This window comes from Phlebotomus papatasi, chromosome 2 (genome assembly GCF_024763615.1).
Source record: "Phlebotomus papatasi isolate M1 chromosome 2, Ppap_2.1, whole genome shotgun sequence".
Taxonomy (NCBI): domain Eukaryota; kingdom Metazoa; phylum Arthropoda; class Insecta; order Diptera; family Psychodidae; genus Phlebotomus; species Phlebotomus papatasi.
The window spans coordinates 62,970,372-63,258,729 of NC_077223.1; the positions used below are offsets into that span (position 1 = coordinate 62,970,372).

Sequence of the window (288,358 nt, forward strand, 5' to 3'; positions counted from 1 at the left end):
ATTGCGTGGGAATCCATGGCTACCGTCGCTGAATGTCACAAGTCCCAGACCCCAAATCCGTCCACCACGGAATTCCCCTTCGTAGCGCATCCCATCGCTGCGCCAGAAGATCCCATGACCATGGAACCAGCCCTGCATGAACTCTCCCTCGTACTTAGAGCCATCCGGGAAACACATCACACCCAAGCCTGAACACATGCCATTGCTGAAGGCGCCGTCATAGCGAGTACCGTCAGGAAGGAGGAGATGACCCATGCCGTGCTTCTGGCCACGGGCACTCCAGTCGCCCACATATCGGGTTCCGTCATCGTAACGAAACCCTCCGCACTTTACAACACCTGCACTTAGAACACCTGTAGAAGGAAAGCATTCAAGATGATTTCAGTTGAGATGAATGATTGCTTTTCAAATTAATTTACGATTTATTCATTAACCATCTTAAAACAATTAATTTGAAAAAAAAATTAATATGCATATTGATAAAAAAAAAACAGTATAGAAAGATAATCCAGTGTACCAATCTGCAGATTTAGGATTCAACCGTTAATTTAAGTTAAAATTAAGAAAAAAAATTCCCTGAATTTCCTGATGAAATCCTGATGCGATTTCCAGAAGAGTGAATATAACGAGACTTGAGCAGGTAACTTTTATCCGACTTATTTGAAATTTACAAGATAGCTGATAAGAAAAGTCAGCTAACGTTAGTAAATTTAGTTCTATGAATTCCCTTCTAATATGTTTGGGATTAGGCTAATGCTGACTTATCATAACTGAGCTTATATGGAAAACGAAACAACACATCGCTCCTTGTAAATTACAAGAGGCTAACTCACTTTTTTTTGCGATTTTGAGATTTTATTAAACATTTAAGGACGAGACACTTTTTACGGACCAAAAATCAACAATAAAAATAAAATCAATAAATAAAACTTGTGAAACGCCGTGTAACCTTGAAAAGCCTGATTCGGTGTATCTTCTACCTCTATGGGCGATAGGAACAAAAATAGCCCAAAATGAGATGGCAAGCTTCCCAGGTTTGCGGAATGCTCGAACTCACAAGATAGAGCTCTCTGTGAATTTGTTTTTCGTATGATCTTTTGGTGCTTACTGGTCTACTACACGGTAAAAAATTTCGGCACATATTTGTTCCAAAAATTAGTTCGTCCACGGACACCATAATTTTTTGCATAATCTTGTTCATTTTACGATACTCAAAAAGATACCCAATATTAGTAACGAATTTGTTCCAAAATGTAGCTCGTCCACGGACACCGAAAATTTTTGGAACAAATTTGTACCTTCTAGGAGGAACAAAAGATACCCAATATTAGTAATGAATTTGCTCCAATAAATAGCTCGTCTAGTATAAAATTGTATCCCTCCTCCTCTTACACTCAGTCACCCGTCACCGAAGCGAAGAGGACGCCAAATCTGTGGCAATTTTCGTGCTACACGCTTTCATTTTTTTTATTCAAGATTCCCTTCCTATCCTGCTGCCAGCACTCGCATATGATTTCGTCATGCACGCATCTGTATAAAATACTCTTAAGTTGATTTTTATTTGATGTTCCTTATGAACTTTCGCCACCGAAATCCATCTCGACTGAAGTATAGGCCTTAACTGTAAGACAAAATCACTTACACGAATTTGTTCCCGACAATGGGAACAAAAAGATACCTCATATGAGTAACAATTTCGTTCCAAAAATTTCCTCGTCCACGGACACCGAAATTTTTTGGAACAAATATGTTACAGATGTAGGAATAATATTATTATAAAAAAATATGTACCAATTTGTTCCTGACAGTGGGAACAAAACAGCCGAGTGCAACAAATTCTGTTCTAAATTTCAGGAACAAATTTGTATAAAATGAAATCAACTCAAATATGTAGACGTTCCACTGTATCAAAACGGTTCCAAAAGAAAACTCTAACAAAATTGTAACTGCATTTCATAACAAAATTATAAAGAAAACATTTTGGAACAAAAAAATACCTTTTCAAGGTGCAAATCAATTCCAAAAAAATTTGCTCCAAGGAAAACTTGTTCCAATATTTTGGTCAGTGTCCAAAAGTTTTTACCTTGTAGAAATCAAATTGATACATAAATCACAAAAGCATTATAAAATAAAAAATTGGTAAAGAAAAAATCACTTAGGTTTTGGTTATGTGTTATGTCCAATGCACAGTAACTTTTGTCTTGTAAACACGTTTTTGACATTTTAATGAGAGTCAATGAAACAGTTATCAAATCATCTCGCTCTTTCTCATAGGATATTTCGAAAACATGTTTACAAACAAAAGTTGTTGTGCGTTGAGCATTATGCCCAACGCACAATAACTTTTGTTTAGTAAACATGTTTTTGACATTTCAATGAGAGTGAGTGTGATCTAGATCTAGTCATCTCGCTCATACTCATGGAAAATTTTAAAAACATGTTTAAAAACATGTTATTGTACGCTGGTCATTACAAGCATACGGACAAACAAAAAATGTAAACACGAAAAAGGTAAGTCATTCTCGGATATTTAACCGATTTATTACTGATTTCAAAACCAGTTAGGGTGGAATCACCACTTCTCGCCAGTGCCCCACTTTTCGCCACTTATATTAAAATCGCAATTTTTCGCAATTTGTGAAATAAATGAGCCGCAAAGTTCTTTGTATTTTTACTGCTGCTACGTATAAAGTCGAAAAATAATAATTATTCTTTTTGGATTTACGATTTTGAACATTTTTCAGAATAATATTTTAATCAAGTGCATCGAATTCAATATTTCTTATCAAATATACTAAGTGTCATCATATTTTCATCAAGCAAAAAATACTTTATTGGATAAATAATTTGACTATTAAATATTTAATTACCCTTGTGGAATACATAAAATTTGTATTCAGTCAATTAATATTCCATTTTATATTATTTTTATATAAAAATGAGGCATGGCGAAAAGTGGTTATCTTCTGGAATTGATTTTATCACCTCTTGCCATCAGTTTCGCTTCTAGATGGGTAACAAGTTTCGGGACAGAAAAAAGAATATTTAAAAAATATTGGTAATTTACGAATACTTAACCGACTCATGACCGATTGCGACCGGTGCAATTGGGTTGGAAATTTCAAGACCTTTCCAAAAAATCCCAATTCAACCTTATCGCTTGAAAAATGCGCCCCCTGAATAGTTAAACTTTTTCTTTCAAAAATTAAAGATGGCAATTTTTTTGGATCATAGTTATGTTTGGACGAAATGTTCGCCTGGACCACCTCTAAAACATATCCAAAAATAAAAGGAATCGTAGGTGCCGTTTTCGAGAAAAACCAAAAAAAAATGGTTTTGTAGGGGCTGGGGGGGGGGCAGGGAAAAAAAACGTCTGGAGACTTGTCTGGAGATATTGTTTTTTATTCGGGATCACCGAAGACCGGAAGTTGATATCTCATACCGTTTAAACTCTAGCACAGTAACAAGTTGAAAAAAAAATCAATTATATAACTGCTCTCTCTCTTTAAGTTCGAGGAGTAAAATCAAAATTTTGACTTGATTTGGAATGAAATTTCCGTTTCGTTGGATGTAATTTCTAACCAGCGTTCCCTGCCGAACAAGCGTTTCTTCGACCCTTACTAAAAATTTAACTGAACATTGCGTTAATAATAATGCAGAAATTCTTATCAGAATCTTAATTGCTTAATTACTGTCTTTAACTTTGCCTTAAACGTTAAATTTGAAAAAAAAAAATCATGACTCGGATAATTTTTTCTCTTAGTTTTTTCTAATTGCAGTTCTTCAGGTAATCATCGTAAGAAATTTCGCTATCAGAATATCAATTCTGTTAGACATTTGAACGAAGAATGCTTCTCCTAATGCTATTCTACAATTTAATTACTCCATTTAGGTTTTTTTTATTTGTTTCACTTGATTTTTATGAAAGCTGTGATATTTCTTAATCTCAGTTGAAACAGCTCCGAAGTCGTTTCTTTTTCACAATTGAAACTCTTAAGAAGAACCCACAATTATATTAGTTAAATTATTCAAAATTATTCACTTGGGAAAACATAACTGAGCACGTTTAACTAATTAATTCTCAAAAATAATAATTTTTAAATCATTTTTTGTTGCACTTTCTTCAATTGTTTGATACTCACCGTCCATAAGGAGTCGCTGCCGAAGACCTTCTGAGACCATTCTGAATCCCTTGTCTAGTCGCAGGGCTTCACATGTTATTCAATTAGATTCTGGATTAAAAACTAAAATAGACAAACTGTGCACTTGCTGAGCTTCCTCCGTGACTGAGGCTGAAAGTGAAACTGAACTGCTGATTGATGGACGCTTTGTGGTTTTTGGTCGCAATTCCTCCACTTCTTCAGCTGCTCGGAGGAGACGCCAAGAGCGAAATGAAAGCATCGCGCGAGACGTCCAAGAGAGCCAGTCGACTGGAGAGAAATCTTCACTTTCTAGTCTCGAGTTGAAATGTGGGAGTTGATGCAAAAATTGTAGATTTGCATTTAATGAAAAGGGTTGCGAGATGTAATTTATGCATTTTGGAATAAAGTTGGTTACTTCGCAAGAAGACTGAAAAGTTAGAGCTTGGTTACGGAAAAATCAAGTGAGTTTCTCAAGAAATTTAGATTCAATGGGGAGATAATAATGATTAGGATCACGGTACAGAAGAATTTCTACAATTTATGTGGCTAGTCCTTGACACTTCCAATGCTTCGAACGTCTTTAATTTTATTTTTAACTGCTCGAACTCCAAAAGAGAGCAGGTTCCATAATCCAAAAACATGATTTTTTGACTTATCTCAAAATTGTCCCAAACGATTTCAATGATTTTCGGATAAGTTTTGTATTTAATTTAGCTGAACATTTCTTCCTTAGACACCTTTCACCGGTTAATTCGCTATCTTGAATTATTCAAGGTCAAAAGGTCAACCACCCTGGGGGCCTAATTTGCAACAGATTTGGACAAATTTAGACTTTTTTGAAAGCTCTTGAATTCCTGAACCCGACTGCATCGGTTACAATCGGTGATGGATCAGGAAAGTAACGGTAATAGCCTTATTTTAAAAATACTGTTTTTCGCACTTTTCCAGTCTTTTGACCCATAATTCAAACGGAAAGTGATATCGACTTACAGATTTTGATGACCTTTCTAAAATAACAAAATCTCGAAACTAATGTTTTTCTTTATTTGAAAGTTTCCGGTGGTCACCAGTGAGATTTTTTTTCATCTCAAGACTAAAACAATTTTTCAATCTTGCCCAGAGCTTTCGGTCCGGATATGGACCTTCTTCAGTGGTCGACTAAGACTATGTTTTTGTGGTTTCTTGAGGATTCGTTCACTTTGTGGGAAATAGGGAAAAACATCACCAGCAGGAAAATCAGTTGGGAAGGTTTGTATGGGATTTCAATATTTACAATTTTATAATTTCTAAAAAAAAACTTTTCTTTCTGCAAAGACTCAATTTTTCTTTGTCTCGTAATCCGAAATCACACCAATTCCTTGCCTGTAACTAATGTTTTTCTTTTTCCCCCTTCCCTTTTATGCATCAAAAATGAGCTTTTTCTAACTTTACACAAAATTGGCGCAAGCGATTTCAATGATTTTCGGATATGTCTTGTAGTTAGTTCAGCCGAACATTAAAATATTGACACCTTTCACTGGTTAATTCGCCATTTTGAATTATTCAAAATAAAAAAAATGATTTTTTTTAAATATCTTCTTCTTGAACAATTTTCAACTTCAATATGGTTTAGTGGTAATTTATAGACAAATTAATCGAAATTAATCTTATTATAAGCATCCAAAAATTTTCGAAAAAGAATATAAGACAGAACTCTTTCTCAAAAGTTCGAGCAGCTCGCAAAGCCTTTGACGCTTTGCCACCTCTTTATACCTTCATAACACTAAATCTACCAAGACGCCGGTCAAAATGACCGGTTTAAAAACTTTTTAAAATATTTAAACATACTTAAACGGTAGAATGTCACTATCACACTATGAATTTTTTAAAATATGCATATAATATATTTTTCAGTGTTTAAATTTTAATTCTTTCCTCTTTTTTTTTTAAAAGAAAATCGACCAAAAACGATAGGTAGGTTTAGTGCTAAAGAATTTCTTTAAAGATTAAAGTCTCATCTCCATTCAATTTATTGAATATTAAATGGACAGATGAACCTATATCAGTTTATTGTAGGTAAGATTCTTAACGTGAGCAAACTCAGATAGCATGCAAATTCGATTTTGAGCTAAAGCTTGAAGGTGGGTATTCAGTAATTTTGAACTAAATTTCTGAAATTATTTCAAATTCTGTATTTAATAAACCAAAATATCTAGAATGGATGAAGTGACAGAAGGATGATATTATATAGGTGAAATGTATGAAATATAGACAAGCAGACGAATTCTGTAACGCTCTGGTAATGTCGTATGACAAATTGTATTCGAATCTTAGGGGAGCTTTTTCGAAAATGTGATTCTGTAGTCGTGATTGTCAGATTCTGACAGTCAGAAGTGACATATTTGAGATTTCTGGCAATTTAAATGACAATAAATTGTATCAAACAAATCAACCAAGATTATGAGCATGTCAATTATGAGAATTCTATCTCTTTAAACTGCACTGAGAAAAAAGGGGGTGCGATTAACTTTTTTTCCTCGTAACTTTAACACTTTTTAGGTGTAAAAATATATCAACATTTTTAATGTTAATTTTCCACCTTTTTAAGTGTAAAATTAACGTGAAAAAGGGTTAATTTAATCACTAATACACCTAAAAAGGGTGATATTTACACCGATTTCGGATCAATAATGCAGGGTAAAATTAATATTACCGGAATGTTATTTTAACTTTTTCTGATTTCTCTCAGTGTGTGAATCAATTTTACTGCACGAACTCAAAAAGAGAGCAGTTATATAATACACTTTTTTCCAACATGTTTTACGGCTAGAGGCCAAACGGTAAGAGATATTGACTTCTGGTCTTCGACGATCCTACTCCATAAGTCAACATTATCTAGGACTGTCTTTTTTATCCACCCTTTCCTTCCCTCAAAACCATGTTTCTTACTTTGTTTCGAAAACGGCTCCTACGATTTCTTTCATTTAGAGGTAGTCAAAGCGCATTTTATCTTTGGACATCTATGTTCGAAAATTATTTCGATATCCAATTTTCGAAGTTCAAAATTTAACCACTTTTGGAGGCGTATTTTTCAACTGATTTGCCTAAATTTGGATTTTTTTGAGAGATCTTAAAATTTCAAACCCGATGTTATCGGTCACAATTGGTCATGAGTTCGTATAATACCCGTAAATGATTTACCTTTCTCGTATTTACTTTTATGTTTGCTCGAGAGCTTGTTACTCGTTCTAAAATATTCTAAAACCAACTTTTCTTAAGAAATTTCTTATTTTGGAGTGACTTTTTAAATTTATCAATCATTTTAATTGGTAATAAAGCAGTATGTATCCAAAAATCATGCGAAAAATTAATACACGAATAGCTCTTTTCGTGAGTTTGAGCACTGCGCAAAGCTTGGGACAATTTACCATCTCTTTTCAAAATGTGTTTCGGATTGATAGATCTTCAATACTAAAGTCGTATTTTTTTTAAGTTTTTTAAGTTCATATGTTATAAGTTTCACAATAACAAAGCTGAAATAAAAATATCTAAGTTTTTTTTGAGTTTTTTTAAGTTTTCAAGTTGGTGCTGAGTCCTGATGATGTTTAGGTTTTTGATTAATGAAAAAAAGTAAAGTAAACTTGTAATAGTATTAAACACTCACCTGCTTTTCAATTGAAGGGATTTATCTCTCAATTCTGAGATACATTTTAAAGCAATAAATCTTTAAATCGGCCTTTAAAGGAATATTCTTATACGGGCCTCAGACCTAAGGCTTAGCCATATGGCTTAACTTCTCTTATTTCTTATCAGTCGAGATTTTTTGGGAAAATATGACTTAGGATTGAATATGATGGGCAAATGATCTGGTTAATTCTGAAAAATCAATAAAATTGGTTACTATTTTGAAATTCGAGACTTTCGGGAACTGGGCTAAACCCTAGGTCTGAAGCCGGCATTACTCTCCAACAAAATTTTTTAATTTGAAAGTATTATCATTCACAAGTAGATCTTGACAAATTCGAAAATATATTTGAAAACCCAAAACAGAGACTTGATTTTTCTTGATAATTCCGCAAGTTGACTAAGGTATATCCTGTTCGAATTTCGAAGTGCTCAAGTGTCAAAATGTGACGGTCTCCATTGTTGTGAGAAATAAAACAGAATAACGACGCTTACTGTTCTTTTCCCATTACTTAATCACTCCATAATCACTGCGTAACTTTTTTGCGAGCTTTTTAGTGTGATATTTGATAAATTTTCTTCACCTTGTTCGAAAATTTTTTATGAAAATTCGAGATTGAATTTGGATTCTTCGAACATCAACGACTTTTTGTGCAAATAAAGATCCATTTACCTTTTATCCAAGACACTATTGGAGAATCAAAATCTACTTGTGTTTAGGCTCAATACCTACTCCTGGTTGAAATCTTTTATCTACAATCTGCATTCGATTTAATTCTGTTTTAAATCGAATTGAACACTTTTGGCGGCAAATTGATAAGCAAACACGTGGAATTGAGAGTGTAAAAATGCATTTATTGTAAATTATAAATTTTCTCTTTTTCATCTCCTATAATCTCTTAATACTCTATAAATCGGACAATAGGCGATAATTGCCTTTCCTAAGCAGGCAGCTCAAAGTAATTATACATACAGAAAAAAATTACAATATAATAATAATATAGAAAAGAAATTTCTAGTGCTAGAGCGAAAAATTACAAAAGAAATGTCGTCAAACTTTGGCTGTACAAACCTACAAAAAATCGCGTTCAGCAGATAGAATAAATGTCAAAATATTGGGGTCTTTTTACACTAAAATTATTCAGATATAAACGGGATACCTACAATAAATTCCTTTATAGATAAAATATTGATAAAGAATACATGGTGAGGGAGTTTAGCAAGTATTTATTGATTTAAAAAAAAAAAGCTAAACTCCCTGGACAATAAATGGGGGCATGCAAGGCACCTTAAGCATCTCTGTGATCCCCTAAAAATGGTCCACTTTGACGGAGACGGTGTGGGCGGCCGTAGTCGTGGGCAGATCGATGTTGTCCCAGTTGGTGTTGAGGTGCTTCTCGCTGTCCGTAGCCTTGAGAGCTAGCCCCAGAGACGCCGTCTTTCCGGCGCAATGGGGAATGTTTAGGGTCACTGGCACCAGGAATTCCAGGCCCTGAGGACCGCACATCACCAAAGGGGACAGCATTGTTTCACCTATCACCAAAAAAAATCAAACACACGAAAAAACCCAAAAATTAATTTTAAAAAATACCTAAGAATAAAATATTCAAGAAAACATATTTCTGCAAGACATTCTATTCTACCAATCAAATCTACGGTGAATATTATTTTTAAAAATTAAAATTTGCATGGTGGATTGTATAACTTGGCGTAATATCATGTGATTTAATATACAAATAATTTGGTGATGAATAAATTAATTTTGGAAAGTTGTTGTGGAATGCGCGAAAGATAAAAGTGTATTTTTTTTTTGAAATTATAACATCAATTAATTATGTCTGTATAAACATGAGTTTGCAGTCTTGTAGCAAATCACTTATTTCCGCTAGAGTTTAGTGGAATTATTTTTTTTTATGAGGAAACGAGATCGAAAGTGATTTTCTAATAACGTGACTTGAGCAGCACGCTAAATTTTGCAAAATTTCTGCATGAATCTTCATTGAGAAAAATTTCACAGTTGCACTAACTTCCATTTAACTTTATCGAAATAAAAATTTCTTTCGGATTTTGAGATATTTCCGTTTAAAGTTCCTTAAAAATTCAGTTTTTGCAGCTTCCAGCGCTTTTGACTATATGCGATTACAGCGCTTGTAGTGTCGGTTTTACAAACTTCACTGGTACTAGTACACAATATTCTTAGAAACAGTTTTGTTAAGCAGATAAGTGAATCTTGTCAAATTTTGTCAAAATTGTGTTATTTTTCAATTTGACAAATTTTTCTCACATTCGATATGGCAAAACTGGTAAAACATCCTCTTGACAAACTTTCAACATAATCCAGTTGGCCAATGCAATGTCAATTTGACGAAACTTTTACATATTGGTTCTGTTCAGTAATAACCTTTCGAAAAGACAAAACCACTCCAAAGCCAAGCCAAACTTATTCAAAAATCTATCGGAAGCCTAAAGTGCAAGTTCACGCACTCGCCGCTTTAGCGCTAATTCTTCTGCCATTTCGAAATTCGGTATTTTTAACACTTCAATCGTCAACAATGTCAACAATAGTGTGTAAACCTTTGCTGCAAAAAGGGAGTTTCTGTGGAATTTTAAGATGGAAGAACCTTTGAATTGTAGTTTCTTTAAAATAAATGTTATTTTCATGAACTTGCTCACTTTTGTGTAACTCGTCGGCTTAAACTTTCGAACTTCCAATGGGATTTTAGGTAAATTTAGGAGAGGAGAGAGCTCTCAAATCGGGAAGGTTATTACTTAACGAGAGGATTCTGTATGTCAGAATATATATTTGACAAACTTTTCTTGTTTCTTTGACAAAACTTTTTTTGAGTAGAATTGAAGCTACGGTCGATTAAGTGCCAAATAGCACCAAAAAGGATTTTGTCTACACTGAAAAAACAGTTTTTTCAATCTAACAAGAAAAGTTTGTCAAGAGGACATTCTTCCACATAAAATGGAAGAAAAAGTATTGTCAAATTGGTATAAAATATCTTTTTAAGAAATTTTGAACAAGATCTCTTTATCCACAACAATAATTTTTTAATCATTGTGTTGCATTAAAAAAAAATAGGGTTCTTCATTAACTTTAGATTTATAAACAGTCAAATGGTATATAGTATATCTTCGTAGATATGAAAATTAGTTCGTTCGGATTACGCGGATTACTCACAATTATAGTTTGATACTTAAGAAGTGTCTCAGCTAAAAGATAAATAGGTTGCTATTTCCACAAAATGCTCTTGATATACGAAAACCTCAAAGAGGATTTCGAATTTTTATACTACAAGATTAATCTACTCAGCTCTCTTGTTATGCGAGTGACAGCTGCCAGCTGTTTGATATATTCAAATCTTTTTTTTTTTTTAGGAATCATGCAGTTTGTATAGTGTGAATTAGAGTGTTGTTTTCGTTTTGTCAAAATTTTTGAAACATAATTGTGACAGAAAATGAAACGTATACACCCACGAAAAAAGCACAGAATAGAAAAACCGTTAACTAGATTAAAAAAAACTTAAGTGTCATTTTGCCCTAAAACTTCCGGACAACGAAGAGCTGAGTATAAACCTTTTGAAGAAATAAATCTATAAAGTCCAAAGTCAAACTAAACCTACTCGGAATCGACTAATTCCCGTTTTCGTCGCGTTCGCGCTAGCTGTCCTTCATTTTCGAATTTTCGGTATTTTTGACACTTCAATCGTCAAAAACAGAGCGTAAATCCTTGATGAAAAAAGTGATTTTTTGAGTTTCTTAGCGCTCTTTTTCAAGATAGCAGAACAATTGAATTTTAATTAAATGAATGTCCTTTTCGTGAACTTATTCACTTTTATGCAACTCGTCAAAAATATAAATTTTCGAACTTCCAATGGGTTTTTAGGTAAATTCTCTCTGATATAACTTCGAATCGGTGCAATAAGAATACTCAACCGGAGAGAAACCTCAAATCGGAAAGACTATTACTGAACGTTAGAATTTGAGCCAAGGTAAAAAATATTATAAATCACAATGAAAAGGTGGGGTGACATGATAACTTATTTTCGATACTATCGACTGTCGAACCTGAAAATTTTAAACGATAGCTGCACTTCCTGTAACTAACATATTTGTTTATCAACAGTCTTATTCTTTTAATAATCTCACAAAGAATGGTCCAACAATCAGTAAAAAGTCGACGTTCACTTAATCTAGCACATATAGATTTATCGATACTATCGATTCGATAGTATCGAAAAGTTATCATTCCGCCTCTGTTAAAAATTACGAATGTGTTTAATTCTTACGTTCAGTAATTAATTTCCATCCATATTTGAGAGCTCTTATACGAGATCTGTTTAAAAAGTAAAGTGGATCTTTATTTTTCTCGAAAAATACTTATTTATTCATCAAAATCTATTTTGTTCCCTTCAACGTAATCCCTATCAGATATGATGTACCTGTGCTTAAGCTTTTTCCAATCTATGCACTTTTTGATATGTGAGTCCAAATCGATAATGAATTGGTCAAGTAATCGTAATTTATTTATTTTTCTCGAATCCCCTTTATATTTGTGCGTAGGCATGTCATCAAAAACATTCCACATGCACACTTCTTAACGATTTTTTTAGTTCTGAAGTGGCAGTAAGATTATGTGCACTTAACTCAGAGGTCAGATTCTTTCTTTGTGTTGGTTCCTGTCTCGACTGTTTTCCACAGTCCTCGTCGTGTTTCAAAATCACTAAACAGTCAAGACAGGAACCAAACACAAGGAAAAGTCGACAACTGAGAAGCTTGTGAGAACAGCCATGTACTAAAAAATGTTCAGGAGAAAGTTTCATGTTTCATTGAAATAAGCACTTCACTGTTTTTTTTAGGTTTTCCATTTAGATGAAGGGAGAGTGTCTCGGATTAAAAACTAGGGTTTTTCATCAATTGTTCTCAAAAAAGATCTTAAAATAATCGATTAGAAACAGTCAGTTGAAAGCCAACAAAGCCGAGTAAAGCATTAGAAGCTATTCTCAAACTGTTCTCAACTAAATGAAAATTGAGAACAGTGTGGTATGAGTCTATACTAGATTAGAATATTTAGTTTCCATGCTAGATTACCGAAAAGTGTTCAATTCTTGAAACATGCATCTAAATCTCTACTCATGCTCACACATTCACAACAATCATTCCGTGCCACAAAACACTCGTGTGAATTTCAATGCCAGTACCATGTTCCATGTCAAGGGGAGGTCCTCCGACGCACTCGCTCATTCTGGGATCAGTCACTGTGAAGTAGATCTCTTGGCGAATTCCCTTCCCAATGGCGCCCTTGGGAATCTCCAGAGAAACATTCCACACTGGATCTAGGAGAGTTCCACCGTTCTCATCAAATACGCCTCGAGTTGTGGTGGGCTGTCTAGCCCTGGAAGCTGCTCCTAGGGATCCAGTGCTATCGTAGGGAGTGCTGGAGGCATTGGGTGGCCCAATAGTACTGGGTAGGGAAGGTAGGCTAACCTGTGAGGTGTACTGGGTTTCTATGGATGTTCGACTAGCGTACTGAGCTGGTGTCTTGTTTTCTGGAGCTGTTCTCTTGATTATATTGGACAAATGGGAATTTCTGGGGGCTGGTCGAGGACTCATGGCCACCACAGTGTCATTATTGATGTCAAAGGGAGCTACCACAGTAGATCCACCAGTGCTGTGTGAAGCATCTTCATTTGATATCGATTCTCCACCCTCAGCTTCTTCTCTCTGGGCAAAGACACCAACGGGGACTTCATCGATTCCCTCATGAATCACCTGACACCTTTCTTCCTTTCTAGAAACATAAATTGGCTCTGCCATTGACTCCATTGCTTCCCTACGAGTCTGATAGATATGTTCCCTTAGCTGGGCACGCGTTCGGAAACCGTTTTCTTTGACCTCCCTACGAGTAGAATAGATACTGGTATCCCTAGATCCAGCAGCTGACGATGATGAGTCACTAGGTGGCTCAGATGTCGCCCTTTCCATCTCTACCCTACCCTGCTGAATCCTTTCCTGCATTTCCTTCTTGCTCTGGTACAGATGATCCCTGTGGAGGTCTCTCCTCCTCGGATACCCATACTAAAAATTACAAATGTGTGAATACGACGAACCATGCTTTCGAAAAAGCTTGATATCATGGAGACATGATTTGTTCAATGGTTGCTGTTTGTTTAGGAACTTTGTACGACGAATCTCTTATAGTTTGTGAGTGCAAATTCGGACGACGACGTTCGTTCTTGTTTATAAAAATCAGTTCGCAATATTCGTAATGACGACGATCAAACCGGTCAAAATCGAAACTCAGACCAAATACTTGGATCGTAACAGAACTACCTCAATCCATTTGATAACAAAACGTAAAAGCCACCTGTTCAGTTGGCGTAGGTTATCATTTTCCTCAGTATGTTTCGAAGAAATAAGAAGCTACCTTAACGCTGAAACTTTAGCCCGCTTTTCGTTACTGAGTTGTTCAACGTTGTTCAAAAATGTCATTTAACAAGCTGTAACAAACTTGACTGGGACTAACTTCTACCAAACCGTGCCACCAAGGTTAGACAACGACGTACCCCTGCGAAGGATTTCGATAGAGAAGGTTATTAGATTCTACTCTGGTTACTTCAGAGAGAATCTGCATCCGGCTACTAGTTCGAAAACCTCCCTCATAAAGAGCTTTCTACATGCTTCGTGTCTTCGTCAACAAGCGAGTGATATCAAAGATTACAGGGTATCATTGGGTAGGGACTTATAAACATCAGAAGGCGGATACCAAGCTTTTTGCATAAAGATCTAACTAGACACATCATAGGCTTTCCAATCCTAGATAGTGCTCAGCGGAGATACTTTCCGAGGTGAGAAGTGTAATTCAAATGGTACTTTTTGCCCCATGATAATGGGTGTTCGTTCGTTTTGGATGACAATCGTTAGAAAGAAACATACAAGTTCCGAGGAATCCCAGGCGGTCAAGCATGGGTGTAATTTCTGTAAATCAAGGAAAGAAGGTCAAACAAGTAATTATGCAACGTATGCAACATCGAGATGATGCCCTAAGAATAACACAGGCTCAGAATCTTGAGTCCGATCGCGACTCGTTAACAAGATGTAGGAGTTCAACACGTCATTTTTGTTTCGTTTGGGTCCTTGTATGCTTCGTAAAGATCAAACAATTTTCCCAAAAGTTAGAGTAGAGAACTATTTTGGTTAAGTGAAGTAATCCGCAATAGGGAAATCCGTGATAACAAAGAGAAAATCCCAGCAAGACCCAAGACGAAGAAGATCTGAAATAGTGCCAAGTATTACAAAAATTGTAAAAGACAGTGTAAGAATAGTGCCCCCGTTTCCTCTCATGCCCTGTTATAATCCTGACCAAAAATGAGTCTCAGAGCAAGATTGCAAGACTTGACCACTGATGAAGGCTTGGAGACCGAGCCGAAAGTTCTGGAGATAGTTGATGTGTTTCCCTTACTGATTGTCTCTTCCCGACGACTTCCGGATTTCCCTATTGTTGATTGCAATTAACGTCGGCTTATACCCACAGTTAAGTGAAGTAAATAGGGAACAGTACAAGGTGCGTTAGACGGTAGACATGGTTCTCCGTAACTGAATTAATTAGGACTGCTAACTATCTTGTGGAATTGTTATACCCAAATGATTTTCACTCGATCAACTTCACAAACGTCGTCGTAGAAGAATCTATTTAAACCGACTAGGTACCATAGGTTTGATGACTTTGCCTTCTTCTGTTCGTAAAGCCTGTCTTTAATTGTAGCACTTAGGGATAGTCTTTACCGATCTTATGCCTACGTCTGATCGGTGAAGACTATTTGTAAGTGCTAGAATTAAAGAAAAGCTTACGAACGGCAGGAAGTAAAGTCACCCGCATCTACACTAACGTTGTATTGCTGTAAGAGAACCGCCTGAAATTTTTAACAAAATGAGTCTAGACCAAAAAGAGACAAACAGACAAACGTCAACCAAATCTTCAACAAACTTCTACAAATCATATCTCCAACCTAGCATGATTTGCAATTTTCGTACATTCATCTTTTCCAGTCCACTCCTATTCGACTCCAACATGAAAGCTCCTCCCCTGCTTTGATAGATACCCTCTTCTTCATTTTGCGGCACCTCCCTCCGAACCATCAATGAGCGATTTCGTCGGAAAGGCGTAGCCGATCCAGGCCTATCTGCAAAACTATGCCTCCTCAGGATCCCCCTAGGAGGCATCCTCTGTTCAAAGTCAATCAATGCCCTGTTGGCGTACAGAGGATCAGGTTGACACTCTCTGGTTCTTTCATAGAGAGCCTCATACTGTAGGTCCTGATAGGTTCCGACTGAGTAAGGGGCGTACTCAATGGGAGGTCTCTGATACATTCTAGGCTCCATCATTGAATGCTGTCTACGTACAGCTCTAGCCTTCTTCTCGCACTCAGCAGCAACACTCGATTGCCGCCTGAGTGGACGAGTTGTCTTCAGGAAGGCATTCTTTATGGCTGCCAGAGGGGATCTGAGGAGTTTCTTTTTAGGCTTTACTGGGGGAGGGAGTGGAGGTGGTGTATTAGGGGCCATATAGGCTATCTGTTGCTGATACAGATGGTGCTCATTGAGGGCGTTTACGTAGGAATCCACAGTGCTGGATGAACACGCCAAGATTTTCCATTAGTTCTTGTCAATCACTAACTTCGAGGGGATCTTATAATTATTCTTTTTTTTTCAACAAATTATCTAGTGGATCTTTCTTTGATATAAACTCCTACTATATATTTTTTCGAAAATAAAAACTACCAGGAAAAAAACAAGAAAAGATCTTTGGAGATCAAAACCTTGCACTAACTTTTTTTTTATATTTATATATATTGATTTTTGCTTATAAAGGAAGAAAAATAGTGAATAAAATTAAAATTTTCGGTCTCGTTGTTCAGAAAAAAAGATGGCATTAATTCACGCACCACACTCACACATTTGCCCACCACCAACAACAATTAAAAAATAAATTGGATATTTATTTTGTAAAAAGTCCGCTGCGAAAAAAGTCGATAAAAGTATGTAAAAATGTAAACAGTGTGTCTTGAAACCAAAACCACGTGATAAAAGAAAGCACAAATTTAAATTAAAAAAATGTATTAGATGTCAAAATGAAATATAAGTCAATCAAGAAAGTAAAACAATAATATAAAAAAGAACAGTTACTCCTGCAATTCAGCATTATCGGATCTCTGGACAAAGGTCAGCATCGTATAGCCAAACAAAACCAACTAAGAACCAGCCCATAATCGATTTCCCATGTTTTCCTAAATGACCTACAATGTAGTATAAGCATATAAGCGAACTCCATTAGGCTTTTGTTTCTTTTCTCAATATTTTTTTTAATGGAGCAGGGCTTCTGATCAGTGTCAATTTAAAGAATACTCTTAAATAGAACTTCTTCAAGTCTTAGTATAAAATCAGGTAAGGAAATATCCGTACCCAGAGTTATCATTAATAAAAACCGGAAGAATTGGAAATTGGTACACTACTTCGCCGGATCCATTAATTCGAATAGTAAACCTCTCTAACTGAGAAACTTATTAATATGCCTTCATTTGTCCATCTCAGCTCCTCTTTTACTCCGAAGGTATTATTCTTGGGATATCTCAAAAACGTACCGTATGTTTTCTGTTATAAGAGGATATTTAATTAAGGTTCGAAAATGACCTTGACTTTTTAATACTGGTTTTTCAGGGTTAAAGGTTTATAAAAGTATAGAGAGAATTTCCCAATCGCGTGGAGTATGTTAGGATTTGATAGTATCCTTTTGATGTTACAGGCTAACAGTTTCTTAATATTAGAAAATGACCTTGAAACATTCTTAATACCGGTTTTCGAAGGTCAAAGTTTTCAAAAACTCCAAGGAACATATTTCTCGACCATTTGAGACAAGTTTAGATTTACACGAAAGATCAGGAAGTTCTAATAAATCACAGACAGGCAATTCCTTCATATTTGAAAATTACCTTGAATGATTCCAAAACACCGGTTTTTCAAGGTCAAACTTTTAAAAGACTCTAGAGAGCGTATTTATCAACTGTTTAAGATAAGTTTGGATTTTTTGATAAGGTTTTGGAGTTCTAATAAATCGTAGGCAGGTAATTTTTTCTTATTCGAAAAATACTTTGAATTATGCTCACTACCGGTTTTTCAAGTCAAGAAAGCGTCCTTATCAATCTTTTAAGGTAAGTTTAAATTTGTTGAAAAAGTCTTAGAGTCTAGATGTAGTTCGGTCAGTTTTGATTGATGAGAAATAAAACACCGGTTTTGACCTGGTTAGGATTTATTCCTTTTTTCTCTTTACCTTTACTTTAGTAATGAACCGGTTTATAAAGAGAAAAAAGGAATAAATCCTAACCAGGTCAAAACCCGTGTTTTAAGTCTTAGAGTCCCTAATAAGTATGAATCGATTATGTACAGATAGCTATGTTGCCTGTATTGAATTTAATGGCTATCTAGCCCAGAAAAGACCCTCGAAAGGGATATCAAGTCCCAAAAAGCAGAATTAATTCCATTTCGGATTTTAGAAAATATCTCCTTAACAACTGCAGATCCAGTGGGGTTAGCTGTAAGTTCATTGAGACTATACAGAAAAAAAAAATTTTGTAAAAATGTTCGTAAATGTTTGTGAATTCCTATGGGGGACTTACGAAATGCTCGTAAATCGTATAACCTACAAATAACATCGTAAAAGTTTGTACTTTTTTTACAAACATTGTTCGTAATTATTATCATTTGACAAGCATTTTTTGAATTTTATAAAGATTTGTTCGTAAATGTTCGTAAACACACAAAAATGTTCGTACAATTTTGTCATTTTTCGTACATTTTTGTTCACCTGACGAACATTTTACGAACAATTACGAACAAATGACAAAATTGTACAAACATTTTTTGTATGTTTACGAACATTTACAAACAAATGTTTGCAAATCGTAACTCACAAACAAGTTCGTAAAATTTGTACTTTTTTTACAAACCGTGTTCGTATTATGATCATTTAACGAGCATTTTTTGAATTTTATAAATATTTGTTCGTAAATGCTCGTAAACACAAAAAAAATGTTCGTACAATTTTGTCATTTTTCGTAAATTTTTGTTTACCTGACGAACATTTTACGAACAATTACGAACAAATGACAAAATTGTACAAACATTTTTTGTATGTTTACGAACATTTACAAACAAATGTTTGCAAATCGTAACTCACAAACAAGTTCGTAAAATTTGTACTTTTTTTACAAACCTTGTTCGTATTATGATCATTTAACGAGCATTTTTTGAATTTTATAAATATTTGTTCGTAAATGCTCGTAAACACAAAAAAAATTTTCGTACAATTTTGTCATTTTTCGTAAATTTTTGTTTACCTGACCAACATTTTACGAACAATTACGAACAAATGACAAAATTGTACAAACATTTTTTGTATGTTTACGAACATTTACAAACAAATGTTTGCAAATCGTAACTCACAAACAAGTTCGTAAAATTTGTACTTTTTTTACAAACCTTGTTCGTATTATGATCATTTAACGAGCATTTTTTGAATTTTATAAATATTTGTTCGTGAATGCTCGTAAACACAAAAAAAATTTTCGTACAATTTTGTCATTTTTCGTAAATTTTTGTTTACCTGACCAACATTTTACGAACAAATGACAAAATTGTACAAACATTTTTTGTGTGTTTACGAACATTTACGAACAAATGTTTGTAAAAGTACAAAAAAATGGTCGTCAAGTGATCATGTTACGAACAATGTTTGTGATAAAAGTACAAACTTTTACGAACTTGTTCGTGGGTTACGCTTTACGAGCATTTCGTAAGTCCTCCATAGGAATTCACAAACATTTACGAACATTTTTACTAAATTTTTTTTTCTGTGTAAGCTAACTGAAACCGGCTTGAAATGATGATGAAAGTGTTTGATAAAATTGTAAAATGTTTATTTACCATATATTTTTTGATATTTTTTTTAACAATGGAATCAGATTTAAATAAAAATTTCAAGACGTCATACAAAATCGTAAACGATTTTTTACTGTTCGAACTCCATCAACAAATCTTCCCGTTTCAAGAGATTTCTGAGGAATGGCGTCACGCTTTTTGTCCGTCAGTCCGTCCGGCTGTCGCCTGCTCTAGAGGCTAAACGGTAAGAGATAGCGACTTGGGACCTTCGGGAGACCCCCATAAGTCGATCCAAAAGTCAAAAGCTAAAAAGACTCTATCTAGGGAGCGTATTTTTCAACTCAATGGTATCATGTTTTGGGCTCGTTGAAAAGGTCTTTGAATCTCTGATAAAGCATGGTCATGAACTAGTCATGAACCGGTCCATAACCGATAAGTAATTTTTATTCGAAATTCATTTATATTACTTCTATGGTATATTTTGGGCAATGTTTTGAGTGATTTATAAATTGGTTCAAATCCGTTGTGAACCGGTAATGAAACTTTTATGAACCGGTAAGTAATTTTCATTCGAAAATCACTCTTAAAACTTCTTTAGGGGATTTTGAGAGTGATTTATGAATCGGTTGAGAACCGGTAAACAGTAAATGATGCGACAGTGCTTTTGAGATATAGCATATAATTCACGAGCACTTCGTAAAGCAGAGGACGCTTTTCCACCTCTTTCCAAACGAATTTTTTTTTATTTATAAAAGAAAATTATCTTCATTTTACAAACTCTTACAAACATTGCTACAAACCTTTTTTGAAGCATATGAGATTTATTTTTCTGTCATTTTTGTATGGAAGTTGTTGGTGTTTATTCTTTTGCAAAATATGAATAGCAGGGTAAAATTTAATAAACCGTTATTTACTGGGAAATCGATTTTGAGCATATGATGGAATTGGTCCTCTACGGGCTACAATGGCCTATAACTTTTGTAGGGCATCACAAAAAAAACTGAACAATTTCATAATAAAAATAAATAAATAAATAAAACAGGAATACCAAAAGAATAATTGTGTTAGTGATTTAAAGCAAAAAATCTGAGTGTTGTGCGCATAAAGTTAGTGCATTTGATGTATCTTCTTTATCAATCTAAACTTTACGCCCTAGCTCATTTACCTTTTCAAACAGTTTCATGCTAAATAAATAAATTACTCAATTTAACACTTTTTGCGCACAAATAATTGCGATAAAAGTGTTTTTTTTTCAAAGTGATTCACTTGGAAGATTTCTCAATTATTTGCATACCTGAGATTGTGATGATGACTCGCTGTGCTAATTTGTGGTTTTCTGTACAATTCAAAGGCTGATCCACGTTGCTCACGACTGCCCGCCAAATCTAGAGTGTTCCTCTCAGGAGGATGATGGGGAAGGTTTCCTGGGAAAGACATGACAAGTCAAATAATATCCCTGGAAAAGGTTAAGGACTTTTTGGAGATAAAATAGAACATTTTATTCTTCTGAACGTTCTTTTGAAGCGGGAAAGAATTGAAATGTAAAATGATCACAGTATAGTTCTTTCCGTCTCAAACATAAGTGAATTTCGCTCTCTATTAAATAGTGAAGTTATCGGTAAGTGTCACAAATATTTGAAATCACAGCTAACTTCACTTTGTAAAAGTGACAGCATTACTCGTGATGTGACATATTCTGCGAAAGAAGTTGTGGAATCACTCTCTGGTACCGCTAAAACCCCTTCAGGAGCTCTCATTTGAATTGGTACCAGTAGTACCTTCCTCCAGCAGATCCTGCTATTCGAACACTTTGTCACTTAAGGGGTAGCTTTGTGAGAAAGGCCGATTATTCTCTTGGTAGGCTTGGTACCGTGCTATGGTGTAGTAGTGCTAAGTGATGAGGTAGAGAGTGTGACATGTGACATTGTGTGCGTATCTAATAGGATACAAAGTCGCCTACCTCTTAAGACCGCGAGTGCCTAAAGACTAGAAAATATTTGTGGTCTAATAAGTGAAACCACAAAGTATTGTTTGAGATTGCTTTTGATAGATTAAAAAGATTGAAACTTTTTGAAAAGGCGACCATGACAATCTTTCGGTCAATCGAGCTGGATATTAGACAGGTAGCTCCTTTGAGAGACTTGTGGTGGACATGAAAATTTTCAGAGTGAGGTAATCTAACCTATAAATTGATTACAAAGAAAGAAATGCTACAGTGAACAACATAGTCGCTTGATGAAGATACAATAGCCGTCTTCAAGAGTTATCTTGTTAACAGCTATAACTTTTCTGACCGGATTAAGTATGCGATCAAACGAACCTTGGATCGAACAAACTAAGTAACAATGTGGTTATGAACTGAACAGATTTCACCTACAACTAACCTGAACTACCGAAAGTGTAAAAACATAAAAGCACATTCTTGGAATGTTACTTATATAAAATGGAAATGTTTTTACCACCAGAGATGTTATCATGAAAGACTTAACCAAAAACGATCTGCCATCATTAGTCCATCTCAGACTTGATCTGATTATACAAAATCTGGAAGAGCTCCAAATGTTCGACATTACAGTTTACTACGAAGATAGACCTTGACTTGCTGACGAATAGCAGGACAAGATCGATAAAACCGAGGTCTCGTGCCTGTATTCACTCGTTAACGACAATACGATTTATCAAATCGGGATTGCTTCGAAACAAATGGCATAATGTCCTCTCACTGATTGCTTTTCGTAATTCCATCGTTTGTTGAACCATTTTCAAGATCATCTCAAGTTCCGTCATATCATTCAATGAATTTTAATAATACAAAAACTGAAGGACCTTACCGAATCCAGGAGATCTATGCATGTACTGTCCGTTGTAGAGATGATTTCCACCGAATCCGTTGTTTCCCATGCCTTCTCGAGGTCCATAGGGCGACTGAGGAGTATTGAAGTGTCCACTAGAACCAGGATACTGTTGATTGTAGCCACCACTATGAATTGGCGGAGGACCAGATCCCATGGGCGACGTCGGAGGATTCTGTCCGGAGTGATGAAAATGGGAAGGAGTAGGGTAGAAGCCGTATCCATTGGGTGATCGAGGCATAACAGATTCCTGCTCAGAATTTTGTTACTTTCAAGGAAAATTATTGTGACTTGTGGAAAACTTACCCCATTCTCCCATTGATTCCCAGATTGGGCTCCCTGGATAGGTGGTCGGTAGTTTTTAGGCTTTGGGGGTGGTACAGGCTTGAAGGGTACTCCCGGAGGCGGAGGCTGTGCGGCCGGTGGGCCAGTCTTTGTGGTCTTGGAGTAGTCAGCTTGAGTGGCGGAATTATTGCGACTAGCATGGACAAAACAGAGAAAGGTAAGGACACAAAAACACATACAACAGGGTTAGAAAATCAGACAGAGGGAAAGGAAGAAATCTACACAAGGGTATTTAAGCGGATGTGGATCATTTCCTGTCGAAAACTGGAAGAAGTATCTTCTTAATTTCCGCATTTTGTTTGGCATACGACTGAGAAAACTACTTCAAGGAAAATGTAAAAGTTAGGTTAATTGTTGAACAAATCCTAACCTGTACTTTCCGTAGTCTGTCTTGGTTTCAAACGGAAGTTTCCTGGGACTTCCGTCCAGAGCGAGATTTGAAGGACGCTGAGGTACAGATACTCCAGAAGGTCGTTCTGCACGCGTTAAGACTCCATCATGGCCGCTGGGAATGTTGCGATCACCACCGTGGAAACCACTCCTGGCTGGACTACTCTGCCGATTGAGATCATTGGCACCCGATGAAAGGCTCCTACTTAGCTCGTGGACGGTTGACCGTGAGAACTCATGCCCCGAATTCCTCTGGTACTCAGTTCCGGGCGTTGATGGAGTCCGTCCACTGAAAACCGCAATAAAATTTAGGTTAGGGCTGCAACCTAACCTCAAAACCTAAAATAAAGAATGCCTTACTTGACATTGGGCACGGATTTGAGATCATCCGGGGCATTCGGTCCCAGGCGAATGTTTTGAGCGGCCATTTGGGCTGTGTTGTAGGAATCATAACTAGATACACTGTCATATGATCCATTATTGATCTTTCCACCAGCCGCTACTCTCTGTCTCTCTAATGACGCTTGCTGGGAATTCCCGCCATTGAGTCTCTTATCCACAGCATTCAACAGTTGATTTCGCGTTGCGTATTCATCAGCAGGATCTCCTTCATTTTTCGGCGTTGTGAAAAGTCGTTCTTGTGCCGATCTACTCAGCGTCGAGATACTGTGAATGCTGGAATTCTTAGGTACCGACCTATCCGGAGATGCTACAGCACCCGGAGGCTTTGAGGCTCTGTCCACTCGCGGCGGCAGATCTGGAGCTCCCCCGTATATCTGTCCTTGGACAGGAGGAGGAGGTCTAGATGCTGTGGCATACGTTAGGTTGTTGTCTAAACCTGGTTGACCAACATTTTGCGGAGGATAGGGATACTTGGTCTCCATAGTGGGTCTTCGGGCAGTTGGAGATGCGTGATCGTAGTGATTCTGATCAACAAGGATTTACGTTATTGAAAACAACAATTAAAGTTGCGGATTCTCAAAATATTCCCAAAAGGTTTATTGTGGAATGTGAGGTTATGTCAAAGCTAACCCTAAAGCTGTACTTTAATTGTCTTGCAGTCGAAAATTTTCACTTAAAGCAGATCAATTAACCACCATGGAAAGGCTCTTTTAGAGTATTGAGGTTATGTTCAACATAACCTCGCATTCCACTATAATTTCTAGGTTAAAGAAGCGACTGAGGCTTGTCCTTTATTCCTCTTAAAATTAAGATAAGGTAACCAAATAGCTCTCCGTTGAAAAGAGTGATTGAGGGCAATTATTTATTTAAGTTAGGACGATCATAACCTTACATTCCTCAGTAACTTCTCGCACAAAGAATTTTCTAATTCTTTGTTATATTTTAGGTTAGGTCCAACATAACCTCACATTCCACAAGTACTTTTTGTTTTATAAAGCGATTGAGGCCAATTTTCTGTTTTATTTTAGGTTAGGTCCAACATAACCTCACATTCAAAAGTAACCTCTTGCACATATAACAGAATGAAACTTAGAACATAATAAAAATGCCAAGAGAGGTTCCCAAAATCAGCAATGCGCAAAGAACATAATGAAATTATGATAATGGTTAACAAAGCTTTCGTGGACATTGGTTTGTAAATTTATAACCAATTTTATCTGTCAAATAAAAAATCCAAAAAAATATTCAAACGATCAATTTGACCAATAAGTTTTCTTCTTGAAAAAAACATTTAAAGGTTCCATGAAAGTATTAACCACATTTTGTAAGCAAAAACCAATGAAGACAAACAAAAGTTAATAAAGATATGAAAGCTTACCGTATATGGCGGTGGCATTCCGTCACCCAAATTCATCTCTCTATCCCTATCCAAATTATCCTGGTTAGTGGCAATCGATGGATCTGAGCTTGATTTCACGAGATGCGGCAAATTGCCCAGTGAGAGTGAAGTCGACGGCCCGGGACTCAATTCCAAGTCAGATTCGGGACTCGATGCATAAGACAGGCGGGATGTTGTCATTGGGAATAGGAAATCATCGGACAAGGATTCAACGGGCTAGCGATTTTTTTGTTTTTTTCATCCCCAATTATCATCACACAACACGCAAAAAAAAAAGTGATTTGATCAATGTCAGCAAGACACGATCATGATCATTTTGAAAGAAAAAAATGATGATTTTGTTTAAAAAGCAAACGATGATTTTTTTGTGATGTGTGTGTATAGGTGTAGGGTTTGTTTATGTAGGATAGGGCGAAAAAATAGAAAGAAAAGAAAAAAACACACTGTTAGAAATTTTTTAGATTCATAAAACAATCTCAAAAATAGTTCTTTTTTGCTTCAAAACAAACAAGTTAACACGATCAATCCAATTAGAGATCTCTCAGTGTCTTTTTTATGTGATTGTATTTTTTTAAGCAGAAAAAAATCACGCAATGTTGACGTAGAAATCACATGAAAATGGCAAGAAAATGCAAAGGGGATACATTTTAGGGATTATCAGGTGATCTTGCGAGAATCGTGAGGATCATTCGATAAAAAAATAAAAGTCCTTAAGGTAACATTTGAAAAATGTGTAACTATTATTCAATAGTTCTTTAGGCCACGCCCCCAAAAACTTACAACTCAACAAAATTGAAAGAAAAAAGTAGGAAATACCACAAAACTATTTTAACAAAATCACAGTAACGAGTTAATTTATTTTTGAGCGTATTATCAAAGGATTGCGCTTGCTAAAAAATAGACCACGCCCTCAATGTGACTCTTATGAAAAATAGCGATTTTAAAAAATAGTTAGTTAAAAAATGTGATAAAGGTCCAACAGTATTATAAGAAATCAGAAAATAATTTAATAAATAATTTAATTTTTATTAGTCGGTGCTGAAAGGGGCGTGGCTTAATTTTACAGAAAAGCCGCGAGGAGCAAGGTACTTCTAGGCTCATCGCAGTTAAATTTATGGGTGCGCCTTTACCTAAGCGTGCGATACTACTTTATAGCAAGCTATAACCTCCGAAGAAACGTAATTTAAATTTATTCTTAAAGGTGGGATATTTTTTTTCAGCAAAATGTAGCTTAAACTGTCAGAATATCAAATTTTTAATTATGTAAAATCCCAGCGGGCACCAAATGCTAACCGATTTCAATTCAGCTGAAAATATTTGTATTTTCAGCTGAATTCTGCTAACCCTAAACGAAAATTCGCGGGGCAGGCCCATTTCCATCTATTTAGTTACACAGTAAAAAAAAATTAACACTATTATAGTGTGTAATCTTTCACACCACTTTTCAGATTGTGTTGAATTTGGAAAAAGTGTTTAATTTAAATTTGTTTAATTTCAAGATGTTGAATTTGAAATTCTTGAATTTAAAAATTGTTGAATTCTGTTTATTGTTGAATTTTCTTTTCATTTCGAAGATTTTGATTTTTTTGCTTTTTTAGACATTTTAATTGGTTTTTCCTGTACTCGGGATCCCCCCTAATGCGAAATGATTACATCTGATACTCAGATCTTCAGGATATACTTATTATGCATATAAATATTTGATGTTTTATATGACTTTTGCCAAATGAAAAGCATCTCGACTGAAGTATAAGTCTTAATTGGAAATTCAACAATTTTTACACAAGTTTTGTTTAAAAATTCAACAAATTTGGTTGAAATACACAAGGCTTTACTCTATAATAGTGTTAAAAATTATGATCAAACTATAATAGTGTTAATTTTTGATCATATGACCAAAAATACCATAAAGTTGTGTATTTTTTCACACTATAATAATGTGAAAAACTGTAATCGTACTATAATAGTGGTAATTTTTAGAATTTGTCAAAGTTTTAAATCACGAAACATTGTTGAAAAATTTTTATGATTATAACAGTGAGAACTTTTACACAGATTGCAATTAAAGAATTAATTTATCCGATTTCACACTATTATAGTGTAAAATTTTTACACATTTTCAAATTAAACAACATTGTTGAAAATTTTTCAACTATAATAGTGGTAATTTTCAATCACGTGACAATAAATTACCAAAATGTTGTGCATTTTTTAAACATTTTTAAATTAAACTACTAAAATGGTCAATTTTGCACTATTATAGTATTAAAATTTTACACATTTTTTTACTGTGTACTTTTTTTTCGGCGACTGCTGACCGGTTAGCACATTTTTGCTGATGGATTCAGCAAAAATATGCTAAACACGCACCTTTTTCAGCTAACTGTGCTCATTGGGACGTGTAATAAATTTTGATTTGATTCCAGGAGGGGAATTCTGGAACGCTCTGGCAATGCCATATGACACATTGGGTTTGAATCTTAGGAGAGCTTTTTCGAAAATGCGTTTCTGTAGCCGTGACATTGCGATTCTGTAGCCGTGACATTGCCATTTCAGCTCACATGGCATTGTCAGAAGTCACATATTTAAGATTTCTGGCAATTCAAATTACAAAAAAAAATTGTTAAACAAATCAACCAAGACGTACTGTATTTTCATTAAATCATCAAGTAAAGGGATTTCATTAAAAATTCAATGAATTGCATTTTCGAACTCATATGACAAAAAAGCTCGAATGGCATTGTCGGGTTTCGAACTCACGCGTAACAATGCCACGAAAATTATAGAATTCTCCTACAGAATTGTTTTCCTAGAAGCTCTTTTGGGGTCATAACTCGGTTACAAAGTAGTCATAAACCGGTCATGAACTGGTCAGATTGTAAACCTATTATAAATTAGTTTCATGTTGATTATAAACTTGTCATAAATCTGACCATGAACCAGTAGTAAACTAGTTTTGAATGGGTCATAAATCGGTCATAAACTAGTCATCAGCTAGTAAACTCATCATGATCACTTTTGATACCACACAAGATCACTTAAAACCGCGAGTTAGCGCTGAAGTTTGGAAAGAACACGCTCAAAGGGCATATTTACAGAAATTTTCAGCAGCTCTGATGAATATTTTTTTAGGTTAGAAATTCAATGAAGAAGTCATGCAAATTGACCAAAGTGATCATCAGTGCTGTCGGCAAATGGAAAAGCATTCTCATTATCACAGTCCCGGAAATCATCAGGAGTCCACCTCAGTGGCAATCTACGTTCATCTAAGCCATTGAGACTCCTGAATGGTGATCTCCGGAATGTATTGAAGGCAATGGGTGAGTCAGCGAAGATGTGAGTGGGAATGGAGACAGCATGCTGCTGATTAATGCGTCGAATGGGTACAATTTGATACGTTGGTGATTGGCACAATGCAGATGGCAGGGAAAACCGGTCAGGTGGACGCATGGGGCAGCAGCAGGGGAAATTGCACGTGGAATAGGGATAAAAGACATCCGGACTCTTTTATTGAGAGAGCATTGTGTTAACGAAAGAGATGAGAAAACAGGCAGATTAATTTACAAAGTTCCTCTTGATCACCACCTAGAGATCACTTTTAGGCATTTCTCTTGTTTAATATGAATTTCAATTAAATGAATAAATGCAGCATATTAGGTGCAGATTGATTCTTTTTTGTAGGGGAAATTGCAGTGTACTAAAATTGTTTAGAAAGGTTTTTTTTGAACAGGCTCCACCCATCAGAATTCTAAGTCACGCCTCATTATGAAATACTCCTAAATTTATTTGACTTATTTAAATCTTACAAATTAAATTGAACAAAGGCACATTTACAAAGCCAAATGTGGCTTTGAAGTACAAGATAAAAAAAAATATAGGCCCCGCCCTTGCCTCACAATACTACAATATTTCTCATAATTTCACAATATTGATCATAATAACGATCGTTTTTAGCAATAAAGCGGCATAATACCACAAAAACGAATTAGAATAATTCACAAATGAGATTTCCAGATAGGGTTTTCTTTATCCAAGGCTAGAAAACCAGGCCACGCCCCCAAAAAGGCTTTAGGGAAGAACAAAAATAGTTGGTAAGTTTCAGAAGTATAGAAACATTTTTTCCATTTTCAGTATACTCAACTATTAGAAATTACAGGCTTTTGAGTGGACATACTTCAAATAAGTGGGCGGGGCTTGGAAAACTGTCTGTCACCTTTAATTTTTTTATCTTCCTGTGATATAATTGACAGTTTATCGCCAAATTCTCTGCAGAAAATCCACGCAAATGGGAAATTATTACGAGTTCATAAAAACTGATCGATACTTACGACTTTTTAAAGTAGCGGAAGGCGAAATGGGCGTGGCAAAATTCAATGAGCAGTTTCTTAAACCCCGTTCTATAATTCTCTGTATGAAGGTGAAGATGCAAAATAAATCCTTTCCGAACGTTTAGATTTACAAAGTAAAAACATTAATAATTTATTCAAAAAATATTTGCAAGGGGCGTGGCCTAAAGTAATTTCAGGGCGGAGCTTATTATAAAGGTGTAAATTTCCTGAATTATTTTTCGAAGGTTATTTTTAACTATTATGTTTTCCTGTTTTGTGTTTCATTTGAGTAGAGATCTGCACCTAATCAGGGTGTGTTTTGTCCCTTCACCAAAACCACCCCCGGAAAATCTTCCACCAAAGTTTCATGATGAGCAATTTGAGCAAAAAATAAAAACCACTCACCTTGGATTCTGACATCCACACAGCTCCACTCTGTTGCTGATCAATCACATCTCTCAGTTTCCTGTACCACGTTTCAGCATCATTGAGAGCGATTGTGGTACTAAAAGCATGTGCCCAGACTTTCTCCAACTTCTGACACTGCTCCAGGAGTTTCTTGGAACTTTTGTGGGCAGATTTGGGCAATCCATGGCGCAATTGTTTTATGGTATGCTTCGAATCGGCCTTCAGGAAGATCACAATTGGATAGAACTGGGCATAATTGAGCCGATCAACGGCATTTGGTGTAATGTCAAGCAGAGCATGCTTCCCCCTGTCCATGATGTCCCGAATATTGGACAATCGAACAATACCGCACTTGCTCGAGCCACTCTTGGCTCCATCATCCTGCAAAGGGGCAGTGAATTTGTCCGGGAAATCCTTGATTAGACGCTCCCGAGCAATATCGGCTACCGGTCCGAACAAACAAACCGGACGCACAAAGCCCGGATGTCTCAGAACTACCCTTTCATAGGCCGGGAATTTCGAAATGGCATCCGAGAAGACAACATCATCCCAATTTTCTCTTGATAGGCTTTTCGATCGTCGATGGGTGGATCGGCGACGCTTGAAGAAGCTCCCTCTGGATTCAGAAGCGTTCATTTCTTTCTTCGAAGCATTGAACTGCGCTGTTGCCAGTTCCTCAGCCCTTGACTTATTGGGAATCACACCACGTTGCATCTCCTGATGCCCACGACCAATTCGCAGTACTTGCCATGATCCCACTACGCCATTGTGGAGGGTATCAATGACACGGAAAACATCTCCAGCACGGAAGGACATCTCTCCCTTGGAAGGCGTTTCGCAGTGGAAATGCGTCTTGATGTGAAAGGAGTCTCCACGTTGACTCGCCACGACTGTGTCGTATTCCTCGCGACAGTGCTGCACAATCAGGTCTATCCTGTCCTGAAGACTCAGGAGGAATAGAACAGCCTCCTCTCGCGTCACTCCATGCATGTCCATGTCATTGACTTTGAGGATTTTGTCGCCAGGCGTTAGACCCTGCAACAGACACTGGGTTTTAGATCGTCCAGCGTGAAATGTCACTTTTAATGTTTACAATTTTGTTATCCTGATTTCCTGGGGCAAAATGTGACATATGAAAATCTCAAATACCGATATTTTTCCGAAAAAAAAGAGACTAACGGTGCTATCACACTAGGATTTTTCACGTTTTAATTTTAAATTCAATTGAGCCAATTGAGCCAATTGAGCATTATAAGATTTCTAGAATTTACTTGAAAATTCTCATAGCCAGGACACATTTTGCAAGAAATTTGCTCAATTTTAAATAGTGCCGCGAGATTTTTGATTGTGAGTGACTCCGGAAAATATGTGACAAGACGAAAATTTCAAATACCGATATCTTTCCAAAAAAAAGAGACTAACGGTGCTATCACACTAGGATTTTTCACGTTTTAATTTTAAATTCAATTGAGCCAATTGAGCCAATTGAGCATTATAAGATTTCTAGAATTTACTTGAAAATTCTCATAGCCAGGACACATTTTGCAAGAAATTTGCTCAATTTTAAATAGTGCCGCGAGATTTTTGATTGTGAATGACTCCGGAAAATATATGACAAGATAAAAATTTCAAATACCGATATCTTTCCAAAAAAAAGAGACTAACGGTGCTATCACACTAGGATTTTTCACGTTTTAATTTTAAATTCAATTGAGCCAATTGAGCCAATTGAGCATTATAAGATTTCTAGAATTTACTTGAAAATTCTCATAGCCAGGACACATTTTGCAAGAAATTTGCTCAATTTTAAATAGTGCCGCGAGATTTTTGATTGTGAGTGACTCCGGAAAATATGTGACAAGACGAAAATTTCAAATACCGATATCTTTCCAAAAAAAAAAAAAATGAGACTAACGGTGCTACCACACTAGAATTTTTCACGTTTTAATTTTAAATTCAATTGAGACAATTGAGCATTAAAATTTCTAGAATGTACTTGAAAATTCTCACAGCCAGGACACATTTTGCAAGAAATTTGTTCAATTTTAAATAGTGCCGCGAGATTTTTGATTGTAAATAACTCCGGAAAATGTTTGATAACTTAAAATGTCTTATAAGTCACTTATTTGTTATTCAGAAGGATCCCCAACGCCAGAAGAAAGGGTTGAAAGCAAAGGGGCTTACTAAATGACTCTCATACAATCTTGTTGAAAAACTGTATGAAGCTATGCAAACTGGAAATTTCTTAGCACAATAATTTCCTGCGAATGACTTTGGAGGAACTTAGCAAATTACACCCGATACTGAAGCTTCACTCTCGTACAAATTTATCATTAAATTACTGTAACTTATCTTTGGCCACAAATAATAATTAATTACGAGTAAATAAATTTAATAAGAACAATGTGGTTCAAAAGGCTACTTGTTTAACTGCAATAAAATTGAAATTAATGAGCGATTTTAACATTTCAATTTGCTGAATTGAAATTTATTTGAGCAACCACATTTAAGCTATTTTAACATATTTAAAAGTACTTTAGTGGACCAAGTATAATAATAATAATAATACTGGAACTAGAAATATTTATGCCATATTTCTGGGTAATTTTAGTTAAATTAAGTGCTAATCTTTATTGTTAACGGTACGTGAAGTTTTTAAATGAAATTATTACATATTTCGTGAACAAAAAGGGTTTTTTTTTCTGCGGTGTTTGCAAATGCTTCAATAGGAAACCCCGGAAATATGATTTTTTTGGAGAGATTTTCCTATTGTTTTAGATGGGAAAGGAGAAGAGACCAGGAATAAGAACAAATCCTGCACTCAGGAGCAACTCAACAAGGTTTTGGAAGCCTTTTATCGCGGTTTCACTTACACTGTTTGTCTCCAATTGGAAACTTTCCCTTGTCTCCATTTAGATTAATATGTTTCTAATAGAAGCATTTTACGCTCGCGTATTTTTATTGAATTTAAGAAGTTTTCAAATTATATCTGAAGAATTTTCACTAAACAGTAACATTCTAGAAGAGTCAATAAGAAAATTTATATAATTCTCTTCAGAAAAAATATGAATTTAATGTGTTGAATCTTCTATCAAAGTTAAAGCGTCTGGAAATGGTTTTGAATTAGGACATTTACCCTATTGTATTTATCATGAAAACAGTGATATTTCCATTTGGAGTAGCGAAAAATTTCCAATTAGAGCAGGTTTTGAATTAGCTTAATTTACCCTACAATCATTCTAACATCCCAATTTCATCCGATTTAATCGAAGGTCGGATTAATCGAAAAATCTGTTTTCGATTAATCGATCTCGAATATTTCGAAAACTAGCCGATACTTTTTCTTTAAATTTTAGTATGTTGTAGCTGAGGTCGAGACCTTTCCAATGTTGGATCGCACACCTCCCTCGATGGTCCCTGACCTGAGCTTTAATCGAAAATGTCTTGACCGAACCATAATTTTCAGTGTTTACGAAGAGATTTTGATGAAAGTATATATTGTATCTGAGATCGAGATATTCCTAACGATGGGTTTCTTCACGGATTACTATATTCCTGGATAGTAGGTAGACATTTTTGTCTCCCATAGTAGTGCAAACAAAGTGAATAAAAGTACGAATAAAGACGTCGTACCCTTGCTTCTTGATATTCTCGAGACTGAAAATCATTTAAATCCTACATTTTCATTCCTCAGCATCAAATCGCATCATTCCTGGGTGCACTTTTATTTGGTTTGTTTGCACTACTATGAGACACGAAAATCTCTACCTACTATCCAGGAATATAGTAATCCGTGGTTTCTTCCGTCCCTATTCCAACCCACTGTACCCCGACCCTTACTATATCCAAATGGACCGGACTCTTATCTCTAAAATTTATTAACATATTTCAATTGTTCTTGTTACTTGTCAACTTGTTTCAATTGTTGACCTTTCGCGTTCAGACTATTTAAAAACCATTGATAAAAAAAGCTTTGCGTATGTCTATCCCACTCTTTCGCTCTCAAAATCGGATTGAACTAAATTAAATTTGATGTGATGTTCAAAAGAAGAAGAAGAAGAAGAATACGAGAGAGTAAGATAAACATATGCAAAGCTTTTAAGAAAAAAAGAGATGTGAGTTTTGATTTTATGAAATTTTCCTGATCTAAAACGTATCATTACAGCTATGGTACAACTTTTAGATCAGTAAAATTTCAAGTAAACGAAATTCACACCTCCTTCTTAGTCAAACGTTTTGCATATGTCTATCCTCTATCTCATTCTTTCGGACTCTTCTTCTTCATTTAAACATCAGACCCAATTAAATTTATTTCAATCTTTTTGAGTGAGGAGTGGAATAGACTTACACAAATCTTTTGAGAAAGAAAAAGTTGCGAATTTTGATTTCATGAAATTTTACATTTTTCATGAAAATGAATGAATGAAATTTTACCGATCTAGAAGATATGCCGAATGCTTTACACCCAAAATTTAACTCACTATATCGAATTTTCAAGTGTTCCGAGTTGCAAGCACTCCGAGTTGGACGCATTTTGAAGTAAAGAATCTCAGCTACTACAATACGGGCTTCTGACCTAAGGCTTAGCCAAAAAGCTTAACTTCTCTAGAATAATATCAGTCGAAAACTTTTTGAAAAATTTTGCCTTAGAAATGGACTATTAAGGGGAGTTAATTATATTCGAAATAATGATTAAAGTACATTTCGATCATTTTCTACTAAGTCGTAAGTGTGCAAGGGCATTAGACTGTCTTCAGACTAGAGGTTTAGTCTAGTTTCCGAAGGTCTCAAAAGCCTAAAAAACAACCAATTTAATTTGTTCAATTAATGTTTGTTTAATTATTTGAATCAGAAGCACAAATTAAATTGGTTGTTTTTTAGGCTTTTGAGACCTTCGGAAACTAGACTAAACCTCTAGTCTGAAGACAGTCTAAGCTTTTCTGGGCTTATCATTGTTTTTTTTTAGGTTTTTATTCAATCAACGGGGGATGTTTGCCTACCCTGATATTAGGATCTTCTTCAGTCTTTAATTATCTAGGTTCTAGGAGGTAAGCAGTAGTCAAAATAGTCGTATAAAAATGTTTTTCATTCAGAAAAGATGAAGATTAATTTTTTTTTTTGTAAAAACAGAAGTAAGTAGGGGAAGTGTGCCAAATTTCAGCCAGATTCTAATTTCGGCCACTTTGAGTGTAATTTCGGCCAAGCAAATAAATTAATTAAAATTATATGTAATCTTCGAACAGTCAATGAATTCATTTTGCTATTAAATATTTATTCACTTTAAGATGTAGTAACACAAAGATCATTAAATTTTAGGTATAAATTAAATTTAAATTATGTTGTAAAATCTCAGTGTGGAAAGAGTCTTACAAAAAATGTGACAGATCACTTGTGTTTCTAGCAGTCTTGTAATTTGTGGTGAAGTGCAAAAGGTTTTCTTTCGGTGTTTTTCATGAAAATTGATTAGTTTTCATTACAGATTGTTTCTGTTCATGTTAATAGTGAATCAATCTTTAAATTTCGGGTAAAATTTCCCAGTTGGATCCTTTATTACGTGTAAAAAACTATATACTTTGTGAGCGTCTCTCCGGTAAGGTAGTGTTGCCTATTCCGGCAACATCTTTTGCTTTCCAACATTTTTTTATTTATTTTGTGTTTTTTTTTCAATTTCTGAGTTTTACAATGTCCAGAGAAAAAAAACCATCGCTTCTATGAAAAAGATTATGTGGAAATCGCCTCGGAAGAGTTCAGGAAGGGCAAATTGCTACGGGAATCTGCGCGTAAATTTGAGATGCTACTCTTCAGGTCTTCAGGACAAATTACACGGAAGATCTCATGGCTTGTGGGTCATATAAAAGTATTAAACTAAATATTAAACTCGTTCCGTTTGACGTTTTGAAATTTTCCATCCGTTGCGTCACAAAAAGTGGTCAGAAAAAAGGTGCCGGAATTTCACACAAAGTGGCCGGAATACGACCCAAAGCAATGTCTATATTATTATTAATTTTTCAATATTTTAGGAAGTGATTTTAAGAAAACAAAGATGATAAACTAGTTTTCAAGGTTCCAAACAACCTTCCCGAAAAGGAGGTAACAAAAAATATCAATATGAATTAAAAAAAATAGCATTTCAAACTTAGGATTTCTGTGCTTATATGCAACTATGCCGAAATTTCGCACATTTACCCTAAAGTTTAAATATAGGCTTTTAACCTTTTTTTTTTAAAAAGAGCAATTTATTTTAAACGCCCTGTAGAGAAAGAACAACATGCGACCTTGCAAAATGAGCACTTTAGTGCGAAAACACAAATGTTTGGATAATTTCGTAATGACTGGTAATGACAAAGCGCAGAGGCTACAGAAAAGAAGAACGTACTTCATGGCCTAGAAATCACGGTAAGTGTTCTATAACACTGAGAAAAAAAGAGGGTGCGATTAACTTTTTTTCCTCATAACTTTAACAATTTTTAGGTGTAAAAATATATCAACATTTTTTAATGTTAATTTTACACCTTTTTAAGGGTAAAATTGACATAGAAATGGGTAACTTTAACCCATAATACACCTAAAGAGGGTAATATTTACACCGATTTCGGATCAGTAATTCAGGGTAAAATTAACATTTCCGGAATGTTATTTTAACTTTTTCGGATTTCTCTCAGTAAAGAGACTAAGAACTAAGAACTCACCTGCAGAGACGCCGGACTGCCCGGTTGAACGGCTGTCACGAAGATGCCTGCCTCATTGCCTCCTGTCAGTCGGATACCGACGGATCCTTCCTTCTGGAAAGAAATGAAGCGTGGTTCTCCTGACGGTTTGGCTCTCTGTAGGGGATCTTCCTCATACAGTTGCCTCCTGGAGCTGTAGAAGTCATCAGCTCGGGGAGGTGGAGGCCTCATGGGTTCTTCCACGCCACTGCGAGATCTAGAATGTGCTGGTGGTGTACTAGGCCGGTCCAGCTGACTCAGGGACACATCCATCAGAGGTCCTCGCGATCGTCCTCTAGGAGTGAGATTGCTCTTGTCATCAGCCAGAGATGCCAAAGCTGGTCGAGTTGGAGGCTGAACATAGAGATTCTGGGCGGAATATGAAGCCCCTCCGGGCAGAAAGGCTTCATCGATGTTGCTACAATTGGAGATCTGAGCAGTATGGGAATATGCTGGACTCTGCATTCCCGAACTTGTGGCAGCATTGTTGGCAACATCCCTCAGTACCACCAAATTGAGGCGCTCTTTGCAGCCATCGATGATCTTCTTGGCCTCCTTGAGGCTCATTGAATCATTGCAATTGGTATTGTGTATCCGGGTAACTGTGTCACCCTCCTGCAAATGATATCCATTGGCTGCCAGCTGATCACGTGCCTTGGATGAAATTTCCTGGAAAAACAAAGTGGCAGTCTTTACGCTTGAGGAAATTTCCATTTTCACTTTTTTTTCTCCAACACTCTCGATCTTTCATCGCAAAATTGTGTAATTTTGCTTTCTGATGGATTTCATCATACTTTTTGCCATCTCTACTTCTTCTTTGGCGTTATCCACTGGATAACAATGAAATGCTCCCGAGTGAAATCATTTTAAGGGCACATAAAAAGATATAATTTTATCCTTTTCAAACCGTATATTCCAACGTCTCAAGTCCGATAAAAAAGTTTAATTAGGTTTTTCTTATCAACATTTTTCTGATTGACACAACATGTTCCCCAAAAATCTTCGTGACACGCTCAAAGAGCGATAAGAAATTGGAAAGGAAGGGAAAGTAAACAATTTTTATACTTTGGCTTTTACCGGAAAACGATAATCAAGTAATTTTGGATGCGCTGAAATTCAATATTCTTACCTTAATAAACAGTCGACATCCCAGTGTTATTCCGAAATCCTCCTTTTTGCTGTTCTTGGACAAGGAAACCTTGATGGTCTGCTGAGAGGAGGAATTGGGCCCTGTAAGCCCTGTTGAACTTAAACTGTGGGAATGCTGGTGATTTGAAGGAGTAGCCAAGAGATTGAGATTTGCTACTCTCCTCTTGACCACCAGGGTAACTGTGTTACCACTATCCCTCAGCACCTGAACAGCTGTGGCATACTCAACATTCTCCAGGCTTACACCATTGACGGAAATAATTCTATCATTGACCCTAAAATTCAATTTAAAAAAAAATCAAATGAAATCAAAGAACAATCGTCAAAAATTGTTCCCGACTTACTGAAGCCTCTCTTCGGCCGGTCCTCCTTTGAGAACGTCACTCACAGCAATTGAGGGATCACCGTTGGCAAAATGAGGGTTATCCCTCCCTCCAGATACGGCAATTCCAAAGCCATAGCCGGGTACTCGGGTTACAGTAACCGTGTGGTACTCCCATGATGATCTTTCGCCCTAGAAAGATCCAAGCGGTATCGCAAATAAGCCTAACCATTTTAATTTTATCTCAAAAATAACTAAGCCATTATCTCCAAAACAAATTTAAAGAAAATTAATTTAGAAGAAAAAAGTAGAACTTGAAGATTAAAATTAATGAACCTGTGAAAAAAGTAAACTAATATTGAGCAATTTGACTGGCATCTCATTTTCTCTCTTTCAGTTGTTTACATATTTTGCATGTAATTTCACTCGTTCAAAAAAATGGGCCAACATTTCACTTTGTACATTCCCAAAACACTCAATGAGAAAGAATTCTTCAAAATGAACAAAAATGTTCACTCTAAAATTATAAACAATTTTCTTGACCCCAGAGCTACTATATAAATCATATTGATTTTCCGGCACACCTTTTAGATTTAGAAAATTTATTGAAATCAAAATTCACATCTTTTTCTTTCTCAAACATTTTACATATGTCTATCCCACTCTTTCGGACCATTTTTCTTCTTCTTCTTCTTCTTTTGAATATCAAAAGAAATTCATTTTAGTGCAAAGCAATTTTAAATGCAAAGCAATGAGATAGATGTAGGGTAAGTGTGCCAAATTCCGGCCAGTTTGCAATTTCGGCCATCTTTTTTGTTCCTCGAATTTCCATAAACTTTTAGATTTTACGTACTCTAGAGATTATACAAAGCAAAAGAATAACAAAAAATGTAGCTTCGACAAACAAGATGACGCGAAAAAGATATTGAAAGAATTCCTGAAGGGCAAGGAACTATGAGAATAAAGGTGGCCGAAATAGGGCACCAAAGCTATGTCTATATTTTTATTCATTTTAAAATGTATTAAGAATGATTTTAGAGTAAATAAAGACGGTAAACTCTTTACAAGGTTCCAAGCAACACTCTTTAAGAAGAAAGAATAAAAAAAATCAATTTGAATTTAAAATATTACATTTAAAACTTGAGACTTTGACGCTTGCATGCAACTATGCCGAAATTTAGCACACTTACCCTAGAACTTTTGAGCAAAAAAGGGATACGAATTTTGATTTCATGAAATTTTACTGATCTAAAAGCTGTACCGAAGGCATTATAACAATTAGATTTCGATTGAAATAAAGTTTTGTTCTTTGTTATGGTCCAGAAATTTCAGATATGTACTATTTTTTGTTCTTGGTCTGAGAAACATTTTATTTGATCCTAGAATTTTTCATCAGAAAATTTCTGTACCCGAAATTATGGCTCGGACATATCTTTTAGATCAGGAAAATGTCATAAAGTCAAAATTCAGGTCCTTTTCATTCTTAAAAGCTTTGCATAATGTCTATCTTACTCTTTTGGTCTTTTCTTCTTCTTCTTGTTTTGAACATCAAAACAAATTCACTTTAGTTTAATCCAATTTTAGTGTGAACAGAATGGGAAAAATTATATATAGAACCTTTACGAAAGATAGGGATATAAATTTTGATTTCACGAAATTTTGCTGATGTAAAAGAAATTCCAAAAACTAGAATTCAATTAAACAAAATTTTATTCTTGACTTATGGTCCAGAAATTTAAGATATTTTATTTTTCTTTCAAACATTTCGTTTGATCCTACAATTCCTTATATTTGTCTTAAGAAAATCTCTGTACATTATACTTGATCTCAGTAACACTATGACCTAGGACTTGTACTTAGTTCTAAAACAAGATTAGATTAGATTAGATAACAGTGGGGGCGCTTCCTTGCAAAACCGCTGCGCCTAGGTCTCCAATTAAGGGCAATCTCCAATCTCCGTTAAGGACAAAATGGTTCAAACCAGCCCGTTTTTCCGATTAAACAGGCGACTTTAATCTTAGTATGTCTTCACCAGACAACACCGTTTTACCTTAGTTCTAAAACAAATAAGTGTTAATAATATTTTTGTGAATTTAATACAAGTTTATCTACATTTTCTTAAGCTAAGAAAATTGGCGTTCTACAGTTTGCAAAAGTCCTTTTGTTTTTGAATAATTGAGTTTTATAACAGTTTTAGAACAAAATCTCTTAGAACAATTGAGTGAAAAACAATTTGTGAAGTACTAAAAAGAAAGCTTGGGGGATATTCCGTAACTGTTGCAAGGGAACTTAATTGTCCTTTAAAATGGAATGAGAAATTTGAAACCCATGTATCACTGATTCTGACGAACCTTTACACAACTTTGTAGTGTACTAAAACACTTAGAAAATAATTCTTTGAAAATATTCAAAATTTTTGAATAAGTAGGTTATAAAAGTTTTAAAAATCCTGTTTTGCGTGAGAACTAGAACAATGTCACAATAATAGATCTTCACAAGAATTTTCTTTATATTTTGTTAAGTACTAAAACACCTTTTGTTCCAGGAACTTCAAGAAACTCGTAACAAAATTAAATATTTTGCAAAAACAATGCATGTTTACAGTGTAGTAATTCACAATGCAGAATGACTTTTGCTTTGTAAATATATTTTCAAAGCTGCACCCAAATTAGCTTTCACTGCCGATAAGAGTGAGCGAGATAACTAAATCTATTTTTCATTCATTCTCACTCAAATGCAAAAAATATGTTTTCAAAACAAGTGTTATCATGCATAGGGTGTAATTCTCATTGTAGTATGTAAAAATAAGTAAATTAAAAGAAATACCTTTGACAGGAAACTACGTTTATGGAGCTATTCCGCTGAAAAAATGCACATGTTTTTTTTCTGCATTTTACTGTTCTCAAATGCTTCTGCATTATCGACTTATCTTCGTATTGGTAAATAAGAATTTCATAACTTTAGGAGCCCAAATTTTGAGCATTTTTTTCCCATTTGAGTATGTTTTCGTTTTAGTAGATTCATGTGCTAAATGGATTCATTTAGAAACTGACATTTTAAATCACATTATTTTAATTGAAGCTCAGTGACTTTTTGTTTGGAAGTCTATTTCGTAGTTTATTGTTAATTCGGATGATTTTCGTTTTACTTAACTAATGTGCTTAATGTTGTGTTTCGGAAACTGACTTTAACTTAAAACTGTGTGATTTGTTTGCTTGATGTTTAACTTATGTGCTAAATATTATATTTAAAAATAACTCATATTTAAATTCAGATATATTAATTGCAAACCCTTGTCTGTTTTGCTCCTGGTCTAAATTTTTAAATTTTATCGGTTCATTTTCGTTTTAGTACTATAAATATGCTGAATAGCTGAATATTTTGCTTTGAAAACTGACATTTTAAATAAAAACTCTGAGATATTTTTATTCAGTCTAGTTTTTTTTGTGTTTTTTTTCACTTTTAGAAGATTTTTCTTTTAGTACATTCATGTACTAAACCAAATGTTGTGCTTTCAGAAGTAACATTAAAATCTAAATGTTCTAATTATAAATCCTTGTTTCCTGTGCTCAAGTTCTCAATTTTGTAGTTTTTACCCAATTCAATTGACTTTCATTTTAGTACATTATTTATTTAGTACTTAATGCCTTGCTTTGTAAAACTGTAATTTCATCTGGTTCTCTGTCTGAAGTTTTGATGTTTTTATATGAAATTTACATGCCTCTCATAATAACTTAAACATTTTTACTGAAAATCGGATTATTTAAAACAAAGATATGAAGCGACGTTCCTAATTCAAATTTTCAATTATTCCCATTGTGAGACATATTAAAATTGTATACACCGTAAATCTATTCACACTCAGTATTTATAGTTTATTATTGTTTTTTTATTCTTTCCTACTCCGAAAGTTAACAAGTTAGTTTGGTACATGCATGTACTAAATATTCAGCACCGCCTCCACATTTTGTTTTTATTTTCACAGCAATAACTTCCTAATGTATTAGGTGAGATTCTTAATAATCTCTTTTATTTTTACTGCTCACGAACATTCGAAACATTCCTGCTCTTATTATGAAGCCATTGTCTCTGCTAACATGACTTAAAATTGTCATACGACGCTGACAACAGAACGTGTTGCAGCAATTTACACTCAAAACTTCTCAATTCTCAAGGAGTCATGAATTCATGAAGGTGAGGAATTCATGAATTTTTCATCTCGTGGGATTTCTCGGCAATATTTTTTTCTCAAATTATCGCTCCAAAAAAAAAAAAAACAGTTTTTTTTCAGACAATCAAGAAATCTTTCAATTGATACAAGATGGCAAAATTTTAAGGCGTGATCGTTATAATTTTAGAAGTTTTCCATCTTCAGCTTTTCCCGCTGAGTGCAATTTCCGTCTGAAGTTAATTGGATAAAATAATTAATTGATGACAATTTGATGTCATCAATCTGTCAACAATGGACATTTCCAGATAGGATGATCTTAGAGTGGCTCTGAGCCAAAAATGGAGTCTGACAGAGAAGGTGCTAAAAAGTGAAAATCTCACTGTACTTTGTGGGTGTCTGAATATCAAATTGATCATATTAATCATCCAGCATTTGTGGACATATTCTGGTGCACACCTTTAAGCCATTTGCAGCAAATGCCTAAAAAAAGGTCACATCGAGAAAATTTGTCACAAAGCGCGCGGTGTTTCGAATGTATAAAGGTGGTGGAAAAGTACTCTAGTTATAGTGATTGAATTAAATGTATAGAGATGAATGAAATCCCTTCATGATTTCATAAAGTGAGGTATTCCCTCGAGTGCACACATAAGAAAGTTGAGACGATTTTCTTGAACCTCACGGTGGGGGCACAAAACACGCCATTCTCGGTATTTGATGAAGCAAAATGTGTGTGCAAACATCACTTGGAATTTCAAAAGTACTAAATAAATGCCTAAGTGTATAAAAAAGGGGCATTTACAAACTCATAAAAAAAAATTCTGGCATATCGCCTTTAAAATACTTCTTCTCTCTTCACTGCTGAAAAACTTGTCTTCTTAGCAATATTATTTACCAAAATATTATTCATAGGAAAATCGTAGAATTTCATCTTCTGAAACTCCACATTAGATCATGCACGGGACAGCATGGAGATCGTGACAGAATCCCTGTGGAATGCTTCAATCCACTTTCGATGATACTTTCTTCACTGGAATTCACATTGCAATTATTGCATAACATTGCAACACTTGGACAAGCATTTGTCCATATGATCAATGAACAGAAACCTAAGACGATCACTTAAAGATCAATTGACGATCACCCAATAATATCTAAAATTCACCTAAAATCACAAGAAAAAAAACTTTTCCTACACCAAATTATCCATTTTCTTGTGATCTTCACACTGAAAAACAACCAAAAGTAGTGTGGGAATGACTTTAAACTTCCCGGCCCGATCTCTGGGAATTTCAAACACAGACTGTGCCGCCAACGTCGCCCAAGAGATCGCTTTGGTGTCGTGAGTATAATCTACAGACGGGCAAAATGCTCGAGTATTGAAGAGGGAAATTGTGTGTACATTATGTACAAAGTCATAAAGAAAAAAAGAGAGGAGCTGAAGAAATAGAGAAAAAAAACAACATGCAACACTCATGTGGCCAGAAAACTCTCTTTCTCTCTCTCCTCTAACCCAGCTACCATTTTAATAGAAACAAATAAGACACGTTTAGAGTGGCTGGAAGCATTCCTCCTTCTCCGAATGATACTCAATGGGATTCCTCTGGAGAGTCAAAATTAGGAAGTGGAATGAGGAGAAGCACCCCTATGATCCAGTATAAGCTGCAATCACTATAAGACTGAACTGGGGGAATGACATTGCAAGGCGTAGACAATGGGAGACTATGTAGTCAACAATAAAAACAATTACCTTACATTCATAAAAAAAAGGCGAATAATTGTGACAATGACAATGTTCGTTTAAATTGGTCTTGTATTGGGCGAATAAGTATTAGTTTACCGGTCGTTGCAGTTTTTACAAATTGTTAGAAAAATGTTAACTTTACTGTTGAGTTTCAGTCGTAAGAAAACAATAGGAATAAGGTGTTATAAATCTCCTTCGTAGGGTGCAACACCCTCTAGCGGAGGTATTACAAGCAAACATATATTGCCCTAGGCCAGAGGTGTGCAAGAACCGTTGAAACCGAATAAACGTCAAAATAAGTTTGCTCAGGTAGCGTTTTGCCCATTGACGAACAAACCTTATTTGACGTTTGTACGGTTTCAAACGGTTCTTGCACACCTCTGCCCTAGGCACACTGACAATGTGAGCCGAGAGACTGCTTAACGTAATTATAGTCAAAATAATGATTTGACTAAATTCCCATCAGTTTCCCACTAACTAAATCGTTTCTTGGGTTAAATCGAGAGATGGATTAGTCAGAAACTGATGGAAATATAAACTGATCATTATTTTGATTATGGAATAGAAAACCGGTGAGCGTCGGGGGATGGGGTAGCTTAGAAAAAGTCGATTCTTCCCAGAGCTTTCGGCTCGGACTCCAAGCCTTCCTCAGTGGTCAAATCTAGAATTTTCTTGCTTTGTCAATTGGTCTGGGATTTCGCAGGGCATGGGTTTGGGGCTCTGCACTTTGAATTCCGGATATTGTCTTAAGTTTTTAAAGATTTTTCTTGCTGTGTTTGATATAGATTTCTTTGTGAGACCCATACCAATTGACAAAGCAAGAAAATTCTAGATTTGACCATTGAGAAAGGCTTGGAGTCCGAGCCGAAAGCTTTGGGAAGAATCGCCTTTTTCTAAGCTACCCCATCCCCCGATGCTCACCGGTTTTCTATTATTTAAATTATTCGTCGGAAAATACTCAGAATATTTTGATTATGATTACGTTGAGCCGTCTCTCGGCTCGAGTCGTTAGAAAGTCTAGGGAATACAGAAATTAACAGGAATATTGGAAATATTATATATTTCAATTGTAGCACGAATGCTGCTAAACCTAACACCAGATCAAGCTGGAGTACCCTTCATCGTCTGCTTTTTGGAATAAAGCCCAAATTGCCCATTTTACGAGATCTCACGAATTGAGCTCCTTCTCAACGGCATTGTCAAAGGCTGACTTAGGAATCGATTTGTATACATCTTCAGGAAAATCTAAGTCGCGGGCCATTCCATCTATCCACATAGATTAGTAATATAGTACACCCTGATATATCACTTATATCACTCTTCAATCACAGAGTCACCACCTCAACTGAACAGTGATTCATACCTTTGTCTTAAAAAAGTTTTCGTTAAAACAAGCTTTCTCCCTCCAACTCATCCAAACTTAATAGTCCAACTATTGAAGTCTAAAAAGTTCACGATACTGAATAAATGAATAAGATTCAATACGCTTTCAGTATGAAACCCTCACTAGATGTGCTTTTTTGTTCCCAAGAGAAGTCATCAGTTGATTATCTGTATCAGCGAAAACTCGCCAACAACCTAGGCTCTTGGACAGGCTCTTAGTTTAGGCTCTTAGAAATTACAAATTGAAACTCGACCGCAAAAATCGAACTAGATTTGACGTCAGTGTACGGTTACGACTTCATATTTCTTAGCTTTGTAACCTATAAATCTGCTGTGAGAGTTCCCGAACTTCGGGAAAGAATCGACTTAGAACTAGTGACATCCAATCTCCAAATTTCATCAAAGTAGAGACAAGAAAAATTTCCGACCTCCAGGATCGATCTGGGAACCATTCGCTATATAGACGAGTGCTCTATTAATTGACCTATGAGAGCATCTGGTTTGAGTTTCCTTGCTGGAAAAACTACTTCTAGAAAAACTACTGACGTACGTTGTCCTATATAGAATACTATCGGATGTTGATTGATCTCTAAATGAAATTTAAGTCCTCTGTGTCACAAGCCTATAGTGTTCTCTTCATTTCATTAAAATACCACTTGACATTATCAAAGATCGGAGTAAAACAAATAGGAAATAAATTGAGTTCGCACTTACAGGGTTGACGTGATAACTTATTTTCGATAGTATCGACTGTCGATTCTGAAAAATTTAAACGATTGCTGCACTTTTTGTTGTCATTATATAAGATATTTACCAATAGTCACATTCTTTTAATCATGTCAAACACAATAAATGGTCCAACAATGACTAAAAAGTCGACATGAACTTAGCATAAAAGATATCGATTTATCGATACTATCGATTCGATAGTATCGAAAAGTTATCATCCCAACCCAGTTCTCTGTCAATTTATTAATGGGATCTCCACTAAAATTCTATATTTTCATTTAAATATCATTATTGTCAGGAGCAGGGGCCTCTCGACATTTCATTTTTCCACACGTTTTTGCATAGAGGCACTGAAGACTATTGGCAAGTTTTTTCCTAAAGAGAATTGACTTATCAGTCTGATATATTTCGAAATCGTGCATTAAAAGCTATCTAAAAATACATATTTCATTATGCTCGCCGAAATAATACAAGAACTCTGAGCAAATTTGTTGAGGGTGCAGTGCAATATGTGCAAAATTTTTACAAGGAAAAGTAAAAAATAGCTTCACTTTTTATTACGCTTGATGGGGTCCTGGTCATGAAATTATTTTAAGTACTACAAGATCTTGAAGTATTTATTTTTCTACAGAAATATACCAACACTTTTTAAATTAAATAATGATGGTATCTCTGGGACAATATCCCAAAGAGGACTTCTCGCAAGCGAGTTTTCCAGATGCGAATTATTATTCCTTCTTTTAAAGGTATGGAGCTGTTTGAGCTGTTAGTCCCTTACCTTGTAGAATCAAGTTCATGGAATCTTATTGGATGCAATTTGAACACATTTAAAAGCAGAAAAATTCCTAGTAACCAAAAAACGATTCTAACTCGAGACACTTGCATCGTTGGGAAAATTCTCGTTACCTGTTGACCCATTGAGTGCCTTTTTAAAATTATCGGTCTCAGTTATTTAATCATCCTTTTAACAAAATCTGAAAATATATTTGGGATATTCGAATAAAATTGGCATTAAGGGTTCAATATTCGCTCATAGGAATATTTTTTATCTTCGGAAAATTAAACGACAATTTGAAATTTATAGATTTTCGCAAAATTTTTAAAATTCCAATTTTGAAGAAGTTACAATTAGGAAAATAAATCACTGAAGTCACTGTAAAGTATCTTCACTTTCCATCGAATTTATTATTAAACATAGAAAACTTAAGATAAATAAGTGAAGATAACATTGAATTGCGCTGTAATAATTGTGAAAAATTAGCAGATATTTCCCGAAAAAATGAACTTAAAGTTTGATTGATTTTTTTATAAATATTTTTCTGAAATTCAGCAAGTGAAAAATCACAAATTATCGTAACAAATTGCCAAAGATAGTACCATGAAATTCTCATCAGAAAATAATTTTAGTGCAAAATTAGAAATTTGCCAGATCGTAGAGAGAGTGGCAATTATACTATTAATAATGCAATTATCTAATATTTACTTATAAATCATTAAGTGCTTCTAAACTTTTGAGTCGTACAATTCATTCATAAATGTTTGTATGCATGTTTAGCAGTGCGCTGCACGACAAGTGAGTGTGACCACATTTTTGGCACTGACAGCACTTGCAAATTGATTCTTAAAAATTCATTAAAGACTTTTAATCACACTTTCAAACAAAGTCTCTTGCAATTAGGGTCATGTCACTCACATTGCATGTGATTTCATTTCAATCAACAAACACAGAAGAGAGCGCTAACTCTTGAAACAAACCTCCCCGTCTAGTGATAAAATTGCAGAAAATTGGAGAAATGAATTCAATCTACTTTAAAATTCATGATTTCACTCTCTTCGTTTGTGAAACTGCTATCCGATAGTAGAGTAGACTTGATATGGCATCATAAATCATTAGATTTCATTTCGTGAGAAATAAAACACACCAAATTAGTGTCTTTTTGTCTTGGCCTAATTAGGCATCATAGTCTATAAATTAATTTATGCAGAGATTGTCTACATGTCAACAATGAATGTAAGGTAAACAATGGCACAGGAGATTGAGAATGATCTCAGACGATTTTTTTTTCAGCTCTACCAAAATGATCGAGTTTCTCTGTCGCTCTTTCAACAAGCATCAGCATAAATGAATGATCTTTCTAAAGGCTTCTCACTTTGCAGCTGCAGCATCTGCCTGGAGAAGAAATAATATTCATCGTGGAATAAATTCAATTTCTGTGAGCAGTTTTTTCCCTTGTTTCATTGAACAAAACCTACTCGTGATATTCTGATCGAGAAGTCTCAAAATGAAAGGAATTGATTGTTTCCCTCCCTGACTCACAACTTAAGTCATTTATCTTTCACAACTCTTCCATGTCGATGAACTGGATAAATGGTCATTTTCTCTATGGCACTCACATTAACAGAAATTTCTTATCACCTTCCACAATAATTTCCATTTCCCTTCGAGCCCATGATTCAATATTTGCATCTTTAGAGATATCTCTGGGGCATATTTTATTTCATAGAATCCATCTGAGATTTCTGTTTATTTTTCTATATAATCGTCTCCTTTCGATTTTTTTTTCATCTTCCACTCTCCACATGGTCTACAAGAGACAACCTTGAAGAATCTCTGACGAAAATCATAGTGTGAAAAGAATGAGTGGCTCACAAATACAATGAGAAATAGTTTTTAGAAAAAAAAAAGAAAAATACTCAAGGAGGAGACAAACAAACGAGTTGAAATTTGTCGAAAATCTTCCACACCCAGGAGAATATTAACCAAGAGATCGAGACGAGAAAAGTCTACGAATTATTCAGTATTCAAATTTATTTTCAAGAGTTTCACATGGTTTAACATCATATGAATTCAAAAAGAAGATCGTTTAGCAAGATTTTCACGCAAACAATTAATGCCTGTTCAAAAATCCAAAAAAAACATCTCAATTAACAGTTGGTAATTTTCACAGTCAGGAATTTTTAATTTTTCTTCATAAAATTCAAATAAGTTGAATTAAACGAAAATAAGATACTTTTGAAAATTATATTTGGGTTAGTGCTTCAGTACATTCTCAAAATGTAGAGTCTATATTAATATTTCTTCTGTTTTCTTGTAATTCGTTTAATGCAAATTAGTGACTAATATAACTTTGTAATTCATCTTTTAAAGGATTAAATGTCTACTTTTAAGGATTAAGGATTAAACGTCTCTTCTAGAGTATATCAACTTATGATGTGTTTCCGAAACCCAAAAGCCGATATCTCTTACCGTTTAGTCTTTAGGATGGTGAGACACATAGAAAAACGGACAAACACCAGGGTGCCTTTTTTCAAATAACCTTTATAAAATTTCCCGAAATTTTTCCTATAATGAACCGTTGAAGAGTAATGAATTGACTTACATTAAGAACTCAAAACAGGTCCTAAAATTAAAATAAGAACACGATTTTGTCTTAAACCTTAGAAGATTAAAAAAAAATTAAATGGTTAGGTAAAACTGGGGCAGTAGCAAACATAGCGTAGTTGTAATAACTCCGGCACACCTTTTAGATCAGCAAAATTTACTGAACTTAAAATTAATATTCTTTTCTCTCTCAAACGTTTTGTGTATCTGTATCTAACTTTTTTCTGTTAAAAATCAGATTGACCTAAATTGAAGAAGAAGAGTACAAAAGAGTAAGATAGACTTATGCAAACAATTTGAGAAGGAAAAGGACGTGAATTTCGATTTCTTGAAATTTTCTTGATCCAAAAGTTTTATCAGAGCCATAAATGCTGGAATTTTTAAATTAAATATTAGACTTCAGATGATGAGATCTATATGAATTTATTGATCTTATATCCACTGAATCCTTAGTCCACTGAAGTAATGGTTGACATAAGTTCAATTAAAGTAACCATAAAAATCAGTGTTTATAACTACCCCTTGTTTACTACTTCCAAAGTTTTCCCTAAGTCCAAGTTCGTTTGGAAAACTAAATTCTGACTTAAATTTAATTTGATGTCGACAAAAATATAAAGATATGTTGCGATAAGCCCTATAAACCTAATCAATCAAATATTCTTTGATATACCAAATTCGAAAACTAAAATACAGAAACACCAAAGTCAAAATCTGGACAACAAAAATAGACAGCTTGAAGACGATATATTATCCCATTCAGTCAATGTACTAGAAATACTTGAGATAGAATGTTCTTATTTTATTATTATTATTCCTACAGATTATTAGATTATTTTTTTGAAAAGAAAAAAAATCCATTATAAGGGCGCACGGAGCCGCCCTCAAACACGCGTTTTAATGGTTGCTGAATTTAAATTCTATACATTAATTCATTACAAACTTTATTGATTTAGATAGACTAACTATCCAAGAACACAAATTGGCAATCAGAATTCAAATCAGGAAAGATGATGAAGGCCAATTTTAACAAATTCGACGGAATGTCGAATTTGTCGCCCGCCATTTTGAGCAAAAATGTTGCATGACCTTCCGCGTAGCAAGAAAACAATAAGCAAATGTATTTTCATCTCTGTCGGACTATTTTTCTCAAGTAATTGAAGGACTAAAGTAATTAAAAATCCATTCCTGACAACAATTCGAATAGCAATTGCCCAGAAATAAATAATCTAATATCACTCAATTTGCGCATGATATATAGTACCATGGTAAGGAATGGGTTAAGTTAGTTAGAAGTTCAAGAAGCTTATTTAAGGAGTTACGAGGGCCAAGAAGACTAAGAAATAGCATATTTTCTTTAAATCTTTTTTTAGCCAAAAAAAAAATACATATTGAAATTTTCTTTAAAATTTTTCAAAAATTCAGTCGCTGTGGTCTGATTTTCGGATGTCTTTTTGAAAAAAAAAATTCAGTGAACAAGATCCGAAATCTATAAATGAAATTTTTAATATTAGCTGATGAGTTAAACTATTGCTAGAATGAAGGATATTATCTTGCCTTGATCACAACTCATTTTACAAGATGAAACGTAGTGTATAAAATACATCGAAAATAGTATTTTTTATGTAGAATTCTCTCAAAAAGCCAAGCTTAAATTTTTTCAAAAATCCTTCGCTCAAGTACTAGTTTAACTCATTTTAACTGCTCAAACTCCAAAATAGAGCAGTTTCCACAATCGACTTTTTTTAACAGGAAATATTGCATTTTTAGATTTCAGATGAATAAATAAATCAAGATCTGATAAATCTTGTCCAACAAAAAGTGGATTGTTTTTATAAAGTGAAATTTATGCGGGATTTCAAGACCTTTCCATCGAACCCAAACATACTCCAATTAATAAAAAAAATATGCTTCCGAAAATCGTTTTAAATTTTGATTTTGAAAAATTTTTGTTACACTGAGAAAAAAAGGGGGTGTGATTAACTTTTTTTTCCTCAAAAATTTAACACTTTTTAGGTGTAAAAATATATCAACATTTTTTAATATTAATTTTACACCTTTTAAGGGTAAAATCAACATGAAAGAAGGGTAACTTTAACCCCCAATACACCTAAAAAGCATAATATTTACACCGATTTCGAATCAATACTGCAGGGTAAAATTAACATTTCCGGAATGTTATTTTAACTTTTTCGGATTTCTCTCACTCAGTGTAGAAATACTTCAAGATTCAAGACAATTTTTGCATGAAGACAAAAAGTCCGCTCAGACGAAAATATAGAAACGATTTCGAAATATCCCAATACAATATGTTTTTGAGGAAAATGAGAAGTGGTGGGGAGAAAATGAAGATGAGGTTAAGGACGGGAAGATCGCCTTGTGATCGGTGAGGTTTTCCGAGGACTACAAGTTTCTATCTCTAACCGTTTGGCTTTAAGCTGTAGTAAAATGCGTTTATCAATTAATGACCCGTTCTTTTCACGTTCACTTAATCATCAAATAATTTATGTATCAATAATGTCATCCCATAAAAACCTTTTTTTTTTCAACACGAACGAATTGTTCTATCAATCCATTTGTCGATCAGCCTTTCCAAACTTTTGTTAATGTAAATATAATTGAACAACGGTTAAATTTCATTGTAAACTCTTGAAGATCACTTAAACGTTAAGTAATTTTAGGATTTTTCATATTAACAAAATTATTTTATTTCATTAGGAAACACTAAAACTGTAATTACAATTACAGTAATATTTCTTGCTGTCTTATTTTTCTTTAAAAAAATATTTTGAAGTAACTTAGTCAATTTAAAACGGATGAACAATATAATGTTCGTTTAAAAACAACCGGCAAAGTGTAATAACAAAAAATGATAATCAGTTGTGACCAATAGGTGCATTTAATCGCTTCTAAACTTAACAAGTACTTTGAAATGGAAAGTGAAAAAACTTTTTTCTAATTATACCAAGGTGAATAACAATTTAATTGGGTTCAGAAATAATTATTCATATTTTTCATTATAAAAATAATATGGCTTTACTGCACGAATTTCCACATTTTTCGTGGCAAAAATTTAAATAAAAAGATTAGAAAAAATTATTCTACGCACGAATTTATAATTTATTTTGCTTGATTTGCAATTTAATTCTGTTGGTTTTTGCTATGTCTAACAAAAAGCCATCATCCGATGAGTTTCTCGGAATTACTAACATTTCTCATAGTCTTAATGACACCATCTCAGACTGTAGGAATCGAAAAAGTCCATCTTCGAGCAACAATTTAATTACATTCAGTCGGCATTTCCGGCTGGACAAGCAGAACTGCGCCTTAATCGCGAAAGAGACGTGGAGGAAGAGGTCAAAGAGTGGTCACTCGAGAGGCAAATGCCCAGTGAGTGAGTCAGAGAGTCCAGTGAGAACAAAAGAAGACCCCTCTGACCAGTTTTCAACTGCACCAAGAATTCCTCCTGCCCAATTCTTTTCAGAACAGAGAGAAACGCACATTAAAATGCGAAGGTGTGAGGGATTATGAAGAAATTCTTCAAATATTTAACCATCTCCCGCGAGAGTTAAGATGCAAATTTGACAACATTGGAAGTACAGACAGTCTGTAAATTTTAGCTTAACTGAACGATAATTTTCATGTGAGTTGTTTCAAATGCACAGCAAAATGTCTTATTTACAAACAAGATTTCTCCAAAAGGTGTGTCATTTTACAAATAAAGTACATTGATCACCGGAACAAGGAAAACTTTCTGATAGGAACATTTTGCTAATGCTGCAGAGTTTGAAACCCAAAGCAAGTGTTTCAGAGATTTTAGATAGCAAGATATTTAGTAGAGTTAGTTAAGTGAGTTTAATAAAATATATATTTTTAAAAATTCTTTTGATCTTGAAACTCATTTTTGTATAATAAAGAAAACATCGTGCATTACGGGAACGCTTTTGTATTTTTCCTCTTTGCCTATATTCAGTATTCAACGATTTCGATAAATTAGCCACACCCAGAAATAATTTTAGACCACGGCTTTTTCAGGAATTATCATAAATTGTAAATTCATTGAACAATAAATTTTCAAAAAAATTGACAAAATTGGGATGCAGCAATACATTGGAAAATCAAATATTCCACTCCTTAAATTTTAGGTGGAAAGCATGTGTCTCCCTTTGTGATAAAATAAGCCACACCCCCTATTCTTTTCAATCTTTAGATATTCTTTCTTAAGTAAGTTATTCTTTTCAATCTTACTTTATACAATCTTCCCAGATTGATATAGCAGAACTGGTTAGGTTTGAACTATTAATATCTAGAGTTTGGTATATACCCAAGAAGCAATCTTTTCTTAATATAGTCTTATAGAATTCCTTAAGTAAGGCACTATAGAACCAAAAATCCTTTTATTTGCTTATAACGCTCTTGGTTCCATCACTGAGATTACTATAAGTAAAGTGGCACACTCTTAAGGATCTTAAGAGCTTCTATAGGAATTTCAACAGAAAATGTTCACTTTAAGTCTTTTAAAAATGCACTAATAAACTTGTTTAATACTTGGTTTTATAAGGCAGCTATTTTGCTTCTTGGGTATCAACTCAAAAATGGGAGTGGCCTAAAATTACCAAAATATCAAGTCTATTAAAAATTTGAAAAAATATAAGTAAAATTCGATTTACAAAATTTTTAGCTTACAAAACGAGTGAAATGTTACCCAGCCCTGATGTTGCACATTAGACAACAAATGCACTATTCATACACCAGCTTAGAGCCTTTCAACAATCAAATGTGAAATTCCATGAGATATTTGAAAGCTCTCTGACCACGAGGCTTTGGCACATTCCATCAATTGAATATTAATTGTGTCTCCCCGACCATTTGTCGAGTAAAGTACCTTTGGCCATTTGAGTCGCGAAAGAGAGTGAAGAATGAACTATTACTCTTGTGAAAGAGACACACCTTCAAAAAATTCTCTTTTCATATTTCCATACACGTTTAAATTTACTTCATATTTAAAAGAAAACTTCGCAGACGGAATAACTAATTCTCATTATGAGCAAAATTCTTTTTTTAGTCACCCCTACCATTGTCACAATCTGTTATAGATCTAAGTTTTTGAAATATTTCGCCTTGGGCGATTTTATTATTGCAAAATTCCTAGTGCAAATGAATTGTTCTCAACGTGAAAAACTCTCATAGAGAGAAGTATATTACCCTCGAAGGCATTCCTCAAGTGTTAACTAACACTGCATGCCTTAGATGGAAAAGTCAACATTGTTATGCGTATTTCGAGTATCATTCATTAGATGAACTTCCTCATTTTTTTGTGGTCACTCTTTGTTTAGACATGTGTAGCTTTTCTTTTTCATTCAGTGTCAAAATATTCCGTTTAGAAAATTATTCATGCTATTTTAAAAGGTATTTTGAAAATTCGAAAATTTTCAAATAACCCTTTAATTGCACTAATTCTGTGAATAATTTTATATAAGTCTATGGCAAATTTATAAGACCAGTATCAATTCGAAAAATTACGAACAATAAATTTTAAAAAATTACTGTTTTGCAATTTATTTAAACCCAAAACTTTATCAAATTAATAAATAAATTAAAACGGTCAATCAGAAAACATGTTAAAACAGAGTTTCTTTCATAACCGAATTTATTTAGTTTATCTGATTTTATCACGTGCAGAAAAATATAAAAATGTAATCTAACTGTCATATTCAAATAAAAAATAAATAAAATATAAAATAAAATAAAAATATTTTAAAATTAAACAAAAAAAGCAACTTAAAAATCAAAATTTAAAATTTGAAGTCTTCCATGTTATCAAATTTGGTATTGTTTTTTTTTATTTTTAAGAGACTATTATAAGAGAAAAGCTAAAATGATTGGCATTAAAGAATGGATTTATCTTTCCAAAGTAAAAATGATTTTTTTTTTATTTTTGTTACTTTTTATTAATTGTCTTGTGCAAAATGGGTTGTTTGCGAACGGAATACATTATACAAATGATAATTCGTAAACAGTAAATAAAATTTTAAAAAAAAATATTTTAAGATGGCAATTGGACTATCAGTATCGATATCTGCTGCAGTGCATCTAGCAATAAAGCCTTTAAAAAGATTTTCGTTTCAAAAACGGAAAATTTTCGATCGAAGTGGAAAATGATCATAGATGTCTAACCGATCTGGGATATGGAAACTTCGTATTTTACATGTTCGTATTGCACATTTCGTATTGCGGAAACTTCGTATTCTAGTACATTTCGTATTTTACTATTTCGTATTTCACATTTAATCTTTCGTAAATTTTGTACAAAAATTGAAGAGGCGCTACTGATAACCGATCTAGTCTCTCACCGGAAAATAGATTAATCCTATTTTATACGTATAAGGCTTTAAAATTACTGAGGCCTATTCCAAAAACGACTGTCAATCTTGAGAAAGTCATCGATATTTTTTTAAGACTTAACAAATTTGACATTTTGTGTTTCAAAAATCGCATAACCGATTAAATGAAATTCTGCTTTAATCTTAAATTTGAGACATTTTTATATACATCATTTTCAAAAAATCTATATATAAAAATAAAATTAAAATTGCCTACGTCAAAATACTTATTAAATGTCCATTCCACGGACTTCTTAGGTTTTAAGACAGAGAAGGGCTAGTCTATCTAAGTTTTGAGATACCTAACAAAAAATTCTAAATTGATTTTTTTTTCAAAGTTTAAATTTTAAATCATTCTAGGAAGGTAATTTCTCAACCGATTTGTACAAAACTAGATTTATTAGAAAGGTCTTGAAATTTTTAATACGGATAATAAGTTCCACCAGATAATGAACATAACTATTGATCATTTAATTTTATTTCTTCTAAAATTTTATGTAAACTATTAAGTGATCCGACTTTTTTCGCAAACATGTCCCAATATTCTTAGGTTATTTTGCAAATTTCGACCCTGATATTTTTCCAAAAGGAATGGTAACTTGAAATTTTATGAGTCTACCATGTAGTAAACCTCTTGCAAAAGTTTAAGAATCTCGCCAATGAATCTGTTAGTGTTTAACATCTCGCATTTCAACACCTCTAACAACCTACAGGTGTTTTGGAGCAGTTGTGACAAATATTTCGACATTCACCATCAAAGCTTCATTTGTAGGGCACCTAAACAATATGATAAATCATTCTTCACCAAAAGCCAAAGAGAAAGTTCGTTTATTTTAAAGCACAGGAAGTTTTCTTATCTCTTTTCCAATTGATTGGAAATTTTTTGGCTATAAAATGGGTCGCAAACTTTGGGTTGATCACCGGCGATTGGCGAGTTTTAGAGTAGGGGCACAAATAATATTGGAACAAGTTTGCAACTATGTGGCTCATATTAGAAGTGTTGCACAGCAAGTTTCACGACTTGCGCTTTTAAAAGCTCCTTTTCCTTCATATGAAAGCGGGTTTTATTTGTGAAAAAATAGTTGTGTGGAAAATTGAAGAAATTGTGTTGGGATGTGAAGTAGGGGAGATATTCATTTCGTGTAATAAACCGGCTAAGAAGAGGGCGCGCATAGTTGGAATAAAAAGAATCCCAAATGGTAATAGTCTTTTATTTCCTTTTGTTCAACGATGAATCTCTTTTGGGCTCATTCGTAGCTTCTTGGGACGAGTGTCTCGCGAGTAAGAAACACCTATAAAAATGATACAAAGAAAGAGGTTTCTTCGGAAACTGGTTTTAAAAAACACCGGGAAGAAGAAGATGCTGGAGAATTCAGAGTCCTTGGCTCTGACCACTTATCCATCGTCTTTGTCGTTTTTTTATTCTTCTCTCCCTTCTCAATTGAGACCATCTTCAATTGAACTTGAGTCCAACTGTAATGCCGAATTTTTCAATATTTCTTGCATTTTCATCTTTCAAATACAAGTTTTTATGCTTCAATTTGGGTCAAAACGTCCAAAAAAAAACTCAATCAAATGCTCAAAACGTCCACTTGCAACAGGTTTTTGAAACTAATCAGACATTCCAGTGCTACTGACCAATTGGAATTTCACATTTGATTGGATTTTTCCTATATACCTGATCATTTCGGAAATGATTGTTGGGTATTTGTCCACCGTTTGATCCTAATGAATCCATTATTTTGTCTTCTTATAATCCAAATGGTTCCTAGGCAAGAACACCTTTAAACATCATTCAAATCTCACAATCACCAAAAGTAAAAAAAAAATCTGTAATTTCCACGAAAAATAAAGATGCACTCCAAGCCCAATGATCACGGCACTATTTAATGGCACAAGAATTTCCACAAATTAATCCAACTAGAATTTTCCGAGGCTTAAGCACTTAGATGGAAAATGTTGGACACATTTCGTTGCCGAAGAACTTGCCACAATCCCAGTGAATCTCAGACGCGAAACTAAAATGGACGACGCCAGCAAACAAGTTACCAAGCGAGCCAAAGATATTTACCTTCACGGAGAAGCAAAAAAAAAAAGAGAAACAGGTAATACCAGAGGTGGGGCAGAAAAATCTCTTTTATGTGTTCACCTCAAAATCCTCAGCGGCCTGTGTCTGTGTGCATTTTCAATTTTGATCTCAACACCATCGCAATTGTGGAATTCGTTGAGTTCACCGTGGAGTGCCTCTTTCTTCTCTCACCTGTGGACACTTTCGAGGGAGTTGCAAGGAGTTAGGAGGGGTCCAGCAGCCAAGAGTTTGATGTACCTCCGCAAGCTAACTTTTAAAATACAGAGCGCGCTCGTTCAATGGTGCGAACGTCCTAGGTACGAAGCTGCATTAAGTCACCGGAACTGACATTCAATTTCACAAGAACTAATTTAATTTGAAGGAAAATCTTTTTTTCGTTCTTGGCATGTGCTGTCTAGTAATTATGTATTTATTTGTCTTAAGTCGGTATTGTAGGTAGGGCTAGTGAGTTTTTCATTTTTCTCTACTACTATCTTCAAAAGTACATCCTTTGGTTCTCATTGAGTCCATATACTTGATGTTTAATTTCCTATCAAATTCGTATGATTGCAAAGTTTTTGCACATAAGTTCATACTTCGGGAGAGAAATGTATACAGCGTTGCCTATATAATATCCAGTTCTTGAGATTAGTTATGAAAGCAGAAAAGAACCTGAGAATATATGTAGTCCGCCTATCGCAAACTTCCACAATTCATGGTAATGTACGCCTCATTTGTGAATACATATTGTCGATATTGTCTCTCCTTGTTCTTGGGAAAAGGACACTGTATAATTCCAAGGTACATGGTGTGGGATTCATCAGCCATGTGAGCAATTAGCAAGACAAGCAACCTTGAATCTACCTCAATCTCAATTCGCAGAATATTATTCGAAATTAGATGACACCTGTGGATCATCCCGTTGAACCTCGAGAACTTTGGGGATGCTTCAGTGAGTCGCCAAGAGAAAACACTCAAGATGGCAACGGAATCATCGGAATTTGAGAGACTTCTTTTTAAAACCTCTTTCGAAGTTGCATCGACTAGCTTAAAGGCTGGCACGGCTGGCAGCAATTTTTATAAAAATGATTTTAAAAGAAAATTTACCCTATCATTGTCCCTGTATTATTGTCTTCGCCCTATGTCTTTCCAATTTTTTAAATGTATTTTAAAGGTTGTTTAGGCAGATATTTCGTTCAAATACGAAATACCAGAATCTAAAATAAATCCGAAATGAATAATTCCTAATAGCGATTTTTCAAGTTCGAAGACAAAAAATACCATAAGGATCATATTTCTCAAGTGATTTGAGTAAGTCTGAATTCTTTAGAAGGGTCTTGAAACCCTCGAAAAGTTTGAACTGATTTCAAGCAGTAATGAACCGAAAATTACACTTTGCCTATATTTTTCTATTCCTACGCATTTTGAGCAATCTTTTAAACATAATATTTTTTTTAAAAATGCCGTTTACGATTTTAGGAATAGGTTCTCCAGATAAATAAGTTCTTTAAAATATGTAGGAAAAGATCTTAGATTTATTTCAAATATTTTTTTTTATTAGGGGAGTGTTAGGTACATTCACACATGAGTTTTTTCCTAAAATTAAGATTTTTTAAGGTGAAAAATAATTATTTAAAATTTGTCCTATATAATTTTCATATAGTAAATGTCAATAATCAAAAGACATCAACGGAACATAGAGGAAAGTGGGACTGCTTTGAAATTGGACTTTTTTCTCCTATTTTTAAATGAAACTAGACCTTATCAGGATATAATTTAGCTTCACAATTGGTTTGTTCAGTTAACTAGATTATAATAAGGTTCAGTTTCATTTAAAAATAGGAGGAAAAAGCCCAATTTCAAAGCTGTCCCAATTCAAAGGTGATTCAATTTTATCCCCCAGAGAGCGTATTTATCCCCCGATTTGAGCAAAATTGAATTCGTTGGAAAGGTTTTTAATCCCACACAGAAAAAAATATTTTGTAAAAATGTTCGTAAATGTTTGTGAATTCCTATGGGGGATTTACAAAATGCTCGTGAATCGTATAACCCACAAACATGTTCGTAAAAGTTTATACTTTTTTCACAAACATTGTTCGTAATATGATCACTTGGCGAGCATTTTTTGTACTTTTACAAACATTTGTTCGTAAATGTTCGTAAACACACAAAAAATGTTCGTAAAATTTTGTCATTTGTTCGTAAATGTTTGTTTTCCTGTCGAACATTTCACGAACATTTACGAACAAATGACAAAATTTTACGAAATTTTTTTTTGTGTTTTTACGAACATTTACGAACAAATGTTTGTAAAAGTACAAAAAAAAGTTCGTCAAATGATCATGTTACAAACAATGTTTGTGAAAAAAGTACAAACTCTTCCAAACTTGTTTGTGGATTATATGATTCACGAGCATTTTGTAACTCCCCCATAGGAATTCACAAACATTTTCGAACATTTTTACAAAATATTTTTTTCTGTGCAGAAAAGTGAAATTAATATTAATTGTTATTAAAAGAACTAGGCTTTTCTCAAGCGAGACTTAGACTAGGATCGGTTTATCAGCCCTCTGGTGAAATCAAGTGCAGTAAAGCTTACTTAAAAACCATTAAATTTTTTTTATCCATAATTTAACTGTAGTACACCTAAACTATTTCGGTGAACATTTTAAGTGTTATATAAAGTGAATCGATATTCAATTAAACAACATTGTAACAGTTGTATTGCGTTTTCATCAATAACGAGCCCTTTGGATCTTCCTGAACACTTGAACTTTCCCCAACAATTGATGCAAAAAAAAAAGAAACGGTCATAAGGGTGAGTTCGAGAGAGTCAATGGTCAATAAGAAGAACTAACTCCTCTATGAAACTCGTGAAGGAGAGGGGAAAACTCCTGGAATTTCAGGTGAATCGTACAAAAAAGTCCATTTCAAAAGGTGCAAAAAAAACCTCAGAGGAATGTTTAGGGCAGGTAAATGAGTGTTGTCTGTTCTCCCTGTGCTCTGCGTGACTTCCCTGACTGAAGATAAATAGAGGGAGAAGAAAGGAATTAACAGAAAGAGGAAGTCTAAGAGTGATTGAAGAGACAAATCGTTGCATTTAAAAGTATTTGAAATTGGAGGAAATTGCCAGAAGGTAGGCAAACCAGTAGACTTAATTATACCTTTCTTCTGATTCTTCTGGATACTTTCTTAACGACTTTTCTTGGATCACGGGTAAATCCCGTGAGTGAATCCTGTGTGAATCGTCCAAAAATCTCCCGAAGATCTGGATTGTAGTAAAAATGCTGCTGATGTTGTCTTGTAGGGAGAGTTTGTCCAGCAAAATCGTGTTGATTAATCTCAAAGCCACCCCGAATGGGCGGAAACTTATTTTCTGTCTCTCTAAAAGGTCCTATCGGTTGATAATAGTGCTCCTGAATTGCAAAAGGACCATCTTGGACTACATATCGATTTTCACTAACTGTCCTGTGCGATTTTCTCACAAGACGTCGTTTTCTACCCTCACTTTTCGCGCTCTTTTCACTTGTCTTTCTGGCGGGAATCTTTTTCTGTGATCCATTACCCCAATTAAAGAACTTCATTGTGTACTTCACTTAAGCACTTAAGAAAATCTTTACAGTTATCACAAAATTGGAGCACTTGAAGGGAGCTTTCGGGGAAATCTTCCTACTACCCGACTTCACTGATGAATAAATGAAAAATTAATGATTTTAGCGGCATTACATGGGCGTTTAATTCACCAATACAGCGTCATAAATCATATAATTGAAGCCATATACTCCTCTATTGGAATTCTACTATCGATTGAACCAATTGTGACCAAGGGGCCAATGTTCTAATACTCTTACAGATTTTTTTCAAAGAAAGATCTTTATGACTGAACCCCTCGACCACTCGGCAAAACGCCTCCAATTGCTGACTCCAATCATTTAGCTCTGGCACAGTTTTCAGGAAGAGTCATTGCCAGTCCAATGGGAAGGAAAATTGCATTTTCAGGTGAGAAATTGCAAAGTTAATTACTTTCTACAGTAGGCGCAAAATCCCATTGTCAATTCAACATCAAAATCTTGCTCAAACGAAAATTGGATGTACGCGTAAATTGGGTAAATTGCAAAAAGTGCAATTGTAGTGCTAAATTGGCAGAAAGAGTGAAAAATTAACCGTGTTAAATTTCCTTGACAATTGAAATTGAGAAGAACAAAGTGTGGGGTTCAAGTTTTTTTTTCCTGAATACTCACTGAAAAAAAAACCCATTCAAAACAATAAGAATGTAGCCAAAGAAAATGCCATTGATGAGGATAATTTGGGAAAAAATTCCACCACAATGTCATTTGTAATTTGCGCAGAAAATATTCTGAAAAATCATTTTATTTTTTTGTTGTTCTAAGTCCAGTCAACTTCCTTCAACAGTTTGGTTCTGATGAGAAAATACTCAGACTTCGGCCGAAGATACGATTGGGCAGATAATCTAAAGGTAGGCTTAATGAGGGCACAAAAGGAACGGAAACCCCTCATGATGATTATTCATACCAGTGGATGTCCAGCTTGTCGGAATCTTAAAACGAACTTTGCAAGTGATAAAACCCTTCTTGAGATGAGTAAGAAATTTGTAATGGTAAGCGCATTGGATGAGGAAGAGCCCGAAGAAGAAAAATTTCAGCCAGATGGACAGTATTACCCAAGGTAAATTAAATTAGGAAATAAACAGTGTTGTTTGATCAGTATATAGAGAAAAATTGATAAGAAATTACTTAAAACAATAACATAAGGTACCGTCGTTGCGGGTGACTTTGCACTCGGGGGGTGACTTTGCACTCTGCTGTTTGTGAGACTTTGAACAATTCTAGCACTTATTGATAATCTTCGCCGATCTGGTCTACCATGTCAAAGTATATAGGGATATGTTAAGTACCAAGTAAGGTACAATGATCCTCAAAAGGATTCTTGTAGTTTCAGTAATAGTCAATGAAATCCTAGTATAGGTATTTTGTCAAAAAACGACTCCGCGAAAAAGTTATCTGAAGATGCAATTCCAAAATCGATTTCAGAGAAGTAAATTGCCCAAATCTATTCTAAATTTATCTGGCTAGAATAATCCACTTCGATTTTGTTCATTATTTTTAGTAAATTCCTTTTTTTCACTATAGTCTACCTAAGAACGCATGATTTATATTATAAAATTGCTTGTAATGGACTTTCTTAACCTTTATTATAGAAGTATTTGGCCAAAAATTATCCAATTTTTTTTATAACTTAAGATAAAATGACCGAGATCTACAAGATGGTGTAGTCGCCATCTTGATTCGACGATTCTGCCCGCCATTTTGAATAACTGTCAAAACAAAAATCTCATACGATTGATCTGAAATTTTAGTATGTTCTGGCTGATGTCAAGACCTTTTCAGAACATATATAAAATCCTACCTAGGTCAAGCGATTGTCTGGATACTGGGGCTCCAAGTTCAAAATTTTGACATTTTCATTAATACAGAACTACGGACAGCTTCCTTTATCGAAACCATCACAAAAAAGACAGTATTATCGTTAGGTGATGAGATCTAAATAACAAACAAAAAGAAAAGTAATGTTTTTCTTTATAACAGCATATTATTTGAAGATCTGAAAAACTTTTGCAAATATGAAAAAATAAAAAAATAAATAAATGCACTTTTCATTTTTTTTTAATTAAGTAAGAGTAAATAAATATATAAAATAAAAGCCGCAACCATTTCTAATGGTTACTGAGGCATTTCGTTTATGTTTTAAAATTCAGGATTAGAAAATAAAGATCGCCAAAATATGAATATTTCAAATTTTTAAACTTTGAGCCTCTGTATCAAGGTAAATACTTGACGTAGACCGGAACATAGATACGTTCTGAAAAGGTCTTGATATCAGCTACAACATACTAAAATTTCAAGCCAATCGAACCTGTTTTAGATTTTGACAGTTATTCAAAATGGCGGACAGAAACGTCAAATCAAGATGGCGATCATGTCATTTTGTAGATCTCGTGCATCTTACCCTTAGATGTGAAGATCTTCATTGTCTTTTATTATCAGAAATTGTTGATTTTTTAGTATTTATTAAAAAGTGCAAAGTCACCCGCACCTTATCCCCAGTGCAAGCCTTTTTTCTTAATTTTTTTAAACATAGTAAAATTTTATAAAATTAATGCTATTGGCACAAAATCCATTCATTAACAACTGAATACAAATAATTTTACTCAAAAACCCCCCTCCCTTCACTTTAACTATCCACTTTTAGAGGGCAAATTTGAAAAACAGCGAAAAAACGTGCAAAGTCACCCGCAACGACGGTACTAAAAAGTAGAAATTAAAAAATTTTAGGAAATCAAAAATGTCTATCCTACTTTTTCACACACTTCTTCGTCTCGTGAGATTTACAACAAATTCAATTTGGATTTGATTGAGAAAGACAATAAAAAATTGACTTCATAGTACCTCAACAAAACCATGTCCGTTTTGGATTACTCGAACTCGCGTTGTGCATTTTTTCACTTTTTTTTAATGTTTTATTGCTTCGAATGTGTAGAGGCCATTCGGAGCAACTTTCGTCAAAAATTGCACTTTTGACAGAATATTTACATTTCTAACTTTTACAGTTCAGGCAATTTCAATTGATTGAATTTTATTAAATTGTTGCAAAATTGAACATAATTTTAGGGTTAAGGGCAGAATCACATTGAAAGTAAAATGCTCGCCGTAGCCTCATCGTAAATTCTGACGCAAATTTTCCATTACCGTATTACCTTATCTCATACTCGGTGGTACTAGGTGAAAATAATATAAGAAAATTGAATAAATAAAATGAAAATTCGATAAACGATGAGCAAAAAAAACTCTAAGAGAAATTAATCGTACAATTTTTGTTGCTCACCGTTTATCGCATTTTCCTTTTATTTCTTCAATTTTCTTATATTATTTTCACTTAGTGCTACCGAGTATGAGATAAGGTAATACGGTGATGGAAAATTTGCGTAAGAATTGCAATGAAAATGCGTAAATTAACAAAATACGGTGAGCATTTTACTACGAATGTGATTCTGCTCTAAAGCTGAAAATATAAAATATCGCTTCATATTCATACGTTAAAAATTAAAAACTGTTACACCAATAAACAGTTTTGAATCCCTTTTGAACAGTTTTTTCGAGTGAAAGCTTAAAGTTTTAACTTTATTACTAGGCGATTTTCAGCTCATTCAATTTAAAGCCCGCATTGCAAAATAAAAAGAAAAAACGTTTTTTATTATAGAGTTTATAGTTCACACTTCCGCTTTTATAGTGACACTTTTAGCATCTGGGTGTTCTGAGATAGAAGCCATCAAACAATATTAATTATAGTTCTCATACATTAATATTATTAATATCTCAAATGGAACTTTTTACAAGTGACGTATGATGTTGAAGGAACCTCGAAATACTCACATTTCACACAATTTTTGTTTTTAAAATGTTTATTTTTCGTTTTTATTTCTGAAGTGGCACTAGCATATTTATTTAAAGACACAAATTATATAGAAATCGCTCTCGGGATTTTGGCTGTTGGGATTTCGACCGATTCGGCATTTTGGCTTTTCGAGATTTTGGTCTTTCGGGATTTTGACATTTTGAGATTTTGACTTTCGGGATTTCGGTTTTCGGGTTTTGGCTTTCGGGATATTGACCTTCATGATTTTGGCTTTTCGAAATTTCGACACATTCAAATTTTGATTTTTTTTCTTGGGGGATTTTGGCCTTTCGTAATTTAGGCTTTTCAGGATTTTAGAAGTTGGGATTTTGGTTTTCAGGATTTTGGCTTTTTGAGATTTCGACCCATTCCCTATTTTGACTTTTAGAGATTTCGGATTTTACCATTGTCTGAGTTATGTGCAGAGTATACTAAGAAAAACTGACACTATTTTACAATTTTTTTTTAAAAGAAAATCTTAAAAAAAAGTTACTTATACAGAAATCTTTCATACAAACCTTTTAAGATAAAACCGGATTCTGAAAGTGCATAAAATTTTCTATCTATAATTATCTAATAATCGAAAAACTGAAAAATCCTCTAATTACCATGAAATTAGGATAAGAGCGAACTTGTAAATTATTTTCGCTAAAGCCTAAAAAGTACTTGTCTAAACATAAGGAAAATCAAGACCAACGCCTAAAATTCTGAAGCTTCCGTACTTAGATAAATGCTTAATATTCTCTTAAATAAATCCGAATAAGCAAAATAAAGAATCTACTCAGGCTCAGTCCTCGCACATATTTTGGTTATGAACACTTTATATTTCTTCCATATTCTATTAATGAATTTGACTTAATTTTTATTGCCATAGTCGTATACCTTACAGAAGTATGGGTTCTAGGACAGAGTATGTGCGAAGCCTGAAAGCCTTCCCCTACTCTGTTCTAGTTTTCCGTTTAAAATTTAAGAAAAAAATGATTTTTGCACCTTTAACTCTTCTTAATCAAGAATTAAATCGGTTCAGCAGAATTAGAAAAGCGTTAATTTAAGTACCAAAAAAATAGGGAAAACAATATTGCCTACAATTCGGGGCAGATCCAATTGTACAAAGATATGATAAATACTTCCGCAAATTTAGGAAAAAAACTTAAAAAATTTGCATAGTGTAATGTATCATAAATTGTGAGAAATTGATTTTCCCCAAAATCCAATTATACCCATTATCCCAAATCGAAAACTTCTAAAAAGCTTTTTGCAGCATCTGATAACTCTCTTAAGTAATTCTCACGAATTTCGTTGCGGTTTTCACGAAGAGGTTTACGCCCCAAGAATATTGAGATCTAGATTTTGAATTGATCCAGTGAATCATTTGTAAAATATTCAAATAGTTGCGGAAGAACGTTGAAAAAACAGTCAAAGGAAAGACATGAATTATTGGTTGAATCATAATAAATTCTCAGTCGATTCAAACTGAATTTTAAAATACTTAAATTCCTATTCAGAGAGAAATTTCCATTGAAATTTCTCCTGTTTAGAATTTACTCCAAGAGACAAAGAATTCTATTGAACAATTTCTGGTTGAAAATTGTGCGTGAAATTAACAATTTGGTGAAATGTTAAATATTCCCCGCAAGTATTTATGATTTAATGGACTCTCTGCTGTATTTTATTTCTTTGCCACATTAGAGGATTTATTGAAAATTTCACAGACTTTAATTCGCACCTCTGATGGCTCTATGGAGCGAAAGGCAATTTTTATTAACACTTTGTTAAAATCATAAGAAAAAAAACAATAATATATGGAAATATGTTGATGCTAGGTAGAAAGATAACCCTTGCGAGGACTTAAGCAATCACCTTGTCATATTTTCTGCGACTCTTGATAATGAAGGTAGTAAATATCACGTCATAAATTTGCAGTAAAATTTATCGGTGATTTGTTTATTTCTGCAGCATAAATAAATATTTCCACACTATCGTCCCACTCTCTGTGAGTGATATGCGAAAAAACAGCGGTATATAATAATTGTTAGTTGGAAGATTGAAATTGAGTGAAAATTGAAAAGTATTTCTTTGATAATTATCCTAATTTTCACGTGTCTGTTTTATTTAACTTCTTTTTTTTTGCTTTTAAACAGAATTATCTTTATATCGCCGTGTGGGAAAGTACTACAGGAGATAATCAACGAAAAACGCATGAAAAAGGAATCAAAATATTTTTACTCTTCAGTGTTGGACATTAGAAAGTCAATGGATCGAGTTTTAGAGAGATTTGAGAAGTGACTTTGAGATAATCTGACAAATAACGGACGAAATTTAAATTTGAACTGACAAGGTAGCACCCAGCGAGCACCAAATGCTAAGCTTTTTCAAATCAGCTGAAAACATATATTTTTTCAGCTGAGCTCTGCTGACCTCGAAGTTACACTAGCGATCGCAGTGGCAATTAGTCAAAGTTATTCTTTTTCCCCAATCGAGTGAGAGACTTTAATGCACTTGGTTTTTGTCTTTGCTGAGTTGAGTAGAAGCTAAGGTTAACCTTTTCCATTATTACAATTTTATGATTCTTACAATAACCACATTTGACATTAAAAAATAAAGCAAAAAATTTAAAATTCACAAAAATTTTAAAAAATCATATTTATATTATAGTTTGAATAATATGTATTCTTAAACCTTTTCCGACCAATAAATTTAATTTTTTTGTCTAATTTTATCAAAAAATATTGTGAATTCATTTATAAAAAAATATACTACACCTAAATTAAAATTGCATTGCCAAGAATTCTTGTCCGCTGTGATTTTAGAAAATTAATAACCCAAGAAATTCTTGGGAATTCTCAAGATATATTGATATTTAATGAATTCTAAATTCGAGAAATATTGAAAAAACTTCGGAACCTCATGGAAATACCAAGAAGATCAAGAACATATAGAATTTACAGCCTCTATAATTTTTATTTAATTTATTTAATAATTCAAAATTATTTGAAATGATTTCCAACAAATTAGCATATTTTCCTGACTTTAAAGGTATTTAAAAACTCTCTTCTAAAAAAATATAAATGCATATCATTTTAATTTAAAAAATGAATCATCAAATTGAATAAATTTTCCATTTAAAAAAGAATGCGTACAGTATTAAAAATACGATAATTGTTGGTTTGTTATTTTACCACGATAATAAAAGTAGTTTTTTTGCGTAAAAATGCGCTTTTGAAAATTTATCATCGAAAATTTATAAATAGAAAAGTGCAGCATATACATTATGCATATGCATCGTGCACGGATCATACATTTATTTCACTTGTAAAATATAAAACATTTTATAACATAAAAAAATATATATTTTCCGCATTTGCCGCAACAAACAAAAACGCTTTTATGTAAATTTTTCAACTTAAATTGTGATAAAACAATTATATTTTATTTTGTAGTATCCATAGAAATTTTTTTGTAGTATTTTTAAAAGGCATTATTGAACTCATTAACTCTTTCCGGACCGCAGCATATGCTTCAAGCCAATTTCACTTTTTTCTTTAAATCAAAAATATCTTTGCTCAGAAATTAATTGAGGTCCTACAAAAAATATTTTACATTTAGACATCCTTATAGTTTGTAATCATTCACAAGAATAGGATTTTTATCAGTTCTGAATAATTAAAAAAAAAAACATTGTTTTCCACAAAGTATTCATATGCTGCTTTGTGTACTCAGAGTCCCAAAAGAGGCGAAAGAGTTAAGTGGGGGAGTCACAACTTTTAAATGGATTTTTTTAAATGCATCTGCAACTTTATTTACCATAAAAAAGTTAAAAAAGTAGAAAAATCCTGTTTCAAGATCAATTACAATAGTTGTGACCGACTGTGAGCATAATACATCGATGGCTGTTCCAGAAAAGATGCCAATATTTAATTGCGAAAATTGAGGAAAATATGCTTTTTGCAAAAGAAAAAACATATTTTTCATAAATAATGAATAATTTTATAACCCCCGACTGAATATTTGCTGAGAAAAAAATATTTTTTTTTCTCGGGAAAATAATAACGCAATTCACTAAAAAATGCAACATTTTTGGTCGGGAGTATGTTTAATACTCTTATTTGACCATTCTCTATAGGCAGCATAATTCCTATAATAATATAAGTAATAAAAATCGTGATTATAATATCCCCCAAGTTGATAAATAATTTCAGGGGAAATTCCAAGTCCATTTTGACATTTTGAGAGAAAAAGAAAAAAAATGAAAGAAAAAATTTGCTGCTAAATGCTTTCTGGCGCCATCTACCGGCAGTATTTAGTTCTGCCATCATCCACTGCGAGCGCTAAACAGTGCCATTTTTATGTATTTGCTTAGCACTTTTTGTTCGAGAGCTGCTGATTGGCCAGCAGACCGATTCAGCAAAAAAATGCTGAAAATCCTATTTTATTCTGCTAACTGTGCTCGCTGGGGCAGTTTGCCATTTAAAGATAAACAACCTGTGAATAGGACAGAAAAAATCTTGAAAACATTCTACTCACCAGAGGATCATCTTCAACCACAGGATCAGCAAGAACCTCAATGGTTTCATTCATCGAATGATATGGGCGCAGTCTGTGTTTCTCTTTCCTCTTTCGGCCACTTCGGCTCTCACTAAAAGTAGCACAGCCATCCTGATGCAGGGCGACTGTATGCCTCTTCTCCTTCTTCCTGGCACCCGGACTAGCAACTGGCTTTTCCCGTACGGATAAACTCCTAAGGAGCCCCCCATTTTCTCCCCCATCAACCTTCTCAATTGCATTGAGATCGACCTGGGATGTACCAGAATTTTCTGGCATAGCCACAATGGGCTGAGTTGAATTTGTGACTGATGATCTTCGAGATCCAGATGCCAGAGTTGGACTAATGGAGCCACTGTAACTTGTGGAACGTTGGGACTCTAAAGTGTCTCTGAAATAAAGAAAAAACAAGAAAATTCGAAAATAGAACACATACAATTTGAGCAAATGTTTTAAAAGTCTATTAGGTAAGCCGTTCATTTCTTAATAGATATCTGATTATTCTGGAATAGGAGGTACTTTTTATTAAAATTAAAAAAAAGATCGCAAGGTAGTGATAAATTATAAGCTTATAAGAATAAAAAGGTGATACGGGATTCACACTGAAGGTTTAGCTGGACTTTCTAAATCCAGCAAGAAGAAGCTACAAGAAAGGCCACAGAGTTTTAAGAATCTATCGGATTAAAACTGAATGAATTTTAAGTTTATCAAAAACCAAAATGTTAACCAGTTTGTTTTTGCCTTTCTTTTATATCATTTACGGGAATTATTTACTACTGACTAAGGAATATAAAGATTCAATTGCAAGGCCTTAAAATCCCGAATGACTCTGATCTATTTTCAATTGTTCAGCTATCGGTTACGAAACACTGATAAAATCTAATTTCAGATCAAATGTTGTGTTTGAAATTTTTAGTGAATTATATTCAGGTAGTCTTAGAATCAGTGTAAATCAGGTTATAAATTGATAATCATAAAAATTATGATCTCGGAAATACAATTTTAGAAGACTTGAACCCGTGAGAATTGTGCTCTTTTACATTTATTTCAGTTACTAAAAAAATGTATCAATACAATTCATGCGATATTTAGACCAAATCATTATAAAAGTTTTAGAAGTTCTGGATTTACAGAATTCAAAACTTAAATTTAAATTTAAAACGAGTACAATGGCAAAAAAGGCAGCATTTTTAGCATATTTTTGCTGAATTGATCAGCAAAAATATGCTGACCGGTCAGCAGCTCTTGAACAAAAAGTGTTATCCAAATATATGGAAATGACACCCCCTCGCGAGTGTCGTTTTTAAGGTTAATAGAATTCAGCTGAAAATACACAAGTTTTCAGTTGAATTAAAGTCGGTTAGAATTTGGTTCTCGTTGGGTTGCAAGTGTTTTTCAAAATCTTTGAAAAAAAACTTCAAAACCTCTAGAAAGAATTTGTGATGAGCTTGATATTATTTTATCATTTGCACTAAGAATTTGGATAATAATGGTATTACTTTCTCATAATTCTGACATGAAGTTGAATAAAAATATTGGAATATTAGATATTCTGAACCAAAGACTAATGATAATGAAGCTTCATATACCATAAATACATTTTAAGATTTTTAATACTTAAACTCCTAGGCAGTCTTTAGACGCAGAGGCTTAGTCCAGTTCCCGAAAGGTGTGAAAAGCAATTTTACTGGATTTTCATAATATTTATAATGGATCATTTGTTTGCCCTAAATAAAGAAATCCTGAAACATTTTCTTTTCAAAACTTATTGATTGAATTGTTAAGCCGTCTACGGCTAAGCTCTAGGTCTGAAGCCTGTATTAACAGGTTTCCACGATCAGTTTTAAAACCAAGAAAATATAAAGAATTTTGCCACTAATATTTGGCAAAATTATTGTGAAGGTTAATGTATATTAATTTGAAGGCTTTATAAGAATTTAACTTTTTAAAATTAAAATTTTTTATCAATAAATACAAATTAGCCGTTCAAGGACAACATAAACTTTCAAAGTGTTAGGCACTATCTGTTTCCCGGGAATCAAACGCCCCGTTGGTATTTGAATACTTAATTGATATCGTGGATGTCTCTTGGAATGGCGGCGATTTCTTTTAATAGTATTCCTAATTCCTAGTGTTAACTTATGAGTCACACCTTTCTAGGCCCTAATCCTAATAGTTAGTTCATGGGTTTAAATAGACTCAGACTGATCCTTGAGAATACTTAGTCTGTAAAATTTAGCGGTAAAAAATAATTAAAGAAAATTCATGCAAAGGATCTGGAATCGATGATCCTAATACAGGCTTCAGACTTGAAGCTTACCACATGAGTTAACTACTCTAATTTCTTATCAATTGAGACTTTTTGGAAAATCTTAACTAAAGACTGGATTTTAAGGGCAGATGATCTATTACATTTTGAAAAATCGAAAAGAAAATCCATTGCATTATAGAATTTGGAAACTTTCAAGAACTGGGCTAAACCATTCGAAAGACGATCGCTTAACTCCTCAATGTATTGTTTCTACCAAATTTTATGGGCTAAATATTCATCTTGAATCTATATTAGTCCCATACAGATTCCGTAAATGAACCTAACAAAAGTTTAAAGATTTATCTCATAAATAATGAGATTGTCAACTCAATTAGTCAGTTTAATATTATAAAACGCTAAAATTAGAAACCAATTCTAATTCCGGATTAGTAGTTTTACATGTTTTGATCACACAATGTTCTAGGTTATTGTTACGAAATTGTTATTAAAAAATTGGTATTGTACACATGTTCATTACGATCAGTAATAAAATTTTTGTAAAGGTAGGGCACCCTTATTGACTACTTTAGCATCTCTTGGAATTTCATCAAAAATACTAAATGCTGCGCTTATTAAAAGTTTTGAAAGCAAGATTGAATTAGGCTTCTATAGGGATAGTATTAAAATTTACTGTATATCATAAACAAACCTACGGACGGTTTAGGCTGAGAAACAGTTTAGTGGAAAACTGGAGAAAATTTAATTTCGTTATTATTTTGATGTAATTACGCTTGACTGTCTCTCGCTTAATTCTCATTTCTGTATAGGCTATTTAGCTTAAGAAAAGCGGTCATAAGGGGTGCAAACAACCTACGTAATCATGGCTTTAAATAACAATCACATGAAATTCCTTCAAATTCCTGTTTCACAGTAATAATTTATGGACAAAGTATCGCGGGATCAGCTGACAATTCCCCTCCCTACAAATAAATGCGGGTAATATTGGTTTGTGAATCACTGTCTGACCTTTTGTTCCGCTTGATTGTCTGCGGGGTGAGAAAACTCACAGATGGTGGTAGTTTGATTGGGACAAAATAGCCCAATTGTGGACTTCCACCATTGAATGGGTAATAAGTGCCAATTGTGGGGTTCTTCTTGATGATGGCACCTTCATTGCCAGAGTCAGAAGAAATATCTTCACACTCGCCCATTTTGGGCGGAAAAATAGCTAAGAAAAAAAACCTGTGCACTAGACCACTGAAAGACACGATCCACAGTCAATTGAGTACACTAATCGACTAATTTGAGATCTTCCAAGAAGATGATCGTGCGTGAATTTTTCCCTCACAGAAAACAACACACAAACACACCACATTTCTCTCCCAGACTTCTTCTCTCACGAATCGTGAGATTCTCACAAAGATGCAAAAATAAATTTTATTGAAAACTTTCCTCACAAATACCTCGTGAATGAGAGAGAGAAATTACTGGTGAGAGATAGAGAAGCATAAAAAAGAACTGTTTTTCCAACAAGAAAATTTATTGAGAAAAGTTTGACTTTTTATCCATCACTGAGATTATTTACGGTAATTTCATGACCAAAAAAAATTTTTCCCTCTACTAAAAAGTATAATTTTCTCAGTATCTAAAAATAAAATTTTTAAAATATAAAAGGAAAACATAGAAATGATGATAATCCATAAATCCAAAAGACATTCTCAGGTTTTTCCTCAATTATCAGAATACTGTGGCACACTTTATCCCGAATCCACCAATTTTTTTTACCGCGGGAGGAAAAGCCATGCAATGTTATATATTATTGGTTAAAAAATTAATGTGAGATGGGAACACTGACTTGAGCACATTCTCTCGCGTTTGACGCTAAAATTACAGCACGAGACCAAAAATAAAACAGCGACCAGACGAAAACATTGATTGAGATTTTAAACTTCCATTTCATATTGTACACACAATATACCAATTCATTTTCACACCCGAGAGCCGAAGCGGCTATCGAAAGCTATAAAGGCATTAAGTGCATTAACATTGAAAACAAATTAACATAAAACTGTCTGATAGGTGGACACAATAAAACTTTGGGCGTTGCATGTCACGCTAAACCTTAGGTAATCTAAAGCATCGTCAATTTTCTTTTCTCAAAGCAACACGAAATAATTGGAAATTAAATAAGGATCGCCAAATTAATAAAATTTTTTGAAAAAAGGTGAGGTCATTTAAGAAATACCGCTATTATGAATTTTGTGTATCAAATCATAAAAATATAAATGTTTAAGTTATATCCATCATAGGCTTTATACATATTTCCATATTAAAAAAAAAACAAATTTCTTCAAAAATGACAAAAAAAATTACTGTGGGAAACACGAAGTTTTAAAGTCATAGTCGTATTAGTTTCTCTCCATACCTGTTATGCAGTGAGAAATTCGAATATCCCTCAATTTATTGAACTACTGAAAACTTTATAGGGGAAACTGGGGCACCACCAAACACGGGGTACCACCAAACACTGCGATTTTGTAATCGGATATTCGACTTCAGAGGATAAGACATATAGGAATTTATAGGCACTATAGGGATGCTTGTCCACTGAAGGAATAGTCGAGATAGTCCAAGTAGTTTAGAAATAAAAATTAGTGTTTGGTGGTGCCCCAGTTTCCCCTATATCAAATATGATTACTGGCCTATACAAGCGAAGATTGAAAATACAACCTTAACTTTCATCCTAAAATCTTTAAAAAAAAAAATAAAAATTGAAAGCAGTTGTTAGCGCCACTCGCGGGGAAAAAGATCGCCCTCTTGCGGAGAAAAAGGATTTAGTGAATTCTCGGAAATGACTTTGCTTGGATCCCTTGATTTCCGTCGAAATTAAATCATTCAGCACTCTTGAGACGAAAATAATACAAAATAATAAAAATATTAAAAACAATATATGACGCTCTGCTATTTTACTTTGTTCAGTAAGATTAATTTGTGGAAAATATTCAAAAATAAGTACCACGAAACTTTAGGTGAGTCCTATGAAGACAATCTGAATATCTAAAATCTGAACTTAAAAAATCTATATAATAAATTTTTTTATGACTTTAAAAACTGATTAAGAAGTATACAATCAGTTTTGATTCAAAGAATTTTCAAGATTTGCAGAATATGCACCACCTTGAGAATTAGTTACCGATGTATATTTTTATAAGGTTTATTTTTATTAGGATACCTAGGCAGACGTTACGTCCAAATACGAAAATACCTCTGAATTAATCCTAATACCGATTTTTCAAATACAAAGGTAAAAATGGCTCTAGACAGCGTATTTCTTTACCAAATGGAGTCATATTGGGCTAGTTGGAAAGGTTTTGAAATTCTTAACAAACCTGAACCGATCCCAATCTCATACAGTTCATAATCGATAACTAATTTTTATTCAAAATTCAATTATATTTCTCCTAATCGATTTTGGGCGACGTTTTGAATGGTTCATAAACCTGTTCAAATCGTTTCAAATCGGTTGTGAATCGAAAAATTTAGGAAAAAAAATCCTATAGTGGGAAAAGCTCTGTGAAATCATTGCCCTCGTGATCACTCTTTTCCACATTAATTGAACCAATAAAAAACTTTATTAATATTAGTTGATGATACGATATCACACTTTTAAGGTATAGAATCTTAGTCAGGAGTTCGCAAGAAATTCTCAAAGCCTGGGATAGTCTGCCACACCCCTCTTTAAAACAAATTTTAATTGTATTTGATTTTTCTTTCTTATTGACGGCTTTCTTTTCAGTAGTTTTGTTTCAACTCTTGAGTCGAAAGCTTTGGATAAAATTAAGTCTTTTTGATTTTGGAAAGAAGATAATCTTCTGACGAACATCGAAAGAATTGAAAATAATACACAGACCATTAAACTTAGGAATTAGTAGTACGTTAGGAGTACGAATAAGTTTTCGCGTTTAAGCGATATCTCAGCTTATTTGCATCGGGCAATACTACTCTTTAATTTGTCTTGCAGCGCCATCATCAACCTGAGAATGATAGTATGGATAGTATCCCAATAACGATAGAGTTCCCTGTTCGACATGCCGCGACGATGGCGGCCTCCCAAATGTTAAGAAAGTGGTAGCCACCAAAGAAAATTATTTCTTCAACCGCATTCGTCTTTTTCCCACGCCGTAAGGATTTACTTTAAAGTGAACCTTGTTCCGAACACGTTCGTTGAACGATGTACAAACAGGGAACTGTCATTACTGGGATACTTTAGTTCAGAGGTAAGGCCCTCTACACACTTGGAGGAATTTCTTAAAAAAAATGCTTTTTTAAAGAAAATTTCCCCTATCCTTGTAGGCAGAAACGTTAGAATTTAAAAAAAGGCAATTTTTGAGAAAAATTGCTTCTAGTGTGTTAACATCATAAGAGAAAACCGTTGGAAACCGAACAAACGTCAAATGAAATTTGTACGTCAATGGTCAAAACGCTACCTTAACAAAGTTATTTTGACGTTTATGCCTTAAGGCGTCTACACATTGGAAGCAATTTTCGTCAAAAATTGCGTTTTTGACAGAAATTTGACGTTTCCTCCTACAACGCTGCAGGGAATTTCCTTCAAAAAAGCAATTTTTGACAAAAATTGCTCCCAATGTGTAGAGGCCCTTAGAAACACTTATGACTTAAGCCGTGAGACGACTTAGTGGAAAATTATGGAAATATAGTTTAATCATCATTTCGAATATAATTACGCTAAACCATCTCTCAGCTAATCCTCAAGTCTGTCGAGGCCCTTATTAAATTTCAAACGGTTCTTGCTCTCATATGAAGGCAGGACACGAATGTCGCTTCCGGAAGCGTCAGTGGAAAAATGATTTTCAACTCAAAGAAAAAATCTTCTCAGTTTTCCATAGCTTTCGGCGTACTGCACGCCTTCCTCAGTGGTCGCTGAACACAATTTAGATCTCTGAATTACGTTAAAGATGGATAAAGAACACTAAAAAAGAATAGGGGGTGGGAGAGCTGATACACATGGATCTATCATAGCCGAGAGACAAAGAACTAACTTTTTTAGTGTTCTTTATCCACCTTTAACGTAATTCAGAGATCTAAATTGTATTCAGCGACCACTGAGGAAGGCGTGCAGTACGCCGAAAGCTATGGGAAACTGAGAAGATTTTTTCTCTGAGTTGAAAATCATTTTTCCACTGACGCTTCCGGTAGGGACATTCGTGTCCTGCCTTCATATTATCTTCACGTCAGTTTAACCACTTCGTTAAGTTTTTGCTCTCCTTTGCTCTAATTATTCTTATGTCGAGTTTAATAAATTGAATCGTTTTTCGAAAGAATTCTGTAATCATACGTCGCAAGCGCTGATGGCAGTGTCATTTCCATATATTTGGTTAGAACTTTTTATCGAGAACTGCTGATTGGTCAGCTTTTTTCAGCTGACTGTGGTCTCTGAGTGTTATATGGTTCAGTCCGATTGGCGGGAAAATTTAGCAATCGATTCGTTACGAATTCGTATTTGCATATGCACAACATGCATTTTATTTTGTTTATATAGAGTTAAGAATTAATCGTTTAACGCCACTTTGACTCACAGCTCTCCACATTCTCCCCCTCGTAGTTGTAATTACAAAACACCAAAATAAAACGTTGGTGTGTGTAAAAAAGAGTCTGCAATAGTGCAGGGAATATTGAATAAAATAAAAATTATGTGTATATTTTCTCGTGCCTTCCATTGAGTGGCACTGTGAACATATTTCACAGAATGATCTCACCATAATTTACGATGCAGAAGATCATCACCGACTTCGGAATGAGTATATATGAAGATTAAAGAGAAATTAACAAAAAAGCCACTGAGGGTTAATAGGTCATGTGGCTCTGGGAGATGTCTTCATTTAAGTAGAAGAGACATTTTTGTCATCCAAAAAATCACGTGAATGGCAATGTAATTGGTGGTCATGCGATGACCCAGGTAAAAGGCGTGAAGATCTTGAACTTGAAACCATTGAAAATTACCACAAATGTCTTCATTTACCAAATGACCCTTCGAAGCGCATATTTGGGAAGTGTGGCCATGTCTTTTTGTCTTTCCCACCAAAATCACAGAGAGAACCCATTCCAAAAAAAACAAGCCACAAAAAACGATGTTACTGAATGAATAAAAAAGGAAATGTTGTCACAGAGTATGAGAATTAAAATAGCCGTCAGCGAGGAAAAACTGACATCGGGAAGGTGAATAAAAATGTGAGAGACAGCAATTATTTGTGGTGTTTGAGAATGAAATCACATTTTTAGAGCACAAGAGGCTTGGTCAGATACCAAACAGCAATATTCCATTTTCTAAACTCTGCACACCCAAATTCCAATTGTGGCACTACATATGACCCCAATCGACATTATTTTTCCCCATTTGCCAAAGACATTCAGTCCTGACCACTCAATTGCCTCACAGAAATCTAACCTAGAGACTCTACGCTAGAGGATACAGTAATTGAAATGTTTCGCATTTTTGTGTCATTTTGCACACTCTCCATATTATGTCGAATGAATATATCCCAAGAACTTCCACAGATCACACGAAAAGTCAATTTGCAATGCAAATATTCCATACCTCGAGATCCTTGTCACATTCAAACTAAAAAGAGGGTGAAATTAATTTCTCTCCAATCCCAATGAATTTAAATTCAATTAATTCTATTTTCATAAAATACCACGCAGAGATTTATAACGTGTTAAACCACGGCAATAATTCTGTTTGATTGGACGCAATTACTAGATTGAGGTGCTAACCTGGTCACAGAAGTGAAATCAATTGAGAAAATCAGGCAGATATTTCAACACTTTACCCACCAAAATTATAATTATTAACACTTCAATTTGGAAAATTGATTGTTCACACGTGAGAATAGCATTTGTATGCAGAAAAAAAATACTGTCGAAAGTTTTCACAACTTTTGCATTGAAGAAATTCATATGATAATTTTTCAATCAAGTTTGGAAGGCAATTTTCAATGTATGGAATATTGAATGGTTTACTGCATGTTTTAGTAGATGTTTGGTTACATTATACTCAATTTATGCAAATGTAGGAAACTTGAAAAACTAGCCAGATTATTAGTGATGTACTACAACATTTATGTGCACTTAACGCTCACGGTAAAAGGTGAGACAGTACTTAGCAAGACAATTAAAATTGTTACTCTTTTCTATAGATTTTATTACAATTATAACACATTCATCAAAGAATTTATCCGAGTGGGTTGAATATGTGATCTTTAAATATCGATCATTTAAAATTACAATGGCACATCCATTTGTAATTACGAAAGTATAAAATCCTATTTCCAATTTTGAATTTTATTCTCAGTTGAGTTCTGTCTTCTATCAGTTTTTTTTATTTTTTGCTTTTTTTCAAAATATATATTATTCAAAATGGTATTATTATTCGTATCGAGACACTTTATTTGTTATTACAATGTAATCATTACAATGTGCCCCGTGTTGGAAGAATTGGTGATCGTAGATCGCCCAGGAACGCTTTCCCCGTAGTGAATATTTCTTCCATGCTCCTGAAGTTTTTTGGGCAGAAGCGGTGCATTTTATTACGTTTTATCACAGTGAAAATGTCTTTTTCTCGACGTTCAGTTCCGTGCACCAGGCGGGACTCGAACTCACAGCTGTGAGTCGAGTTAGAGATCTCACCGCCCAAAAGTCAACGGTCTTGCCTATTGAGCCACTGAGATCTCCAAAATGGTGAAAAAATACATTACCACCTATTTTTAAATGGATGTCATTCTTATAATGTGATTTAGCTTCGCAATTGGTTTTTGGAGCTAAATTATATCGTGGTAAAGTGAAGTTTCATTTTAAAATAACAGAAAAAGCCCCATTTTAACGCTACGTCAGTTCAAAGGTGCCCTAACCAGCCCCCCCTCTCTTAAGTTAAACATACAGCAAATGAGCTACATGTGGTACAGATTAAATTATTTTTTTTGAAAACTACAAATAAGGCTGCAATTTTACAGTTAGATACAACGGTAGTGTTGTTTGTCACCTAAAATGTCATACTGAATGTTCATCAAAAACCAGTAATAAGCACGGAAAGGCTTCTGGTAGCTGAAATTCTTTGCAACCTCGAAAATCGTGTAACTCAGTATCCTTACAAATCGAAATACTTTGAAAATTCGATTCAATTTTATCTATTTCGGTCGCCAAAAATAGTTTGCTCGACGCGATTCTTTACCCCCAAAATTGAACTCACAATGGAATTTTCACGCATTCCGAGTTGCAAGCACCCCGAGTTGCACGCATTTCGAGGTCGCCTGTAAAGAATCTCAGCTAGCATAAGCTTATCTGAGGTTATCACTGGTCATTTATTAGGCTCTGCAAAGTTTTACATAGGAAGCCTATGAGAAAAATCTTTGCAAAAATTAGGTATTATAGTCAAGTGCGCTAATCTGGGCGCTTCGCTATGTGGATCGTTATGACTACGCTAACTAAATAAAATCCACTTAAAATAATATTTTTATTTTTATTTCTGTAATATAGTCACTACAGTAACATAATATAACTATTCAACTTTGAGAAAAAGCAAAGATAATATTTTTATCCATTAAATAAGTGAGTGTAATCAACTCATTTCAAACTTGTGCCAGCTGGGTTCAATACTATAAACTTTCTTGCAGAAATATTTTCGTTAATGACGGCTGGTTGATTGAAAACTGAAAACATTTATTGTTTTTTTCCTTGTGAAAAAAAAATTTAAATCCAAAAGGTTTAACTAAAAGTGAAGTGTAATCATTCCCCAACAAGGTGAATAAATCGATTTTCATGAAATAATACTCCCTCCGTTCCGAAATAAGTCGTACGTTTGGGGAAAAATTAGGGATTAAGGAATGGTTTCAGAGAATGTTTTTGTTATTTGCAAATATCTTATGTATGAACTATCCTCCATGTTCAGGGATAATATGGGGATCCTTTCACGATGGTAAGTTGAGGAATCCATATGTTGAAGTTGTCCATTTTTCGCGTTTTTTTCAAAGAGCTCCGGTAGATAGTTAATTACTAAAAAATGGACTGTGATTAACATTACAGGCTAGAATTTGTTCTAAATTTTTAGTATGCACAAGTAGAACTCAACAGTTATTACTGATATGACATTTTTTATATCTCAAATTTTGCAGAATGAGCGATAAAAAGAACATCCTTTTTTATGTGTTCGAATATCTGGGTGCAAAATGGTGAGAGATAGGGACTTGGGACCTTCAGCGGACCCCTCATAAGTTAACCCTGGGACCATTTATATGTTTCTCTAAAACATATCCAGAATTGAAAAAAAATCGCACGACGTGTTTTCGAGTAATCCCGAAAAACATGATTTTGGAGGGGAAGGGGAGGGGTGTTGGCAAAATGAAGGACATATTAATGGTCTCAGGGTCAACTTATGGGGGGTCCCCCGAAGGTCCCATGTCTGTATCTCTCACCATTCTGCACCTATTTTAGATTGAAAATAAAACTCAAAAAATAAGACATTTTTAAGACATTCGTTCCTCAACTTACCATGAAGATTGGATCCCAATTTTAGTTCTGAACATTAACAATAGTCCTCTGGAAGAGATATTGTTGATACACAAAACCTTTACCAACAAACTTTCCCTTAATCCCATTTTTTTTCCCAAACGTATGACTTATTTCGGAACAAAAATTTTTCCCAAACGTACGACTTATTTCGGAACGGAGGGAGTAATATTTTACAAAGAAATTAGTGAATTTGTGACTGTTTACAGTTAGGGTTGAAATACCTGGATGTATTTCTGTTAATTCGGAATTACATCCAAATGAGAGGGTAGAAAACCCTAAACATTTTTGAACAGTAAGTGTTGAAATGAAATGATCGAAAAACACAAAATAAAAAATGTATAGGAATTCGTCGTTAAATAATAAAAAAATAAATATATTTTCGAAATATATCAGACTGATAAGCCAATTCTCATTAGGAAAAAAACTTGCCAATAGTCTTCAGTGCCTCTATGCAAAAACGTATAGAAAAATGAAATGTCGAGAGGGCCCTGGATACATCATATTTCTTTTTTTGTTGGTTTTCAGAATCATTTCCTGACAAAAATTACGATGAGGCCACAGTAAAGACAAGCCACAAGTAATGCCACCACCCTATTGCAAACAGCTCACACGACAACGATCTTTACAAATCTTGTAATATTCAAGACATATTTCTTAGACCTGAAAAACATAATAATATATTAAACCGGAGTCAACCATAATCCCGAACGCCAAAATCCCGAAAGCCAAGATCCCGAATGTTCAAAATCCAGAAAGGGATGAAATTATACGGAGGAAAATGTGTAGAATAATTTCCCAAGACACAGAAAATTTCCCTTTGCCTCCAGCAAGTGCAAGTGCAATCGTGGGAGTAGCTATGACACTTTAAAGAATTCGGGATTTTGGATTTCGAGATTTTGGCAAATTCGGGATTTTGGCTTTCGCGATTTTGGCTTTCGGGATTTTGGCTTTCGGCATTTTGGCTTTCGGGATCTTGACCGGGACCCTTATTAATTACGATTTTTTTAATTTTTTTTTTTAATTTTAATTTATTTCATCTCATTCTTGACCTTTCTCACTTGCGTCCACTGCCGTGTTAGCGTTGATTCCAGCTTCCAGGACTAAATGGTGGAAATGTCCTTTCTGTGGTTTCTCTGGTTTACCGGTTTTACAATATGATTTACATTTCATTGGGACTAGGCCAGTCAAAACGAGAGAGCAAGATTGCCAAGCTAATCTAATCAGCTGTATGGCAATTTAATATTACCCCAATTTCATAACTTCTCATAATCACCACTAAATTTAACTAACTAAATTTAACTCAAGATTGGACTATTATATTTAATTAACCTATTAGGCTATCAAAAAGCAATAAAATTGCTCGCTATTTAGGATTTGGAGACCTTCGGGAACTGAGCTGAATCTCTAGTCTGAAGACCAGTGACATGACATTTCCTATGTTTCCCATATGTTTCTAGCGAGCCGAAAAAAAATTGAGTTTATTAGCTGTTTTCTGTCATTGTAGAATGAATTAGTAAAAAATACTAATAGAAAATAAAAGCCAATTTAATAACGAAGAGGCAACCGAAAACCCTAAATTGGCAATCTACGTAGTTTTGGAGATATCTCGTGAAATTTATACGAAAACCGAAAAAAATTACACTAAAACTGGTCGCATTTTGAGAGGTAATGTCACCCCAGACCGTTTTACGACGCAAATGTTTACAGATAAACAAATAAATTTATTGAAAATTACAAAGGGGACTGCAGTTTTACATTTAGATGCAAGTGGTAGTATTGTTCGTCATCCTAAATGTTATACCGAATGTGCATCTAAAATCCGTAATAAGCCCAGTTAAGCTTATGGTAGCTGAGATTCTTTATAGGTGACATCGAAATGCGTACAGCTCGGGGTCCAAATACTTCTAAATTCGAGCTACTTCTAAATTCTGAGGTAAAGAATCTCGTCGAGCAAACTGTTCTCGGAGGCTGAAACAAATTAATAATCGACGCGATTCTTTGTCCCCAAAAATCCAATTCACAATCGAATTTTCACGTATTCCGAGTTGCAAGCACCCCGAGTTGCAAGCATTCCGAGGTCACCTGTAAGGAATCTCAGCTACCATAAGGTTCTCGACAGACCAGAGGATTAGCCGAGAGACGGATTAGCGCAATTATATTCGCAATAACGATTAAACTACTTTTCCATTATTTTCCACTAAGCCGTCTCTCGGCTTAAGTCGTAAGTGTGTCTAGGGCATAAGCTTACTATATGGGCTTATCACTGGTCATGGTCATTTTAACTGACTGAACTTCATGTGAGGGCAGTTTTCACAATCTTTTTAAAGATATTTTGCTATAAACGTAACTAAAAATCACAGTCATTTTTTTCTTCAAAATCGTGCTCAGTCAGAATTTAGATTTCTCTCTGAAAATACAAACTATTGTGAAATAGCAACAATTTACACTCGATTATTTGCAAATTGTGCGAATTTCAAATATACAATTCACTCTGATTACACGAATACTCAATAGTATGTTATTTACTTCATCACCGACAATTGAAAATCCAACATAAAATCACTTGGTGGACGGCAAAAGAAATGGTGCAATTTTGCTTTCAGAGCGGTGAAATATCGCTCTATAAGTCCTTATTTGTCAATTGGCGAAACAATCAATTAATTGCAAATAGCAAAAGTCAATATGAGCTCAATTGGCCTCTTGTATAGCTCTGTAGCCTCAAGTAGCCGTGAAATTTCTTATACTTATTTTACACTAAACCACCATAACCACCATTTAATGTGGTTTAAAATTCCAAAGATTGAACACCTTTTAATCCATCGGCCATGTCATAAATTTTAAATCGATGATGAATTTTGTATGAGATGTTTTATAGAAAGAAACTCATGTCGTCTGCTTTTTTTTCTTCTATCCTGGCCAAATGGTATAAAGTGGAAGAGTTTAGCATCATAAAAAAATGCGGCACATTGAGAAATTTCAATTGGCAATAAAAAGACGTATGTGAGTGCATGGAGAAACAAGTGTTGTAAAACATGACTTCCATCCACGAGCCAAACACGATCACTTCCAAGAGTGGTTTGTGCCAAAGCCAAAGAAGTCGCGCTTTTGCACGAATCCCAAAGAGAGTTTCAATTGGAAAATCAATTAATTATCTGTGGGCGATTGGTAAAATCGAATCCTCCGATCATTTCCGTGAATTTGAATATTTTCTCTTAGGGTGCTTCTGGCCATGAAACAAGTCCATCCGCAAGTTGATTGTGCTATTAAATGACCCAACATGAATTCAATACTGAATTGTTTCTTGCCATCTAAAAGTCAATTGGATTCAAATTCATCGCAACCATCAGTTGCAACAACCTTCGAGAACAGCAATTTCAATTAGAATTTCATTCATATGGAATGTTTTGCAATAGATTTTATATATATATACGCTTCTAATACAAACTCCAAATCGCACCCAAGAGACAGAAGAAATACTCAGCATTTTACCTTCAATTGCCATCATATGCAATTGATGACAATTGTTGATGGAAAAAAATAAACAAGACGAGCAATGACACAGTGAGTCAAACAGGTGCGCAAAAATTCCTCAAATACAATTCCAAGTGCAATTTGTTATAGTTGTCGAATTAAATATTCACATGGTGGGATTTTCCTCAATGGAAATTTATTGTCCATTTGAGAGCCATTTCTGGGATTAATCCCCGGGATCTCTCTATCCCCCTCCAAAAAGGCGGGAAAATATGGGAAACAGACCCCTCTATTGTAACACTAATCGGATAAAACAGATGAGTCAGCTCTATTGGAAATAATCCCCAATTGCATTGAGCAGATAGAAAAGAATATAGAGTTTAGAAGTCGAACAAACATCTTAGAAAGATAAAATTTTATTACTTCGAATGTGTCTGAGAATATTTATTGACTGAACTGGAAGATGAAATAATATAATAAATAATAATCCTTTAATTCTTCAATACTTAGAATTTTTTAAGAAAAATTGTGTTCTGGTGTTGGGTCATACTTATTACTTATTTAGAGGGCAAACGGTTAGACAGGTTTTAGATAGAAGGTTAAGCCCAGTTCTATTTAGAAGGTTTTAAAATTCTAAATAACATGTGGTTTTGGAATTTTTTTTTTAAATCTATCTAACGGATCATTTGCCCTTAATAAAATCAATACTAAGCCACAACGTCCTCGAAAACCGCATGATGAGAAAGTAGAGGACCTAATCCGCATTGCTAAACCTCAGGTTTAAGAACTCTATTAGAGTTATTGATTTCGAGCTTTCCGTAATGATCAAAACGTTTCTCGTTTTCCTTCAAGTTTGCCTCAGTCTCTCCCTATCTTCAAAAATGTGTTTTTTTGTAATTCAGTCATATGGACTATCATTGATCCTTCACGGTTTTTAATATCAAAATTTGTACTCAAACGATTTTAGTTTAAACGGACGTTTAAACTAAATTGATCAAGATTGTGTTTACTTAATTTGTTATATTTTAAGATGATTCATGAACCTGTTTAAATTAATCAAAATAAGAACCACAAGAATTCTACGCCATCAATAACTGAATTTTTCTAGTCTCTCTTGATAACTGTAAGTGACTAACTTTACCAATTAATTTAATTGTAAGTCTGTGCGTGAATAAGAACCAATCACCATTCGAACTTGTTACCTTCCAATGTTCTTTAGTCTTTTACCTCTACTGATCTGATTTACTAAAGATCCTTAATTAGGGTCTACTCTTAAAACTTTCCAGGCTGATTTGTCCTCTTTCTGACGAACTAGATGACCAGTCAGTCGAAACTAATCGAAACGTATCTGCTTGACGATATTTACTTCATTATAGGGATCTCAGTGACGCAATAGACAAGGGCTTAGACTTCTCATAATGTCTTCAGACCTAAGACTTATTCATATGGCTTAACTGTTTTAATTTCCTAATGGGTAAAAATTGTAGAAAAAATAATTTAAAATCTTTACAATCGTATGCGTATTAAGGGCAATTGGTCTATCAGATTTTGGAAACTCATTACAATTGTTTATTATAGCTTGAGACCTTCGGAATCTAGAATCTAACTTTTAGAACGAACACCGCTTTTGTCATATGTAGTCTACGTACTACGTACCGTAGATGAGAGTTACTTTCCTACCTTGCTGTTCGTAAGCTTTTCTTGAATTCTAGCATTTAAGGATGGCCTTCACCGATCGGGCATGGTAGATAGGATCGGTGAAGACTAATCCTTAAATGCTAAAATTAAAAACAGGATTATGAATTGTCTTCAGAAGCGTTTACAATTTAGTTCTTATGACTGCAATGATCATAATGAATCTGCTCATAAATATAAAACATTGTACTTCATCCTAAATTATTCCATTTTATTTAAAATTATAGCAATTTTCTCTATGAATATTCTAATGTGCCTTATATAATTCGTCTTTAAGGAATGGACACATCACATTCGTTGGAATTTTCGTATAAGAATTGCTATTAAACAAATTAGCTAGGACAAAAGGTGTTAGTTGAAAGGTCTAGGCCCTATACGATCCAATTTGTATTGAAATCTGCTCCTAAATATAAATCGATTCTTATCCAAAAACAATGCCGAAGTTGAAGTTCTATTCTTATGGATTTTAAACTGGTCAAAACTATTACTCGTTCTCTAAAACGATCTTCACGCCTAAAATTGAGATTTATAGCCTATTTACTTTATTTTCAACAAACGAAATGTTTGAAAAAAAAATTACAAAAAATATATATTGAAAACGAATACATTAGATTTCGAAAAATTATTGTTAATTGCTTGCTGGTTCGAAATATAATACAACTGGAAACTTAACACTTTAAAATATTAAATAGACTAATTCGAAGTTAAAAATATAATAACACATTCTGTGTTTCGTTTTGTTTGGTTCGGGTCTTAACGCTTAAACGATTAGATATATAGAATTTGTTTTTTTTTTTTTCAAAGTATCTACATAAAAATTCTGTCCTTTCCAAAAACAATAAAATCCCAATTTGAAACCAGTAAATTTTCTTTTTGTATATTTCGCAAACAATTTCGAAAAAGATTCCCCAGAAAAGCTATGCAAGCCATTGTGAGGAGGCGTCAACCTCGAGGCAGACCTAGGACAAGGTGGCTGAATCAAATTCAGAATCTTGCCTTGAAGCGCCTTGGGATCAAATCTGAACATCTTCCTGAAGTGGCTAAGGATCGACAAGCGTGGGCTGCTAATCTGCGATCCCAATAGGGTTCGTTTGAAAAGCGGTTTGAAAATTTTCAAAAAGACTAAAATTGATTCGCAAATAACTAAAAAAAAAGAACTATTATTTTATTTGCAAAATTTAAATGTTGTAATATTGGTTGTCACAAACTATTTAGAATGTTTCGTTCTATAAAATACATGAAAAAATATAAACCACTAGATAAAAAAAAGTCTTGTGATTTCGAGCGTCCCGCGAATTTAATTCTCCTAACTATTCATCCTCTTTTTCAAAACCATCCCATAAATTTCAAAATAATATAAATTATCGTCGACTCTTGGAAAGATTTATGTACAAAATTATTTGTAAGAATATTTCTTGCTACCATATTGCTCGTTTTTGGATTCATTCAAACTCACCCAAAAGAGGGTATTATCTTGGAGATTCCCCACAGTTGTCTTCACATTATACATTTTTCTTTTAAACCAGCAGGATGAGTCCTTTTGAACAATCTCCACAAAATAAAAGAATCAGTCTCAAGATGGTATAAATCTCTTGCAGAAACCTATCGCGATTTTTGGACATTTTTCGGATATGGACAATAAGAAACAGAAAAGTTCTTGTAAGACATAAAATAACTCCTCTAAGGCACAAAGTAGTTCTCACACAGCGTGAATATTCTTGACACATTAAAATATCGTCCCAAATTAAATTAACCAATATGTTGAAGATGAGAAGGAGTGGAGAGTGTATCGATAAATCTTTCTGAGAGATTTTTCTGTTGCTGAGAAGATTGATCGAAGATCAAATATAAAGTCACACGCCTGAGATTGAAGTTAATAGAGAAATTTTTATGGATAGATGGGCCCCTTTTGCATTGGAGCAAAAACCACATAAGAGTATATAATAATAATAAAAAAAAATCCACCGTCATATATGAAAGTGATAAAAATCTTCGCGTGGTGGAAAATGGTAAGACGTACGATCACTCCAACATCGATCACTTCTTTTTGCCAATCAATGGGCAAACATAGACCAGGAAAAGTGAATAAATAAGACTTTGGATCGTGTTGGAAATTAGTGCCACATGATAAATTACCCTATTTTGGCTCTTTTAATATATTAAGTATTCACCCTACTAACTTTTATTGGAGTTGGTCAAATGAGCATGATCGTTCAATTGAGAATCAACTCATAAGAAGATCACAACTTATAATGCATTATAAGAGATTTTGTGAGTCAAACGCCAATTTCTTTTGCGTTTTCTAATGAACTTGAAAATGTAATTATTTCAATTTATTTCTCCAAGACACTTCCTCAATCTCTTGACCTCTTTTTTCGCCCAGCGATATAACCATTTCTTGTACATGCGATTAATCGCCGTGAGTGGCGGGTTTGGTACAATTTAAGCCTTTATTTTTTTTTTAGGTTGCATGACTTTTTCTTTCTTTTCACCAAAGTCTATTAGCCAAAATAAGGAGAATTTTTTGCTGGTAAGTCTCCCGTCTTTTATGTCTCTCACGTGCAATTACTTCCATTTTCGATCGTCGTTGATCTCTTTGACTTGTTTCACGTGTTCAAAAGAATTAAATCAACAGCGAAATGTAGAGCGCTTTTTATTGAACTTTTCGAACATGAGATTGGGCTTTTCGTATAATATGCGATGGTAAATATGTAAGTAGATTTATACGAAAGAAGAGAAAAAAAAACAAGTTTCCCAAAATATTTAGTATTTCGAAATTGAATTGTTTACCTCAATATTAAAATTAGGTATTTTAACCGTAAAATTTCCGTACAAAATACAATAAAACCTGAAAGTTTTTTTTATCAAGATTTAACACCATGTATATCTTTAATATTCAAAGATTTAAGGGCATCTATTGAGTTATCATTGTAATTTTGTCACTTGTACCACTAAATACATAAATCATCTAACTAATTCTATTCACTTTGGACCATCGTGTGCAAACTTTCCGTACTATCAGCGCTTTTATCGCACCTCAAATCGCAAAGCAAAAAAAAAACATATAAAATTACAAGTATTGAATAATTTACTATGCACACGAGTTGAAATTGAATACGATGAAGAATGCTGAGTCGAAAGAGAGAAAAAACGACAACAAAGCATCCCAACTTTGCAGAATGCTCGAACCCACGAGACAGACCACCCTGTGATTTTTTTACCAATTGTTTTTACAGGTGCATAACGTTTTACTGCTAATATGATCTCAAAATTAAAAATAGGTTAAGTATTGCGATCTTTCGAATGCACTCAATAATATTGACAATGACAGAATTTTATATGGTTTTGACATTTAGGGGAAAGGCTTATAATTTTGTCCAGTTTCTTATTTTGGACACTTTGAGGATAAAATTGGACACTAAAAATAAATTGATTAAAATTATGGATTTTTATTCCAATATTTGATGAATAATGAATTCTATCTAAATATTTGTTCTTTTTGGAAGATTTTAATACTAAATACGTTAAAATTTGAATATGATTTGAGTTAAAATTGCTTTGTTGAAAATTCTGTGTGAGCAATTACTTACGAGAAATATGACAGAACTTCGTGTTTACTTTAGTCTTATTTAGCTGTGAAGTATTAAACATGTTTCTTCGCTTTTTTTGAGTGATATTATTGAATATTCATTGAATGTTGTGTTGATTCACGTTAGTAGTGATTTGTAGATTTGACCTGAAGTGAGATTTGCCTTGTGAATTAGATTTTTCGTGTGAAAAATGGAAAATTTTTTAAGACATTTACCAGTGAGGCGATACTCCTTATTTTAGACAGGTATTTTTCTCACGAAATTTCGTGAAATTTTAGCTCTTGTGATGACTATGTTGGACAAATGCCTGGAGAAACAAAGGAGCATCATCTCTACGAAAGAGATGTAGCGAGAAATGCCTTGAAAGGCTTCCGGAAAGACCAGGGAATGAGTAAATCCGCACGTACTTGGAGTATCGAAGTCAACTCACTTTAATGAATGATATGGAAAGTTTCCGGACTTCTTGTGACATTCTACGTTTCCCTTACATGAACAGGAAGGGCCTCGAGTGGGTCAGTGGATAGAGTAGTAGCTCTATGACTGCGAGGTCTGGGGTTCAAAGCTGAGCAGCAGCAGAAAAAGATTTCTCATGCCATATCGGCTTTGAATTCGTCCAGTGAATGAATGAATAGTAATGTCAATGGTGCATATTGACAAAAAAGTGAACCGCCTAAACAATAGAGGCTGGTACGAGAACGAGTTTCGACATGAAAGCGGTACTTCAGTCGATACAAATATTCGCTGTCACTGATCCCAAAACACACACCGAGAAGGGATGCTGTGATATAGTAACGGAACTGACTGCTCACAGAGCTGTGATATAGAGCGGCTACCCGTATCGGGGGATAAGATAGAATAGGAGTGGGGAAGCATAAGGGGCCCAATTGGTGGCCTGGATGCATCGGAATATCCGAAATGGAGAACTGACCCCTGGCAAAATCTTATCTTATCTTACATGAACAGGAAGAGGACTTAGTAAGATAGGTTCATAAAATGAAGAACAATGGGCATCCTGTTGAGGAGGATTAGCTGTCCAAATTTACAGCCAAGTTGTCCAAATTAATAACCAAGTTGTCCAAAATAAGAGCCGAATTCACCTCTACATATCAATTCATTTTTAAACGTATTAAAACTGATTTTTGTAAAAATAAGACGATAAATAGCTTGCTAAGTTTCTAAACAACCCTTCTGAAAAGAGAGTAACAAGAAATGTCAATTAGTATCGAAAATATCGCACTTCAAACATTAAACATCGATGCTTATAAGCAGACTGGGCAAAATTATGAGCCCTTACCCTATAGCATGAATAGACAGGCCTAAAATTGGATAAATACAGTGACGCCAATTTTCATGAAAATTTAGAAATTAAAATTCTTTAGAAAATTCATATTGCTATCGATTTGAAATATATGGTCGTATTATTCAAGATCGATAAATTGTATATATTGCTGCCCTGTAAAGTTCGAGCAAAAAAAAAAAAGAGATATTGATGAGTTTCTTCGACATCTCAATGTGTGACTTTCTTAAGATATTTGAAATGTTTTTTTGAGCTTTGAAGGAGACACAATCTATTTGGGATTGAAGAATGTCTCCAGTGGAAGTCAATTTAATGGTTTATGGAAGTGTTGAGCATTTGAAATGCCATAGTCTTTGGCAAGAAAGTGCGCCACAAGAGGATATACAGAGGAAAGATACCGGTGATCTTGCAGAAGTGCGAATGCAATAAATTTTATTAGTTGCACCATGTTAGAAGTCAATTGCTTTTCTCCCTATAAAACATCTACGATACGAAAAAGGAAGTGACTTGTATTTGACTTCTTTTGACACTATCATTTGGCAAGCCTAAGACAGCGAAGGTATTGATATACAAATTAAGTGGATGAATACAGAAAAGAAAAAAAAAACGGTTTCAACATGAAGAATCATTTGGGTGTTAAATGTCTATCTATTGCATAATCTAGGTGTGTACGCAATTATTACACAGTTAAAAATTGTAATATTTTAAAATAAATAAAATTTCATCATTGTGCTATAAATAAATCCTTTATAGCTTATGATTTATTGATTGCAAGCAATAAATTAATATCACTCATTTATACCTTCTGGTCTATTTTGAAATTAAAGTTTCAACTAAGCGCTGCACTTAAGGGAATAAAGTGTAAAGACAATAAAAGAAATTGCGAACCAAAACGTAATTGTAGGTACCCTTACCATTCTTACTTATTCATTATCGGTTGCATTCGATTCAGTCGTGTTGAAAATTTCAAAACCTTTCAAAAATATCCAATGTTTACCAAATACGTAATCAATAAATCCTCTAAAATGGTTGTTTTTAATTTCAAAACCTCAAAATAACGAATTTTATCGGTCAACGGTCTGTGTGATCATTGACAGATTAGTGTTACACATGCAACCCCGTACGATTTTTTTTACAAATACTAGTAGAGTGAATACTTTTAATTACCTAAACAGAGGTTAATTTTCCGTTGAGGTAATTATTGACTACTATAAAAATGGAACTGTCTTGTATACATTTAAGGTTATGATACAAATTGACATATAATTTACATAACCTAAAATAACGATAGATTGCAGATCACTTTGAAATGTGACCACTCGTTTATTTATCAATCACGTGATCATAAATTTTATTTGTTCAACATTACTTAGCCTATAATATCACCCACTCTAACCTAATTAGCGTAACCTAACCCAAAAAAGTTCTTACGTTTTCCTTAACCCAAAATCTACACATAAACCTTTTCTTCCATTTGTACTTGAATAAACCACGATTTATTTTGTAATTTCCATTTCAATGATTCCTTTTTTTTATCGTGTAGGCAAAAACAAGATCAGTCGGCATATTTGGCAAAAGTGGAAGATCGATAGACCCGATAGTGGTATACAAGACTTTGTGGCTGGGTGTCAGGTGGAAAAATTGAAAAAGAGTCCGCCTCATTCTCAGAAAACATCAAAAAGACATCATTTCTCGCGTATACAAAACTTGAAATTACCATAACCTGAGTATCACACGCGAAAAAAATTGCCACTTGCGTCAGGTGTTTCAATTTCAAATGGCAAGAGATTTTTGTGCCACCATAGTAAATCTCACATGAGACAATAATGGCGTTTCAATGAGATGAAATAGGTAATCAATTGAGACACCTCATTGAAGCACTAACCCACATTTTAATCGTTAATGTTCATTTCTTCAAAGATGGCTACAAATTTTCAATTGACACTTGATCATTGAACCTTCTCAGGAATAATAAAAAAAACGCTCTGCGAGATCATGTTTGTTGCTCTACCACCTAATTGATTCACATGTCCACCATATAGAGTCATCGCGAGTCACAATATATTAAAATGTCGAAATCAATTTAAAACTTCTTCCCATCCTCGCACACCATTCATTCACTCACAGATTCATTCATAAAGAGGAGTCTGTACCGGTCAATGGAATTAAATTACCAAGTATTTTAATTTGTTTCAGTAATGCGTAATTTATAGTCTACAAAGACAATTCTTAAGATTAATAAGAAACTCAAATATATATTTCTGAAAATTTTCTTTGAAATATCTTTCAATTTTAACCACTAACTGAACGTCGCGTCGGGAGGTTTAAAAAACTCGGGTATTGCCCGAAAGTTTTGTACTATTACGCAGTTAAGAAAAAAACGACTGATACGATACTTCCGTCATCCGAAGCTTCAAAATGAATAAAATCAGTCATTAGCCTGAATAGGCTTTCGGTTGCAGTTATTCTGAATTTTCAGAGTTCAATTCTTCGATGTTAATGAACATAATTAGTCATACAAAGTTTTGATATTCTGTATAATCGATAATTAAATTTTCACAATTAGGGTGCCAGTTAATAATATTAAAATATTAAATTTTGGATGCCCAATATCTCGGGTCAGAGAGTTAAGTTAGACCTGTCGTAAGAAAAGTTTTAGCTAACTGACTATGAAGTACCCTAAATAGTAAACTAATAAGTACCCTTATGTGTCAGGCTCAAACATCCAAATATGATGGGTGTTCAATGTAACAAAATGTGCAGAAGATGCAATCAAACTGAGGAGACGATCACTCACTATGTGTGCAACTGCCCCAACTTATACAAAATCAGACGGACGCTCACGAATAAAGCGATGCTGTCACATGAAAGCCTATCGAGATTAAACCGCCCTGTTTAATGGAGTTTTTTCCGAAAAATGGACTGGTTTGATCCATCTTGCCCTTAACAGAGGTTAATTTAATTAAGGATGTCTTGTCTATGATAAACCCGAATGAAGATCTGGATTCAGCGGTAATTTAATCTAATCCAAAATCTAATTTAAAGGCTTATAAGGTAAAGTACCCTCTACTCGGCCGGTTTCTCAACTCGGCCAGTTAAATTATTTCACCAATTTTTTAACGTTTTATAGTCAATTTCTATGAAATTTTCACTAATTTACGTTATATATAATATAATACACCTTCTAATGTTAAATCGGTAAGATCATATTATAACAAATCTAAGTAAATTGAATGAATAGTCGCACTGGCCGAGTTGAGAAACCGGCCGACTACAGGGTACTTTACCTTACCTTTAACGACGAGACACTTTTTACAAACTGAAAATCAACAATAAAAATTAAACTGAGAAACATAATTAATGATAAGTCTTACATCTAACATTGGAAAGTCCAATAGACTGTGATTTGGTGTATTTTTTGTCACTATGAACACTAGGGACAAAACTAGCCGTAAAATTAAAATAATTTTTCTGACAATACCAATGAATAATATTTTTTCGCTTTAATGAAAAATATTACGTATGAGTATTGTAGTTTTTATTGTCAAAAGGGTTTTGCTTAAAAAAAATTGGAAGTATAAAAAATAAATAAAATCAATGATGAATTTGAGAATTTAGAAATACGCCATTTTTGAGCTTAAATATTTACTACACAGCAAATAGCTAGAGACTTGCAAAAAATATTCTAGATTCCTTCAACCTTCTACTTTACAATTATGTACAGTCATAAGTAAAAAATAATTTCAGGTAGTCAAGAAAAATTATTTTCTTTATGGGACACCGGTGTTCCAATCGTCCTTAAAGGGTTATACAGTAGACTCTCATTCAATCGGCTCTTTTTCAATCGGGTGACAAATTTTGTTGACAATTTTCACGTTTAATTATGATGCTAATTCGCTCAAATTCGCTATAGTTCTTCCTATTTTATCGTGATTCTTTATAATTCAGCACTTTTTGTGGAATTTACAAAGGCTTTGACGCTCAATTCTATCGCTAAACCGGATGACATTTTGCCCCATATTCCCGATTGAGAGAGAGTCTACTGTATTTCGTGGGATTCTTTTTTATTTTTGCCCATCCAAAACAATCAGGAAATCTCAAAATTCCAAATTAAAAGTGATTCCGAATTACCCCATTTTGCCTTACGTCAAAATAGCTGTCAAAATTGATAAAATTTTAAATTCAAAATGTAGCGGTTTACACGTAATTTAAAGCCACTGCGTCAACAATCAAGACCCTCTTCTTACAGGCGACAATAAATTCGAGGATCATTTGCGTTCCCAGGAAATATTAATGAATTTGGGTGGTCATTCTAGATCTAGACCAATAAAATATTTCCTCAATATTTATCTCTTTCTGCCCTAATTCTCTTTCTCATCAAATCTTTTTCTCACCTCAGAAAATTAGAGGCCAGAAATTGGAGAAAAATCAAAACCCACGCTGATTTTTTTATATAATGATCGCACCATTAGTGTGTTGATCATCAACTTAGCATAATGAGCGCAAAAAAAAAGAATTACGGTGTGAAAAAAGTTAATTTGATGAGTCATCCAAATCACTTATAGATTTTTGAAGTTTCAAGAAGCTCTTTCAGTATCTTCTTTAGAATTGCAATTCTATTTTTGGCCACTCTACGACTCTTTTGTTGGACACTTTTGGAGTGGACCAGGCGAACGACGAACCCACTCGCGAACAAATATTCCAACAATTAAATCACTGTTTGATGCCGAAAGTGCCGATGAAAGTGGTTCAAAGTGAACCCAACCCACTTCCTCTCCTATTGAAAATCCCGCCTCACACTATATTTTTTTCATTATTTTATACTCAGGGTGTCTATTGAATATCATTTAGAAAAGGCTCATTTTTGCACATAATAAAGCAATAAGAGAAAATTGTCAACATTAATTTTGTTGTCGTTTTATTGTTTCACTTTCAATTCACTCTTTGCTAATTGACGAAGAACAAAGTTGGAGAAAAAGACAAATTGAGGTGGGATCTATTCGAAATCACTTATTCAGGTCGCCCGAAAAGTTGGGGAACTTCAGTAATCAAAAACAATTTTAAATGGTTTTCGAGATAACCTATTAAAAAAAAGATTTATTAAAATCCAGAAAATAATAAATCTCTTAATTCATAAAAACGAAAGTGACAGGTGCTTATGGCTCTGCCACACCTTTTAGATCGGGTAAATTTCACATAATCGAAATTGACATTCTTTTCTTTCTCATATGTTTTACGTATGACTATTTCATTCTCTCGTACTCAAAATTCGATTGAACTAAATTTAATTTGGTGTGATGTTCAAAAGAAGAAGTGTCCAAAAGACTGAGATAGGCATATTCAAAATGTTTGAGAAACAAAGGGATGTGAATTTCGATTGCATGAAATTTTACCGATCTAAAAGTTGTGCCAGAACCATTATGGACTTGTTCCAGAAACTTTGTACACGTGAATTTGTATTATGAATTCTATTTCCAGAAGCTCTTGGATTTTGCACAATTTCAATTCAAAAATTTCGAATCCTAAAATTTTGTGGATAGAAAATTTCATGTTAGTAGGTCCATGGTACTAAGTTCGAATTTCCTTTAGGTCATGAATTTTTCTGACATTAAAGATGTGCGAATTGCACACAGTGAGCATCAGTGCACTTAATTCCATTGGGCATGGGACTTATAACCCCATCCCTGCTTAAAAAAAGCCAAAACAAACGAAAATCCACTTGCAGAAAGGCCTAGGTCCTCTATAAAAATATTATCCCTGCAATTTATTATTATTAGTAACCAAATGAAATTGGTTTCAGCTATTTTCTATTAAATTTAGCATTCGTCTGATAATATGTAGAAAATTAATTATGTTACAGTTCCAATTACCCTAAACAACACACCATTTTCATTAATCCGGGACACTTTTACTTCTTCCGAGCAGAAAGGCAAAATTACCATTTGGAAAATACGAAAAAAACGTCTTGCCAGGTCATATACATGAATTTGACCTGTTTTAATAAACCCGAAAATTTAATAGTCGGAAATTTTTTACATCTGTAAAACAGGTACCGGTCAAATATCAAAAAGCCAGAATTTCGAACGTCAAAATTCAGAAAACTAAAATTTAGAGTTCCAAAATCTAGAATTCCAAAATCCCAAATTACAAAAAAACCCGTATTCCAAAATCTTGAATTCCAAAATCCCAAATTCGAAAATTCCGTGTTCCAAAATCCCAAATTCATAGTTATAGCTACTCGGAATACTTCGGGATCTTGTCTTTCGAGATTCTGGCCTTTTCAAGCCAACAACGACAGTCAACATTATTATTATTTTGTCAGGTCTTTGGTACGAATGTATAACATTAAGAACTTTATGAACACATAGAGGGATCCTACATTTTGTATTTTGATTTCAAAATACCTCAACATCAAAAGATTATAGGATTTTTCATTAATAAAACAATATTGTTGAAAGTAAATTATAGACTTATGTCAGTGAATTATTCACGATTTCTGAACGGCTTCTGAATTTCTGTATTACTCCGAAAGTGGATTCATTAACAACATTGCTACGCGCTTTCTAAACGACCCCTGACACCTTCTCTCTCAATAAGTGTCTCAGAAGATGGATAAATGAGGTGGGAATTGAAGTCTTGATGTTTTTGGGAATGAAGAAGCCCAACCGACAAAAAGCATTTAAAGTATGGAAGGCGGCAAAAAATCACATCTTCTTAATGACCGGTCGAAAATGACAAGAGAAACATTGGCATTATTTACAAGACGGGTCAAATAGACGCACAAAAAAATTCCCGAGAGGTGAGAATTGAGTGGAATATTAAAATTTTTCAGCTATTCTGCAAATTTTCACTCTTTTACACGCGATGAGAACTCTAAGTCAGCAATTAGAAGATGAAGAAAAAAAAAGAAGACTTTGACCAAGAATATACAAAAGAAATCAGAGAAATTCCTCCGAAGCCGTTGGTCAGAAAAGAAATGTCTGATTTATTTTCCTCATTTTCGAAATGTGCTTTCTTGAATATTTAGTGCCCCATTCACCTCATCACGTCTCTTGATCCTTTACTTTACCGAAAGACGTGTGAGGAAGAAAGAAGCTGCAGATATGCTATTTTTCACCTGAATAAATAAAAGACCCAGAGTGGTCTTCCGATGGGTGGCAACCTGAAGAAACTTTCCTCTGGCTACTTTTACCTCAAAATGGCAAATGAGTGTCACAGCAAAAGGTCAATTTCATTTAACCCTTCAGCACCTTGGTCACGTCTCTGATATGGAACATTTAACATTCGAATTCTTACAACAAATCCAAAAACACTCACCGGTTATTGCATGGATATCCGTCCTGAGAATTCTCATCCTGTTTTAGAGATTGACTTTCTGTTGAAATTGCCACAGTATCTGCAAAGAATGGTGAAAAGCATTTATTTTAAGCCACATGAGTATTAAATGAGTAGTCTGTAGTGAATTAATTTAGAAGGGAAATTGCAGAATAAAGAATTGCATTCAACAAAAAGACAATCAAGGGGCTAACAAGTTTCAGGATATTTGTAACAACTGAAATATGTCGGAATCTCAGTTTTCCAATATAAAACCTGTAGAAAAACCACAGAATAACATGAAATTTGTTCCAAAAACAATGTAGCCATTTTCAGAAATTTTCGATGTTTTTCTATGTTTCGTTTTTATTTAACACTTCAAATTAGATAAAATAAGACGAGTCATAAATTGATGTAGATGACTTGGTAAGTTAGATCAACCCTGTTCCCGTACATACCTCGAAAACTTCATATTGGGTTTCGATATTATTTGATGTTTTTTAACACAAAACAAATCAGTTTAGTAAACTATAGAACTTATTGTCAGAATGTTCGTTACCAATATACAACTAATACTATGAAATTTTTAAACAATTTAATAATTAACAGATAATAATTATACAATTTAGAATAGGCTAAATCGAGGCATGTACCGGACACTCGCCATCTAATAATAATAATAATAACGTAGTTCATAGGATAAACGTAAATCTCGTAAACAAATATAGCGGCCGTTTTTGCAGTTGTTTCTGTAACATCAATGTTTTCTGAGAGAAAGCAAAATAAACCATCATATCTTAAAAAAATAATTTCAATATTGTGTGTCCTAGCTCCTGTCTGACAGCGAAATTTGAGCTAAGATTTCTTATTTAGTTATTTTCGAAGATTTTTACTTCTCTCGTCCTATTTTTCTACATTGTTCAATTTGACAAATTTTAGATATGCAAAATTAGGAATATTTATTATCTAAAAATAGGTGTAGGAGGTTGTCTAAATCGGTGGCGGCAAAAATCCCAAAAGTCAAAATACCGTAAGCCAATATCCCAAACGCCACAATCACAAAAAGTCAAAATCCCGAATCGATCGAAATCCCGAATGGATCAAAATTTCGAAAAGCCAAAATCCCAAAAAGACAAAATCTTAAATAGATCGAAATCACCAAAGACAAAATTCCGAGAGCCAAATTGCCGAACGTCAAAATCTCGTATAGTCAAAACCCTGAAAGGGACGAGATTATGCGGAGTATAATGTGTAAAATAATTTTCTAAAACACGAAAAAATTCCCTTTGTCTTCAACGGGTGCAATCGTGGAATTTGATGCGTGGTTACTTCAAAAAATTCAAGCTTTTGGCTTTTTCGGAATTTTAGTTCTTTCAGGATTTTGACAATTCGGGATATTGGATTGCAGTATTTAGGTGTTCGGGATTTTGGTCTCCTCGGGATGTTTGCTTTCAGGATTTTGGTTTTCGAGATTCTGACTGGGACACGTCTAGATAAGTATTTGTGAACATAATAACAATGACTTTGAATTTTTCCTACTAACGATTTCTCAAAGATTAATCAGCCCTACAGAGCACATTTTCAATTTCAACCGATTGGTTCAAATATGAACTAATATAAAATGTTTTAAAATCTTACAAATATATTGCCATAGTATTGCAGAATTTCCCTACAGGTGTAAACCGTTAAAAATTACGAAATTGCAAAGAATTTTGCAGTAAACTGAACGCATAAGCACGATTCTCGAATAAAATTCAAAATTCTTTTTAATTCGAAAAAAATAATCGAAACAATTATAGTTCAAGAAATGCTTACGAGCTTAAATATTTTGCAAAGATAGAACACTTTGTCACACAAAATTATATATTACCGGAATGGACCCGATACCAGATTAAATTAATAATTGATGCATGATTCCAGACTCTGCATAAACTCCGATAAATTGCAAACCCCTCGTGCGAACGCTCGGATAATGGTCAATTGTAGAGCTGCGGTATAGTTAATTTCTGTCTTCTTCTGGTCAATTTAATCACACTTCACCGGAAATGCTTTGAAAAACACGGTGATGCGCTTTTTTTTCTTTCATGGGAAAAAAAGAGGTGAGGCAATCATAAAACTATCTTTAACCTACAACTCCGATCCTCCGTGTACTCCATATCATATCACTTTGCTTGCGATTTTTTTCGCACTAACTACAAGAAAGAAAGAACAAAACGAAAAATGGAAGAAAATCCTTTACCGACAGAGACATTAAAATTAATTACCAACATGATTTGCTCTCAAGACTTGTCGATATTGCGCAATTATTCATGTAGCACAAAATAAAGGCATCGTGCCCTTAGGGTGCCTCTGGAGAGAATTGATTGCGGGTTTAGTGCTAAAAGTAACCCACTTTGCAAAATTGCTATTAATAACGCTTATTGAGAAGCTCAAGCGGAAAGTCTACCAGTGCATTCTTCAATCTCAGCGAGAACCTCCAATGCTAAACTCACACTTATGTTCGTTTTAGTGTTCTAAAGAGACACCTGTCTCGAAGCATCACAGATTTTTGCCCCCATTCTTTCGGTCGCTAATTGCATTTTATGCATGTTTTGCATTAGAATTTTTAATGGAGGCAAATTGAAAAATTAAATAATAAACACAATATTTCGTTAATTTTACTACTGATCTTAAGGAGAGAGTAGTATATATTATAATTCGCTTTTTTTTCTAATTATTCTACAAGGCATACCATTCGAGATATTGACTTCTAGTCTTTGGTGACCCTCCATAAAAAAACATTATCTCGACGTATTTCTGTGTCATATTTATCATGTTTTTTTTTTGTTTTTGTAGGTAATACAAATCAACATTTTGTCCTTGGGACCTATGGCCGTATATATTTTTCGGTCTAGAGACCAAGTGATAAAGTATATCGACTTCCGATCTTCGGCGACTCTCCCATATGTCAATATTGTTTAGGGCAGTTTTTTCTCTTTCCCCACCCCTTCATCTTCTTCAAAGCCATATCTTTTCGGATATGCTCTTGAGAAAGCCCATGCAGACATTTCCTTCATAGAAACCTATGCCCGAAAAAAAATTTTCGAAATCCAGTTTTTTAATGTCAAATATTTAAGTACTCTAAAATTATTTGAAAAACCAATTTGGATTAGGGTTAGAACCAGTTTATATGTCAAATCATTCATAAATGGCATTCCTTTATCACTTTGCATTTTTTGGGGTAGCTTCCTGATAACTTATAAATCATTTTAAAATCGATAGTACACTCAGCGTCAAAATCGTGCGAAAAGCTAATTCAGGAAGACCTCTAGGGCAGGATCATTTTCACATATTCTTAAAAGAAACTGGGCGTTAACGTCATGCAATTTAGCTTGTGGAATTAAAATAAATTATGGAAAGGCTCATTTCCTTTAGAAATATGCGAAAAAATATCAAATATCAATGTGACCTCAGCTGAATGTATACCTTCTTCCCCCAATATCATGAATTCGAGCATTTCGCCATATCGCGTTTGCATATGATTAAGATTTGGATAGTAATATTAATAATAATATTAATGATAATAATAATACTGTTAGAGGGTCGTCAGTCCTATGTCCTGTGGAATCAAGTGCAGTGAAGATCACTGGATGCCCTGGATGCAATTCGAATATCATGAATGCCAGAAAAATTCCTGATGACCCAAACACGATACACCTTCATCAAAGAGCAAGTACTCCACCATTTGATCCATTGAGATAATTATGTATTGAATAAATGAATATTTATGTAATATATTTGACGTGACAACTATTTACTTCAGAATTTTTAAGATGTTTAAAAAAACTCAGTTAAATTCAAAACCGATTTTTTTTCTAGAAACATATCCCTCATTCTATTTTTAAAAACCACATGACATAATCATACTTATAATATTAATGAAATCCCCCTAAAAATTAATTTTCCAACCTTATGAATTAATTCAAATGATTTCTTAAAAGGTGCTAATAAAAATTTACGACCCACCTAATTGATGTTTATCAAAAGCATCTCAGGCATTCAGTTAGGAAAAGGTATCTATTCACCTGCTGGAAAAAGCCCAAGACAAAATCACGAATTCAAAAGTATTTCTTCGTGTTCAGAAAACCGTTGAAAGTCTTATCAGACCTATATCTTATCACAACAAATGTAAACAACTTTCAAAGGAGGTTGCTGAACTCTCTTCTCTATAGCAGCCTCCGAAGAACAATGTGTAATTGCGAATAATAGTGGATAATCTAGGGAAATCAATTCTCAAGTCAGTCGAGAATTTAGCCAGATGATGCCTTTTGGGTCAAAGAACAGAGAATTTCCATAATTAAACACCTCTGAAGAGGATGTTACCTATGAGTGGACAAAAAAGATGAGAATAGTCCTCTCAAGCACCTCAGCTAGACAATTCAGTGGGAAATATACCTATGAGTGGACAAAAAAGATGAGAAAAGTCCTCTCAAGCACCTCAGCTAGATAATTTAGTGGGAAATATACCTGGAAATACAGTTTTATCAGTACCCGGTGAGAACGGATCAAAATTTTCCTTATCCGCTGAGAAAAACCACAATTTTCTTTGGAGCACACTTTTTATTCACTTTTCACGTTCAGAGAAAAATTAACGGTAGTGGAAAGCCATTTTGAAATCAGCTGACTTCCGATAACCCGGCGATATTTCATCGATATTCGATTAATCGAACTATTTAAATTGTGGCAGATCGCAACGGGTTCCTCTTATTTTGTACATTTCTCCCCTATTTCAAAATGGCGTTTAAATTGAAAGTTTACAATAATAAATTTAATTCAAAGGAAATTTTACTTGTGTTTTTTTTTTTTTTCAAAGACATAATCTTGACGATTTAAGATTCATCAACGGGCAATTTGATAAGCTTTGTGATAGGTCGTGTGATTAACTTTCCGCGAACCCTCAATTGTGCCACACGAACTTTACCATCGCTCCCCGGAAACACATCTACCACCAGTCCCAACGGCCACTCCAAACTTGACATGTTCTCAGTCTTCAACAGCACTACATCGCCTTCAGTGAAGTTAGAGGTTTCCTTGTTCCATTTATTGCGTTGTTGTAGTGTGTGAAGGTAGTCATTTTTCCATCTGGTAGTGAGATCATGTTGAAGTTTTGAACACAGTCTCCATCGGTTCAAGTGATCGATGTTCACCACATCTCCAGGATCAACAGGAAGCTGCGTTGGGGCATTTCCAACAAGAAAGTCTCCAGGAGTGAGGCTTCGGGGATCATTGGGGTCGTCCATGAGGGCAATGAGTGGTCTGCTATTAAGCACAGCTTCTATTTGCACGATGATTGTGTTTAATTCTTCATATGTCAGGCGGACATTTCCAACCACACGCGTGAAGTGAGTCTTGAAAGACTTCACAGCTGCCTCCCACAAACCTCCTTGGTGAGGGGCTCCTGGTGGGTTGAAGTGCCACTGCACATGCAAAGTGGAGGAGAAGTTGGCTAGATCTTGTTGCACATTGTGATTGCGAAGCAAATTCCGAAGCTCCTTTTCACCGCCCACGAAGTTAGTCCCGTTATCGCTATAAATATGCGCGGGAAGCCCTCTTCTAGCAATGAACCTTCTGAATGTTGCAATGAAGGCCGCCGAAGACAATGAAGTGATCAGCTCCAAATGAACTGCTTTAGTGGACATACAAATGAATACCACTACATAGGCCTTTTCAGCAACAGATCCTCTGGGCGATCTCTTGATCAGAATATGACCCGTAAAGTCCATTCCGGTGTGAAGAAAGGGACGCAAAAGTGTAGTTCTGGATGACGGCAAGTCTCCCATTAACTGTTCGGCACATTGAGGCTTTGCTCGTATACACGTAGTACACCGATGAATGATGCTGCGAACCAAATTGCGCCCTTTCAGTGGCCAGAATTTTGCTCTGATGGACGACAGCGTTAGCTGAGGCCCAGCATGCAAGAGACGCTGATGCTCTCTTTGAGCAATCCACTCCGAAAGTTTTCCATTTCCGATGAGCGCAGGGTGGCAAGTTTCAAAAGACTGCTCTGAATTTTTCAGGCGACCACCAACACGCAAAATCCCATCGTGATCAATGAATGGAGAAAGTTTTCGGATGGGTAATGTGATTTTGTTCAGTTGATTTGACTTCAACAATGCCAGCACGTCCTTGAAATGAGACGCCTGATCCCAAGAGACTAGCAACATCTCGCTTGTCCTCAGTTCAGCAACTTGCAGATGATCAGGAATAGCACAAGACGTGCTTCGAGTTACACGTTGACGTCTGGATCTGAAACGTTGAACTCCTCTCAATACCCAAGCCAGTACTCGTGTAGCTTTGACAAATGAGCTGCAATGCAACATTAGGGCTTCATAAATGCTTAGCCATGGTCTTTTTGCAGACACTTCAGAACAAGTCACCATCGTAGGACGAAAGTCAAGATGACTTGTAGGTGAGAATTCGGGTGGCCATTCCGACGGACCCTGAAGAAGCCAACTTGGCCCATGCCACCACATTGAGTTATCCAACAAACTCTTCACCTTGCTTCCACGAGATATCATGTCGGCTGGGTTTTCCGAAGTTTTGACATGTCTCCACTGATGGGAGTGTGATGAACTCAATATCTTGGAAACTTTATTCCTCACAAGCGTGTCCTTTCTTCCATGTGGAGCATATATCCAATGCAAAACCACCATAGAATCTGTCCAGAAGAATGTATTGGAAATTTTTAATGCCTCAGATACTGTACTCATCAACTGCGCGGCTAATTCTGCGCCGCAAAGCTCAGCCTTAGGTATGGTAAGAGTCCTTGTGCAATCATGTTTTCCCTTGATTGGAGTGAGTCTTGATTTAGCCACAAGCAGTCCAGAAGATCTGTTATACTGACTATCCTCGTAGACAAGATATATTGAAGCACCGTAGGCCATCATGCTTGCATCGCAATAGGCATGCAACTCCATGTGAGAAGGATTCGAAATCGTAGAAATCCACCTCGGAATGCGTAATTGGCTAATATCTGTCAAATCCACGATGAAAGCTTTCCACTCAGTTAGAAGATCATCTGGAATGGGATCATCCCATCCAATAGGCTTAGTCCAAGCTATTTGGATCAACAGCTTTGCAGAAGTTATGATTGGGCCTATTAAGCCACACGGATCAAAGATCCTCGCCACAGTAGACAATAACTGTCGCTTAGTCCAAGTCTCCGATTGCAAACTTCCTGATACACGAAATTGTAATGCATCAATGACCGGATTCCACAGTATGCCCAATGTTTTTGCTTCTTCGTCCAGTACAAGAGGCGCTTTGGCTTCTGTCGATGGATCTTCTGTTGCAAGAAGTTCAATCCGATTGGAGCGAAATTTGGAGAGTTTCATTGATGCTTCACCAAGTATGGATTGGAGCTGTTGTTTGGCCTCGATGACTTCATCAACTGTTGAGGCTGAAAACAAACAATCATCCACATAGAAATTTTTTCTCAAAATGGAAGCAGCAATGGGGTAAATCTCTTCATATTCTTCCGCTAACTGCATCAGCACTTTAGTAGCTAAATATGGGGATACTGATACTCCAAAGCAAACTGTACGGAATCGGTAATCAACAATTTCTCCCCTGTCCGTCCATAAAAATCTCTGAAAGTCTCTATGTAGAGGGTTTAGGAGCACCTGCAGGTACATCTTTACGATGTCGCAAGTAAGCACAACTTCGTGCATTCTAAATCTCCACAGGATCGACAGAAGTGTAGGCTGGACAGTAGGGCAAGCCAACAAGCAATCGTTGAGACTCAATCCAGACTTAGACCTTGAGCTACCGTTAAAAACGATTCGCACCTTGGTAGTGGAAGAGGACTCTCTGATCACACAGTGGTGAGGGAAATAATACGACCGATTCTCCAGTTCCTGGGCAGGGACTCTTTCGATAATATCAAGGGACAAGTACTCCTTGAAGATTGCATCGTACTCCATCATCAACTTAGGACTCTTTTCTAGTCTCTTGGTAAGATAGTTTAATTGCCTGAGTGCCAGCTGACGATTGTTGGTCAAGTTCTGGACATTCTCATTTAATGGCAGCTGCACGACATATCTACCATTGGGATGTCGATAGGTTGTGGCTGAAAAATTACCTTCAACATCCTGATACTCGGAATGAGTTGTGACTTCCTTTGGCACCTCTTCGATCTCCCAAAACTTGCGAATCGTGCGTTCAATACTGGTGAGTGTCGTGAGGTGACATGAAGCGTGAGTATGATCGAAGGCAGGGGGACATGGGCCTACGACCAGCCAACCAAATATGCTGTCTTGCAGTAAGGGCAATCCCTCTCCTAGCTTGATTCTATCGGGTTTCATAAGCGACCACGCCAAGCCTCCGCCAATTAAGAGGTCGATCTTTTGAGACTTGAACCACATTGGATCAGCTAAAGTAACATGAGATGGAATTGCAATTTGGCTCAGATCAACAGCAAAATTGGGTTGCTCGCCAACTACTTTGGGCATGACAATGCAATGAATTGCTTCAACTTCTTGGGAAGACTCAAAATTACATTGCAGGTTCACCTGCACCTCCTGGTGGCCAGTTTGCATAATGGATCCTACCCCATCAATCATGAAATTAGTACGTTTGGGGACTAATCTTAGCCTCTGACACATGTACGTAGTAATGATATTGATTTGGGAAGCTGGATCTAGCACAGCACGGCAAGATTCGACATGATTGTTTGGCCCTTGGATTCTAACAATTGCGGTTGCAAACAAGACATTAGACTTTACTCCCCCAGATGCCCCGGAACAACTTAGGGTGGCAGATGTGTTAGGAGTAGGTCTATTCCCTTGAGACAAATTTGACATGGTGCCGTCAGGGTTATCTTGATTGTTATTCGACTGAGAATGTGGGACAAACGCGTCATGGAGCAGGTGATTATGTCTTTGATTACATTTTTTGCATAACTGATAAGTGCATGAATCAATTACATGGGATTCGCTCAAACAGTTTAGACAAATTTTCAGATTTTTGACTGTACTTAACCTTTGCTTGGGTTGAAGACCCAGAAATTTCCTACACTTAAACAATTTATGAGGATTAACTTTGCAAAAACTACAATTTTCCTTGACTTTATTCTCAACTACACAAGAAGAAGCTTTTCCTGACTTACTCTTTTGTGTGATTGGGCAGCTCTCAAGGCTCCTGCAGCGTTTCTCAAGAAACTCGTCAAAGTCTGTCCAGGTAGGAATGGAGTCTGGGCACTTTTCACTCCATTGCGTCTGAGTTTGATGATCCAAATGTTTCAGCGCCAAATGAATCAGCCATGGATCTCTTGATGAAACTCCCAATGCATCCACAGCTTCCAAAGCCTGAGAAGTTGTGGATTGCAGCTTCCGTAGAGCAGTGACATCAGACTTAGTAATGGTGGGCTGATTCAGGAATTTATCCATGAACGCAGAAATGATGATCATCTTGTTGTTGTATCTCTTCTCAAGACGACCCCAAGCGATGGTGTAATTCTCGTCAGTGATTGGGAGACTACCGAAGAGTCCAAGTGCTTCTCCACTTGTAGAATTTCTCAAGTATTGCATCTTTTGGGATTTTGACAGTCTTATATTTTTATCTACAGATGAGATAAAAAGATTTTTGAATGTCATCCATTCGCAATAATCCCCGGAAAAAGTGGGAATTTTGATTGGTTCCAGCTTTGCACTGTGGTCAGAGACATCAAGAATATCGGAGTTCTCGAGCGTTGCTGTCAAATTATTTCGAGAAGCTTCCAGTAAAGTCTCAACTTCCTTCCGTTGATTTTGTAGAAGCTCCTTCAGCTTACTTTCTTCACTCAATCGTTGCAATCTTTGTTCTTGCAGCTGTTGTTGCATCAGTGAGAGCATTTGCTGGACAGTTTGATTCTCAGATGATGTATTCAGCCCTGAAGCTTCACCAGCTGCATTATAACCTCTCTTCTGAGTGGTAATTGCGGCGATTAACTGACTAAGTTCCTGTTCCACCTGAAGACATTCATCCATGAAGGTTAGAAACTCTTCCTGTTCCCTTTCTTTGTCTTCAGGGGCTGCTGAAGCGATAATCTCGGATTGCACAGCCTTAAATTTTCCCTCGATAATCCCGACCATATCTCTCTGTGCTATTAACTCAGTTTCAGCTTGACCATCTTCCAAATTCTCAGGATCTCTCTGGTACTTTTCCACAATCTTCCGGACAGAGGTTAATTGACCTTTGTATGCACGCCTGCTCAATTCCTTGGACGGCATTTTGCTGGCGGGAATCTGCTGCTCCCTCGACGACTCAGACAGGACCAAATGAAGAGGATGTTACCTATGAGTGGACAAAAAAGATGAGAATAGTCCTCTCAAGCACCTCAGCTAGACAATTCAGTGGGAAATATACCTATGAGTGGACAAAAAAGATGAGAAAAGTCCTCTCAAGCACCTCAGCTAGATAATTTAGTGGGAAATATACCTGGAAATACAGTTTTATCAGTACCCGGTGAGAACGGATCAAATGAAGAGGATGTTACCTATGAGTGGACAAAAAAGATGAGAATAGTCCTCTCAAGCACCTCAGCTAGACAATTCAGTGGGAAATATACCTATGAGTGGACAAAAAAGATGAGAAAAGTCCTCTCAAGCACCTCAGCTAGATAATTTAGTGGGAAATATACCTGGAAATACAGTTTTATCAGTACCCGGTGAGAACGGATCAAAATTTTCCTTATCCGCTGAGAAAAACCACAATTTTCTTTGGAGCACACTTTTTATTCACTTTTCACGTTCAGAGAAAAATTAACGGTAGTGGAAAGCCATTTTGAAATCAGCTGACTTCCGATAACCCGGCGATATTTCATCGATATTCGATTAATCGAACTATTTAAATTGTGGCAGATCGCAACGGGTTCCTCTTATTTTGTACAACCTCTTTCGCTGGAATAAAAATGCCTGATTTAGTATCCAGCAGCTCTTATATCTGGCTGTTTGTGTAAATTTATCTCCCATTTATAAACATTTTTCCTCCAATTTGCCCCTCTTACTCTCACTATACACTCTAATCCTCATCCCAAGTTAGTGCATTTTCCTGGAGAGCCACTATCTTTCTTTATAAGCAAGTTGAGGGGTTTACATCTTAAGACAATTCAGCAGTATTATATCCAGTGGAAAATGTTGATGTAGCAATTTTCTAAACAGACTTTGACAAACACATTGCATTGACAAGCTATTGAGAATGAATGAATGAATGAGTGTACTGATCAAAATTCTAAAGCCAAAATACCAAACGCCAAAATCCCGAAAAATCCAAAATCACGAAAGTCAAAGTCCGAAAGAAATAGAATTTCGATAAGGCCACAATACCAAAAAACCAAAATCTCGAAAAACCTAGATTTCGTATGACTCAAAATTCTGAAATTATTGATTTAACTGTTGGGGCAAAGAGATTTTTTTGGTATTTTGGGAAACTTAGTTTTGGTTGTCAGGACAAATAAATTTACTTTGTAGGGGAGACTGCTGTAAAAACCACAAATCGAAAATTTCAAAATTCAATATCTTCCAAGATAAAAAAGATAGCGGCTTAATTTTTTTTCCACAGATAGCCTCCATAAACCTTCTTCATTGTCGTATATTTCTTAGAATTTAATCAAGGAATTTAGAAAAAAAAAATATTGAAATTTTTTCCTTACAGAAGATAATCAATTTTTACCTATTTATCTTTCAAGATTGATGCACTCACTGGTGAGTATTTCCTTAATGATTTAGATTCTTTGAATACGAAGCCGCTCTCCGTTTTAGTATTTTCCAAAGATTCTTTTCTCCAGAAATCCTTTTAATTAACATATAACCACTTGGGGTAAAAAGTAACAAAAGCTATGGGGCAAAAAGTAACAAAACCTGAAGCAATTTCTGATGTCTCACGGCGCAAAGGAATGTCATTGCTATGTATCGCCTCTTGTAGATAGTGATGGTGTCGAAGAACCGAAAAAATTTAAAAAAAAAAAAAAAAAACAAGGCACAGCCCAATGTATACTCTGACCATGGTGTGACATATAAGATTAATACTATGAGTAAGAAAATACGGCAAGAGACGTGTATACTACACAAAATTTCAAATGGAAAATTACGTGTATTAGAAAGAGTGCACTCTAGTGGAGTAATACGACGAGTGAGATATTACTGTTCGTTCGAGCAGTCGCTCTTGATGCTACTCTAAAAAAGTCTTATAAAACGAACATATATCTTATTTCTTGTTCGAATTTTGTCAAAAGAATGTTATTTAACAATTTGAAAGACCTTTTCTCACATTTTATATAGAAAAACATCCCTTTAGCAAACAAGTCTGGTTAATTTGTCAAAAAAAAAAAATAGAGTAGTAATCCTTAGTTTGAATCCCTCAGAAGAAAAACACATTTAATGTGTTCATAACGGAGCCCATTTACTTTGCAGGATCTAGTGCTGCATTACAATTATTTAATGTTGGATAAAAAAAAATCTGAACTACTATAGCAGAAAAGACAACAGATTGCTATCTCGTTCTCTCCCAAACGCATGAGAAATGAGTGGAATAGAGATTTTTTGTGGGAAAATGTTTCGTGCGAAGCTCATAAGTTTTCAAATTGTAAATATTCTATTTTATTATTGTGTTTTTTTCTATAGTATACTCATAAAATATTTATAATTGCCTTTTCACTTTGGTATGGCATGAGTCATAATCAATGTTGCATTGTTGAATTTTAAAATTTAAAATGCTACGATTGACAAAGCAGTTAACCCCTTGAGTACCGCCTTCATCTCCACCTCCTCTTTGAGTGTTGCATTTTTGGGGATGGAGTTGGTGTTTTTCAGAAAGTGAAGTCAAAAATAGAGCCTCCAGAGAGTTTCTACTTCAATTTTAATCGGCAATACTTCCATCCAAATGTTTACTTTGCGTGTTTTGAGATTGAGCAATACTTTTCAATCGATTGAGGAACTCCATCCGCGCCAGTGGAAATCACACTGAAAAATCAGCATTTTCTCCAAATCGCACGCCTGGAAATTCTTGAGCATTAATATTATTTGCCTTTTAAGTGAATGTATATAACATGCGAGAATGGGTGTTGATTTGATTAAGCGCAATGATCTCTTGACACTTCTCCATTGTACTAAATTGATATTAATGTCAATGTTGTGAAATGATCATCTTTTTCCTTTCACTCGTCCTCCTCCCAGAATAAAAGAGTTTTTAATTTTAAAGACATCGTCTGGGATGGATACTGCTCCCTCGACTTCTTGTAAGAATTGTACCATGTCAAAAATTTACAACACTACAGACAATTGTGTGATTTTCTCACAATTCAGCCCAATGATTTATCTCTCACGCACGACGATTTAATGTCGATTTTTTTTGTATGTGGGACCTTCTCTTTTTTTCGGTAGCTATAACTCATATATACATTAGCGTGGTTTTTTAAAATTGACTTTTGCTTTTGTGGTATTAAAAGAAGGTAGCACAATTTTAATGTGAGACTTATGAAGTGAAAGGGATATTAAGAATTTCTTCAATTTGTTTTGAAAACAAAATTGGGAAATGTTTATCTACCATAAAAGACTGAATAAGGCGTTCTTAAGTTCCAATTTACATTGTAAATTATAAAGTTTCTTAAGATTCAGCAGATCGAAATTGTAATTAAAAGTTAAGATAATTTATTGTCGAATAGAACGATAAATAATTACACTCAGAAAAACAATTTCTCATCTGTGCTTCCGATTGTTTATGATATTACATATTCGAATGAAGACATTTATTAGACGTCAATGACAGATGTGTGACAGACAGACAGTTGTTAACAATTATAATAAAAACATCGGAAAAGATAGATCTACTTAAACTGAATAGAGGACTGCCTTATGGTTGCTATTCCAATGAAAATTGAACATGTTTTTTAGCACTTTACTGTTCTCAATTACTTCTGCATTATCGACTTTCCTTTTTGTTGGTTCTTGTCTCAACTGTTTTCCCCAGTCCTCGCCGAGCTCTAAAACTGACAAACAGTCGTGACAGGAACCAATACAAAGAAAAGTTAATTATATAGAAACACTAGAAAACAGTACAGGGAGTTCCGGCTTAAGTGAAAATGAATTGAGAGAATTTGATATCAATTGCCTATTGGGAGCTCATTCATGAAATAATTTTTGAAATACCCCTAAATGTATGCAAATATTTGCCACGTTGTAAATTTGAAATACATTTCTTATGAATCGTTGGTGTTGAAAATAGGCTGAAAAATTGGCGCAGAAAATGTTTTGCATACATCACGGCGTTTCCGTAATTTATTCCAAAGATCTATTCTGTAGGTATGCAATTTTTCTGTGTCACTGGAGTGAATTCGCGGGCTTTTTTCAGTCCCAGGAATTTTTTTGAAAGCGAAACTTCATGTAAAATACTAGACAACATGTTTATTTTCCATTGAAATAGCACCATTAAGTTTCTTTTGCATTACAGGAAAGACTTAATGCAGTATTAAATAGTTTCTAGCATCCAAATTAAAGTGTTTTTATTCTAAGATTAAGACTAACGACGCTCCTTTTCCTAATTTCAATATTTTCTAGTTTTAGTAAACGGTCCTTGTAAACAAGCTCAAAAATTTGAAACCACTTTCAAAGAAATTTTTGGTATTTTCATTTAAGATTACTTATTGTAAAAATAACCACAGGTAAAAATAAAAGGTCAAATTGATCCTTTTCGCAAGGATGGATCATATTTGAACCCTTGGAAGGATCACTACTGTCTCTTGAAATTTTGCATGCAAATTTATCACGTTAGATTATGTTTTATCACGAATTTATTACCATATTTCTCTCATCTGAGCGTACACCAAAGGTGACTTTATCACAGTATTTGTTCGGTTATTCCGGAGATTAATAAGTGTCAAACAGGGACACTTTCAAAGGATCCACAGTGATCCTTTCATTTTGATCAGTTGAATCAATTTGACCCTTTTATTTTTACCAGTGACGTTTTAGCTTGAACAAAAAATAAAAATAAAAACTAGGCTGTGTAGTCAATTTAAATACGTAAAGCTAAAAGATTTACTCAAAAACTAAAAAAGTATAGTGATATGTCGGAGGTTTATGCCTTGATGGTTAACTATTCTATGTCTTTAACTTACAGTAATGAATGGACATATTCTAAAGTTTGTGAATAAATCTATGATTTTTAGAATTGCACAAATGAACTCAACAAAAGCTTGGGATGTCGTATTAGCAAATTGTACCATTACTGTGTTATCACACTTGCACATTAAAATTTTAATATGATTCACATTAATTGTCGTTGGTGAGAGTCCAAATTGGTTCCTGTGATCTAATTTGTTGATAAAAAGGTGGACTTGGCCCGCAAAATTTGATATAAATTGATTTATAGCATTAATGCGATTTTCTCTTTAATTTTTTAATGTGAAAAATATTTATGCTTTAGGTAAATTTAAACTTATTTTTGGAGGCCAAGTCCACTTCTTTATCAATAAATAGAAAAACCCCAAATATTAAGTGACTCAAAAACACAAATAACATATTTCGACGCTCACAAGCGACAATTAATGTGAATCACATTAAAATTTTAATGTGCAAGTGTGATAACGCCGTTAGGGTAAGTTTGCCAAATTTCTGCATAGTTGCATGCAAGCGTCAAAGTCTCAAGTTTCAAATGTAATATTTTAAATACAAATTGATTTTTTTTTTATTCTCGTTATATCATCTCGTTTGTCGAAGCTACATTTTTTGTTATTCTTTTGCATTGTATAATCTCTAGAGTACTTTAAAAATAAAAGTTCATGGAAATTCGAGAAACAAAAAAGGTGGCCGAAATTGCAAGCTAGCCGGAATTTGGCACACTTACCCTAATCATCTTCTATGTTTTTTAAATGAAACATCGATTTTCATTTCAAATAGACATTCTTTTACTACTTCACTAAAATTAACTCGTTCTCAGTCTGTTCTACTATAAACTCCAAATATTCCAAGTGTATAAATCGTCTGATTTAGCATTTTAACCTCCTAAAGCCATAAACCGATTAATTAAATAAACTTTGCCGACGATTAACCCGTCAATTGCGAGTGACAGTCCTCGAATATTTTAAGTCTTCTTTTTTTGTGAAGAAGCACCTCATGAATATCCAGTGTTTTGTTAATTTGTTGATGACTTCAACATGGTTGTAAATCATTGGTAAAACCACTTCAATATAAACTCATTTCCTCTCTGAATTGGATTTCCTCAATAAATTTTTCATAAATCTCACATTTCGCAAATTTAGATCATTTTCATCATTACAAATTCATTGATGTACAAAAAGTGTGGGAAGATTCTGAAGCATCCAAAGAAGAAAAAGAAATTGAATGTAGGGCTTCCAGCTTTATATTCTCACGAAGTTTTTCACCTTTCAAGCTAATTGAATATAAATCCCTCCAGAGAGACGATTAAAAAGCCTTCCTAACCAACAGTATCAGCAATTTTAATTTATTAATTATTACTCGTGTTTCTCTACCAACTTCTTCCAACCCATTCATCACTCGGCTTTATGAGTTAAGCAACTACTTGAAGGTTTTTGGGGACGTTTTCATCAATGAGTCGCTTTCCATCCTCCACAAAAAAAAGTATAAATTATTCAACAATTCTTCCCCCCATCTTACACCAGCCACTATAACGTGTCATTCATGCATGAACTTTGTGGGTTTTAGCTACTTGGAGATGTAGAATTATATCGAACAGGGGTTTCTACTTGGTAAATAATTCTAATAATTTCATAGAGTCTTCCGTGCTAAAGAGACAATTATTGTGATCAATTAGTCGCTATGCTTGGCGTAAAAATGGTGTCAATGATCACAGAGAGAAAATTGCAAAAGACCAAAAGCCTCAATCCTGTCTTGTGATACTCTGTTGTTGGTCTTCCGCAGACACTGTGAGATGAAAAACAGAATAGAATGACGAGTAGATGAAAGATTTAATAACTGCAATTCTTTCAAGGGACCTTATAGACTCATATTGGAATTTATAGACCTTATCCCCTAGACAGACTTACGGCTTAAGCCGAGAAACGGCTTTAGTCTGATCATTGTTAGTGGATAGAGTAATGGCTCTATGACTGTGAGGTCTCGGGTTCAAAGGTAAACAGCAGCAGAAAAAGAGTTCTTATGCCGTATCGGCTTTGAATTCGTCCAGTGAATGAATGAATAGTAATGTCAGTGGTGCATATTGGCAAAAAAGTGAACCGCCTAAACAATAGAAATTGGTACAAGAACGAGTTTCGGCATGAAAGTGGTACTTCAGTCGATACAAATATTCACTGTCACTGATCCCAAACAAACACCGAGAGCTGTGATAGGGAGCAGCTGCCCGTATTGGAGGATAAGATAGAATAGGAGTGGGACCCAATTGTGGCCTGGATGCATCGGTAATCCGAAAAAGAGAACTGGCGCTTGGCAAAATCTTATCTTATCTTAAGTCATCTCTCGGATTAAGCCGTATGTGTATCCAGCACATTAGGATTGTCCGTTAGGATTGTTTAAAATTTTTTAATTTATTTTTTTTAACGTCTTTAATTTGTAGATTGAAAATAAGGTCCTTTTGTTTTTTTTTTTAAATATTTATGATATATGAAACATTAGTCTTCTTTTTGTCATAATTGAAAATCTTAAACTTTAACACTACCCGTTACGAGCAGGTAGGCTGTAATTAAGGCCTGAATTAACCCCTATCTTTCAAGCCTTACCGTTAAGCATGCCCCATACATAATACTCCTTACTATATAGAAAACGATTCTGTATACTGGGTTCTCTGACATTCGGCTAATTGGGACCGACAATGATGGATAAAGACCCATGCGAAAAGGGAAACTTTTTAAGTTTCTCGTGTGTTTGACAGCTGTCATCCGAATATCGAAGAGCTCTATGTATTGCGTTCGTAACGCAGAACACCGGAACTGAAAAACAGTGCTACCACTCGTGTAACTGACAACTTGACAAATTTTCTATCCATTTAATGTTACTATTTCTTCAATATCCGGAAATAAAAGCAAGAGGTACATGATCGTATGTCTTACACGATAAAATTAATAGTACATTTTAAGTTAAGAAAAAATGGACTGAGAGACTTTTAGGGTGAAAAAGGAACACTTAATGACACATTAAGAATTTTTATTGACATACTTATTGACACTTTCAATATTATTTTGGGATAAGAAACTTGAACTGGAAAAGATAGATTATAGAAAAAACGTGTGCTAGAAAGGATATACGCTAGTGGTGTAAATAGATCAGTAGGAGAGACTGAGTGGGCAGTAGCAAGTATGGTATAATAGTAAAGACTTAAGAGGACGAGACCTATATACATAAATGCGTAGATATTATAAGGATCCTTGTACAGTGAAGAAGTGGACAACATAGTCCAAGGTATAAAAATAAAAATCAATTTGAGCACTACCTCATGCTCACCACTGTCCCAGTGTCCCTTAAAATTACTGTAGGTCTTTATTGTTTTCTGAACCATATGAAGAACAGTTCGAGCAATTTCTTATGCGTGTCAACTATGTTTCGGGCAGTCTTTCTGGCAGTGTCCATGTCTGTCACCTTTGAACGCCAGTGTTCGCAGTGTTCATCACGAAAGAGACAATGTCTGCTTGCCACATTCACAGTTAAGATTTAAGATTGTTCAGACATTAATATTTACGGTATGAACTAATTTATCAGTCATTTAATTATGTCGAAAAATTTAGTTCCTAATTAATAACTACCGATCAGTTCTTACCATAATGGCCTTAAGTAATATGCTTGGGCATTAAGACCTTAGCGTTAAGACCCTTTCAGGATTTTAAGATTTAAACTCCAAAGACTGATCTATGAATTGAAGAGCTCGTCTAAAATTTCTTAAAATCCGCTCTTGATTCAACTCTGTCTGAGACCGACCAGAAATGATAACCTGTTGGATGTCTCTTCTTCATCTGTTGCTCTTCCACTTGTTCCCTTTACCTCACCAACCACGTCTTGGTCTTTTTTTATTGTCTCCACGCCGCAATATTGACTTGTTCGACAACCACAAGTGCCCAATGTAAAAAAAATATCCAAGCGGTGAGCTTAAAAAAAAGTGATGGGAAACCCTTTTTCCGTCTGCACGAGATGAGAAATTCAATTTGTGACCAGTCCCAAAGCCAGGGAAGAAATAATGGTGATATGGGGAGAGAGAAACCCGTATATCCAATAAAAAAGGAAAAAAAATATAACGTAAAATTCCGGAAATATTACATTATGCACGAATAAATTAATAAATTACAGTGGACTTTACTCCTTTACCACCAAGATATCACCCTTTGCATTTCACCACACGCCGAAGTCGCCAAAATTTAATTGTTCAGTTTTTCTCCAGTGAGAATTGTGCCTCAAAACCCTAATTTACAGGTCACAGTAACATGCGATAGCTTGGACAATGTTGCTGTTGGGAAGGAAACACGCAAACACCAAAACTTGAGAGACTTTCTCAAATTGCAACAAAAACCGCAAGTTTTTCTGCACCCAACTGATCATTGATGTGGATAATTAATTAATAAATAATGACTCAGTCATACACAAATCTCATTATGGCATTTAAAAGCCATTCATTGTCTCATTGACATACTCCAAGAAGTTCTTTTACAGTTTTAACAAGATATTTAGCACTCTCACACCAAATGCAAAATTTGGTGAATGAGAAAGGTGTATTTCGAGATCATTCACAAAAAAAAAATACACAAAACTTCATAACCACGCTGAAAGTGCAATAAAAACCAACAATCACTGTCTTTTGGACTTCAAATGAAATGTTTTTTAATCGTATACAATAAAGTCTTGGGTATTTTATCAGATTGATTTTGAAGGTGTAATGTTGCGCAAAATTGGCAAAAATGAGAGACTAAAAACGTAAATGATTTTGGGTCAGTTTTGAAGAGAAAGGGAAACGTGGGATTTGTTCAGTGAGGATGAGAAATATCTTCAAAACTTCCCTTCGTTTTGTCACTATATAGAAAACAGGCATTCTACAGTATTTGGTGTGCTCCCTTTGAGAAAACAGATCCCACAAACATGCCATACGTTCAGTCCTTTTTTTTTGTGAGAAAATTGAAGGTTCAATTCACGCAGGAATGATCGTCACACCGACTCTCAACACAATAGCTATCTTTTGAGGAATGAAGCTCATGTCAGTCTGTTACAAGAAAATGTATCTTTTTGAATCACGTCTTTAAAAATATTTGTGAAATAATTACACTTTAGAATGTTTATAATTATTAAGAAAAGTGTTTTAATTAACAATTTTTCAACAAACATGGATTACTCAAATTCCAGAAATAGAACGGATTCACCTCTTTTCGCCACCTTTAGCACTACTCTTCGCGACTTTTGAACTGCTCAAAACAATGAAACGTTGTAGATTGATGAAGAAAGGTTTAGCCTAATTTCCGAGGTTCTCAAAATCCTAAATAGCAACCAATTTAATGTGTTCTTCTGATTCAAATTGATTAATTTCCCTTAATAATCCATTTCTAAGTCAAAATTTTTCAAAAATTTTCGACTGATAGGAAATTAGAGCCTTAGGTCTGAAGCCCGTATAAGGTTCCTAATAATTAGATTAGGCTAAACTTTAACACAGTGTTTCTCACACTTCAGATCATGAATAAATGGCTAAATACCTGTCCTGTATGGGAATTCTGTAACGATATGACAATGTCATATAACAAATTTGAGAATAGGACAACATTAAAGCCCAATGAGCATCGAATGGCCATTTTAAGGAACTCTATGAAACTCTTAGTAACTGATATGAATCTGATTTTCGATGAATTGTTCCGAATTTACCACATAAAAATTTCTAAATTTATCATATGACATTGTCATATTATTACAGGATTCCCCTCCTGGATGTCCGCCTGTTCATTTGACCGTTTGAATTTAGTTTTTTTTATCATTATTTGACCCCCACTGTAAATGGTTAAAGTGCAATAATTGACTGGCCCCGCCGGCCCCTATCTACAGTGTCGCTGAGATTGCTTACATAGAAAAAAAAATTTAAAATTATGTAGGAGTCAGTTCTTTCACAATAATCCTAATTTGAATTACTACTGGGGACTTACGAAATGCTCGTAAATTGAACAACCCACTAACAGGTTCGTAAAAGTTTGTACTTTTTCACATTATTCGTAACTTGATCATTTGACAAAAATTTTTTTCAAATATTTGTTCATAAATGTTCGTAAAAAACATAGAAATATGTTCGTAAAATTTTGTTAATTGCTCGTACAGTTTTGACAGAGAGACAAAAATGTACGAACAAATGTTTGTAAAAGAACAAAAAAGTTTGTCAAGTGTGCATATGTATTACGAACAATGTTTGTTAAAAGGTAGGGGAAAGTACTCTCCCTTCGAACGTCCATGCCTTCTTATAATGTGAATTTTCTTTTATTTTTCACAATAGATTTACACATTTTTATTAAATATTCACATTACTCGAAGGCATGAACGTTCGAAGGGAGAATACTTTCCCCTAGAAACTTTTATGATTTTTTGTGTTATTATTAAAATTATTCTTTCTTCTACTCAGATATAATAGTTAACATCGGAAGAATTGGAGGAATACCAAACTAATAGTCCAAGCCCTTTGGATCATATATCTGACAAAGTTCTATGTAGTCGCAGTTCTTCCAGTGTCCGCTAGAGAATTTGTATTTTTTTTTTTTTCAATTTAAAAGACTGAATTTTTCCAAAGTTTTCGACCCTTGGTGTGGGTCTTCTTCCGTGGACTGAGAAACTGATTTTTTTAAGAAAGTTTTTTAGACAATTTTCCATACACTCCTACTTACTCAACTAAAGCCGTTTTACAATTTGAAATTTTGTTTTTCGTCTACCTATCAGTACACTTTGCTAAAGTAAAGATTTTTACCAAGCTGTCCTATACTGAGGGCTTAGAAATATCGATTTTAGAGGTCCTTTAAATAAATTTCCTTAATCTAATCTTTTACTGCTAAATTTTGCAGGCTAAATATTTTGGACAATTACCTTCCTGAGTCTATTTGGGCTCTAACATTAAGTCCAAAGAAGATTAAAGCACCTTAAAGTCTGTGAGCGTTTGTTTTCAGTCTTAAATTAAACTTTGGACTAATTGTTGGTTCCGAAAATTTTAAAAAGCTTCATAATTCAAAAGGTTTATTTAATGTGAAGCAAAGAAAACTGTAAGAGAAATTTAATCGTACAGTTTTTTTCTTGCTCACCGTTTATCGAATTTTCATTTTATTTCTTCAATTTTCTCATATTATTTTCACCTATTGCCATCGAGTATGAGATAAGGTAATACGGTAATACGGTAATTGAAAATTTGCGTAAGAATTGCAATGAAAATGCGTAAATTAACGAAATACGGTAAACATTTTACTGTCAATGTGATTCTGCCCTTAAACCCTATTTAAACAACCAAGGGTATCCGAAATTTTTCTAGCATGAAATGCTTGAAATCCCAAGCGCAGTTTACTCTGTACTTGATTCATCGGGTCATACGATCGGACTAGGGGAAGTCTTTCAGGTTTCATACATTCTCTGGCTTCAAAAAATTCATATTTTTTCCATATTCTTTTAATAAAGATCTATTTTTTCAGGAAATGTGTGACTAGATATTAAAATATACCATAAATAGGTCAAAGTCATTAAAGCAATATGAAGAAATATGAAGTGTTTGAAGGTAGAGTATGTGCGAAGCCTGAAAGATTTTCCGTAACTAACAAACTTATCCCTGTATAAAAAAAATTAATAAATGATTCTTAAGAAATCTCGCTTGCTTCATATCAGAGCGTTTAAGTTTATCCACTGAAAGTTACTTCGCGAAATTGTTATTATTTATTATTATTATAACATTTATGTAATTTCACTTATTTTCCAAATAATGTCCAGCGCACAATAACATTTGTTTTGTAAACATGTTTTTGGCATTTTAATGAGAATGAGTGAGATCTAGATCTAGTCATCTCGCTCTCTCATAGGAAATTTTGAAAACATGTGTACAAAAAAAAGTTACTGTGCCCTGAGCATTAGTGTTACGCCCAACGCACAATAACTTTTGTTTGTAAATATGTTGTCAAAATTGCCTATGAGAGTGAGCGAGATGACTAGATTCAGGTTTCATTCACTTTAATTAAAATTTCAAAAACATATTTACAAACAAAAGTTATTGTGCGTTGAGCGTAACACTAATGCTCAGGGCACAGTAACTTTTGTTTGTAAACATGTTTTCAAAATTTCCTATGAGAGAGGACGAGATGACTAGATCTAGATCTCACTCACTCTCATTAAAATGTCAAAAACATGTTTACTAAACAAAAGTTATTGTGGTGTTCGGCATAAATATTCTTTTAGAGTACTTGAGTTGCAATTTATTTTGAAAACAATAAATGTTTATTGTATTTTTATTGAAATTATATTCTGAAAAAAGTTTTGTTATGCAGACAGATGCATCTAGTTAAAATTTTGTCAAAAGGATATTGTTTACCAATTTGACAAAACTTTTCTTGTTAATTTGGCAAAACTTATCTATCAGAGTGGGAAATACCGCACCGAAAACTGGTTTTATTTCTAAACTACTTAGACTTAGACTATGATGACCATTTTTTCAGTGGACAAGCATCCCTATGGTATCTATGAGCTCATACAACTCTCTTCCTCTGAAGTCAAAAAGCCATTTAAAAAATCGTAGTGTTCGGTGCTACCCCGTGTTCGATGGTGCCTCGGTTTCCCCTACATCGTCCATTTGGTATAAGAGGGGCACAAGCACGACTCTTGCTACAAGTAAGCTTAGATAGTAAGACAGACCGGGGTAATTAATCAGGGGTACTATTAGGCAGTGATGTATTGTAGGTTTTCTTATAAAGAATATTGAGAAAACTGCTCTTTATTCAGAGTAACTAACCCCCTTCTTAATCATAGAAATATTTGTCAGCGTAAATCGGTTTTTAGACCAGAGGTTTATCTCAGTTCCCGAAGGTCTCAAAATCTTAAATATCGAGCAAATTTATTGCTTTTTGAGAACTTATTAGCTTGTTTATCTTTAATAATCCAATCCTGAATTATATTTTTCAATAAACTGTGATTGATAAGATATTAGCGTAGTTAAGCCATATGGCTAAGCCTTAGGGCTCAAACCTGGGGTGGAATGATAACTTTGCGATACTATCGAATCAATAGTATCGATAAATCTGTATCTGTTAGTGTTAGATTATCTATATATCGACTTTTTATGGATTGTTGCACCATTTAATGTGACATTCCTAAAAGAATGTGACTGTTGTTTAATATCAATTTTAGCTATAAGACACCATCGTTTAAATTTTTCAGAATCGACAGTCGATATTATCGAAAATAAGTTATCATGTTATCCCTGTATAATTTAAGCAAATTTTTCAAAAATTATAAGCAAAAAAGAATTACATCTACTGGGCTAATTATGCCCCTGTCTAATCTATATAAATCATATAAATATATAAAAGTCATATAAATTTAAAAAAAAAACTATAAGAAAATAAAATAGATATTTTTATGGAAAAAGATGTCAATGTCTAGAGTCAGAATTTTCTTAATAGCTCTGTAATTCTTTTGTTTGAAAACATTAAATAGAGACAGACCTTTAATAAACAATAAATTAGAGCCGTAAGATCTAAACAGACATAAAAATTGATTTATAACATAAGACTTGATTTATAATTAATAACATGCATTTCATCTCATTGTAAAATCTATTAGCATTGGTGTTAAGTACGCTGTAACTAAAACATTTTAAGTAAATAAAATTTCGCAAACTTACCGTAATTAAGACGGTCGTTAATAATATCCGTAATAAACTGTGGACACTCTGTTTCCACGGCGTAACAGAATTCTTTGAACTTATGGAATCCCTTCCTGGCAATTGCCTCAATTACCCCATCACACTTCCTGTCCACATTCACTTCAGCATTGATCACTTCTTCGTCCACAACATTGAGGACACCCTTCTTGACCAGCACGGGCACCAATTGACTCTCCTCGAGCTCCCTGAGGAGTCCCAGTCTGTGGCGCTGCAATAGCCCCCTGACTTCCTCACACTCCTCAGCGGACATTTCCATCGGAAGGCACTATACACTGCCCTCAGGAAATGGTCTTGTGCACATTTCACTGATTCCCAGACACTTTCCACCAAATTTTCCAATCGGACATTCACTGAAACACTTTGGGAAATAATTTTGCACAATCACTGGGTGAAATAGCACGGATAATTCCGGGGAAAATGACAATTTTTCAGAGGACAAAAGCGTCTCAGAAAGAATAAACAAATGGGAGAGTAAACAAACAAACCATACCCCTCTGAATGCAAACATAAACTGAAGAACGACGCTCTCCGAATCGAAACGGTTTCCACGGAGATTGTTTTGATTGGAGTAGGGGGAAAATACACTTCCCCTCAAAATTGACTGTCGCGCGACAGTCAATTCAACATAACCTCGAAAATATTCATTTGTTTTAGAATGCTCAACTGAAAATTTTGTGCCCATCGAGCCGGAAAGAGATTTATCTTTGGAAAGTGCAGTGTATGTGTCCGATACCCAGGTAATATTCTTAATATATTTTTTTACGATAAGAATAGATCAAATTTAAGTAGAAAGTTATCATATATTTGCAGAAGAATAAAATTACAGAACATTTTACTTCCGGATTCTCTCTCTCCGTTCTTCATCCATTTTCTTCGCCAATTCCCATACATCTGCATACAGTTTCTTCTTTCCGAGAGATTTTCCTACAAGCCTGGAGAGAGTCAGGAGGTTGTGAAGCTCCTCGGGAGTCGCGTTGAAGGCCTTTCTGACTGCTACAAGATCTTCTTGGATTGTGGATTGCATATTTCCATCAAGATCGAACTGAGCAGCTTTCTGAACAGATAGAAAACTTCTAATAGCTTTGGATTTCGTTCGGATGAATTGATGGGCTGCCTTGAAAGTCTCCTCGATGTGTTCTTGTGTTTTGGGATCAGGCTTCAGTGGTAACATGATGTCACTGGGAAGAAGGCTCTTACCCTCGCTGAGAATGAGAACTGCGACATCGGATTCATACTCCAGGCGATAGAACTGAAAATCAGCTTCGACAGATTGATTTCTTATCAAGTGACCAAGGCTCTTCACAGCCTCAATCCCGCCTGATTGTAGCTGTCCAGGTTCCAGACACGTCTCATCGATAACCAAGTTGGTCCTTGGAGCCAGCTGTAGGAGTCCGGAAGTTAATTTTCCAGTTTTATAGTCCTTCTTGGGCATGAATTGACGATCATTGAGATTCTCCAGAGTCATTTCGAGCCGATAACTCACTGGGAGCACCGCCTCGAGGATCCCATAGAGAGATTTAGAGTATCCTGAAGAGATTCCCGGAATATTTGTGAGATTGAGGCACATTTTTCCCAATATCTCCATTCCCACGCGGCTCTGGATGCTAGAAATGAGATGGGCCAGCAAATATCTCCCTGCTAACTCATCTCCGAAGAGACACTGCGTCAGCATCATCAGAATATCCCGAGAGATATCCTGAAAATCCTCTCCTTCGATAGCTCTGACGAAGGGATTTACTTGCTGGACTTCACGCGTGGAGATTGCATGCAATCTGGGAATGAGTGATGGTGGAGGATTCCTCACAATATGCTCTTCTTGATTCATCATATCCGCAACTTCTTCGGTACTTCCATCGAGACCAGGATCCACCGATAGGAAGCCCACAACATCCAAAATCGTATTGAGACGGAATTTATCAAAATTCTTGTAGATTTTCACTAAACAGGCTTGACTTGGACGGTCCGGGAGTGGAGAATTCACTAGGTACTCACATGACAGATGGGTGGACACTGCTTCAGCTGCTTTAGAATCGTCTTCCAGCTTCTGGCGTTTCAATGAAGCATCTTCCTGATCTTCAGGGCGTTTCCCTGGATTGACGGTCAACTTTTCCACTTCTGGCAGCTTTGATGACTCTTGTTTGGACTCATCTGCCCATTCATTAATACCAGGGATTGTCACTAAGAATAGAGATCGTCTCTCACCGTGCTTGTTGCTGTCACATGTAATATCGACCTCCTCATCATCCTGAAACCAAACTGTTCGAATCCTCTCGATTTGATTGAATTTTTGATCGTATTACCTGATTATACTGCAAGAAATCCGCAAATCGCCCATCCTGAATCCTATGACCATCTTTGGTTTTCACCTCATACTCTTCCAGGAAGAATTCTGGGTCCAGCATGTCTTGAATCATTCCCCGGAATCTCACGAGACTACCATTCTCTGGCAGTTTTGAGTGTTTCAGCAGAGGAATTTTATCCCAGGTTTCAGAATTATTCAGAAGGGCCAAGTATTCATTCTCCTTGGACAGGAAATCACGAACTGAGGGAAGATTTTCAAGATTCACTGGCATTTTTTGATCCAAGAGAAAACACGATATCACACTAAATTAAGGTTATGTACTGACAGTCAAGCCAATTTTCCCGCCTAAAAAAATGCCGGCAAGTAGGCAAAACAGTTCCCGCGCATTTAAAATATTGATCTGGCAACCCAAGAATTGGAGAACTAAATTTGAAAATTGTAACGATTTTATTATTTAATTAATTCAATACGAAATTTAGAACATTCTTAGGATAAATACTAAGAATATCTCATACTGAATTAATTAAAAAATCATCTACAACAATGGCATATTCATAAATAATTCAGTTTGTATATTAGCATACACGTGAAAGCACCACTAAAAATGGTCAAAACAAAGGTCAATTTAAGAAGCCAATTAATCAAAATTCTTTTTAATATTCCCTAATATCCTTGACACAATAATCTTCAGAATTACACACCTGGATTCACGAAGAAATGTCTGTATAGCGCAAAAAGCCATGTATTTTGGATATTTATGGACTTTTCACCCCTAAAATGACTATCATTCTAACTTTTTATGGAGAAAAATCACTCAGGTGGTGCAAAAATCCAACCTGTGCGCTCTTTCACGCACCCACGAAGCCGGAAAAATGTCATGAAGCCGCGAAAATGCAAAATTTCAGCATGAAATTGACCTGTTTTTAATTAAATTTGCCTTTTTTTGAGGTACAAAATGACGTGAATTTCAAATTGTTTGCAATTTTATAGATCAAGTTACACGCCACAAAGCAGGAAAATTCAATAAAATGGTATATAAAAAATTTGTTAGAACATGAATATGATTTCAGATGCAATTTTGAAAGGATAATAATTTTTTATTGATCTCTGTAAAACAATTTGGCAAGGAGTTAAAGCTTTTTTGCGTGAAACTGAGCAGGAAATGGAGAAAAAAGAGTATTAAAAAAACACTTAAAAATTATTATTCAGCTAATAATTCGTTTAATATCACTAATAATGTTTTATTCTATGTACAATCACATTCATTTATGTCTTTTTTAGAGGCCATATTGCATTAAAAAACACTCAAAATATGTTTCTATACAGAATGTTTTTCAATTGTTACAAATAGAGCGATCTACTTAAATCCTAAACACTAATACAAAATTATAGTACATTTTTCACGTTTTGCTTTTTTTGAGATTTTTAAGTGATAAAGATAATTAATTTGTTCTTTCATTACTAAAATTTACGGGAAAATTTGTAATTTTTGTGATTTATAAAGCATTTTCACTTAAAGTACATTTTTTAGAGTTCTTTTTTTTTAGATATTCGAGAGGAACATTTTCCAGTAGTATAAGTATTTTTATAAGTACACTTTAGGTCTAGCTAGAAATTTTATTTTAGAGAAATTGCGTTTAAAACCTTGAAAAAATATTTTTAATTTAACTTTCTTCTACTTTCATTTTTAATATTACATATTTTTTTTAAATATGAATGGTTTTTTTAAGAAAACATAAAAAAAGCATTTCAAAAACTTCGAAAAATTCTGAATTTTGTTTGCTTTAGGAGTTTTTTTAATCCCCCTCAATTCTGAGATAAATCAGTTCATAAAGGTTGATTCATATCCTTCAATAAAGAACTTTAAGCCTCAAGTCAAATAAGTCACAAAGTAAAAAAATTAAAAGTCAAGCTGTTTTGGGTTCTCTTCAATTTTTAAATTAATTTAGAAAACCTTTGGAAATTTTAAATATATGAATATTAAAAAAAAATGAAATTAAAAAAATAAATAAATCCAAAGCGTCATTCGTGTTTGTGACATTACACATTTATCTTAAAAATTAATAAAGAGATATTCCCATTTAGTAGATAAATTTCACGACATTTTAGCTGGGATTTTTTACAATCTCATTAGTTATTTTTATAATATAAACAAAAAGGTTTTATCGTAAATTATACCCCTCAGTAATATGACAAATATGTAAAACTTAGATCTTTAAATCGAACTTTTTAAGTTGATGTGTATTGCCTGATTTAAAGCGCCAAATTGCTCTGAAAATTAATTTTTACTGCTCGAACTTCGGAGAGAGCAGTATAATAAATCCCTAGATTTTGAGTTATATTTCAACTCCTTACCCCCCAAGAAGTCGTATTTTGGTAGAATTTTCGAAATCTGAAGGTTCGAGTTTTTTGGCGTCACGCTGTTTGTCCGTATGTCCATCCGGCTGTCATCAACTCTAGAGGCCAAATGGTTAGAGATAGCGACTTGAGACCTAAGGGGGACCCCCCTATAAGTCAACCCAAGGATCGTTAACATGCCCCACCCCTTCCCTTCCCCTCCAAAACCATGTTTACCATGATTAACCATGATTACCCAGGCGGACATTTCGTCCTTAGACAAAAATAGCGTTGAATCATTCCTAATAACTGTTTTTCAAAGTCAAAGATTAAAAAGACACTAAGCGCATATATCAAGCGAATGGGTCATGTTTGGGCTTGTTGGAAAGGTCTTGGAATGTCCGACAAAACTGAACCGGTTCCAATCGGTTTTAAATCGGTAATGAACCAGTTCATAACCGATAAATAATTTTTATACGAAATTCAATTAAATTACTCCTGAGGTGTATTTTGGGAAATATTTTGAGTGATTTATAAGTCGGTTCAAATCGGTTGTGAACCGGTAATGAACCGGTTATTTACCGATAAGTAATTTTTGTTCGAATATAATTTTTATTATTCTTTAAACTATTTTGTAAAATCTATTGAGTGATTTATAAATCGATTCAAATCGGTTGAGTACCTGTAAACGGTAAATGATGCGAAAGTACTTTTGAGGTATAGCATCTAAATCACGAGTTCGAGCATTTCGCTCGTTTTCGTTTTAAGTAAAATGAATTAAACTAAAACGAATTGAATTTTCTGAATATTCTTTAGTTTTATTCTCAAAATCAAAACGATAATGTGAAACCAATTACTACGTGTATCAAAATGGGATTTATACGCTTATCGTATCAATATCTCTAACGATTATTGCGAAAAAATCATTGTTCAACGATTTATTGTTTGTAATAACAACTTTTTTTGTTGAATATTAAAACGATTATCGATTGAATTTTTCATATTTTTGTTTTGTTGTAAGTTAAAGGTTTTGGAATTTAACTACGAAATTTTAATTTTCAAATGAAAAATTTATATCAGCTGCGATATTCTTTGGAAAACTACAATAAAATCGTGTTACTCTCATTACATACGATAATCGTTTTAATTTGTTTTGTAGTGCATGTAAATTAAAGCAAATTCAAGCAAAATAATTAGTTATTTTTTGCTTTATTATGCTAAATATAAGTATTTCTGAAAATTAACATGATACTCTAATTTAAAATGTCTAAACAACATTTCACAGATTTTGAATAATCACCATTTTGATCGTGAGTATCGCTTCAAATTAAGCAGGTGCCAAAATTTTAGCACGGTTTTCTTGATCGAAAACTTTCATGGCATCAAAATTTCAACTCTTTTTTATCTCGAACATACTGCATATATCTATCTCACTCTATTTTTAAAGAAGATTACGTGCTATACGACTTCACTTATGGTTCCAGCATACCTTTTAGATCAGGAAAATTTTATGAAGTCGAAATTCGCACCCCTTTCTTTCTCAAAACTATTGTATATGTCTATCTCACTGTTTTGCACTCTTCTTCTTATTTTAAACATTACAACAAATTTAATTTAGCTCAAATTCGAAGTGTCAGAGAGCAGGATAGACATATGCAAAACTTTTTAGAAGGAAAGGGATGTAAATTTTGCTTTCGTGAAATTTTACTGATCTAAAAGGTGTGCCGGAGCCAATACAACTTAAATTCAATTTAGGTTTGAATACGACAATTTAGATCTCACGAAAATTTTGCGATCTAAAAAGCATTTCAGAAACTGAGGCATAAATATTCAAATTAATAATTTTAAACTTTATCTATCTCAGAATTAAGGGAATAGTTTTACAATATAAAATCTCTAGCAGTCAACACTGGATGATCACTATTTTTGAGAAAATGAATTTCGTGCTGAATAATTTAAAATTGCGATTTGAATAACAGGAAACCTGTTAAGAAGTTCCTGTTATCCAAATTATCCAAGAAATATTTAGAAATTCTTGTTCCAAGAAATTAAAGTATTTTTCTCGGAAAACTCAATGTTTATCCCTCAGTAATAATATTCCAGCACAAAATCCATAAGACTCTCTATGTATGTTCTATTTTAATAAATTCAACTAAAATACCTGATTTTTCTCAAGCATCCTCTTCTAATCCTGACTACAACATTCTATAATACTGTTATCTTGGCCTGTTCAGCCAAAACGAAGTCCTCATGAGAGGGCATTGAGTTTCATAGTGCTCTTGCTAGGCGTCCTGTACAGTTTCTGTGACCATATAGACAGGATGACCATTTGTGTGAGGATCACAATCTGCACGATGACTGAAGATAATGAAGACAATTTATTAACAAATTCTGGATTAACTGATTGGGATTATCTACAAATTTACTTACTGTTTTTGTACAGAGATGGAGTTAGTGGATACCAACAGGGAAAGGCTATACTAGAAACAATCGCATTCCCTATTCCTGGTTGTATCTTGGTCATCATAAGTACAAATTGAAGTGCAAAGTACTTGGGTCGGATGCGAAGATCTGGAAAATTGGGCGCCATCATGCGAACGATCATATTTAGTGCCCAGATGCATAAAAGAATGGATGTAATGATGAACGGTAGGAAGTACAAGAAGACTCGACTATAAAGTTGCTAGATAAAGAAAGAAAAATTAGATTCAAGAGTTATGGGTCCGGCACATCTTTTCGATCTGGAAAAATATCATGAAATCAAAATTCGCATATCTTTCTTTCTCAAACGTTATTCATGGTCTATTCCACTTTCGCACTATTCTTTATTTTTTTACCATTAGAAAAAAAATCAAGATTAAATGGTTTAAAATTAATTTGAGAGCCATAAAATGGATTAGACGTATACAAAACGTTTGAAAAAGAATGTAAACTGTGATTTCAAGAAATATTCCGGATCTGAAAGGTGTGATAAAAGCATTATAATTATTTCTTTTTGAAATGCTCAGAGGAATCCCCAAACAACTTACTAAAATCTTTTATTTATCACTCTAATTGCTAAATTAGTGATAAATTCATGCAAACGAAAAGAATTTTTGAGGAGTTTTCCGTCTGTTTAAATAAACCTTAATTTTTCTCAGGTTAGGATTGACATAACCTCACTTATTTTTCTTCACTCGAAAGAAACAGTCTTATGCCATTTTTTTCAGCAATATAATTCATGTTAATGAGATCAATGACTCAACTTTTTGTGACTTTTCAATTAACATTTCAATGTAGAAAGTCAGTGTTTTTCAATAAGACGAAAATTCGAAACAGCTAATGACTTCTAATTACCTTAAAATCCGAAGATAATCAAGGAATTTTTTTCTTTCAATTCGTCTTCCTATCTTTTTATTGTGCCTGACTGACTCCAATAATTAAAAATTGTCTGATTTTTTTTTCATTTTGTTATTTACGAGTCAAAAGATCATAATTTCAAGCAAAATAATTAGAGTTGCCCATAATGTGATCGTCATAAATTATCACTTTCCGCGTGATTGGTTATACTCTTAAATTAAGAGATCAACTTACGTCGTCTTCAATAAAGAGGACATTGAGTGTGATGAATAGGACTCCCTGGACAATTGGAAACTGCAGTACGAGTGTCCGAATAAGAAGAAATGTAGACTTGGAGGGTGGTCCAGGACGCAAGCAACAGCAGCAGCAACAACAGGGCGGCGTCCGCAGGGAAAAAGCATCGGTATTGGCTTGTTTTACAAAGTTAGTCTCTCCACCAGCGTAGTCTATAAATAGGCTGTCGGAAGAAGAATAATGTAGGATGAGTGTGTGGAAGGTCAGTACTAAAATTTACAGCAAAACATCCATTCAGAGTTGGTTCATTTTCTAGATTCATAAAAATTTAAATATTATTGAATTTTGGATTATTAAAGGATTTTTTGTTAGAATTTTTTTCATTATTCTCTTAATGAACAAAAACATTTTAATAATACATTTTTTCCTTTAATTTTTTTTATGTCCTCAGCCATACAAACTATAGTAAGGTGGGGTAACTGGATCGTTTTCCGAAGAGTGCTACTTAAACGCTTGTTTTTGGACTGATGAAATTCTTTTTTACTTCTTCTAAATCCATAGAATTATTCAGTGTTTCATTCAAAAACATAATATAAAAAAAATATCAAAAATATTAAAGAAAATTTATAAAATAATGATAATACTGAAATAAGTCAACATGCACTAACTGGGTCGCCTTTTCGTATATTCACTTTTAATTAAACTTTTGGATTTAAAATACTTTTTCCACAAAGAAAAAACAATAAATGTTTTCAATCAACTAGCTGCCAATAGCTATAATATCACTGCTAGAAAATTTTTAATTTTTACTTATTTAATGGATAAAAATATTATTTTTGCTTTTTCTCAAAGTTGAATAGCTATATTATGTTACTGTAGTGACTAAATTACGGAAATAAAAATATAAATATTATTTTAAGTGGATTAGTCATAACGATCCAGATAGCGAAGCGCCCGGATTAGCACACTTGACTGCATAAGGCCAATTATTAAAAATCTCACACATTGTTTGAAAATATAATACACTAGATAGACTTACGGCTTGAGGCGAGAGACGGCTTAGTGGGAAACCGATGGGAATGTAGTCTAATATTTGATTATAATTACGTTAAGCAGTCTCTTGGCTTAACCCTTTAAGAATATGTAGGAAACCGATGCCCGAAAAACAAAAACATTTTTTTTTTGACAATAAAAAGTTATCATGTTCTTTGTATAATCAGAAAAAATGGTTTTTGGTTTTCGGTCTTCGGTGTCCCATTCGCCCTTAAATTGCCAAGTCGTAAGTGTGTCCAGCACAAAACTATGATCAATCAAACTTAACCTAAATTCTAAAAACAGCGCTAAAATTTTCAAAGTACAAACGATTTTTTTTGTATTACAAATTGCAAATTTTAAACTCTGACATTAAAAAGAAAGATTATTTACATCTGTAACTAAAATTCTTACTTTATTATTATGTAATTCCAAGTATAATTCCAAAAAACCTAATAAAAAAAACATAACAAATCTTAACCCCAAAAACTTTCAATTTTGACTATTCATGTCATATTTCGAAAAATTGATGCCAAAGAATTCGAAGTTCTTTATTGGTTGCTTAAAATGTCAAATTTATTTTGCAATCTGATTTGAACCGAAGAAATCCGATCCATTTTACACACCAAAAATGTGTCGCAATAGTAGGTTTTCAAGGTTAAAGTCAATTTGGAATATCAAACTAATTACCTAAATTTATCCAGAGATATGAAGAATCCATTATAATTTCAAAATTTTGATTCTTAATTTTTCAAAGTATTGTGAATCTAATGTCCTCTGCACACTAGGAAAATTCATATTTGACAGTTTTTCCTATACAGGCGTAAGCTTGCTTATACGGATGTGATTTTCTCTAGTGCGTAAAGGGCCTAATGGTGTCTACACACTATAAGCAATTTTTATCAAAAATGGCCTTTTAAAAAAAAAAATCTGACGTTTCTGCCTACAAGGATAGGGGAAATTTTCTTTATAAAGGTTTTTTTTTTTAAAGAAAATTCTACTAGTGTGTAGAGACCATAAGGGGCCATGCACATTAATCGTTCGAAATAGAAAAATGGTTAGTTAAGACACACACCAAAGCGACTTAAATCAGGCCTAGATACTAGGGGTAAGTGGGGCACCTTTGAAATACAGCTCTTTATCCGTATTTTAAAATAGAATTGAGCCTTATCACAATTGAATTGAGCTTCACGAAAGGTTTGTTGAGCTAAATAATATCATAGTAAGGTCGAGTTTCGATTAAAAATGGGAGATCGACCTCTATTTTAAAAGCGTCCTAGTTCAAAAGTGCCCCATTTCACCCTACTTTTCCATGTTTTGTTAACTTAAGTGTAAACATTTTAAAATAGACCAAACGTTTAACTTTTATAGTGTGTGTCTCAACTAGTTTCGATTTACGGTGAAAGTTTCGATAAAAGTATAATATTATATTTCATTCCTGAATTCTTTTAAAACGCTTTTTTTAATAATTTTTTTTTCGTAAGCATTCAAGAAAAAATTCACCTAAAGTCCTCTACACATTGGAAGCAATTATTGTTAAAAACTGCATTTTTGAAGAAAATTGCCTGTAGTGCTCTAGATAGCAATATCAAAATTCTGTCAAAAATGCTATATTCGGCGAAAATTGTCCCCAATGTGTAGAGGCCTTAAAATCCGAAAAATGTGTTCTATTTAAATAGAAAAAAAAACATTTATTCAATCCTAACAAGACAAATAAAGTCACAGAAATCCTTTATCTAGCATATTTCCAACTCTACACTTCCTCTGATCAAAAAATAGTCGCTTGATCGATTTTCGGGGGACTTTTGGCTTCACTCACCAAATTAATTGATAGGTGCAGAAGGCGAAAGTCAAATGGGCCACAGTGTCACAGAGAAGGATGGCTCTCGGAACGAGGATTGACACAAAAGCAGCAGCTGACACAATCTGCAAGAGACACAAACAGATTCACTGATTAACCCTGGAAGATTAGTTTTTACGATGGAATTGAGAATAGTGGCAAGGATTTAATCAACATGAGCGAAAGCTTAATCTCTCATCTCAACGTTTGCTGATCTCACGCAATGTCAAGATATGCGAGATATGAGACTAAATCTCGGATGTTGTTAACTATGCAGACAGAATATTTGATAGCGTTTTGAGGAAGTACATAACCATTGACGAAAATTAAATTTCAAGTTCAAAGTCATTGGCATTCGAGCCATTGCATGATGATGATGTATTCGTGTCAGGTGCAAAATAGAACTGTTTGTCTCAAATTATCTGGCTTTCTGCCGAACCTCCCTCTGCGTCCAATTTTATCAGTAGATTTGTCCAACATTTGTGCGGTCAGTGAGGGATTGAGAATTTCAAGTATTTCCTGCCGAAATATTTTACGTAATTATTCCGCAAAAAAAACTTTAAAATGAAAATCACAACGGGTGAGAATTTCATATAAGGTTGCGCTTTTAGTGACCAATTAGCTGGCCATTTAATAATTAACATGTAAGGGAGTTCTGATGATGCTCCTGAGACACGATACTCTGGGTGGGCTGTGATCGATTACACACTGATGAGGGTGCATTAGAATAAATTGGCAATTAAATAAGAGTAATGAATGAAAGAGAGAGGAAGAATACCTCAAGGCACAGCAGCTCTATCAGTAAACGTATGCGGTGTACGTTACTTTGCACTTATGGTTGGAAAATATCTAAAGAAACTCCCTTATGTCTTAATATTAAAATTAAGTTCGCATATCATATACAGTCAAAGGTTGATATTTCTAGAAATTTAGCCATTATTAATACCAATTATCTCGTACAACACACCAAACTCTCCGTAATCCGAGACACTCCTCTTATAACCGAAGCGAAGCATAGTAAAGACACAGTTTCATCGTCTAAAAGTGTCTTGGCTGAAAGGTAACTTACTTCTTCACCAATGCACTCTAAATACACAAAATGTTGTTAATGTTCGAAAAATTCGAACTAAATTTCGAAATAAAATGAAGCCTTTTAATGACGACTCAATCTGATGAGCAAATTTCTGAAAAATATTCCCTATATTTACAGTGGACTTACAGATATTTTTTCATCTTAAGAACTGACTTATACTTAGACGTCGGTATTTCTTACCGTTTACTCTACTACAATGCACACTAGAGAAATTTATGTCAATATTTGCAAGTTTTACCTACACAAGAGTATTCAATTTGTTTCAATATGGACATAAATTCCTCAAGGATGTAGAAGCCATAACTCTAGTTCCAGATTCGAAAATTATGCAGTCTGATTGGAAGTTTCAAAACGTCTCAATAAATCCGAATGTGAATGAATCGGTTTTGAATTTCGAATTTTCGAATTCAAATAATAAAAAAATAGAAACATTTTTGTAAATGGATGGGTCCGGACCGGTCCGGACGTTCAAGCATAGTCTGCTATTCTGTAGTTTAGTATATTAGGGGAAAGTGACCATGCTTGATACTGTAAAATGATGTCCAAGGTTTGTAATTTTTTTCTAATTAACACACAAACCGAAGCGATCTTCCAATATGACAAAAAAATGTCTCACTTATTAGGTTCATAATTCAACCTCAAATAGTTCCTGGAAATCCTCAGATTTTCCTCAAGAAGAAAAGGGAAATTCAGTGGCGATTTTTATACAAGTTGGGTCCGGGGCCTTCCTGTATAATAATTGATTCGACAATTCGGAGGCCCATTTTCACAGCAAAAAATTCACCGGATACAAAAAATTGCACATCAATATTTAGACGGAACTCTAATCTATCTGCTTAAATCGTTTGTACGACTGGTTATTAGTTTTAAAATCACTTTTATGTAATTTTTCTAAGCCATGTTTTTATGACATTAGGGCGCTAGCGAAAACCATTTTTTCACTTTTAGTCCATGAAAAAGTCACTCTGCAACCTTAAAATTCAGGCAACAGGGTTGAAGATTATGTCAATTGTCGATAAAATTGGCGGATTGCAATATGTGTAATTATGAAATAATCACATCTAATGATATAGTTGCCACATTAAAATTATCATTCATGGACCCTTCTTAAAATATAGGATGGACACAAGTAGAATTTATGAATTTGTCACCACCCACAAAAACAGTGTCCACCAAGTAAAAATAATTTTACATAAATATTAGTACTGATGACCCCTCTATGTGCCTATGATAGTAGTTTTCCTGAACAGCGACATTAATTAAGAAATACTTATGAAATATCATGTATCGAAATTACAGTTTTGGGCCTATTTTTGATTTTTGCTTCCTGAAACTAGGAAAAAAGAGCTAGGATCCTAATTTTTTTAGGAAATGTGAGGCTTAGCACCAGCTATTGAAATATATTGCAATGAGTCATAACTATTGATTAACATAGGAAAAAAATAGATATTATCAAGCTTGGATCGTATCAAGCATGGTCACTTTCCCCTACTAACTTTAGATATTTTAATCGATTTTGATTATCTTGCCTGTTATGGAACAGCAATTTCAAACCGGAAGATCTTTCGACCACCAACTCTAATGACGCTTCATTTTTAATTTCTAAAAAACTTTACGTAACATCAGTTTCACAAATATGTGATTATGAAAAAATTATTGTGCGGTTAAAACAAAGAGTTGAAATATTTTAAAAATATTTAAACTTAACTTCAAATATTATTTTCCTTTTACTGAGATTTTGAGTTTCCCCTAAATAAAATATAACTTATTATAGTCAAGATATTTTTCCACAAATAATGTTGGCTACACAGTGAATTTACTACAAAGCTAGGATTTTCGTTTATAGGGAACCAGTGCCACACCTTGTGAAATTAATGTTGGTACATCAAAGAAGTTAATTGTTGGTAAGAAGCAATTTTACAATTTTAGAGCCTTTCCCTTGGCCTTTCCTTTGTTTCAATTTCACTTACTTGATAAATGCCACAGAGCAGGAGTGTCCTAGCTAGAAAGTCTTTAGGTGTCCTCCGTACGAGTTTATTCAGGTTTCTGTAGTAAATCATGAGTGTGATGAGAAAGAGAAATCCTCCAGCTGCTGTTAGTCCCATCAAGAGTGGCGTCATGGCCATAATGTACTCATAGAAGGACGGAATGGCATTGTTTGAGCACTCCTCAATATTCTCAACGACTTCAAAATCCGTTGAATTCATGTTTGAGTCCTCTTTTGCGTCTTCTGCAAGGAAAATTAAAACGCAATTAGACTGCGATGATGCAACTTCATCCACAATCGATCCAATGATTGGTAAATAATTGCCTTGATGATTGTCTGCCTGTCACGAGTTGCAACTGAACATGTGCACAAATCCCACGAGAAGCAAAAAACGAAAAATATGAACAGAGAAATTTTACGATCAATGTTTGACCCAGAAATAAAGAAAGGTTCAGTCATCGAATGAGAATGAGGTTACGAAAGATCAAGGAAATTTTCCGGGATATCTGTTTGTGTCTCATTGCCATGAAACGTTTTTCCAGTTAAGATATTTTTCTCAAGATCACGGACAAATTAGTAGCTTCAGTTAAATCATTTCGAGATTTAAAGATAGAATATAAATGTTCTAAATGATTGATGGTTGATTTAGAATAAACTTCCTGAAGCAATATAAGGGAAGAGTACCAGCGATCGGCAGTGTTCCTCGGATCGTCAGGTTATTACCGTATTGTTGCTCCAAATCAAATAATTTTTTAAAAATTATTAGCTACTTTTTACCAATTAACTCTTACAAGAATGCACAGCATTAGCTCTGATTTGATTTATAAAATCAAATTTCCGTGAGACACCTGATTGAATTTGTGACGATCCGAGGTACAGATTGCAAGTTTGCAATTACACCTAAATTTTATTAATTTATTGTAAAAATTAAAAATTCAAATACACAGATATAGTTAAATGGATCACTAATATACCAATTAGCATGCACAAAAATACCAAATAGTATTTTGAGGCTTATATTTTCAACTAATTATCGAGAATGTCTCTTAACATTCCGATCCGGGGTGCTCTTCCCTTATTTCTAGAATTCTTTTCCTAAAGTGCTTTATTCTAAAGTTGTGACCTCTCTTAACGAGAAAGAATAGTTTCAAAGTTCAGAAGCTATGTTTCAACCTCATAAAAATTTATTAAAAAAAAATCTTGAACAAATTAAAAGATAAGTTATTTGAATTAATTAACTTAATTACTTTAAAAGTCTTTTTTCGTGAAATTTATGATACTGTTTGTGGTTTGTTTTAAAAACATTTTATAGGACTATAAAAGGATAGTATTTGGAAATTAAAAAATAAAACAAATCCAAAATTAAAAACGAAGTATAGGAAAAGGAGTGAAGGAATGGAGATGATGCGTGAAATTACCGAGTTTATATCTAACACAAAAACTCAAAAGCGGTTCCAGAAGTTGTTTTTTTTTCATTAAATTGCTTCGCAAAATAAACTTACGAAACTCTGTACAGAACTCGTAATGACGATCACTTCGCAAATTGTAATACACTTTTTCCCCTCTTCATTGTTACAAATTAAATTTAATTCAACTCAAAATGTTTAATTTCTGTTTTTAATTATAAAAACAAATCGTAAATTAGTTAATGGTAATTTGTTAGAAACGGTTCAGGTTTTGACTGTGAAACGTTGATCTAATAAAAAATATTTTATGGTAATATTATAAAATTATATTAACTTATTATTAATATTATGATTAATATTCTATTTTTAAAATTCTTTAAGCCTTAGATTTGGAGATTCCTAATGATTAAATCAATGAGGGGATTAGGACACTTTTTTAAAGACTCATTATAGTTGAATCTTTCTTTTTCCAGACTATCTTTAAAATGTATTTTAAAATCAAAGTTAATATATTGATGATATATAGAATCATTGTAGGGTCCATGACGACTTAAAGTTAATACTATCTCTACTATCTCTTATCGTTCAATTTCTAGAACTTACAAGCGACGGACAAAAACTAAAACGTCCTTTATTCTCAAAACTTTGTATTCCTAAAGTTTTATCAAATTGGATAGAGAAAGAGGAAAAGTGAATGCAACTCAAGGTAAAAGGATTATTACATGTTGTTGCCTCTTTGAGCTCAAACAATAAATTAATTTCAGGTATTGGTCCATACATAACACATTTCTATGCAATTATAATGCCAAAGGGTACTTATTAAAGCCAATCTGATACAGGCAACAGTTCCCCTGAATTTAAAATTCAAATTTAATTTTATAAAATTATATTTTTTCCTCCTGCATATTTTACTTTTACTTTATTTTCCAATAATTTTGGATATAGCGGTATTAGAATTCTTTATTATTTCAAAGTTGGTATGAGAAGTAAAATATTGTTTTGCATATCATTAAATCTAGCAAAAGTATATTGATGAAAAATAACATATATTCTTTTAATTTTAAAATACAATCATATATTTTGCATTCAATAAAAACAATAAAAATATATTACAGTGGTGCTTGTAGTTAAATTAGTGAATATTAGTAAAATATAAACCTAAAAGCACAATCGAGGATTTCAGAATATTCAAATTTATTAAGAGAGATAAAAATGTATTTTGCACACTAAATCATAAAATGTAATTTTTATACTTCTACATAATATAATGGCTTCAAATATTGCAGTAAATATTTAATAACAAAGCATAATATGCTAGAGACATTGCATAAGTACATAAATATAGCATGACTTACAAAATATTCTGACTATATCACGTAGCAGGAAGTAATATTGGGAAAATTTACGAGAACACTTCACTTTCAGTGCATACAAGTTTATTGAGGAAGCTTTATCCTTTTGATATCAATTTGTATATACTTATTCAAAGTATATACACGTTAACACCAAGTAATTCATACTATGTAATAAGTACAAGTTTATGTAACATAATCCACGTTTCTTTCATGCATTGCAAACTAATGTAGTAACATAAACTTAATCCCTTTAACTTTTGAGAGGATTCACCTAAGGATTCACCTTTCATTATTAATTGAATTGCTTTATAAGGCTCGTAAAAACTTACAATGCGTAACTCCAACTCCAACCATCACTAATCTCATAAGAGCTTTAAAATTTATTGTTATTTTTTCTGTGGCTACCATTTACTCGTGATACTTTGTTTTGTGGGATCAAAAGTCTAAAAATAAGAAAAAAAACAAGAAAAATAGAGAATACAATAGCCTAATTCAGAAATTACTCCAAATAGAAATTTTTCACAACTCATAATGGGAATACTCAATTTTTCTTTAATAACAGTTACTATTTTTTTAAATGTATTTACGATGTCACAATCCTATTATTATCTGATACTACATGCTCCAAATAAATCGAAAATCCATTCATATTGATATAAGTTTTAATTAAAAATATTTCCATTTAGAAATCCGAAAGTGGTATAGTAACATTACGGAAATGTTAAGTTTACGCTACAGTATTTATCCGAAATCAGTGTAAATATTACCTCTTATAGGTGTATTAGGGGTTAAAGTTATCCTTTTTCATGTAAATTTTACCCTTAAAAGGTGAAAAATAATATGAAAAAAAAAGTTGGTATATCTTTATACCTAAAACTATTACCGTTATGACGAAAAAAGTTAATCGTAACTTCTCTTTTTTTGTCATTAAAATTAGCATTTTTGTCTTAGAATTTTCTATCTGGTAACAAATCCGTTAATCATCCTAAGCTCATATAACTTGAAGTGAGTCATATAGTAAACCCTGTAAAATAAACTCAAGCACTCAACAGAGTTGTATTTTAAAGAATTAATAAAACAAAATCTTTGTGATAAGATTAACTGTGATGTAGGGTGGTTGCATAACTATTGGCCATCTCGCAAAAAAATTAATTCTTTTTAACAAAATTCTCAGTAACTGATGTACTAATTTTCAAATTTAAATAAAAAATGATCGCCCCAGGTCACGAGTATAGCCTTTAGGTAACAATACTTTTGAAAAATATTATATAAGAGCTAAATATGTTTTTTATTAATATGAAAAGTTTCCTTCTATTAAAAAAGATACAGTTACAAATTCAATTTTGTTACAATACTCGAACTCCAATATTCGAACTCCACAGGAAGAACAGTATATATAATCGACATTAGTAGTAGATATATATTATAATACAAAGGAGTCGAATATATTTTGACTCCTTATTCTTCTCTAAAGAGTCGTATTTTGGTTGAATTTTGGAAGTCTGAAATATCGAGTTTTTTTTTACTTTCTCTCCAAAACCATATTTTTGGGATTGCTTTCCCAGGCGGACATTTCGTCCTTATACAAATATACCATTGAATTATTCCTAATAGCGATTTTTCGAGGTCAAAGGCTTAAAAAGTTCTAGAGAGCGAATATGTCATCAGAATGGTTTCATGTTTGGGTTCGTTGGAAAGGTATTGGAAATTCCGATAATTATGATCTAGTTGCAATTGGTTCTGAATCGAATATACTTGTGCATAGCCGGTAACTAATTTTTATCTGAAAATCAATTTTATTAATCCTTTTTTCCGATCTTTTGAGTAATTTGTGAAGTAGTTCAAATAAGTTGAGAATCGGTAAAAGGTAAGTCATGCGAAAATACTTTTGACTTTGAGGTATAACAATATTGCCACGAGTTCGAGAACTTACCAAAGCCAGGAATGCTTTACCACCCTTTTTTTTCTATGAAGCGCAACTTTGCAATTTTCACAAAAACCATTTAATCTGAATGAGGATGGAAAGAAACCCAAAAAAATAGAAGACCTCGAGAATCTAATTCTAAAAATATCTTTTTTGAAATATAAAGAAATTGTGGATTCAAAAATATCAGCAGAAAAGACTGAGTAAAAAAATCGGAATGTGAAATATAACAAAAAGTGACAAAAAATACTTTTCCGTTTAAATAATTATGATTATTTTGGCAAACACCTAAAGAAATCTAAAACTCTATGCAAATAAAAAAAAACAACTAAAACTGAAAGTAATATACTTAAGCCTCTGATACATCCCTTAGATCAGGAAAATTTCATGAAGTCAAAACTCACATCTCTTTTTCAAAGATTTTTCATCTGCTTATCCTCTTCTTCTTTTAAATATTACAACAAATCCAATTTAGTTCAATCTATTTTAAGATTTGAAAGGACGGGATAGAAATTAAAGCAAAAAATTTCGACTTCAGGATTGCTTTTTGATCTAAACAGTGTTCCGGAAGTATTAAAATCAAAATAAATTTACTTTTTTATTAAATTGAATTTTATGTTATTCTTATTAATTTTTCAAATTGGAAAATTGTTATGTCTCCAGCACAACTTTTAGATCGGTAAAATTTCATGGAATCGAAATTCATATACTTTTCCTTCTCACACGTTTTGCATGTCTATCTCACTCTTTCGTACTCAAAACTGGATTAAACTAAATTTAATTTGGTGTGATATTTAAAAGAAGAAGAGTGCAAAATAGTAGAACAGATACAAAGTTTTTAAAAGCGAAAGGATTGTGAATTTTGACTTTATGAAATTTCCCTGATCTGAAAGACGCACCGGAGCCATTAGGTATTAAACGATTAGGTATTAAACGATTTAAAAAATAATCTAGAGTTTCGAATTTGACAGCTAGAACGACGACATTTTTTTCGGGGGGGGGGGGGGTTGACTTTTTTCGATATTGTTTCGGAGGAAGTGAGTCATATTTGAATTAGGGCAGCTTTAAAATGGATCTGTTATCTTCTATTTTTCAATAAAACTGAACCTTAATATAGTTTAATTTAGCCAACAGATCAATTGTGAAGGTAAAATACGTTAAGATAAGGCTAAATATCAATTAAAAATTTGAGAAAAAAAAAAACAAATTTCAAAAACTGACCCAATTTAAGGGTGCCCTGCCCCACTTCCCTCTAAGTATAGCGAAAAGTATCATCACTGAGAAAAAATAGGGTGCGATTAAAATTTTTTCCTCATAACTTTAACACTTTTTAGGTATAAAAATATATCAACATTTTTTAATGTTAATTATACACCTTTTTAAGGGTGAAATTAACATGAAAATAGGGTGATTTTAACCCCTTATACACCTAAAAAGGGTAATATTTACACCGATTTTGGATCAATACTGCAGGGTAAAATTAACATTTCCGGAATGTTATTTTAACTTTTTCGGATTTCTCTCAGTGATTGAATAGAAATATTAATAAAAATTTCATATTATTCAGTGAAAAAGGACGAAAACCTTAAACGAACCATGAGAGATGACTCTACCCTACTTATTTTTATAATCGCAAAGATTTTTTGCTAATAGTAAGTGTTCAGTTTTTCTCATAGTCATCCGAGTCCAACCTTTATCTCTTTTTATTAGTTTCGCCATGTTTCGCAAGAAATGGTGCGATTTGTAAAGATTGCAATATGTAAATTTAAGGTGAACTCTTTAAATCTAAAAACATTTGACGTCAATGCCTAGACATGAAAGACTTCCATCTGATGGTTCTACGGTTCCGGTAGGGTGGCTGTAGCCCCATAAATTACACTTAAATCGAAGAGGAAGATCTATAATTTGTGCCTTTTCATCTCAATATGACATCATATGACTTCTTTTTTGTATGAATGAATGGTTTTTTTTTTTAACTCTGAGATTGTGAACCTCACATGGAACCCAGCGAATAGGCTAGGGAGACCATCACTTAATCACATGCAAATGTTTCGTTTTCATTTGAGAAGATTACATAAATTAAGATAATGAGCATCTCTCTCTCTCACTCATGATAAATTATATTTCAGAGACTTCTATTCATTTTTCTCTCCCAGAATCGAAACCCAGAATATATTTCACGGTCATCCCCCACGATTAATTTGCCGCTCTACTGACTGGTTTTTCTTAAAGTTGCAAGAGTTTCTTCAAAAAAGGAGATTGTTACACATTTATGCTGGCAATAATATTAAGTAATACTGAAAAGATGAGTGTGAAATTCTTTAAAAGAAATAACACTTGGATGAATGCACGAACGGCAATAATTTCACTTTTTTCTCACACAATTTTCATTTATTGAAGTTTATAGTCGAGGGGTCAACAAATCCACCCATAAAGTGAGTGTTTTATGCTTTTGGAGGCCATGTACTGAAACTGTGTCATCGTCTTTTTATGGCAATTGATCTTTCGAGAGGGAAATCAATATAAAAATCGCTAAAGGTTTCGAAGTATTCCGTCGCAAAGAAAGAGTTAATTTTGTCACATTGAGTTGCTTCAAATATTTATAACAAGAAACTTCTTTCACGCGACAACTAATCGATAATAATGGTTACAACCCAATTAATTTCATTACAAAATTACTTCTGGGAGCGTCTCTAGAGGGATTGAATAATTTTGGCAGCAAAACCAATGTCAATTTTGTGCTCAATTTCACACTAAACTTTTTCCTCTCTTTTTCACTAAACAATATAAATTTTTTGAACTACTAACCCCCTGATTTTTTTAGCAATCTAAAAATCATGTAAAATTGTTTCACACATTTCAGTAAAAAGAATCATGTAAAAACTATCGATCACATAATAACTTTTTATCACTTTTTTATCTTATGAATTTCCCATTTAGTATATAATTTCTCAATATAGAATTGCCTCTTTTAGTCACTCTTTAAACACAGAAATGCGTCGAATTCACCAACTTGGAACAGCAAAAAAAAAATAAAAGTCAACCTCAATTTCAGTTGCAAATTGGATACAGTGAAAGTCCCCCCAAAAAATAACAACCATCAACAGGTGAATTTTCACAACACCCCCTGAAGAATAATAGACAAAAGACGAAATGAGAGGGGGCTTTTTGCACCAAGAAATAAAAGTCACAGAGGTGAATCGGAGCACAAGAAAGCGCGCCAAAGTGACGAGATGATTGATGAAATTTCACGTGGAGCGTAACAATTCACCTCAATATTCACGGCAATTTTTGCAAAGAAGTCGCGTCTTTTTTTTACCTGTTGCTCAGGTGAAGGTTAATGTACCACAGGCAAGGAGGTTGCGCGCCAAAAAGCACATTCTCGGACCGAATGTGCAGATCAGACTGGCGCATCGCGCTACACGGCTCAACTTACTTGCCAAGAAACACGCGGACTTTCGGCGATGAGTGGGAGCTGAAGCGGCCGCACCCGAAACAAAATTGCTAGGGGAATAGTAGGTAATACGGCCAAGGACTGGTAGAGAAGCACAATATTTTTTTTTAGAGGGAAAAATTTTATATAAAATTTAGGATATTTTCTATCATACTAATATTCAGGCTATAGAAGGTATAGAAGGTATTATAAAAGTACTGTGATATGTTTTATTTAACAAGAATAAACAATTTAATATTTTAGTAAAGCGAAATATATCGTGCAAAAAATAATAATTCCTAAAAAATGCTCAAGAAAGTGAAATAAAACACATATTTTGTGGTTGTGATTTATTTAATGTTAATCGCTGCACTTTACACTATTCTTTACACGAAACGTAGCATTGTATAATTAGCTGAGATTCTTTACAATCTCAGCTTTTGTAATCACAGGTGAAATGCGACCTCGTCAGATCGGGCCCAAATTTTCGATTTACGCGTTTTGACACTCATAGATCACGAATATCATATGCGCTAAAAATCGATTTTCGTGGATGTCCGTCCTGTCCGTCCCGTCCAGAGTACAAACGGAAAGAGTTATCGACAAGCGGTTTTCCGCAAACGTTAAATATCGATAAGTGGCTAGAAGTTGACGATGTCACACCCAACCCCCACCCCCCCATCCCCATTTTGGAATACCACCAAAATTTTGTTTTCTTAATAACTCAGCCCCTATGGCATCGATTGGGCTCAAATTAGGTGAGATTCTTAACAATCTCACCTACTATAATCCTAACAAAATTTCATGTCGTCCGATCGACCTCAAATTTGGCCAAAATGTGTTTCGCCACTTCCTGATTCCGAATATATATGTGGCTAAGTTACGTTCCCGGCCGGCCGGCCGGCCGGCCGCTCTTTGGAGCTTAATAGCTCCTAAACTAAAAAAGATATCGACTTGCGGTTTTCGGCAAAGGTTATATATCGGGTGAAAATTGCAACTTGGTGCATAGACCCCCACCCCCCACCCCTCCTTCCGCCATTTTGAAGACCCCCCTTTTTTTGTTTTCTCAATAGCTCCGCCCCTATGGCATTCAGCGGACTCAAATTTTAGTATGTTATAGCTGGGCCTTAGAGCTTTCCATCAATACCAAACTTAAGGTCCCCCGACCCCCCTGACCCGAGCTATAAGGGTCCAAAAAAAATTTCTAAAAATGGCCATAACTCCGGTTCTAATTGTCAGAATTTAAAAAGTGAGGGCTTTTTGGAAAGCTCTCGTGAAATGCCACTTCCCCTTCTAACATCTCAAGTTCATAAAACCACCGCTAGGGGCGCTTTTTTTAAAAAGAAAATTTTTAAATCTTAAAAGTTAAATAACTCAAAAATTCCATTGTGCATCGGGCTAAAAATTTAGTATGTTGTAGCCGTTGATTATACCTATCAAACAAAAAAAACCTTAAGTCGATCCATAACCCCTGACCCGAGCTATAAGGGGTCAAAGTTCGAACATTGACCGGCCTCTATCTCCGGTTCTAATTAACATAGCGACCTAAATTTTACCTTTTTGGTTTCGTCTCGATGAGCACTTTCAGATGAAAGTTCAAAAAGTCACCACAGGTGGCGCTGTGATAGCGTCAAAATTCATCGAAATTCAAAGTCACTTTTCTCAAAAACGGCATTGTGCAAGTTAGTGAAATTTTAGTATGTTGTAGTCCAGTCTAGGACGTTTCCAAAATGGTGCGTATGCGCGCTGTGTTTAAAACAGAACCGGAGATATGAGGGGTCAAAATTCACAAAATTCAAAAAATCATATCTCCGGTTCTATGTGACCGATTTTGATGAGTGAGGGCTTAAACGAAAGATCTCACCAAATACTACAACTTTCTAGAATATTTGAACTTCGTGGGACCAACACCAGGGGCGCCACAGTCGAAAAACCAATTTCAATATCACATAACCTCAATTATCTCGACTGTCGCTGAACCGATTTTGATGATTACTTCGACATAATTGTAGAACACATTTGTCTCTACATTTCGCCCATACATCATTTTCCGCTCAGACTACGCTATCACTCCGATTTTGCCGTTTAAGTGTGAAAAAAATGATTTTTCCCATAAAAACGCTTTGAAATCACTCAGATGCCAATTTGACTGCCTCTACTCCACCAAGACACTTAAAATAGGGTTTTAAATGGAAAGTCCCACAAAATACAACAATTCTTTGATATAGTTGAAGCTCAACAAATGACTACTTGGGGCACTCTGGATGAAAAAACGAGTTAAGAAACAAAAAACCTCGCTTATCTTGGCTTCTGAGTAATCGATGAGTTCAAGTTCTACGGCAAAATTATAGAGAACATTCTGGTCTACATTCTGGTCCAACTTCAGCTCTAAATCGAATTTGCATGCACTCCGAGTTAGCTCACGTTAAGAATCTCACCTACATAAGCCGGTTAGGATTATCTGTCCCTTTTAATATGTTATAGCTGGGCCTAAGAGCTTTCGATCAATACCAAACTTAAGGCCCTGCAAACCCCCTGACTTGAGCTACAAGGGGTCAAAATTTCAATTTTCAAATGGGCATATCCCCGGTTTTAATTATCGGAATTCGAAAAAAAATTAGAGTTTTGGAAAGCTCTCGTGGAGTACTACAACCTTTATGACACCCCAATTTCATCCAATTTAATCGAAGATCCGATTAATCGAAAAATGGATTTACGAAAATTTATTTTCGAATATTTCGAAAACTAGACTATGCTTTCTCTTTAAATTTTAATATGTTGTAGCTAAGATCGAGACCTTCCCAACGGTGGGTCACACTCCTCCCTCGATGTTCCCTGACCCGAGCTATAACCAAAAATGTTTTAACCGGACTGCATTTTCTGTGTTTATGAACGGATTTCGATGTAATTTTAGCATATATTATATCTGAGAGCAAGACCTTTCTAATGATGGGTCCCATCCATCTGTCTCTACCCCAACCCAATGTACCCCGACCCTTACTATATCCATATGGACCGGACTCTATCTCTAATGTTTATTAACGGATTTCAATGAACTTTTTTTTTCTTTTGTTGATCTTCCCCACTCAGACGATTTAAAATATAAAATGACCAGTGATAAGCCCAGATAAGCTTATGGTAGCTGAGATTCTTTACAGGTGACCTCGAAATGCGTGCAACTTGGGGTGCTTGCAACTCGGAATGCGTGAAAATTCGATTGTGATTTGAATTTTTCTGGGTAAAGAATAGCGTCGAGCCAATTTCATCCGTTTCGACTGCCGAGAACAGTTTACTCGACGCGATTCTTTACCCCCAAAATTCAACTCACAATCTCACAATCGAATTTTCACGCATTCCGAGTTGCAAGCACCCCGAGTTGCACGCATTTCGAGGTCACCGGTAAAGAATCTCAGCTACCATAAGCTTATCTGGGCTATCACTGGTTTGTTATTATTAATAAATTATATGAAACTATAGTAGAGTCTCATAAATCTGAATCTCTCAAAATCAAACAACGCGACGATAGAATTCAAATTGTCAAATATGAGGTTATGTAAAAACAAATCGTGTTTTGGATGATGGAGAATCATTTATCTTCAACGTCCTGAATATTTAGCCACACTATAATCGTATAAAATCAAAAGATCAAAAGCGAATATCTCACCATGAAAAATTGTGTGAAAAGTACAAGCAATTTGTAACGTTTTTTTTTAATATAAAAAATTCCCTCTTAATTTAAAATTGCGGCGAATGGGACGAGATTTGTTTTGGGACAATGGGCGTGTTTGAGTCCTACCGTAATGTTTTTTGTGTCTGTGTTTGTGTGTGGATCCACCAGATAAAGTGACACTTGATCGTTGGGAGGGCAGTCTGGGTCAAGTCACCAAAGAAGACACTTGTGTTAAGAGAGTTTTTCCACCCCACAGTTTGAGTCCTATAAGTAAAGTGAGTGGTCCGGATTGAGGAAGATCACCATCCAGTCTCCACCATCAAGATCTTTCGACGCTCCACTGACACCTTTTCATCGAGGAAGCGGGATACCGCCACCTAGTGTCTCAGTTCACGGTTTCCGGCCGCTTAGCGTCTAAGACACCGATTTGAGGAAGCTAGAAGTCCGTCTTGATTTCTTCTGAAGGAAGAAGGAAGAGAACTCCACTGCAAGCGTCTAACCGCCATCAACTCAAAGGAAACTTCTCCGAGAAAGGAAGCTGCCAGAGTTTTGTGGTCCAGCCAAGGACAAACGCCAGGAACCCAAAGAAAACCCTAAGTACCAATGTCACGATACCATGTAGTGTTGTGGGGTTTCTCATGGGAAATAATATAACTTTTTATATGGGCTGAATCCTTTTGATTCTTATTGGTTGGGTCCTCTGAGGGAGAAATTGAGTTGGAGGGTAGTTCGTGGATATTCCGGGGATTGGTTCTGAGGGAGACTGGGTGAAGACAAGAGAAGAAGTGATGTTCTAAGGTAAGGTTGGCTGGAGGGAAATTGAAAGTGGAAATTTAACTTCAGAGAGAAGTAAGGGGAAGCTTAACCTCAACCCCAAAAATTTTTTATTGTTATAAAAATTGGCGCCCAACAAAACTAAAAACCCACTCTGAGTAATCTAGTGATAATTTTATATGTCTATTTTCAGAGCTAATTGCTTTAATTCTCCATTTGAGGAATATAGTTTTTCATTTTGAACACTATTTAAAATTTTGATGAGCTATTTTAACCACGTAAATCATTTGGGGAAGTAATTTTTTTTTTTGGTATTGCCTGTGATTGATTATAATTCAATTCTTCAGCCCTTTTATAGGAGTAGGGGAAGATATTTAGTCATTAGGTGATATTTATGTTTGTCCTTTATGTTATATGTTCTATATGATCCCACACATTCGCAATTTATGTTCTTTCGGGGGATTCATGAAGCACATTTACTCACGAATTGTACTTTGATACTTGATGCAATTTTTTTTGATCTCTTTGTGAGGCAAATCTATTAAGTCCAACGGAACCTTTGGCACACGCCACAGATTATCATTAGCACAATACCTATTGTATTTTGCTAATTACCAAATTGGATTAATTTTTTTTGTCTTCCAAATTTTTAATTCTCTTCGATAATCCCATGATCGGTTAGTTTTTTTCAATTTAAATTGCCTAATAGATCTGTGGACTTTACGTTTAATTATTCTTTGTCATTTAAATTCTTTTCAGTTTTCATTTATTATATAATATCCTAGTACAAAGTCTTTCTTTTTTTTCGATTTTTTTTTCTTTTCCTTTCGGTAGGAGAAGGTTTGGTTCTTTTTCTTTTCTTAGACTTATACTTTCTTTCCATCTTTTAATTTTCTTTTTCAAATAACCTGAGACAATGGTTGGTACTAGAGCGTCGTCGAAATCCCAAGGCACACAACCAACCACTGCACCTACTGACCCTACACCTGGGCCTTCCAGACCTCGTGAGGGACAGGAAGTTCGCAGAACTTCTTTTCCTGGTGTTCTCGGTGGACATGATTCGGATTCATCTGAGCCTCCGGAGACCCCGGCGACTCAGATTATGGGCCGTGGCCGTGGTACTCCAGTGAGCGGTCTATTGGAGAGAAGATTTGCTGGTATTGAAAGACGGCATGAGGAGGTCTTGGGAAAGATGAGCCAATATGAGAGCGTAATTAACACGCTCAGTACAACGGTCAATCGCTTGGTGGATCGTTTTGATGCTCTTCAGCTTCGAGATGTAGAAGTCGCTCGGGGTACTGCAGGATCTCGTGCGAATTTGGGGAATAGAACTCAGTTCTTTTCTACGGAAAGTCTTGCATGGGATGAAGGTGACATCGTGCAGCCTAATAATGCATTGCGAGGTGAGCAAAGAAATGATAGATACCGTCAGGATAGATCGCATGAAAACCCTCAAGATCATATTCGCGAATCTCTCGGCTCTCAAATTAACAATGTCCGAACAAACCCGTCTACTTTTGGAGAAAATCCTTTTAAACCCATACCGATTAAGGATTGGGGTATTTCTTATTCAGGGGATGCTAGTGGGAATCGTGTTCAAACATTTTTGCGCGAAATTGAGCGCATGGCGACAGTCCAAAGAGTGCCAGTGGATTCGGTGCTTTCCTCTATCCATTGTTGTCTCATGGGTGATGCACTGCGTTGGTATAAGTCATGCGACATATTCACCACCTGGCAGAATTTTTCACGCGCAATAAAAAATACCTTTGGTCGTTCAGATACGGACGAGGTAATCAGGAAGAAGATTGAGGAGCGTAAGCAGAGGGAAGGGGAGAGAATGGGGGTCTTTCTCTCTGATATGAGAGCACTTTTCCGCGAATTGGAAGTGAGTCTGGATGAGAGGACGAAGATTAGATACATCCGTAGAAATCTTCTGCCTCAAATTAGAGATTCAATTCTCGTGCGTAATTTCTCCACTCTGCAAGAGTTGGAGGATGCTCTTCGCATTATCGATGATAATATCGTTATGAACCCCAAACCTTCACGATCGCGTAATTCTCAAGTCTCTGCCGTGGAATCTCGAGCCAATGGAAACATTGCGCCAAGACGTTTTAATAATTCCAATCCCAACCGCAGAAGCACTCAGTACAGAAATAATTCTAATAATAATTCAAATAATAATTCTAATAATAGATCCAATTCTAATAATCGATCCACTTCATTTAATCGACTTTGTGTCAACTGTTTTCTTTCTAATCATCCTGTTAATGAATGTACACAGCCACGTCGTGCAAATATCCTTTGCTATGGTTGTGGTCGGGTGGATGTAACCCGCCAGGATTGCCCAAATTGTCGTGTCTCGGGGGAAGAAAATTTGGGGCAATAAAGAGGACGATTGTCTCCAGAACTTATAGGAATTCTGTCCTCAAAGAATTGCGTCCTAAAAATCCCAAACGTGTCAGTAGACAGAATAATTCCAAGGGTAATGTGGATGAATACATTTACGATGAATACGATAGTTTTAATTTAGTTGCTTCCGAAAATTCAAATGATCTCAATAATTCCTTTCAAGAAAACCTTTTACCCGATACTTTAAATATTTCTACAAATGATACCTGTGAGTTTGATGTTCAGCATAGGGAAACGCTTTACGGAGAAAATGAGGATCTTACCGGGGAACGCCATGAAATAATCCCTATAGACAGTCCTGTAAACCAAATAATGGCTCGTAATGACGAGTTATTGGTGGATATTTCAGATGCCCATCATGTTAGCAACATTGTTGTTGATCCCAAGTCTCAATCTGAGAATCCTCAGTTCACCATTTTTGAGGTTAATGATGCCTCTTTAGGAATCCCATTCGAGGGAGATCCGCGGCCTTATATAATCGTGAAAATCTTTGACCGCGAAATGGTAGGATTGATGGACAGTGGGGCAACACACACTTGTTTTGGGGCCGGGGCGGAGGGATTGTTCAAAGACTTTATTCCCATTAAACGTCCTACTTCCTCTGGTTTCTTTGTCCGTACTGCTGATGGTCGTATCCATGAGTGCACGGAACTCGTGGACATTCCCTTCTCATTTAACGGTGAAACTCATCTACTCCCTGTGTTGGTCGTTCCCAACATAACCTCTCCACTGATTCTAGGTATAGATTTTTGGATTAAGTTTGGGATGAGAATAATCAAACCCATCAGACAAACTGATGTAGCCGAAGTGGGTAAGGAGGGGGGATTTTCTTTTCTTTCCATGGAACAAAAAGAGCGGTTAGATAAAATTCTGTTAACATTTCCTGCGACTTCGTCTGACAGTTTCGGTTGTACAACCCTTATCACCCATGAAATCGATACTGGAACTAACCCTCCAGTACATGATCGCTGTTACCCAGTGCCCACGCATTTAACAAAAGCTGTGGATGAAGAAATAGATAGGCTGGTAAAGCGGGGGGTGATAAAGGAGTGTTCACCATCTCCATGGTTGAACCCAGTTACAGTCAGGGTGAAAAAGGACGGTTCGATCCGTTTATGTTTAGATGCCAGGAAATTAAACGCGATTACTACTCGTGACACTTTCCCGCTCCCTCATATTGAGGCAATTTTGTCCCAATTAACTGGCACATCCTATTTGTCATCGATCGATTTATCAGAGGCTTTCTTTCAAATACCCCTTAAAGAGGATTCTCAGGTCAAGACAGCATTTGCGTTACCGGGGCGGAAACTTTATTGTTTTAAACGCACGCCCTTTGGTTTGGTTAATTCGCCCATGTCGATGGCCCGACTTATGTCCCTTGTCTTAGGCCATGATCTTGAGAGTTCCGTTTATTATTATCTCGATGATATATTGGTTGCCACAGCAGATTATGAGACTCATTTGAAAAGGTTGGAAGAAGTAGCTAAGCGATTGAGAGCAGCGAACCTGACGATAAACTTATCAAAGTCCCGTTTTTGCGTGAGTGAACTTACGTTTTTAGGATTCACTGTGTCTCGTGAGGGTATATCCACAAACTCTGAGAAGGTTAAGGCTATCCTTGATCTCCCGATACCCACTACCTTGAAGGCTTTAAGACAGGTGATAGGGATGCTTTCCTGGTATAGGAAATTTATTCCTAACTTTTCTGCTACTATTCTCCCCATGACCGAGTTATTGAAGGGTAAGCCCACCACAATTGTCTGGACGGAAGGAGCTGATCGCGCCTTCACGGCACTAAAAGAAGCTCTCTCCTCAGCACCAATTCTTGCCACCCCGGATTATAGTAAGCCTTTTCGCGTCAAAACAGATGCCAGTGATTATGGCTGTGGGGGGGTAATTGTGCAGGGGGAGGGGGATGAAGAACGTCCGATAGCGTACATGTCCCGTAAATTTACGGCGGCCGAGCGAAATTATAGTGCCACGGAAAAGGAGCTGTTGGGGGTGCTCTATAGCGTAGAAAAGTTTCAACAGTTTTTATTGGGTGCGAAATTCGTTATTGAGACCGATCATTCCGCGTTGTTGTGGCTATTACGCCTCAAAGATGCGAAAGGGCGTTTAGCTCGTTGGATTTATAGGCTTCAGGGGTTTGATTTTGAAATACGTCATCGTCCTGGGAGGGAAAATATAGTTCCCGATGCTCTCTCGAGATGCTTCGATGTAGAGGCCGTGAGTCAACTTAGTGATCCATGGTACACCTCACTATTCTCCCAAGTCGCCAAAGATCCACAAAAGTACCCCGCCTATCGCATTGATGCAGGTCAACTCTACAAAAATTGCCGAGTGAAGGATTCACTTGGTTGCATTCAGCATCGTTGGAAGTTGGTTGTGCCGAAGGATGATCGCTCTAGTGTCCTCCAGAAGTATCATGATGAGCCTAGTGCTGGTCATTTTGGTTATTTTAAGACATTACATCGTATCCGTGAGTATTATTATTGGCCCAAAATGTCCAAAGATATTGGAAAATATATTAGAGATTGCGACACCTGCAAAGCCTCGAAGTCCCCAAATATGTCTTTGGCTCCCCCTATGGGAAAATTTGTGGAGACCGAGAGACCCTGGCAGACACTCTCCTTGGATTATGTCGGTCCTTTAGTTCGCACTTCCCGCGGATTTACCGATCTTCTAGTTGTCACAGATCGATTTAGCAAATTCGTCCTTGTGTTTCCCTTAAGGAATGCAAAGACACCGGCATTAATTGATACCTTGGAGAGTCGCGTCTTTAGTGTATTTGGTGTCCCACAAACCATCTTGTCCGATAATGGAGTGCAATTTACATCAAATCTTTTTAAAGAATTTTTAAAATCATACTCCATTACCCATTGGAAAACCGCATTATATCACCCTCAGTCTAATCCCACTGAGAGAGTGAATAGAGTTCTAATCACAGCCATTAAATCTTTTATTAAGAAAGAGCATAAGGAATGGGCTGATAATATTTATAAAATTCAGTCCGCCATTAACTCCTCTGTTCACGAAAGTTCCAAAGAAACTCCCTACTTTTTAAATTTTGGTCAGCAAATGGTCACAAATGCGGATCAATATTCCATCATCAATGCTAATCCTCCTGTAGACTTTCCTACTCGCTTAAAAACCCTAGAGTCTCTTCGTACAAAAATTCCGGAACGATTGAGACAAGCCCACGATTCAAGAGCGGGTCAATATAACCTTCGCAAAAGGCCTCAAAAATTTAAACCTGGGGATATCGTGTGGCGTCGGAATTTTGGCCAATCTGACATGGTGCGGGGGGTACAACATAAGTTCCTGCCATGGGTTAAATGCAGAGTTATTTCCTGCCAAGGGGATACATATGAGCTGCAGGATTTGGATTCTAAGAAAATTGGGAAGTATCATAAGAAAGATATTAAACCCGATTAAGCTGACGATGATTTTTGTTTCCCATTTTTTTTTTCGAGAAGTTTAGGTCTCTCAAGATTTATCTTTATTTTTATTTCTTAATTTCCCACAGAGATTGTTTTTTTATTATATTTTTCCCGAAGGATTCTAATCTATTGAAGGAAAATCTGGGCAATGCTCAGTATTGTTGTACGTAACTCCTTCACTTTTCATTTTTGCACCTTTGACTTTGAGTTTGTCTCCAATTGGAGGAACGGATTTTATATCCCACTCAGTCAGTCAAAGTGCCATTCTTATTTATAATTTTTTTTTCTCTCGATGATTGCATCATATCATCATCGGAAGATTCGAACTTCTTCTACCCGGATGGTACCCCGGCGAAGAAGGTATTTTATCATAACCATATAGCTTGGTTTTAGTTGTCCAGTAAGCTTTACTGTGGCGATACTTTGTAGAGGATTTTCATGTTGTGCTTTCAAATGACTCCCGGAGCTAATAGAGCCCCGAAGTTATTTCGCCCTGCATGGGTTAGAGTTTTGTTGGCCTCGGTTGTTCGTGAGCAAGCCACATGGGAATAATTTATCCCTCTTCTTTTCTTCTTAACCCGAATCTTCCAAACAAATTTCCTACCTTTTAATCCTTCTTTTAAGCTACGTACTCTTGCGTTCATTGTGGTTCATTTTACGCGCGTAATGTTAAAACATGCGTGTTTCAGACTTATTTCTTTTGCATTGATTTGAAAATTCAAGGACCTTCAGTCTTGTCTCTTGCGAGGTTGAAGATCTGGGCCGAGGATTGTATTCTTTCCTCCGGCTGGACAGTGTCCACTCCGATGGCTGTCGAGGGGGCCAATGTAGCGCCCATTAAAATTGGTCGGACAGTGCTTTGCGAGTCTCCGCTTTCCGTTCGGATGTACGGGACCGGATGTGATCGAGCACGTCTGTCTCCCGGCCATTGTCTTTTTGAAGACAACCCTCTTTGTCTCCAGGACATCAATACCGTCATGGCTCCTTCATAGTCAAAATAGGAGAGCCCAATGGAAATGCCGCCGATTTTGAACAAGTCAATCTATAGTCGCTCAGCCATTATCAAAGTTATGGAAAAAGAATGGGGGACATCTGAAGAAGGCCTCCAAAACCTGATACTGATGCGAAGTACCCAAAACGGCGCGTATCCCAAAAGATGTCCTGTGAAAAGTCTACAGCAGCTGAATTGTAGAAGGCTGTCTGCTAGTAGAAGGTTCTTTACCTGATATGATGGAGTGATGTAATCAGACACCGAAAATGAACGTCAGCTATCCTTCATTATCGGTAACCCAGCCCAATACTAACAAATTCCGGCAGACTCACGATGATCTCCAACACAATTAATGCAGCCTGGACAGTTCAAACAAGTTCGATCTGCTCATATTGGTCTACGGCACCGCCAGTGTGATTCAGACTACCCGAACCAGTTCTGACAGTCTCGAATGAGCCCAAGTAAATTCATGAAGCTCATAAACTTTTGGATCATCGTGATTGGAGGTCGAGCCAAATCCTCCGGAGAGTGGTCCCGTGGTCGCGATTCAGGGGTGTAAGGGAAGTCCGCGTCCTGTGTTGATGTCGGAGGTGGAGATTCGATTGCCTCTTGAATCCTTGTTGTTTTGGACCCCTTGCTCACCGGTGTGCATTTCTTGCTGGAGAGACGGTAGAGTCGAGTAGGTGTTCTGAGACTGGTCATGTAGAGGAGTTTGACGGTCCATAAAACTTAATTCTAGGTCTGGGAAGCACAATGAACCAACGATCCTAATTTACCCTTCCTGGTTCCTTATAATTTTCCCAGCTGGAAATCTGCTCTATGAGCATGAGGAGGAAATGTTGAATGGGTTCAAATAGAGTACAATCGGTAGCACTTTTCCTTTATTTGCTGTGATAAAATCTCTCTGTGGTCTCTTTTTTTTTTTATTCTGAAACTTTTCTTTTCCTAGTTATTCTTTAAGTCTTGATGAGACACCTAAACATCTCAATATATCTCTTTAAATTTTATTTCTCTTTATTTAATACCAATCTTTGACTTCCCGCTCTGACGTTGCGATCAACGGATCCTACACATCCTCTTCTGTATATATTTTCCTTTTCCTTTACATTCACCCTTTTAAGGTGCTTTCCAATCTTCATTGGGAGATCGGAGTAAGGACAGGATGGGGGAGAACTTCGTGATCTACATCTGAGATAGAGGGGGAATATTCCATTAACCCACGTAAAATTATTTTTCTTTTTTTTTCTTTTTTTTTCTTTTGTGAACTAAGAGGAGATGTAACGTTTTTTTTTAATATAAAAAATTCCCTCTTAATTTAAAATTGCGGCGAATGGGACGAGATTTGTTTTGGGACAATGGGCGTGTTTGAGTCCTACCGTAATGTTTTTTGTGTCTGTGTTTGTGTGTGGATCCACCAGATAAAGTGACACTTGATCGTTGGGAGGGCAGTCTGGGTCAAGTCACCAAAGAAGACACTTGTGTTAAGAGAGTTTTTCCACCCCACAGTTTGAGTCCTATAAGTAAAGTGAGTGGTCCGGATTGAGGAAGATCACCATCCAGTCTCCACCATCAAGATCTTTCGACGCTCCACTGACACCTTTTCATCGAGGAAGCGGGATACCGCCACCTAGTGTCTCAGTTCACGGTTTCCGGCCGCTTAGCGTCTAAGACACCGATTTGAGGAAGCTAGAAGTCCGTCTTGATTTCTTCTGAAGGAAGAAGGAAGAGAACTCCACTGCAAGCGTCTAACCGCCATCAACTCAAAGGAAACTTCTCCGAGAAAGGAAGCTGCCAGAGTTTTGTGGTCCAGCCAAGGACAAACGCCAGGAACCCAAAGAAAACCCTAAGTACCAATGTCACGATACCATGTAGTGTTGTGGGGTTTCTCATGGGAAATAATATAACTTTTTATATGGGCTGAATCCTTTTGATTCTTATTGGTTGGGTCCTCTGAGGGAGAAATTGAGTTGGAGGGTAGTTCGTGGATATTCCGGGGATTGGTTCTGAGGGAGACTGGGTGAAGACAAGAGAAGAAGTGATGTTCTAAGGTAAGGTTGGCTGGAGGGAAATTGAAAGTGGAAATTTAACTTCAGAGAGAAGTAAGGGGAAGCTTAACCTCAACCCCAAAAATTTTTTATTGTTATAAATTCAGTTAACGCTTATATGGTCAGACGGGTAGGACAGTTGCACTTCTTACAGTTATGGCTTATATTTTATTAAAATGAAAAATTTAAATTATTTATAAAGTAAAAATGAAAAACAAAATAGGCGGAATATAGGCCTGAATGTCCCATATAATTTTTCCAAAGAATTGAACCCTTATCGAATACCCAGAACCACATATGTTTGAGGTAATAAATTAAGAAAATTAATTTCTGTGACCAGGCTGCCCCTTGTAATATTCTTTTATAACGTGGCCAATGCAATGGTGAAATAAATGGACTGATGAATGACTTGAATTTCAATTTCGAGACGTTTTTGAAAAATATACTTTTCAATGAAAAAGATTTCTCGGAATTGTTTCATCTGAAATCCTAAAACCAAATATTTACAGTTAGCAGATGAGTTAGTGTAGTCCATGAACGAAGGATTTTTGAAAAAAAAAATAAAATTTGAATTTTTGGGAGACTCTTATAAAATAACTGCTCTGTCTTTGAGTTCAAGCAGTCAAATACAAATTTTGCTGTATTTTATATCACGTTTCATTTTGTAGAATAACTTGTGATGCTTGTGATCAAGAAAATAGAATAAAATCCTTCTTTCAAGGACTATAGTATAAATTCATCAGTTGAACTAATAGGGAAAGTACTCTCCCTTTGAACGTTCATGCCTTCGAATAACGTGAATTTTTCTTTTAGTTTTCCTAAGAAACTTACACATATCTATTAAATATTACGTCGGTTGCGGCTACCTCTGTCGTATCTGCATTTCTTTTGTGTCAGCATTTCACGCAAGAGGGGACGTCTGTATTGTAGTTAAGATTAAGATTAAGATTTGTCTATGGGTCGGTTATATTCCTTGCGGAACCGCTGCACCCAGGCCACTTATTTGGGCCCATTATGCACTCCCCATTCTCCTGTTCTATCTTAACCCCCAAGGCGAGTAAACCTGCTCCATATCACAGTGCTCTGTGTGCTTTCTGATACACACAGTACCGCTTTATATCACGGTAAACCAACCTTGGTTTGTGGATCTGGGCAGTGAATGAGTATTTGTATTCGACTGAACTCTGCATGTCGAAACTTATTTCCTATACCAACCTCTCTTTTTAGGCGGTTCATTGTCAATGTATTGGCATTACTTTTGCATTCATTCACTGGACGAATTCGAGACTATTACAGCAGCTGAAAAATCTGCAGCTGCCTAGTCCCGAACCCGAACCCTCGACCTCACAGTCACAGAGTCACTGATCTATCCACTGATCCACTGAGGCCCCTGTATTGTAGTTGCTCTGAATGCAGATACAAAACAAATGCAGATACGACAGAGGTAGCCGCAACTGACGATTAGTTGGCTTATCATGAATTGTTGATAATTCTGTGATAATTTAGTGTAAATCTCTTACGAAAATCAAAAGGAATTTACATTATTCGAAGGCATAAATGTTCGAAGGGAGAGCACTTTCCCCTACCGAGAAATATTGTCCATAGAAAAATAAGTTTTTTCAAAAAAAAAAATCTGAAAAATCAGGTATCAATGGCTGAATTTTTAAAATGAAAATTTTAGAAAGTGCAGTTTAAATATTGTGTATTGTTTAAATACATGCCTAAGAACTTGAATTAATTTTTTATGTTGAAAAAAAAAACAAAGAAAAAATATTATGTTTTTTAGTCTTCTTGACCCACGTAATCCCCTTTAGTATTCAAGCAATAAGTAAAGGGATTTTAAAGTGGGGAAAGAAGAGATTGTGAGCGGTTTGTGGTCAAAACACAAAATTAAAGATTTAAACAAAAAACATCTTTCTCACAAATCTTGCACAAATCACAATTCGATATTTTTATTTATTTTTTAAATTTATTGACCGTGAAATACAGGACGAACAGTCAGGATAGTTTTTAGCCGATTTCTAAGATATTACACATTTAAAAAGTTTCACCCACACAAACTTCCGAATTGATTTGCCTCAATATTTGTCCGGATTCCGCGTTGAACGGTATGACCGGCATTATAAGCTTACACCACAGACACCACATCTTAGATATTTTTTTGGAAGGGACTTCAAAAACTATTTTACCTTTAAAAATTAGGTAATTGCAATAGAAATACCCGAAATATTTGAAAAATCTTGTTTATTTATTTGAAGACCGAGGACGACAGTCAAAACTTAACATTTCAGTCTAAAAAAAAGCTATTTAACGTATAGTAAGAAAAAACTGTCACCTGATCATTTACATTTAAAAGTTTAAAGTATATTTTTTTACCTCAACATTACAAATTTTTGCCTCAACATCGATTAGAAATTGAAGTCATATGGAAGATTATTACGCAGCTTTCGTAAGCTGCCTTTATATTTGCTCAGCTAACATTTCAATTCCAAGAATTAAAATATTAGCTGTCTCATAATGGTCTATTTATTTGGAAAGACAGAAAGCTAGAAAAAAAATCACCTTCAGATTAAGTTCAAATATCTCGCAAACATTTAATTATTTTGATTTTGCATTATTAATTGAGGAAAGATATTCTTCTTTGTGATGACTCAAGTAAGACTTAGGCGTGAAATTGTTCTTACAATGGCATTTTAAAAACGTTGTTTGGTAATGTGGTGTTGCACACGGTAACATTAATGACATTTAACCAAACTTGGTCGAAGTTTGAAAGAAAATTTTAAATTCGTAGTTTATTTGATCAGAAATCGTATTAGTCTGCAGAATGCCTCTCATGGAACTAGTATCTGATAAATTAAGTGAACTTTTCGGTCAGACTACTTTCGGTATAAGATATTCAAGCTCAAATTCTTTAATAAAAGGCTTTCTAAAGAGCATTGTGTACACCAGACTTAAATACTTTCATCCCTTTGAAAATTTCAGCCAAAGAAGAATGTGTTTTTGCTGGATGATGATTGTGGGAAAAGAAGGGTTCCACAGAGAGACACCAATAAAGGGCATGACTTTGATTTTTTTCCCACTCATTAAATTCACCACAAGATATGAAACTGTGGGAGTAATTGAGTGATAATGCGGTGAGTAGTGAGAATGGGTAGAAATTCTTGGTGAGTGCAGAAGCTCATTAACAGCCATTGCTCAGCTCCTACCAAGTGTAAGCAATTTAGCAGATCCCCGAAATAAGACTCCCTAAAATTGTAATCCCCTTAAGACGCTCACTTTGCAAAGTATCTTACCTCCACGGAATGTGTTTATTATGCTCAAGTGTTGTGCGAGGGTGTAGAAAATCATCACTCTCCCTGAGTTTTAGTACAGCTTTTTGTGAGCAATTACACACGAGTATCGTGTGGCAGTCTTGGCAATTGCCATATTACCGTAGTTTCCTCTGAGAGATAAAAAGCTCAGTGATAGTTGAGCTACTCACTATACAGACGATACCAGACTCTTCACTACATTTCATATTATAGTTTGTTTTATATACTTTATAAATGAAAATGAACATTACCGACTATTTTCCTGGTAGAAAATTCTAATGAGCTTCAGATAGATGGGTTCTTTCTGACACTTTGGTTAAGTTTCTGGAAAATACACATAGTTGAATTTTGTTGAAAGCATTTTAATAATGTATACTTACAAAGTTTCAAATATGATGAACATAATTGCATAAATTTTGGAATAAATCTGAAATCACTCAACATAACGCAAATTGTGGTTGATTGTGTAACAAGTCTTAACAATTTGAGGCAGTAATTTGTTGAATTGAGTTAAACAACAATCAAATGCAACACAGTAGAAAAAGTTTAAATTCACAATGTATTTTTATTAGTCTATCATTCGAGCTAATTGCAGAAATTTGTAAATTTGTTACTGACGGCTTAATAGGAGGATAGGGTAGCTATACTTATACCAATTTTGAATTATTGTAAAATGAGACTGTTTTACAAAAAGATAACAAACAAACGTACAACTTACTATGAATAACGATTGAATTTATAGGGTCAATATAAGGATCACTAAATACTAGTAGTTGTAATAGTAGTAAAAATAATTCTTAAATTTTACTTGTGATAAAATTGTTTGATAGATGGATATATAGATATATTTATTCATTAGCAATGCCTATAAGGAACAGAGCAAGAGAGGCAAAAAGTACATTGTAGTTTTAAGTGGCCACCGCCGTCTTGCGTTGAAGGACAATAATATATTTTAAGAGATCTACTTTTGGTTGCAATGTTATGGTTTTAATGACAAAAGATACCCTGTTATAAAAATGAACCCTGTTATAAAAAAATTACTATTCGAACGATTCGAACAATGGACCAAAAATAAACTCAGGCTGATCTTTGAGTATTTTGAGCCTGTAAAATTTAGCAATAAAGGATTAAGAAAAAGAAATTTATCCAAAGGACCTCTAATCGATGAGCCGAAACCCTCAGTGCATAACAGTTTGGGATTTACTGTGTAATTTTACAGGCTAAATATTTTCGAGGATCAGTCTGAGTCTTTGAACCCTAGGATAACTTTGATAATTATGTTAATAACTTACCTGAGGAGTGAAAATGATGGAAATCTCCATCATAGGTTGTATATGCTAATAATCCATAGGACTCATAATTTAATACAATCAACCCCCTGGCAAGTTGCCTGAAATTTGAAGCCACTTTCTCATACTTCGATTTAAATTTATATGGGAATTTTTTTGCACTCGCTACCGTTATGCTAGATATTTAAAAAGTGAGAAATTTTTCCGTATTATAAGATACCTTTCCGTATGGAGGGATAAATATACTAAAATTTTGTTTCAATAAATTTTTTCCTCTGAGCACTGTGAGCTGAGTCCGAGTTCAATTTAGGAAAGAATTGGATTCAAATAGCTCCATATAAAAAGACCACTTGCCAGGCGCTTGAATACAATCATTATACAAATTTAGAATGTATCATATCAAAAAAGTAAGAAAAAAACGGTTGATACTGCTCTGTGTTATCCTTTTGGTGCCCTAAGAAGCATTGTAAGAGGAAATGGTTAGCTCTTGCTGAGCTGTGACCGATTGGGACAAAATAATCCATTCCATATCGAATTATCCAGCAACAAAACATAGGAGGAAGTGAGGCACCTTTGAAAGTGGGGCACCTTTGAAATTGGGATTTTTCTAACCTATTTTTAAATAAAATTGAGCATTATCTTGATATAATTTAGGTGCACAAACATATTGAGAAGCTAAATTGAATTATGATATGGCTTAGTTACATAGGAGAAAATCACCAATTTCAAAGGTGCCCCACTTCCCCCTTGTAACAAAGAGAGTCCTGGCCAATCTCACGGAGGCCAATGCACTAACCCCGCGGCAACCCCAACCGATTCTCAGGACTGATGCATTCCAAAACGGATTGCTTTTCCTCAATAATGGTCTCTACATAATAGATAAATTTATGTCCATACTAAAACAAATTCTCCACGTCTGTGTGGGAGAAACTCTTCAATATGGACATAAATTTCTCAAGTGTGTAGAGGCCATAACACAGGTCCGCACTTTGCGCATTCACTTACAATATTTTTGGGACAGAGAGATCGGTAAAGCCGAGAGAGACCACAGCACGGGATCGTGGGCAAGAGAAAAAAGCTATATCACAAGTTCGACAATCCGAATCCGTGAACAAAAATGAAAAGTGGAAAATATTAGGAAATTTTAGGTCATCCCCCGCAAGCCCAAGTGAGAGAATTTACTGTAACGGAGGGACGATCACATTGGAAACAAACAGCCAGGAATCCTTAAATAAGAAAAGGGGAACATACGAATAGAAAAAATGACAAGGAGAAAATGAAGGCAAAAACTGGGCAACTTTTATAGTTATTAATTAGAATAACTAAAGGAATTCTGAAGTAAGGCTAATAAGGAGTTGACAAAATTCTCTCAACAATGAACTGGTGCAATTGACTTTAGAAGGACGTCTCTGGTGATTGCCAGTGAAAATGTTAGTCTCCCTAAGATGAAAACACTTTTTTGGTTTTGCCCAGAGCTTTCGATTGTGATAAATAATTATAAATAAGACAAATAAGAAGATCCCCATCAGGATCGAAAGCTCTGGGCAGAACCAAGAAAGTGTTTTCATATTAGGGTGACTAACATTTTCACTGGCAATCACCGAAGACATCCCTCTAAGCCTAAAGAGTTGACTAAACTTCAGGTGCAGTAAGGAAAGCTGTAGATGTGGATAACTTTGCGTTCAGGGGGTGATTTTGCACCTCTGATTGTCGTAAGCTTTTCTTTAATTCTAGCAGTTAAGAATGATCTTTAGACAATTATGATCACTAAAACATTCTTAAATCAAAGAATTGAAGCAAAGCTTGCGGAAAGCTGGGGTGTAAGGTCACCCACATCTATTGAACACTAGGGGAGACTGGGGCAAAAAGTCACAGAACGGATATTTTATTTTTTTTACAAGATACTCGAGCGCTTCAAAAATTTCTAATTAGCGCAGTTTTATAAGAAATTTACCGCTCTACAACTTTGTGAAAGTAATTTTCCTCTATTTTGTGAGGAAATACGTTTATCGAGCCAATTTCCAAAAGGTAATTTTGTGATTATTCTCAAAAATGCTGGGGCAAATAGTACCAGACATTGGGTATTATCATATTTTGATTCGTTTCATTACAGGCTTCTGTAAATTTGAAAAAATACCTAGAGGACATATTTTCATAGAAAATTTGTTCATCTACATCTTTGTAAAACATCGTTTTCTCTGCGAGAAAAGTGAGAAAACGAGAAAAGCGCTTTTCAAACTATTTTAGAAAAAAAAACACACAAAAGATTACAAATCGTTTGACCAATGCAAACAACAAGTGGCGAGACATGATAATGACGTTTCTTTTCGCCGTGAGACATCAGAAATTGCTTCGCTTTTTTGTTACTTTTTGCTCTATACCTTTTGTTACTTTTTACCCCAAGTGGCCATTTTTAAAAGGATTTCTGGAGAAAAGAACTTTTGTGAAATTTTAAAATAGATAGCGGATTCGTATTAAAAAAAATCCAAATTATTTAGAAAATATTCATCAGTGCATCAATTTTGGAAAATAAGTAGGGGGAGGTGGAGCTACTTTGAGCTGTGGGCTAGATTGTTATACGACTTTTCGCCTATTTCCCAATGAATCTGGTCCTTAGAATTATTTTATTTAGATTCACAATTATTTTGTCTATCCAAATTATATCAAGTTAAAACTCAGTTTCCATTAGAAATATGCGAAAAAATCGTATAACAATGTAGCCCCACAGCTCAAAGTAGCCCCACTTCCCTCTAGGTAATAATTGTTATCTTCTCCAAGGAAAATATTTCAAAAATAGGGCTAAAAATTTCGATATTTTTTATTTTCTAAATTCCTTGTTCGAATTCTAAGAAACTTACGACATTGAAGAAGGTCTATGGAAGCTATCTATAGAAAAAAATTTGAGCCGCTATCTTTTTTACCTTGGAAGATATTGAATTTTGAATTTTTCGATTTGTGACTTTTTGCCCCAATCTCCCCTATCTATTGGACTTATGTCGATCATTTTATTCAGTGGACAAGGATTCCTAAAATATTTATTAATTCATATAGGTCTTGTCCTCTTAAGTCTAATATATAATTTGAAATAAATGCTGTTTTTATAACTACCTCATGTTTACTTACTGTCCCAGTTTCTCCTATATATTCATACAATATTTATATATTATCACTTACGCAAAAATTGTAACATTCCCTTGGTAAAATCTTCCCATAATCCCCTATACTATATTGATTTATTTTATAAATATGTATTGCATGTCATAAGAAGTGAACTCAAAATTGTGAAAATTGTATTAAATTTAAAACTATTTGTTTTGCAAGTACATTTAATATGAAGAACTATTTCCCCTTGTTAACAAAAATCTAAATGATATTAAAGTAATTTTAAGCAAGAGTGAATATACTTCAAAGTTCTCCTTGAAAGTTTAATTGTAACTGAAACAAATACTAAGAATACTGATTCGTGTAACTTGATACAAAATGCTGTGTTCTAAAGCTCATTCAATGACTTCAAAAGTCACGTATTTTCATTGATTAAGTGATAAACTTGTGCAGAAAAGTTGTTTTTAACGCATCCAGAACATTTTCGCTCAATTTTCTCCTCGTCATCCAACTCATACCAAAAATTTATTACCTATTTTTCTTAGCAACAAATAAAGATTTCCTCATATTATGTTTGTTTTGGGGGAAAATTGGTAAATTTACTGCCACAAAAAATGATGAATAAAGTTACTGTTGAGTCATGGGGCGTGATGATAAAGTTTTAGGAGAAACTTTCTAACTCGAATTTATATGGAAAATCCAACTATAAAACTTCTTAAAGGAAACTGCAGTAAATCTCTCAATTTTCCGAAAGTTTATCAATGTGATTAAATTGACGTTAATGGTTTGAAATTTATTTACGTGATAACATTCGTTTTCATAGCAAATTATTGCCTTATTCTTACTTCTTGCTATGAACGTGAAATTGTAAATTCCTATTTGCACTCTGTAAACAATATTTTCACTCACATCGCAAACCTAAAGTTTTCCTCATCAGTATCATATATACCATGAAAATCTATTTGGGCTATTCAGCAATGTGAAACTCAAAGTCAAAGAAACATTCTGAGCTTTGTGAGCTTTTCTTGGTATAACAATATACGAGAAAAGCGCCTGGAGGACTGCAATTTGCAGCACTGAAAATCATCCAGGCCAGTTGTAAAATCATTTCTTGCCAAACATTCTTTTGTGCTATTAGTTATATGAAAGAAAATTGTATACTATAAATAATGTTCAAAGAGCTTTTTTTGTCAGTAAAAAGCTAAATATAGAATTATCAGGAACAGAGAAAATACTGGAATTGATTTTTCTTCCCCAAAAGAATTCCACAAGTTAATACGATAAATTGTCAATTTTGGGTTATTGAAGACGTGTTGATAAGAAATCTGGAGTAAGGCGCATTAGGTAAGATCGAGGATGAGATTTTCAATAATCTCACTTGAGACAATAATGTTGATATACTGATTTACAATGGATCTGGGTAAATTACGAGTGGTCGCACTCAACAGTAAGAGGGATTTGCCTCAACAACCCAATATATGAATCATTACGGTTTTAGGAAAATAGAACAGATAAATGCATAAATGGTATTATGAATTTATTTATTCGAATAAATTTTCTTTTGATTAATGGGGGTTTAATTATTTTTTTTTTATTGGGAAAAAATAAATTAAAAATATATTTTAATGGCACCTCCCATTAAAATATATTTTTAATGGGAGGTGCGACATCTTTGATTTGGGGTAGCTTTGAAATTGGGCCTTTTTCTCCTATTTTCAAATGGAATTGAGGCTTATCATGATGTAATTTAGCTTCGCAATTGGTTTGTTAAGCTAAATTATATCATAATAAGGCCCAGTTTCATTTAAAAATAGGAGAAAAAAGCTCAATTTCAAAGCTGCCCCAATTCAAAGGTACCCCACTTCCCCCTACGTAATATAAAAGCTTTTTACAAAAAGTAAGAATATGTTACTTTGGGACAGTGGATGCTATAAAAGTTTCAGACTGTAAGTTTCAGACTTCACATGGCTTAACTTCACCAAATTTTTATGGCAATGTATAAATGAGCAGTAAAAAAGTAAATTTGAGCAGTAATAAAATAATGTCATACAGTAATAAATATATTGATCAAATTTTGGCAAAGGAAAAATAAAGGGCTTTGCATTCTACATGTAACAATTTTAAATGTTAAACATATAAATTAGACCCATTTTTGTAAAGATTTAAGTTTTTTACTGATCAAAATTAAATATTTACTGCTCACTTTTCATATTTTATTGCTTATTTTGAATTTCTTACTACTCGTTTGTTTTTTGCCATATTGTTATCAATGAGAATATCTTGGAAAATTTTAACTAAGATTTGGATGGTAAGCGCTCAATCATACGGGCTCCAGACCTAAGACTTAGCCATTTGGCTTAATTGTTCTAATTTTTCAACAATCAAGATTTTTTGGAAAAATTTACCTTAGGATTGAATTATTAAGGACAAATGACCTATTAAATTCAGAAAAAGCAATAAAATTGGCGGCTGTTTAGGGTTTTGAGATCTTCGGGAACTGGGCTAAACCTCTAATCTGAAGACCACTTTAGGCTATATCACTTAATTTTTATAATTCTTTATCGGGCAAGACTTTTTGTAAAATTTTGACTTAGGCTTGGATTATTCAAGGCAAACTAACTATTAGGTTCTGAAAACTAATGTTATTTGTTTGGTATTTATGATTTTGAGACTTTCGGGAACTGGGTTAAATCTCTAGTCTCAGAACTCCTTTAAATTCTAGAAAAAAAATAATAAAATTATTTTTGATTTGGTATTGTGAGACCTTCGGGAACTCGGCTAAACCTTTATACGGGCTTCAGACCTAAGGCTTAGCCATCTGGCTTAACTCCTCTAATTCCTTATCAAGGCATGATTTTTTAGGGAATTGTTGTTTAAGAGTAAATATATATGAAGGGCAAAAAATCCATTAGATTTTGAAAAATCAATAAAATTGCTTGTTATTTAGATTTTTGAGACCTTCGAGAACTGGGCTAAACCTCCAGTCTGAAGTCGGCATTAGGGCAGAATCACATTGACAATAAAATGCTCGCCGTAGCCTCATGGTATTTCGTTAATTTACGAATTTTCATTGCAATTCTTACACAAATTTTCCATTACCGTATTACCTTATCTCTTACTCGGTGGTACTAGGTGAAGATAATATAAGAAAACTGAAAAAATAAAACGAAAATACGATAAACAGCAAGCAAAAAAACTAGGATTAATTTCTCTTTCAATTTGTTTTACTCACCGTGTATCGCATTTTCGTTTTATTTCTTCAATTTTCTTATATTACTTTCACCTAGTGCCACCGAGTATGAGATAAGGTAATACGGTAATGGAAAATTTGTGTAAGAATTGCCATGAAAATGCGTAAATTAACGAAATACGGTGAGGCTACGGCGAGTATTTTATTGTCAATGTGATTCTGCCCTTAGTCTGAAAATCGCTTTGTAATTAGAAAAGCATATGGTCATACTGGTTTTAATGCTCGCACTATTGAAAGGGCAACATAATCCTTCAATTTAGAGTCATCTCATTTTTTTTCGATGGTTTACACCCTTCATACCCCTAAGTTTGAAATTTTTTAAACGGTCCAGAGGTCAAACGGTGACCGAAAACAACTTGTGACCTTTTAGAAACCGCTCCATAAAGTGATCTAAGGACCATTAAAATTACGTGCATTTCTTAAACAGGGCCCTTGACAACGTAATTCACACCCGACTTGGAAAAAAATTATGTATAATTGGAAAGGTCTTGTAAACCCTTACGGATTTCCTGTTCCAACGATTTATATACCAATATTAATTTTGATCTGAAATTCAATTATCACACTTCTGAGGTTCTTTAAGCTTGGAAAGGTCTTGGAAACCATAACAAATCTGAATTGGTTCCAATCGATTATGAACTATTTACTAAGTTGTTTACTATTTAATAAGTTAAGTAGGTTCTAACCCCGTAAACGTAAAAAATGCCTTAGTTAGAAAACTATGTGAAACGGTCTAGCTCTTGAAAACTATGTATTATTCAATTAATTAAATAACTAAAAAGTTTTATTACAATGGGTAAATAATGTGAAAAGTATACTATTTAAGTTTAGGGTATAGAATCTATGTTACGAGTATGAGCATTCGGCAAAGCTAAGATGCTTTCTTCCCTATTTCCTAATGTCACTTTCGTAAATATATTCTGTCATAACCAATCACAATTCCGAAATTGATTATGGTCAGCAGTGTAACTTTTCCTGATTTTATAGAAAAGAAACACACGTGAATTATTCGTTTTTTTTACAGATTAAAAGACAAACGATGTGATCCTATACACTTTTGTTATTAAGTGTTCTTCAGAAAGTGCAATCTCGTGTTACTAAGTGTGAGAAGCTTCGATGTAAATCCTATTTCTATATAATTTTAAAATATCAAACTCATGCACTTACAATGAATTTGAAGCTTAAGCTATTTATAATATAGTTTAAAAAAATGCATTGCAAATATTTGCATAAAACTTATAATATTGCATCTTTAATATTTAGACAGAACTTATAAATGTGCATTATATTCCGTATTAATTAATCTTTTCGTGAATGCAACTTTAATGATAAGAAAGCAATAAAAGTTGACTGAAAACTTTCTCATTATTCTAAAGTATTTCTCTGAACTCTATCACTGGATTTCCAAAAGTATATACAAACTTTAAATTCTCTATGGAAATTATTCTAAAGAAATTTGCGGGGAGAATGATGATTAACAAAAAGTTGTACAGATGGTTTTTCTTTAAATTTCTGGAGGGTATGTTTGCAGTTACTTAGTTAGCAAAGTATATGATAACGTGAATGGAAACTTATGAAGCTTATGAATATTTAATTTAATCATATTATTGTTCTATGTCTCCCAAACATGGTCTTTTGCATCTCTGGCGCTTTGCCTTTTATTGATTTGAATTTAGCACTGACAGTTAGGGCAATTAAATTTCTGTCTTGTCTCAAAGTTTGCTGATGGAGATTGCATCTCGAATTTAGGTAACTTGTAATTTGCTACGTGAGCTTATTTTGTGGAACTTTATTTAGTTCTATTATTATGCAAATTTAGAAGAGGAATAAACTAATTTAGTACCAAAGTTCCCACGTGGAACATTCCAACCATTAAGATTTTATTGATTAATGGTTACATAGGAATTATCACTCTCAAAAGAGGATCAATTACGTGACTTTTGGAAAGTTTTTATACGGAGTATCATCGAGGATTAATGAGTCTGTAAAATTATACAGCATCAGTGAAGAAATTTCATGATTTAAAACCAACCACCAAAGCTTCTAAAAAATGTTATACATTTTGGCCAATATCTCTCATATTTGTAATTGGATATTTTATGCAAATTAAAAATTGTAAATGCGGGTAATGAGTGCATAAATTAAATTAAAAAAATTGTTGTAATTAAATAACATGACTTTTACGTTCAAATATTGAAATTAAAATATTTATATTCAAATTAACAATAAACTGTTCAAAAGTCCTCCTATCAATTTATTTCACTAATTGGCAAAATATTTTACAGTTCGAGATACCAATTGCAACAATTTTTCCAATTCACTGAAACATTTTAACCCAAAATTGACCCTTGCTCATTTTTTTTTACTTTTAAAATAAATATCAAAGGGTGGATGTTTTTAGGGATGGGAAAGAAAGTCGTTTTTTTGTGAAATTTTCGCCTGAGTAAATATATTCGAAGTTCAGTGAAACAGAAGAGCTTTGAATTTTTCGAAAGATAGAAAAAACTGCTATTCTTTCAGTAACTCCGTGTTATTTCTCTCTGCCAGCTTTTACTTCCTGGGCCCAAAAGTTATCAGGCGAAACAATTAGAGAGACAATTTGGTGGGGAACAGCCACATAAAAGGCTGTGGGAGTCTTTTGTCCACATCGTGATGCTTTTACCACAGAACGCTCATTAACTGAAATAGCCCACAAGAAGACTGTGCCTGCGTTCATGGGGGAACCACTCTGGGGAAAATGGAAAAGAGTAATGTAACTTTTCGCGTTGCGAGTATTTCTTTATTAAGAGAACTTTTCATGTGAAGGAAGAGCGATAAAGTGGAAAAGACTTCGCGAAATACTGGAACTAATTGCATGAAAACTTGATTAACCAATAGGCGTCTGCCGCTGACTTCGGAAATTCCGCTTTCAAGATTTTGGACGTTTCGATGATATTAGCCTTTTCAGAATTTTAGCTTTCGGGATTTCGGCGCTAACAATTTTACCGCTCGAGAAGTTGATGTATGGGATTTTGGCTTTTAGAAATAGATCATTCGGAATTTCGACTCATATGGGATTTTGGTTTTCAGTATTTTGGCGTTCGTAATGTTGGTGTTTGGAATTTTGGTTTTTCGAAATTTTGTCTTTCCGGGATTTTGACTAATTCAACATTTTGACACATACGGGATTTTAGTTCATTCAGAATTTTGGTCCATTTCAGATTTTGGTTTTTCAAGTTTTTGACTCATTCAGAACTTTGTCTATTCGGGTTTTCCATCCAATCTGGATTTTGGCTTTAAGGATTTTGAGTTCGGAATCTTGGACTTTTCTGGTTTTTGACTGGAACCGAAAAAAAATAAGTTTTCGAAATAAGTAAAAACTCCTAGTTTTGTATTTATTGGACAAGAATAAGTGAAAAAAGACACAAAAACGCCCCTATCTAGTGCCATTACATTGGGGAATTGAAGGGATGAAGACCAGAAGGCGATATTTTACAGTGTTTCACTTCAATGAATTTAAGAATTCATTTCGGACTTTGAACCACCCACATAGTCATGTTGTAAATTTCAAAACCATTTTTAAAAAATTCAAATTTGACTAAATCTATTAGGAAATAAGGCCCTTCAGAGTGGTTTTATATTGACATTCATAAAATATATAAATAAACAACTTTTCGGTCATAAGTAGGCATCTATGGACGACGTAAGTAAGTTAGAGCCGTTTTCCAATTAAACCCAAAACACGATTTTGAAAATGAAGAACGAAGCAATGGCCTTTACACACTGGAAGCAATTTTCGTAAAAAGTCGTTTCCGTTTTTAAACTGACTTTTCCGTTTGATAAAGGAAAATTTTCTTTACAAAAATTGGTCCAAATCAGAGGATATTCGACCTTTGCTCAATCCCGTTAAAAACTATTTTCTCAAAAATTTCTCTAGCAATATCCTCTAGAATTCTCACAAGTTCTCCAGAAAAGGTAAGACGAGAGCTTTTTCAGAGAAATAAGGAAAAAACAGGTAATATGCAGTTGTCATAAAATCAAACAGGAATCCGTCAATGAGTTCAAAACTAAAAGTTGCAAGAAAATCTACTCGCGTGAGGAATTTGATGATCATGATTGCAATACTTAGAATAAAAAAAGCAAAGAAATGTAGATGGAAAATAAGAAGAAAATACTTTAAATAACTGATTGACAATAAATGACTCTACTGTACAAATTAAATTGATATTAATTTTTAAGTATATAAAAAAAGATTAAACATTTTTATTTCTATTAGAAATATTTTTAATCTAGTACTTAAAATTAATTAACGTGCTCTAATAATGCAAATTATGCGAGAAAAAACGCGTCCAAAACATCCTCTTTTGCGTCCCATACTGCCCCATATCGGGGAGGTTTGGGACAAAGTGTCAAGTTAAATGTTTTATCTTCTTCAAGAAAACTCAGTTGCTTTCCAAGTTCTATCGAGTACTTTTTATAAAGTCAATACCCATAAGTATCCTGGTTCGCGGAAACCTCGTATTTTACATTTCGTATTTTACATCTTCGTATTGCACATTTCGTATTGCGGAAACTTCGTATTTCAGCACATTTCGTATTTTACCATTTCGTATTTCACATTTCGTCTTTCATACATTTTGTACAAAAATTGAACATTTCGTCTGCCATACATTTCATACAAGCATATCAACCAATAAAATAATAGAATTGTAGTTTTATAAGGTCAAGGGCGCTATGCGCCTCGGGTCTAAGTTTGAAGTCGAACATCATGCTTTTTAATTATTCATTTATTTAAAAATTTTATGTAAATTTCCAACTGCTTCAGCAAATATTTCAAATTTTACCACCAAGTCTGAGAAATATTGGTAAATGTTTACAATATGCTCTTAAAACCCATTTGAGCCTTTTATTCATAACTTTATCAAGACATTAGATGGAGATTTTATAAAAGGGAAACGTGACCATTAAAATGGATTTTATAATAATTCCTTAAGTTTTTTTTTGTAGATATATCTTGTGTAGCCGGGCTTTTGCCCTGAAAGATTCTTTATGGAGACCAAAGCTTTTCGCGGCCAATTGCCCAGCACCGCCCAGGCTCTGTGCCTCCATCCGATCTCTTCCAGGCCATGTTACCGACTGACTGACAGTTATCTCTTGTCTTTATCTCCTGTTATCCTGTTAACCAAGGCCAAGCTCATAGACGACGAGCAACCGAACCAGTAAAAGGCCTTGCTTGGAGCGGGAGGCGGGAAATATGAAGTTGCTGCGAACAGGGAAGGGATAGCCGAGCCATTGCCCTTAATTCGGGCCATTGCCGCTCTGAATATGGATAGGGAAGTGAGCGTGTATGACAGCCTGCTGATGCGGTTTTGCGTTAGTGTGCGAGTTTTAGAATGCTCAGTTGTTTGCATGCGGGATGCTCCCACATTTTCTTAGTTTTTCGCTAATTTCTTAAGTTTTTGTGAAAAAATAACATTCAAATTACTTAAAACAAGTGATTTTTTAACATACGGTGATGAAAAACTAGTGAAAACAGTCTAAGAAATGGTTAAAATCGCTAAAAGAACGAAACATAACCTAATTTTAAAGTGTCAAATGGACTCCCGATATTTTACTTCAAAAATGGGGCTTAAAGTTATTAAATGGGGCTTCGAAATCGATAAAACTTCGTTCTGTGATTCATGTGCAAGTAGTCTTCAGTGATTTTTACTCGAAATTTAGTCAATTTTTACTAGTTTTAACGCAATCAAAATACATCAATAACTTCCTGATAGTTAACTCCCGGATGGACTTTATGCAAGAATGGGGCCTCATTTGTTTAGTGGATCGTCAATAAATGTTAGAAAAGTGATTCTTTCGATCATCGAAAATAGGTTTTCAGTAATTTTAACGAGAAATTAAGTGATTTTTGTGTAGTTTTGAATGACACAAAATACGTGAATAACTCCCGGATAGTTCATTCCATGAAGTTTTTTCTGCAAGATTGAAGCTCAGTTGCACAGTTAACCGTGATTAAATGTTAGAAAAGTAAGTCTCTGGATAACCTAAGACGATTTTTAGTGATGAAAACCAGAAATTCAGTGATTTTTTTGTAGTTTTGAATGACTCAAAATACGGGAATAACTCCAGAAAATCCAACTCCCGGAAGAACCTTTTTTAAACAAAAATATAACCTAGGGTATGTATATTTGTTTTTAAATATTTTCAGTATTTATTTTACTTGTTTTATTTTTCTTTGGCCATGAGTACTATTTTATATTACATGTGATACTTTTCCCAATAACTCCTAAATTAAATACTTAAATATTCAAACTTAACTTTGTGTCTTAAAGAAAAAAAATTGTTAGCAAAGTGGTTCAGTTACAATTTTTTGTCATTATGTTTATTATTAAAGAAATAATAAATATTGTTTAAGCAAGCGTTAAAATTAAAATCGTTCAAAAAATAATTTAAAGATTTCTTTTCGTTGAAATTTTTTTCGTTAGAGTATCAGTAATTCAAAATTTAATTTATAATACTCAATGAAATTTCATAAATGTTTCACTCGCGTTTCATCTCAACAAATTAATACGATTTATGCATGATTCGTTTTTTGTGTTAATTGCCTAATAAAGCATATACTTCTTATCAAAACAAGCCGTTACGTCAAGTGGAGACAAAGAAAGTCGAATAAATTTGAGTTCCCCAATAAAAATACTAATTTTCAGTGATTCTACTTTATTTAAAAATCTTTGATGTGATATTCTGTGATCTAGTGATCCAGTGAGGCACCTAAGAAGGATTTTTGAGCTGTTCGACATTCGCGAAGCCAGAAATATTCTGTGAATTCCGACTGTGACTGTTTATTTTGGACAAACTCCAAAGGAATTGTCGCCTTATCGCCAAGCCCTGATTGAAGGTTTTCTAGCCAATAAATTCAGGACAGAATGGTTTTAGGAAAAGTGATAGAAGTTACATTACAAAGTGTTCGGTCGGAAGGTTTTGTAACTGATATTGAACAATTATGCCCAGTATGTGGAGTTGTCAGTCAAAATATTTTTAAGATGGCTTTAAGACCGATGGCGAACTTACTTTTAAATAATTACACAAAAAACGTGAACTCCCGATTGGACGATAAAATCTCTGACAAAGATAGAAAGTCTACCGTTTTTATAAAACGCCAATAATTTGTTAAAATAAAACTTGATTTCATCTCTACTCAGGTTTTTCAATATCTCCATTTTGCATTTCTTTTACAACGTTTAATCAATTTTTGATATCTACTAATAGAATTTAATTGAACTAATGCTTAAAATATTTAATTAATTAAATATTCAATTAGATAATAAAAATACTAAAGAAAAAAATATCTAAATTTTAATTTTAAGCAAATTCCAACGACGACGAACGCATTGTGCTGCTGCACTGAACACCTCAGAGCGGCAATGTGTGCGAGTACATATGTGTTAGTGTGATTTTGGTATCAGCAGGCTGTCATACACGCTCACTTCCCTATCCATATTCAGAGCGGCAATGATTCGGGCCTACCCCCAGCAACGAAAGTTCCCTGTTTGAACACCATTTACCCTGTGTCAGACGTGTCGTTTTTATTTATTTTTTTTATTTTATATTCTTTTTATTTCTTTCGTTTTGTTTTTCTATATTTTTGTTTCCGTGCCTTATTGGTTTTTTTCATATCTGAATGTGGAATACGACGAAGTTGAAAGAAATTAAAATTCGTAAATTTTACTTTATATAGAAAAATTTTATTGCTAAGATAGTGAAAACTGAAAATTTTGAGAAATTCCGCGCAAAAATTTAATTATAGATCGGTTCGAATAGTCGTTTACGACTACTTTAATGCAATTTTCGACAGCCGCATACTTTTTCTTGTACGGATTTCATTAAAAAAAATGTTTGGCAAAAAAACGTAATATATAAATAGGCTGCAGTTTTATGTGATAAAATATAGAAATTTTTAAGTGTTAGAGAAACTTTCCTCCTGATAGCGAAATTGAGCTCGGCCATTGCCGCTCTGAATAAGGATAGGGAAGTGAGCGTGTATGACAGCCTGCTGATGATAGCTGCGTTAGTGTGCGACTTTGAGAATGCTCAGTTGTTTGCATGCGAAATGCTCCCACATTTTCTTAGTTTTTCGATAATTTCTTAAGTTTTGGTGAAAAAATAACATTCAAATGTGGAGGTAAAATCCACTTTTGCCCGCCCTATAGGCAGAACTGGGGCTTGCTCTCGCTTGCTCGCAACCCCTCCTCGCTTGTTCCCGAAACTAATCTGACTGAATGGGCAGTAAGAGAACTCCTTTCTCGAACTTTTGGAGAGAATGTCTTCTTCTCTCGCTGTCTTGTGATCAACTAACACTGAGGGTGAGCGAGGATCGAACCGAGCAAGCGGCGCTAGCCGGCGATGATAACATCACGAAACGGAAGAATGCCACAAGCGGGAGATTTTAAGCTTTAGGTGTCGGGGGAACTACCACACAAATTCCTTAAAACAAGTAATTTTTTAACATATAGTGATGAAAAACTAGTGAAATCAGTCCAAGAAATGATTAAAATCGCTAAAAGAACGAAACATAACCTAAATTTTCAAATGTCAAATGGACTCCGATATTTTGCTTCGAAAATGGGGCTTCGAAATTGGTAAAACTTGGTTCTGTGATTCATGTCCAATTAGTCTTCAGTGATTTTTGCTCGAAATCTAGTCAATTTTTAATAGTTTTAACGAAATCAAAATACACGGTGTCAAAGGACGAAATGTTCACATGGACTACCTCCATCTCATATCCAATAATAATAATACAGAGCGGCAATGGCTCGGCTATCCCTTCCCTGTTCGCAGCAACTTCATATTTCCCGCCTCCCGCTTCAAGCAAGGCCTTTTACTGGTTCGGTTGCTCGTCGTCTATGAGCTTGGCCTTGGTTAACAGGATAACAGGAGATAAGACAAGAGATAACTGTCAGTCAGTCGGTAACATGGCCTGGAAGAGATCGGATGGAGGCACAGAGCCTGGACGGTGCTGGGCAATTGGCCGCGAAAAGCTTTGGTCTCCATAAAGAATCTTTCAGGGCAAAAGCCCGGCTACACAAGATATATCTACAAAAAAAACTTAAGGAATTATTATAAAATCCATTTTAATGGTCACGTTTCCCTTTTATAAAATCTCCATCTAATGTCTTGATAAAGTTATGAATAAAAGGCTCAAATGGGTTTTAAGAGCATATTGTAAACATTTACCAATATTTCTCAGACTTGGTGGTAAAATTTGAAATATTTGCTGAAGCAGTTGGAAATTTACATAAAATTTTTAAATAAATGAATAATTAAAAAGCATGATGTTCGACTTCAAACTTAGACCCGAGGCGCATAGCGCCCTTGACCTTATAAAACTACAATTCTATTATTTTATTGGTTGATATGCTTGTATGAAATGTATGGCAGACGAAATGTTCAATTTTTGTACAAAATGTATGAAAGACGAAATGTGAAATACGAAATGGTAAAATACGAAATGTGCTGAAATACGAAGTTTCCGCAATACGAAATGTGCAATACGAAGATGTAAAATACGAAATGTAAAATACGAGGTTTCCCAATCCCAAGTATCCTATAGACTGCATAAAATTGTAATACACTATCGTGATTTTTTGGAATACTGTCTCAAAGTCAAAACATGAAGAAGTGTCCCAAATCTCCCCGGTCTCCTCTATATAATATTTGCGAAAAAAATATACAAAATTTCAAAATATATTTATTTTTTTAATTCAGCCGTTGATAATAATATTCATTGTAAAAAAGTTCGAGCAACAGAACCTCTAATTACAGAAAGTTTTGATTGTAATTGATTCACTCATCTAGTGGATATTCTTACGAAAGAGTTATCTATTGTTTTTAATTTATTTGGAAACTTCTTAAATAATGTCTAAATTATTACAATGACACTATATCCATTAGCTCCTGTTTTGTATTTCACAAAGGTGTTATAGTATATCAGAGAGGTAGGGCATGAGCTTTTGAAATCTTACCGATAATACTTTGATTAATGGCACCAATGGCTTTTCCTGAAACTCTCAATCACTTTCTCCCCCAACCATGATATTGATAATCTTGCTCAAAGAGCTGAAGCGAAAAGCACAGTTTAAGTAACTCTCTGTGGCAAAGCTCTTGAAGGAAATAACTGCCGGTAAAGGGACATTTTAAAATGTTACTAGCATTGTAATGGTTGTGGTATGACTGGGAAAAAGCCACTCATTCGACACAGATAAGGGAGTTTATTTTGAACCCTTTAAATTGTCTCTCAACATCAGACATTTTCCATTATCGTTTGTTCTTTGGAAATATCGCAACATTTCTCCCTTTTCCTTTTTTTTCACCATGCACTTTCACTTGAGAGATAATGCTGTCGATTGAGCTTCGAGTGAGACAAATCTCATGGTGAATAAACACGAAAAGTGTCGTCTTTTTTTCTCTCAAACATCCACTTCTTCGCCCCCTTATTTACATTTTACCATTGAACATCCACATTATCATTTCACCCTCTGGGATAAGGAGTAGGAGCAAAATCACAGGTCGCACCTTATTCATTTGCCACTAAAAGCTGCCTTCACTCCAATGATTGCAAAAAAATGTGATAAATGTGAAATAAATTCCGTAGGTGGCAAATTTGTGATTTGTCTTTCTATGTGTTGTCTATGGAATTGCCTTAAAGCTATAGGAATAATAAAAAATATGTTCTCAAGACACAATTCTTTGTTATGCACAGCTTTGAATGTTTAAAGGAACAATTTGAGTGACAGAATATACCATTGAATTTTAATGTTGTGCAGAGTTAGAATCACATAAAGCTTTTATGTTATTAAATGCTGTATGTGGACATGGTGTTATGTTGGACCATTCTGACACAGATTACTTGTTTGAATAGTTTCTGATGACTAGTATGAATGAGACAATGTAGTCACATTGAACCTGTGCAAGCTTTTATCATCTTCTTTGGTCTATATCACTTGTTCTAATTGGATTTCCATTTTTTTTATTTCAAACAACTTCTAACTTATTATTTTAATTTTCAAATGCCACATACCATCTGTTTATAAAACAATAATTAACAGATTAAAACCATAATTTAAGCAATGTAACATAATTTTCACAGACATATGAAATTGTGCTGTATAATAATAAAGTACTAAGTAGAAATACACAATAAAAATGCATTAAGCGAGATACAACAATTTAATTAACTGAGGTATACTTTTTTGCGTATAATTTTTCAAAGTCATAGTTTAAATTATAATTAAGCAAATTCGTTAACCAATTAAGCCACAATCCCAATAATTTGTATTTTCTACAATTTATTCAAAATTTATTTACGTAAAAAATATCAATCAAAAGCAGGTATCCAGCACTTTCTGGCCCATTTATTCGGACATTCACTCATTTTTACTCACTTTTGCACAAAATGAAATATAAATTTTTTTACGCGTTCTGTAAGTACCGCAAAATTGACTTTATAACTACTTTTTCGCGCTTTTTTTATCAAAAAATAATTTACAACAGTTTGAACTATCTGATATAATTCTTCTTTCTTTTGGAGTCTGACGGGAAAATTTATGCTCTCAATTCTTCCGGTGTTCGTCAGAAGGATATTCCTCTTTCAAATTAAAAGAATCTGATTTTTCTCCAAAGTCAGACGTTAGATGTTTTTCAAATATCCAAAAGTTTCTAAATTGACCCACTGAAGAAGACCCATACCAAGGGTTGAAAGCTTTGGAGAAAAACCATATTCTTTTAATTTGAAAGAGGAATATCCTTCTGACGAACACCGGAAGAATTGAGAGCATATCTGATATAATAACATTGATTTTTCCTTTTTAGGAATTCAGATTAAGAAAATTAAAATTCAAGGGGTAATTCATAAACAATCAGATTGGCTCGGGTTCCCAAAAAAATGTATGGGTTCCCCGGGTTTCCTGAAAAAAATGTATGGGTTCCCCAGCCAGATTGGCTCGAGTTCCCCGAAATGAGTTACCCCTCGTTAAAATTGAAGAAAAAAAAATTGTAATCAATGTACTAGAACTTTTCAGTAAAAATTAAAAAAACAATGACAGGCCCAAATATGCTTATGGTAGGTGAGATTCTTTACAGGCAACCGTGTGCCTGAAACTCAGGGCGTTTTCAACTCGGAATGCTTCAATATTCGTTTGCGAGTTGAATTTTGGGGTTAAAAATTCGTGTCGAGCGAACTATTCTCGAAGACAGAAATGAATAACATTGGCTCGACGTGATTCTTTACCACAAAAATTCAAATTATAAACGAATATTCAAGCATTCTGAATTGCAAGAACCCTGGGTTACAAGAACTCAGAAATTGCTTGTAAAAAATCTCTGGTACCATAAGCTTATTTGGGCTTATCACTGGTCATTTTCTATTCTAAAGAGTATGACTACAGAAAGCCAACAAAAGAAAGACAAAGTGCAATGTAATCGGCTAATAAACATTAGAGAGAGTCCGGTCAATTTCACTATAGTAAAGGTCTAATTGGGGCACTAAAGGTAGAGCACTGGTGGTAGAGCACTCGCTATATGTTGCAAGTTTCCCGGGTTCGAATCCCCTTTAGATCACCAGGAATTTTTCTGGCGTTAAAGGTGTTCGGATTGCATCCAGTGAGCTTCACTGCACTTGATTCCACGGGCATGGGACTGACAACCTGATCCTGTACAAGAAAAAATAATTATGCATGTCTAGAAATCCCCTTGCGGGAAGGCCTAGTTCCTTCATGGAATGCTGTTATTAAAGGTCGGATTGGTGTACGGATGCGACTCACCCCTAGAAAGGTCTCAATTTGAGATAAAATATATACTAAAATTTCATCAAAATCGTTTTATAAATATCGAAGATATGGTCCGGTTAGGTTATATTCCTTTATAACTCGGGTCAGGGTAGAGCGAAGGTAAAGTGCAACTCACCGTTGGAGAGGTCTTGACCTTAGCTACTGAATTTCATTAACCCATTCAGTCAATGTACTAGAAATACTTGAGACAGAATATTCTTCGAATTTTCCGTCTGCCATTTTGAGCAAAAATTTTGCATGACTTTCCGTGGAGAGAGAAAAGAACAACAAAATTTATTCCCTTCTCTGTCGGGCTATTTTTCCAAGTAATTTAAGGACTAAAGTTATACTAAAAATCCATTCGCAACAGCAATTCGGATGACAATTGCCCAGAAAAACTAAAATCACTCAATTTACGTATAATGTCTAATACCACGGTAAGGAATGGGTTAATGTTGAAAATGGAAATTTCGAGATATTCGACATAGAATTCTTGAAAATCGATTTTTTGCTTAATCGAACCTTCAATTAATTGAATCTAAGGAAAATGGGGTGTTTAGAAAAGTTTAGAATGGAACGAGAGCTCTCCAAATTACCTAAATTTTTCAAATTATGGAAATTAGAACCAGAGATATGGTCATTTAAAAATTCTAAAATTTCAGACCGATTCGTTCCATACGGGTTGAGTTTATTGACTAAACCGAAATTTAGGGGTGTTTCGAAGTAGCGAAAGGGAGAAAAGGAGGTACGAATCTGATATCACCATATGATGTTGTCCACCCGATATTTATCCTTGCCGAAAACCGTTTATAGACATCAGTTTCCGTTCTCTCGCCAGAGGCGTTTATGCTACACATAATCTGAAGGCCGACGACTGATCACGAAATTTGATTTTTGCCATGAATGATATCCGTGATTTATGATGTAAATATTTTTTCGGATGCCATATGATCACCAAATTTTCACCAGGGGTGGAATGGTAACTTTTCGACAGTATCGAATCGATGGTATCGATAAATCTACATCTGTTAGATTAAGTGAATGTCGACATTTTACGCATTTTTGGGCAATTCATTGTGAATTTCTTAGAAGTATATTACTGTTGATAAATATCTATATTAGTTACAGGAAATTCAGCTATCTTTTAAACTTTTCAGAATCGACAGTCTATTGTATCGAAAATAAGTTATCGTGTCCCCCAAGGTGTGAAATTTAATTCAATATCTTATTTAAATTTAATGTCTAAAACGGTCTTCGGTTTAGAGTTTTAGCCAAGTCTTCGAAGATACGTCACCGCATCCTAAGAAGGGTATTGCAAGTCTACTGACAGTGTAAATTTTTTTGAATCCCGTAAATGAAATAAAAAATGAGTAACCTATATGAAAGAGCCTAGGAAAACTGAGAAATACGTTTTATTATTATGGGATTGGAAGTTTAATTTGAATTAAAAATTAATGTCAATTTTCTCATCATCGCTTTGTATCCTTTTCACTGAACAAATTCCCATTAAAGGGAAGTAGAACATTATATAGGCCATTTCCTTCATGAAAAGTAATTATATCTTTAGAATAGGGATGATTTTCTCCGCCAGTTAAAAGCCAGGAGGAAAAAATTTCACTGAAACAAAATTACTCTTTTGTATTCATTTTATTGAATTTTCGCCTTTTTAATATTTGATATTCTGTAATGTTTCCAGTAGAGTTCTTATTGATTTACTTATAAACTATCCCATGGTCAGCAGAATATATGTATTATCCGTCCTTTCGTTCCTAAATACAGAATATGTTAATGATAATCAATGGGAATAATATTTACTTTTAAAATTTCGAAACCTTATGATTTAAATATTTATCTGTTCATCTTTTTTTTATTTTATGTTAAATGTTGATATGATATTACATATATTTTAATTCAAGGGAAAGAAAAAAATAGGGAAGATGAATTAAATTCCTGCAAGAATGATTTCAGGCGAATAAAATTTTTATGATATTAGTATAGGCTTCAGCTGAATTGGTAGTAATATTTTGGCAAAATATGGTTATCAAAAATTCAAATATGATCATCAAATATTGAAAACCGGTCAGATATTGATTCTAAAATGAACAGTAGAAATTAAGTTTGGTCAGATCGGTTAGATAAAAATATAGTCAGTAAAATCTTAAATTTTACAATAAAAAACTAAAACGATTTTGACCACTGAAACATGGATGTTTATAATAGAACAATACATTCTTAAAATTGGTCAGTAGAAATGAAATTTGATCAGTATTTAAATTAATACAAAATCGTAAATTGTGAATGTCCAAAACTGAGAAATATTCCTGGCAGTTATGAATAATCTTCAAATTTTTGGTTAGATATAAAAGCATTTACGATCACTTTTTATTTTTACACTTAGCAAAAATTAAAAATTGATAAATTTATGTCCCATAAAAGCTTAGGAAATTTTCTTCAACATGGACATAAATTTCTCTAGTGTGTAGAGGCCTTAAAAGACTCGATAAATTTGTCTACTGAAAATATTTTTTCTCACAAAATGTACGTTTGATTTAACAGTTTAATTTTTAAATTTACTGAAATAAAGTTTTTGTTCATTATTTTTAGCAAAACGATCAGTATGGCCTGAAGAATTCTAATTCTAAAAAAAAATTGCCACCGAGAATTAACTAAAAATAATACTCCCATTATCTTTTGTGCATAGAAAATAATTGTTAATAATGAACAATTATGATAACCCCCTAATACTGCATACTGTTGACGATCTTCTGAAGGAATATGGGAGTCTCTTCTGACGTGATTGACCGAAGAGCATCGACCCAAAACATTTGATAATCACCCAATTGTAGCATAATGTTTGTATACAATTCCGTCTACAGTCCGATTTTTTTTTAATTCTTAGCAAAAAAAATGTTTTCCAGGCGCCCAAAACCCATGTGTTTACTTCTTGGTACGACTTTTTACATGCTTCTGACTCTATTGGGATTTTTCCGACTTTCTATCTTTAAATTTCACAGCAAAAACCTTCTGTTACTGTGCGTCGTTATTTGTGACTATGGAAATTTACTCAAATAATTTATTTTTCTAAATAAAAAAGCAATAGAACTAATGACATGAAATATCAATTTATTTGTGTGGTGTACAGTCACAACCTAAAAAGACTTCAAATGTGTGCAAAATTTTTGCACAGGAAATTGGAAATTATACGAAATGTTTCCTCATAAATTGATTAATGAATTAATATGAAAATTTGTAACCATAAATTTAATTCTGCTGAGAAAAAAACGTAAAATAAAATACATGAAAGCTTTAAGAACTAGCAGCAATGAAAACAAAATTCAAGAGAATCGATTCAAACATTTTATTTTTTCCTTAATAATTCCTGGTAAATACCCCCAAGGAAGGTTGTATCTTGATTTGGAGGGTCGTTGAGGCAAATTGGAAGGAATATTCGAGAGCAGACTCCCTCGAGAGAGCTTCCAAAGTGTTCTGAGGATACCAGACCACAAAAATAGCCCAATAAATGCCAATTATTGCGGTAAGTCTCAGTGAAAGTTGCCTAATTCAATTTCCTCTGCTTAAAGTTTACCCCAACTGCTTTTGTGAATACCACCCCTAAAATACTTTGCAAGAATTGAAGATAGACGAAAAAAATCTCTTCGAATTAGTCAACACAAAGCTGGCAGACAAATTGAATGATCCAACATTTTGGAGACGATTGAATTTGGTTAATTAATAAAATCGCACGGAAATAGCACACAATATTGAGTTCCTAAGGGGATTGAGTCCTTTGGTAATTTGTGACATTCTCTCAAAATCCTCTTAAGGATATCCCCGTAGAAGTCCCATGAGAGGCCTTGAATCACTTGGTGAATTGATCTCCTTGAAGCTAATACAATCAATGGGATAAGCACTCTATTAACCCTCTTGACCGCCAATCAGAACAACTTCAATTGAGAAATGTTTGATCTCTCACGAAAATGAAAAGAGCTTTGTTCATGATTTTGTATATTTATTGTATTAGATAAACCGGAGTACAAATCATACGCAATAACCACTAGTATTTATGTAGATTGAACATAAATAGAGGATGCTGGGTTCCTAGAAAATAAAACAATCAATTAGCATATAAAAGGTATGTCAAAGCGTCCCAACTTTCTGTAATGCTTGATCTTGTAACTCTGGGTCTGATGATATACCTCAAAAATAATTTATTATTATTTAAAAATTCATAAAGTCGTTTAACAGTCACATTCGCGAGGAAAAGTTAAGTGTTCAAAACTCGGAACTTCTTTTTAAATTTTTTTTTGTAACTTGTTTACCGAAGTACAACATATTGAACTGATTTGAACACTTCAAAGATTACCCTAATACTGGCTTCAGATCCAAGGCTTATACGGGCTTCAGACCTAAGGCTTAGATATCTGGCTTAACACATCTAATTCCTCATCAAGCATGATTTTTTAGGAAATTGTTGTTTAGGATTGAATATTAAGAGCAAATTATTGATTAGATTTTGAAAAATCAATAAAATTGCTTGTTATTAAGATTTTTGATACCTTCGGGAACTGGGGTAAACCTTCAGTCTGAAGCTGGCCTTAGCCATTTATGGCTTAACTGCTCTCATTTCTTATCAATCACGAGTTTTTGGAAAAATCTGCCTTAGGAACGGGTTATTAAAGATAAATTATCTATTAACAGAGAACAGACTAGGTTTTTCTACATGGTCATTGCTTTTTTACGCCCATAAAAAGCAATAAAATTGCTCGCTATTTTAGGTTTTGAGACCTACGGGAACTGGGCTAAACCTCTAATCTGAACTCTGCGTAAAGGAATTATATAATTTAATTTTAAACAAAAACATACTAATCGCCGTATATTCAGTTCATTATCGATTTGAAAACGATTTAGACTTGCCAGAGAATCCAAGATTTTTTTAATAAACCTAATAAACCCACGCAATGATCCATAAAAAAGAATTAATTTATAAACTTTTAAATCAGTTTAAAAAATTTTAAAACTTTAAAACTATCAACAATTTCTGAATTGTATAGGGGACATAGGGCAAAAATAACAAGCCAAAATTTATAAAAATCGAAGTCTGCTGCCGTCTTAGCGTTGCTGATCAACCTCCGAAGTCAAACAGCAGAAATGCTTTTTTTTATGTAATCTTTGAAAAATCTGATTTTGCAAAATTAAAATAAAAAAAATTCCAATTTTTTGTCAGGAACTTTACGCAAAGGCATAGCGTTGCAGATTGTTTTCTTTGTAGAGTTAACGTATAGTCAAAAGGTTGTTCGCACTCCTTAAGTAGAGGTCAAATCTCCGGAAAATTAAAATTAAATTAAATTTAGAAAATAAAAAAGAAATAACAAATTTGCAAGGTAAAAGAGACGTTTCATAAAGCTTATTAATTGTCTACGATTTCAAAGAATTCGAACAAATAATATAGAATATAGGACAGGAGAGTTCTCCTGCTTCCTACGGAAATCACAGATCTTCCGGGATTCCGTTGTTTACTTCATCAAGTTCGCCCAATATATTGAAGTTGGTCAGAACATTTCTCTTGATTCTTCCATAAAATCGTACATTTTCTGGGATTTTGTTGTCTATTTAGTCAAGTACGCCCAGAATACTCAATTTAGTCATAAGATTTCTTAAGGTTGCTTCAGAAGACCACAGATCTTTTCTGGGAATCCGTTGTCTATATTTTATCCCTCTTGTGTTATCTTATCTATTGTCCCAAAAACCAGAATATTTTTTTGTGAACATTTAATAGACAACGTAATCCCTGAGGATCTGTGATTTCCTGGAGGAACCAGGAGAAATCTTGCGATGAACAACGTGATTATTTTGACTGTATATTTGATTAAATGGACAACGGAATACCAGAACAACTTTAATTTCCTGAAGAAACCAGGATAAATCTTCTAATCAAGGTAATGTTCCGGCATGTTTTCCCTTCTGATGAACATGCTAATTCCAACAGTTCTGTGATGCCCGGAAAAATGACAATTCCTCACCAGGATGGTCAGGATGGTTACTGTACTAAAGAAGTCATCAAGAATACACTGATGGAATGACTTTCGGAAAATTCAATTCTCGAAAATGGAACTTTCGAGTTATCATTTTAAATTATAGGTTTTTAATTTTATCTTTTGCAGATTGATTTTTTGGTTAGAATGGTAAGTAAAAATTAAAAATTAGTGAATAATTATTGGCTAGGGTAAGTGTCCCAAATTCCGGCCAGCTTGCAATTTCGGCCACTTTTTTTGTTCCTCGAATTTCCATGAATTCTTAATTTTTCCATACTCTAGAGATTATACAATGCAAAAGAATAACAAAAAACGTAGCTTCGACAAACGAGATGACATGAAAAAGGCATTGGAAGAATTTCTGAAGGGCAAGGAACTATGAGAATGAAGGTGGCCGAAATAGGGCACCAAAGCTATGTCTACATTTTTATTCATTTTAAAATGTATTAAGAATTATTTTAGAGTAAATAAAAACGATAAACTGTCTAAAAGGTTCTAAGCAACACTCTTTAAGTAGAAGGAATAAAAAAAAATCAATTTCTATTAAAGATATTACATTTCAAACTTGAAACTTTAGCGCTTGCATGCAACTATGCCGAAATTTGGCACACTTACCCTAAGGGTAAATTAAAGAGTTATGAACGTTATGAAGCATTTTCATATTTTACTTACCAAAATAATTTTTTTTTACTTAACACAATTGAATTTTTTATTTATACCAATTTCACTAATTTATTTATCAATAATAATTTACGCGTTTTTTATTGACCATTAAATTTATCTATTTTTTTTTATTAAAAAATTCTCAGTTTAAAACGAAGAAAACATGAAAAAAATCTTATTTTCATGGATATAAAAATTATAGGGTAAGTGTACCAAATTTACCAGCTTACAATTTCGGCTACTTTTTCTTCCTCTTCCATGAATTTTAAGTTTTCGTGTATTCTAGAGATTATAGAACTCAATAACAAAGTATATCGCTTCGACGAACAAGATGATGTGAAAATGACTGATGGCAAATTCCGGATGGGCAAGAAGACATTGAGAATGAAGATGGCCGAAATATGCCACCAGAGCTCTATCTACATTTTTATTCATTTTAAAATGTAGTAAGAATGATTTTAGAGGAAATAAACACTATAATCTGTTTACAAGGTTTCAAGTAACACTCTTTGAAAAAGAAGTAACGAAAAAAATCAATTTGTATTTAAAATACATTTCAAACTCGACACTGTAGCACTTGCATGCAACTATGCCGAAATTTAGACACACTACCCTAAAGTGGAAAAAATATGAAATGTTCGAAGCCAGAGTTTGTGTGAAATCTAGACGCCTTCCCCTACTTAAGCACTTTTTTTTATTTATAGTAATGGAAAAGACAAGCTTCTCGTAAATGCTGTTTTAATGAAGTAAAAAACCATGTAACCAAATTCACGAAACTGTACTATACACAATTTTCATCTTCCTAATTATCTTATTGACGGAGAAACTTTTGCAATTTTTTTTATGCTGGAAGATGAAAGGCGATATAATGTAAACGACTTCTGTGCAAGGCGGAAATTTTGAACTTCCTTATTTGCAACTAAAATTTAATTTAGGTTGCGCCTTTTGAAGAGTTTACAAATAAACTTTTAGCAACAATATTTAATCAGGCGTTGGCCAAAGGATGCACCCCTTTAAAAACTGGTAAGTATCTCTGATAAGACTTGTAAGCATAATAGTGCAACTTTACCATTTTCTTTGGTATTTACTTAATACTTTACATTACATAATACTTTATGCGTGCATAACATAATTGTAAATAACTTGTTAATTTTTCTTTTACCAGTAATATTTCACTACTTACAAATTTTCATTTTTACTGACCATTTTTATCAACAAAATACTACCCATTTTCTTAAGAAAAATTCATTTAGCTCTAACCGAATACTTTTGAAGATTTAAAAAATGATTCCTGTACAAGTTTTGCATGAGCTGTGGCTAATTTTTATAGAACCACATAAGGAAATTTCAGGTGGACCTTGTCCCTGAAAATCCACAGTATCCCTTTATTGATTAACTATTGCTCTTTCATTACACTATAGACTAATAAAGGATATAACACGAACTCAAATCTACTTTCTTTTGAGTTATTGATCTTACTCCACGCGCGTTTGTGGGCTTTTCCTGCTCTCGGAAATATATATACATGTGTAATCACTGTGACTTTTTTTCTGAGGAAGTGAGTGTCAGAAAGACAAATCTGCAGAGCTTCCTCAAACATTCTTATCTGGGAACCAGAAGCGAATGATCTTGAACCAGAGAGATCATCACGAAGTCAAAATGCTGCGTCACGAAGACTGATCGTGTGGGTGAATATAGAAGTTGAGGTGTGTTGAAAGGGGCACCCACCTGGGACGGCATGTGGCTAGGCCAAAAGACTTTCATTTAACTGAGACAGAAGCGATAGATTTCACAGTATGACGGCTCTGGTGCAATTTCTCCGTCGGAGACTTTGGCTGCACAGAGATAATTGTTGGCTCATTGCACACATATTGGCACGATTACCACCAAACAAATTTGGTTGGTCGATATGAAATGCGGTTTTTGTTAAATTTGCTTTGGGAAATAATGTATTTTGAAACACTAACTCAAGAATTTAAATGAATTACGGTATACACAGAAATAATATTGCGTATTGATCGTGTTACGAGCAATGTTTGGAAAAAAATACAAACTTTTACGAACTTTTTTGTGGATTATACGATATACAAGCATTTCGTAAGTCCCCAATGGGAATTCACAGACATTTACGAACAATTTTACTACATTCTTTCCTGTATACATGGGACATAAGAACTCATCGAAGAGTATAAACATCATAATATAATAAATAAATTATGGTTGAGCTACAATTTTTTTAAACACTTTTTGTCTTCAACACTTTTTTTAAGTTATGTATGCCAAAGAACAGAGAAATTATTAGATTGACAATTTTTTTTTTACAAAAATTGGTTGAAATAAAATATCTTCTATAAAATTATGAATAATTGACACAAAACAGAAACGAGTCAAGAATTAGGTAAACTTAAACACAATATTTTAAATAGGATATTTAAAATTTATAATATAAATATCCAAATGTTATATTTCCACTTAAAAAGTTTACATATATAAAATATATACAAATATCAATAGTCGAAGCTACGTTAGACTTTTAAATAGACGAAAGCACATTTATTTTTTATTTAAATAATATTTTTTTTATTATTATTTTTTGTTTGTAAAACTTGTAAAATTTTTCAATAGAACGATCTAGGTTCCAGGTTTTTCATATTCGGGGCAAGCAAAGTAGAATGTCAGGACCGTTCGGACCCGATAATTAGTCGCCTATAGCGCTCTTCAGACCATAAGCTTATATATAATATTAATTTCTAAAGGTGTCAAATTCCTAAACAGCCTGATCCGGCTTCTTAAAAGAAAAAATTTCCCAAGAGTCCTTCTTTCCAGTATAATTATAGAAGATCCTATTAACAATTGAATATACATTTTAAGAAGCGACGTAATCATTTATCTTTAAAGAATTAAATAAAGAATTTATTGCTACAATTTGGCAAAATTCTTCTTAAGATTTATCAAGTAAAAATTCCAGTTCTATGACTTATAAAATGTTTTTATATGATATAATTTGTTTCTTGGGTATATTTCCTTATCTTTCTTTTTATTAAGTCCTATTGTAAGATGACTGTCGTGATAATTTCTTCATGAATCATCTATGGCCCTACGGGAGGTCTTCTTGCCGCTTGCCTCTTTAAAACTAATTAGGAAATGTACAGTCATTCTTCAATAATAGTTTTAGGTTTCTGACAACTATTTTAAATTCGGCGTCAACGATTGAAACAAAATAATTTTTGGTTTTGTGAAAAAAGTATTTTGTTTATTTAGGAATGAAGTCCAGAAAAAATCCATTACACTCGTAATAATTTTTTACTTTTTGATGATTAGAAATTTTTGCTGTCTGCTACAGGTATAAGGGGTATAAGTGTTTGCCTATAAAGACCAAATGATGCATCATAATTACTTGGGATCTGGAGCATTCCCATACATAAGTCAAATTAATCTGTGTTAACACAATCTTAATTTTTTCCTCACCTTCACCTTCCCCTTTTAAAACCTTATTTTAAGGTATCCTGCTGACAATTTGATAAATTCGTTTATTTTTCGATGTAATTCATGGGTTGGCTATCACGAATTATTACTCAACCGTTGCTTTCTCAATTGCAAATGTTAATCAATTCTTCAGAGAATATTTCTCATCCGATTGAGGCCAGTACGAAATTCATTTAAAAGGTCTTAGATTAATCGGGAAATATAAAATGGTTTTAACTTAGCATAATAATCATTATATGGATAATTTTCAGTCTGGAAAACAAAGTATTTTCACTCTGGATTGAATCCATTTCCACTGACGCTTTCGGAAAAGACCTTTGTGTCCTGCCTTCAAATTTAAGTCACTATATGACAGTTTTCATACTTTATGGATCATCTGCTTCTTCGTATTGCTTTCATGCGGTTTTGAGCAAAATATTACGTGATCCATGAAACGGTTGAAACCGGTTTTGAACTGACGACTATAAAAATGGCTTAGCCCTTTAAGGACGATTGGAACACCGGTGTCCCATAAAGAAAATAATTTTTTCTGACCACCTAAACTTTTTTTTTTACATTTGCACATAATTGTAAAGTAGAAGGTTGAAGGAATCTAGGATATTTTTTGTAAGTCCCAGCTATTTGCTGTATAGTAAATTTTGAAGCTAAAAAATTACGAATTTTTAAATTCTCATATTGAAAATTGATTTTAATTATTTTTTATACTTACAGTTTTTTTAAGCAAAACCGCTTTGGAAAAAGAAACTACAATACTCAAACATAATATTTTTGATTAGAATGAAAATTATCAGTTAATGGTATCGTCAGAAAAATTACTTAAAATTTTTAGCTATTTTTGTTTCTATCGTTCATAGAGTCAAAAAATACACCAAATTAGACTCTTATGGCTTTTCGAAGGTTAGATGTAAGACGTTTGACAAGTTTTGTTTATCGGTTTCATATTTATTGGTGATTTTCGGTCAGTGGAAACCGGCTCGTCGTTAAAGGGTTAAACCGTAAGAATGATTCTCATTCTGCTTCGTACTTACCGATTAAGAATTATCTTCAGTGAAACAACTAAATTCGCAACTAATTTTAGGGCAAAGGGCAAAGTTGATGAGCTCATTCATTTGACAAAGCCATGATGCGTTCTTATATTTTATTAAAGTTGAAGTTCAAGGAAAGAAAATAAGAATCCTATAAAGTTTTCGTTACTTTTATTGTGAATGCAAGCTTTACAATTACTTAAATTACAATTATTTAAAAATTTTGTAATTCAGTCTCCTTTCTTATTTAAAAAAAGAATCACGTTTTCAGAATTGTTTTCTTTTGGTTTTTTTCATATTAATTGTTATTTACAAGTTTTCTTATCTCAAATTGGGGAGAATTACCAGAGATATGTTGGGCTTTACAACTTCCTAATTCATATTACAGTTTCCTCAGCCATAAATTCTATGTGACTTTTATGGGAGTAAAAATATTTTCTTTTAAAGAAGATTTACAATAGAGTAATCTCAAAAGATAAATTCAACTTGCGGATGCCTTGAAGATCCCTAATGCCTGATAATAATTGCTCTCGAAGGCATCTTCACTTGTGCCATGACAGGGGCAATCGGACAAGTATTATATCCTTCAGGTAAAGTCATCTATCAAATCTTTTGCACCTTTTGGCGAAACGCGCGAAAAATTCTACCTTGAAAATTTGTAATTGAGAAGTTCGGTGATCTCTGCAATCTTCAACGTTTTTGAATTATGCCAACATTACCGGGCACATCTACTCTGTAAACCCATGTGGTGTTGTATGTTTGATAAAACGCGTGAAAAGTGTGTGTGGATGAAAAGTATGTGTATCAAATGTTTGTTGGTTGCAAGGTGATGACGAATGGACTGATAATCTTGATTATTAAAGTTCCCCCAGTTGAGCTATGAGCGCTCAGTTCTTCGTTAGCTCTTGCCAGGTGATAGTGCCTTTACTCGCAAATCGCCAGCACATTTTCCCAAAGTTTTGTGTGATATTGTGCTGTGGCTGAGTCGAGGAAAAGTCTCTGTGGAGTTCAGTCAGCTCATATTTTGAGGCTCTCCCATTGGTGCAGGAGCTCTTTTCTGGGTGCTTTCTAAGGGATTTCTCAAGTGGTTCGAAATGGAGGGTGTCAGTGGGAATAATTTCAAGTGTCTCAATGATGATTTACCGAGTGCTAGTGAAATGTTCTCAGGAATTTCTGCCCCGATAGTCACTTGCATTGCAATTGGTGGATGTGTGTTCATCACCACCATCACCATCTTCTGGACGCAAGTGAGATTCCTCCTGGAAAACACACCAAAACCCTACAAATCTCGCACAGTCACTTTGTGTGCCATTTATCAGGTGCTGATCCAACATATTCCATAAAAAACACGTCGATAACTGATAGAGCGAACAGACTTTTTTTTATTCGTCTCTTGTTCTCCCAGATTGTCTCCCTGGTTTGCTTCGTATCCATGATCATCCCGAGATTCTTCTTGCTGGCAGAGATGATTGCAGTGTTAACATTTGGATTTGCTGCCTTCCAAATCAAATGGTAAGATTGTCCAAGAAACTATCGACAGAAGAATTTTCACTTTCGCAAGATTACCTCAAACGGCAAAGGTGCAATTAAATCCAGTTGAGTTACTCAACAATGGAAAAGAAGTAGATATTTTGCATAATTGTGGTTTCGCTGGGTGGGAAATGTGCATGAAAATAGTGGAAATAAAGTTTCTAAATGTAGAAAAATATTCAGTGGCTGGTAGAGAATTTTCTGTGTGGGATTCTCTTGATGCATTTGGGCCTTTTGGTGGAACTTGTGAATAAAAAACTTTATTCATTTGATATTACTGATGTTCAGTTTAACATTTTGTAGCTGTGTTCTGTTGGAGTTTATTGCAAATCGCTAAAGTATTTTTTTAATGAAAAAAATTGATTAAGAATTTTCAATTAATTATGATTTGAAAGGTTCTCGAAACGGTCTCAAAAATTTAAGAAAATTTACGTCTACTGCCATCTTAGAAGTGTTAACCTACCCCGCGAGCAAACGTTGGAAAGTAATTTAACCATTGAATATTAAAAGTCTTGTCCCGCAATACGAATAGGATAGTAAATATCCGAGTTAAAATATCTAAATTTGTTGTGGTCAGATAGATAGAGAAAAAAAATTTACGTCTACCGCCGTCTTAGTAGTATTTACCAAACTCTCGAGCAAAACTTTTGAAAATTTTTTAAGCATTGAATATTAAAAATTGTGTTCTGGAGATGCGAATTGAACAGTAAATAGCCGAATTAATGTCTCAAAATTTATTCCAGATAAAAAGCCAATTTGTAAGAAAATTTAAAAATAAAACGCGATAAGGAAAGTGATTGACCAGGGGTTTCTGAAAAAATGTAAATTATTATAACCACTGATCATTTAGATATTTTGCTTTTAAATTAAAGTTATTAAAGTTTTTGTTGATAAAACAGAGTTTTCCATTCATCGAGGTTATTTTTCAAGTTTATTGAGAAACTTTAATTTAATTTAATTTTTGGTAAAGAATATTTTGTAGCTAGATGTCACAATATCGGCTAAAATGTTCGTCAAATTTTAGAAGATCTGAGTTCACTGAACTCAATAGGAGAAGGCGCGCTACCTCGGATAACTCAAGTTTCGGACAACTTATCTTTTTGCTATGTTCCTAATGGATTTGACCCCTGGCTCTTTTCAGGAAAATGAGGCATTGGAATAACTATTAAGATATAATATTAGAATGGGCCAAATTTATTAAAAATATGTTGAAAAAAATGAATTCTTCTATAAGCTTGAGTCGTTCGATGGTAGGCGCGCTTGCCCCTACTGAATGATCTTCAATATTTTACAATTTCTTTTTTACTTTATTTAATTTTTTTTATCTGCTTCGTTAAAATCTGGTATTTGTACCTCCATTGAAAGTTTTTGAAGCTAATTTACTTTATATAATAGATTTGAAATGTCAGCTGATGTTCACTATAGCCTTATTTCATTAACTTATGTGTATGTTTTAAGGATGGTCGGGCTCTTAATTTTATACAAAAATAACTAAATGAAGAATATCGCAAAATAATCTAACTATTTAAATTTTCTAACTGATATATAATTTTTATTCTTCGCTATTTTCTAGACGAAAAGAAAATCCAGCAATGCGTAGATTTCCCTGTTAAAAATAGATTTTAAATCAATTACATTAAGACTTCTATCAAATGTTCCGCTGATATCGAGTAAAACAAACTCTCAATTGATATCAATTACCTTAAAATACCTTGTATGATACACCTTTCAAGCCATAATTCTTCGGTACAACTCGGCTCGATGTATGGGTAATTTCACCTAGCATGTTTGCATTTCAAAATAAACTTGCAATAGACACTGCGCACAGTGCAGTCAGATTTCCCTCTCGACGGCCACTCGAGACCACTCTCTTGTAATTTTCCATGTGCAAGATCTACCTTCCTCTCTCACCTTACCTCAACTTGCAGCCTCGTCATCGAGTACGCGAGCGGCGAGAGCAACTTCATAAAAATCGCCGGCGACAATGCGCTTAACATGAGAGTACCGCCTTTCTGCCTCTTCTATGGCTGCCTCAGGAATGGAGAATCCATCAACAAAGTCAAATTCCTCTCAATTCGCCTCCTGATCGGTCAGTTTGTAGTGGTCCAGGGGGTCCTCTATGTCATGCTGACCGCGATCTACGTCGACGAACCGGTAAGTGTTGGTCGAAATGACTTTAATTTCATTAAAGTAATCGATAAACTTGAACCAAACTTGAAAAGTGAAATCATATGAATTGAACTTGATTTCATATCATTAAAGTTTTCCTAAAGAATAGCTTCTTCATTTTTATTACCTTACTAAACGTGGTGATTAAGTAGTTTTATTAGTTTCAGAAACAAAGTCCGTCTAGGTTATTTGTAATATCACGTACATCAGCAAAAGGTTTATTTTCAGACCAGTAACTTATGGTATGAAGTTATGTGCCTTCTTCATCTTAACTTTATTACATTTCTAAATAATGTATAGGGGAACTTGTAATAAATTTTGGATTACAAAACCAGTCATAAAGGTCAATTAATTAATGATTAATTAATAAAATAGAGTTTGAAGGTAATTTGTACTATCACGTATTATATATTAGGGGGGAGTAGGGTGTCTTTGAATTGGGGCGGCTTTATAACAGAGCTTCTTCCTCCTATTTTTAAAAGGCATTGTATAATTGAGCAGTAACAAAAAAATTCAAAACAGTGAATAATATCGTCGAAATTCTGGCAAAGGGAAAATAAAAGGCTTCTCATTCTATCTGCAACAATTTTAAATGTTAAATATATAAATTAGACCCATTTTTGTACAGATTTAAGTTTTTTACCGACCGTACTTAGATATTTTACTGCTCATTTTTAATTTTTTACTGCCCATTTTGAATTTTTTACTGCTCGTTTGTTTTTTGCCTTTTTAAAATGGAAATTATATTACAACAAGGCTTACTGCTGTTTGAAAATAAGAGTTTGGAACCCTATTTTAAATGTACCCCAGTTCAAAGGTGCCCCACTTTCCCCTATTAACTCTGAAACTATGACTAAAAATTGTTCTAATGGCTTCGATTCATAATTTAGATTTGGGGTGACATGATAACTTATTTTCGATACTATCGACTGTCGATTCTGAAAATTTTAAACGATAGCTCCAATTCCTGTAATTAACCCTCTAACGGGTAAGACCGCCTCCAGGCGGTCTTCACAAAAATCACATTTACAGGGACTATAAAGGTTTTATTTATTTATAAGTGCTATAGTGTCCTCGGTAGTAGTCTTATAAACATCTCTTGAAAGTTTGAACTCATTTTGACTCTTCGTTTTTTTGCTATTCCCAGTTTTGTGTGATAGATCAGAGAAAAAGTAATAAAAAAATATTTGTGCAAAAAAACTCATTTCCAATTTCCATAAAAATACCGATTTAAAGTTATCTGACTAAAATAAATTTATTTTTTACTGAAAGATATGTCGTTCTACTTTGTATATTTTATTTAAGAAAATTGAAAAAACTAAAAATGTGAATTTTAGAAGCAAAAAGAGTTTCAAAAAAATTTTATATTTTCTCACCTAGCGCCTAAACTAAAAGAGATAATGAAGAATGGATGGTTTTTTCGACTTTATTGGATCATATTATCCTAGAAAACATTGTTTTAGAACTTTTTTTCGCATATTTAAGAAAACACCGTTAGAGGGTTAATATAGATGTTTAGAAACAGTCTCATTCTTTTAAGGATGTCTGGATGTCGCAATAAATAGCCCATCAACAATCCGTAATAAGTTGACATTCCCTCAATCCAACAGATATATATTTCTCGATACTATCGATTCGATAGTGTCGAAAAGTTATCATTCCACCCCTGAAAAATTTCATGAAATCAAAATTCACATCCTTTTACGCTGACTGAAGCGTTCTGCATATTTACATTTTAGCATCCGTTTTGTTCTTTTGAACATCAAACATACAAATAAATTTAATTTTGTTCAATTCAAATTTGTGTACGAAAAGATAAGATATGCAAAGTAGTTGAGGAGTAAAGGGATACGATTTTTGATTTCTTGAAATATTCCTGATCATAAAGGTGTGACGGAGATATAAGAAAAATATTTCTGAGACAGTTTTTTTTCAGAATATTTATGTGGAATAAATATTTAAATAATTTTCTATCATAAAAGAGTAATATCTTTAAATCAACAAAAATCGACGCACACCTGTGTAATGTTGAACCCATTTAGTCAATGTGCCAGAAATACTTGAGATAAAATGTTCATATTTAGGGATTAGTTTCCTACAGATTAATAGATGACTTTTTTATTTTTTAATCTATTCTGGGGGTGCGGGGAGCCCCTGTCAAACACACGTCTTAACGGTCACTGAATTTAAAAATCCATTCCAAACAGCAATGCGGATAAAAATTGCCCAGAATAAATCATCTAAAATCACTCAATTTGCGTATGTTGTATAATACCACGGTAAGGAATGGGTTGAAAGGTTATTACGTGGGTCACGCATACTAAAAAAAACAGCAACTTTCCTTGACATATTTTTTCAACATAATAATAAAATATATTTAATTCGAATTTTAATCTTAAAAGTCTTAAAGTCTTTAATCTTAAAGTTTTAAAAATTTTGATACAAAGAACGGGTTTCAGGTTAATGAGAAATACTGTATAAAAGAGTAGTAAAAAACTAAATATTGCACGTTTACGAACAACTTAAAAGTAGCGAAATTATCATGTTAATTTTTTCAAACTAAAAATTAAGAGTTTTTTTTTAATTCATACTTTCAGCGACGTGTGACAACATAGCCATGACACTTTTAAGAATTCGGGACTTTGACCTGGACCGAAAATATCGTCCAGAAATTAAGATATTTGTTCTCTTCCATTTTTTTAAAGTTGTTTACAAAACAAACCAAAATTTACTTAATTTATTTCCTCATAATTCTTATATGTTTACTTTTGGTTACTAATTGTAGAGTCAAGAAATGGTTTATGTTTTACATTAAACATCTGCTAAGCAAGACACGAAATCAACTCACTTGTTAATTGCGATCAGAATCGTGACGATAAATGTATTTTTTGTATTTATTTTTCCACGATAGTCGTACCAAATTGTCTTTTAATCACACAATTTTGTTACAATATAGCAAAAAATAATCATTTTACGCTTTTTATTTTCAGAACTTTTACAATTCTATTCGTTTTTACTTCATTCCTTTCGTAATCATCTCGATTTGTTGCTGCATATGGGGTCTTCAAATGCTTATGAGGATGATCGCTCCTTATTTCCCCTATTACAAAATTATGCAGAAGTACCTGGTAGTTCAATTGGTTCTGCTCATGTGCAAAATTCAACCAACAATTGCAGACTTGGTGGTGACTAATGTTAACTTCCCTTGCAATTATCCTCTGACGCCTCATGTGTACAAGAATGGTAAAATTTTGTTAATTGCTGTCTTAGTGCGTCTTAAGTCTTTTGTGATTGATATAATTTATGGTTTTTTTTCAGTTGTGATAAATCTACTGATACTCATTCAGATGATGTTTTTGTCAATCTGGGCTATAAAACTGTATCGAAAGCCGCTGAAGAAGCCACAGGTTCACACAGTCTACCGATCTACGTCGATCACAACGAGTAACCTCAGTGTTAACACAACAGTTGAGTACATGTAGGATCTTAACCAAAAAAAAACCCTAAAAATAAGTGCTATTTATTGTGATAAATTATAAAACAAAACCTCTCTTCCCTCATTAAGTTATTTATAATTAAGTGGATACAATATGGGAGAATCATCTTATAGATGGAAACCTAAATAAATTTGATAGAAAACGATTAAAAATTTTGTTTGAACTATATTTTACTTCAAATTTCAAGATGAAATTGGTTAGAATTATCAATGTTAATTGAATTTAGTAGAACTGAGGTGGTTTATACAATGCGAGAAAAACTTTTCTACCACTTTACACTGAGCCAGCATTAAGACGGCGATGGACATTAAAGGTGATATGTCTTTTAATCAGGAGGAACCATTAGTCAAAGATCGAGTGATCGTGTCTATTAGTCTCCATGATTGATTAACAGCCAAAATCAACAGTGACCACATTTAGCTTAATTTTTCTCTTTTTGAGTTTTTGCTTTTTGTATTATTTGCCTAAGGGGAACACAGTCCAAAGAGTTGTACGTGAAATTGAATAAATTATGTTGGCCTAATGGATTGGACTGGTAGCTGCACCCCTAAATGCCAATACCCTATTTTATGTCACTTTGAATTAACAATCGTTTTTAACATTGCACTATTATCAAATTGCAAAAACAAGTAAATTAATGAAAAAATATATGTTCAATTTTTTTGTTTAAATTATTTTTCCATTTGACCATAAATACTTGAACCTACTTCCAATTTTCTGAATTGTTCATTCCAAGTAAGATGTTAAGCTATAAATTAAATTTTTAATACTAATTTAAGTACTTCACTATAAGAACTCATCTAAAGCTCCCATATATATTGATCATCCCGCTTCCCTATAAGAGTTCATTAGTCTTTCAAATACAACTCTGAGGGTCACGCATTGTCTGTATGAAATTTCAATTTAGATAAATTTGAAGCAAGTTGTGCGAATATGAATGTCTGACTGACAATTATATTCAATCCAGAAATCAAAATTAGATTTATCAAAACTTGTATGGAATTATTATTCTATACGTCGTCGCTTTCATCAGTCTCATCCAAATATTCTTACAGCATTTTGGGAAGAGAAGCCACCAGGTTCAAAGGTCTCTATCTCCAAATAGAACGTTTAATCCGTGCGGTATGCATCCTGTAGCAAAGCTTTGGGATAAGACGAGAAATCTCGTTAATAAATGCAGCAATTCTCAATAGGAATCTCTTCCTTTGTGCAAATTACCTTCAATATAAACAAAGTTGCGGAGCATTAAATTAGGGAGTTTTCAACAACAGATGTATGGTCGGGAATATCGGAAAATACTGTACAAAGGACAAAAATTGATTAAAATTAATATACGGCGGAGAGGATACAAACTAGACATTTGTATATCTTTTCTTCAAGGTGAATAGTGTCGTGTTGGATGCTCGATTTTCTCCCTAACAGATTGATGCAAATCACAAATATATTTACTTTAACACCAAGTACCATGACTAAAGAAGAACTAACTGATACTCGAAAAAAGTCTACTGATTGATAAGAAAAAAGCGCAAAAGAAGAAATTCCGCTGATGACTAATTTATATCGATCGTATCTATCGTGCTTGTAATTTGGGACGGGGTGCATATAAACACCATTGTTCTAAGTTTGAAGTGCAGTATTATCAGTACAAAATCAAGTTTTTTGTTACTTCTTTTTCAGAAATGTTCTTTTAGAACCTTGCTAAGCATTTTATTACACGTTCTTTTCTGAAATTAATCTTAATACGTATAAAAATGATTAAAAATGCAAACATATATTTGACTATAATTTTGGACATCTTGCTTGTAATTCTGAACACTTTGTTTGTAATTTCGGACAGCTAATTCACCTCAATAGGATGCAAATTGTTGTCAAGATTATCATCCATTTCAATAATCTAACTTACCAATCCCTGTTCCTGTTTATTTGAATTAACGATGAGGTAGTCTCAAAAATCCCGGAAACTTTCCATATAATTCATTAAAGAAGCATTCACTACCGGGAAGGCGTTCCTGAGCGATCTATAATCAGCAGATTTTTCCAACACGAGGCACATTGTAACGAGTACATTGTAATACCATATAAAGTGTCTCAATACGATTAATAATAATTAAAGAGGTTTGACTTTGGCACACCAAGCAATATGTCTCGTTCGTAGAAATGATGATTCTTTGTTTCTTTAGGCATTTACAAAACCTACTCATCACAAAAACTAAAAATTTACAGATTTCGAGAAAAAACACCTGTACAAAATAAGAAGTTATCACTTCACTGGTACACCTCTCATAAAATTGTCTTTTTTCTACATGAAAATCACGTAAAATGCAAGGCAAATTTTACCTCGAATCTAATGAACAAATCATTAGTCACGTGAATTAACACAGTATTAAATAAATATTTAATTAAATCATTTAAAAATATCTAAGAAAACTTATTGGAGCTTCACCACAGGTAAGTAAGACCGAAGTAAATTAAAAAAAAATCTGTCATAATTCTTGTAAGAAACTGCACAGCTCACAGTGAAGTCTCAACAAAGCAATTTTTGTTCAAATAATATTCACAATCCAACGAATTTAGTGTTAAAATCTTCTAAAAAATAAATCTTTAAATAGAATACATAATTCATTATATATTTGAAGAAAAATCCGTAATTTTAATCAATTTGTTTATAGTGTCCAATTTTACCGACAAAGTGTTCAAAATTACACACTGTCCCGAATTAGAAACAATTCCCTTATACATTTTAAATTGAGTCTCTTATGGCGTCTACACCACCAGACAAATTTATGTCCATATTGAAGCAAATTCCCTATGCTTGTGTATGTGTAGGATAAACGAAAAACTTTTTCAATATATACATAAATTTGTTGAATGTGTAAGGATTATTATTAACTGTCGCAACTTTTAGCAATAAGGGCAAAATATAAATTGTTGGAAGCCAGAGTGTGTGCGAAGCTTGATAGACTTTCCGGACATCAAATTTGGCCAGTTAAAATACAATTTTGGTTAGAAAAGAAATTAAAATGTACTCTAAAACTATAATTTCATACTATAATATACTATAAAAACTATAATAATAAAAAATATATAATTTCGTCAGAAAAAAAACAAATTTGATAAAACGTCAAATTTTTGTCAATAAAAAATCTATCTGGTTCACTAATGCCTACAGCAATCTTTTTAGATCGAGAAAATTTCATGCGATTGAAAATTCCATCCATTTCTAACCAAAACGTTTTGCATGTGTCTATTGCACTCTTCCAAGTACCTGAGTACTAGTTAGTAAAAATATCACAGTTTGTTAATTAAAAAATCTAATTTGATCAGTAAAAAAGATCAAGTTTGTGCAGTAAGAAAAACAATTTTGGACGACAGCAAAATCAATTTTGGTATAAATAAAAAAATTAAATTCTGTTCTGAAGGTGCTGGCACACCTTTTCATTTGAGAAAAATTCAATCGATTGAAATTTCACCTCTTACTCTTTCAAACTTGAATCAGAAAAGCTATCTCTTTCTCTCAAATGAAATTTGAAATTAAAATTGAAAATGAAATTGAAATTCTAATTTTCATTTGACAGAAAGAGATAAACATAATCTTATTTTAGTTTGAAAGAGTAATGGCGGTGGCACACCTTTTCAATTGAATGAAATTCAATCGATTGAAATTTATCTCTTACTCTTTCAAACTTTAAATCAGATATTGTTGTCTTTCTTTATCAAACGAAAATTGAAAATGAAATTTCAATTTTCATTTGGCAGAAAGAAACAGTCACATCTAAATTTAAGTTTGAACGAGTAAGAGGTAGAATTTCAATCGATTGAATTTCACTCAATTGAAAAGGTGTGCTAGCGCCATGAGAATTTGAATCGATTGAATTTTATTAAATTGAAAAGGTGTGTTAGCACCATGAAATTTGAAATTATCCCAGATTTAGAAATTATTCTTTTTTAATTGGATATGGCTCCATCACACCTTTTAGATCAGGAAAATTTTATGAATATGTCTATTTCATCTTTTCGCATTCCAAATTCGACTGAGCTAAATTTAACTTGTTATGATGTTTAAACGAAGAAGAAGAGTACGAAACGAAATAATGAGATAGACATATGCGAAGCGTGTAAGAAAGAAAGGGATTTGAATTTCGACTGCACGAAATTTTCCCACGATCTAAAATGTGTGCCGAAGCCATTATTATATAAAATTAAAATGATTAAAATTAATTTATGCTTTAAATAAATCATTTATTTATTATTTTTCACACTCGCGCCCAATGCGCCCCATGCCACTAAACTCACAACCCGCCTATACCCTGACTCTGGGCCTCAAGCAGCAGCCACCGCCGTCTTAACAACAGCCTCCACGAGTAAACGGCGGTCATACCTTTTCGCTTTTCTCTAGGCCAATTTTTTTTTAAATTTAAAATCTCAATTGTAATATTCTATTAAAAAATATTTACTGATTGTATGTATTAAAAGAAAACTGTTCAAAAGTCCAAAGTGTTGCAGTCTATCTGTTATCTTTATTAAGATTTATACAAGAATACTCAAATTGAATGTCATGACAAAAATTAATCACAGTTACTTATTGAATATCAATTATAAAATTATATTGCTTTCTCTCTGAATTTTAGTATATTAACGTTTTAAATAATCTTGCGTTTTAGGAATTGTGCAGAATTATTTCCAAACGAAAATTTCCAAAGCATTCAAAAGTGATAAGGCCGCTAAGAAAAAAAATCTGTGATTGAGTCTCTTTTGATAAAGTACTTAACAATCAGTGACTTGTAAGGTTTTGACTTTTGTACAATGCGATGTCGGCATAATCGAAAATACAAAAAATAGATAGCGGAACCTGCACAATTAAGCGAAGAAAGTGTATTGATATAAACAGAGCTTTATTTTAAGTAATTCCATCATCAAAAGCTTTCATTTATACGCAATTTAATCATCATGCACTTTCTCAGTTTGTTGGAAGTGCACAGGAATGTAAATACAAAATGAAAGGAATGAAGAAAGATGAATTCCCATGTAAACAAGTTAATTTCAACGGAATGAATTTAATTAAGTTTATCACACTGTGTTTCCTACGGATTAACTTCAGCTCAAACCATATTATTCATGCCAAGGATCCCAAATGGGTGAAATTCGTGTAAATTGATTAATTTGCATGATAACTGAGTATAGAAGCCACGAGTTTCCCACAGGACTATTTGCCATAAATCCCATTCCAATTTTGCAAAGAAAACATTCAAGCATGAAAAAAAGGTTATAACATTGTGGCTTTAGGGGAGAAAGTTTTGTAAATTTTGGTATTCTGCATGAGAACCATTTTCATTGACAATTTTCGGGTAAACAAAGCATTTTTCATGGAATTAGAAGAAGCCCTTTCATGAGAATTCACAGACGCTCTTAACATGTAATTTTTATGATTTTGGCAGCAGAGAGGAGTATGATGAAAAAATCTCATAAAACTCATAAAAATCAACTGCAATTCTTCGAGTAGAAAAATGCCCGCAAGAACCACAAAAGCTCCAAAGTAATTTCTGTGCAATAAATACCTAATTTGGCATGAATTTGTTGGTTTTTATTAGTTTGTCCTTTTTGCCTTTTGCATAATTTGCTAACGTTGGAAGAGAAATATTCTTGTACAAAGGGATGGTACTCTCTTTCTCAACTTAAAAGTGATAGAGACTGTCCCTGACATTAAATCTTCTGATTTTTTTGCCATAAGAGTAAAATGCACATAAACTTCCGAAAAAAAGTCAATAAATCGTCCTTTTACTGACATTATGCTGAAAAAGTTTAATATTTCAAAGTTGAAAAGACAACTCTGCCATCAAATCCAATTACATTGGCAAAATGAAGGATAACAAAAAACGGTGGAAATCCACCTGGAATACCCGGAAAGTGTTTGTGATGTGTTTGATGAATTATGCAAATATTCCCTTGATATTAGAGTTTGTGAAAGACCATAAAACAAACTTCATCACTGACGAACATACCAATTGAAGAGCTTTCTGGTCCTTCTTTTTTTCCAACATTGGTCCTTCTGGGAAATTACAACCACATACAATCCTTTTGATTTACCTTAGAGTGGCTTTACCAGTTGTTCCCTTATTTCTAAAAGAGAATTTGATCTCAAGTCATGCGGTTAAATATTGTTGAAGAATAACCAACAAGATTTTAAGGAGCCGCACATACAAATTGGTGTACGAAAACAAACTTTTTAAGAGATTATATATATACCAAAAATGAGAAGAAATTATTTATAACTTATCATTTATCGCTGTTTTAAAACTTTACTTGTTTCTCTCAAGTTTCACCCTTTAAGGACGATTGGAACACCAGTGTCCCATAAAGAAAATAATTTTTCTTGACTACCTAAAATTATTTTTTCCTTATGTTTGTATGTAATTGCAAAGTAAAAGGTTGAAGGAATCTAGGATATTTTTTGCAAGTCTCCAGCTATTTTCTATATAGTAAATTTTTAAGCTAAAAATAACGCATTTTTAAATTCTCATAATGAAAATTAATTTTAATAATTTTTTATACTTCCAATTTTTTTCAAGCAAAAACCGTTTTGGGAAAAGAAACTACAATAGTCAAACATAATATTTTTCATTAGAGTGAAAATTATCATTCATTGGTATTGTCAGAAAAATTACTTAAATTTTTGGGATATTTTTGTCCCTATCACTTATAGAGGTAAAATATACACCGAATTAGACTCTGTTGGATTTTCTAAGGCTAGTAATAACATCTTTCACTGATTTTGTTTATCAGTTTCATTTTTATTACTAATATTTGGTCCGCGAAAACTGTCTCGTCGTTAAAGGGTTAAGCATATCATGGAAAGTTTTAAGTAAATTTGCAATTATACCTAAGTAGCATTTCACAGTAAAATAACAGTTGTATGTCCATACTCCGCATGTTGGATCCAAATGAAGTTCTGTAACGGTTGTAAAAACGTTGCATTACAGAAATCGGTAAGTTAAATTATAATTTCGGTTATTATGAAAGTAATTTGTGAGTCACATTGACTCCGAAATTCCCTATTGATTATATTCAATATATATGTTGCGTCCACTGCAATGGTGGCCGAACTTTCCGGTTACTTGTGACTCGGTGGCCATCTAGATAGGCTGTTTTGGTCACACTCTGATAAAAGTGTTGTAAAATTAAGAGAAGCTTGTCAAGAGGATGTCCTTCAATACATATCTTCTTAAAGGTTTGTCATAAGGATGTTTATCCATAAAAAATGCGAGAAATACTTTTGTCAAATTGATAAGAAACATCTTTTTGACAAAATTTTAACAAGAATTATTTGTTCGCTTAACAAAACTTTTTTACAATGTAGTATTTTACTGCTCGAACTCCACCGAGAGAGCAGTGCATATGTATATCCTTCTATTTTTTCACGCCCCAAAACTTCCAATGTCAACCTTCCAGGGATCACTTTTCTCAACGTATCTTTGCATTTCGGACGATTTCTTAGAAATGATGTCACGCTGTTTGTCCGTCTGTCCGTTTGGCTGTCGCCAGCTCTAGAGGCCAAACGGTAAGAGATAGCGACTTGCGACCTATGGGTGACCCCCTCATAAGTCGACCCAAGGATCGTTAACATACTCCTCATTTTACTGCTCAAATTCAAAGAGAAAACAGTTATATAATCGACTTTGCTTTCAACTTGTTACCATCCTAGAGCTTAAACGGTAAGAGATATTAATTACCAGCATTCGGTGACCCCAATAAAAAAACGATATCTCTAGTCAAGAGGTTTGGTTTTCTTCACCAAATCACCCTCTCGATCCCCTTCAAAACTATATTTTTTTCTGGAAAATTGCTCCTACGATTTCTTTTATTTCTTGATATGTTTTAAAAGTGGTCCAGGCGCACATTTCGACTTAACACATCAATGACCTAAAAAACCCCCATCTTTAATTTTTGAAGGAAAAAGTTTTACTAATTTAGCGGATGTATTTTTCAACCGATTTGGTTAAATTTGGATCTAAACGGATCGGTTAAGTATCCGTAAATTACCTATCTTTCTTAAATATTATTTTTCTGTCTATAAACTTGTTACTCATCTAGAGGCGGAACGGTAAGAGATACGAACATGCGATCTTCGTAGGGGACCTCTATAAGTCGCCCATAGAATATGATTTTTACTTTTCCCCAATCATCACCTTCAAAACCTTATTTTTCGTTTTTTTTCGAAAATGGTTCCTACGATTTCTTTTATTTTTGAATATATTTTTCAGATTTTAGAGGTGATACAGGCGAACATTTTTTCCAAACATAACTCTAACCTAAAGAAATCGCCATCTTGAATTATTGAAATTCAAACTTTAACTGGCCTTGAAATCAGTAAAGAATATCCGAGAATGACTTAACTTTTCCGTGTTTAGATTTTATGTTTGTCCGTATGCTTATAACTCATGCCAGAACATTCTAAAATTATCACTTCTTTACCAATTTTTGATTTTGAAATGCTTTTGTGATTTACGTATCAATTTGATCTCTAGTAGATCAGTAAGCACCAAAAAATCATGCGAAAAACTAATTCACGTCAGTTCGAGCATTCCCCAAAGTTGGGACGCTTTTACCATCTCTTTCTCCTTTACATCACCCCTTCTCCTCTAAATCCATGTTTTTTTTACGATTACTCGAAAACGTATCATTGATTGCTTTTAACTTTTGGATATGTTTTAGGGATTACCCAGGAGGACATTTCCTCCATATAACAAAATACCGTTCAATTATTCCTAATGTCGGATACCAAGGTCAAAGGTTAAAAGGCTCTAAAAATAAAACGTATTTCTCAATTGAAAGGTATATTATATTTGACTTCGTTGAAAATAACTTGGAATTTCTGACAAGACTGACTGCGATTTCATGAACCGGTAATGAAACCGGTTCATAACCGAAAACGCCGAAAACTAATTTTTATCCGAAATTCAATAATATTGCTCCTAAGCTGTTTTGTGCGATATTTTGAATGAATCGTATCAAATCGTTTGCGAACCGGTAACTTAAAAAGAATTATTCCTCTTGAGTAAAACTCTACGAAATCTTTGAACTCGGGAACATTGCTCCTTTCTTCATGAATTGAACTAATAAAGAACTTTAAGAGCATAGGTAAACGATACGAAAGTATTCTTAAGGTAAAGCATCAAAGGCGGTCTTCAGAATAAAGGTTTAACTCAGTTTTTGAGAGTTATGAAATCCTTAACAATAAGAAAATTTATTGGATTTTCAAAATCCAGTGAAACAGTTATTCTTAATGTTAATACCCAATCCTAAATCAAAGTTTTCGAAGAAATCTTGGCTGACACGAATTTAGATAATTTAAATATGTTTTTATGAATTTTAAATTGTAGGTAGGGGAAATGTGGTCTGCCTTTGAATACGGCAGCCTTTAAATGTTTAAATTTTTTCTTATTTCTCAAAGCAAAAATTCTATTTTGTGAATTACAAATTATATTATTAACTATTTTCTATTAACTTCGATTAACAAAATTAAATTTTAGCTTTGTGAAATAAGAGAAAAATTGAGGTATTCAACGGCTGCTGCATTCGCTACTTTCCTCTATATTAATCCCCTATTCCCAAATCGTCATTATGTTCCTAATGTCGGTTTATTATTTGTAGAATAATAGAACATAAGTTTAATTTAAATTATTAAAATCAAAAGTTAATAACGAAATTAGATTTAAAATCAATATTTGAGAAATTTACAGTGCATTTAATTATGATATATTAATTGAAACCGAGATGAACATCACGTGGGATTTCTTACCATGAATACAGGTTGAGATTGAGAAATAATTTAATTGAACATTTTCAAGGTAATTGAAGGTAATCTTTAGTTGTCCTGTCACTACTATATGTTGGTGTGGCTGTAAGTTGAAAAGTTTTCATCGTGACTATTCTTTATATTATATTTACTTTTTTTATGAAAACAACATTACATAGATATTTGCACTGCTTTTCTCTCACCAAAATAAATAAAGCAAATAAACAAGTAACAGATTATTTTTCTATTTCATTTCAGTTAGACGTTATATTTCATCATGTGCGATTCAATTTCTAGCATGATACTCATGATACACCTTTATGCCACATAAGGGTTTATGTTTTAAATTTATTTTTTATAATATACTTATTTCTGAGCTTTGAATCTTCGGAAGGAACAAGAAAGAAATACCATTTCCGTAATATATAGACAAGCTACATAATCGAGTACCGTGAAGGAATTTGCCTAGTAAGGTAAGTGATTGTGTGGTGAATTCTTGGATTCTTCCTCACAATAATTTATCACTCCTTGCCACAACTCTGTCAACACAATCTCATCAAATAGAAAAAGGATTATTGACTTTCAAACCAGGGAAAGCCTACGGCAGGGATAAATTAAAGGGATGGCTGATGCTCTCCTCAAAGAAGCTGAAAAATCATCTAAACCTTCATGAAATTTTGTGATTTATGAAAGGTGAACCATACCTCCGACGACCATATTGGTTCTAACGTCCAAAATATTTCTGGGTCACCACAAAAAAGTCAACTGTTCTCCACTGAAGGGCTCCAAGGTGGATCTAGGCGAGTGAGTTAAGGGGTATCATGCAGAGAAAACATGAAAATTTACACGATACAATTTCAGTAATATTTCTTCTGGCTGCAGACGAAATAAATATACCGGAGGACAATTTTTACATGGTTTATGTGGTTTCAAAATGTGAATAGTATTTCGTGCCAGGAGATGCCAAGAAAAATAGAAGAAGGAATTTATGTTGATTTTCCACACAAAATACCCCTCTTCTAAATAATAAGAGAGAAAAATTTACCATGTGATCCCCCAAAAGACGAGAAAAGTGAATAAAAGAGAAATTGAGATGGGGGAGGTGATAATCATAAAAATTTATCACATTCTCTCCGGTCGTTCCCGTCCAATAAAATACATAGATTGAGGACATGAAAGGATCCTATGAGGGGGATTGGAATTTTAACCACTGATGGTCAAACTAAATGCTACATATTTTATAGGGACAAAAGAAAAGAATCGTTCTGACTGATTGGATAACTTTGGTATTTTTAAATTGTTGATTTAACCTTTGTCTTCTCTCTGTAGGGGAAATGCTCATAATTTTGTCCAGTTTCTTATTTTGGACACTTTGAGGATAACATTGGACACTAAAAATAAATTGATTAAAATGATGGATTTTTATTCCAATATTTGATGAATAATGAATTCTATCTAAATATTTGTTCTTTTTGGAAGATTTTGACACTAAATACGTTAAATTTTGAATATGATTTGAGTTGAAATTGCTTTGTTGAAAATTCAGTGTGAGCAATTGCTTACGAGAAATATGACAGAACTTCGTGTTTACTTCAGTTCTTATTTAGCTGTAGTGAAGTACTAACAATGTTTCTTCGCTTTTTTTGAGTGATATTATTGAATACTCATTGAATATTGTGTTGATTCTCGTTACTGGTGATTTGTACATTTGATCTGAAGTGAGATTTGCCTTGTGAATTAGATTTTTCGTGTGAAAAATGGGAAATGTTTCAAGACATTTACCAGTGAGGTGATGGCTCTTATTTTGGACAGGTGTTTTTCTCACGAAATTTCGTGAAGTTTTAGTTTTTGTGATGACTAGGTTGAACAAATGCCTGGAAAAACAAAGGAGCATCATCTCTACGAAAGAGATGTAGTGAGAAATGCCTTGAAAGGCTCCCGGAAAGGCCAGGAAATGAGCGAATCCGCACGTACTTGGAGCACCGAAGTCAACTCACTTTAATGAATGATATGGAAAGTTTCCAGGCTTCTTGTGACATTCTACGATTCCCTTACATGAACAGGAAGAGGACTTGGTAAGATTGGTTCATCAAATGAAGAACAATGGGCATCCTGTTGAGGCGGATTAGCTGTCCAAATTTACAGTCAAGTTGGCCAAATTAATAAACAAGTTGTCCAAAATAAGAGCCAAAGTCACCTCTACATATCAATTCATTTTTAAACGTATTAAAACTAATTTTAATAAAAATAAGACGATAAATAGCTTGCTAAGTTTCTACATGACAAAAGAGTGTAAATACCTCTTTTTAAGAATGAAAATAACTCGTTTTAAGAGTTAAAATAACTCGTTTCAAGAGTTAAAAAAAAAAACTTTTTTTAGAATTAAAATAATTCTTTCAAATCCCAAAATGAATTGTATTTTGCAATTTTATGTTTTTTTTCACTTTATCATTTTCTTTATTAATATTTTCTTGACCTCAAGTTCCCTATGTTCCTTCATGAAACACTGTTAGGCATATTTTTAGTTAATGTTCCATATGAACTTTGTCACACGAAAATCTTCTTGACTGAAGTATATTCTTAAAACGAAAACATTTAAGCATATACTTCAGTCGAGATGAAATTTTACATCGAAAAAGAGTAATAATTACATCGATATCCGACGAATTAATTCAACTCGCACAAAGAGTTGTTTCAACTCTATTTACTTAAATTTACAACGAAAAACAGTAACAATTACATCGCTATTCGTAGAGTTAATTCAACTCTGCCATAGAGTTGTTTTAAGTTTTTAGGTTTTTTCTTAGTGTACAAACTCACTGTGGCAATGTCCGTTTTATTCGAACCATAACGGTTCCTTCCGGCCAGCCGCTGAGCGTGTGAAGATGATGAAATTTTTTTGGATCACCCCCACCCGTGACCCAATCGTCCTTAAAGGGTTAGAGGTTGCCTAGACGAACATTTCATGCATACCACGACTGGAAAATTCTCCATTTTGAATTTTTGAAAGAAATAAAATTGGCCCTTTGGATGGCTCATTTCTTAACCGATCGAATTAAATTTGAATTTTTTTTAAAAAGGTCTTGAAATTTCTTATCCGGCTACATTAGTCCCAATCGGTAATGAAAATTGGTCAAGTAATCTTAATTTATTTATTTTTCTCGAAAATCCATTTTTATTTGCGTCTAGGCATGTTTCTAATGACAAGAACATTTTCTAGTTCAGAATTGTTTTCCGATTTGTAAATGAATTTGTTCAGTAATGAACCGATATTTACCTTAAAAAAATTCAAAAAGATAATTCGCGAATAGCTCTATCTCGTGAGTTCGAGCATCCTTGAAAACTCGGATGATTCTCCGTCTCTTTTAAATTGAAATATCAGATAAGATTTTAATATTGCATTCTATATTTAAGTTGAGAGCTTAAATTAATTTTTATTATATTGAAAAAAATTGAGAAAATATGCTGTTTGTTAGGTTTTCGTGATTGACGTAACCCCTTACATTCTACCTAGATGGTTTGGTTTCTGACCACAAATGAGTGAGATTTTGGCGTATTTTTAAATTAAATTAACCATAATATGCACATTGTAATGCATTTGAGGACATTTTCATGATTTATACCTTAAGTGAAACCGATGGAACCAGACTTTCTATCGTTTTCTAGGGAGACTGGTATAATTGTAAAGTCGGCGGTAGACGCAACATGAGTACTAGCATAAGTTTCAAGTAAATTAAATTGAGCTCAAATATGTAACTTATTTCTTCAATTCTGTTCTTAATTCCTGGTGATCTAAAGAGGATTCGAACAAGAGAGCCTTAGATTATTCAACGAATAGGGGAAAGCGCGCTACTTTCGGACGATTTATACTTCACACAAATATTTTTTTTCAATGTGTTATAAATTAATTTGGCCCATGGTAATATTATATTTTAATAGCTAGTCCAATGCCTCAAATTTTCAGAAAAGAGCTATGGGTCAAATCCATAAAGAACATAGAGAAAAAATTAATTGTCCGAAGCTTGAACGTTCGAAGGTAGCGCTCTTTCCCCTACACTAAAACTTGACCCATTGCCCTGTATCTCAATTATCACAATAATTTAATAAATTTTGATTTATATAATAACTCAAAATCGATAAATTGTATTACTCTTTCCGTGGGATTCAAGCAATAGGGGAATGTAGACATAGTTCGCACACATTGATCCTTCAAATTATGTGAATTTTCTCATTGTTAACAAAGGCTGGTTTACCGTTTCTCATCTTGGCTCATGAGGTTAATATAGTCAAGTGTGCTAATCCGGGCGCTTCGCTATTTGGATCGTTTATGACTACGCTAACTAGATAATCAGCTTAAAATAATATTTTTATTTTTATTTCCGTAATATAGTCACTACAGTAACACAATATAACTATTGAAGTTTGCGAAAAAGCAAAAATAATAAAGGACATTTCCTTGGATAATATCCCTGCAAAAGTATTCCTTATCAAAACAAACATAATTCTCCGACTTTTTCACTAAACCCTTTTGTTTAGATAAAAAGCATAAATTAATGCAATGCACGAGCAAGAAATTTTCTTTAATTGCGCAAAGCCATTAAACTAAAGAGATTTTGAAATTTCGCAGAAAATGTGACAAAATTAATGCTATTGAGAGGAATTGGTGTGAAGCTCATGTGAAGCCATTTGGCAGAAAGTGTATGTCTCCATAAAATACTATCCTCGAAATGCCTCATAAAGTGAGCAATTAAATTGTCAGAATGCTCCAAAATGAGAAAAGTGGTTTTCACATTTGCATTTCGCACTAAGAACACTCATTATCAGAGCTTAAAGCTCTGTGATTTCTAAGCAGTATAAGTTAAGTTTTGGGGTTTTCGGTATAGGCAATAAAATGTTGGTTCTTTGGGGTTTGGTGGGATATGACGGTTAGGGAAAAATGAGTAATTTTGTGGATGGGAATAGGTTTTATCATCATCGCTATACTCTCCTCAACAAACAAAATATCCCACATCTAAACAGATCAATGAACTTTGAGGGAAATTTAATTAAATCCAGATGACAGTATGTGCTTAAAATAGCAGCAGGAGATGGGAATTTATAATTTTCCACCCAGGAGACTTTCTCAAAGAATTGCAAATTCAAACCAAATACCCACGGTAGAAAATGAGCAAAGTTAATATTTGCTCGATGAGTTATTTATTGGTCTTTGAGCCAGCGTCAACTTTCACCTCAGTTGACACAATCTAAATATATATTATCTCAAATTGTCTTTTTCACCTCCACACGAGTAAATTCTAACCCCTCAGCACCTTAATATATGGTCTCCTAAAGAAAAGCAACTCTGCTAAAATTCTCTTAGCCTTTCTTTTGCTTTAATTGATTTTTTTTCCTTTCATGAGTTCACAAACCTCGTCTGCAAGTCTTCTTTTCCTATTTTTTTTTCTAACTATTTTCATGACTCACCGGAAACTTTAGAGACTCACCCCACAAAGTCTTACACTGGAAGAGAATTGGAGCTTTCTATCTACGTAAGTTATTCTTGCCTTATCCACTTTCCGTTCCAGTTCCTTGTTTCCAGGAAGGTAAATACAGGATTCAATTCATTAAATTTAAGTATCTAAATTGTTAAGAAAATTCTCAGTTATCTCACTGTGAGCATTCAATTACTTTTGACCCCTAAACGGAAAACTGTTCAAAGAACTTCCTTTCAGAAAAATCTTCTCTTTCGCCTTTTCACTTATCTACAGGTTAAAAATTTCAATTGACTCCTGAAAAAGTTTCAATTTTCTGCTTAAATAATTTACCACCCTGAAATTGGCATTGCAACAAGAAATCACTTGGCACAAGATTCCACACTGGGAATGCCAATGGTTTTATCAAAAGTACATCCGGATTGAATTTCAGTGGTTTTCTCGTTTGTATCCTCTCAAGCAATTTTTATACGGAAGAATCAATAGTCAATTTTATTGATAGGATCTCTATGGTCATTCAACAGAACAATGCAATGGTTAGTGCTTTTTGAAGTGGAATAAGCTGCGTGAAGCTTTTTTGTTGCTAACACTCTTAAAAGAGAAATTCAACAAGAGATATACTGCAAATGCAATTGGTGTTTTATACGATATCATTCGTGAGATAGGAAATTAGAACAAATACCTACTCCATAAGTTTGTTGCTTATCGAGGTGAACTCGATGTACTCAACAATATTTCACATTCTCTTTGGTCTTTCGTTTTATTATACTAAAATTTGTTTGTATCAATGTATTTATATCCATAGGATACCATTCTTGGCCTTGAAGCTATTTTGACCGGAACCCATTGAGAACACGCCAAATCAGCTGCCTGGGCACATCCAGCAAATGCCAGCTGAAAGGATGCCTAAAAACATCTTTTCAACTGGCAAAACTTAATAATTTTTAAAAACTAAATATTTAAAATTAAGTTTTCAAAATTTTTGGTCGATAGCTTCAAGACCAAGAATGGTAACCTAGGGATATAAATACTTTGATACAAACAAATTTTAGTATAATACAAGAAAAACCAAAGAGAATGTGAAATATTGTTGAATACATCGAATTCACCTCGATAAGCAACAAACTTATGGAATATGTGCATGGGTCCCGGTTAAAATCCCGAAAGCCAGAATCCCGAATTGGCCAAAACCCCGAAAGCCAAAATACCGAATTCTTAAAAGTGTCATAGCTACTCCTAAGATTGCACCCGCGCTTGCTGCAGGCAAAGGGAAATCTTCTGTGTCTTGGGAAATTATTCTAAACATTTTCCTCCATATAATTTCATCCCTTTCAGAATTTTGAACATTCGGGATTTTGGCTTTCGGGATTTTGGCCTTTTCAGGATTTTGGCGTTCGAGATTTTGGCTGCCACCGTTCTGAATGTGGCCATAATATCTGGCTCCTCATAAAGGAGTTCCAGCACATTGTTCGTCCGGATACGGCATTCTCCATTAACTATTTGCCTCACTGGACCATAGATCCGTCTCAGCATTCGTCTCTCGAAGGCCAGTAGCGATTGCTCTTCGGCTTGAGACATCGAAACTACCTCTAAAACATAAAATTACAATGGGCTTCACTATGGTTTTATATAATTAAGATCTTCGATGTCCGGGAGATGTTTCGAGAACGGAATATTGTTAATAGAACATTGGAGCACCCCTTAGCTGCAATCCGCTCATTGACCTCTATCTTCACATAGTTGTCAGAGCTCACCGTGAATCCGTAGACCGCCTTCTCGGCGTACGATTTCAGTCTGTTTAATATCAACATCGACAGGACTTTATATACTGAATCCAGAGGAGCAATGTCCGTGCAGTAATTGCAGTCCGATCTGTCTCTTGTATACTGGGACATCTGAAGTCATATTCTAGTCGCTAGGCATCCTCCGACTCCCAGATTTAACCAGTTCTGCTTAACCTCGCTATAGGAGCTTTATGATTTTACAAGTTTTGAATGTGTATAGCAACCTTCGTCCACTTCGTCCAGTTCGAAACGGAGTTTCTTTGATTTTCATTCAATAAATTATTCACTATCAAATATAATAATAAATTTGCTCAATATTGTTACCAATACACTGCTCACATAAAAAGAGCAAAAAAATTAAAGGCAAAAAACAAACGAGCAGTAAAAAATTCTAAATGATCAGTAAAAAAATTAAAAATGAGCGGTAAAATATCTAATTATGGTCAGTAAAAAACTTAAATCTTTACAAAAATGGGTCTAATTTATATACTTAACATTTAAAATAGGTCCATACAGAGGAAAAAGCCCTTTATTTTCCCTTTGCCAAAGTGTGGACGACAATATCATTGTTTCAAATTTCTTTGATACTGATCAATTTTAACTTTTTACTGCTCATTTATTCAATGCCAAAATTAAAATGTTTACTAATTTAAAATCAATTGGAAATGGTTATAAGTTGTAAAGAACTCACAAGTTTTGCTAGAGAAAGAAACTCAAGACGTATATTTTCCTAAATATAGTCTTGTAGAATACTCTAAGTACGGTGTAATAAAACTAAAATTCTTATAATCTGCTTATAGCGCTCTTGGTTCCACTACTAAGACTACAAAAACAGCGCACCTTTAAGAGAGGCTTAAAAAAATTCTACACAAAACACAATTCTAATTAAACACTATTAAAACACTACTATTAAACACTATTCTATTTAAACACAATTCTTATGAGCCTTTAAGGGGTTATTAAAATACTTGTTAAAGTCTTGATTCTATAATGCCCTAGACACACTTACGACTTAAGCCGAGAGACAACTTAGTGGAAAATGATGGAAATATAGGTTGACCATCATTTCTATAATTACGCTAAGCCGTCTCTCGGCTAATCCTCAGGTCCGTCGAGGCCCTAAGGCACCTATTTTGCTTCATGGTAAACGAGGTGAGTATTTTTTTATGAAGTTTTACGAACAATTAATAATTTTTGCTAATTTTAATTTTTTGTTCTCTGATACTCATTTGTTTTTGCCATAAAAAAATAGGAGAGGTCTAGGCAATTTCAAAGATTTATTTTCAAAACTTTTAAGAACTGTATTCAAGATGAACTATAGAACAATTATGTTTTTGTTATAGGTTATTAAAAATAATTAATTAATTGTTTCTAATTTTTCAAAGGTTTGGAAATATTGAGAAAAAAAAATGGGGGAGCGATTAACTTTTTTTCCTCATAAATTTAACACTTTAGGTGCAAAAATATATCAACATATTTTAATGTTAATTTTACACATTTTTAAGGGTTAAATTACCATGGAAAAGGGTAACTTTAACCCCTAATACAAATAAAAAGCATAATATTTACACCGATTTCGGATTAACACTTCTGGGTAAAGTAAACATTTCCGAAATGTTATTTTAACTTTTTCGGATTTCTCTCAGTGAAGGAGTGACCATAATCGATTGAATTGAACATGAATAGGATAAAAATGCAAAATACTTATGTATTTGAACATTTTAAATCAGGGGTGAGCTAGAACCGTTTGAAACCGAATAAACGTCTAAATAAGTTCGTCCAGATAGTGTTTTGACCATTGACATACAATTTTCATTTGACGTTTGTTCGGTTTCAAACGGTTTTTGCTCATTTCTGTTATAAATCACACCTATATACTATATGATGACGCGTCGAGATAAAAGGAAGTAGAGTAGCTTTGAATTGGGGTACCTTTGTAATAAGATTTTTTTCTTCTAGTTCTCCTAATCTTAAATGGAACTCTGACTTATCATAATGTCATTTAGCTTTATAATTTCTTTGTAGAGCCAAATTATATCACAGTTTGATTGGATATGTTACTACCAGTCATCTGATTCCCTCACTGAGTCATAGATTTGTCTCAGAACCGAAACAATTGCATTTTTTGTATTGACCGCTGTATAATATTTGCAGTTCTCTTACGTTAGCATTTGATAGTACAAAATCATTGTCATTACCACCAATTGCAGAAACAAAACAAATGTAGATACGACGACAGTCAGTGCATCCAACGATTCTTCAAGTTCTAAGACAGATATTTTGTGCACCTCTTCATTTTGCACTTCAGATAATCAAAATCAGTTACAAAACATCAAATATTTTGCATCTCAAACTCTGCAGTCTTTCAATATCCTCTGGTTTACAAAATTTTAATGCAAATGGAATGCAAATAATGTAGTGAAAACTGTTCTTGACTTTAACTAAACTCCAAGATAAATCTTTTATATTTAGAAATAGCTTCAGGATGGGATGTTTGGGACGTTATGTTGTTTCTTTTCAGAGATTGTACTGCACAGAAATAAACATCAATACCCAAGCCCTTAGGGATCCTAAAGCATACATGTACATAGTAAAATTTCCAATCTCCCGAGATACTCAGGGTTTCTCTTGAAATTTTAGCATGTTGAATAAGCTGACATAAAGACCTTTCTGAACTTATTTATCGTCCCTTCGCTCCCGGAATCCATTTGGACTCCTATTTAGCATATTCATACATAACAGCTCGTCAATTTTTGCATTCTTTTCTTGGTTGAAAATCAATTTCACACCCGGAAAATGTGGTTTCTCGTAGATCCATGTCCTAAACAAAGAGAGAAATGTCCATTTGGATAAAATATGTAGCTGAATGTTTTGGGTGAAGAGGAATAAGAAAAAAAAAACCGTCCGATGAGACGGAGATTATTGAACTTTTCACCATTCAGGCTCAATTTATAGGCCCCGACATGATTTATTATGCATTAAAAAGCTGAAGAAGAAAAACTGAGCATATTGTGTCTCTCAAATGCTCCTCTTTTTGCCCTCCACACTCATATATACTTTTTTCCCGCGCAATGAAACTCCTTTGGGTTGAAGAAAATTCTGCAGGCGTGATACTATTTCATGAATAATTCACGGTGCTATTTAAATGAGTCGTCGGGGCAGAAAAACATCCTTCAGAATTCCTGGACAAGAAGTGTGAGGAGTGAAAATTATTAATTTTCATACCCTATACCAGTTTGAACTTTTAATAAAACCTAGAGATATAATTTATTGACGGCTGTCATTTGCAAGGGCTTTTCATCTTTTTGCTTGTCTTGCCTCGTGATTGATTTTTCATCATAACATTCAATTTAGCGATACTTTCAATTAATTACTCAAAGTGCCTTTTTATGCTGTTTGATGGAAAAATATTAATATGTTTTTTGGCAGTTGACTTACCTTATAATTACCCACTTGTACTACAATTGTCACTATCAACAAAACAATCAGATAATTTAAATCCAAATTTACTTGCTAAATCATTTGCAATCCAAAAGCTTTCAGCATTTGACTTTTTAAACTCCATGCAATTTATTTTCCCAGTGTAAGCTTTTTTTCACTTGTAGTCAAATGGGATTTGATTAACATTGAAATGAGTCTTTCAAAAGTTACTCGATTACACCAAAGCATCATATAATCGTTAAACACACTTTTTTAGCCTTTTTCTTTTTAGCGCAAAAAGTTGCTCCAAGAGCTTAGAAGTTTAACTAAGCGCATCGTGTGAAAAGGAGTGCAAATTGTCGACTTTCATTAAATTTGTGACATTATCGTGAAAACGCCGTAGCTGGTTTTTGACGAGAAAGCACGTGCACGTGCTGCAAAAGATATGGGCGAGAACATTATAGTTCAAAGGAGAAAGTGTATGAGCGGGAGCTTTCAGTGGTAATTTATCGCATCATTTAGAGAGATTTATCTGCTAGATGGATAAAGTTGAAAAGAATACGATATGAAAATCTGGAACATTGTCAAAGAAAGTTTACTTTTTAATGATTTGATAGGATTTATAAGGCGATATGTATAGATTCTGTGGAAATTAATGGGGTTTCATGGGAAAAGTTTCAAGCTTTAGGACACTTGTATTCCATTACAAGTTACATTTTCTGAATTTCCTGAATATTTTTCACATGAAACCTATTTTGTAAACATCTAAACTCCTAAATGTAAATTTTATTGCATGAGCTCTACAGAATAATCAATATACAAAATTGCAAAAATTAACTACGAAAATTCCTTAATGTCAATGAAGTCAGAAAACATCCATAATTTTTTAATGTATTTAAATTTGCTATATAATCACCTGAGGCAACGACTTTGATCGTAAGCCACCGCAACAAATCATAACGAAGAACTATCTTCAGTGGACCAAGATTCTGATATTTTTTAATACTCCACTTGGACGAACAATTGCTCCATATATATAGAGAAGTCGAGCTCATTAACATCCTTTCAATTTTTTTTGCCGGGCAGTTTAGGGGAAATGCTCATAATTTTGTCCAGTTTCTTATTTTGGACACTTTGAGGATAACATTGGACACTAAAAATAAATTGATTAAAATGATGGATTTTTATACCAATATTTGATGAATAATGAATTCTATTTAATATTTGTTCTTTTTGGAAGATTTTAACACTAAATACGTTAAAATTTGAATATGATTTGAGTTGAAATTGCTTTGTTGAAAATTCAGTGTGAGCAATTGCTTACGAGAAATATGACAGAACTTCGTGGCTTACTTCAGTCTTATTTAGTTTTGGTGAAGTACTAACAAAGTTTGTTCGCTGTTTTTGAGTGATATTATTGAATATTCATTGAATATTGTGTTGATTCACGTTAGTGGTGATTTGTACATTTGATCTGAAGTGAGATTTGCCTTGTGAATTATATTTTTCGTGTGAAAAATGGGAAATTTTTTAAGACATTCACCAGTGAGGTGATGATTATTATTTTGGACAGGTGTTTTTCTCACGAAATTTCGTGAAGTTTTAGCTTTTGTGATGACTAGGTTGGACAAATGCCTGGAGAAACAAAGGAGCATCATCTCTACGAACCAGGTAGTAGCGAGAAATGCCTTGAAAGGTTCCCGGAAAGGTCAGGGAATGAGCGAATCCGCACGTACTTGGAGCACCGAAGTCAACTCACTTTAATGAATGATATGGAAAGTTTCCAGGCTTCTTGTGACATTCTACGTTTCCCTTACATGAACAGGAAGAGGACTTGGTAAGATTGGTTCATAAAATGAAGAACAATGGGCATCCTATTGAGGCGGATTAGCTGTCCAAATTTACAGCCAAGTTGGACAAATTAATAAACAAGTTGTCCAAAATAAGAGCCAAGGTCACCTCTACTTATCAATTCATTTTTACACGTATTAAAACTAATTTTAATAAAAATAAGACGATAAATAGCTTGCTAAGTTTCTAAACAACCCTTCTGAAAAGAGAGTAACAAGAAATGTCAATTAGTATAGAAAATATCACACTTCAAACTTGGAACTTCGATGCTTATAAGCAGACTGTCCAAAATTATAAGCACTTCCCCTATGTTATAATTTTCTAGTCTTTTAGGAACGTCCACTCTCTCTTACAAAACATTTGCGTATACTTTAAAAATCCAAGGCAAGTTCTAGATACATATTTAGTTGAACTTTGATGCTGTGATCCAAAAACACCAGTACAGACCAGTACCAGTTTCCCTAGTAGCCAAAATCATCATAAACTATGCGAAAGAAGCAAAATAGCTGCCTAATAGAACAAATGCGCATTTACATAATGATTTTGTTTTGAAATCCCTGTAGAAACTCTTAAGCTCCTTAAAAGTGCACCACTTTACATTTATTAGTAACAGAGACGAAATCCAGAGCACTATAAAAACAGATTATAAGACTTGTGGTTCCATAAAGCCTTACTTAGAGAATTTTGCAAGACTATACTAAAGAAAAAATGACATTCTAGCTTTGCGGAGTCCTCGAACTCACGAGAAAGAGCTATCCGTGTATTATTTCACATGCTTTTTTGATACACCGCTTTACTACCGATTGAATTGATTGATAAATTTAAAAAATAAAGTTTCCGAAATAAAAACATTGCTTAAGAAAATTAAGTTTTAAAATATTCTAGCATGAGTAACAAGCATACGAACAATTAAAAAAGTAAATCCGAGAAATGTAAATAATTTACGGATATATTACCGATTCCTCGCGTCCAGTAATAACCTTGCTGATTTGAGAGCTCTCTCCGGTTGAGGTTTTTCCTTTACCGATTCGAAGGTAAATCAGAGAGAACTTACCTAAAAACCTGTTGGAAGTTCGAATGCTTAAACCGAGGAGTTACACAAAAGTGAGCAAGTTCATTAAAAGGACATTTCTTTGAATGAAATAGCATTTAAGACATTCTTCCATCCTGAAATTCCACAAAACTACACAAAAATTCACTTTTCGTAGCAAATTTTTGCACACTGTTGATGAGATTGTTGACGATTGAAGTGTCAAGAATACCGTAATTCGAAATGGCAGAACAATCAGCGCTAAAGCGGCGGGTATACGAACTTGCACTTTAGGCTTCCGGTAGATTTTCGAATAGGTTTGGCTTGGCTTTGTCTCTTCGAAAGGTTATTACTGAACGGAGCCATAGGTCCGATCCAGCCGGGTTGAAAATTTCGAGATCTTTCAAAAAAGATCCAAGTAAATCGATTAAAAAATATGCCCTCCCCAAAGTGGTTAAACTTAGTCTTCGAAAAATCAATATCTAAATGTTTTTCGAAGAAAGTTGTTTAAGGTCAAAAAATTTACCTTAACTACCTCCAAAACTTATTCGAAATTGAAAAAAATTCTGGGAGCCGTTTTCGAAATAAACTGAAAAGCATTAGGATGGGAAGGTGAGGGTGGGGATAAAAAGACTGTCCTAGATAATGTTAACTTATGGGGGGGGGGTCGTCGAAGACCGGAAGTCGATATCTCTTCCCATTTGGCCTCCTAGACATATCACAAGTTGAAAAAGAGTGGTTTATATAACTGCTCTCTCTGAGTTCGAACAGTAGAATGCTTCTTGGGTACTGCTTGATTTCTAAAAGGCCATTCAAATGAATCAAATATTCAAATTATCGTGTGTCCCTGAAATAGATACGATACTTTCATTTGAAAAAATTGAAAAAATCGTTTGAAAATATTGAATATACTCAAAAAGTGCACATATATTCAACAAGATTTAATCTTAACCAAGTTTCAAAATTAAAAAATTGTTTAAAATCGATAAATTCGATAAATTAAAAAAAATAATTATCAGTTATAATATAAATTTAACTATAATTGTGATAACTTGCAAACAGATCAAAATGTTAAGGGCATGTCGAATTATCCGTCCGGCATTTTGAGCAAAAATTTTGCATGGCTTTCGGCGAAGCGAAAAAAACAACAAAATGTATTTCCATCTCTGTCGGGATATTTTTTGCAAGTAATTGAAGGACTAAATTTATACTAAAAATCCATTCCCTGACAGCAATTCGGATAACGCAATTACCCAGGAATAAATCATCTAAAACCACTCAATTTGCATATGATGTATAATACCATGGTAAGGAATAGTTTAAACAACACACTTAAAGAATTTTTAACTTCAAGATAGTTTTATTGTGATACCGGTACAAATTTAAATCGACACTAATAAGACAATGCTTCTTTTCGAAAGTTCGAGTAGCTCGCAAAGCCTCGGACGCGTTGTCACTCTTTTTTGTAAGACTCTTTCTACGCGGAAGTTTCCATAATACAATTTTAATTCAAATTATACTCAAAATTTAACGATTTTGTGTTAATACAGTCTAAAATGAATAAATAATTTAAAAAAAAAATGTTAATTCGAAGATTAAATATATAATTTTATTTAATTTAGTTACTTGACCGAAGTTAAACTCAAAGTGTTCGAAATTTAGAACTGTCCGAAATATGGCACAGTTACTTAATGTTTCAAATGATTCACTTTTTTTAGCTTCGATGAATTCTTATATTTAGTTTCTAGTGGGTTGGTATGGTGGTTTAAAAGTTTTTTTTTGTGAAAGGATTCTTAGTTAAATGTCTGTAAATTATCTTAACATTCTAAAAGTTAAATTCATCTCAAAGTATTAACCATAAAGAAACTGCAAACCCAATTCTGTTCTGAATTAATTTGAATATTAATAAATAATAAATAGTGGTAAGGTGTGGAAAATTGCTATAAAATTGTCTGGACGGAAGTCTGATCACGTTTTATTATCTTGTCGTCATCTGGGGTTTTTTGCGGGAATTTTTGATGCCTTAGAGTTTTAGAACTCTCCTGCAAAAATGAATCATCCAACAGCTCAGTCGGAATACAAAAGACTCACTTAAGGTGAATATTCTTTGGTATGGGTGAAGGAAAATCGAAAAAGGATAGTGAATCTTCCTTTTCACTGCCGATAACTATAACGAATATTAAAAAAATCCCTTGAAATAAAATCTATGGAGTTTCAATACTTTGAAGGAATCATGTTTAATGAATATTGTCAGAAAACACTTCTTTTGGTAGCCTTAGCTACAAATTCAATTTTCCATCTCTTTAAGGATCAAAAGAACGTCAATGGCAGTGACAAGAATTTCCTTAGATTGATTCATCAATCAAAACAAATAATTTATGTGTATGTCAATCAGAGTCTCAGACAAGTAGGAATTCACTGGCCTGGAACATGAACAAACAAAAGACAGATGTAGGGTTTACTTTAGGATTGAATGATTCAATTCCAAAAGCATCAAAATTTGCACACTTTTAATCAGATTAATCCTCCTAAGTGGAAATCCACACCACTGATTGTCTAACTCAATAAACCCTTTAAGATAGATTACTATTTATTTCTAAAATTAGAAGGATTAGTTAATTAATTTCGGGTAATAAAATAAATTTGATTTCAATTTGTAAAATTTATTTTTGAGATTTTCGTATGTAGCTACAATATCATATTAATTCCATTATAGCCTAAAAATCTGCTTTTTGTGAAATATGTACAGGAATCCTGACAAGAAATTGGTAAATAAATCATTTGATGTTAGGAAAATTAGTATTTATAGAGGAAACATTCAACTATTCTTGGCAAAATATTGCTAAAATAAATCTCCGTGGAAACGCGTGCAATTCTTTAGTAATTTCTCTGCTGGAAAAGACCTAATAAATCTCAAGGAGTCTAGACCAAAACGAAATATTGAAAATAGCATAAAAAACAGCCTGTATTTCCCCTCCTTAGCATCCTCATAAAAATCCCATTAAGATCGCGGTATGAGGTGAAGAATATTTGGCCCAAACACTCAAAAGACAATGGATTGGTTTTTTTTAAACTATCTGAAATATTTTACGACATACTTTATCCGTCGGGACATAAAGTGAATTATGCTGAAAAACACTTGTTCTTCTGTTATACTAGCGAAGAATATCCATAAAAAATTGGATCTGAAGGTAATTTGAGCTCCTTGGCCTCATAAAAAACTCTATCACTTTCATTTTGATAAAATTTACAACTTGTGGATCTTATACCAAACAACATGAGAAATCTATATTTAGCAAAAAAATAAAAATAAAAATCGTATCAATATTTTGTGCTTCCTAAAGCAAAAACAGTCTTCTGTGTCTGATAAAACTCTGCGGGTGACGAAACTTTTTTTTCTATTAATTTTGCAGTATGATGTATATAGAAAACCAAACTCCAAGAGATTTTAGTGACACTTGCTGTGTCATGAGAACTTATTTACGGTCTGTGAAGAGTTCTTGTAAATATTATGCATGTTGAATTTCATGAAAAGCAGACATGTCAATCAAATGTCATTTTTCATATTTGAAAAGATCCTTTGCCGAAGAATGAGCACGTGGGCGTCTCAAAATAGGTATTTCAGGAGATGGAAAACCTTCCCAAAGAGATACAACTTGTGGAAAATTTTTAGGAAACGTCCTTATGATGTTTCATTCTTTACCTAGGTTTGTGCAGTATTTTGGTAAAAAATTGGTAAGAAATTCAAATTAGATTAATGAAGGAGTGCCAGGCTTTGCAAAATGCTAGAATTCGTGACTTAGATGCTATATAGGAGAGACTGGGGCAAAACTTTTCAAAACGCATGTTTAATTCTATCACGAGCTCTGAGAAAACTTAAAAGTTTTATAATGAGCATATTCTTATAAGAAATCTACTGCTCTACAACATTGCAGAAGACTATTTTCCTCTATCTCGAAAGAAATGTGATTTTCGAATCATTTTCTAAAAGTCGATTTTGTGGAGATTCTCAAAATTGCTGGGGCAAATTTTGTCAGTCTTCGGATAATTTGTGACGTTTTACTCTTGCAAACTTTAAAAATATCAAATAGACATATTTTTTATAGGAAATTTATTTCTCTACAACTTTGTCGAAGATATTTTTTCTCTATCTTAACGAGAAATGAGCTAAAATTGAGCTAATCAGTATTGATATTTTCTGTAAGCCAAATATTCCAAAAATATGGCTCAAAATTTCATTTTTTTTTTTTTAAATTTTACATAATCTTTCCTCGAATCCCTTGAGACGTTGTAAGTTTAAGAAGGTTCATGAAGGCTCTCTATAATAAAAATTTCAAACCTCAGTCTCTTTTATTTTAGAAAATAGTAAATATTGAAATTTTCGTTTTGACAAATTTTGCCCCAGTCTCCCCTACCTTTAAAGTACTTTCACTTTCACATTATATACTTTTATGAAAGATCTTAATTGGTTCAATTCATGAGGAAAAGAGTGGGGTAAGGGCTCATAATTTTGTCCAGTTTCTTATTTTGGACACTTTGAGGATAAAATTGGACACTAAAAATAAATTGATTAAAATGATGGATTTTTATTCCAATATTTGATGAATAATGAATTCTATCTAAATATTTGTTCTTTTTGGAAGATTTTAACATTAAATACGTTAAATTTTGAATATGATTATGAAAAAAGTAAATTAGTATTGAAAATATCGCACTTCAAACTTGGAACATCGATGCTTTTAAGCACTCTGGTCAAAATTATGAGCCCTTACCCTAGTTTTAACTAGTTCAAATTAACTTAGGAGTAGTGTAATTGAATTTCGAACAAAAATTCGCAATTGGTTACGAACCGGTTGATTTCCGATTCATAACCGATTTGAATAGGTTTGCTTTGGTGGCACATTGTGATGTTAGGAATTTCAAGACCTCTCCAACTATCCTGAAGACGATATTTTTGGTTGAGAAATACGTTCTCTAAAGCCTTTTTAATATTTCACCTAGAAAAACCGTGTCCACATAGGTAATATCTTAAACATATCCAAAAATGAAACAAAAAAAACGACTTGTTTCCGAGAAATCTCCAAACAATACGGTTTTGATTGGGCAGAGGAGGGTGGGGGAAATGTGAGGCATGTTAACGGTCCTTAAAGCGACAGGGGGTTCCATGAAGATTCCAAGTCGCTATCTCTAACTGTTTGGTCTAAAAAGAGCTGGAGACGCTGAAAAACGAAATGCGGAAATAGTTGAGAAAAGTGGCCCCTTTGGAGTGGAGAGCGGAAATTTTGGGGGATGAATAAATTGAGGGAGTATATACTGCTTTCTCAGATACAAAAAAAAACTAGGTTTGTATTAAGCTTGAATGAAGCAAAAAAAATTATTAGTTAAGTAACCAAATTAAAACTTTTCAGCTTATTCAAAATGAATAGGCAATAGTATACATTTGTAAAACAGTAAATTTAGGCAGTACAAAACAGGTTTAATCAATAAAGGCCTCTACAAATTGAAAGTAATTTTCCTTAAAAATATTTTTTTTAATGAAAATTGTCTGCATACAATTCTGCATATATGTCTAGAGAGAATCTTAAATTTTCGTCAAAAACAGCTTTTAGTCAGAAATTTAGTCAGTAAATTTTGGTAGAATAATTAAAGTTTATAGATGACAATGAAATATAAATAAATTTGAATTGAATTAATTTTAGTTTAAGGGGAGTCCATCGAATAAGTTAAACTTACTATCTCTCTCCGCTTGCCCTCTGATTTTTACCACGAACCGTAAAGGTTTAAAGTAAATAATGTAAAATGGAGGGTGCTATATTGTATCATATGTTGCGTTCTCTTTAAGTTTAAGCCACAAGAAGAATTCTTTTTTATGTATACAATATGTGTAAATTTCTCACAATTCAATGACCTCACAAAAAAAAAACATTATGTGGCCAAAGCAATGGTGAAAAGCTCTTTGGAAGGTTTTTCTTCCATTGAAATGGAAATGCTAAGAAATCCGGACAAAGAAGACGGGTCAATAGAGATGAACTTTCACTTTTCACCCATCTTCTCACTCTACAACAAGATACAAGGGAAAGCCTCGTATACCAAGGCTTCCCAGTGTCAGACACTAATTCATTTGTCGAACTCATCGACATTTTTCCTCAACAATTGTCCTGGCAAATTGGATTCTGGCGCGGAAAAGCTCTCGGGGAGCTTTTTATGCTAGAATGCACCCATCAGATGGGAAAAGTTGTGCTTACTGCTGGACCGTTTAGCTCTTCATGGTAACGTTGCTTCTCCCCAATGTGTCCTTCGCACAACTGAAACTATTTTATGCTTAACAATATCGGCGAATGAGGAAACTTTCGAACGAGGACAATGGAAATTTTTTGTAGAACAAAATAGCTGCATCCTAGTTAGAAGACATATTCATTTAACGAGGAATTCGTTATGATATTTTATAGTCTCTGTACTTTTATTGCAAATATAAATATTGAAATTTAAATTTAACATTGAATAATTGAAAATAAGGCAGTTTTTACGTTCAATGCACTTTAAAGACAGTTTTATGGGCTGTAAATCAATCACCCGGACACTCACGTAAATTTCCATTTGGCATGCAACATCGAGACACCTCAAGGAAAGCCACAGGTGTTCAGGTCAGAGGTCACGGTGAGTACTTGGAGAATTTATGTGATGTCCTAAATCCCACAAATGCACTCATCTGAATTCCCATGAATATTTCATCGTTGGAATGAATTGAATACGGATTCTATGAATTTTGGATGAAAAGCCCCCAAGGATCAACCCCAATATCGCGATAGTAAATAAATTTTCGAAGGAGCTTTGGAGAAAGCTTTCAAACTACATATAGTACAAAATGTTGTGGTATTTATTGGACAATTTGGGTGGATACTTAGGGAGTATGTTAGTCAAAAATGGATACTAAAAATCCCCTTTTTACCCTAAAATGTTAACGATATTGCTAAGGAGATACCCACACCTCCGCAAAGGTGAATTTATATTCCCTGAACAAGTATTTGAGGACCATTTTGTCTCTATAATCTTTTCAGCACGATTGCAGAAAATACCAATGGCATTTTCAACAACCACAATATTTTCAATTGATCCCTTTATGTGAAAAGAAAGGATACACTGAAAAGGCAATGTGAATTTGAGGGAGCTATCCACAACTTAAGGGTACGTGCAAAAGCAAAATGGTCTATCATGCTCAAATGAATCCTGGAATATTTAATTGTCCATTAAATGGCAGAGAAAGAAAATACTTACAGAGGTCATTGATGGATCCTTATGAATTGGAAGAAGTCACGTGAGTGCACTTAACAAACTGTTCAGAGCTGTTCGATGAAGTAAACAAAAAAAACTGGCGAGAATCTTCTACAACTTATGTGAGCTATGATTCTTTCATAAAAATTGCGGATTGTAAGCCGGCAAATCCGGAAGAGCAACATTGACATATAAAGAGGTATGACAAAGCGTCTCGCTTCTGCAGAATACTTGAAATGACGATATAAGATCGGTAAAAAATTTTTGATATATAAATTGGCAATTTTGATAATTGGTAAATTATGTACACTTGATGCATTCCGTTAAACAACGATTTAATAATAAATTAACACACAACTATTTCGAAAATTACATTATTGTCTCTAACTACAATTATATTTTATAATAATAAAAGATGGGAAAATAATATTTTCTGAGGTCGAAGAAAAATTAAAAAAAAAAACTTCTCTCTAGAATTTGAACTAATGCGGGATTCACAGCAAATTGCATAATACGTTTTCAAGCAATCAAGCAATTCAAGCTTATAATTACATAAACAAGTAAATTTATTCGTAAAAAATAACGTTCACATATTTTTATTAAGAAGGTCTTATATTTAAAAGAAAATTAATAGAATAATGCTTAACCCTTTAACAGATAAAGACCATCTCAAGACGGTCTTCACAAGAATCACATTTACTGCGATTAAAAAGTTTTTATTTATTTAAAAGTGCTATAGTGTCCTCGGTAATAGTCTTATAAACATCTCTTGAAAGTTTGAACTCATTTTGACTCTTCGTTTTGTTGCTATTCCCAGTTTTGTGTGACAGGTCAGAGAAAAAGCAACAAAAAATAATTGTGCTAAAAAACTCATTTCCAATTTACATAAAAATACCGATTTAAAGTTATCTGACTAAAATAAATTTACTTTTTACTGAAAGATATGTCATTCTACTTTGAATATTTTATTTAAAAAATTTGAAAAAACTACAGTTCTGTCTCTCTATATGCACACTCTCTATATGCACAGCTTTTGTGTCGGTTGCACTCAAAATCAATTTGTTTACATTTTGACAAAGTAATAAACAAAATTATTTTCTTGGTAACTAATTTTTCTCGTTTTTAATTATCTTAATTTTATTTTTTCTGTCTCATATTATATTTAAAACAACATTGGAAATTCTAGAACAATAAAAAAAATGATAATTTATTAAAAGAAGGAGAAAAACCGTTGGGAATTTCAAAAAAAGTTGTGCATATTCAGAGAGAGAACTGTCAAAAAAAGTACCCAAACTGTGCATATAGCGAGACAGCACTGTAAAAATGTGAATTTTAGAAGCAAAAAGAGTTTCAAATTTTTTTTATATTTTCTCATCTAGCGCCTAAACTAAAAAAGATAACGAAGGATGGACGGTTTTTTCGACTTTATTGGATGATAATTATCCTATAGAAAACATTGTTTTAGAACTTTTTTCGCAAATTAAAGAAAATACTGTTAGAGGGTTAATTAAAAGATAGGTTGAGGTAGGGCCGGTAAGGCTATATTTTAACCTTTAACATTTACTTATGATTTTCTTACATTATTTTTAAAGGAACCTAGGCCTTACAATAATTGAATTTAGATCCACAATTGTTTTGTCTATCAAAATCAAAATAGGTAATCTAACTATCAGTTCCTATAAAGTCAATAAAAATAAGTAAATCGAAATGCAGTATTACGGTAGCTGTGATCGGAATGATTACAAAAGAATCCCAGCTAATAAAGATGTGAAAGTACTAAAGTTGATTTTAATCAATTTTCCCACAAAAATTCACCGTCTGCATACCAAGAACTAAAGTAAGATTTAGTAAAGATAGCAAAAGCTTCACCTTAAGTTTTGGTATTCCAATTTCGTCTACTTCTCAAACAATTTCAATAACACTTGATGTCAATTGCAATTGTGGTACTAATAGCTTGGAAGATATTGAATTTCATGAATTGCACTCAAATTCTTCTGGTGGCTTGAAAACTTTTATATAGTAATTCTAGAAAACTTTTTGATGACTTTTACACTGATCGAAGAAAAAAAAATATAGCAATTGGTCGGTATTTGATTTCAAGAAGCTCTCACATGTACCACAATGCAATCGACTAACTGAATCTTCTTTTGAATTGAAACAATTCCTCCAGGAGCTTTTAACAAACTTGATGTAATGTTTGTGATAAAAGAGACAAAGTAATTGGATGTCTTTACGATGCTATTTGGGATGAGATATACGCTTAAATTTTATTGCAACATGTGTTAAACGCCTCGAAATAGCCACGAGAAGTGTACTGTACTATATGTAATAAACTGTATATATAAGGGTTTTAGTTCACCGTGGCAAAAAGTTTGAGCACTCTCGTGTTTGTAGGAGGAAATTCACTGAAGAAAAAATCCTTAATGTTGCAGAATTGTGAGTGAGTTTACTAAATGATGATTTCTACAAACCATCGTAATTTCATGGAAGAACTAATTAGGTTCGATTTACTCTACCTGAATGAACTGCCAATGACGAGGCATTACAAAGCAAATTAAGTCAATCAGTAACTGAACTATTTTCTCCCATTACAGAACTAAGGACTGGATTACCACAGATTTTAATTCAATCTTGTACATATCCATCCACTTTTACCCTAAGGCTGGAATTTGCGGTTGAAAAGGAAATATTTACATACAGTGATTTAAGCTTTAGAAATATAAGTAGGATTTTCTGAAGTGCTTTTAGTTGTAGTGTGATTTTGAGGTAAGTATTTCCCTTTTGAACTTGGAGGGGTTTTAGCTAATGTATCGTTCTGTCTGGATTACAGTTCATGCAGAATATTATTTGAATCTGTAAAGAAGATGAAAATTCAAGACTAACACAGAGAGGAGAAAATCTCATAAATAATGGCTTGTACATGATTCTTCTTTTTTCTGGGGATTGCATTCGTTCCCAATACCCTCATTACAGTGTGATTTCAAAATATAATATCGCACCAACTGCTTCAACTTGAAAGTATCGAAATAATATTCCTCTTTAACAATACTCATAAATTCCCTACTGGAGAACAAACTTTAGCAAAAGCGACGTTTTAAGCTTCAGAGTAGAATCTACATACTAAATAGAATATTTTAATAGTCAAACTTGTTACAAGTATGGTGTTATAGTATATAAATCACTTTACAACATGAAAAGTGTTGTATTTATTAAAATATTATATTAAAGAATACGAAGATTTATTTGTGAGAATTCAACGTCAAAAGAGAAAATCCTGCAAAACGAGTAACTATATATTAAAGAAGATAATGACAAAGAAAAACAAATATCATTTCCTCTCTTCTGCGAAGCTTAATTAAACGTCTGTTTCGATAGAGAATGCAGTAATGGGTTGTCTTAAGAAGCTCTTCCACATCTACAGTTCAATCATTAAAGGATTTAATCACGCAATAGTACTACTTCACTGAAAATTCCGCAGGATGAATAACAATTGAGTCTGATATCGTTGAATTTTTTATTGCAAGAAAAAGGAGATGATTTCTCACGATATTAGCGAAAATATTTACAGCATCTGCGAGATTGTGCTTAGCATATTGAAATCATGCAAATCAGCTATTAATGATACCCATAGAATCCTGTCTAGAAAAAAACGACAAATGGTGCAAAATCAATCATCTTATCGTAAAGAGGATGGAAAAGCATTTAAGCTTTGCAAAATTAATTGCTCATTAATTATTTTTGGTAAATATAAAAGAAGTAATAAAAATGTTTGCCGCGCCTCATTGTAATAACTTGGGGAAGACTAGAGCTCTAGCCACCCCCTTACTTTAATATTACCTTATTTTTACCTCAAATGAGTGTGTTGTAAAGCTGGCAACAAGGAGTGAATAAGTGATTCTCATTTTGAACCGCAAGCGGTGATCGACAAAATTATGCCGATCTGGAGCTAAAAAATTGACATATCGACACAATTTCTTTTTAGAAATTGACAAATCGACATGTTCATTAGCAACACTCGTGTAACACCGTAAAATTCCTACATACAATTCGAGTTGTAAATTTTGATGTCTTGTACTGGAAACACTAATCTTGTAGACTTACTTTACCATGTCAGTAATTTGGCGTCATTTCAAATTTCAAAATGAGCCATAGGGGGAAGTGGGGCACCTTTGAAAGTGGGGCACCTTTGAAAGTGGGGCACCTTTGAAATTGGGATTTTTCACCTATTTTTAAATAAAATTGAGCCTTATCGTGATATGATTTTGCTGCACAAACAGACTGAGAAGCTAAATTACATTATGATATGGCACAGTTCCACGTAAACATAGGTGAGAAATCCCAATTTCAAAGGTGCCTCACTTTCAAGGGTGCCTCACTTTCAAGGGTGCCTCACTTCCCCCTAATTAAGGGATTAAAAATATTTTTTTGAGTGAAAATCAAAATATGAAAATTTAATGGAAATTTGCTTTTGAAAAGGATTTCCATGGTATTTCCGTGAAAATTCCATGGAATTTTGGCGGAATTTCCGCGGACTGCCACGAAATTTTCACGGAATTTCCACATGATTTAATGATGACTTATATTAAAATAATTACTTCATTAATACACAAAGGGCAGTACGGGCAGTACCCATTTTGAAACCATTGTGTGCGTGTGTCCAAGTAATTACCATGATCATGCAAAATGTAAACGTAGGACACAAATAGACTCAAGTTGATCCTCGAGGATATTTAGCCTGTAAAATTCAGCAGTGAGGATTTATCTTAAACTCTCATTCACTGAGGGCTAAAGATCATCGATTAGAGTTCCTTTGCTTAATTTTTTTTAACCTATTCCTTCATTGAGAAATTTAAGAGGCTAAACATTCTCGAGGATAAACCTGAGTTTTTTGGACCATTATTCTATTCAATTTATTAAATAAATAAATAATCAAATAGGACAAACTGTCCTCCACACAATAATTGTCCCTATACAGTTAATTATTTGGGATTTAAGGAGTACGGATAGTCATAAATCTGAGGATAAGGTTCCTCTTCCGCTGACGAGGTAAGCTATTTCATAACATAATTCCCTCTACAAAAAGGGAGTTACGGAGAATGCGACTCCTTGAACTAAGTACACGGAGATAAGAAAGCCCTAAGGGAATGATCCAGTCAGATCCAGCGAGATACCTTGGCCTATCAGTAAACAATAATGGGGAAACAAATTCAACAGCACGAGCCTCCAAATAAGGGAAAAGAAGAAGACCACGGATAGAGTTAACCCAAGGAGAAATATAATCAAACTTGTGAAGCCCTAAGAATAACGCATACAGGAACGTACTGATCAGGCTATACCCTTTGTCTCAGCACTGGCACTGAAAAATAACTCAGCCCCATAAGTTAAGAAAGGGATTACCAGAGCCCTAAAGTAGGAGTCTTGTTACCTGTGGGGTGTGAATACTTGGTGTCGTCTAATACCGGCTTCAGACTGGAGGTTTAGCCCAATTGCCGAAGGCCTCAAAAATCTAAACAAGAAGCAACTTTGTTGATTTTTCAAAATCTAATCGACAATTTTCCCTTAATATCTAATCCAAAACAACAATTTCCTCAAAAATCTTGCCTGATTTGGAATTACAAGATTTAAGCCATATGGTTAAGCCTCAGGTCTGAAGCCAGTATAAGGGTAAGTAAGGTATGAAAACCCTTCTGAAAATCTCAGCCGCATGGTCGGACTAAGTGAGAGTTTTTTTGATAATAATAAAAGCTTTTGATCTTAGAAGCAAAAGGTATAATCTCATTCCCTAGAAACAGAGTACAGCAGACTCTCTCTCAATCGGGAATATGGGGCAAAATGTCATCCAAATTATAGATAGATTTTTACGTCCAAATTGTATTGTATCCAAACCATTGTAAATTCCACAAAAAGCGTTCAATTATAAAGAATCATGATAAAATAAGAGAAATTACAGCGATTTTGAGCAAATTTTATTCATAATTAAACGTGAAAATTGTCAACAAAATTTTTCGCCCGATTAAAAAAGAACCGATTGAGCGAGAGTCTACTGTATGAGGATCCGGATTCCTCCGTATAATTGGTGCTTAAGATTTAGCAGGATTTAGAACGAGACTATTGGAGTTAGCCTACTGACAAATTCTGGAAAGATCGTCGTTAATGGCCTCAAAGGTATGAAGAGAGTGGCATACATCCTCGGAGCAATACACCTGTAGGTCATCTGCCGACTATGCGGACTTCATTATGCTACTTGGGAATGTATATCTTAAACTGCCGCATGTTCGTTTCAAAGTGTTTTGCAATGCGCTGTAGCAAAGCGCTTGAATGAAATTTATAATATCCTTTGGTAATATTTGATAATATTTCTAAAGAACTGCTTTTGAACATTCTGACATGATAAACTGAATTGTAAATAACGTAATACTTACTTACACCAGAAGCAATTTTAATAATAAAAAAAATAGCAATTTTTAATTTAATTTAGTACCGTAACTAGAAATCTACCTAATTCATTCATTTTTTTAAATGTCTTAAATGTACGTTATGAGAATTTCTCTCTCAATATAACTCAGATGGGTATATTAAATTCAATAACGCATTTCAGTACACGAATTTAAGATATTTTCTATTTCCTTCCCCAAAGAAATAATCAATGTCATTTTGAAGAATTCCATCTATTAATAATTTATACTTGGCTCAATTTACTATTCATGCACAATTCCTGGTAATGAAGGATCCATTTAGATTTTAAATTAATGTACATTTTTAATATTTTGTCTGGCAAATGACAGATTTAGTGGGAGTTTGCTAAAATTCAAGTGATGATATCAAAGGGAAAGTTTGAGGTATGAGTCTGGAGCAAAAAGGGTTTGCAAAAAGCTCCAAAAAGCTCTGGAGTTGTCCTTCAAACGGAGGTCGTAGACGTGGGGCAACAGTAGAAAACGGACAGGAGAAAATGGATAAATTATTGTGTGAACGCTGAGAAATAAATGGTGTTTGTTTGGGAGCAAAATTTTGCTGTAGGATATTATTGTGTCACGAACATAATTAGCTATTTTGTCACATTACACCCTCAGACCACCTCCAGCTCTCAAAAAGCACGCACAGGACGAATTATTGCGAATGAAGGAAATAGAAGTTCTCCCTCTCTTTCTGTCTCTGCTGAAGAAGAAAGCTCAATGTCGGCAGAATAAGTGAGTGAACTCCCCATAAAACCAATAAAACTCATATGGACATATGGCTAAAATGTAACCAAATTGCACCTATTTCTGGACACCTTCCATTAATTACAGGTAATTTATTGCACACCCAGTTTCCTACAACATTTTTTATCTTCACCGGGTGGTCCTACAATCGCAATTATTGCTATCAATTTTCCTATTTAGTAACAATAATTCAATTTTGCCCCAACGATGATCGATTGCCTCCAGGACTTCTTGAGAGGGATGGATAGAAAATTGATTACAAATTTATCGGACCATTATTTGAAGATTCAACAGCAGGGTGGACACATTCACCACCTACTGGGCCAGCTGTATCCTTCCTGGGTGCTCTCATAGAAAATTCCACCCATTGCTTTCTCTTATTTCTGAATGAAACTGCTTCTAAACCTTTTTCCCATGTTCAACAAACAATATTTATATTGAGTAGCGAATTCTCTACATGTCGAAACTCTTCAAAATATGATATTAAATGTTAACTCTTATTTAACAAAATTTGTATTATAATTGCAAAATAAAGAGGTGCAAATGGGTGACCGACCAAGTTAGAGAAATGCTCAAATTTGTGAATTCATGAATTCACTGAAAATTGAATTGTGAAATCATGAATTCAATTCATAACGCTGGGGAAACAGGTCAGATTCCAGGTCGGCATTACTTAATTACGACCACAGTTGTCATTACGTAATTACCTCGTCATTAAGTAATTACGAGGTGGAGGCGCTTGCACGTTTTTAGTAATCTGACCAGATTTTGACCAGTATCTGACTAGATCAACAAGTAATGCCGACCACATTATTAAGTCATGCTGACCTGTTTTGGTTACATGGGCAATGCTAATGAAAAGGGAATTAAACATTAATGTTTAAGGGGTTGCGTAGGTCAAAATAGACAAAAAAAAACAGCATTTTTCTGTAATTTTTTACAAGATAAAATTTTTTTAATTCAAGCTCTTAGGCATATAAAAGTAAAACTTTTAAACTTTTTTTTCTGAAATTTCATTTATTTAATATTTATAATAATTATTTATACATATTAATTACTAAAAATATTGTGTGTTTTCAGTCTTCTTGACCCACGTAATCCCTTAAGTCAATAAAGTTTTTTAGCGATTAACAATAAGGAGCATATCTTCGTCAACACAAATTTGAATCTTTTACAAAGTTTTTCCACTATGTCATTCTTTAAGTTACCCATTTCTGAAACGATTTACACAGATTGTAAAATTAATTCTCTTTGACATTTGGAAGTTGGGTAATCTACAAATCCAGAGTCGAAAAACAAATTGATCTTCGAGGAATCCTTAATACTCAATTCATATATTTTTAGAACTAATTTAAAAACTTGAAACCGCATCATAGCTTATCTTGAACTCAAAGACCTTTCTAAGGAACCTAAAGTTATCCAAATCCGGTTGAGAAGCATGCTCTCTAGAACCCTTTAACTCTTAACTCTTCAGACACCATCAGACGCATCAAAAGGATTACTTTAAGAGCATTTCCGTTTTTGAACGATAAGAAAAAGCCAACACTATACAATGCCCAAAGATATTCCACAATGAAAAACGATCGAACGTTTAAATATAAAATAATTTAAACCCAATGAAGTACTTTAAATATTTTAAAATTGATTAGGGGCAATAAAATGTAATTAATTGCGTAAATAAATAATAGTAATATATTTTAATTAATGAAAATTAATTCAAATTATACAATTATTAATGTATTATTAATTAATTAAAATGATTGTCGAAAAGGCTTGGGAGTGTACAGTCCCACTTTATCCATATTTCACAGATTTGGAAAAAGCATATGACCGAATGCCGAGAAAACAACTTTGGAATGTACTGCACGAATACGGACTGGATGACGAATTGGTGAGAGCCATCCAGTCATATTGTACAGATACTGTAGTAGCTGTGTTCGTGTAAACGGATCCTAGTCGGAAGGTTTTCAGGTGGGTGTTGGAATGCGCCAGGGGTGTGTTTTATCCGGAAGCAGCCAAAAACCCGAAAGTCAAAATCCCGAAAGGGCCAAAATCCCAAAAATCAAAAACCCGAAAGCCAAAATCTCGAAAGCCAAAATCCTGAACGTTCAAAATCCTGAAAAGGATAAAATTGTGTAGAATAATTTCTAAAGACATAGAATATTTCCCTTTGCCTCCAGCAAGCGCGGGTGCAATCCTGAGAGTAGCTATGACACTTATAAAGAATTCGGGATTTTGGCATTCGAGATTTTGACAAAGATCTGTTCTATCACTATTATTGTTCATATTATGGACAAGATAATGGAGCACAGTTGAGGGCACTATGCGATTCGTATTGGGGATTTCAGGGTGAGCCATCTTCTCTTTCCAGATGATTTGGTTATTTTTAGATTTTCCTAAGAAGAGCTTCAGCGCGCACTTGACCGATTTGTGAATGTCTGTGCCGAAACAGGTATGAAAGTGATTGTGATTAAGTGGAAGGTAATGACAGCCTATACAACGCACTCTTCATGTTAACGGAGTTCCAATGAATCAGGTGGAGAGGTTCAAGTGTCTCGGGCTGTTATTGTTTTTACACGCGTGATGGTATGGATGGAGGCAGAACTCTCGTCGCGAATCGGTCAAGCTTCTGTAGTTATAAGGGCGCTTGGTAGAAGCGTTGTGAGGAAAGCCGAGCTTAATCGTTCGGCTAAATTATAGGTTTTTAAAGTCGTGTTCATTCCTATTCTCACCTATGGCCATGAGATTTGGGCAAGGATTTGGGTTATGATTGAAAAAGTAAGATCACGAGTACAAGCTTCCGAGATGAAGTACCTCCAGGCGGTTAAGGGAATCACTCGCCGAGATCAAGTGTGGAACGTAGCCGTTCGTTAGGAACTAAGAATCGAGGAGTTGCTTCTTCGGATTGAGAGATCACAACTTCAATGATATGGTCATGTTCAACCTGTTCAACGTATGAATAAAGAAAGGTTCCCCAGGAAGGCTTGTGCGTGCAAACCCCGCTGGTTGAAAGTGATGATGAAATGTTCGAAGCCAGGGTATGTGCAAAGCCTGAAAGCCTTCCCCTATGTTTCCCTTTATGTTCAACTATTTATGTAAGTCCGATTCTGTTAAATTACACAAAGTTTAAAATTTTTAAAGTCTGGCGAAATTTTAAAATAAATATATAACAATAAATGTTAACGTAAATAAAAGAATGAAAATATGAATAGGATTTTTTAAAAATAATTTCAGGCCTTTTTCATATTACGAAATTTAATTTCAATTTATTTAGTTGTAATGACTATATTAAACTTGTTTATAAGAGCCGTAATTCAATATGGAACACTTAAAAAACAAATTAACCGAAGTTCGGAATAAAACTTCTGGTTGGTTTGTTTTACTTTAATTGAATACCGTTAAATCTTCAAAGTTCCAAAACTCATTTCTTTGATAAATTGGAATATTCCTCGTTTTCTTATGTACATAATATTGCTGCACATTAAATGCCTTCCCCAAAATTTAATGACCATCCCTTGAGGCTTGTGATTTTAATACAATGTGACTGTCGTGCTTTAATTAAAACATCTCAAGTGGCAACTTTAATCCTTAGCACGCATTTAATTATTTGCCCAACGATTCGGCCAAATGTCTACCAGAGAAATAATAATTTAATTTTTAATAACTCAAACTTTGATGGAATATTTTTGGATGTAGGAGTATACGAGAACATCAGTAAACGCTTAACCCAATAGAAAACCACTGTACAATATTTGTTTATAATGAAAATACCACAAATTCCTTAAACTTTTCATAAGCATCACCGGTAGAAAATATGTTATAATTGGATTACGATATGAAAAGCCTTATAGTAATCTATAGTTGACGGTGAATACCTGTGGTATTCTGGATGACCATGTTACATTATATAGTAATTAATCATTCAATGTTCGCTATAATGTTCACAGCTGATTTACGTGCTAATTATACAATCATGCAATTTGATTCATGAGCTAATTATGCAGACGTGTGAGGAATGGGGTTGAAAGTTGAATTCATTGTAGCATAAAATGTAAGATTAAGCACAGTCTATAAGGCTTTTCTTGTATTCTATCAACTTTGTAGAGTAACCCATTTTGCATAAGTCATGAAAAATACCTTTTGAAGATATTCTTTCAACTTTATGTTGCATAAGTGAAAAACATTGTGTATTCTGAAGAATGGCTTTCCTTGACAACGTTGTCTGTACGATTTGTTTGGATGCATTATGAATGCTGAAAAGCTTCACCTCAAGTGAATATAAATTGCAGTACTTTTCTTCCTTGTATATTTCGTCGAGTTACTGTACTTCTCTTATGAATAGTCTATTAGGAGGATCCACGAGGCAGTGCATTAACTGAATTTGTCATTCTACGTAATACTCACAAAGCTTTGATTATTAACGTACAATTAACTGCAAGTTGGACTCAGGGGTGTAATAATTACTACAACGTTCTTTATATTACATAACATGCCATAGAGCGAAATGTGTTTTGGATTTCAACTAAAAGTACGAGTCTTCTGGACTCGTATTGCGAAACAATAAAATTAAATTTTAATTGCAATATACATCTGTGAAAATATATTGAATAAACTTTATTACAAATTATCATGTTTAATTGAAACATTTGCTTATAAACCCTAAATTTCAATTATGATTATTTTCTTAAGACTTTTGTCTGTAGACGATGAAATTTTTCCGGTGAAGAAACTTCCAACCAGAAACTTTTGCAGAGTATCTGAAGCAATTAATTAGCATCTGGCGAGGCAGCAATTACGATGAAAAAAGGTTTCCCCTAAATGAAAATTAATCTACAGGTGAAAACCGTTAGGAAACTTTTCATCGCACGAAAAACTCCTTCAAAACTCTACTCAAAAAATATAATTGGATGCGGAGACACAGAAAAAAATCTCCACTCCAAAGAAAAAGTGTTATGAAGAAAAGTATTTGACAAGGACCTATTCAAACTTACAAATTAATTTAGATAATGACTACAGAAACCTATATTTTTCAATGTGTACAATTTTTTACAGACTAAATATAGAAGAAAAAATGTGATAGACTTTTTTCTGGAAAAAGGAAAATTTTCTTCAATAACTCATGATTGAACTTTTTGCTGTACAATTATATAATTTTAATAAAAATATAGGGGAAAGTGAGGCATTTCAATTGGGGCAGCTTTAAAAAGGGTATTTTTTTCTCCTATTGTCTATAGGGGAGATTGGGGCAAAAAGTCACAAAACGGATATTTTATTTTTATACAAGCTACTCGAGCGCTTCAAAAATTTCTAATTAGCGCAGTTTCCTAGGAAATTTACCGCTCTACAACTGTGTGAAAGCAATTTTCCTCTATTTTGTAAGGAAATACATTTATCGAGCCAATTTTTAAAAGGTAATTCTGTGACTATTCTCAAAAATGCTGGGGCAAATAGTACCAGACATTGGGTATTATCATATTTTGATTCGCTTCATTACAGGCTTTAACTCTTTCGCGTCTTTAGGGTCATATATGACCCGGGGAAGAAAGTTTCTTTTTGGCTATTTACATTAATTGAAATCTAACTGGAGTCTTGAGAAAATGAGCCAAGACTCTTACATCCTTCTATTATTATGTCGTGCACGAACAGATAGATTTCAATTAATGTAAATACCCAAAAAAAACTTTTTTCCCCGAGTCATGACATTACCCTAAAGACGCGAAAGAGTTAAGCATGGCAAAAATATTTTCCCGTCCGGCCGCACTTTGGAGCATAATCGCTTCCAAACTAAGAAAGATATCGTCTTCCGGTTTTCGGCAAAGGTTTATATCAGGTGAAAATTGCAACTTAGTGCATCTCCCCATCCCCACCAATCCTTCCGTCATATTGAAGACTCCTTTTTTGTTTTCTCAATAGCCTTGCCCCAACTGCATAGATCAACTTCAAATTTTAGTAGGTTACAGTTGAGCCTTAGAGCTTTCGATTAGTACCAAACTTAAGGTCCCTGACTCCCCTGACCCGAGCTATAAGTGTTGAAAAAAAATCTTTAAATCGCAATAACTCCGGTGCTCATTGTCAGAATTTAAAAGTGAGGGCATTTTGAAAGGCTCTTATGAAATGCCACTTCCCTTTTGAGATCGGAAGTTCATAAAACCACCGCTAGGAGCGCTATTATTAAAAACAAGAATTTTCAATTTTCTAAGTTAAATAACTCAAAAACTCAAAAAGTTCGAAAATTGACCGACCTATATCTCCGGTTATAATTAACATTTTGTCCTAAATTTGTTTTTGACTTATACATTATACATCTTAATGAGGACATTTAGATGACAGTTCAAAAAGTCATCACAAGTGGCACTGCGACAGCGTCAAAATTCAAACTTATTTTTCTCAAAAATACCATTATGCAAGTTGATCAAACTTTAGAGTGTTGTAATCCAGGTTATAAAGTTTCCAAAAAGTGACGTGGGTTCATTGTGGTTAAAATAGAGATGAAGATATGGGGGTCAAAGTTCACGATATTCAAACTGCCATATCTCCGGTTCTATTTTAGTGAATTTGAGGAGTAAGGCGCAAATTAAAGGTCTCGCAAAGCGCTACTACTTTATAGAACATTTGAATTTCGTAGGATCAACGCTAGAGGCGCCACTGTTGAAAACCCAATTTTCATAAACTCAATTATCTCGAACCACCGCTGAATTGATTTTGATGATAATTCCGTCATAATTGAATCTCTCCTATTATAAACTGATACAAGTTTATTTGTTCATTTCTCAACGAGGTGACTTGGAGTCCATTGGCTTATCAAAGGGGAGTTCTCTGTACACCAAAGGTTAGTTTTTAGAATTTCGGATGAGTCATGGAAAACTATTTCCATGCGAGAATTTCACCTAATTGTTGTGTATTTTATCATAAGTGGAGGATAAAAAGTTTTATAGTTCAATTGGCACGCTTAGGGGAGGGTGGGGCAGTTTAACGACGGGGAAGTTTTAATTTTTGCATATTCTTCTTATCCCTTTGAAAGGAATGGGATAATACCATTATGTTATTGAGGAGATAACTGAGACCCATGTTCATAAAAATAATTAATTTCGTGACGCTTCTCGTTTGAATTTTGTAATTGATTTTATAAAACTGCATCAAAATGAAACTTTTTGTAATGTTTTATTTTCAACAATTTCTGAACTATTGCACTTATCGCTTAAGAATCTGTCAAGAGTTGAACTTTGGACAAAGGAAACACGGATTTTGACCTGGACTTATCCTCCTTCATTACTACACAAACAACATTTCGGAGCTTTCGGAACAATGGTCAGAAGGTTTTTTGTGATGTCCTTCTCGTTCAATTGTGAATACAGTGTAGTGAAAATTTATATTGACCCCCCTTTTCCCACTAGTTACTTACATACCTGAGGAAGGAGCCATAAAGTTCCGAAACGTCGTTTGTGTAGTAATAAAGGAGGATAAGTCCAGGTCAAAATCCGTGTTTCCTTTGTCCAATATTGCACTTATCTATCGAAGTACCGTCGTTGCGGGTGACTTTGCACTCGGGGGGTGACTTTGCACTCTGCTGTCCGTAAGACTTTCATAAATTCTAGCACTTATTGATAGTGTTCGCCAATCCGGTCTACCATGTCAAAGTATATAGGGATATGTTATGTACCAAGTAAGGTACAATGATCCTCAAAAGGATACTTGTAGTTTCAGTAACAGTCAATGAAATGCAAATATAGGTATTTTGTCAAAAACCGACTCCGTGAAAAAGTTATCTGAAGGTGCAATTCCAAAATCGATTTCAGAGTAGCAAATTTCCCAAATCCAATCTAAATTTATCTGGCTAGAATAATCCACTTCGATTTTGTTGATTATTTTTATTAAAATATTTTTTTCCCTATTATCTTCATAAGACCGCATGATTTATGTTATAAAATTGCATATAATGGTCTTTCTAAAGCTTTATTATTGAAGTATTTGGCTAAAAATTATCCAATTTTGTGGGAACTTAAGATAAAATGACCGAGATCTACAAGATGGTGTGGTCGCCATCTTAATTTGACGATTCTGTCCGCCATTTTGAATAACTGTCAAAACAAAAGTCTCATCCGATTGAGCTGAAATTTTAGTATGTTGTAGCTGATGCCAAGGCCTTTTCAGAACATATATAAAATCCGACCTAGGTCAAGTGGTTGTCTGGATATAGGAGCTCAAAGTTCAAAATTTTGACATTTTCATGAATACAGAACTACAGGGAGCTTCTTTTATCAAAACCATCACAAAAAAGACAGCGCTATCGTTAGGCGATGAGATCTAACAAACAAACAAAAAGAAAAGTAATGTTTTTGTTTATAACAGCGCATTATTTGAGAATCTTAAAAACTGTTTTCGCAAAGATGAAAAATAAAGAAAATATTAAATGCACTTTTCGTTTATTTTTTTTAAAATTATGTTAGAGTAAATAAATATATAAAATTAAAGACTCAACTATTTTTAATGGTTACTGATGCATTTCGTTCAGGTTTCAAATATTGAAGATTAAAAAATAAAGAGCGCCAAAATATGAGTATTACAAAATTTTAAACTTTGAGCCTCTGTATCAAGGCAAATACCTGACGTAGACTGGAACATAGATACGTTTTAGAAAGGTCTTGACATCAGCTAGAACATACTAAAATTTCAACCAAATCGGACCAGTTTTAGGGTTTGACAGTTATTCAAAATGGCGGACAGAAACGTCAAATCAAGATGGCGACCACGTCATCTTGTAGATCTCGTGCATCTTACCCTTAGAACTGAAGATCTTCATTGTCGTTTATTATCAGAAATTGTTGATTTTTTAAAATTTATTAAAAAGTGCAAAGTCACCCGCACCTTATCCCAAGTGCAAGCCTTTTTTCTTGATTTTTTTTAACATAGTAAAATTTTATAAAATTAATGTTAGTGGCACAAAATCCATTCATTAACAACTGAACACAAATAATTTTATCCATTCACCCCCCTCCCTTCACTTTAACTGTCCATTTTTAGAGGGTAAAGTTGAAAAATAGCGAAAAAACGTGCAAAGTCACCCGCAACGACGGTAACATAATTGTATTAAATTACCAGTGGTTTTATGATTATTGTAAGGCATTTGGCGTTGAATGAAATCTAAGACGGTTCTGACAATTTTCACCTGAGTTCCGAAAGTTCGTGAGGGGCAGTTTCATGCAAGCACACGAAGAAGTTTCCAGTGTCTAATAATTTATTTTTTTAATGAAAATTAACTTAAAATGATCATTGAAAACGTTTTGTAGCTGTTTTTTGTCGATAAAGTTCGAAATTATGGAAAGCAGTATTTCCTAAAAGTTCATAAAAAAAATTTTAGAAATTATCTTTCAGTGTTTTTTAAGTGCTTAAAAATGATGAATTTAATTGTTATAATATATTTTCAGAATATTTTCAGCAAGATATTGTAATTTTGTTTTAGTATCATAAAAATTCAAGACTTTAAAACACAATTATAAAACTGTTATACTAAAAGGACATGTTCTAAGACGTTAGAATGATCCAACAATGTACAGAATTAGCTCACTACAAAAGACATTTCTTTCGTATAAAAATTCAAATAAAATTGCTCAATTGATGAGAAATAAGCTTGGAAATCTTTAGAGATATTTTATTTTCTCTGTATGATCAATTATTGTTCAAATTCTGTTATAATGTTCTTGTTTGATTATATTTTTAGGTTGTAGTGTCTTATAGGACTTCAAAATGATAATTTTAATCAATTCTGGTATCGCAAGTTTCCTATAAACACGTTTTATCTTTCATTGCCCCGCAATGGGGGACTTTTACATATTTTGCCTTTCTAGTGAAATGAATTTCTCCACAATAGACTAATGAAATTAAAGAATTATTGTTATTATTTTTATTAACTCTAATGCCCAACGCACAATAAATTTTGTTTGTAAATATGTATTCAAAATTTCCTATGAGAGTGAGCAAGATGACTAGATCTAGGTCTCACTCACTCACATAGAAATGTCAAAAACATGTTTACAAAACAAATGTTATTGTGCGCTGGGCATAAACCTAACTGTAACTCACAGAATATACAAAGTTTTACTTCTGTTTATTATCTTTTGCAAAATGGTCCCAAAATCCATTTTGCAATTTAGGGGTGAACTGCCCCACCCTCCCCTACCTCTCTTGTAAGCGTGCCCATAGAAATGCAAGTGGTGTCTTTTTAGTCAAGTGTAATAACCGGAATTTGACACTCAATTTTTGAAAATGGAAAACTGGAATAAACGAAAAATTGACCGAGTGACTAGGTGTGGGTGCCTTATCTTGATAAAGCGCATCTTAATAAAGCATAAGTCAATCTTTATCAAGAACTTCAAAATCCCCATGGGTTTGTCCCAGGTCTTTACAACAACTTGATGCAAGTTGTTGAAAAAGCTCTTGAGAAACATTTAAAAGCACCGTAGAATTTTCATTCCTCATTAGTTACATTATACCATTTCGTGAGTTATATTCTACATCAATTAGTGAAAATGAAGGTTATTTTGTGCACAATTTTGCTTATTGGAACCGCTGTGGCAGCTTCTGTTATACCAAGAATTGTTGGAGGAAAGCCAGCTACTCCTCATGAGTTTCCCTATATGGTAAGTTTTATTATCAACCAATTAAACTGAAAAAAAGACTACTGACAACTTTTGTCCCAAAAGGTTTCTCTCCAATGGGTGGGAATGGGTATTAGTCAACACTTCTGTGGTGGATCACTTCTGAATGCAAGATGGGTTCTTACTGCTGCTCATTGCGTCAATGCTCTGCAGGGGGACGATGACATTGTTGCTGGAGCCCATAGTCTTAGAAATCCGGATGAATATGAACAGAGGAGGAAGGTGCTCAGGACATTTACCCACGAAGATTACAACGGAAATGTTGGTCCCCACGATATTGGTTTGATTTACGTATTAGAACCTTTTGAGTTCAACGATCACGTTCACAATCTAGATTTGCCTTTGAGAGAATCTTTCTATCCCACTGGATACGCTACAATCTCCGGATGGGGATCTATGTCTAATACTACAGTCCCTGAGTATCCTGATTTACTTATGAAGGCTGATTTACCAATTCAATCTTTAGAGTTATGCTTTGAAATTTATGACAATACGCCATTGCACAATACTAATGTTTGTGCTGGGGAGCTCGATGGATCGAAGGCTGTCTGCAGCGGAGATTCCGGAAGTCCCCTTGTGAAGAAGGACTCCGAGGACGGTGTTGTGGTTTATGGAATTACCAGCTGGACTTACGTTCCATGTGGAACACCAGGAACAACAGGAGTATTTGTCAATGTTTCGTACTACTACCAGTGGATTAAGGAGATAATGGATTACTACAGCAACTAGTTAAAAATAGCAATTTTTATTTTAATTATATATGAATTGAATAAATAATGATTTTTTCTGATCAAAATTTGCAATATGCTTTTGAAAGTCAAGACGTAATTTTTGGATATTTAACTATAAGTTTAAATAGGTGTGATTAGAAGGAATCACACCTAAAACCTAATTCAATTTTATTAATCACCACGATGAGGAGTAGGGGAAACTGGGGCACCACCAAACACGGGGTACCACCAAACACTAATTATTATTTCTAAACTAGTTGGACTATCTCGACCATTCCTTCAGTGGCCAAGCATCCCTATAGTGCCTATAAATTCCTATAGATCTTATCCTCTGAAGTTGAATATCCGATTAAAAAATCGCAGTGTTTGGTGGTACCCCGTGTTTGGTGGTGCCCCAGTTTCCCCTATAATATAAAAGATTAGAAATATGGGAATTCGAGCAACTCGAAAAGCCTCAGACAAGTCCTCGAACCTTTTAACACTCCTTTTATTTTTTAATTGTTTAAAACTTATCGTTGTTGTAATGTTCAAATTAGTGCTTTACGTACACACAGAAAAATTTTGACTCTAAATTTAAGAATATATAAGATCCTGGGAACTTAAATTGGACGTGAATCCACGAGGCGTTTAAGTTTAGAAGCTCTGAGCGAAAGAAATGAGCTAGAATCCCTAGCTCTTTCAAATTAAGAGATCGGGAACTTAAGTTCAGCATTAGCTGGAAAATGAAAAATGTCTACAGATTTGCAACTAATAGCCTCTACACATTGGGAGCAATTTTTGTCAAAAATTGCTTTTTTGAAGGAAATTCCCTGCAGCGTTATAGGGAGAAACGTCAAATTTCTGTCAAAAACGCAATTTTTGACGAAAATTGCTCCCAATGTGTAGACACCTTAAAACTAAATGATCAAAGGATTTAGAATTAGGGCATTGGCATTCATTGGATGGGATTTGAAATTAAATTCCTGGGTGTTTCTGTTTAAGAATTTTCCATTTTTCTGTGTGTAGAATAAGTTTTGTTGTGACCCCGTTATATTCCTGGTTCGATACAGAAAACAACAATTGTGAAATTTAGTTCGGTTAACAAAATAGAACCAATTTCATTAATTTTCACAAATTCAAATTTATTTCAAATTTTTCTTAACACAGAGGGATGATAATTATATTATTTTATAGGAAAATTAATTACTTGTATCTGGTGATTAAAGCACAAAAAAGTATTATCTAAATTTATTGTAAAAAGTACCAAGAAAATTTCCTTATTGTGAAAAGATTTTCTTAATGAACTTTTCACTTAATGATGCAAGTTCTTCATCAACTTTCCAGCTTCTTCTTCATCTATCTCTAAGTCTGATGGAATCTCAATTTGATGTGTTTGACGATGAGATGACTGATAAATGAGGGCGGAATCTACTTTAGCAGTTTTATTTCCTCCGAGAATGAACCTCACGAGGAAAGCCACGAAGATAGTGGTGGAAAGTCCTAAAGGGATATAGTAATAGTACGAAATTCTGAAGAGAAACATCACGTCTGACCTGGTGACGGAAACTGTAGTTATAAAGGAAGAGTTCGTCAATTAATATCTCAAACTTACTTTTCAACCTCATTGTTGGGTGTTGAGCTCAAAGTTGTGTTTAATATATGAGGACAATCACTATGGTCAAGATGTTTTGTCTCGAAGGTTAGATCGCCAGAAGCAATGGCTCTGTTGGCTGATAATGTAATCCATCCGACAAAAAAGAGACTGGATATTCCTCCAGCAAGGGCACACTAAAAGAGGAACAATTTTTTTCAGGATCATATCAGGAAAATCTACAAAATATTTGAGAATTTATGCAATACCTTTCCATCAATTGAAGGAAAAAAGATGCCCATGATAAAGATCCCCAGAACTGGACCACTTATAACGCTTTCAATAGTGAATGAGAATTGTAGGATTGTATCGGTTTTCACAGCAATTACTGTTAGAGGAATTGCTATTAGGCCAAAGCCAATAACAACGCCTCTCATTATAATACTTCGAATTCCCTTTGAGAGATTTCCTTTCCACAAAGTCTTGCAAAAATCCTCAAGGATTACCGCTGCCAAAGAGTTAAGATAGGTCGAAATAGAGCTAAGTGAAGCACAAAACATTCCTCCGATAAAAATTCCTTTTAGTCCAGGAAGGGATTTTGATGTCAAAATTACTAATAAAGGAATCAATTGATCGTATTCCTTAATAATTCCAGACATCTTAGGATCACAAGAACTGAATATTGCTACAAGAAGGGTACCACCAAAAAGGCCTATGATGAAGATGAAACAGAACAGAATACCAAATATCCAAGAAGCTTTCCTGGCCTGTGTCAGAGTCGGAAGAGCAAGACATCGTTGTAGTACAATCTGATTGCAAACAAAGAAAACTGTATAACAAGGACCTCCAATGCTGATTGACCAGAATGATAGTCGTATAGTTGGATCTAAATCGAAACTGACAAAAAGATTGAGGATTTTTCAAAAGTTCAACTGCATGGTGTAGTTATAACTTACGTTGGGAATTCATATCGATTTGTTTGATGAGACTTCTGGAAGATTGCACTAAGACCTATTTTTTCTACCAGATCGACGTATCCCTTAACAATGACAATAATCACTGAACTGCACATAACTACGGTCTGGAAGACATCAGTCCAAACAGTTGCTCGGAAGCCTCCCTAAAATTAAAATTATGTGTTACTTTCAACATAAATTATCAAACTTTACATTTAAACTGAATATAATGCCCTATACACAAGGCTCAAACCGAGAGACAATAATAATAATAATAATGGTGACACAACGTTCCAGAGAGGAACTTAGGCCTTCCTGCGTTCGGAACATCCATTATTATTTTTTCTTATACGGGATGAGGTTGTCAGTCCCATGCCCCGTGGAATCAATTGCAGTGAAGCTCACTGGATGCAATTCGAACACCTTTAACCCCTTTAACGCTAGAAAAATTCCTGGTGACTTGAAGGGGATTCGAACCCGGGACACTTGCATCATAGAGCGAGTGCTCTACCACTTGACCCATTGATTGCCCAAACCGAGAGACAGCTTAACGTAATTATAACAAAAATAATGGTTAAATAACTTCCATCCGTTTTCTGACTAATACGTCTCTCGACTTGAGTCGAGAAACGGTTTTAGTGGGAAACTTCCTCATGATTCAAATCATTATTTTAATTATAATAACTTTAAACCGTCTCCCGGCATAAGTTGTAAGTGTGTCTATCTAGACTCTGGTCTAGAGCGTAATATTGATAACTTACGATGCAAGTGTAGAAAATCACAATTATTGTCAAGACTGCAGCAGTTACTTTCATATCAATTCCAGTTACTAGAAATAAAACAATAATTAATATTCTTTGTATTTTTTTACAAACTTAGATTAAGATTCTCACCTTGATTGAAGGCTAGACTTGGCATATAGAGGAGAATAGGCATATAGAGTGTAGCTAGAATGACAAAAGTACATGATCCAAATATTCTCACTCTTCGATTGAATCGTTTTTCCAAATAATTGTAAATCGAAGTGATTTCGAGTGCATGGAACACAGGCAAAAGAAACTTATTGAAGAAGGCAATGGCAAGTATTATATTCAGTATGCCATAAAGATAGGCACTTCCGTATAAATACATTTCTGTTGAAAATCCTATTAAGCACAAGCCACTTACGGAACTGGCTAAAATGCTCAAACTTACTGGAACCACGGACATGCTGTAAGAATAACATCTAGAATTCCAAATAATCAAACGTTTTTACAATTCACCAACCTCTTACCGGCCATCAGATATTCGATTTCATCTCTCAAGACTTTCCGTTTCTTTAGTCCATGGTAAAAGCCTATTCCCATGGAAATTACTAACATCAAAAACACAATTCCATAGTCTGGAGTGGATAGAAATTCACTGAAATCACTTAATCCCACCATAATGCAGCCCTAGCAGAAAATAAAATGAGAATTAAACATTTTCATCCAAGTGAAATAAGTAAAAAGTATGAAATTTTATGAGAATCATTAAAAAAAATGGTGATCATAAAATTTGAATAACTGTCATAGCTGCTTATCAAAAGCTAAGTGTGTTAAAGCTATATTTAGCAACGCATGCAGTCGTGACTATTATTGCAATTTCATCACACAATTTAATGTTCATTGATCAAGTACAAACTTTTTGTGAAAAAACTACATATCTCACGAATCGCTACAACTTATCTGGTCCAATATTACACAGTTGGAAGTCCGTGTACGGAAAACGCGCTACCTTCGGACGACACAAGCTTCGGACAATTTATTTTTCTCTCTATGTTCCTTATGGATTTCACCCATAACTTTTTTCTGAAAATTTGAGGCATCGTACAAACTATTAAAATATAATGTAATGGAACATATTCATTAATAACACACTGAAAAAAAATGTGCGAAGCATAAATCGTCCGAAGGTAGCGCGCTTTCCCCTTCTACAAAGAAAATCCAGAGCTGTAAGAAATTAAAAAAAAAAAACACAATAACTTTAGATAATTGCATTAACAGTCTTGGTATAATTATACATTTTTAGTATTTGATATTTTGATTGAGAGAAATGTTAAAAATGTTTGGCATTAAAGGTATTTTCATACATAACGGTTCATTGCAATTTATTTCTCTACGTAATGAGACTTACAACAAAATTCTAGTATTTAAAAAATTATTTTATTTTTAAAAATTTAAAATTATTTGATTTTACGTATAAAAAGACTGTGTAAATTCTACTATAAATTCGGGCAAAATAATTGATTAATGATGCTATTCCCATGAAAAATTAACATGATTCTTTTAGCACTTCACTGTTTTCAAGTGTTTTCATATTATCGACTTTTCTTTGTGTTGGGTCTAGAGTCACGACTATTTGGTGGTTTTAGAACACGACAAGAATTGGGCGTAGCGGTCGAGACAGGAACTAACATAAAGAAAAGTCGATAATGCAGGAGCACTTGGGAACAGTAAAGTACTAAAAAACATGCTCATTTTTCATTAAAATCAATTGCAGGACAAATGAAATAGTAAGGGAAAACGGGGAAAACAGAAGTTAATCCTCAGCTTAACGCTGTCATCCACAAATTATCTAATGTGATAAAACTTAGCCATATCTCTGCATTTACCAACATCAGAATTTTCGCAATTTGCAGTCAAATTGTACAGATAAACAGTATTAATCCATGACCTAAAAGAACAAAAATCAAATCGTAAAAAAATAACGTAACATTGAAATAATGCCCATATTGTTTTTGAAATATACCTTGAGGTGAAGAATATTAAGAATTAGGGTTAAATAGGTCAATTGTGAATCGAATCTAATCCTAAATCCTGAGCTTTTAATTTCCTCAGTGTTTCAAATGACCAAAGAGACCAAAGAAAAAAGAAGACCACGAAGAAGTACAAGATTTATTCTCTAAAATATTCTTCGTTCTTTTGCTCATCTGAAACATAGAGAAATTTTAAAGTCCAGTAATAACAAATAATGTAATCTAATCATTATTTTGATTGAATTGAAATGAATTGAATTGAATCTATTTAATCTCATTTTTGATTTTTCCACCTCTCATACGTCCACCTCCGTTTTAGCGTTGATTCCAACCTCCAGGACTAAACGGTGGAAATGTCCTTTCACTGGTTTCTCTAGTTTACCGGTTTTACAATATGTTTTACATATCATTGGGGCTAGACCAGTCGAAAAGTGAGAGCAAGATTACCAAGTTAATCTAATCAGCTGTATGGCAATTTAGTTTTAACCTAATTTCATAACTTCTCACAATGACCACTATATAATTATAATTATAATTACGTTATGCTGTGTCTCGGCTTAATCCCTAAGTCTGTCCAACACATTATAATTTTATTGGAGTTTTTTTTGTCAGAACTTACCAAGCAATTGGCACTGCACTTCAAAGGAGATAAGTACTCCAATTTGATATAGAAATAATTTCAACTTTTATCATTTGAAATATTAATGAATAATTTTCTGGACATGAATATTACGAAGATTCTTCTTCAAAATTGGTGTATTTTAAACAAGCCGCGTTGGAAAAAATGTTAAAAGCCACTTGTTGATAATAAGTCATGAGAAACATGTCAAAAGATTATTATTTTGTAACCAAATATTACATAAGTTTAAATAATTTAACTATATGATGGTTTTATGTAGGGGAGGATGGTCAGCATTTGAACACGTCAATCTTTGAATATAACATTTTGTCACACTGAGAAAAAAAAGAGGGTGTGATTAACTTTTTTTCCTCAGAACTTTAACACCTTTTAGGTGTATAAATATATCAACATTTTTTAATGTTAATTTTACACCTTTTTAAGGGTAAAATTAACATGAAAAAGGATAACCTTAACCCCTGATACACCTAAAAAGGGTAATATTTACACCGATTTTGGATCAATACTGCAGGGTAAAATTAACATTTCCGGAATGTTATTTTAACTTTTTCGGATTTCTCTCACTCAGTGCAGATTCGTGATGAAAAATTGTTAAATATTGAACTTTATATTTTGTTCTACTAATATTATAAGATATTAAGAATGTGTAGAATATTTACTTTAGGAAATTTTATTTTTGTAATTTTTCAATGGTGGAATTTTCGGAAGTTGGCTTCCTTCTCCTAAGGTTTGGTTTTTTTTTCAAAGTTATTTATATCTATGACTCTTTAAAAGCAGAAGTAATTCTATTTCATGACTGAAAAAATATCAAGCCCCATTAATGGAAGATGTAGGGTAAATATAAATTCTCAATAGTCCCTCTTTCCCAGTCCATTAATTTACTAATGCACTAATAATGTACTAAAATTAATAATAAATAAATAAACAATAAAATAAGAGAAAAATCCAGAAAATAGTAGCAGGTACACAAGTGCTGGAAATATTTGTACAAAAATTATCTAATTTTACAGAATTGATGTACATGAATTCAAAATTGAAATAAATATATGTATTTACAATTAGAATAAAAATTAAAATTAGTAAGAGAAAATCGTGAATAGTAAAAACTCTGATGATAGGATAGCAAAGTACTACTACTCGTCCGAATTTACTTACGAGTATATTGTTATTTTTACACTATATTTTCCTACTGTTCTTCTTTAAATGTGTTTATTTTTTATTTATAATCCAATGAAAAAGAAGAAAGTGAGAATGACGGACTATTTGTTCAATTAATAAATTTATCACATCATATCAAAAATTTTAACATTGCAAGTAAAGGATATCATATTCACTAAAGAGTGTTTTTTTTTTCAAAATTTATCATCATCATCCCATCAGTGGGGATCTCAGTGAAGCAATAGGTAAGACCTTTGGGTCTTGGGCGGACGAGATCTCTGACTCGACTCACAAAGTTGTGAGTTCGAGTCCCGCCCGGTGCAAGCAACTAAATGTCAGGAAAAGACATTTTCATTGCGATAAAACGTTTAATATAATGCACCGCCTCCGCCTCTGCCCAAAAACTCTGGAAGCATGGAAAAACATCCACACTACGGGAAAGGGGCTCCTGGGCGGTCTACATATGGACTTAGCGGATTCTTCCATCACAGAATACAACAGCAACATAATATACTCCCTCTGTCCCGAAATATGTCATACATTCTTTCATATATAAAATGTACTAGCAAACATACGACTTATTTCGGGAAAAAAGGAGTATATAATTACTTTGTAATAAAGAATTCCGATACGATTAATATAAATAATAATCCCATCCGTAACTCATTTTCGACATATCTTCGCTAAGTGGATCATTTCTCAGAAATGTTGTTGCGCTATTTACCTGCCTGTCCATGAATTTGATTTTGTCGGCCAAAAGTTGCTTAACAAATCTATGCTGAAGAATCCAGGTAAAAATATGATATAAAAATTAACTTTTTAAATTTTTCTTTTTGCAAATGAGTTGCTTGCAATCCATACATGTTATTTATGTATTTAAAAAAAAATCATTTTAATTCATATCAAAAATAATTGTTTTCCCAAAGTTGAGCATTTTTCATCGGCCAAAAGTTTTTTGACAGATTTAAAAAGTGGCACAAAGTGGTGAAACACGTCCAATTAACTTCTTTTAACCCAGCTATACTTTGAAATTATTTGTCAAGAAACTCTTGGCCGATGAAAAATAATCAACTTTTGAAGAAAAATTATTTTTAATTTGAAATAAAATTGTTTTTATTTTGAAACAAATTAAAATCATCTATAGTTTATAGATAGCTCAATTGCAAAAAGAAAAATTTGAAAATGTATTTTTTTCTATAATTTTTTCCAGATGATTACTTTATCATAACTTTGTCCAGAAACTTTTGGTCAACACTGTAGATTTGTCAAGAAACTTTTGGCCGACACTGTAGAAGGCGAATCCATAGAGATAACTACTTTGTTTTTTCGGATGACAGTATCCATAAGCTTATTCAAAGATCATTAACTTGGATTTTTCACCAACTCCTTCTCTTTGTCCCGACCAAATTCACATTTTTAGATTTTTTTGAAAGAGCGTTTTATGATATTACAATTTTTGGGTATTGCTTAGACGCTCCTTTTATCTAGCAAAAGGTTTTGTTTTAATTAAATTAATAATAATGGTATATTTTCTGCAACAATGTTAATTTAATTTATTACATCCGGTCTCATGAGGAAATTTTCGTATTTACTTTCTACCACAAATTTCCCGCACTAGAGTGAAAGTTCAAGTGGCTGGATGAAAATTTTGAAAATGCTCTCAACATTTTCCTTCCTCAATTACCAATAAAATAAATTTTTGATGGAAATTCTCCATGGATTGAAAAGTTCTAAAGTTCTAAAGCGGATGTACGAAATTCAATTGAGCATCTCAATCAATGTAAAATCAGATGGTGTGTAATTTTATGACCAGTGTCTTCTCATTAATGTGGTTTGCTAGAAGACAGTGCAGAAACTGCATAAAATTTATCCCATTCAATCAGTCTTAGGGAGGTAGGGTGGATGTTAGATGAGATCTCCACTTACTTAGCTCACAAAAATTCATCTCATGCTCCAGAAGTTTTTATTGTTCCTCTCATGATTTGCTATGGAAGAGGAGAGCTCTCTCAGTTCCTTGTCGACATTTCCGCAAATGCTGAATGAATTTTGAGGAGAAGGAAATGGGAAAATGCTGGTGGTAAGATGAGGAAAACAGAATAAATCTCCGAATAGAATTGCAATTGAACAGCGCAAATCCGTTTCTTCCTTGATGCTTTTCCCCGTTCAATTTCCAATACATCTTCCGGTGGAAGTCACCAGTGAGAAACTTTAAACAGGATTATATTGTCTTGGACATTTGAATAAGATCCAGAGACAAATTGTAATCTCTTGCACAATTCACCATTATTACATCTACATCTTTTATGCCGCAATTGAGGTCATATTTGATAGTTATCGTCCTTCCCTTATATAACATCACAATTCCCGTACAACTAACCATAATTCTTCGAAAGATGAAAAAAAAATAAATGTACGCACACAAATTTAATGGTGAGAATTGTTTATGTCCCGCTAACATATAACATGAACGTTTTTATGTTGGTGCAAAAGCTCGCGAGAAAAGCTCATTGTGCTTCAATTGAAAGAAGTGCCATTAAATTTCACGACACAATTTACTACTTTAGCTGCAATAAAAGCAGAACCACTTCCTGACGCATCAGCTCCTTTTTTATCATCCTGAATTAATTATAATTTTAAATATATGCTAATGTTCATCCTTAGATGACGCGACGGACATAAATTTCTGGTCATAATCTCTCAAGAGGCGTCATCCTTTGTCCAATTTGGTCTAATTTTATGTTATTTGTGACTAAGCAAACCTATCGAAAAAGACATAAACTTTTTCTATTTTATCTTTCTTTTTCGAGAAAGCTTATAAGACCCTTCAGAAATCTTAATCTCTCAAATGCAATAAATATAAGGGAATAGAGATCAAAAGCTCTTAGAATTATGCGAATGCGATACATCTGTTGATTGATATGGGAGAGTGAAAAATAGGTGTTATTCAATGTGAATAAATGTAAAGCAAATCCATTATTTATTTGTCCATATATCAGCATGAGTGAAATTATAAACGCCTCTTGATTTATGATACCAATTGGCGCAATTGGTGAGATATTTCGAAGTCCTAGTGTGAGCAACATTATTATAGATGAAAAATAAATAGTGGTATTACTGAAAACTTCATTTGTACAATCCATCAATCTATTTTTAAAACGATGTGATCAGTCAGAAGGGAATTTAACTTCCATGCGAAGCGGGAATTGGATCGCGGAAGCATTTGTGTTTAAATATTTGCCAATTTTGAAGACGAGGCAAAGCTCCGCGGAAGTTTCTGAAATGGAAAATTGAAAATGTATCTACACATTTCATCATTCGAAAAATAGTACAATACTTCAACGTAAAATTCAATCTATCTTCAACAACTTCTTCCTGAATACGCTCTACTTTATTCGATTCAATTTTTGTAAAGAAATTAAAGGATTGCTTCAATATTGCAAAGAAGTTGATAAATTTCACAATACATTCTCTCATTGTAATGATATTTCTAATTTCAAATTCTTTTTTTTTAGGAATTTGAAATAAAAGGGGTTGCAAAGCGTCCCAGGCGAACTCGTGACTTAGATTCTATCCCTCAAAAGTACTTTCGCGTCATTTACAGTTTATTGGTTCTCAATCGACTTAAATCGATTTGTAAATCACTCAAAACGTTCCACAAAATAATTTTAAGACTAATAAAATTGATTTTCTTACAAAAATTACTTACCGCTTCATCACCGGTCCATTACCGGTTCACAACCGGTTTGAACGGATTTATAAATCACCCAAAACATTGCCCAAATTGAATTTAAATTAAAAATTAGTTATCGGTTTTGAACCTATTTACTACCGGTTCAAAACCGATGGAAACCGGTTCAGTTTTGTCGCAAATTCCAAGACCTTTCCAACGAACCCAAACATGCTCCATTCGGTTAATAAATACACTCTCTAGAGGTCTAGAGCCTTGTATAAGCTTTGACCTTGAAAAACCGTAAACATATGTAAAACATATCTAAAAATGAAAAAAATCGCACGACGCATTTTCCAGCAATTCCAAAAAACATGATTTTGGTAGGGAAGAGGAGGGGTGGGGGAAAACGAGAGGCATCTTAACGATCAGAAATATGCGAATAAATTGTTTTTTGCTTATCTCTAAATAAAGTTGAACCTAATTACAATTCAAGTTAGATCCTTATTTGTTTTGTCTATCTAAATTACATTAAGCTGAAGCTTCGCTTCCTTTAGAAGTGCGCGAAAAATATCCTTTTTAATAATGTAATATAATAATCTAATAAAAAGTGAAGCTATTTTTCAGTTTTCCTTGTAAAAATTTGGCAGATATTGCACTACGACTAAAACAAATTTGCTCCTAGTTCTTGTATTATTTCGGCGAACATTATGAAATATGTATTTTTAGATAGCTTTTAATGCACTATTTCGAAATAGGTCAGACTGATAAGTCAAATCTCTTTAGGAAAAAGCTTGCCAATAGTCTTCAATGCCTCTATGCAAAAACGTATGGAAAAATGAAATTTCGAGAGGCCCCTGCATAGCTCAATATAACTCCACCTCCCCATATGGATACTTTTTTATGAAGGGTCAGCGATGACTAAAATCGATATCTGTTACAAGTTTTCGAGTTTACAAGCCTTCATGACGATTGACAAAAAATTATAAAAATTTAAAAATTTTATTTAAAAAAATCCATTTGGAAGGCTATTCTTGAAAGATCTTGAAAATTTTGACACGTTGAACGGTTTATGCAGAAACATATTGTTTATTTACCATAATAATCGTTTAAAGCGTTTAAAGCTCACTACATTAATGGCTTTATACTCTCATTACTGATGATAATTGTAGTAAATTGTTTTTACGATGTATAAAGTCCAAAATTTTGAAAAAATTTTATAAGTAGTGGAACTATGTCAAAGCACTATCCGTTAAAAGTTCGAAGATAATTTCATAATTTTAATCAATTTTCACTGTCCGATTTTGGAATCTGTCCAAAATTTGGTACAGTTCTCATAAATACCATATACGAATACTGAATACGGGGTAGAACCGAATGCTTATCCACTTAAGAAATGGTCGTCATAGTCCAAATGATTTAGAAATAAAAATCAGTATTAGGTGCTACCCCATGTTCGGTGGTGCCCCAGCTTCCCCTAAATAGTAAACAGCAGAACAGCACTAAACATTAGTTTTTTGGTAAATTTTGTCAATTGAAATGAATGGAATCATTGGTAAGTAGAATTTACGGAAAAATATCAAATTTTTGTCGATTAATACAAGTGTAATAGACATACAAATTAGAAAAAAATATAATTTTTTAGGGGAATGTAGGCATGGTTCGCACAGAGTGAACCTTCAAACGATGTGAATTTTCTCTTTGTTTGCAAAGAGCTGATTTACCATTTTTCATCTCGTCTCATGACCTTACTAATTATCTATCTTATGCCTAAGAAATGAAGAACTAGCTCTTTGTAAACCAAGAGAAAATTTGCGTTGTTTGAAGCTTCACTCTGTGCGAACCATGCCTACATTCCCCTAATTGTCTTAAAAACCGAAAAATATGATTTAAGCTTAATGTGCTTCAAATACCATATTAAACTGGCCTAGTTAAAATATTGACTTTTTTCATTTTTTTTAATTACTAAACATCAATTTACTAACAATAAATGTTTACGCCTTTATTGTTATAATTAAATATATCATCTTAATCACCGGCCTTTAGAAGGATAAAAACTTTTCCTTACACAAAAAAAAAACATAATAAATCTTACTTTGTCAGTATGATGATTTATGATGATGTTATCGCATTTCTTTTCCAGTAAATGCTTTCAATTCTCTTAATTTGTTTTCTATATCTAATAGAATAATTGAATAAAGTTTTATCTCATCTTAAACGTCTCATACGTGAGTGCTCGGTACACTTCAGTTGTGTTTTGCTGAAATAAAAGTCTCGAAAGACAAACAAAGAAATAGAAAAACAATTTTTCTGTAAGGACTCAAAGTAGATGGAAAAATCGAGATATTTCTCCATCCGTAACCACAAATCTATCTCTTTGCACGAACTGCTATTTATAAAGGCATTGAAGTAGATTATCTGTAAGAGAATTACCAACATTTGGCCTCAGGCTTCTCATTTCCGCATTTATCCTCCTGAGACATGGAAAAACACTCATTTCTTCAACAGCAAAAGACACTTTAACACCAAAAGTCAACAAATCGTTTTATATTTGACTTTTGGAAGCTTAGGGAGATATATTTTTTTCATGCAAAACAGATCAAAGTGTTATAAATCCAAAGAAAAAGTAACACAATGCAGAGTTATAGAGTAACCTCGACAGAATTGACTTGTTTTCATAGAGAAAAATACCAGAAGAAAAGGACAATCTTCAGGAACTGTACAATGGTAAAACTATGTAGAAAAATTCCATGAGGTATCGTAAAACGCTTAAAGTGGAGAGAGTTTCGGAAAAGCAGAAAACTTTTGGTTGGAAAAGTTACGAGGGAAATAAAATTATAACCTTTTATTGTATATCCTACATTGTGGTTTTTGAAACTTGAGAAGGAAAGGAAATCAAAGTAAAAGATGAACGCTTTTTTTTCCTTTCTTTTGATACTCGTTGAAAGGTAAGTAATTTTTCTTAAGGGTTTTCAGAACTGCCATGGGAAAAGTGAATGAATTTCTGAAAAGAGTATTGATTGATTCATGGAACGTAATTCTATAATAAAAGTATAAAAAAAAAACACTTACCATTCTGCAATTGATGTTCCTCTTGACACTTGCTTTAAGAATGGGAAAAATCCCCAAATCCTGACCCAGATCACTTGAGCAAGAAGCACAAGGGAGGAACCATATCTCTTTCAGAGAAAACGTCTGGTATACTCATTCCAACAGGACATTCATCTCTCACTTTTGGGCACAAAAGTACATAAACTGAGGGGTGGAAGCTGACTAAAATGATTATTTATGTACCAGCATATGGAAGAGAAACAAGAGCTTACAATGTACATCACAATCGCAAATTCCATCATCATCCACCTTCATTATTCGCCACCATCGAGAGCCGAGTCCATGTTAATTGAATTTCGTCCGGATTATTATTAGCCCAAGGGCGGATTTCTAACGCTGATATGATATGCAATGCAGCTTTTGTGACATATCTTTTTGAGCTCATAACACTCTGTCATAAACCGGATATTTGTGCTGACAGTTTTACGGTTTGCTGTAAGGTATTGAAAATGGGAATTTTTATACATCGTCTCTTATCTTAAGAGGTGTCAAGAAAACCATTTGTCTTCCAGTTCTTTACAATTTTCAGGTGTTCATGAGAGAATTTATGCAACAGGGATTGTAAATGATATTCTTAAGAAAAGAATCAAGAAAGAGATTAAATGTCCTGAAGGAAAACACATTTTAAAATAATGTAAACTAGAGAAACTTCACGATGTACTCGAACTAAAAAAAACACTTACGTCTTGTGGTAGTCATCGGTACAACTTTAAATCTTAAAAAAATATATAAAAGTCATCCCTTAAGTATATCTCAAGGCGCTGACGAAGTTTTTTTTAAAGGGAGCATGAGACTTGCTAATTAGGAGATGTAAACTGGAAATATTTGCAATTTAATTACTTTTGAAGCTTGGTACAGGAAAGTCAAAATATTTTTCGCTTTTGTTTTAATATTCATCCTTAAATTTTATACAAATCCATTCACACGTGGAATTTTTAATTTTGAAAATTTTCTACATACCGTAATGCCCTAAACAGACTTACGACTTAAACCTAGAGACGGATTAGTGGGTAACTGATAGTAAGTCTAATCATTATTTTAAAATTTCACAACTTCTCAAAAATTACCTTTCATTGTCTTTTCGTTTATTCCGTAGTAACACAAATGTCAAAAAACTGACAATTTCGAAGGATGTCAGATGATTTTTTTATTTTACCCAGATTACCTTTTAACCAATTGCGTGTCTAATAAAGGTTAAAATCGGTCCGCACCAGGGTAAAATGTGCTAATTTTGAATCATTCCAAATGCTGTATTTCGAGTTTTTTTTAATGGCTTTTTTTAAGAATAAAAAACAGAGTAAATGAAAAATATCATTGAGTGTAAGGGCTTAATAAATCTTAGTTAATCCACAAGAATACTTAGCCTGTAAAATTTGATAGAAATAATTTATCCCAATCTGACATACACTGAAAATTTAGATAGAATGATCAATTAGAGGTTCTTTGCATAAATTTGCTATACCTAATCTTTTGGCAAATTCTACAGGCTAATTCTTCAGGATAAGCCTGAGTCTATTTGGTCCTTGAGGCTTGTATTTATCTGTGGTCTTCTTTTCTGTTTGCCCATCTGTCACAGTTAGAAATCTCAAAAATTCCGAATTTGCTGTTATTATTATTATTTATGAATTATGTTCAGGTGTAAACAGGTCCAGACACTGCGACTGACCAGTACCAGATTGTACCACACCTACCTGTTTGTTAAAGAACTATTTTGACGTTCTTGATTTTATTTATTTGATTTGTCTATGGGTTGGTTATATTCTTTTCAGAACCGCTGCAGAGAGGCCACTTATTTAGGCCCATTATGAGCACCTCATTCTCCTGTTCTATTTTAACTCCCAAGGCGGTCCTTCTGTGTGCTTTCTGATACACGTAGTACCGCTTTACATCAGTGTAGACCAGCCTTGATTTGTGGATCTGGACAGTGAATGTGTATTTTTATTCTACTGAATTCTGCATATGGATACTTATTTTCTATACCAAACTCCCTTTTTCAAGTGGTTCATTGTCAATGCATTGACATTACGTTTCTATTTATTGACTGGATGAATTCGAGACTAATGCAACAGCTGAAAAATCTGCTGTTGCTTAGGCTCGAACCCGAGACCTCACAGTCATAGAAACACAGCTCAACTCACTAATCTACTAAGGCCCCTCGTTGTTGGCGTCCTTAAAAAAAGGACAAGGAAGCTCCAGATTGGGACGTTTCGATGACGAAAGCAGAGCAAATAAATTCATCAAGGGATATCCTCCACTGTATCCCAAATACCGGACAGTAGAACAGGATGTGAATATTGTCCTCTTCGTATTCAAGACAGTATCGATAAATCCACTGTGCGACACGTTGTGGGTGTCTTTGACGAGAGTGCCAAAACTTGTTAGAGGGTCATTTAAGGACCTCAAATCTGCAATCCGTTTGTCCGGGTCACCTCTAGATTTTTTTGAAAAAGCATATTTAGTTTTTTGATGTTTTATAAAATTCAAAAATTCATATCTCCGGTTCTAATTATCCGGTGGTAGTCACATAAAGCTAAACTGACGCGTAATTTCATCCTCTATAACTCATGTGAACATATCAAGCATCTACGATGAAAATGAAGTATATTTTTTAAAGATTTTTTGAAAAAGGGCACCCAAAATGGTGCATTTTTCTGTGTTTTTTCCATCTTCTAGTAATTTTCCCACTTTAATAGAGCATTTTATATGTCAAATAACTATGCCTAAAAGTTGGAGAATTTAATATTCTTTCATATCTTTTTGGTTTAAATTTTTATCATAATTCGTTTATTCACAATAATTTATTGAAAATAAAATGCATTATTATAAAAATAAAATCTCTTATTATATATAATTATTTGGTATCTTTGTCTAACCTACTGAAGAGCATTCTCTTTTGCACTCTCACTTACACATTTCACATAAAAAGAGGCGAAATGAAAAAAAGAGACGTATATAGAAATAAAGAGAGAAGAATAGTTTTTTGGCACTCATAACAGCTATTCTTCTCTCTCTATTTTTAAATACGTCTCTTTTCTTTCATTTCACCTCTTTTTATATTGAATTTGTAAGTGAGAGTGCAAAAGAGAATGCTCTTCAGTAGGTTAGACAAAGATACTAATATAATTATATATAATAAGAGATTTTATTGCACTTTATTTTCAAAGAATTATTGTGAATAAACGAATTATGATAAAAATTCAAACCAAAAGAAAATGAAAGAATATTAAATTCTCTAACTTTTAGGCATAGTTATTTGACATATAAAATGCTCTATTAAAGTGGGAAAATTACTAGAAGATGGAAAAAACACAGAAAAATGCACCATTTTGGGTGCCCTTTTTCAAAAAATCTTTAAAAAATATACTTCATTTTCATCGTAGATGCTTGATATGTTCACATGAGTTATAGAGGATGAAATTACGCGTCAGTTTAGCTTTATGTGACTACCACCGGATAATTAGAACCGGAGAAATGAATTTTTGAATTCTATAAAACATCAAAAAACTAAATATGCTTTTTCAAAAAAATCTAGAGGTGACCCGGACAAACGGATTGCAGATTTGAGGTCCTTAAATGACCCTCTAACAAGTTTTGGCACTCTCGTCAAAGACACCCACAAAAAGGTAAATTTTGTCGCACCGTGATCTCATCCGTGCCAATGCCTATTTCTTTTAAGTGGGAGTCAATGTCAAGAGCCCAGTGTAGGGTTGGTAAAATTTCAGAAATTTCACAGCAGTCGCCACCTATTTATGCGGAAATTTATGAAATTTCTCGAAATTAACCAATTCTATCCCAGTGTCCCTGTGAATAGACCAACTAGCATTCTTAGTTGTGTTTGGTTGAGACTTTGAATCTCTTTCCTCCTTTTGTCGTCTAGTTCCAGGACTACCTTAGCACGCCAGATACTAGGCAGTTTAGCCCATTGTATTTTATGCACATTGGTCGCCTTCTCATTAAAAAGTGCTTGATACACCTTCTAGAATAGCCTCAAGCAGGTATTGAACCAATGAAGAGTGTCTTGGCACTAGCTTTAGCCAAAGTATTCGCAGTGTTGTTGCCCTCCATATTAAAATGTCCGGGGACCCAAGTGAAAATTACCTGTTGTCGATCAGACAGTCAGCCAGTTTGTTTAGTTCATCCTATAATCAAGACCTAATTTTGAGGAACATAAGGGCAGCTAGAATTATCAAAGCCGTTTGGTTATCTGAGATATCAGCACCCAGGGAGAATGAAATGGGCTAACACTGCCCAACCAATGATCTTTCGACTCATCGACATGTAGGTGTGCATCTTGTCTGGTATAAGCCGTCTACACACTAGGCTGGAGTAATTTAAAATAAATCGTTTTTTTAAAGAAAATTTCCTCTACCATTGAAGGGAGAAACGTCAAATTTGTTTGTATAGACGCCATTAATGATTACTACGTTGGATTTTTTTTTCCCGATTAGGGATCTTTTGATCCTGACACCATGCAGTCCTACCTCAATTGGGGTATTCTGTAAGCGTTTTTGTATTTCCAGATGACCTATAATGCCCTAAGTAAGACTTACGGCTTAGGCCGAAAGGCGAATTAGTCAGAAACTGATGAAAATGTAGTCTAAACTATATTTGAATTATAATTACGTTAAGTTGTCTCTCGGCTTAAGTCGCAGGTCTGTCTTGCATATGAGGTTACCTGGTTTAAGGTCTTTGATTATAGCGATCACTAGCTCTAGTTGTGTTGCAGTTTTCTGCAAGAAGATATGTAGAGGTACTATATCCAGGATGAGTTCAATGGCCGAAATTAGGCAAGATTTTATATATAGTTAGACAAGCTAGTCTTTGTACCTTCTGGAATCTGGAGTTGGTTTTTAGCCTTATTTTGTTGGGTAATCTTACACAAAACTAGGCGAATTTCCAGTTATCAATGTAACAAAAATCTAGTAAAATTAATTACTCTTGAGTTCATGAGACTTGAATACAGCGAGTTCTCTACCACTAATTCACCCATTGTGTGCCTTTAAAAAATTCTATACATTAAATCCATTAAATTTATCAGCAGCAATATTTTTTTTTGATTTATAAAAATAAACTTCAATAATCAAGCATGACTGGTCGAAACTCACTCCCACGAAATTTAAAATAACTTATAAACAAAACAAAGAAGTTTCGCATCATAGTTCAAACTTTCGTGCTTCCTTTCGGAATTATTGAAGAAACCCCATTATCCTTGTTGGCAATAAAGATGATATTGCATCTTCTTGCATAGTTATTTATGCGATGCTCTTCCCGAACTGCAATATGGAAAGATCAAATTTCCAAAGTACTTTCAATGAATTCCATTACTAAAAGTCAAAAGTTTAATGATTATTAGCAAGTATAATTCATTATATTACCTCTTTTGTTCACGTTCTTAATGAAATTAAATGTAGATCTTTATTTTTTTTAAGGAAGTTAAATTGACACTTGCATTGCTTGCAATTCTCCAATTATTTTTCCAAACAATGAGATTGTCGCAATCATTAAGATGTCAAAGTAAACATCCAAGGGGAAGAGAATTCTCAAAAATTGTCTTCATGAATAGGAAAATTTAACAAAAGTGGATGGAGCAAGAAAAATGACTTCTGTAAAGCTCTACATAGGGGATTTAAAAGGAAGTTGCTTCCCTTTATATATTGTTCCTGTTTTGCCTTTTGTCTAACACGAAAAAAGTTTAAAGTATGGTATTTCCTGAAATGACAGTCTTTGTAGGGGAGAGAGAGGATTTTTGAGCCAGAATAATTTGAAGTGTTGTGATTTTCTTGCTGAATATTTAGCATTTAGCTAAATCAGACCAGTCAGAATATACCTTCAAGTAATCCTCAAGAAAATATTAAAATGTTTAATGAGAGATTCTACTGAGATTTTTAGTTTTAATATTGTTAAAATTTTGCAAAAAATCATATATTTTCGACTTTTCAATATTGCTCTGTATTAAATTAAAAATGTTTTTAAAAAATATAATTATTTTAATACTTTCTTTGCTTATCTGTTATTTAAGAAAGGTAAATTTTTTTATTATAGGGTCCATCAAGAAAGGTAATGAAGTTACTATTTGAACATAAGCTGAGACAAACTACAATTTGTCCGAAAACCAAAAACTGCAATTTTTCTTTATCGTTCTTGTCCAAAATAAAGGTTCTGGTGACATGTTAAATTTTTAGGTAGTATCGACTGACAATTTTGAAAAATAAAAATAAAACTGATTTTTTTTATATAATATAAATATTTATCAAGAGCTTCTTTTAATTCACAGCAATTTGCAGAAAATGTTGTTGACGTTCGAAGAATTCAAACTACGTTTCAAATTTTCGAACAAAGTCGAAAAAATATGTGAAATAACATCATATCAAAACGCTGCTCAAAGTGATAATGAGGAGAATTCTGAATGAAATAAGAATCGTTAATTAAATTTTCAAAACTAAGCAAAAAATGATACAATTTGATCCTCGAGACATTTCGAAATTCAATCACGAAGTAGTTCAATTTGGCTTTCGACACCGATCTTCGATTTTTTTTAACCCTTTTACGACGAGACAGTTTTCGCAGACCGAAAAACAGCAATAAAAATGAAACCAATGAACAAAATCAGTAAAAGGTCTTATGGCCTTCGAAAAGCCAACAGAGTCTGATTTGGTCTATTTTTTGTCTCTATGAACAATAGGGACAAAAATAGCCTAAAAATTTAAGTAATTTTTCTAACAATACTAATGAATGATAATTTTCAATCTAATGAAAAATAATATGTTTGAGTATTATAGTTTCTTTTCCCAAAACGATTTTGCTTAAAAAAAATTGGAAGTATAAAAAATATTTAAAATTATTGTTCATTATAAGAATTTGAAAATTCGTAATTTTTTAGCTTAAAAATTTACTGTACAGCAAATAGCTGGAGACTTCCAAGAAATATCCTAAATTCCTTCAACCTTCTACTTTGAAATTACGTACACACATAAGGAAAAGGTAACCTTAAGTAGTCAGGAAAAATTATTTTTTTTATGGGACACCGGTGTTCCAATCGTCCTTAAAGGGTTAAACTCCAGTTGTAAAGGAAGTATCACATTCATGTATGATTGCTACATAAATGGTCCAATAATGAGTAAAAAGCCATCACTCACAAACCAAAAACTTATCATTACACTCCAGTTCTTACTTTTTTGATATTTAATCATACCCAAGGAAAATTCCAATAGCTTCAGAATATTCTCATATAGTGTTAGTAATCCAAAGTTAAATTAGAAACAAGACTAGATATCCCCGCTCTCTCCTAATTTCTATAAAAGGGAAATTGTTCTGTGTATCTACATTTTCATACAGTAAATTTCTTTGAACATAAATTATTGTTTTATCTTAAATGAATCTGCGAAGAATAGAGTGTATATGTAATATTAAATTGTCTCAATTTTTCTATCGAAAATTCAACTTACTTTTAGTATTTGGTAACAGTTTAGAGACTTTAGAAAAATAGGAAAGATTATTCATCAAGTCGCATTTATAAGCTTATATAATGTTTGAAGAAATTATGTAACTTTAAACACATTTGTATAAATAACACAAGTTGAAGTTATGATTTAAAGGTGAACTTTTGAAGAATAATTTAGGGGTAATTTTAATATGCAAATTTTAAACAATAACAAAATAAATTCAAAAGAGTTGCGCTACCACCAAATCCTCTCTCTCTGATACAATTCGTGTTCAAAAATAATGGATTTAGAACCAAGAGTCTTCTTTTTTTGTTTCTCCATATAATTAAATATAATTAATTCTCCATATAATTAAACTTCTCTATATTCAACTCCTTAAAAATGTGTAAATAGCTCAGAGTAATACTACGGAGAGGACGTTTGAATAAAAAATTCTGCGCTAGTTTTTATGTAAAATAATTTTCCTCAAATTGAATACAATGAGTGTAATCAACATCGGTTTCTCGGAGCATGCACACACTTTTATAAAAAGTTCCTTCACTTCTCGACTTTTCAATTGATAACTCGTTATCCAATAAATGCCCAAATGCATGAGGTCCACCAAATAATCGGAAATGATATTATCTTCCTTTTGTGGAAGAACATTTTTTTATAGCGGCCCTGGGTGGTTGGACATCTAAAAGAAAGTTCAAGATGTACTCACTATATGAAACCCTTAGACTCGAGGTTTTCACAGATCATGGATTTTTTTATCACTCCCTAACACTGTACTTTATCACTACAGACTATCCACTCCAGTTCTTGGCCAAAACGATCATCCTAGCCTTAAGAACTGTTCACCGAATTTTATTTATACTCTGAAGAATAATTAAAAAACAAATGCATTGAAAAAACTCGATTACATTTCAAATTTTAAGGTCGTTTCACTTTATCCTTAAAAAATGTTCCAGTGTGTCCTCTCCGTAGTATTACTCTGATGTAGCATTTACGTTGTCGAAAATTGCATAAAAATCCTTTAAAAAAGTCCAAATTTGAGTATTCTGTATAGTAATAGCAGGAGTAATAGGTGAAATGCATTTTATTATAGTATTTTTAATACTTGTGGAAGAATAGTTCAAGTCTTTTGACCAATTCTCTCCTAAAACGAAAATTTTTCCGCAAGTACAGTGGTGGAAATAAGTATAAATCCACCCCTTAATCCTTAAAGAAACTTAACAAAAAAGAAACGTCAATAAAAATTCATACGTAGACCATAATGTCCTTTGATGCCAACATAAAAAATCGACATTTTTATTTTTTATTCTAAGTATTTTTAGAAATATAATAGAATTTTGCTTTTTAGGCTGGAAATAAGTATAATTACATTCAATAAATTGAGCGCTAGGGTATTTATTTTTGACCAAATTTAGGTTAATATCTTTTGATAATTTCATTTTTAACTATAATTAATAAATTACGTTCCATTTTTTAAAGTTTTGCATTAATTTATGGCAAAATATTGTAGGAAAAACGATTAACGAACAAAAATAAAAGAAAAATTAAAGTCTTGTTTCCGATGGATCATAGGAACTAAGAAAAATGACTAGGTTCTATCAGATAATTGTCAAATTTGTCAATATATCTGCCATACATGCCTCTTAAGGTACCCGAAGGGTCAAAAATCTTTAGAGGTAAAAGAGCTTTTTGCCTCTTGAGTGTTGCTTTTGAGTGAAAAAAAAAGAACTTTTCCACCGAAATTCGATTGTAAAACGATGCTTTCTGTTTAGTCTTTTTCTTTTTTGGTTTAATTCGAAAACGACTCCTAGATTTTTTTTCATTTTCGAATAAGTTTAGAAGGTAGTCCTGGAAAATATTTTGTTCTTAGACACCTGTGTTCGAAAAACATTTCGATATCGATTTTTCGAAGATCAAAGTTTAACCAATTTGGAGGGTCTATTTTTCAACTGATTTGTTTAAATTTGGCGATGTTTTTGAAGGATTTTGAAATCTCCAATACGGCTGCATCGGACTTAATCGGTAGTGAATCGGTAATACACCGTAAGTGATTTACCTTTTTCGAATTTACTTTTATATTTATTCGAAAGCTTGTTACTCATGCCAAAATCTTCTCAATCCTACTTTTCGAAATCTCCTATTTTGGGATTGTTTTTCTTAAATTTATCAATCAATTTAATAGGTAGTAAAACGGTATGTACCCAAAAGGCATGCAAAAATATAATACACGGATAACTTTTTCTCGTGAGTATTTAGCCGATATGGTGACTTCGAGATTACGAAAAGAGTTAATAAAGGGTATATTAAAATAAAAGAAAAGATAATATAATATATCAAAATCTATCCAATTTGCAATTTGAAAAAGAGTTATTTCTGAAATTATATTTAATCAAAAACCAAAACGAAAAAAGAATTAATTTAACATCGATTCAAATAAGGTTTACTCGTTTTTCTCAATATATCTTTTGGTGTCAATTGGGAATCGGTTCAAGTTAATTTCACAGAAAAAAGTATAACATCTACTGTGAGTGGTTTTGAATTGACTTCCGTTCACTTGGTACGTAATTCTAAGAATTTTTATATTTTTTTAAGTGTAAAAATTACCATTTTATTGTGTTATAAGTACCTATGGTGTTTATAAGAAATGTTTCTAACCACATCGTAATTATTAAAAAAGTCTCATTATAAGTGTCTGGAGGAAAAAGACTGAACAGAGCTAATTAAGCTCCTCTACATTGTCTGCAAAGTTTCAATGCGAATAGCCTGAAGAATAATGTCAGACTGTTTTTGGTATAATTTAGTAAAATGACATACAACCTACTAAATTATGTTTCTCTTGAAATTTTGCAATAATAGATTTATTGACTTTATTGGAATATTTCTAACTAGAACCACACTTCTGGCTTACAGAGCTTTAAAGTATCAATTGCACATATTTGAAACTTTAGATTTTACTTGTCTAACTATAATTAAATTTACGCTTGAAATACACAATTTGTTAATTGAATTAAGGACCAGTAAAATGTACCTTTAGAGAGGATGAGAGATGGGACATGTTACCATGGAAAATATCCTTCTATCCTGCAGTCCTCACGAAAGCTTTGATGAAACAATCCACAATCTAGCAAATTGTCTGCAGGGGAATCCTTTAGATTATTTTCAATTGTATCGAATTCCTCAACAAACCATTTATGTGATGATGATCAAAGAGATAGATATTTCAATCAATTTGAACGTTTCCTATAGGAAGGTTCCACCAGTAGAGTGTGAGCTCTTAAAAATCCCAACCCGAACCTCAATGTCCACTTTTAATTAGTGTTGAAGCATCGTAAGAAGAACCAGAAGGTTTTTGTGGCTAAAAATGTGAATGAAATAAATATTTTCCATTATACAGCCAAGAAAAAAAAGAACCAGTAAGAAAAACAGCATAGAGTATTTTCCATCAGACCAATTCATCTTCTGTGAGACTGCGAAGTGAAGTGGCCAACAAATGTCGATGATGGTGGATAATTCTTATGAGTGGCTGTCGCGATAATCACATTGATTTTTCCCAGACGAATTATGAGAAGTTTAGTATGTTTGGAATACTGCATTATGTGCGAGAATGTCTTTTATTGCTTTCACTCGTTATTCTTAAAGTGTTATTTTGAGGGAGATTGTTTTGCACGAGAAAAACCGGTGAAAAATTATTAGGTTTATTTTACTTTATCATACAATTTGGTAATTTGTACTTTCATGGACTTTCAATGAGGGTCATGGTTTCATATTAAAAAACGATATAAATAAGGGATCATGGGAAAGGCATAAAAATCCGTGATTAATATGAAAAAATTACATATTATTATGGCTCAATTTCGTTGGAGAGTTATAAAAAATAATATAGAAAAGATTGTAAAGAACCTCAGTTAAAAATTAGCTCACTTTTTCGTCCCAATTAACTTTAATTTGGATATCAAACATCTAACTGAATTTTTCAAAATAAATTTTAACATGTTATTTTTCAAATCAATATCTAAAATATATTGTGCAAGTATAAAGGCACGTCCTCAAAGATGGTTCTTAATCTAACAAATTAAAATAATGAAGCAATTCAGCATAAAACAATTTACATCGTACTTTTAAAACGGGAAACAATATTTTGCAGAATACCCAAAATCGTAACTTAAATACCATGCCCTCAAACTTAATTTATCACTACTTCTTGTTATGCTTATAAATCAAAGTGTATATATGCTGGTAACTTCAAACATTCGGCGAAGTGTTTAGTCACTTCACCATCTTATTACGTTTACATGCTCAAAATGGACTCATAAATTATCTCAAATCTTTCCCAAAATAGCACCATGATTAAATATTGGATTTATAACTTATTATCGATTTATAACCGGTTAAAACTGCCCGTTTATCCAAATATATTTGAGACCACCTAAATTTATGGTTCCTTTTTTCTAATCTTTGAACTTGAAGAATCGTCATTGAAATTTTCAGAAGCATAAGACTCAGTCCTTGTCCACGGCTCTATCTACGGAATATTAAAAATAAATCTAGAAAGTGATTCTAATCATTTATTGGTGAATATGTACTGCATTTTTTCAAAAAATGACAATTTTTGTTAAGGTTTTCTGAAGAGTACTATAACTCTTATAAAAATTGTATTTTCAATTAAAATTGAACAAGAACTACACAAAAAATAAAATAGTTTTTTTTAGGAAACCAGAGTTTCGAAACAGAATTTGATTAAAACGTTATACCTAGGGGCCCATCAAGCCTAGTAAAAAGTGAAATGGCACGGCGATTTAAACAAATTTGATAGCAGTTCTTGTATTATTTCAGCGAATATTATGAAATATGTATTTTTTGATAGTTTTTAACGCAGAATTTCGAAATATTTCAGACTGATAAGTCAATTCTCTTAAAAAAAGACACACTTGCCATTAGGTTTCAGTGCCTCTATGCAAAAATGTATGGAAAAAGTGAATGTCGAGAGACCCTTGACTATACTTCTAGAAGCTTCGAAATCCATCGAGTGTGAAGGAGTAAATTAAAATTAGGTACTTAATTACTTTAGAATTCTATAAGAGAGTGTGTTGAAAAAAAATCTTTCTTAGAAATGAATTCTATTTATAAATATTTCTTGGTTATCTTAGCTTAATAGGTATAAAGTCTTTTTGTAAGAAAATGTTAATAAAATCAATTTTTTACCATCCTTTTTTTATTTTTTATTTTTTTCAGGGCAGGATAGGTATTTCCACTGACCGATATTTTTCTGATTAAACTGAAATGTTCCCTAACAGATATTAAAGTTTTACTAAGCATTTCAGCATTTTATACAGACCAAGTTCATTTCGTTACTGAATTATCAGGTAAGTCTGATACTTCTACGTGAAAACGGGATACAGAAGAACCATTAATACCTCTAAGGAATTGAATACAAGATCCTTTCCATTAAGGTTTACTTCGGTTGCATAAAAAAACAAATAGGTGTGATTAGAAGGAATCACACCTAAAATGAAAGCTGCCTTCCAAAGGTACTTCCGGCGCACTATTAAAATCGGGCACACAAAAAAAAAGATTATAATTTTTCTTATATAAAAATCAAGAATATTACCAAATATATTATACATTTACTGAACATTTTTACAAATTTACCAACTAGAAATATTGTTTCTATGTTCGTAGGCAACCCTTTAAGAGTATAGAATAGTTCATTTTTTTGCAATGTCTTACGAAACTTTTTTAGAGGGATACTCTTTGATACTCTGTAAACCTAGGCTGAATAGTCTGTAAGGTATGTTTAAGCTATAAGATTTTGAAGTCTGCTTTCTTTTCTAATGTGGTAGCGTGGATTAGTTTAATCTTTAACTTTTTCTACTTCATTTTGTAAATTCTTTTGCATTTTTTTTCAATTTTGCGCATCTGATCGGCACTTTAGATATCTTTTCAAACTCAATTTAAACTAAAACAACTTAGGATTTATTTTTTGGATATAAATCTTTGAAATTTTACTACTCGAACAAATAATTTGAAAATTACAAGACCCACGTAGACACCCCTTAAAGAAAGTACATTATCGTACCAATTGTATTGGTTTAATTCTCTTGTTTGGGAAAGACAGTTTATTAAAGTTTTGGGTTACGTTTGACCCAACCTCTATAATCCAATTAAAAGCCAAAATTCCGAGATTTTAAACTCTAAAAGTGCAATTGAAGCCTGAGACTCCTAATAAATTTTGACCAATGAAAAAAAATATATTTAAAAAAAAATAAATCGTCGGTTGCGTTTTCCTCTGTCATATCTGCATTTCTTTTGTGTCAGTATTTCACGCAAGAGGGGACGTCTGTATTATAACTTGCACTAAATGCAGATATAAAACAAATGCATATACGACAGAGGTAGACACAACCGACGAAATTTAGAGCATAGCATAGGCACGGATAGCTCTACAATGGGTAGTAGAGTTATCTGTGACATAGGTAAATCAAAATAATTTTTTCTGGATTTTTAACGGTTTTGACTATAAGGTCAAAGGAACAACTATTAGCTCTTTAAGAATTCGTGTCATGACATATTGGTACCCTACTCTGTGCCATTTGGTATATGAAGTTTGAACATCTATCTTCATGAAAAAAGGTAGATTGAAAATACTTCATATTACTAGCATTTTATTAGATACATTAAATAAATTTCAATATTTTGACGAAACTGCTAATAAGTGTTCCTTGCCGAACAAGTGTTCCATCGACCTTACTATCATAGAATGACAACTTTTTAGAAGAGCAATTTGAAGTTGCCAAATTCTTATGCTGGCCTTGTATTTTTTTTTTTCAAAAAATATTGAATATCTTGTCACTCAACCTTTAAATTATCACAAAATTTTCACCAGATAGAACTCGAGCTGAGGAATACCATATCTCTCGGAGTTAAAAAGATTTAAATAGACTTTGTATATTACGGATTCGATATTAAGTCCAAATAGTCTATCCATTTTTAACGTCTCAAAATTTCCAATCCCATAGGATCACTTTCTTTATGAATTAGACCATTTTGGGAAGGTCAATGGACACCTAAACATTAAAACACAAAATTATCAAAAATAAGTATTTTAAAGCTCATTTTAAAGATCTTTAAGGGTTTTAACAAGTATTAGTAATTAGTTTACTACTAAAGTATGAAAAATCGGGTTCCGGTCAAAATCCCGAAAGCCAAAATCCCGAAAGCCAAAATCCCGAACGCCAAAATCCCGAACGCCAAAATCCCGAAAGACAAAATCCCGAAAGACAAAATCCCGAGTTCTTAAAAGTGTCATAGCTACTCCCACGATTGTACCACTCGCTTGCTGGAGGCAAAGGGTAATCTTCTGTGTGTTGGGAAATTATTCTAGACATTTTCCTCCATATATTTTCATCTCTTTCAGGAATTTGAACATTCGGGATTTTGGATTTCGGCATTTTGGCTTTCGGGATTTTGGCTGCCACCGAAAAAATCCAATTAAACGTAAACTATTTCGATCGCTCAGAATAAGAAACGAATAACTCGCAGTACACAAATTTTACAGGAGAGCGATTTGAAGCTGAGATTTTACATGCAGAGTATAAGATTTTTGAGTTTTAAAAGCTCTATAACTTTTAAAATAAGTATCTTTCAAGTATAATATTCATCAGGGAAGGTAAAGGGTATAAAGGAGTATCCAAAAAGCGAATAAAACGATTTTTGTAAAAAAAAAATCTGGTTGTTTGACTTACATTCTATGTCGTCGATCTAATAACGACTCATGTGTTCTAAACATTTAAACTTAATGTAAAGGACATTCTGGCTGAAATATTATATTAATAATACAAGTAATTTTAAAAATCTTATAGTATAACATAGTGCCCATAGTATTTTATTGTGAAAAATTTAACAATACTTTGTGAATCTTTCGAAGTGCTGTTCATTTGAGCATTTTGCCACCCTTTGTGCTTTGGAGCCGGACACCTTCTGTTTCGCCGACACGCGCGCAACTCCAAACAACTGTTGGCTTTCAGTTCGATGTAGTACTTTCCTCGCCGGTCTACGCTCAGTTTCGCCGGAGACACCGTTCACATCGGACGCAATATTTTCCATTTTTCACGTCACGCCGGAAAATCTCAACATCTCGTGGGCACAACAATTTCAAATCAAATTTGTCTTGTTATTTGTGGTAAAATCGTTCAGGAGTAAATTTGTGATTGGTGTTGGGAAGATTTGGTAAAATAGGGTTAAGAACTGGAAGGAAAAATTGGTGATTTGTCGAGACAGCAGAGATTGTTGGGTGAAAGGCAAATAACCCCATAAAAGAAGTGTTTTTTGTGTTGAGATCAAAAGCTCTGGTGTTAGATGAAAAATTATGGTGAACACATAAATTCAACCCGGATTTCTTAAGACGGTCAGTGGGTGAAGACCATCAAGGACTTTGGCAACCAAAGTGAGTGAATTTATATACAATTTTATGCAATGTTTTTTTTCCGGAATGGAAAAATTTCGGTTTTTCACGCCCTTTCTTACCTCCCAAAAATGAAAAAGAAGTCTTTTGGCAATAACCGATAAAAGATGCTTTCATGTGACCGGATGGTGAAAACGTGATTTCCCATAATTAATTCAGCTTTCACACCCCTTTTTTTCTATTTTCCATACAACCCAATGAGTTGGAAGCTTTTGTTTGAGCTTTCCACCAAACTCTCACTCAAAATAAAACATTTTATTTGAATTCAACACAATCTTTCGCCTAGAAACACCAAAATTGTATTTTGTGCACTCCTTGCTATACAAGCTGTGATATATTTAGTAACAAAATTTAAGGCAGCATAATGTATTTCTTGAAGGATTTTTTTTACAAAACTGCAAATCAAGGTTGAGAAAACATGATTCGCAAAGACAACAAACCAATAGGTTCTTTTTTGCACAAAAAAAAGAACCTTAACTGTTTTTTTTTTTTGCTTCAGAGTGCACGATTTTTCTTGTTCTTATACTTTTAGCGCCTTCTTGCCCCATTTGCCCTAGATCCTCAAGCTTTTCCTTTCAGAATTTCAGCAATTTTCCCACCATTTGAGCGCGTGAGCTTTTTACCCACCCCTAATCTTCTACCACCCAAGCACTACTTTTCTCTGCACAAACTGCAATCAAGCTGGTTTTTATTATGTCTTCTTATCGCATATTTCAGGAGATAAAATTTTTATATTTGCCACCGGAGAATAATACACAAAAAAAATTCCACACTATAAAATACAATTTTTTTTGCTTTATTACTGCCACAACTCCATCGGTCCATTGGAGATGCTGGTTTTAGATGTAATAAAAAATCGTGTTTGTTTAATTTAGATGGATTTTTTTTTGTTTTGTGTATATCAAATTCACATAAATTTGTGAAAAAAATGTTTTGAAATAACTCTGTGAAAATATATACACAGAAGATGAAAAAAATAGTTTCAGGGGAATTTATTTAATCTGGGAAAGATAAACAAATCAATTTGAGATTCTCAATCAAATCAACATTATTGGAAAGGAAGTTCGCAGGAAGTTTTCAAACTATCAGCATTTTGTCACCTTCCTCTGGGTCTTTTTTTTGGGAGAATGAGTGGAATTTTCTCCAATCTTTCCACCCAATAGAGCATCAAATACCCTCAAAATAGTTGGATTTACTTAGCCAAGAGAGCTGGCAAAAGTTTTATCATGGGAAGAATGCAAAAGTTTTCAATAATAGGGGATGATTATTCTTTAACCTTTCACTCTTTGGGGAGAATTTTGGTCTATTGGCCCCTATTATTGCCCATTATCCTAAGGTTGTTTTATGTCCCAAAAAAAAAGGAAAACATTTCACAGAAACATTTTTTAAGATATTCCTAGCATCTGGCTTTTTGTGAATTTTGTCCATGTCACTGAGGCATATGCTAAACTGTTGAACAAAGAATATGCCTAAAATATTTCCCTTACGATGTCTTTATGGATCTCACAGTAGAAAAATATCCTTGTCATCCACCAGAGGCTAAATTAATTAAACAAACGCAAATTTTCATATATCCTGCGGTGAGCTTTTTCCTCATCGTCACGCTCCTAGCCATTCCCTTCCTCAGATCCCTTAACAAAAGCCCTGTCTATGGGTGAATCCATATCAGAAAGTGGTTGTAATTGAATCTCAGTGTATCACAGAACATGTTTAACAATAGTTGAATTGGGACCAAGCAAATGAACCCTTCTCACATTATTCACCCAAATATTTGTCGTGGCACCCACCGACTGTTTAGTCACCCCGTCTGTGTGCGTGTTGGGTTCAAACTTACGGGGTATGGTTAAGTATCTTGAAAATCGAAATTTTCATCGTACCACAATCATGGTCTGCACTGGTATTAAATTTGCGTAGGAGTCGGATATCGGATATGAGTTGGCAAATGTTTAGTAAACTGAAGTTGGGAATATTTCTGATAATTGGTATTTTTGGTATGTTGAATAATAAAAGGAACTAATTTAGGTACATTTACGTGTTCAGTAGCCAAAAGATTGATATTTTACACATTGACTGAGCAATATGTAAATTTATTGTGCAGTCCAATATAACTTTTCAACTATATTCTATTATGACTTGAAGCGGTGGAAACACATTAAAATAAAATAACTACATATTAAAGAATTTATAGTGCATCCATCCGAATGAAATGAGAAATTTAGACTCCTTATATAACCTAACATTTAATTTTATTTTTCTTGAAATAGATTCTACGACTTATTTCATTACTTATTTTATTAATCCAGCCTACCCTACGGTTTAATGCACCAGGCTTAGTCTTATATTTCTACCTTACATCCAAAGATTAACCTCATTCCCAAAAATCTCTAACTTCTAAACAAGAAAACATTGCAGTATCTTAATCTTATCTACCTACCTTTATTATACAATGCTAAGTCAAATTTTTTCAATGAACATACGTGCAAGAAATCTAGGCAAATTATGCCTTAATCCCGAAAACCATTCAAAAAATCTTTTGCCTGAAATTAACTCACTCTGCCTAGCGAATTATTTAAACTCGTACCGTACTCGTGGTTGACTGCCCCTTTGCCCCCCTAATGCTCGTTGACTTTTCTTTATCTCTAATGTTCAAGAATAGCCCTAAATCCTAACTGATCAGACATAGCAGATCGGATCGGTAGAGGTCATACTTAAGTGCTTGAATTAAAGAAAAGCTTACAAAAAAGAGGAAGGCAAAGTCATCCACGGAGGACAAACTCATCCACATATACGGTAACTTATACGGGCTTTAGACCTGATGCTTAGGCGGTCTTCAGACTAGAGGTTTAGCCCAGTTTTTAAGAATCTCAAAATCCTACATAAGACACAATTTTATTGGTTTATCAGAATCTAATGGACCATTTACTCTTATTATCCAGTCCAAAGTAACAATTTTGGAAAAATCTTATTTAATAAATAATTACAGAAGTTAAGCCATATGGCTAAGTCTTAGGTCTGAAGCCCGTATTAGACATAAGGCTTAGTCCCTCTAATTCCTTGTCCGGCAAGATAAGGAAAAGTTGCTTAGAATTGGATATTAAGGACAAATAATCCATTAACTTCTAAAAAATCAACATATATGTTTATTATTTAGATTTTTGGCACCTTCGGGTACTGGGCTAAACCTCCAGTCTGAAACCGATATTAGATGCTACGTCACATCCTAAAAGTAACTTTGCATCATTTACCTACGGTAGATACGATTGACTTTTCCCGTCGAAGGTAACACTGGTAAATATAAAAGAATCAAATTGATCCAAATTTGATCTTTTTGCAAAGGATGGATCAAATTTCCAACTCTGAATGTACATTTATCATAATAGAATACATTAATTTGATCCACCCTTTGCAAAAGGATCAAATTCGGATCAATTTGATCCTTTAATTATTACTAATGAACTTTCCCCCTGCTGTTCTTTAACTTATCTTTAATTCTAGCACTTAAGGAAAACCTTCACAAATCGTACATGTTGAATCGGATTGTTGAAAATGTTGAAAACCGCTTTTAAGTGCTTAGGAATTGCATAGGGGCAAAGTCACCCGCCTCTACGATATTAATAAAATTCTTTAGATGTTCAAATTATGGAGAAAGCTTCGAGCTTACAACTTCGAAGATTTTGCAACATTGTCTAACTTACTTTCATCGATTTACAACCTTTCAAAACCAATTCGAGAATCATTTAAAATATCTACCAAAATAGCTCTTATTGTCCGATATTTAGCGTAATTTGCAAAGAGTCAGACAGCGGCGAACGTCGGACACACCTAAAGTCGGCTTGCGCTTGCGAAAGGAAGCTCTTTCCCACTTTTAAAATTTTACCCCATCAGAGTTCATATCCGATTGAAACCGATTCAGACTTGTTGAGAGTCCCATATATTTTCAACGAACTCAACCATGAATCCATTCAGTTGAGAAAAGAAGATTTCTATAAGCCTTTTATCCTTTAATCCATTAATTCTTTTTTTAAACTTTTATCTTGAATGACCAAATTAGAAACGATTTTATGCTGATTTTAGTAATGAACAAAATGTCAGACTAAGGGCAGAATCACATTGACAGTAAAATGCTCACCGTCACCGTCAAAGCCCTCACCTTATTTCGTTTATTTACGCATTTTCATTGCAATTCTTATGCAAATTTTCCAGTACGATATTACCTTGTCTCATACTCGATGGCACTAGGTGAAAATAGTATAAGAAAATTGAATAAATAAAGCGAAAATGCGATAAACGGTAAGCAAAAAAAACTGTAGGATTTTTTTTGCTACAGTTTTCCGTACAGTTGTTTTGCTCACCGTTTATCGTATTTTCGTTTTATTTCTTCAATTTTCTTATATTATTTTCATCTAGTGCCACCGAGTATGAGATAAGGCAATAGGGTAATTGAGAATTTGCGTAAGAATTGCAATGAAAATGCGTAAATCAACGAAATACGGTGAGGGCTTTGACGGTGACGGTGAGCATTTTACTGTCAATGTGATTCTGCCCTAAGTCTTTGAAAAAATAGGTTCAAAAATTAAACCAAAATTAATGCAGGACGAGTTTTCAAACAGAGGTCTAAAAAAATATAATTTTGGAGGGCTTGATGGAGGAGAAGTACGGAGCATGTTAACGGTCCTTGAATTTTGAGGTCAGGATCTAAAGCCGCTATTTCTCTAAATATTGGTTTCTAATCTGGTCTGGTCTAAACGGACAAAGGGTATGACATCTAGAATCTATCTATAAGAATTTTGACAATGTTTTAAAATGTTATAGCTTATACGACGTATTTGGAGAAAACGTTACTCTTTTTTCTTCACTTGGAGTCAAGTAATTGAGCGACAAGGTCCATACCAGATTATTCCCAGAAACACTTTCAAGAATTAACGTAAACAAAGAGTATTTTTACGTTCATAACATATTTTTGCGTTATTACGTAATTTTATGGTATTTTTACTTTATTTAATAACTGAGTATTTAATAATTGACTTCCTAATTCTATAATAAAATATTATATTTGGGCAGGCTTTATATATAATCGATTTAGATGATTTTTTTTCGCACATACGTATCCAGATTCTTCAGTGACGGCAGTTCCAGCCCCGTACATGCAAAGAAAATTTCGCTACTTTTTGATCTGCTACACGTTGTTCATTCAGTATTATAGGGGCACAAATCGAATCCCGAATGCTTCCTTTTCATTGGGCAAACGTTTAAGCACGAAAAGAAATTCTAAGAAAAACTATGTCTTAACTATGTCTTAAGGCCTTTACACATTGGAAGCGGTTTTCACTAAAGAATCGTATTTTAGACGGAATTTTTGCATAACCTTCTATAGTAATTTGACAAAAATTGCTGCAAATGCGTAAAGACTTTTACATAAATAACTTATATTTCGATCGTAAAATAATGCATGATATTCAATTCAGATATTAAAATTTGCATTAAAATTTCAAGACGGTTTTGCATTCATTCTATTTATTCACTTCAAACCAACGTTATGAGTCTTATATAAGTATAAGAGAAAGACAATTCTCTGTAGTATCCGTAATTCCATTCTGAATTTCACTATAAGTAGAAGATTTTATTTGGGAATTATCCCAAAATCCTACCACTTGTCGAAGACATGCCAGGATAAGGAACGGCATTAAGTTTTCCCTATTCATATTATTACAGTTCGTCCTTTATGCCAGATCCTTCTTCTCATTTCCCATCTGCCAGAAGTATAAGCATCAATTAAAGAATGTGTTCACCCAATAATAAAATCACATTTATTTTATTGGCTGTAGCAATGGCTGGATCATTAAAATACATTATTTTGGCATGTCGTAAAGATTTTAATGCATCCCAGAGTGGGAGTTCCTTACTTCCATTTCCATGCGTGGTTGAGGTAGCAGAAGAAAATGGGCATGAAGCATGGAAAAATAGTACTGATATTTGCATGATATTTATTTATTCCATTTCATCTTACTACCCACTTTTGGTTCCGATGAGATTTTCTTTTAATAAATTCTCCTCAACACCCGCCGAGACCGAAGAACTTTGTTGATACTCGAGCTCCAAATGCAAACAAACACGGAACAACGAGTTCTTCGAGCAAAAGATATTTTCTCCACTTGGAGCACATTCCAATTCTTTTCCTTACTCCCCAATGGGTTTTCATTTTACAATGAAATACATAATTTTCCAACAAGAATGAAAGAACGTGCGAAAAAAATTTTACTTGGGGAATTTTCTGTGAAAACCCGCAATTCATAATTTTCACCAGAGAAAATTGAGAAAAAGACAAAGCATTGGAAGAGAAATAATTTTATCATCTCCGATTGATGTCACAGAATATCGCTACTTGAACTCCCTTCTGAAATACGTTCGTAATTGAATTTTAATTGTACATCTCAATAATCAATTTGGATGCAATTAAATTAAATTGAGGTGAAATTCATAGCTCTGTTTTTATTAGACTTCACAACGGAAAATGACGCTGATATAGTTTTCCACGTGATTTGATGGCAAATTTTCAGCGAAATTCCTTCCGGTTTTTATCACAACTGATAAATATCAATGGTTTGCATGGAATTTTCCAGCCCGTTGGAACAAATAATAGGAAATATTTATTTTTGAATGGGTTTTTCGCAAAAGCATTGTGTCACCTGTCATATACAGTTAGCTTATAATTTTAATTATTTAAATTAAATTTTTACGGTTAATTAAATATTTTCGGTTATTAAAGTATTCAATGAACTAACAACAGGAAACCAATTTTAAATTATAAATTTAAATTTAAGGTATGATAGATATCATTTTTTTTTAAATATACTTTAAGCTTGTTAGTTTTTGTTATAAAATACCGTACTTTACTTGATGACATATTTTAGATAATAGAATTCTTATTTTGCTCTTGTTGTAAATCTGCGACAGACGATTTAATCTTATACAAGAACATCTTTGCATTTAATTGAATTAGATTGATACTAAATAATGTTATGCCAATTAAAATTTGTCTAATTAACCGGCCGCTACAACCAATTGATGATCTTGGTTTGACTCAGGGCCCGTACACTATTCCCCACTTTGCTCCCATAATGAGCTGGCGTCCTGGTCTACACCGTCGGTCCATCGTAGACTAGTTTGGCTTCGTTTCTTTGAATGTACACTCTAAAGACTATCCAGGCTGGCTTGCGAACCAGATGACTAGCCCACTAGCCTTATTAAGGCATATTTGCTTAACGACCAGTTAAATCTTGGTAGCGCTCATACACCGGATGTGTAGGCTCCGGAATCGTCCCTCCTCACATACACTACCACAAATCCGGCGAAGAATCATCCTCTCAAACGCGTCCTAAAGTTCCAAATTCTGTTTGTTAAGGACCCACGTTTCAGATGAATACGTGAAAACTGGTAGGATTATAGCCCTATACAATAGTAATTTTGCTTTCAAGCCTAAAGCGGTCTCGAGACTAGAGGTTTAGGCCAGTTCCCAAAGGTTTAAAAATCATAAATAGCAATTAAATTTATTGGTTTTTCAGAATGCAATTGGTCCTGAAGAATCCAATCTTAAGTCCCAATTTATCAAAAATTCTTGACTGATAA

At 33.9% G+C, this 288,358-nt stretch overlaps 8 protein-coding genes and 1 long non-coding RNA gene across 19 annotated transcripts in view; 4 read left to right on the forward strand and 5 right to left on the reverse strand.

The window, feature by feature from the left end:
• LOC129800249 (MORN repeat-containing protein 4 homolog) overlaps positions 1–4,388 on the reverse strand; it is a 4,536-nt gene extending 148 nt beyond the window's left edge. Inside the window, exons 1-2 of the mRNA XM_055844518.1 lie at positions 4,143–4,388; positions 1–353 (exon numbers count right to left, since the gene is read on the reverse strand). The exon at positions 1–353 is cut by the window's left edge and continues 148 nt beyond it. Coding sequence (XP_055700493.1) covers positions 1–353; positions 4,143–4,182 — 393 coding nt within the window. The 5' untranslated portion in view covers positions 4,183–4,388. The remainder of the gene's footprint in view (positions 354–4,142) is intronic.
• Positions 4,389–8,639: 4,251 nt separating this feature from the next.
• On the reverse strand, positions 8,640–124,498 carry LOC129805059 (tight junction protein ZO-1). Of its 8 annotated transcripts, none has more exons than XM_055852873.1 (16): positions 123,942–124,498; positions 99,120–99,198; positions 69,896–70,304; positions 38,067–38,236; positions 37,703–37,997; positions 36,556–37,242; positions 29,864–30,901; positions 25,110–25,346; positions 23,690–24,255; positions 23,310–23,618; positions 22,901–23,072; positions 22,574–22,844; positions 21,037–21,166; positions 15,843–16,437; positions 13,010–13,886; positions 8,640–9,338 (listed from the first exon to the last, which is right to left on the reverse strand). In XM_055852873.1, the coding sequence occupies exons 1-16, from the start codon at positions 124,237–124,239 to the stop codon at positions 9,115–9,117; spliced, it is 6,357 nt and encodes a 2,118-aa protein (XP_055708848.1). In that variant the 5' UTR covers positions 124,240–124,498; the 3' UTR covers positions 8,640–9,114. The 8 variants fall into 8 exon arrangements, with proteins under 8 accessions (XP_055708848.1, XP_055708849.1, XP_055708847.1 ...); XM_055852874.1 differs by having other exon boundaries at positions 22,574–22,769; positions 29,864–30,913; XM_055852872.1 differs by having other exon boundaries at positions 29,864–30,913.
• Positions 61,843–67,709, forward strand: LOC129805060 (uncharacterized). 2 transcript variants are annotated; one of them, XR_008752042.1, is made up of 4 exons: positions 61,843–61,897; positions 62,312–62,375; positions 62,435–62,584; positions 67,513–67,709. It is a non-coding gene; the product is annotated as an uncharacterized LOC129805060 (long non-coding RNA). The 2 variants fall into 2 exon arrangements; XR_008752041.1 differs by having other exon boundaries at positions 62,295–62,584.
• A 265-nt stretch (positions 124,499–124,763) lies between the features above and the next one.
• LOC129801137 (mini-chromosome maintenance complex-binding protein) lies at positions 124,764–126,620 on the reverse strand. Its single transcript, XM_055845901.1, has 2 exons — positions 126,284–126,620; positions 124,764–126,228 (listed from the first exon to the last, which is right to left on the reverse strand). The coding sequence occupies exons 1-2, from the start codon at positions 126,554–126,556 to the stop codon at positions 124,816–124,818; spliced, it is 1,686 nt and encodes a 561-aa protein (XP_055701876.1). The 5' UTR covers positions 126,557–126,620; the 3' UTR covers positions 124,764–124,815.
• Positions 126,621–127,483: 863 nt separating this feature from the next.
• On the reverse strand, positions 127,484–146,239 carry LOC129802636 (organic solute transporter alpha-like protein). The gene is made up of 6 exons (XM_055848607.1): positions 146,152–146,239; positions 138,131–138,390; positions 135,047–135,153; positions 132,196–132,418; positions 131,053–131,305; positions 127,484–130,980 (listed from the first exon to the last, which is right to left on the reverse strand). Exons 2-6 carry the CDS (start codon positions 138,365–138,367, stop codon positions 130,871–130,873), a joined length of 930 nt encoding a protein of 309 aa, XP_055704582.1. The 5' UTR covers positions 138,368–138,390; positions 146,152–146,239; the 3' UTR covers positions 127,484–130,870.
• A 49,162-nt stretch (positions 146,240–195,401) lies between these two features.
• On the forward strand, positions 195,402–201,903 carry LOC129802637 (organic solute transporter alpha-like protein). The gene is made up of 5 exons (XM_055848609.1): positions 195,402–195,874; positions 195,961–196,067; positions 198,014–198,239; positions 201,245–201,497; positions 201,573–201,903. Exons 1-5 carry the CDS (start codon positions 195,650–195,652, stop codon positions 201,734–201,736), a joined length of 975 nt encoding a protein of 324 aa, XP_055704584.1. The 5' UTR covers positions 195,402–195,649; the 3' UTR covers positions 201,737–201,903.
• Positions 201,904–250,051: 48,148 nt separating this feature from the next.
• LOC129802639 (trypsin-1-like) lies at positions 250,052–251,022 on the forward strand. The gene is made up of 2 exons (XM_055848613.1): positions 250,052–250,208; positions 250,272–251,022. The coding sequence occupies exons 1-2, from the start codon at positions 250,098–250,100 to the stop codon at positions 250,953–250,955; spliced, it is 795 nt and encodes a 264-aa protein (XP_055704588.1). The 5' UTR covers positions 250,052–250,097; the 3' UTR covers positions 250,956–251,022.
• Positions 251,023–252,060: 1,038 nt separating this feature from the next.
• On the reverse strand, positions 252,061–256,948 carry LOC129802638 (sodium-dependent multivitamin transporter-like). Of its 3 annotated transcripts, XM_055848610.1 has the most exons (8): positions 256,799–256,948; positions 254,750–254,916; positions 254,377–254,693; positions 254,245–254,312; positions 253,484–253,647; positions 252,797–253,424; positions 252,549–252,724; positions 252,061–252,489 (listed from the first exon to the last, which is right to left on the reverse strand). In XM_055848610.1, exons 2-8 carry the CDS (start codon positions 254,905–254,907, stop codon positions 252,249–252,251), a joined length of 1,752 nt encoding a protein of 583 aa, XP_055704585.1. In that variant the 5' UTR covers positions 254,908–254,916; positions 256,799–256,948; the 3' UTR covers positions 252,061–252,248. The 3 variants fall into 3 exon arrangements, with proteins under 3 accessions (XP_055704585.1, XP_055704586.1, XP_055704587.1); XM_055848611.1 differs by lacking the exon at positions 256,799–256,948 and having other exon boundaries at positions 254,750–254,932; XM_055848612.1 differs by lacking the exons at positions 252,061–252,489; positions 252,549–252,724 and having other exon boundaries at positions 253,229–253,336.
• A 23,381-nt stretch (positions 256,949–280,329) lies between these two features.
• The window catches only part of LOC129802646 (sex peptide receptor), a 127,089-nt gene continuing 119,060 nt past the window's right edge, over positions 280,330–288,358 (forward strand). Inside the window, exon 1 of the mRNA XM_055848622.1 lies at positions 280,330–280,714. The gene's annotated coding sequence lies outside the window, so the exon portion shown is untranslated. The remainder of the gene's footprint in view (positions 280,715–288,358) is intronic.

Excerpts from the sequence above, each read along its gene's own strand:
- LOC129802638 (XM_055848610.1), bottom strand. The coding sequence starts at position 254,907 with ATGGTGGGATTAAGTGATTTCAGTGAATTTCTATCCACTCCAGACTAT. Across the intron at positions 253,648-254,244 it reads TGATTTTCTACACTTGCATC|GGAGGCTTCCGAGCAACTGT; the intron begins GTAAGTTATCAA and ends TTTTAATTTTAG. Across the intron at positions 253,425-253,483 it reads AATCGATATGAATTCCCAAC|TTTCGATTTAGATCCAACTA; the intron begins GTAAGTTATAAC and ends TCTTTTTGTCAG.
- LOC129805059 (XM_055852872.1), bottom strand. The coding sequence starts at position 124,239 with ATGGAAATGTCCGCTGAGGAGTGTGAGGAAGTCAGGGGGCTATTGCAG. Across the intron at positions 70,305-99,119 it reads GGATATCCATGCAATAACCG|AGACACTTTAGAGTCCCAAC; the intron begins GTGAGTGTTTTT and ends TCTTTATTTCAG. Across the intron at positions 23,073-23,309 it reads ACAGACTACGGAAAGTACAG|TCGCAATAATTCCGCCACTC; the intron begins GTTAGGATTTGT and ends TGTCCATGCTAG.
- LOC129801137 (XM_055845901.1), bottom strand. The coding sequence starts at position 126,556 with ATGCCAGTGAATCTTGAAAATCTTCCCTCAGTTCGTGATTTCCTGTCC. Across the intron at positions 126,229-126,283 it reads ATTTCTTGCAGTATAATCAG|GATGATGAGGAGGTCGATAT; the intron begins GTAATACGATCA and ends GTTTGGTTTCAG.
- LOC129802636 (XM_055848607.1), bottom strand. The coding sequence starts at position 138,367 with ATGAATTCAACGGATTTTGAAGTCGTTGAGAATATTGAGGAGTGCTCA. Across the intron at positions 135,154-138,130 it reads TGCTCTGTGGCATTTATCAA|ATTGTGTCAGCTGCTGCTTT; the intron begins GTAAGTGAAATT and ends TGTCTCTTGCAG. Across the intron at positions 131,306-132,195 it reads TCCTCTTTATTGAAGACGAC|CAACTTTATAGTCGAGTCTT; the intron begins GTAAGTTGATCT and ends TTCTTTATCTAG.
- LOC129802637 (XM_055848609.1), top strand. The coding sequence starts at position 195,650 with ATGGAGGGTGTCAGTGGGAATAATTTCAAGTGTCTCAATGATGATTTA. Across the intron at positions 198,240-201,244 it reads CGATCTACGTCGACGAACCG|AACTTTTACAATTCTATTCG; the intron begins GTAAGTGTTGGT and ends TTTTATTTTCAG. Across the intron at positions 201,498-201,572 it reads GCCTCATGTGTACAAGAATG|TTGTGATAAATCTACTGATA; the intron begins GTAAAATTTTGT and ends GTTTTTTTTCAG.
- LOC129802639 (XM_055848613.1), top strand. The coding sequence starts at position 250,098 with ATGAAGGTTATTTTGTGCACAATTTTGCTTATTGGAACCGCTGTGGCA. Across the intron at positions 250,209-250,271 it reads CTCATGAGTTTCCCTATATG|GTTTCTCTCCAATGGGTGGG; the intron begins GTAAGTTTTATT and ends TTGTCCCAAAAG.